This window comes from Erpetoichthys calabaricus, chromosome 13 (genome assembly GCF_900747795.2).
Source record: "Erpetoichthys calabaricus chromosome 13, fErpCal1.3, whole genome shotgun sequence".
Lineage (NCBI taxonomy): Eukaryota > Metazoa > Chordata > Cladistia > Polypteriformes > Polypteridae > Erpetoichthys > Erpetoichthys calabaricus.
The window spans coordinates 39,388,757-39,677,114 of NC_041406.2; the positions used below are offsets into that span (position 1 = coordinate 39,388,757).

General features: G+C 39.5%; 1 protein-coding gene and 1 long non-coding RNA gene across 2 annotated transcripts; both read left to right on the plus strand.

The window, feature by feature from the left end:
* Positions 1–32,223: 32,223 nt before the first annotated feature.
* On the plus strand, positions 32,224–58,701 carry LOC127530106 (uncharacterized). The gene is made up of 3 exons (XR_007936639.1): positions 32,224–32,624; positions 42,225–42,335; positions 58,641–58,701. It is a non-coding gene; the product is annotated as an uncharacterized LOC127530106 (long non-coding RNA).
* Positions 58,702–78,417: 19,716 nt separating this feature from the next.
* On the plus strand, positions 78,418–228,299 carry nek10 (NIMA-related kinase 10). The gene is given in 34 exon segments (XM_051936095.1): positions 78,418–78,861; positions 80,300–80,342; positions 80,344–80,399; positions 86,664–86,748; positions 89,897–89,938; positions 101,760–101,838; positions 101,951–102,018; positions 103,635–103,714; positions 107,772–107,858; positions 109,748–109,972; positions 117,023–117,162; positions 122,382–122,443; positions 123,880–123,957; positions 126,680–126,744; positions 126,843–126,945; positions 127,035–127,163; positions 129,680–129,817; positions 133,816–133,861; positions 133,962–134,083; positions 136,943–137,045; positions 143,547–143,622; positions 170,362–170,491; positions 175,761–175,831; positions 179,691–179,904; positions 180,215–180,395; positions 189,390–189,458; positions 193,546–193,600; positions 205,176–205,216; positions 209,007–209,107; positions 214,724–214,834; positions 217,220–217,328; positions 220,694–220,746; positions 226,109–226,164; positions 227,735–228,299. Coding segments are annotated over 34 exon segments (3,195 nt in total). The 5' UTR covers positions 78,418–78,736; the 3' UTR covers positions 227,787–228,299.
* The last annotated feature ends 60,059 nt before the right edge of the window (positions 228,300–288,358 follow it).

The following is a 288,358-nucleotide window of genomic DNA, read 5'->3' on the forward strand; positions in this document are numbered from 1 at the left end:
ATGAATAAAACTGCATTTTAGAGACAGTAGAAAGACATGTGATACAGGAGGAATGGTGCAGCTCGAGGAGGGTGGTGTGTGTCCTTTGAGTAAGCACAACGCGGCAAACAAGCACCATACTGTCAACCATTGAAAAGTAACACGCACATTTACCCAGCAAACAGTGGGAGCATTTGCCAACTTCTTTCCTCCTCCACTGCCAGATCCTGACTGTATAGTGCTAATTAATGTCTCAAAGGACTCCAAACAATCATTCATACATTTGAAGGTCTTTCAGTGTGCCAATTGTGTAAACTTATAATAAACTGATCAGAATGGCATTCATGGAGTTTTTTTAGCACTATTGTAGACTTTATTATTCAGTGCTTGTTGTGTGAAAAATGTGAGTTGAAAACTGAAGTGAAAGACTAAACCAGAACATCAAAATACCTACAATCCATGCCAAAATGTTAACTAAACTCATAGTCAAAAATCCAAAAAAGGAATCAAAGAAGTAAAAACTTGTAACACACAAACATACTTTGCAATTCTCTTTGGAAAAATCTGCAGACTTGGAGAAGGTGACCTCATGGACTCAACTTCATACCTTTTGACTCTAAGGTCACCCCATTTGTGTTAACAACTAAGATTCTCAAGGCACAAAGTCCCAAAAAATCACATCTAAAAGTTCCCACTAAATGGGGAAAGAGAGAGAGATCTAAAGTCCAAACCTTAGCTAGATAAACAGGCAAACACAGAACCTTTATAAAAATAAATTAGAGCTCTGCAGGCCACAATGGCAAATGGAGTTACCTAAAACATATAAGGCAATCCAAACACAGAATTCTAAAGTACAGCAAAAAAACAGAACTCACCAAAATCTCCATAGCGCATTCAAATGAATCACCAGGAATAATAATTCTTTACGTTTATATAGCGCTCTCCATGCAGAGAGGACCATATTTATAGGGTAGAGGAAGTTCCTGACAGTGATTGGCCATCTCTTAAGGGACCAGCCACAAAACACAAGGAATATAGCACAGGCATTGGCAACATAGCAGATAATAAACAAGTAACATTACCATAACCATAGATAAATAGCACAAAAATTGACAAAAGAGACAAGAAACACAACTTTGAACCCCAGCCAGGTGAAAAACCCTAGCTGAAATGGGACAGTTTGTGGCCACTCATGTTGCGCTAGTACTGTACTTACATAGCAACAGCTAAACAAAACTACACAAAATGGTTCTTCCTGAGTGAAAACAAAATGCTGTTTGTTGAGGTAAATGGCAGTAAATAATAAGCACTCATTATGAAATAGACATCAAAAACAACTAACAAACCTCAAATAAGTATAAAGAGATGAAAATTCTGAAAAATCATAAGAAACAATCCATCTTGGCAATACTTATTTGAGCTATGACTTCTACATATTATGTAGCTGTATCTCAGAAAATACCAGCTACCAAATTTTTACGATGTTGTGCCTTTTTAAAATTTTCTCAAGCATGTTTAAACATTTTATCTTACATTCTCATTAAGGGTATTGTAAAACTGTGAGTCTGTTTCTGTGGTTATTGTGGGGATTTTGAAACATCCTGAGGGCTTATTGTTTTTTCACATCTTGACATGACATGGTCTTGTTTTGTGTACCATTGCATTCTTTGAACCATTATTTAACAAGTCTGCTCTGCGTCACATACCCGGGTGGCTCAGTAGACCCCCTGGACATCATATTTCCCAAACCAAGTCCATAGACCCTGAGCCAGTCCCAGTCCCAATTATTTATCCTGGGGATTTCCCAATTACTTCTAACAATACCTACCTTATCTGTGGACAGAAAGCACATCCATAGCTGCCCAAAAGGTGATGTGGGGTATGTTACCTAACTTATGCCCTACCATATGAGACTGTTTGTGATTCCTTACCTAAATCCCAGGTATTCTTACAGCATCCCCATTACAGAAGCAAAAGAGCAACACTTCCATTTCAAATTATTTCTAAGTGACTCAAACTGAATAAATGAACAGGCCCAGACAATCTTTCTGTATTTTTAATAAGTTAGATAATTACTTTTAATGTTGTTAGATATTCTTTGCATGGTTGGTACATTGGCTAAAAGAAAAAGATTCAGTTGTTCTGTACTTTATAAATACCACCACCCTAACTCTCTGACATTAGAGTGCTCTTGAACCTTTGCTTCTGTGTTGTCCAGTCCCAATTCATCCATAGCTCTCTTTGAACAGAAATTTCACGTTATAGTTTTCCTGTATGACTTTATATCAAATGCAAAAAGACATCATGGAAATAGATGTTGGCTCTACAGCTTCAGGTTTTCCTCCTTTCACACGATTTGGTATGTTTTCTCTGTGAATTATTTTGATTTTGTCATTTCCACATTTTCCTGTGAACTGTATCTATTAGTTGTAGTTTATCCTTGGTCTCACCCCCAGATTGTATTGTGTATTTCTTTAGTATTCTGGTTACTTTTTTCTAATTTGCTTTCCTTTTGTTATTTCTTTATTAACTGTTAAAACTATGCAGCTGTTACATGTCACCTCCTACCTGTCTCATTGTCCATGCTGCATTCCATGTGTTTTATCCTTGGCTCCTCTATGGCAGGCTACATATTGACATGGCTGTCTTTATTTTCAAACCTTTACTTCAACCCAGTTTACCATCAATGAAGGACTTAAGGGACTGCGGCTAGACAAGGAGTGGACATTTTGAACCTCTCACCAACACCAGTAGCAGTCAGACTGAGCTGGGGTTAAGGTTTATCCATTCCTGAAGAGTCACTTTTGCTTCCATGCATCCCCAGACTGGAATTCAAATTTTTAAGATGAGCGTCACCTTTGGTATTCACATTATACAGTTAGGAGCGCTGTGGAAGACCAAAGTAGGTTGTACTAATGTATTGTATTTCTGGGGTGGCAAAAATAGAATGCCCTTGAGTTCTGTGAAGAAGAATACTTGTGTTCTGTTTTGTATGTTGTATTTACTCCATTTTCTGATACCCATGGTATACCCAACCTGCCTGGAAGGGTCTCTCTCTCTCTCTTTCTTTCTCTCTCTCTGTATTGCCTTTCCCAAGAGTTCTTCCTTTTTTTATCCCTACAAGTTTTTTTTTTTGTTTTCCTGCAGAGTCAGGACTAGGGGGCTATCAAAAATCAGGGCCTGTTAAAGCCTATTGAGACATTCCTTGTGTGATATCGAGCTATACAAGAAATAAATTGTAAAAAATTCTTTACAAGCTCTTTAATTTTAATGAATTACTGGGTTTTAACTAATATCAACAGCTAGATAAGGAATGTTTTTTCAATTCCTTTTCTCCTTTCATAGGGTAAAATTAATAGTGATTGTGTGCTACTGTTTGTTATTTTGTGTCAATAGTTATCTTTTCATTTGTTAATTACTGGGTCCTACTCTATTGGGTATACTTACAAAAATGCTGGTTACGAAAATTACCATTAGTTACAAACCCTCCACCACTAACACGCATCACTCGATGCCATTTTTACATCAATTCTTCTATTTTTGAAAGCTTTTGAGTCACCACAAGCTCATTTGGCTAAGTTTTTAACTACATGACATAAAAAGTGCGTATTTGGTGTAGTCTGCTAACACATGTAATTGCATTCTGTTATTGCTGTTACTTTTGAATATGACTCACTGTTACAAATATATTTATCAAACCAAAATATAACTGACTTTTGGATGAAGTAGCTAAAAATTTGAAATGCTTCAACTTTCATATCAGTTAACCTAGGCACCAGTCACACCTGATTGTTATATACATTTTCTAACTTCTTCTTTCCTGTTTCCATTATTTTGGCCTGGTCTTTGAACCATGTTAGTGCCTGAGTGTCAGATCCAGCTTATTCATATTAAAGGGGTGAAGAAGAGCCTGGTGGATCACCCAGGCCTCCCCAGTGAGGCTTTGAGTGAGCTTTCTAGTGTAACACCTCGTGCTATTTGGCTTTCCTTGTCACTACAAGCAAACAAGGTGCAGCAAAACATAAGTTGTATTTTCAAACCTGTTTAATTCTATTTAGGGTCACAGAGGGCCAGAGCCTATCTGGCAACAGTGGGCACGATGCAGGAAACAGCCCTAAACAGGGGGCCAGCCCGTCACAATTAGAAGCAGCAATACAACTTTATTTTTTGTTTCCTGCTGGTTTTTGACAAATTGAAAATGAATCGGGCAAATGGACAGTGAATCCTGACAGAAGAGTGATCGAAGAAAATGTTCAGTATTCTAAAGTAGCCATGTCAGACATACAGAGAGAGCAGTGCACATAAGAAAATCCTCAAACATCACAGAGGTGAAGTCATTCTGGAAAGAAGACAGGACCACCAACCCATACAGGAAAATCTTGATTGAAAATATTGCTGCTGAAGGGGGTATAATCTTTAACTAAATCAAGGGAGCACTTCGTTTTCATATAAAGGCATTACATGTTAGCTAGTTTACTTTGCAAAATAAGTAGATGATAGACTTATTGTTTATTATGTCTTGAATGTGGTTAAATATTTTATATGTACTGTAAACAAGCAAATGTTTTAGATTTTTTTCAGCTATAAAACCTTAAGTGGTGCACCATTTTTCTCCTTGTAAGCACAGACAGCTATTCATTTTTCTTGTGTATCTTTTGTTAGCATGTTTTCCCAAAATGAAACAAATGGCAGAATTTCACAATAACTTAAAAACATCCACAGTAAACATAAGCAGCCATGTACCATGACCCACCCATCTATTTCTGTCACAGGCTTATCCAGAATGTAGGTCCCATACAGGATCAGTTTCTGCTTGTTAGCTATACATGAGACAAACATCATCCATGTTTAAGTTTCATTAATGAGTTATTTCCTCATCAAAACATTCATTTTCCAAACTGGCAGCTCTTCCAGAATGCAGCGGAATTAAAAACATAAACATGTTGCGGCTGAGCAGGGGATCAGCAGTAAAACATTATTCATTTTTAACCTTTTCTTTTAAAAAGCTAAATAGTCTTCACTTTTATATGTCTCTATGGCCCTGCTGTGTATTTAGTGGTCTGTATAATGTAATAATTCTATAACACAGGTCTTATACACAGCTCAGCTATAACTCAGTCAAGAATTATCAACCTTTAAGCCATTAACACATGACACGACTTCTCTGCTGATTTCAGTCGTGATCTTTATTTATGTAATATTAGTTGCAGCACAAGTCCATGTCTGCCAGGGATGTAGTATGACATCCCCAGCAACTCAGTCACAGTAGCCTGTAGCTCACCCAGACAAATGTTACTCCTAACACTAGAGGTGTGCACCCATTGTGTAGTCAGCTGGAAGTACAATGCATACAATGCAACAGAAAGGAAAGAAGAAAAAATAGGTGTTTTGGACTATACAAATAGAACATAAGCTTGTCTGTTTGATGCTTTGTGTTTGTTGTACCACAGAAGAACGGAAAAAGGAAAAAACAAAGACAGCCAAAGCTGTGGCTGAACTCACCAAAAACCTTCATGCAGTGTGTTAATTGCCTTTGAAAAACACAGCAACCTTACAATGCATTGGAAATCTTAAATTGCAGTGAAGTCATGATCGATTCATGTAATCTGTCATCTCCTGTGGGTATAATCTGACATTCTCAAGGTGATGAGATGCATCAGCTGTAATCGTTAAGTTAAACGTGATGTTCTTCTCAATATCACGTAATGACCCACCAGCCGTAGCTTGCATTTAGGGAGCACTAAGAAAACAGTTCTAGAAATCATTCCCATTTGGAGATCTTTAAGCAGCAACTTTATTGGTCATATACCAGATTTGAGCATGAGGAAGGTGCTATATACATAAAATATATTATTACAAGTGCTAGTCATAAAATTAGAATATCATGACAAAGTTGATTTATTTCAGTAAATCCATTCAAAAAGTGAAACTTGTATATTAGATTCATTCATTACACACAGACTGATGTATTTCAAATGTTTATTTCTTTTAATGTTGATGATTATAACTGACAACTAATGAAAGTCCCAAATTCAGTATCTCGGAAAATTAGAATATTGTGAAAAGGTTCAATATTGAAGATACCTGGTCTAATCAGCTAATTAACTCAAAACACCTGCAAAAGCCTTTAAATGGTCTCTCAGTCTAGTTCTGTAGGCTACACAATCATGGGGAAGACTGCTGACTTGACAGTTGTCCAAAAGACAACCATTGACACCTTGCACAAGGAGGGCAAGACACAAAAGGTCATTGCTAAAGAGGCTGGCTGTTCACAGAGCTCTGTGTCCAAGCACATTAATAGAGAGGTGAAGGGAAGGACAAGATGTGGTAGAAAAAAGTATACAAGCAATAGGGATAACCGCACCCTGGAGAGGATTGTGAAACAAAACCCATTCAAAAATGTGGGGGAGACTCACAAAGAGTGGACTGCAGCTGGAGTCAGTGCTTCAAGAACCACCACGCACAGACGTATGCAAGACATGGGTTTCAGCTGTCGCATTCCTTGTGTCAAGCCACTCTTGAACAAGAGACAGCGTCAGAAGCGTCTCGCCTGGGCTAAAGACAAAAAGGACTGGACTGCTGCTTTCTGATGAAAGTAAGTTTTGCATTTCCTTTGGAAATCAAGGTCCCAGAGTCTGGAGGAAGAGAGGAGAGGCACAGAATCCACGTTGCGTGAGGTCCAGTGTAAAGTTTCCACAGTCACTGATGGTTTGGGGTGCCATGTCATCTGCTGGTGTTGGTCCATTGTGTTTTCTGAGGTCCAAGGTCAACGCAGCCATCTACCAGGAAGTTTTAGAGCACTTCATGCTTCCTGCTGCTGACGAACTTTATGGAGATGCAGATTTAATCTTCCAGCAGGACCTGGCACCTGCACACAGTGCCAAAGCTACCAGTACCTGGTTTAAGGACCATGGTATCCCTGTTCTTGATTGGCCAGCAAATTCGCCTGACCTTAACCCCATAGAAAATCTATGGGGTATTGTGAAGAGGAAGATGCAATACGCCAGACCCAACAATTCAGAAGAGCTGAAGGCCACTATCAGAGCAACATGGGCTCTCATAACACCTGAGCAGTGCCATAGACTGATCGACTCCATGCCACGCCGCATTGCTGCAGTAATCCAGGCCAAAGGAGCCCCAACTAAATATTGAGTGCTGTACATGCTCATACTTTTCATGTTCATACCTTTCAGTTGGCCAACATTTCTAAAAATCCTTTTTTTGCATTGGTCTTAATTGATATTCTAATTTTCCGAGATACTGAATTTGGGACTTTCATTAGTTGTCAGTTATAATCATCAACATTAAAGAAATAAACATTTGAAATACATCAGTCTGTGTGTAATGAATGAATCTAATATACAAGTTTCACTTTTTGAATGGAATTACTGAAATAAATCAACTTTGTCATGATATTCTCATTTTATGACCAGCACCTGTATATATTGTTACTATTATGACAAATACATTTACAGAGGTGAATCAAACTTAACCCAACAGAAACAGATCTTTTTGAATTTACTAATACTGTCCAAATCTTACAGAATATTAGATTATATAACACAATGTGTGGAGTACAAGTCCAAGGAGGTTATGCTCAAGTTTTTTAACGCACTGGTGAGGCCTTATCTGGAGTACTGTGTGCAGTTTTGGTCTCCAGGCTACAAAAAGGACATAACAGCACTAGAAAATGTCCAGAGAAGAGCGACTTGGCTGATTCCAAGGCTACAGGGGATGAATTATGAGGAAAGATTAAAAGAGCTGAGCCTATACAGTTTAAGCAAAAGAAGATGAAGAGGTGACGTGATTAAAGTGTTTAATATTATGAAGAGAATTAGCACAGTGGATTGAGACTGGTATTTTAAAATGAGTTCATCAAGGGGACACAGTTGGAAACTTGTTAAGGGTAAATTTTTTACAAACATTAGGAGGTTTTTCTTTACACAGAGAACCACAGACACTAGGAATAAGCTACCAAGTAGTGTGGTAGGCAGTAGGAATTTCAAAACTCGACTTGATGTTATTTTAGTAGAATTAAGAATTAATGGCGAGCTTTGTTGGGCTGATTGGCCTAATCTCGTCTAGATGGTCTAATGTTCTAATGTACAGATCATTTTCCCCTGTTGCATTGTAGGTGCTGTGAAGATGACACTCCGTTGAACAGGCAAAGCAGCCATTTCTCTTTTCCTCAAACAGCTTTTTAATGACTCCAAATGGATTTTCTATGAATGCAGTCCACTTCCTGGCCTTCTCTTTTTCTCTTTTCCCTGTCTATGCAAGTCCGCCCTGTGCTGTGTTAGAGGCTTCCTGCTAAGGATATTGCTTAGAGCAGCACTCTTCTTGAATTGCGTGAACTGTGCAGTTTCTTCGGAAAACTACTGAATTAAAAGGATGCTTTGAAAATGTGTTGATAGCAGAAGAATTATTGTTAAATATGGGAATGTGGTGTACATGTTAGTGATCCACATGTCGACTACATACTTTAACTTCTATATCCATTTTGGGCTTGATAGATATTGCCTTTAATTTAAAACTAATAAAACATACAAACACATGGTCCTAAAATAAAGTGCATTACTTCTGGTGGCTTCTTTTGTTTGTGTGACACTCAGGAGATGTTGCTGCTCTTCCTTTTCTTTTTACACTGTCACTCGGTCCTCATTTAATAAAGCTTGATGTTCAATGAGCAATAAACACAATATGATGAATTCTGCAACGTATGTATCATGTCCAGGGGATTATCATTAGATGGGCTTTCAGGAAGCATGATTTTCTCTCTATTAAAATAAAAAAATGCTGGGACGAGACATGACTTTTTCAAAGAGATACTTTCATGTCCCGCGAGATGAGACTTTGTGCCAAGAGATTTAACCATGCCTGGGACCGGAAATAAAAGTGTTGGCGCAATACACATGCAGAGCAGGTTAGAGATGATGAAAGTACTCAAATTCAAAAGTCTCAAAAAAATGATAGTAAAGATCGCATTAGCGCAAAGAAACGGAAATTATTACTCTGTGAAATAACGGAACAGCGAAAACAGATTGAATATATCGTTCGGATTTAAACTTTAAGTCAGAGATTTGTAGATTGTCTAATTCGTGTTGCCATCAGGGAAAAACAAGTAGCGTTTCTTCCCAATGAAGAGGCGTATCCGTGAGAATTAAAAGATTTGTTGTTTGGTGAAAGTGAACTCCACATATGCGAGCAGCAGAGACGCAAAGAGGCTGGCACGTAGTGCAGGCTGGGGGGGTTGGCGAGCGAACTGAGCAGGGGGCAAAGCCCCCTAGCATTACAATAAACTTCTCTGCCCACCAGCAAAGTGGCCAACAGGTTGCCACAACCTATTTTTTTTTTTAATTTCCAGAACATATCAGACTATATTCAGGATTACTCCCTGCTTGTCTGTGTACACCAGTAATCTGTCTGCTTATTCTTTCTGGTTCTTTGTGACTTAATTGCCTTATGTGATGTACTTAACACTCAGCAAATGTTACTGCTCCTCTTTATGTTTGTTCTGATTAACACCATGATCAAGGTTCTAGCCCCAGTAGTTTTGCAGGTAATCATGTGACAGACAGATAAATCTTAGCATTTTCTATATGTAGAACAAGTCACTTTGCTAGCTAAAACATTTTGAATTTCCTCGACAGATCGAGTCATAAACTTTCAATTAAGACCAAGATCAAGGTTGCAGCCTCAGCAGTTCACAAGTGATTGTGTAACAGACACCATTTTAGATAGATAGATAGATAGATAGATAGATAGATAGATAGATAGATAGATAGATAGATAGATAGATAGATAGATAGATAGATAGATAGATAGATCTTCTGAATTTTAAGCAAGCCTTTGAATTAAAAATACATAATGCAGTTTTAAAATAATGAGGAGCAGTGCCATTAAGGGCATGTAGGGCTCTGCTCCAACATCTCTGTGCAGACAGTGCTGCTGTGCAAAACTTTAAAAAGTAGTAAACCTGTCTCAGTAACATAAGTTATTGCTAAATTGTTTATAGAAAACTCAACTTAGTTGTCAGAATCATTTTTTTTTTCAATTTTACATGAGCTGCTCAGTGCAATTTTCTATCTAGGAAAACATTTCTTTTTGACATTTCTTTTTTTTCCAGGTTACTGAGCAGATTGTAGTGTTCTTGGCATGCCTTGGCTTATGTGTCCACATGTGCAGCCTGTACTTCTGTATTTCGTCTTAAGGCTTGAAGGATAGGCTTGTTTAAGTGACCTGGTGGTGGGTTCTTTGTGACACATTTGAAAGGATGAGTAAACTTGATCATCACACTGTTTTGTAGTAGTCGTCTTCAAGTTCCGCTCTTTAATTGCTTGGTCATTTCTCTTTCTCATAAAATTTCACCATAAAACTTTGTCTTTTCTGGCACTCCACTGTGTGAACAATATGCTTTAGGTGCTTACAAACTTGCTAGGAATTTTATCAAGCATTACATGAAAGCAGATCTTCATGGCCCATTTTATTTGCCTTCAATTAACAATCAGATTTCATGTAGAAAATGTGGTTCTGGAATTTAGATTTACAGATGACCTATCCATGGATTGTTCTTGCCTTGTACTCTGCACTTGCTGGAATAGGCTCCAGCTGCCCCTGCAACCCTGCTCATGATAAAATGGTTTAGAAAATGGATGGATGGATGTATTTACAATTCATATACAATACACATATTGCTGCAAGCATACTTTGTCCATCTGAGCCCTTCTATCAAAAAGGACAGTGAGAAACATGAAATAAATTATAAATTTCATAGAGGGCAACAACTGACAGGTCACATTTCCAGTCCAAGAAATAACATGAGACACCTGCTGTCCTGGGAAGGATGGCCGTGCTGTTTGAAGCATCTAGCTGTAATCTTTGTTAACTCTATTTAGACTCCTGTGCTCTTGTTTGTATTGTTCATGTGTTAGTCCAGAGACAGTGTTTCAAATGAGTTACTTTTATAGCAGCCTTCTTGTAATCAGTCACACATTAAAATTATGTAGACTATTAGTTTTCCTTTTGCAAATTAAAAAGCACCAGAATTATTCAGAAGACCTCACACATAACAATCTATTCATTTAACATTAGCATTCATCTGTCCATTTCCAAAACTGCTTATCCTGAGCAGGGTTGTGGGAAAGCGGGAGCCAATCCCAACAGACTTTGGGCAGAAGGAACAATCACAGTCCATCACAGGGCATATCTATTTATTATATAGTGCCTTTCGTATCTATCTATCTATCTATCTATCTATCTATCTATCTATCTATCTATCTATCTATCTATCTATCTATCTATCTGACAACATAAAGCAAGCACTTTGCATATGTAACTAAAAAATTGTAAATACGGTACTTATATCTAGGCTGAAGAATTCCCAAGTCATTGTATTGTAAAGCGGATGACATGAGGGTAGTTTAATGTGCAATGTGAACTGCTTTCTGGGACCGTTTTCGATAAAGCTCAGTAATAAACTGTAATGTAAAATGACGTTAAATATGAATTAGGATGTGGGAGACAGCCTGATCACGTTTCTATGGCATTCCCTTGTCTTCGTGGATTTTGTCCAAGAGCCCAGGGTTCCATTTACACGTGAATGTTGGCGTTATTTGATCAGTGTAAGCGTGTGTGGGTGTGCACGAATGTGTTCAGAGAGGGAGTGGCGTTCCATCTTGGGTTTGTTCCTGCTTTAGGGCGACTTTGCCGTTGTTGGCTGGACAACGAAGTTTTAAAATAGCAAGCGTGCAGAAGCGGAAAGAATCTATGACGTAATGTACCTGCAAAACACCGAGATCTTAAGTATAAGAGAAAGAGATAGTGATTAGCAAATCAAGCAACTCAAAACCTGATGGTTTTATTACAGAGTCATTTGAACACTCAACGCTCATAACCAAACGAAGCGCATTTTGAATTTATATTTAACATTACGTGCAACTGACTTTCAGTTTGAGAAGGGCATCGGAACATCCATCCATCCATTTTCCAACCCGCAGAATCCGAACACAGGGCCACGGGGGTCTGCTGGAGCCAATCCCAGCCAACACAGGGCACAAGGCAGGAACCAATCCCGGGCAGGGTGCCAACCCACCGCGGGACACGGCATCGGAACATTAGGAGAAAATTCTCACCAATGCGTGTAGAACTTGTAAACGACGCGAAGATTGGGGATTCAGGAGGATTCGAACCTGCAGTCCCTGGAGCCTTGACGTATAATTATTAATCGCGACATTTATTTATGAATAATAAAAATAAAGTTGTGTTTGTCAAGTATGTATTACGTATCGCATTTCTTTTAAAACTTATTTAGCATCTTTCGTGAATTTATTAAGAAGGTAAAATATACGGCACACACACACGAAGTATCCACATTTGCTCCTGCCCCAGCGGATGCGTAAACATTTAGCAGAATGTTTTCACAAGTCTCTTGACAAACGAGACTGTAACGACCCGTAAGACATAATTCATAGTGTTTTCGAAATAATCCGGTTAATTAAAACATCCATAAACTAAGAAATAAATGTGGAAGTTAATTGTCTGCATTCACTGTGCAACACGTGCCTGATATCTCGGTTAATCCGGCAGACACTCTTCGCTGCGATCGTTCAGAACTTTTAGTAGGTGACGAAAAAATGACTTTGCTTTATTATGTATATTTTTGTCTTCCTTCCAGTCCTCTTACTCGTATTAATCAAAATTATGTATTAAGGGAGTACACTGCTTAGCAATTTTGTATTATGGGTAATGGCAATTAACAACTTCTGCATGACTGTTATAGCTACTACTACTTATAATAATAGAAATAATGTAGTCAATGCAATGCTCTTAAATGATTATCAAAGGACAAACTGCACTGTGTTTATCGAAAATGATAAAGTAGTTCTAAACGGTGTAGAATAAATAAACAGACAGGTTTTATTAATATGGTGCTTCTTTGCATTCTAAATGCCATGGAAACGGTACGGCGGCGTCAACGGTAACCATAGTAATCCAAGCCTCTGTATGTCGTCGAAGCGGATTGGTCGGAATCCAAACTTTCTGTTCAGAAGACACTTCCTCATTGGGGGAGAGATGACTGGGTGCGCGAGTGGGCGATTCATTACAAAATACTCCAATGAAGGTATTCTGAGGAATTTTGAGTTATAGAAATTAAAGTTTCGACAAGAACGTCATATGCATTTAATCTCAGAAAAAAACGTAATGATTTGGGTAGGTGTCTTTTTTAATCACTTTTTTTAGCCTGTTGCTTCTGTCTGCGTGCTCGTGTGGTTTAAGTGACCTGTGACCGAGTTTGGAACAGAAGTGTGACCTCGCTAGTCAATGCAGTCTATTAGCAAATTACAAAAATAGTTTGGTTATCTGTACAACGAGATATGAATTGTTAAGGTGAGAAGTTTGCACCACAAATAAAAACGTGTAGGCAAAAAGGTAGCGTGCACTCAGTTCGTTTTGTTTCATGCATTGTAGTCAAAACAGCTCCTTCATTCGTTTTATGGGCTTGTCAGTTCAATATTTGTCTAACACTATCTTTTATTTTTAAATATTCATTTAATATACCTTTATGTTTTTTTGAAACATACAACTCGTAAACAGGGGGCCACAGTTTGAAATATTTACACCTGTATATAATAGGATGGGCTGTATTTGTGCACACAGCAGGACCAAGGAGACGTTTGACAGTAACACAAAGTCTAAACAATCGTGCAGGTGAGAGGAGAGCATTCAGTGCATTAGGCTCGTTTACTCAACTAAGCTGTCTGAATATTATCTCATCCTCCAAACATGTTTTTAAAATGTCAGGCTTAGTGTTATTTTCATTTGGTGAAATCTCACCACTTATTGTGTAAAAATGGCTTATGAAAGAATACACGTATTGGCCTGTCTGCACTGCCCTGTGTACTTGGATTTGTGTTTGTTTTACAGTCCTAAACAGGGCACTTCAACAGAATGACTTGTTTTCTTTGGGTGGCTCGTTTTTCGTACACAGTGGCTCTCATTCTCTCTTCAGTTAAGAGAAAATAATGCCCCACCTTGCAATTAACATTTACTTGGGCAGTATTTATGGTAACTTTTTTCACATGCCTGATTAAATATGTTTTGTTTCAAGTGATACAATGGCTCAATTTTGGCCCACCAACTGATATTCCCAGTTTTTATCTGAATAGCTTATTGTGTACATCTGTAAGTGTTCGGTAGTACACAGTGGCACTCTGTGTCAGCTTCATTGTGAATGCCTTTTGTTCTGCTGTTTAAGTGCATCATTATAGAAATTCAATTGAAAGTAACCCCTCCGTCAAAAAACACTTTTTTGCTGCACTCATTATACTTATATTATGAGTAGCTGCGATTTTATATTTATGTATTTCATGCTGTTATCTAAAGTGACTTACAAGTCTCAATGAGCTCTGTTACATTTATTAATGCAAACTGGGATTAAATAACAAGTCAAAGGTGGGTTTAACTCCACAATCTTGTGTTGTACAGCACAAAGCATTCACACATAGGCCACACCACCAAGGCTAATATACTGTACTTCTGATGCATATTTGTGAGTATGGTTATACAAAATAGAGAACGTTTAATAGTTAAATATAACGAAAGAAAAGGAGACATTTAATTAAAAAAACCTTTTGATCATAATGTATGTGCATGAGATATGCTTGACATGCATCACAGATGTGCAAATTCATCTACCCCTTTCAGTTTCATAGTCATGTGTTTTGAAAATGACCTTGGGCATGGAAGTTATGTATGGCATGTGGGTAAATTAGCTAGTGGTATTGGCTCCAGGGCACTCTGTGTAAATCACAGCCTGACCACCATCTGTATGGATTTTGCCTGTTCACTCTTTGACTGTATGGAGTTTCCTCCTCAGTGCAGTAGGTGTTCCCTTTGTTAATGGTTTTCTTGAAACTGCCTCAGTGTAACAGAATGTGAGTATGTCCTGAGGTGGACTGGTAACCCTCCAAGGGTTGATTCCTGGCTTGAGCCATATGAAAGTACATCCAGAAAGCGCATCACTTTTTCCATCTTTTGTTATGTTACAGCCTTATTCCAAAATGGATTAAATTCATTTTTTTCCTCAGAATTCTACACAGAACACCGCATAATGACAATGTGAAAAACGTTTACTTGAGGTTTTTGCAAATGTATTAAAAATAAAAAGACTGAGAAATCCCATGTACATAAGTATTCACAGCCTTTGCTCAATACTTTGTCAATGCACCTTTGGCAGCAATTACAGCCTCAAGTCTTTTTGAATATGATGCCACAAGCTTGGCACACCTATCCTTGGCCAGTTTCGTGCATTCCTCTTTCCAGCACCTCTCAAGCTCCATCAGGTTGGATGGAGAGCGTCCGTGCACAGCCATTTTAAGATCTCTCCAGAGATGTTCAATCGGATTCAAGTCTGGGCACTGGCTGGGCCACTCAAGGACATTCACAGAGTTGTCCTGAAGCCACTCCTTTGATAGCTTGGCTGTGTGCTTAGGGTCGTTGTCCTGCTGAAAGATGAACCGTCGCCCCAGTCTGAGGTCAAGAGCGCTCTGGAGCGGGTTTTCATCCAGGATGTCTCTGTACATTGCTGCAGTCATCTTTCCCTTTATCCTGGCTAGTCTTCCAGTTCCTGCCGCTGAAAAACATCCCAACAGCATAATGCTGCCACCACCATGCTTCACTGTAGGGATGGTGCCAGGTTTCCTCCAAATGTGACGCCTGGCATTCACACCAAAGAGTTCAATCTTTGTCTCATCAGACCAGAGAATTTTCTTTCTCATGGTCTGAGAGTCCTTCAGGTGCCTTTTGGCAAACTCCAGGCGGGCTGCCATGTGCCTTTTACTAAGGAGTGGCTTCTGTCTGGCCACTCTACCATACAGGCCTGATTGGTGGATTGCTGCAGAGATGGTTGTCCTTCTGGAAGGTTCTCCTCTCTCCACAGAGGACCTCTGGAGCTCTGACAAAGTGACCATCGGGTTCTTGGTCACCTCCCTGACTAAGGCCCTTCTCCCCCGATCGCACAGTTTAGATGGCCGGCCAGCTCTAGGAAGAGTCCTGGTGGTTTCAGACTTCTTCCACTTACAGATGATGGAGGCCACTGTGCTCATTGGGACCTTCAAAGCAGCAGAAATTTTTCTGTAACCTTCCCCAGATAAGTGCCTCGAGACAATCCTGTCTCGGAGGTCTACAGACAATTCCTTTGACTTCATGCTTGGTTTGTGCTCTGACATGAACTGTCAACTGTGGGATCTTATATAGACAGGTGTGTGCCTTTCCAAATCATGTCCAATCAACTGAATTTACCACAGGTGGACTCCAATTAAGCTGCAGAAACATCTCAAGGATGATCAGAGGAAACAGGATGCACCTGAGCTCAATTTCGAGCTTCATGGCAAAGGCTGTGAATACTTATGTACATGTGCTTTCTCAATTTTTTTATTTTTAATAAATTTGCAAAAACCTCAAGTAAACTTTTTTCATGTTGTCATTATGGGGTGTTGTGTGTGTAGAATTCTGAGGAAAAAATGAATTTAATCCATTTTGGAATAAGGCTGTAACATAACAAAATGTGGAAAAAGTGATGTGCTGTGAATACTTTCCGGATGCACTGTATGCCAATAGCCCCCCCCCCAAATGTAAATTGAACACATATTTTACAGTATGTCTGTTTTAGCATTCAGCCGGAATAGAACAATTAGGGGGTACTGTAAATGTATTGAAAAGAAAAGGTACATTGCATATGTGAGCTTGCATTTTGGATTTGTGAACCTCTCTTGAATAGTTTCTCTGTATTTTAAATGTAATCAATATAGAAACAAACAGTAAATAAAGAATATCACTTAATAAAGTGAGAAGTCAAGCAAAATGACACTTTTTATTGGCTAACTAAAAAGATTACAATATGCAAGCTTTCGAGGCAACTCAGGTCCCTTCTTCAAAAAAATGCTACTTTAGATTTGTGCATCATTTTAGCCTAAAATCTAAAAAAACAGCAAATGTTTGTTGGGCTGCTGGTTCTTCATGCAGAATTTTTGCTCAGAATGCTATGGTTATTTGAATTGTCTGGCCAAAGTACCTGTTATAGACAACCTTTGCGTTTTGATGTGGGATGATTATATGAAGCATCCAAAAAGCTATTTAGAGTGAAGAATGGCAAATAGGGTGTGCGATCAAACTGAGCAAACCCACACAGGCAAAGTGTAAAATTCCACACAGGCAGAAACAGTTCCTTTATTTTTCTTGCCAAGTGTATTTACTTTACTTCAAAATGAGTTGTATCTGCTTGTTTTTCGTAGTTTAATTACTTAGCTGTAATTATCAATGTTCATCACTGACCAGAATAAACCCGAGCTTCAGCTTTTTTATAAGGTCACAAGGAGATGGGACTCATTCACTGGACAGGTTAAGAGCCTCAATTAGGATCACATAATGAGTAAGTGGTTAGAACTGAACTGGTAACCTTGTGACTTTATAGTTCAACACGTGAAGGTCATGTCATATAAGATGACTTTCCCAGCGATTTTCAGTTGTAGCCTTCATTTACTTAATCTTAGTGGGTTGGAGGCAGCCCCCGTGTAGACCAGTCGTCTAGTCTGACATATCCAGTGACTCACTCCAACTAGCCTCATTCTTTAGTCATAAGGAAAGGCTCTGTGAGCATGAGAGCTGACAACCAATGACTGCTCATCCGGAAGTACAATACATATAATGGAGTGACAAGGAATAAGAAACATGGGAGTCATAGACAGAAAGAAACTTGTCTGTCTAATGTCTCTTGTTTTACGTACCACAACATTATGGAAAAAAAGGAAGAAAAAAAAAAAAAAAAAAGGTTGAGCTTGTGGCTGAACTTGCCATACCAGTTAAACCTTCAAACCGCATCAGCTTCGATCAGGCAGCATGCTGTTAGCTGTCAGAAAAAGTTGCAAAATCAGAACACATTCACTAAATTTGACATGCCTAGCAATTATCCATTGTGAAGTTGACACGGCCCAGTGACGAGATCAGAAACGCAGTCGGCAAGTATGACATACCCAACGACTAGAAAGCACGTAATGCGACATTTGGTTTAGTCACTGAGCCACATTGTATTCAATACATTGCATAACATACTGGAAAATATCTGCCTATGGCTTCCTTTCACCTTTTTTGACTATTCATCAGCTCCTACAGTTAAAACCATTTCTTTAACTTTAACTTCCTTTATTTTGTTTAGTCTATCACTTGCTTATTTTATTTAACATCTCCAAACTTTGTTATTGATTCCTCCATGTGAAGTAGCAGCTACTTTTTTAAGGTGACGTAAAATAACACTTTTGTCTTCCAGATATCAAGTTCAAAACTTTCAGAGTACCACTGCAAGTCTGAACAAGTTCCAACACGAACACTTTGTGAGCATCTGTTTGTGAAAGCCACAAAAGTCAGCCACAATATTTTATAGTCACACCTCATACAACATACTGTATACACTCTGTGTGCGTTGTCAAGTGATATACTGTATAAAATACCACTGAAATAAATGCTTCTCAGGGATTTCAGTCGGAATACCCTGAGTCATCTGCAAAAAATGCAATATGATCTCAGAGGGATTAGAGGATAAAAGGAAGGCCGTGCTATTTGAAGCATCTAGTTGTGATGTTTGGGAGCTCAAATTTAGATTCTTGTGCTCCTGCTTGTATTGTTCACATGTGTTAATCCTTCTTGGTTTTACATTGCTCACATTAAACAAAGATAACATTTCAAAGGACTTACTTATATAAGCATTGTTCTTGCAATCTTTTACACTTGAGTACTTAAAGTTTATATAGATTATTTTCCTTTTGCAAGTTAAAGAGAACCAGAATTATTCAGGAGACCTTACCAGTAACAATCCATCCAACGGTGTCATGAGTATCTATCTATCTATCTATCTATCTATCTATCTATCTATCTATCTATCTATCTATCTATCTATCTATCTATCTATCTATCTATCTATCTATCTATCTATCTATCTATCTATCTATCTATCTATCTATCTATCTATCATAGTTAGAGAACTTCCCCTCACATTGTTGTTGCACTGCTTTAAGTCCTGACTGGGCTGCCATTTTTGTGGTATTTATTTCATTACAGTAATCCCTCACCTATCGCGGGGGTTATGTTCCAGAGCCCCCCGCGATAGGTGAAAATCCACGAAGTAGCGACCTATATTTATTTTATTATTTATACATATTTTAAGGCTTTATAAACCCTTCCCACACTCTTATAAACCTTTCTCACTCTCTTGTTAACCTTTCCCACGCTCTTATAAACACTTCCTATGCTCTTAAACACTTTCTACATTCTTAAACACCGCAGACCAACACTGCACACTGCACGCAGCGATCAGACGTCAATGTGTCTGCACTCACTTTGTGAAGGGGGGCAGCTGAACTCACTCTGAGCAGAAATGGACTTTGTGCTGCTTCTGCCAAAATGCCTGCTTGTCGCTCTGCGCGTTCGGAAGGAGGAGTGTGTGTGTGTGTGTGTGTGGGTGTGTGAGAGCTGAACGCACCTTCGCTCAAACCCCCCTCCCCGGAAATGCAGTACGCTCCTGCCACTTCGCATTGTCAAGGGGGTGGGGAGCTGAATGAACGCTAAGGAGAAGTGGACTTTGTGCTGGCTTTGTGTTGCTTGTCGCTCTGCGTGTCAATAATTTTAAGCCTGTACATCACCAATTGTCCTGTCTCACTGTCTTGTCTTGCGTGAAGTTAAAATGTTTTATAATAGTGAGATGTTACTCATATCCTTAGCCCCACATCCACATATCATATGTGTTAACAAAGTGTGTTTTATAAGTTTACATGTGTTTAAAGCATGTGGGATGGGTATTTTAAGGCTTAAACTATAAAAATGTTTATTTATATGGTCTTTCTATATCGCGGATTTTCTCCTGTTGCTGATGGGTCTGTAACATAACTTCCGCGATAGGCGGCCAATCACTTGTATTTAAAAACCCGCGAAGTCGTGAATCCGTGAAAAGTGAACCGCGAAGTAGCGAGGGATTACTGTAATTACTAAAACCTGGCTTGATATGAGTAAATGTGACTGTGTGTTTGAGAGCAATCCAATTCTGTGCAGTCTTTGACTGGTTTCTGTCTCTTGTCTGTTGTTTCTGCATTATATGTTGGCTGCCAGTAACAACTCATTGGAATAGTGTTTTTTTTTAAACTGAGCATAACAATGATTTTCATGTTAAGTAAACAAATAATGGATTATATCTTCTTCTATAATACGCTACCGTGTCTGTTCGTTTGTCTGTCCAGGATTTTAAATCACCTGTAGCTCGCAAACCGTTTCACCTATTGACTTGAAATTTGGTACACATATACTATGTGACATCTACTATCCGCTTTTGGGGTGATGATTTTATTACTCTTTTTATTTTTGTTTTATTTTATTGTAGAATCAACTCTCGGCAGCGCGCAGCAGGGCCGCCGTGCGGCACATGTGTACGGGCGCCGTTCTCATTCCATACCACTTTCGCTAATCATTCTTGAGGCAGATTGAAGATTTAAGTGCCAGATTAAGTGAAAAATTAAAGAAAACTTACTAAGTAATTGCAGCACAAAAACTAACTTAATCAGTTTTAACGCGAAAAGATGCTGATGAAACAAGAGAAGCAGCGGGCCGCTAGGGTGGAGTAAAGAAGAGCTGCTCAGGAAGCAGCAAGCACATCAACCTCTGAGCAAATGAATGCTAAACATACAAAGAAAGAGGATGTCAAGTCAAGTGCATTCACTGCGCGTTATTGTGCAGTGTGTCGTTACTGGTGTTATATAATAAAACACAACTCTATGTCTCTATGTGTGGGTGTGTGTCTGTGTCTGGTCCCTCCAAGCAATCTGATTGGTCAGTTTGGCTTTGGTGACACGATCGACAGAGTGTCAGACAAGAGACGTTAAGACACATGAGAAGGCGTAAAGGCATAGGAGGAACACTGAGAGTCGCCTTTAAAGACAGGAAGTGTTTGCAAGAATACAAATGATGTTTCCACAATGGTTAATGGGGGCCTGTCCAACATTTTGTAGTCAAAAAGCAGACAGGAGCCAAGCAGTGCATTCTGAGTCTGTGAAGCAGGCTTTAAGGGAATGCGCTCACAAGAGAGTGTGCACCAGGCAAGAGAGGTTCAGACACACAAGGATATTGAGGAAAGGCATAGGAGCAATGCGGAAGGTGCACATAGGGCAAGAGATATCAAATAAATATTTTACAATTTATTCTTTTATCTGTCTTTGATATTCAATGTGGCTAGTATTTCATAAAACCTTATGCAATAATTTCATTAGTGTTTATTGTGTGTTTACAGTGTTACATTTAGTGTTTTTGTGTGTTTCTGTTAAAGAGTTTTTGCATGGCGTATGTCGTTGACCAGTAGGAGAGGAGAGGAGAGGAATTCAGATGAAATGCTGGGGTGCCAACCAGGCCACTCTGTTTATTTAAAAAAGTTTTTTAACAAACATAAGAAGCACTCAATGGCAAAGAGACAAACAAAACGTAAACAGCCATTGGCTAGCGCAAGGTTTCTGTATTTAGCATTTATTTCAGAGCTCCATTGTGCATGGTTGCTTGTTTCCGAAATGAGACGCTACCTTCCATGAGCGCCCTGTTTTTATAGCTCCTGGACCGGAAGGAGCAGCGTCAGTTGATGTGGGTGGAATAGGAGACAAGCTGGTTAGCGATTGCACCCATTGGTGGCCTGGGGTGGTAATGCTTACGTCTGACAAGCCTGGAAGGTAACCCTCCAATGCACATGTGTGACAAGTGGCACTGCTACCTAGTGGATCCAGGGTCCTGGGTTTGAATCCAACACCTGATTGTTGTCTGTGTAAACGTTCTGTTTTCTCCTCCTGCCTGCATTATTTTGTTCTCTATGTACATTGGTTATGTCTACATCCACGAAGGTGTGCAGTAACAGTGGGTGCTGATTCTGTTTGCCAAATGTAGGCATATGTACTGTATATGTGAGTGAGCCGTATGAAAGAATGGCAACATTTCCAGTGCTATTTCCTATCTTACACCCCACATGACCCTGCTGGGTTTGACTCCTTCCCCTTGAGACCTTGAATCAGGTTAAAAGTTTTAAATGTTTAAATGTTAAGTGCTGTGTTATATTTTTTAGGGTGTTGTGAATAGATTTCGAGTCTGATGCACTATGTTATATTTATTTACATGAGCTCTGCCAGGTCAGATTCCATGCATCTGGTGTTGGTATGACACTGAAGTAAAGCACAGTATATCTATTCCAGTGTTTATCATTACATTGTCCAGAAAACTGAACATCTCATCAAATGGAAAAACGTACTTTGGTATAGGAAGACAAACTTGCTTAAAAATGTTATGTTTGAAATGTACACTACATGCCAGAGGTTTGGTGGCAGGAGAGATAAGTATAAGCAGAGCAGCATAATGGAAGTCTTGGCTAGAAATAACTCCCTGTGGGCCCACAGTTCTTGCAGAAATGAAATGTCCCACAGACATATTCAAGTCAGCTGCCAAATCCCTTCCTATCCATTGTAACAGTGCACAGACTAAACTGCCAAGGCAAGTGTCCAAGACTAAGGCAAGTGATGTGTGAGATGATGGAGCAGGTCCAACTTTGGGATCACATTGTAATGATTTGTTTCAAATCTACTGTACTGTGAGGCCCATTTCCGAGAGCCAGGAGAAGACAACTCACCAAAAGAGGCTGAGAAAAAAATGAAATGCAGTTAAAGTCACTATATTTGATAAATAACTTTATAATGATGAATGTGATCTGCAAAATGCAACAAAAAATAATGAATTTTGCACTGCTGCAGATTTAGCAGAGACTGCAAAATTAACTTAGTGGATCTTCCACTGAGACAGATGGTCTGCTCATTTGTGTGAGGGAGCAGATAATTCCAGAATTTAGGGATCCTGTAAACTGATGGCTCTACTGCATATCTTTTGGCCTAGTAGCTGATGTTTTAGACCATAAACCACAAAGATGTCGATTAACTCTGACCGCTGATTTACTGTGTAACTCTGAGCAAGCCGCAAAAGCTGTTACCATATTTATTATAGAAATGTGGAAACAATCATGTTATGCACTTGTGATCTATAGGATACATTGGATAGTGAAAGAGACCTCAGAATTTAAAGATTATAGATTCATTCAAATGACTTTATTAACACATAATTCCATCTAAAAGCAAGTTTTAGAAGAGAGGAGTGCATATTTTATATTAGCTAAGTGCTGGAGTGTGTTTCATGATAGGCTGATTTCCCATCCAGGGTTCATTTCCAGATAGGCCCTGCTCATCAGCCACCTTTGTTATGAGGCACAAGGTCTCGGTGAATTATTGTGAGTGAAGAAAGTGAAAATGATCCAGCACGGAAAACATGCACTATTGCATGCAGAAAAATGAAAGATTGTGTAACTAAAACCGAAGTACAGTAATTAGCAAAATACCAAAATCGAAGATCAAAAGCAAGTTCCATACTTGACTGTAGGGCTTACTTGAGAAGAAGTGGACTATCACTAACATTCCTTGAGAGATTGTACGTATATCCACCAAGGTATAGTGTGTTGTGACTGCTACCATATTTATATCATCACTTCTGGAAACGTCAGTGTTATGATACTTAGTTTCATCCAAGGTGAAATAGGCGTTGTCCTCCAAAAACAAGCTAGGGAGCAGGCTATAATCTTACCTTGCCTGCCCAGCAGAGAAAGGTAGCTGGAGCAGGCCCAAAAATAGGGAGCTGGCAAAATAACTGTAAATAACTCAAGAACAGGCCAAAAGCTCCACAAGAAGAAGGATGACCTTAAACATGTGACTTATATGACTGGGAAAGTAAATAATCTTTACAAATTAAGGATATATTTACAAAAATAGCAGAAATACAGAAACAAGGCTTGGCAGAGCAAAAAGAACTAAAAATGTTATCCTAAAGGAAAGTTTCAATACACAAACCAGAAGAAAAATTCAATAAGAAAGCAAAGATAATCAAAAAACCCAGAAAATCCAAACATAACTCAGTACTCCATTGGAATGAACGACCCCCATGCCTGAGGCTTTTTAGTCAGTTGAAATTGTCTGAGGGAGGTCTCAGGAATGGTGACGTCAGGGTGGCTCCACTCACAAAGAACATGGAACATTAGTACATTTAAAGAAACAGTAGACTTTTCTCACTAAAACCAACAAAAATAATATAGAGATGTGAGAGGTAATCATTCAAAGGTAACAGAAATCATCAATAAAACTTAAAATATACATAACTTTGGATAGATACATGACAGAAACATGACAAAATCTGTCACATGACACCCTGAAGAGTTGTGTAAACAGTAAAAATGAGATGTAAACTAAAATAAACCTTTTTAAAACAAGGTAAAACTCTAACCACAAAAAACATAAACTAAGTAAAATTATACATATAATATTTTAACAATAGTACAACCATTTGGTTAAATAAAAATCTAATACCATAAGGGGGTGGGATCTATGCAAATTAGTACAATATTGCATGATTTGTAAAATAAATGTAGGGAAAGTATAAATGATGACCTTTACTGAGACATCACTGACATTGTCAAAGGCAAAAGTAACAATGAGTGCATTTTCTTTCTTCTTGTGGTCATGTGATGAGTCTTGAGCCTGATGGAGCTCCTTTTAAAGGAGTGGCATGGAGTGGAGAGGCAGATGGTGTTAACTGGCGTTCACACACAGTTTGTGAAATGGTAATCAGGGGCTTCCATTAGCACTTGTTTGTTGGGTGAACACTGAAGTCTTACTTTGCTACTATGGCTGTCAAGGATGCTGTCATTTGGGGTATACATATGTTACGTGGAGAAGTTGAATCATACATGGATGCTCAAGCCTGCCACATAAAAGCCCTGCCACCTTGTACTTCTGACCAACATCATGCAGTCACTTTTTGTGACACTTGTTCATTTAGATAACTAGGGGTTTTGCCCCCTGCTCGCTTTGCTCGTCAACCCCCGTTTTTGTTTTTCTGGATACACACTTTTAAGATTTTTTTTTTGAATTGTTGCTATTTCATTAGTTTCACTTTTATTTCAGAACTTCTATAAAAACAATATTTGGAATCATTTGAGTCCCAATGTGCTGAATTTTTTTAATGAGGTCAGTGAGACGTGTTTAATGACTTTGCACCATAATGCAGGATTGGTTTCTTTTTTTGGAATTTCAGCACAGACAAAACGATCTACATCATCATCAGTTAATAATTTTTTTGCAAAGTAACCAATAAATGTATGTGAGGCAAAACACGTTTTTGAAATTCTCTTGACTTAAATTTCAAAGTCTTACAATATTTACATACTTCTGACATATCACCTATGTCCATATTTTCGATCTCTATTCGCCTTTTAGTTATTTCTCCGAGTAATAATTTCTCTTTGTTTGCGCTAATGCGAGGCTTACTTTCTTTGTTCTGACACTGTCATTTTTTTCTGCTTTCATATTCTGTATCTTGCTCTGTGTTTTTTTTTTGAGTCTTTTGAATTCCAGTTTTCATTATCTCTAACCTACTGTGCATGTGTTTGGCCCCCTTGTTTTTTAACCTTTTTATGACGTTTTATTTTGTTTTCTACTACCTCGCTTTATCTTGCTTTTTTTTATGACACCTGGTCCGTGGTGATTATTTTCCCTTTTTCGAGTAATAATTTCCGTTTGTTTGCACTCCTGTGATCTTTACTTTCTTTTCTTATACTTTCTAATTTTCCTACTTTCATATTCTTTAACTTTCTCCACATGTGTATCGCGCCAACTATTTTTTTTTTGAGCCTTTCAAATTCCACTGCTTTCATAATCTCTAACCTGCTCTGCATGTGTATAGCGCCAACGTCCAGATTGGACGTGCTTTTTTTTCAATTCCACTTGTTCCGTGCTAATAATTACTTTCCTTATTTTCTGAATTTGCACCTAGATTATTCTTTTTCTTTTTTGTCTCTCCAACGCTTTTGAGTCTCTTTTCTCCACGCTGCTTTCTTCTTCGCTTTGTCATCTACGTTTCATTTATAATGTATTTTCCTTATATATATGCTTTCTATGCGCTGAGAGCCCTGGATCTGCGTGTGCTCAAAGCTAAAACATGAGTGAGTGTTTTGCTGGCTGTCCAGGCTCGTATTTATTTGTAAGTAGGGCATGTCTTGCAAGAATCTCATGTTCTATGTCATCGCAAGATGGTCCTGGGTCAATCTCTTGGCACAAAGTCTCATGTTTAAGGTTCCCGCGAGACACACCGTGGCCAATCTCTTTAGTCTCACGGGTCTTTTAAGTGTCTTCCGTGATCTTAACGTGAAGATTACGTATCGTAGCCATACTGTTTCTCTACAGGATTTTTTTTAATAATAGAGAGATAATTTCATCATGTGGTAGTTGCAAGCCGTGCCGCCCTGCCATAGACCAGTGCCACAGCTCTAGTTATTTAAGAGTGCAGAAGCACATCTTTTTGATGTAAAGCAGGGTACAATGTTAACGTGGCTGGAACCAGCAATCCGTGACACTTTTTCTGCTTTTCTCCATCACACTCTTCAGCATCACTGAAACCAAGGCAAGCACATATGGCTGCATGGGGCACCTGTTTATACTTTTTTCTCTAAAAGCGTCTTACCTTTTCCTTTAATTTTCTCTGGACATGTCAGAGGATGCTGTAACTTTCCTTGCTGGAGGTGCTGCTGCCATGCATGTGGGCCTGTCCAGCTTGTGAAGTGTTCACAGGCAGCTGCCCTCCCACCATGCCTTTCATAGGTTTATGGGGTCATTACTGTGACATGTGCTGGGTACTAGGAGTGGGCGGTATGGCCAAAAATCCATATCATGATATAATTGAACATTCTGGCAAATTAGTTAAATACCAATACAATGTATTTATATACACTTATTAGACTGAAATGCATTTTCTATCAAATAGCAAATGTACTGTTGATTAACTGTGCACATTGGGGTGCCTCTTATCCATCAGATTTTTTGTAAACACTCTGCTGCTCAAATACATGTGACAGAACGTATTCACTTCTCATGATTGCCTCTGCCAAGCAAGCACAGCATGAGACGTGGCTTCTTCCTGGACCACCTTCCTGTTTGTATTGACTCATTAATCATGTTGAACCGTACAACACTTTAGGTAATATACAGTACTTAAAAGGGTGGGCTCACTTATTGTGCATAGTTCACATACATGGCCATACACAAAGACATTACATTTTAGACACTTTTATAAAGAGAGAAAATCACATTTCCCATTTCCTTTTACATATACAGATTTATACATTTTGTGTTGTACATTTAATTGTGCTATTTGTTTAACACAATTTAAACTTATTTTTTATCATGCCTGTAATTTTTAGCATACTGGGAAAATCAATTTTCTATGAAATCCATACTGGAAAAATAATTTCATCCAGGATACCCACTCCTACAGTGTGCAGTGAAGTTCTTATTTGCATATGCTAATCAACTTGCAACAAGTCACCATTCTTTGGTAACATGATTTGCGAGTGCCACAACCTTACCATGCATGCCAATGCCACACTATGCAACTTCTGGTTGTTGGATATTCCAGACTTACTGACTGCCATTGCTGATCTTGTTTCCAGACCATTTCAGTTTAAATGACTGAAAATTGATAGCCATGTCAGATTTACTGACTGAGTGCTGACTTTCCAGCACTGGCGTGTTCTTCCCTTTTTCTGACAATCCATAGCATGCTATTTGACATTATATGAAAGGTTAACAGCTACGGCAAGTTAAGCCACTATCTTTGCCCTCTTTTTTCTTTTTTATATTCTGTTGTGGTATGTAAATCACAAGGCATCAGATGGACAAGCTTCCCTTCTGTTTGTGAGGTCCCAGAGCACATACATTTCTTACTCCTTGTCGTTGCTTTATATGCATTGTACTTCCTGATGCGCATTCATTGGTTGTCTGCTCTCATGCACACAGAGGCTGCCCCATGACTAAAACCTGTTTGATTTTGTCTTAATGAGTCACAGACTAATTGGAGTGAGTTGTTAAACATTGCGTGACTGGCTTCAAGGGAGCATGCCACCGAATGCCTCTGACTCGGTAAAATTATATTATGTATAACACGATAATATGATTTTAAAATGTATTTTCAAGGATTCTGTTAAATTTAGATTTTTAATATTTCATAGGTTCCAAAGGGTTAATTTAGGCGATTCCAGACAAACCCCCCAAACCCCCCCCCCAAGAGACATGCCATACAATCACAGATCTTTATCCACATCAGCAACTTTGGAGCTGAAGTGGATAAAATACAAAAACGTGAATCCCCTGGCCTCTCCTACAGCCCTGTCTTGTGATTCCCTTTGCTTAGGCCGAGTGGGGGTCTGTGTGTATAATCACAAACCTTGACAATATTTAAAGTGGAAAAGAAGGTTCAGTCAGCCCTAAAATTCCAGAATTATAGTGGCAGTAACAGTAACAGTTTGATTTTGAACTAGAAAATTAAAAAAAACATCTTATATTTTTAAAAATCGGCCGTCGACTGTTTTAGCAACAGTGTCTTTGTACCTTTTACAGTCATTTGTTGCTTTACTTTAGAATGTTTGCAGCCAAGTTCAAAGCCATGAGTACAGAGGAACTTATGAGCCACTGTATTATTGAATGTAATAATAATAATACATTTTATTTGTATTGCACTTTATATTTTAGCAATCTCAAAGTGCTACAGAGTCAAAAAAAAAGTGTAATTTGTAAATTTGAATGTGTAATTTGAAAGCTGTGTAAAGGTGGATACAAATTTTGCTATTGTTTTTGACTTACAAGGCTGGACAGGCATGTGAGTGCAGCTAATCTTAGAATGTGAGATGTAGCATAGAATAACCAGCGTAAATCTTACAAATCCATTTTATCCTTAACAGGGTTGTGGGGAACCTGGAGCCTATCCCAGTTAGCACAGGGCACAAGGCAGGATCAGTCCCTGGGCAGGGTGCCAGTCCATCACAGAGTTAACAGACACACATATTAGGGCCAATTTAGCATCGCTAATCCTCCTAACCTGCATATCTTTGGACTGTGTCTGAGGAAACCAGAGCACCTGGAGGAAACCTACATGGACATGGAGAGAGCATGAAAACCCCACACAGGAAGGGGCCACCCGGTACGCGAACACTGGCTTCCTTGTTGTGAAACAGCTGTGTTATCACTGTGCCATCGAACCGCCCCTAACATGGAAGATCTTGATCAAAAAGTGCTCCCTACCTTCCCTTTTATTACACAGAATGTCGTGCACACATTCAACAGTAGGCGACTCTCCAGCCTGTAGAGACTGCATTACTTCAACTTCAAGGACATGAGAGATTTGTATGCTTTGATTATCATGGTCTGCATATAAGAAATCAACCCTAGGTGGAAACGCAAAGGCCAAAGATTTGGACAAACAGAGGCTGGTAATGGTGAACAAATTTGTAAAGAAGAGTAAAAGATGACTGAAGATCTGAGAAGCTTGGGAATAAAGTGTAAGTTGGAGGAGGAGCTGACAAAAGACACAAATTAGATAGTATGCCATATGAGGAGAATAGAGAACACCAAAATTGTTAGCTGGAAAAAGTAAAAAATTGGACAGGTTGGATGAACACTTCCATCCATCCATTTTCCAACCCGCTGAATCCGAACACAGGGTTGGATGAACACTTTTTTAAGAAGAATTATCAATAGACGCTTTTCCACTGCAGGAACTATGTTTTCAAGAACCAATTAATTCCTGCATGATGTAGGCCCTGGGTCACTCGCTTTTCCATTACAACTGTAACCTTTATGCAAAACTAGGGGGCTCTGCCCCCTTCTCACTTCGCTCACCAACCCCTGGGCGGGCGCTATGCGCTAGCCACTTCATGGCTCTGCTACTCGCGTATGGGGAAGTTATGGGGAAGTTATTTTCATGGGAATTGTTACATATGCATAATAGAACTAACTATTTTACATTACAGCGAGTTATTAACCATAGTAAAAAAAATAGTAAAACATAATAAATTGTAAGAAATTTATGTTTCATGTTGCTTTAGAGGTATTTGTTACGTTATACGTTTTTGTTCTGTTTGGCTTTGAAATTAACATGCAAATACTTTTACTGTAAAACTTAAGTAAAAACAATATTTGGAATTAACTTTTTGTCAATATCGCATTGAATTTTGATTTCGTGTTTGGAGTTACATCGTGACAACGCAATGTATAACTGCCATTGAGTGAATATCCTTTCTTTCTCTGTAATAAATAAACTGACTTTTTTGAATGTTTGTCCCTGTGATTTGTTAATTGTCTTTGCAAAAGCTATTCTAACGGGAAACTGTAAACGTTTTAATACGAATGGCATATCAAGATTTCCTTTGGTGTCTAATGTTTTTTGTGGAAGATGTACTACATTACCTTTATGTCGCCTGCTAAAATTTTACATGTCAGAATTGTTCGACCAAATTTGAATACAACTAATCTTGTCCTATTGCATAGCCCATCACTCAGACATAAATTATGCAGTAATATTATGATACATCCTTCTTTCAACAGTAATTCGGCTGGTGGAAGACTGGACATTGTTAACGTTTGTAGATATTCTACGGGATATTGTAAGTTGATGTTTTCACCTTCCACACAATCGTCACCAACTGTTTCAGCATAGTCTATTGATACGCATTTAACCAATTTGCTTTGTAACCGATCGACAATTTTTGCATTAATTTGTTTGACTTCATCGTTTCTCGGTGCTAGGATTGCCCATGTGGCAGGTGGCTATGAAGACTGATGCGGTGTGAAGTGCTGCGTTGTCTTCCCCAATAACTCTTAAAAGTCTAAAATACAAACAGATTTGTATGATGCCGCCAGTGTTTGCATCCAATCAGCACAATACATCGCCTGAGCCCAACCCACGATAGTTTCTGGTTGAATGAAAAGCACATACTCTGTAGTAGTAGCTAAAAAAAAGTCCCAAAAACTACAAATGACCCGAGTTCTTGTGGTGGGAATGCTACAAAAATTCCTGTGTTTCTAAAAAGTCCCTCGTTTCTGAAAATAGTTCCTGCGATGGGAAAGCACATATTGCGGTGGGACTGGATATTGATGTACTAACTTGTGACATATGAAAGAATATAGCAAATGGAAAAGGTTAGTTAAGGAACTAACTATTCTTCCCTGTTCCTTTAGAAGAGAAATGACATGATGATGACGATAATTATGACTAATGAAGATAGTAATGGGCTTAAACCAAAAAGCCAGGGTCGCTTAACCTTAAATGTATAAACTTCCTCACATTCTGTCAGATAAGGACTCATGTCTAGTCCACTGCTACTAAGTTGTAATGCCAGAATCCTAGAAAATGTATACACTACATGTATTTGTTTGGTTTATTCATAACATCCTCCTCCTCATCCTCCTCACAGTTTTAATGGCCATTTTCCAGGTTTATAGAGGCTACTGACCCCAAATCTTTTTACTTCACTCCTTACCATCCATTCCGGGCTCCTTTGGGGTGAGATCTATTCTTTTAGTATCCATCTTACACCAGATCATCTTCAGCCATGAATTCTTTGGTCTCCTTCTTGGCCTCAGGCTTTCCAACAGATATTTTTTTTCTTCGGTCAATACTTTTATTTTTTAACTGCTGCTGAGTTAGGGTTATGACCTCTGTGACCCTGAACCTGAACTATTTGGAGTCCACTAATTGATGGATGGATGGCTGCCTTCACCAAACAGTTAATCATTACTAGAAAAATGTTCATTTCTGATTGATAACCAGAATAATACCAATGTAGAAATAGCTAAGTGGGGAGCATAGTGACATAGCGAGTGATACTATTGCTTCAAAGCTCTAAGAGACAGGATGTGAATCTAGGTATGGACTGTGTTGAGCTGCCCAGTGGGGACTGGGTGGTCTCGTGGTCTCGGAACCCCCGCAGATTTTGTTTTTTTTTTTTTTTCTCCAGCCCTCTTTATTTTTTATTTTTTTGTTTTTTTCTGTCCTCCTGTCCATAGGACCTTACTTTACTCTTTGTTACTTAGTATCGCCTAATCTTATTTTTATATTTTTCTTTTTTCTCTTTCTTCATCTTGTAAAGCACTTTGAGCTACATCTATCTATCTATCTATCTATCTATCATTTGTATGAAAACATGCTATATAAATAAATGTTGTTGTTGTTGTTGTTAATATTCCCCATCTTTCTGCTGGGGGTTTTCTCTGGATACTCCAAGTATTTTCTCCTAGCTCAGAGGTATTCATGTTAGGTTTACTGGTAGAGCTACGTTGTCCATTGTGAGTCAGCTTGTGTGTGGTTAGCGTCCACATGCATGACCCCCAATTAAATTAACTGGCCTCAAGAATAGCTGGTTGGGTGGACTGGCATACTTTAGTTGTGTTAATGTGTAATTCAAAGACTGAACATAACATATAATAATATGCATAGCTGTCATGCATGTGCAGATTTATTAGCTGGTTTCCTGTTAATATTAATACCATAGATTTTGCTTCCTATGAAATCCAATTGACATCTGCTAAAACTGTGAATCTTTCCCTGTAGACACTGGATGGCCATTCCCAGCAATAATATATTCAAGTGGGGCCCGATTTCTGGTGAGGACAACATCCAAACTCTCATCATGCCGACCTAAAAAGTAGAACAAGGTAAGAGACCTGGGCTTGTACATTTGCTAAGCTACAAATAGCCCAAAATCTTAAAAAAAATTGCAAAAACCGCTTTGAATATTAACATCCAGTTCAACTGTCTTCAATTGTTTTCCTGCACAATCGTCATTTAGTTAGTTTTTCTCCAGAATTGACCGGGTCATGGGGGCTACAGCCTTAGCAGAGAGGCCTACATCTCCCTTTCTCCAGCCATACTTGCCAACTCATTCTGTGGGATCCCAAGGTATTCCTAGGGCATCTGGGAGTTATAATCCTCCCAGTGAGCTCTGGGTCTTCCCTAGGGTCTCCTCCCAGCTGGTTGTGCCCATAAAACCACCACAGGGAGGCATCCATGAGGCATCAGTATCAGATGCCTGAACCGTCTCCTCTTGATTCACAGGGTCAGCAGCTCCAGGTCTCTCCCGGGTGTCTTTACTTCTCACACTGTCTCTAAGGGAGAGCTCAGCCACCTTGAGGAGAAAGCTCATTTTGGATGCTTATGCCCACAATCTCATTCTTTCGGTCCTTAACCTAAGATAATGACCACAGGTGAGGGTAGGGACATAGATCGACTGATAAATCGAGAGCTTTGCCTTTTGGTTCAGTTCCTCCTTCATCACTACGGAACAGTAAAGTGACCACATAACTGTGGTATCTGTTTGTAGATCTTACCATTTTTTTTCCCTCTCTTCTGAACAAGACGCCGAAGTACTTAAACAGTAACTCACCTCCCACTCGAACAGTCCACCTTTTTTCTTCTGAGGACCATGGCCTCAGATTTGGAGGTGCTTATCCTCATCCCTGCTGCTCCAATGAGTGAAGCCAACAGGACCTTGCTGTCTGCAAAAAGCAGTAATGCAATTCTAAGGTCACTGAACCATAGTCAAAAACAGTATCCTGAAATTGTGAACATTTAATAGTCATTTATCTCTCTCTCTCTCTCTCTTTTATATATATATATATATATATATATATATATATATAAATAAAATCCAACGTCTGTATGTAAGAGAACTACTTAACAGATTTAGATTGGGATATTTTCTATAATTTGCTTGAACATTCCGGTTGATTTTGCGACTTCTCTCATTGCACTAAGTGTCATAGTTCGCTTGTAGGAGTGATTTATTCACGCTAATCTAAGGCAGAGGCTGCAGGCCGAGGGGAGGGGGAAGTGTGACGAGCCAGACGGGGCTCTCTTCACTCACGCGCCAGCCTCTGTTCGAGTCGGTCTACCTGTCACCACGGTTTGAAGCGTACCTTGCCTCCGCTTAGCTAGCGATACCTGTTTCCATCCATCCATTTTCCATCCCGCTGAATCCGAACACAGGGTCACAGGGGTCTACTGGAGCCAATCCCAGCCAACACAGGGCACAAGGCAGGAACCAATCCCGGGCAGGGTGCCAACCCACCGCAGGCGATACCTGATTGTTTATTGATTTTTAAAGTTTGTCCTGTTTCACTACTACGCGGGCGGAGCCATGGGGGATAGCTAGTTTTAAAATAAAGTACTGAGAGGACTATTGTAGTACATGACCCTTAATTAAGCGAGCATCTGATACGTTATTAGCATGTATGACATGGAGAACATAAAGACGAAACAAAAAAATGGAAACATTAAAAAAAAGTGATTTTTGTAACAAACAAAATGTTAAAAATTCTAAAAATGGTACAGTACATAATATATTTAACTTGCTGGAGAGAGCACATCAGCTCTGTTGCATCTCGAAAAAAGCATTTTGGTTTTGAATCCTGTGATTGGTTGCTCTTTGTGCTGGCAGCGTGCCACAGAAAAGGTGGGGGCTGACACAGAGGTGTCAGCTGACTTCACAATGAAACACAGCACTGACAGTGTTCAGAGACCGTTTCTGTGTGGCTACGAGGAGATCGCTTCTGAGCCAGATGATGCTGGTTTGAGGCTGCCAATCGCAGCTACCACAGTTCAAATATTTAAAGTGTACATCCTCAGCAATACACATCTGAAGGGGAGTTTGCACATTCTCCACATGTCCACGTGAATTTCTTTCCTGACATTCCTCCCAAATACCAAAGGCATGGATGATGGTTGATTTTAAATGGAGCCAGCAAGAGTATACTAGTGAATGTGCTTTACATTGGGGTGGCATCCTGTCCTTAGGGTCTTCCTATCTTGCGCCCAATGCTACTGTGCTAGAACAAACTCTGATCCTCCAGTGCTGAACTATGTTGAGCTCATTTAAGAATTTTATGTAATGTTATTACATTTCACATTTACTTGACCCTGAATATTTTCAGACAGCAGCAGTGACAGATTTGTTTCATATATAAAAGGAATTAAAAATGATTTATGTTCTTTTGAGGCTTAGGAAAGACTTAATAGTCTCACTCTGCTACGCGTTAAATCCGACTTGGCAAACACTTTGGACATCTTTAGTATATTTGAATGATTTGCAGCGGCAAAGACTCAAAGGAAGTCTTTCTGAGCATGATGAGTCGACTGAATGTCTGTTTAAGTCTGTCTTGTGTTTTATCCATACATAAAACTTTAGATAGGTCATTAACCTACCTTGGATTGGATGTCTGACCATTGCAGGGTTTAGGATGTAGGAAGAAATCCATAGCAGACCTGGGGAGTATGTGCAAACTCTTGTTCTAATATACTGTACATCACTTGATACACCCTAGACATATCCTCAGTAATGGAACCTAGGGTCATTGGGTGATTTGGGTCTTTAACCATGAGACTCCTTTACCTAGGCTACACGACTAGGGGTGATCAATCCTTGGCATATGTCCTATAAGCTTTGTGGGTCATGGATCACCTTTTCTGATCCAAAGCCATCTGGAAGCATTGTCTGCAGTCTCCATGATCCTCTTGATATCTTTCTTAATATGTAGGCCTGTGATGCCACAATGCATCCAAGGGGTCTAAGGATTGGCCAGTAAAGCCTCTGCATTTCACCTCAATTGGCCTACATTGAGCACACCAACCATTCCTTCTCCATTCATTGAGCAGATCCTCATACTTTTCCTTCTTCTTTTCATTTGCCTACTTCATTTGGTTCTCCTAGGGCATGGTCAGTTCCAGCATGACCACTTGCCTTATTTTTACGGACATCAGGACATTATCTGGCCTAAGGGTGGTTATTGTGACGGCAACTGGGAACCTGAGCCGCCCCCACCGGCTCAACTAGCAGCTGCCAGCCCTGAGCTGTGGTGAGTATCCCGTCTGGTTAGTTAGTGGTTCGGTCAGAATTTGAACCCAGTTTACCAGAGGTGTAAGACACCAATGCTACTTAATGTTCCACTTAGCCACTTTGTCATCTGATGGACTGTTTCAGATTTTCCTGGCTGGTTAAGTCAGTTAGGTTTAACTTAAATTTGACCACGAACCTCCTGTTATTGCACTTTAGTAGAATTAGATCTTCAGTCTTTATACCTAAGCAATAAAAATCACTATTGCTTTAGACATGTAGGACAACTGAAAATCTCTAAATGTTGAATTAAAAAAATCATTCGGATAGTTGAAAGCTGTGGTAACCTGAACAGCAAACTGAAAGTTAAAAGTTTTGCATTAACTATAAAATTCAATTTAGAGAGGAAGGAAAGCTAACTTCAGAAAAACTGTGGTGTAACATATGGAACTCTTTAGAAGCAGACACTGTGGCATGATGCATTCCTTTAAAAACAAAAAAAGCAGCTTGATTTTTTTTTTTTTTTTTTGAGACAAGACCTATAAAAATAAAATGAGAAAATATAACTTAGTCAGTGTGCCAAAAACAGGACAAAGTCCCTAAGTATATCATGGTGGGGAATCGAAACTTCTAGTTAAAGACCACTGGAAGTCTGGGAGAAAGCACACACTCTGCTACACATTTGTAATGTTTTGTCTTTTACTAGCTGCGGAAGTGCGTTAGGCGTTCAGTGAGGTTTTGGTGCCCTTCTGTCTCGAATCGGCCATTTCTCAGTTTCACGCCAGTCCTCCTTCCTGTAACTCATTGACTTCATCATCTGCATATTTTGTTTTCACCCCCCACTCTCTAAAATAAATCATCTATTAATCCTTTTTGCTTTATATATCCAAAAATATAAGCTGAGATTTACAAGGTCCCCAAGATGTCTGACAGCTGCACTGAACAGAAACCTTATTAAGTATATAGATATATTTTCAAACATTTCAGGTAAATGTACTATAAATTACATTCAATGCTCTTATTAAAATAAATGTTTCAAAGCAACAAGTTGCAGTCAAGGAGGCAAAGTGGTTAGCTTTGCTGCATCACCCCTCTTCAGTCTTGTTTTGAATCCCAACCCAGTCACTGTCTTTGTCGAGTTTACATATTCTCCTGGTATATGTGGTAACATGGAAACAGGTTGTTGAAGTCAGGAAAAGGTTACAAACCATTTCTAAGATCCTGGGACTCCATTATGCCCCAGTGAGAACAATTATCTCCAAATGGAGGATATTTGAAACAGTGGTGGATATTCCCAGAAGGGGCCAGTGACCACTCATTCAAGAAGTCACAGAGTATCGCAGAAGAACATCCAAACAACTGCGGGCCTCTTTAGCCTTAGCCATGGTCTGTGGTGGTGTCTCCATGATGAAAAAAAATAAAAATAGGAAACATATTAAAGAGCAGCAAGACAGAAACCTCTGCTATCCAAAAACATTAGAACAATCCAGACAAGAACAGGCCATTCAGCCCAACAAAGCTCACCAGTCCTATCCACTTAATTCTTTCAAAATAACCTCACATAACAGTAACACTGGAGAGTAACATCAGTGCTCGTCTTGCATTTGCAAAAAAGCAAATGATGATCCTGAAGCCCTTTGAAATATTGTGTAGTGGACAGAAACAGTCAAAAGTAGAACTCTTTGGATGAAGAATGTTAATGCAGCATTCAGCATTAAGAATATCATACAGTACCAACCATCAAAAACATGGGTTGTAGTGTGATGGTGTGTGATGCTTTTCTGACTCAGGACCTGGAAGACTTGTTATATTGAGGAAACCATGATTTTTGTACATTACTGGAATATTCTTGAGGAGAATGTCCAGTTATCTGTCCATGACTTCAAGCTGAAGTGTCATTGGATTGTGTAGCAGCTCAAAGACCCCAAACACAAAAGTGGCCTAGTCAAAGTCCTGACTTAAACCTAAGAGAGATGCTGTGGCAGGACCTGAAACAGGAAATTCACTCAGCCAAACTGACCAAGGTATGTGAATTACAGGAAATTCTCAAAGAAGTGTGTGTTAAACTTCCCTAGTAGTGATGTGAAAGTGTGGAAGCGTTGAATTGTGATGATTACTCCTGTAACTGTGCACTGAAACTATGGGAGCAATTTTTTTTTTCATATGGGTAGTAGTAGGGTTGAATAACTTCATGAAGCATGAAGGTAGCAAACATTCAGAAGGCTGGCTCCATGGTAGGAGAGAAACTGGATGGCTTGGAAACTGTGGCAAATCGGAGAACATTGTCAAGACTTCAGTCTATAATTGAAAATGTTAATCACCCACTGCACAGTGTTGTGGTTTGACAGAGAAGTGTTTTTAGCAGTAGACTGACTAGCATCAAGTGCTCCACTGAACGTCACGGGAAATCCTCCCTCCCCTTAGCCATCAGACTCTATAGTTCCTGTTCTAGTCACTCACCCACACAATAAGCCGTTCCCTCTCTCCATAATGGATCTCCCAGAACATTTTTCAACTACTTAGATGTGCAATAACTCATCTGTTGTTTCTCATGTGAATAACATTTAACATTTGTTTTCAAAATGTGCAATATTTCACCTATATGTGCAATATTATGATGGGAAATACTTCCTGCTCGGTGTTACTATTCTGTTTAGTAAACTAGGGAGTTGGTAAGAGACTCAGATGTATAGCATCAATTATATTCAATTCACTGTGTAAATGTACAGCATAGTAAATGAGGGTTTATTGTAGTTTATTTTGATATTTAAATTCTATTTTACTGCGGTGGGTTGGCACCCTGCCCAGGATTGTTTCCTGCCTTGTGCCCTGTGTTGGCTGGGATTGGCTCCAGCAGACCCCCGTGACCCTGTGTTCGGATTCAGCGGGTTGGAAAATGGATGGATGGAAATTCTATTTTACTTTATAGGCTTACGAGCTGTATATACCCGGCATTGCCCGGGGCAGAAGTAACCTAATCGGTCAAACACTTACATATATACCAAAGTAAACCTAATCGGTTAAACAGCTTCATATATACAGAAGCGAACCTAATTGGTCAAACAGTTATGAATGTGCAGAATGATTTTACAAACATTATGCGTGTTAACAATCATTAAAAAGAAAAGATTGAGGAACTGTTCTTCTATATGTGATGAAGCCACTAATAAGACAGATTTTTTTCAGGACCCAGCTGTTTCATAACTAAACTACTGCCACCCCAAAGTAATGCCTAATAGTGGTTTTTGGGGTAGCTGTGGAATAAAAAGGGTGTTTTTTAGTCAGTAAGAATCTTGACAGTACCCTTCAGTACGGGCTGAAGGGTGCCTATGTAAGGTTTTACATCCTTCCCGTATGGAAAAAAAAACATACTAAACTTTTTTTTCATCATTACAGATAATCTCAGTCAAATCGAAGTACGCATTCTCAATTTATTTTTATCTAATTTTTACTTTTTCACAAAGCCATCCCATGCCAATTTGTATGAATAAACTTTTGCTAGAGAGTTACCAAAAGTTTATTCATGCACATATTTTAATACGGATAATCTATCTCTAATCAAGGTTCTCATTTTCATTCTAATTTAAAATAGTAATAGATACTCATTTTTTTGTTCTGTTTTAGAAAAACCAATCTATGCCACCTACGTCTTCGTCAAGTCAGCTTCATCCAGCTTCATCACATATAGAAGAAGAGTTCCTCAATCTTTTCTTTTTAATGATTGTTAACACGCATAATCTTTGTAAAATTATTCTGCACATGCATAACTGTTTGACCAATTAGGTTCGCTTCTGTATATATGAAGCTGTTTCATCGATTAGGTTTGCTTTTGTATTTATGTAACTGTTTGACCAATTAGGTTTGCTTATGTATATAGATTAGCTGTTTGTCCGATTAGGTTCGCTTCTGTATATATGAAGCTGTTTAACCGATTAGGTTTACTTTGGTATATATGTAAGTGTTTGACCGATTAGGTTACTTCTGCCCTGGGCAACGCCGGGTATATACAGCTCGTATATATATATATATACATATACACACATACATGCAGTTTTAATAACACAGAAATCAATATAAACATTAACATCATTATCATATGAGAATATGAAGTAATATATAAGAAGCACATTTCATATAAATATAAATTATTAAACAGTAAAATCTTCTTCTGTAATTTGCTACCGTGGCAATTTGTGTGTCTGTCCAGGATTTTAAATGACCTGTAGCTCGCAAACCGTTGCACCTATACACTTGAAATGTGGTACACATATAGTACGTCACGTCTACTATCCGCTTTATGGGTGATGATTGTTTTAGTCTTTTTATCTTTATTTTATTTTATTGTACAATCAAGTCCTATCTGCGCACAGCAGGGCAGCCGTGGGCGGATGCGTATGGTGTATTCACTCGATGTTATCGTGCATTGTGCTGTCAGTGGTATTTTGATAAAAGAATTTGAACAACATATAAGAAGCGTATAAATTATTAAACAGTAAAACATTAACATTTAAGAAGTAAAGTTACATTAAGTACTACTGCTGTGCCTTCGGGTATACCTCATTTTTTGTTTGCCCATTACATGCTTAAATGTATAAATTTTTTGGTGCACCTACCCGAGAACACGCGACATATAACCGAGCGTGGGAGAAGCATGGATTTTAAAGACGCATTGAGTTGATGTGCTGGTCTCCCTCGTGAAATAACTGGTAATGTTTGACTAAAATCTACAGCGAGTAAAACGACATTAGCTCCTATTTTTTTTTTACGATCTCTGAGATGTTGCTTTTTTCGGTTCAAGGCTTCATAAGCTCTTTTATGTTGTATGGTGTACTTATCCCAAACCATCATCTTTGAATGTTGCAAGACTTTCGCCTTGTATGTAGATCGGGGTAATTACATTCATTGCATTCCTAGTCTGAATCACAATGTGATTGTATGGGTGGTTACCTGGCACTGTAGGGTTGCCACCCGTCCTTTAAAATACGGAATCGTGCCGCGTTTGAGAATGAAATTGCGCGTCCCGTTTTGAATCAATACTGGACGGGATTTATCCCGTATTTTTTTTATAATTTTTTTTTTAAAGCAGCGTCTCATGCAAATCACCCCACACGCATTTTATGAAGATGCCTCCTTTCCTACTTTTGATTGGGTAATACTTGATGTCATCGTTAGTTTGATTGGTGTTTTTAACTGTCCAGTGAGTAGGGCGTGTCTTTCAACCGTAAGCAGATTTTTTGCAGTGGTATCACTGACCTCGACGACGGCGACGTTATACGTCAAAAATAAATTACGATAAATGACGATTTTAGCGATACTTTATTACGACGGCGGCTACATAGACACGATCAAATAAAAACAAAAAAATCAAATAATCATTCTACATTTTCAAAACGTCGAAAAAACGACGGAATGAAAAAAAGGCCCACCCGACGACCCACCCATTCCATTTTTATATATATAGATTTTTTTATATTTGCTCTTCGTGTTCCTTGTGGCTTTGCCTACCTATACAGTTGTAATGTAAGTAATTTCCTTTGGAATTAATAAAGTGTTCTGATTCCGATCCTTTGTATTTGCATTAGCACAGCTGTAACCTGTTATTTTATTCAGATGGGCTACAAGGTAACTGATATTCCTTCAAAGCAGTAATAGCCCTTAGAAATACTAGTAATATCTTACCTGTATTTTAAAATTAATTTAACTGTAAAAAAAAAAGGTACCAATTTTTATCCAAAACATGACTGGTACTTTATGCAAAAACAGAGGGTATTAGGAAGCAGAAAAGCATAAGGAGTACCGGTACTTAAAAACTTCAAATCCACTAGAGAGTAATTGCATGAAAATTTTTTATTTCCTATGCATTGATTTCGATTAAAAATTTTGGTCATGTATTTTTCAAATGTGCCCTGAGGTAGCTTAGATTGTCTCATCGCCACTTATTTTTGGGGGCTTTCCCAGGCGTTCCTTGTCTAGTTGTGACATAAGGTGCAATCTCACATGTCCAACATGTAAGGTGGACTTTTATAAACCAATTAAACAAAGAATACAGATTACTCCTCCTCATATTTTATCATCATTATCGAAACCGCTTGTTAATGTTCATGGATAGTTGAAGGCATGGCAGGACAGGGCACCAGTCCATCACAAGGACCGCTCACAAACACAGCCCACATTCAAACTCACACAGGGCCAATTAACTAAACCAGCATGTCTTTGGGAGTGTGGCAGGGAAACCAACACAGTGGTGGAGAGAATGTGCAACGTCAAACATGGACAAGATCCGAATGAGGGCCCCCAAGACACTGGATCTGTGAAACAGAAGCATTAACTACAGTGTTAACTACACACTTAATGAATCTTCTATTTAAACAGTGTAACTAATAAAGTGGGATGATCTTAATGTAAGCTTTCTTTATCAATGTTTTAGGAATGAACTATAAACTCAGGCAGCCTGCCGTTCTACAATGCCTGATCAAGACAAAAAGGTGAAAAAAACTGACAAGACAAGTGAGAAGAAAGCAAAAGACAGCGTTGAAAGGTAAGATTGTGATAGCAGTGTAGAACAGACCTAAAATAAGAAGACTACACAGTCATTTGGTGGAGCAGTTAGCCAATGAATGTGAAGAGATGAGAAGCACTGCCTATGTCGAGTGTACTTCCAGTCATGTCAAGGAGGCTCTCTCTTTTAGTATGGGCAGATATCGAGTTGGTTTTTAGTCTCTTAGCCTGTCACTCTTCTGTTGGTCAATAATGAAATATGTCTAGAAATGGAGCCTTTTTTGCTGAGGACAGCTGATATGATTTGGATGTTGTTTCTCTCTTTGGTTACACTAATGACATTTTCTTTGAGCCCTTTCACCGTCTGTTAGTCTGGGATGTAATGATGGACATAGCTGCCAAGAGGCAGGGTTAACCACTGACCCTCAGAGATACCACCACATCCTGTGAGTGTGCTGCGCCTAGTCCCATAAGACGCTGATTTTAAACAACACAATATGAATCTTGAGGGGTGCAGAATTCTTGTAACGTTCCATTACTCTATGGAAGCGAGTCAACTGATTTATGGTGACCCAGTAATTTTTAGGTGGCCATGAACTGCAAGCACTGAGTGCTTGTTGATTTTTTTTCCCCCAGTGCTTACAGTTTGGTTAATAAACCATGACATTTAAACTTGCCATAAGAAAGCTTGTGTGTAATTATTGCATTCTGCTCATTCATCATGTGCAATGGCAAAGAGCAATTTCTTTATGTAGCTGTGCACCTATCAAACCATTCAGTCTGTCATTTCAAAGTGTTGTATATTTGATTTCTGAACCATGCATCACAGGTTATCATTTTATTCCATGTTGCACATTTTCATTGATCTTCTCTTAAGCCATTTTGTCCATCACAATGCAAACTTCATTAAATCAACCTGTAGATCTTCCATTTATCTTTTTTTAACACTTTATTGAATTTATTAAAAGCAAATAACATTCTATTCAATAAGCGAGTCAAACTTGACAAAGCTAAATTCAAATCGGCCCCCACCCATGAGAAGGAAAGCAAGGCCAACAGCCAGAGTAGAAAGAAAGGGAGAGAGTCATTTTCCACAATATAAATGCTTATTCTAAAATGTTATTGATTTACTCCTGCTAGGTATTAAAAAAGTTAAACAGATCCTTTGAGTGAGAATTAGATTTTTTTCCAATTTCAAATAATATGTAACATCAGTTTCCCACCAACTAAAGAGGTGGGCAACGATTCTTTCAGTTGACAAGATAAGTCAATGTGCCAATAGTGTAGTAAAGGCAATTACAGTTTGTTTGTCCTTCTCCACTTTAAGCCCATCTGGAGGTACACCAAACACAGCTGTTAATGGATTAGGAGAGATCGTCCATTTATCTGTTATCTCAATCTGTTTAATCTAATTTGCTCCTCAACAAGCTTTTAAAAAATCTTGGCATCTATTATGCGGTGGCATTAAAGAATGATTGGGGCAACAGCAGGTGACCCCGTTTAATGTCCATAATGAACTGTTGGAAACAGTAATGAAAAAGTAGGATATGTCAATGTTGATGTGTGTTTTGCTCTTCAGTGAATTCCATTCCTCACAAAGGTAAGGTCCAGATAGACGATGTTATAAATTGAAAAATCTTTCACTCTCTCTTAAAATTGATTTTTTAGAAAAATATTTTACCTGAATATTTTGGCTGCTTTTTCACTAGCACATTTAAATTTACTTATTCGGCTGACACCTTTACCTGAAGGAATTTACAACATTTATGATAGAATTGGTTCCATTTCTTTTCGGTTTTCCAATTGGTGCACAGGCTCATTGTCACACAGTGTCAGTAGTGGGATTGGAAGTCCACTACACCACACAGCCTTAGCACCATTCTGTGTGGTCCCCCCAACTACCTGGAAGGGGGTCTCTCTTTGAATTGCCTTTCCCTACAAGTTTTTGTCTTGTCTTCTTAGGGAGTCAGAAACCCATTGAGGCATTTCTTGTGTGATTTTGGGCTATGCAAGAAATAAATTGTTGTTGTTGCTTCCTTACAGTTACATGTTTCCTGAATGTAATGATTAATTTATTATTCATGGTACTGTGACATTATTTTCTTTTACAATCAGGTGCCATCATGTTGCTATTCCTATTAGTGCCATGGAAGTTGCATAGCACGATGAGGTGCCTTGCGTCATCAAGTATGACCCTTCAAATCCGGCCCAAAGAGTCTTTTGATATCCGTAATTAGGATAAGAACTCTACTAAGCGAAACGCGTATTCTTTTTCAACTTTCTGGTTTCCAATTCTGTGGTTTCTCTCTCTGACCTCTTTCTGGTTTATGATTAGGCTTTGGTGTACTAGGTTCTGATCCATTTTCCAATTGATAAATGTTCCACCTGTTTGTCCTCTGCATGTCATTGTGCAGAATAGATGAGGACTTCCTGGATCAGGTGGTTTATATAGTGGTGTGGAAGCAGAAGGGGTGGAGTGACTGTAATCCATGGCAGAAGAGATGTCCTGGTCCTCCAGATAGTTCTCCACCTTTCTAAAGCAAATAGATGTCGAGTTAGTGGCAGTATCACATCCAAATCCTTGTGTTGTTGGTTGACACATGGGACACGGACACGCTCAGAGTATAAATATGGTACATGCTGTAAGCTTGTGACTTGTACTGTAGTTTTTTATTTTATTCTGTTCTGTTTTTTAGCGATGTCCTGGAATGGCCACACAATATATTTAATGAATAACAGACATATTACAGTGCACTTAAGTAGTTTAAATAACAAGTAACAACAGTTTAATTTTAGAAATCATATTGAACCCATATGTTCTTATAGAAAATGTGAATAAATAACAGTCTAACTTGCCATTGGGACATTATTATCAGCTGAAGTTGGAGACTGACGTTAAAGCTGAAATGTGAATCTGTGCCTGAGGAGCACATCCAACTCAAAATACAGAACAGCCAAAATTAAAAAATAAACTTATATTTTGCTGTCCGAGCTGTTTTAAGATGATGCAGACTTTTTGGCCTGTCTCTTGTAACACATGACTTTATTTGTCTCTTCTAGGGCACTTTATAGTGGAACTTGGCGTAAGTGGTATGATATTAAGTAAAAATAGTTTATTATACTTTGCTCACAAATAAGCCAATTTAAAGAGTGATTTGAAATCATGGCTGAGCTGACTGTTCTGAAGCCATGACTGTATATATTTTGTCTGTTTCATTACGAGACATCTTCAGTAATGGCTGACATGTTTTTTTTTTCCTTCTTGAATATCTTTGAAATTAATTTCTTCTCCTTTTACAAACTCTTAAATGATCATTGCACATTTTACAGAGCTGCTGGTGTTTGTTGCTTTAAAATGAATTCAACAAGAACTTGGAGACATATTGGGAAACTTGTTAAGGGTACATTTTGCACAAATGTTATGAAGTTTTTCTTCACACAGAGAACCATAGACAGTTGGAATAAGTTACCAAGTAGTGTGGCAGACAGCAGGACTTTAGCAACCTTCACAACTCGATTTGATGTTATTTTGGAAGAATTAACTGAATGAGACTGGTGACATTTGTTGGGCATGTGTCCTGCCCTCGTGTAAATGTTCTTGGTAAACCAAACTTTTAATAGAAAATCTTCCATAAAACGTAGTGCTCACGAAGGCAGCCATATCAAGTTGGATGTTTGCCTTGCCCCTTCTCATTATTTTGCCAATGTTTAAGTTATCTCTTTATGGCCAAGCCTTTTGTGTGCTCCTTGTTCCTGTTTTCTCATTTGGCACACAGATATTATTTGTTCACCTGCTCAAGTCTCAGGCTCCAACCATCTGTCCCACTAACATTTACAAACTGTCATTTAAACAAAGTCAAATTTGTTTTCTTAAAGCAATGTCAGGGCCTTATTGCAGCTGAACACCATTTTCTGCTATTTTTGTCATTTGTTATTTTATTACTTTGTATGTATTCAGTACATTTATTTGCTTATGTTTAGTATTGGATGGCCTGGTGGCACAGTGGAAGTGCTGCTGCCTTGTAGTAAGGAATCTAGGATTGGTGTCCCAGGTCATCCCCGTGTGGAGTTTGCATGTTCTCCCAATGTCCACACGTGTTTCTTCAGGGTGCTCCGGTTTCCTGTCACACTCCAAAGACATGCAGGTTTGGTGAATTGGCGATGCTAAATTGGCCTTAATGTGTGTTGGGTGTGTGAGTGTGTTTGTTCGCACTGTGATGGGCTAGCGCACTATCCAGGGTTTGTCCCTAGGCTAGCTGGGATAGGCTCCTGCCATTTCCCTGGTCTAGATTAAGTAGGTTAAGAAATGACATGACACCTAGTATCTAGGGACATTGAAGTCATTCTGAAAGTTTTACCCGAATCTGATCTCTAAAGGGGCTCACTGTGATACTGAAGGGAAAAGTTCACGAAAGCCATATTATCATGGAAGTTTGTCTGTTATCCAGTTGACACTCGGAATGACCACCACAAGGCGAACTGGAGGTGACTACCAGCATTCTTTGTTTGACCACCACCGTGCCCCTGTTGCTTTTGAAATTAAATAGAGTTGGCCGGTTCCGAGCGTCAACTCGATGATAACATACATACAAGACCGCAAGACAAGCACATTGGTGAGTCTTTATTGTTTATTAATTTAGTTTTATTTTTAAAGTTCTGTGTTTTTTTAAATCATATTTTTCTCAAACAATTACAAAAAAAACCACTTTATTTTCCTCCTGGGCAACACCGGGTATTTCTGCTATGTTAGTTAGTAATCCATACAATCAAATCAAACTTAACAAAACCAAAAATTCAACCCCTAGTACCTAAACTAAAGTGTTACCAATAATCCATTTGCTTTTCTTTGAAAATCTTTTTTAAAGTTTAAAAGTGATCTGACCCCTCCTTTAACCGCCACCTTATCGTGGTGGAGGGGTTTGCTTTATGCCCCTGGTAGGGCCACCCAAGGCAAACTGGTCCTAGGTGAGGGATGAGACAAAGAGCGGTTAAACAAACCTCCTATGATGAAAAACAATTTTGGACGGCGTTTTCCCTTGCCCGGACGCGGGTCACCGGGGCCCCACTCTGGAGCCAGGCCTGGAGGTGGGGCTCGATGGCGAGCGCCTGGTGGCCGGGCCTGCACCCATGGGACTCGGCCGGGCACAGCCCGAAGAGGCAACGTGGGTCCCCCTTCCCATGGGCTCACCACCTATGGGAGGGGCCAAGGAGGTCGGGTGCAGTGTGAGTTGGGTGGTGGCCGAAGGCAGGGACCTTGGCGGTCCGATCCTCGGCTACAGAAGCTGGCTCTTGGGACGTGGAATGTCACCTCTCTGAGGGGGAAGGAGCCTGAGCTAGTGCGCGAAGTTGAGAGGTTCCAGCTAGATATAGTCGGACTCACCTCGACGCACAGCTTGGACTCTGGAACCAATCTCCTTGAAAGGGGCTGGACTCTGTACCACTCTGGAGTTGCCCCCGGTGAGAGGCGCCGAGTGGGTGTGGGTATACTTATTGCCCCCCGACTTGGAGCCTGTACATTGGGGTTTACCCCGGTGGACGAGAGGGTAGCCTCCCTTCGCCTTCGGGTGGGGGGATGGGTCCTAACTGTTGTTTGTGTGTATGCACCGAACAGCAGTTCGGAGTACCCACCCTTTTTGGAGTCCCTGGAGGGGGTGCTAGAGGGCATACCTTCTGGGGACTCCCTCGTTCTGCTGGGAGACTTCAATGCTCACGTGGGCAATGACAGTGAGACCTGGAAGGGAGTGATTGGGAGGAATGGCCCCCCCGATCTGAACCCGAGCTGTGTTTTGTTATTGGACTTCTGTGCTCGTCACGGATTGTCCATAACGAACACCATGTTCAAGCATAGGGGTGTTCATATGTGCACTTGGCACCAGGACACCCTAGGCCTCAGTTCGATGATCGACTTTGTGGTCGTGTCGTCGGACTTGCGGCCACATGTCTTGGACACTCGGGTGAAGAGAGGGGCGGAGCTGTCAACTGATCACCACCTGGTGGTGAGTTGGCTTCGATGGTGGGGGAGGATGCCTGTCAGGCGTGGTAGGCCCAAACGTGTTGTGAGGGTCTGCTGGGAATGTCTGGCAGAGCCCCCTGTCAGAAGTAGCTTCAACTCCCACCTCCGGCAGAACTTCGACCACATCCCGAGGGAGGTGGGGGACATTGAGTCCGAATGGGCCATGTTCCGTGCCTCTATTGTTGAGGCAGCTGACCGGAGCTGTGGCCGTAATGTGGTCGGTGCCTGTCGTGGCGGCAATCCCCGAACCCGTTGGTGGACACCGACGGTGAAGGATGCCGTCAAGCTGAAGAAGGAGTCCTACAGGACCCTTTTGTCCTGTGGGACCCTGGAGGCAGCTGATAGGTACCGGCAGGCCAAGCGGAATGCGGCTTTGGTGGTTGCTGAGGCAAAAACTCGGGTGTGGGAGGAGTTTGGGGAGGCCATGGAGAATGACTTTCGGATGGCTTCAAGGAGATTCTGGTCCACCATCCGGCGTCTCAGGAAGGGGAAGCAGTGCAGTGTCAACACTGTATATGGTGGGGATGGTGCGCTGCTGACCTCGACTCGGGACGTTGTGGGTCGGTGGGAGGAGTACTTCGAAGACCTCCTCAATCCCATTAACATGCCTTCCAATGAGGAAGCAGGTAGGCTCCCCCATCTCTGGGACTGAGGCCACCGAGGTGGTCAAAAAACTCCTTGGTGGCAGGGCCCGGGGGTGGATGAGATACGCCCGGAGTTCCTCAAGGCTCTGGATGTTGTAGGACTGTCTTGGTTGACACGCCTCTGCAACATCGCATGGACATCAGGGAGAGTGCCTCTGGATTGGCAGACCGGGGTGGTGGTCCCCCTCTTTAAGAAGGGGGATTGGAGGGTGTGTTCCAACTACAGAGGGATCACACTCCTCAGCCTCCCTGGAAAAGTCTATTCAGGTGTCCTGGAGAGGAGGGAGCCTCGGATTCAGGAGGAACAGTGTGGTTTTCGTCCTGGTCGCGGAACAGTGGACCAGCTCTATACCCTTAGTAGGGTCCTGGAGGGTGCATGGGAGTTTGCCCAACCAGTCTACATGTGTTTTGTGGACTTGGAAAAGGCATTCGACCGTGTCCCTCGGGGAATCCTGTGGGGGGTACTCCGAGAGTATGGGGTACCGGCTCCCCTGATAAGGACTGTTCGGTCCCTGTACGATCGGTGGCAGAGCTTGGTCCGCATTGCCGGCAGTAAGTCGAACCCATTTCCAGTGAGAGTTGGACTCCGCCAGGGCTGCCCTTTGTCACCGATTCTGTTCATAACTTTTATGGACAGAATTTCTAGGCGTAGCCAGGGCGTTGAGGGGGTCCGGTTTGGTGGGCTCAGGATTGGGTCACTGCTTTTTGCAGATGATGTTGTCCTGTTTGCTTCATCAGGCCGTGATCTTCAGCTCTCTCTGGATCGGTTCGCAGCCGAGTGTGAAGCGGCTGGGATGAGAATCAGCACCTCCAAATCCGAGACCATGGTCCTCAGCCGGAAAAGGGTGGAGTGCCCTCTCAGAGTTGGTAGCGAGATCCTGCCCCAAGTGGAGGAGTTCAAGTATCTCGGGGTCTTGTTCACGAGTGAGGGAAGAATGGAGCGTGAGATCGACAGGCAGATCGGTGTGGCGTCCGCAGTAATGCGGGCGCTGCATCAGTCTGTCGTGGTGAAACAGGAGCTGAGCCGGAAGGCGAAGCTCTCAATTTACCAGTCGATCTATGTTCCTACCCTCACCTATGGTCATGAGCTATGGGTAGTGACCGAAATAACGAGATCGCGAATACAAGCGGCTGAAATGAGTTTCCTCTGCAGGGTGTCTGGGCTTTCCCTTAAAGATAGGGTGAGAAGCTCAGTCATCCGGGAGGGGCTCAGAGTAGAGCCGCTGCTCCTCCGCATCGAGAGGAGTCAGATGAGGTGGCTTGGGCATCTAATCAGGATGCCTCCTGGACGCCTCCCTGGTGAGGTGTTCCGGGCACGTCTAACCGGGAGGAGGCCCAGGGGAAGACCCAGGACACACTGGAGGGACTATGTCTCTCGACTGGCCTGGGAACGCCTTGGGATTCTCCCGGAAGAGCTAGAAGAAGTGGCCGGGGAGAGGGAAGTCTGGGCTTCTCTCCTCAAGCTGCTGCCCCCACGACCCGACCTCGGATAAGCGGGAGACAATGGATGGATGGATGAGGTGATCTGACACAATATGTTTAATTGAAGCCTCTTTGACATATAAAATTCTGATGTTAATAAGAGTATGTAGACTTTTGTTCCTCACTGTATAATACACGCTGGAGTCGACATGAAGTGCTGCTATTTGAACACTTTGTTGAGTCGTTCTGAGAGCAAATGGGAGATGTTCAATTGTTAACTGGTATAATTCATAAGGTGCTAACTGTGGTATAGCAGGTCCACGGCTAGAAAAGAAGTGGCCCGTTTTAAATAAATAATCGTACCAAGAAAAGGTGCAAGCTTCAGTTGGGTGCAGGTGTGTGTGGGTGCGTTTCGCTTTGTGGTTAGTTGGAGAACTGGCTGGCCACGCTGTATACACATGTGGAGGCGGGCGGCTCAGTCAGACGCCTCAATGATGCTGCGGAGGGAATGGCTCCTTGCACCCATACCCAATTTGGCAGCATAGAATAAAGGAGACTGCAAGTGACACAAGGGGAAGAGTAAAAACAACAGAAAGAAGAGAGAACTGAGGTTAAAGAGAGGAGGGAGAGAAAGCGAGGGCTTTGGGAGCAGGGGTAGGAAGACGGGAGGGTGCCAGTGATAGTGAGCATGAGAGAGAAAGCAGACAGCCATGAGGAGAGCCCTCAAGAGAGTGTGTGGCCAATGCTCAGGGGCTGCTGAAGTGAGTCTCTCTGGCTGAGCTGTTGAGGGAACTGGAGTGATACGGTGCTGGATGGTGCAACTCGCCAAATAAGTCCGGGAACACAACAGGAGTTGGCGAGGCTCAGATGGGGAGACCTATTGGAACCATGGACAATAGGGACCTAAGGCTGGGTTCGGATTGGGAGCCCTGCTGGAGTCATGGGAGTGCAGGGACCCATACCCGTGAAAGGTCAGCTGTGCCTATTGGTTTGACATGTTTCCAGGCTGCAGGACCCAAGCTGGGTAAGCCGGAGAGACGCTAATTTTTAAAAGGGAAACTCTGGGGACTTGATTTTAAAGGACAGATTCCTGCCTCCTGTGAGATTTTAACCTTGCTTTTAATGGATTTATTATTTGGGATTTTTAACCTCCACTGGACATTTTTTATGGATATATTTATTTATGAAAGACTTTTGCACTGCACTTTTTGAACACGGTTTATTTGGAATGGCTTTTAATAAAAGCACTGAGCACCTTTTTACTCCTACTCCGTGTCTGGCTGTATGTGTCCTCATCTGCTAGGCTCATACCTTGATTACATTATAGACGATGGAGGGTTCAAGATGCTCCTGGACACAACAGAAACATCGAGCTAACCCATACTGTCACTCTCACTCCTTGTATGCAACAGTAAACAGTTATTATTCCTGTTAGGGACATTTTGTGTTTTGCTTTAAGAATGAAAAATTGAAAATGGTTATTTCAAAGAGGTTTTCTTTACAAAGACTACATAAAATAAAGGTTGTTTGTATTTATTTTTAAATTATCGCAGCTGTGACAAGGATAAGCCAATTAGCTGGTTTCACTTCAGAGAACAAAGCAGACACATACTGTATTTTCACATCTGATACACCATGTAGATAAGAAACCAAAAGAACAAAGGCACTCATGCAGATGAGAGTGCTCTTTACTGACATTTAGAAAGAAAAAAATGAATGTCTTCTTGAAGGAATGGAATTCTCACATTAACTGTACATTGGAATGCCAGCCATTTAAATAATCAAAATGTTTTAGAACAAGATGATGGTAACATTATGCACACTGCCTATCAGGTTATTGTAGACAGTTTGTGTTTTCAGCCCAGCAATTTACTTTGCTGCTTTGTTATTTAATTTTTTGACAGTATGAATTGTTGCTCATATCATTTATGTTCTATCATCCATCCATTCAGTATCCAAAAAAGAAAATCTCAATACAATTGAATATTCTAGGGACTTGTACGCCACTATTGAAACATTAAGTGTAAGGTAGGAATCACCCGGGATGGGAGCGAGGCCATCTCGGAATACACTCACATGTGTACACCCACCAGTTTACAGTTGCCAAGTAACCCAATAATATACAGAATCTTTATAGCAAAAATGCATTTAACTGTGGGATGGCATTTCCAAATCATTTTGTTAAACTTCCATTTCAGAATCAAGCCTTTACAACATTGGAATCATTTTGGTAACTGTAGTATTTTCAGTTGATACATGTTGACAACATAAAATCCCTCTTTCATTCCATATTGAGTGATCTGCCTACACTAGTTATTGCTGCTGTCTCATGCTTCAAGTGGCGGGCTGCAGGTCCTGGCCTGGACCCTGTTTATGTCAAGTTTGCGCATCTGCATGAATTTTTAAAAGATTTTTCTCCAGTCATATATATGTGCAGGAGATGGATTGGTGGCTGTACGGAGGCCTTGGTGTAACTGACCGTGTCCTGCAATACACTGATGCTTCATTCCTCTTTTTGTGACACAAAAATGTGTCCAAAAATCGGTAGAAAAATATTTTCTTGATTGTTATAGTGCAGGCAATCACATCTATCAGCTAGAACTACCCACACAGTCTATGCAGCAACACACTTAAAATGTAAAATGTAACGGATTTTTACATTTGTTGTAGATTTGATTATATTTATGTAGTTATATTAATGCATATTTATCATAAAATGTATGTGTGTATACATATATATATATATATATATATATATATATATATATATATATATATATATATATATATATGCATATATACACACATATATACATACAGATATATATATATAATACTGTATACAGTATATATTGTGACGGACGCCCCTGCTGCATATGTTCCAGGGGAGAAATAGGGGCAGTCTCCCTGGTCGACGGTGATACCTCAGCCTCCCGCAGGGCTCCATGGGAGATGGAATCTTCCACAGCCCGGTTGGGAGCAGGGGTGGCCACCAGGGGGTGCTGCATGGATTCCACAGCCCAGTTAGACAAATCATCAGCCCCACCCGGAAGTGCAATTGGAACCAGGTGGTCAAGCACCTGGAACACTTCTGGGTGGGCTATAAAAGGGGCCAGCCACCACCACTCAGTGGCCAAATTCGGGAGGAGAGGACAAAGCTTAAAGGGAGGAGTGGTGATGCTGGAAGGGCGTATTTTGTGGTGATTAGTAGTGCTTAATAGGGACTGTGTATTGCCTGTGGGTCACGGGGGAAGAAAAATAAACAGTTTGTGTTGTTTTATACGTGCCTCTGAGTGTAATCTGTGCTGGGTCAGGCGCTATATAGCACTATTGTTACACTGGCGTAGCCAGCAGGATTCCGGTCCGTCCATTTGGGCTGGGACCTGCATAAAAAAGTTGTGTAAGGACCCGCCACAGCAGTGTGAGGCACAGGCGCAGCACAGCCGCGTAGAAGACGTTACCCCGCGACAGCACGCTGAAGCGCGCACACGCGGCAGGGAGCCGCGGGCTTAACCACCAGGAAGCCTCAAAGGACACTGTACTGATGGGGAAGAGAAGGTCTGGGCGGACTCAAAGGTCGGCCGCCCAATGCCGCCATGCTGGCCGGCACATGGGTTGCAGCAGGAGGTAGGTGACAGGCCCTGTGGTATGGGGCCCAGAGAATGTTACTCTGCTTTTTTGTCTACCTGCCTCCTAGACGCCGAAGGGCAGGATACCCATTGGTGCCCGGAGGACGTGCATCCATGGTGTGTCGGCTGAGTGTGCTCTGGGGAGAGTGAAGCCGACCTGAGTATTTTCTTCGGCCTCGGACGCCCTTCAGAGGACGGAGGCCCGGACGATCTCCCCAGCACAGTGATTTTCCACGGAGGAGCAGGGAAGCCTCCCTTTGACTGGTAAGGGGATGGAAGATGTGTATCAATCCCACGTCGATACAAGCGCAGAGACGGAGACGCCGAATCTCCACCCCAATCCCGAGAGACACCCGGAGGGGGCGCTGGGAGGAATGCAGGGCTTGGGTGGCTCGCGGAGAAATTGACCTGTTTCGGGCTGCATGGGACTTAGAGGGCATCATCCTATCCCTGCAGTTCTTTTTCAGGGAAGGGCTAGAGAAGAAGCTCGGAGTGCCGATAGGAGCCATCCTGAAGTGGGCGAAGCGACGCAGGGCTGATTCCTCCAGCCTGACCGATGCGATGGTACAGGTAAACGAGGTCTGTGCCAGAGATGAAAGAGGAGAGCGGAGTGCAGCAGCGGTAGGAATCAGTATTGCTTGCCAGGCGGCCCCGCCTCCTACAAGAGACGCAGCTGCGATGACTGACAGTGTGCAGGGAGGCAGCGGATTGATATTGGCTACCAAACAACCTTGCCACGGCTGCTGGCATAAGTCTCATGGGCATCCAAAGGGGTGCAGACAGTAAGGGGTCCTACATCTCCCCATAAGGGGACCCAGACCGACAGCGCACCCCAAAGCAAGAGGAGATCCCAGAGAAAGAAACAGGATCCTCCTGACAGTACGCAGCGTGAGCCCGTCTGCTCAAAGGCAGTGGAGGGCTGCGCTGCGAAGGGGCGGAGACGCCGCGAGTCCTCAGCTGAGCAGACGTTGAGGCAGGAATTCCCGTCCTGCTTCCACACCTGCAGTGTTTGGAGTAAAGGGGAGCGACGTTGCTGCGAATATGGCCGCGAATATGGACACGGCTGGAGGGATTGTCCCTGGAGGACATCCAGACGAGGACGTCGGAACATCTCCTCCCAATTTTCCAGTTTTGTCTCCACAGGACAGGTCTGCGAGCAGGATGACGCCGTCTTCCCAACATGGAGAAGACCAGCCCTCGCAGGACGTGCCGCTGAGCCCTTCGGTACTCATCTGAGGGAAGGGCCCTGTGATGGATGGCCGGGACCCATGCCTGGCCGGGACACCCCTTCACCACATCTGCCAGGGGGACAAGAGTGGGAAGCCCAGTATCACGCCCTGGACGCTAGATGGCAGCCTCCCTGGGTTGCAGCAATGCCTTGGACTCCCCCAGGGCTTCATGGGGTTTGAAGTTGTGTGCAGCTCTGTGGGGTTCCGCAGGCGCCGCCAGAAGGTGCTGCAACAGGAGCGGCTGGCCCCTTTTGGGCACTGGTTTCGCCTTACCCAGAAGTGCAGCCGGATGTTGATAATCAACTACCTGGAGCACTTCCGGGTATCCAATAAAAGGGAGCCAGCAACCACCACTCAGCAGCCAGAGTCTGGTGGAGGAGGACAAGGTTGTTTGGGAGGAGTGGTGGTACCAGAGAGGAAAGAGAAATGCTTTGTTACTTGTGTGCTTGGGACTGTGTTGTGTCTGTGGGTACGGGGAAGGCGTAGCCCACAGATGAAGAAAAATATAAGTCTGTTTATTTTACACGTGCCTCCCGTGTCCAATCTGTGTCGAGTCGGTTGTTAAACAGCATCCATTCTTACAATATATATACTAGACATTAGGCCTGTTACAATAATGGGAGCTAGAATAGTAGTGCATAAACATTAGTAGGAACAGTCTATATTAAATGGCAAAGGACCGTCTATTTTCTGTTACAGTAATACTGGCTTGTATGTGGCTGTAATATGCATCACTGTATTGTGTGCCTTTAATTTTCTCTCACAGTAATACATCTCACCAGCAAGTATTTTAATCTGTGCTGGCGTGCAGCTGATTATTGTATGTATGGCGTCTCCCCAGCAACGGATTTTATGTGCGTGAAAATAAATCTACTTTTAAAAGTCATCCTATTGTAATATCATGAAAATTCGTATATTTAGGAAAACACTTTACACTTTACCGGGCCAAGTTTGTTAATCACAAATCTGACATCCTCAGAGTGAACACTTTCACAACAACAAACATTAATCCCACCTCTTTGGGGAAGCTGGTCTCTGCGTCTCAGTACCCGATTGGATTTTTCGTGCGTTATGTTTTAGGTCTCACCTCATTTACCGAAATCCGATTGGATCGGCCGCGTGATATTTTATAGGTCCCGCCCTCTCTGTCTTGTGTGACGCGTCAGGCGGCCTTTGAAGCATCGCACCATGCCCCGCGCATGCGCACTTCACCAGAAGACACACACACACGGACACATGGACACACACAGGGATTTTGTTAAAGAGGATAATATATATATAGTAAGGTTTCTAAACTATTTTGGGGCTCCCTCCAATAGGATGACACGCGATTGGCGTGTCTATGGAAGACAGTCTAGGTTGCCGGGGCAACCGCAGCCTCCCAGCCCTGGAGCAGCTGGCTGCAAAAAGAAATCCAAGTTGATTGAGGTTGCGCTTTGAGCACCTGCCGTTAATGGGTGATGCAAGGAATATTGTAAAGGCAGGGAACAGTATTATTTGGCTACTAACATGACCACAACCCTGTCTGACTGCTGTGTCTGTTTATAGGAGAATGGTAAATAACCGTGCTGTTCCTGTTTTAAACTGAATAAAGTTGGTTTTGCTAAAGTACTGAGACTCAGCCTCGTGTTTTGGGGTGCAAGACAGGGACTCACACGTTACAGTATGTATGTACAGTATATATGCATATTTATGTTAGTTTATTGAATTTTGAATATTTATTTTGGGTGGCACTATGGTTACCACTGTTGCCTCATGAATCCTGGTTCAAATCATGGTTGTTTTATTATCTGTGTAGAATTTGCACATTCTCTCTCTGTCCATGTTTACTTCCCTCTAACACAGGTTAGACTGCTTGATGATTCCCACTTTGCTGTTACCTTTTTTTTTTAGCTTCCCTGCAATCCTGAATTAGATAAAACAGTTTTGAGAATGTTATGTTATGTAATGTTAAGAGTATATGTGTCTATATTAATATAGATTTAATAGATATTTCATATTTACCTATTGTTTTGCTGACTTGCAAAAATAGGCATTTATGGAAGACCCTTTGCTATGGCACTATCAATTGTGCTCAGGTATAATCTTTTTGCTTTAATTATCCTTGAGATGTGTCTAGAACATGATTGGAGTCCATCTGTGTCAAACTGAATTTATCTGACATTGTTCAGAATGGCACATACCTGACATTTCATGCCTGGACAAAAACCAAGCCATGAAGTCCAGGAACTTTCTGTAGGCCTCTGTGATCAAATTGTGGTGAGGCATAGATCATAGCAAGGGATAAAACCATTTCTAAAGCTTTTACTTTATCCCAGGGGCATAGTGGCTTCAACACTTGTGAAGTGGAAGAAGTCTGAAAGCACCAGGACTCTTCCTAGAGTTGGCCATCCAGCCAAACTTAATAACTTAGCAAAATGGCCTTGGTAAGGCAGGAGACCAATAACCCAATGATCACTCTAATAGAATTTCAGATGTCCTTTGTTGAGATGGAAGGACCCATTAGAAGGATGACTATCTCAGCAGCACTCCATTAATCAGGGATTTATGGTAAAGTGGCTAGACGGTAGCCACTCTTGTGTAAAAGGCATATGACAGCTTGCTTGGAGTTTACCAGAGTGAATTTAAAGGACTCTAAGGGCACGGAGTATAAAGATTATCTGGTTTAATGAGAGAAAAATTAAGTCTTTGGGAAGACCTCCAAGTACTATGTCTGGTGAAACCAGACACTGCTCATCACCTGCCTAATACCATCCCTACGGTGAAGCATGGTGGTGGTAGCATTGTGCAACAGGGTGCTTCGCAGGTGTAGGGAGTGGGAGATTATTCAGAATTGAGGGAAGGATAAATGCAGCCAAATACAGAGTGGTCCTTGAAAAAACTTGTTCCAGACCACCTCATACTGGGGAAACATTTCACCTTTCAGCATGACAATGACCTAAATCGTACAGCCAAGACAACTCTGGAGTGGCTTCCAGATACATTTGAGTGGCCCAGCCAAAGCTGTGGAGAGACCTAAAGACGGTAGTTTACAGAACCCTTCCATCCAGTCTAATGGAATTTGAGAGGATCTGCCAGGAAGAATGGGGTAAACTGCCCAGATTCAGTGTGCAAAACTTGTAGAGTCTTACCTAAGAACTGAATATTTATATGAATGAAAGATTTTAGTTTTTTGATTTTTAATGAATTTGTAAACCTTTCTGAAAACAAAAGTTTCACTTTATGGGTTATTGAATTTAGATTGATTAGCATTATGGCAAATGTATTCATTGAAAATGAAATCTACAACAGAATAAAGTGTTTAAATACTTTATGAATTCCTTTTATATACTTTATGGTAGTTTTAATTTCTCTGGTGCTAATAATGTTCAGATTGTCATCACATTTTTTTCTCCCCCAAAATAACAGAGAGACTTCAGACCTTAGAAGACTCTTGGATCTTCTTAGTGCTCCAGCAAGCAAACAGCAGGTAACTGCTAATTTATCCACTGTATTCAAATGTTTAGTGATGAAATGCTGTCTTTAGAATTCATTTAACTTTCCACTATGTATTGTGTTATTAGATGTATTCTAACTGAGGCCTTGATTAACTCCATCAGTGAACTACATTATGAATATGAAGTCACCTCTTCACCCTGCATACTGAACTGTCTAACACAGTGCTATAAGACATGTGACAGTAATAAACCTATAAGGTGCTCACTAGCTAGAAGTCAAGACAAAAAATATGGCTGAAGTGACCTCTGCTTTTTTTCTCATTTTCAGTAAAATAATTATAGTAAAATGTTTTGCTTCTTTTTTCTCTAAATTTTTAAGCATATGTTTAGTTGCATATTGAACTTGCTGATGAAAAAGTAAAGTGAAGATAAAGAACTAACACAGCTTACTTACCAAAAGCAAAGTGAATGTGAATTGTGGTTCAGAGCTGAGCTTAATAAAACTTAGAAGCACTATTCTAATAAGAATACACACAGTATAAGAGAGTAAATGAATGTTATTTGAATTATTCTGGTAGTTCTTCTAATTCATTGCTTAATGTTCATTCATACTGATATATGGGTTTGCACTGCTGTGGGTTCAGGTTCTGTGGAGTTTGTATGTTCTTGTCATATTTGTGTGTACTCTGGATTTTCTCCCACACCCCAAAGACAATCATGTTAGGTTATTTAATGACTCTAAAATGTCCTGTAGAAGTATGTGTGGATGACAATTGACTGGCCTTCAGTCTAGAGTTGTTTCTTAACACCATATGCCATGGAGGTAGTCTGTAGTTTCTAAGGATGATATGATGAAAAAAGTGTTTAATATAACAGATTGATAGATTTTCATTTTGAAATATTCATAGGCAGTATTTATGGGGACTTACTCTCATATTCATGAAACTGTGGTTTTTTGTCACATCCAAGAATGGTTCCTCCTTTGTATCTGATCATCTATGCTTAATATTGTGCTCAGTGCTACCAGAGTTGACTCTAACTTTAGTATTGTATTGGAATAAACATGTTCTGAAAATAAATAGATTGTTTTCATTCATCAATTTTTCCTTTTATTTTGGAGGTTTACTCATGTTTTGTGTATCAAGCTTGTAAAGAAATCGCAAAAGCTACATCTGTAAACGGTTATATAGGTATTGTCAAGCTTGGGTCAGAGAGTTGCACAAGAGACAAGAAGGTGAGTCCAGGTTTCCAAGTAAGATACAGGTACTTTATTACTGTATAGAGATGGCAGGTACAGTCTCAAGACTTCATTCAAAATAGAAGCTGTTACTTAAGCACTCAATTTAGGAGCTGCAACAGCGTAATCGTCCTGCTTTAGCTCTGATCTTCATATTAGCATAATACCAGTGGCTCAAAATCACTGCTGTGGCAGACCAGGGGCCTCATGTATAACGGCGTGCGTAGAACTCACACTATAACATGGCGTAAGCACAAAAGCTGGAATGTGCGTACGCACAGAAAAATCCAGATGCAGGAATCTGTACGTACGCAAACTTTCACATTCTTCCACTACATAAATCCCGATCAGCGTGAAAAGTAACGCACGTGCACGCACCTTCTGTCCCGCCCCAACTCCTCCCAGAATTACGCCTCTTTGAATATGCAAATCAATATAAATAGCCTTCTGAGAAAAGACAATGGGAAAAGCACGGGGGAAAATATAAGAATTTCAGCGAATACCAAGTGGAGGCAAAGGAAAAACGAACTATTTGTTGGTTTAAACAGTGGTATAATCAACAAAAGGAAGTTGATCGAGTGACAGAGTGTCGGAGAAACTCGAAAGATCAAGTTCACAAAGTCGCACAGTGCCCGAAATAAAAAAGAAATCACATATCAAAGTCGCCGTGAAAAGGCAAGTCGTAGCCCACCGTCTGAGTGTCATATGAAAGCTTATTAGAGTACAGACAAAAAAATAGGCACACAGTGGGAAAAAAGCACGAAATGTCAACTTTAATCTCGAAATTTCCACTTTAATAACGTAGTTTATTTTGCCATTAAAGTAGAACATCATAAACTTCTTCTTAAAATCGTTTAATTTACTAGTTTCTCAAATCCCATTGTAACTAAAGTAGGACATTAAATGCTTTGTTCTGTATTTGATCTTCTTTGTGCTCTGTGTGTGAATCACTACCTGCTTCTTAAACGGGCTTTCTCTTTCTCCGACAGGACACATAATCCATTACATTCGTGATATTACAGCTCTCTGAATAATTAAAATACTGACATGTATACGTGATATCTTTTTCATGATGATAGGAATGAAAGCATGTTATTAAACATGGGAACATGGTGGCGCAGTGCTTGTTCATATCTCACGCAAGAGGCTTGCTGCGCCATGCGCGACCTTCAATGAAATAATTTATCACAACAGTACTGTCTCTTTCAAACGTACTGACCTCCAATTCCTGTCCTTATTTTTCTTTCTTCAAATACCCAATCGCCACACAATCAGCTATGTAATAGACGTGAAGCCATTTGTAAGCTTAGAACGCCGATTCTTTAAAACTTTTAAGGAACATTGAAATATCTTCGTAGTACATGTTTAATTATTCTATCCGTCTATCTTTCCAGTGTCGCGTCAGCACCAACAATAATACAGCACAAGGCAGGAGCTATCCGTGAACTAGCTAGCGCTGTGGCACCATGTCCTTACATGTTTAATTATTAACAATACAGATTATTTAAATGAAGTTAAAATTTTATCTGTATAATATAATCAACATATTTTGCTGCATTTCATCTTAAAAATGAATACCGTCATCATATGTAAATACGCGCTTTATAAAGTGGCGCAGGTTGTGCAATATTATACCTGTAGTGCAAGTTTACAGTGAGGTAATTGTACTTATAAGTAAACAGTTCTACAAGGAGCACTTGATGGACTGATTGAGTGAGTTTAGAGTTCTTGGGATGAAACCTTTTCTAAACTGCGAAGTCCGTACTGGAAAGTCTCTACAGCGTTTTGCTGTGGCTCAGGCAGCGTCTGCTTCATGCTGTATACCGATATTTCTCTTTCCGATCAGCTGCTGCTGTGATTCCCCACTCAGATACAGTGATATAATACTCCGAGTAGTGCAGTGAGAGTAATATGGAAAAAGATGATCTGCTGTGGCAAACCTTAACGGGAGCAGCTGAAAGAAGAAGAAGATGCGGTGAGCGTAACAATGCTAAAGCAGTTATGGTATCTGGAATACTATGGCTATTCCCTGGACCATTATATTGCTGCAGGTTAATTACAATCAGATGCATTACACTAATAAACAATATGCAGTTAGTTTCAGTGTATTTATAAAGCCGCGTCAGGAATGTGGAGCTAAGAAAGAAAGGGTAACCACACAGGAACAGTAGCACTGCTTTGACGCTGGGTGCCGCCAGTCTGCAAAACCGAGCGGAGAAATTGTGTACGCCAAGGTATGAGTTACCGTGGAAATGTGCGTGGCTTTACGCCAAGTTTAGGTTTTATACATCGCGATTTGAGCATGGAAACGGGAGTACGCAACATTTCTGTGCGTACGCACCGTTTATACATGATGCCCCAGGAGAGTGTGAGGAAGGGCATGTCAAAACCCTATGTTAAATGTTCTAAACATTGTGCGACAAGCATGTTATGTGGCAAGGCAGATCCTGCAAAGGGCAAGCAATTGCTTTGCCCTTGGTTTACTGTTTACCAGATACAGCAGAGGAGCTATGGAGCTGCCCTTGTGCTGCTTCTGTTAGACATATAATAGTATACATATTTTCCCCGTATTCTTTATAAAGAAATTTCCATTATAATGAAATATTTGTATGGTCCCATGAATTTAGCTACAACTGGATTCCAACTGTGTATGTTTTTTGTATGTGTATGTCCAGGAGCCCCCTGGGTGGCCATGGATCCCCACAGGGTTGAGCTTCCCAGCTCCGTATCCGTGACCCCTGAAGGGATCCAGGGAGGCTGCCGTCTTGCACCCAGGGGAGATATTGCCCCTCTCCCAGTCCGACCCTGCTCCAGGGGTACCGGTGGGGCAAGGTCCCTGGTTGTCTGCTACAATATATATATATATATATATATATATATATATATATATATATATATATATATATATATATATATATATATATATATATACACGTATATGTATATTTTCCCTCATTCAAGAACCACTCTTGACAGCAAAACAGCGAAACACCAGCAGTCCTGCATGTTGAAACAAGTACATATCACTGCAGGACACGAGATAAGGGTGTGGTCAGAAGTGGACGGGGTTGGATGATGGAGTATTATCATATGAGGAAGGTATGATGTTAGATGTGTTTTTATTTAGTCAATTCACTAACAACTGGTATTCTTTATGTATTCAGTACCATAGTCATGATATTCTATATTTATTCCTCACCTTCCCTTACTGTATCAGAATCATTGTATGCTAACAGCCTGGCTTCTGCGTCTGTCTCATTCCATGCTCGTACTCAATATTTCTCTTGCACTAAAACCGACCTCACAGCTATGTTATCTGAAGATTGTGATGATTTAATATTTTCTAACACTGTAATTTTTTTTGCCAAAGCCTCACACTTTTATCACATCTGGATGCAGCCAACAATTTTAGCTTGAGACTTCAGCACAGATTTTAAATCTATATCAGGTACATCTTTGAAAATTTTAAATTTAAGAAAATGAAACTACAATTAACCATAGACCCTTCACATCCAACAACAACTAACAATAGCATATGAATCTTGTCATTGTTTGAGTTAAATCTGCTGTCTATGAGAGCAACTGTATCCACAGTTTGTAAAGTGGTATCCAAAATATTTTATGTACACCACCAGTACATGTAAGTACACCATACTATCACTGTTATTTTTTAATTTGACTCATTCTTACGGAAATATGTAATAAACAAAGCTTGATAACAAACTCTTTAAAGAATTGACAAAAAATTTTAAAACGCTCCAACTTTCAAACCAGCTAAGCAAGTCTCGGAAAGCTCCTGAATGTCATGCCATTTTCTTACTTGTTCAAACTTGCTTATCCACTTTATAATTGTGGGTCCAACTAAAAACTCTACCAGATTTTAGGTTTAGGTTAGTAAGCTGATGTGCCACATTTACCTTTCAAAATCAAAAACCATTTTAAAAGTCATTATCTGAGTTTACCCCCATTATTGGGCTTACCACCTGATTTCTCATGGCCTTAGGAATCCCCATGGAAGAGACTCATGTTTTGTGTACTTTTGGCCTCCCTGTGTCACCATTGAGGAATTGCTCACGTCTTGCACTATTGTATTTTACATGCTGACATGGAGGAACTGAAAGAGAACAAATGGCCTTTAAGTCAGAAGTGAAAGCTTATCCAGCTTTGCTAAAGGGAATTTCCCTGGCTCAACTGACCAAACGAGTCCCTTGACGTCTACTGGAGGGTGTCATATTATACAACAAGAAGATCTCTCTCCTAGCCTTTTCTGCTCTGTCCACACACCCTGTTTGTCTGTATCTCAACATCAGTGTTGCATTTTTACTTAGTCACTACAAAACATTACTCCCAAGCACCAGTTACTCCCAAGCTCCATTGTAGATATGGGATGCTCTTACGATAAAGGTGTATGACGGTGTGAAATACAAAAAACACAAAACAGTGCAAACATTGCTTCGTAATAGTTTGGGTATTACCGTGTGATCACGTAGGCACAATACATTGAAAAAAGGCAGTGTGTTCCGTGGTTACTCTGCTGAGGTGGGCGTTAGCATATCATAATCTCTTGGACCAATAGTGTGAGTTTTCCGCATTCGACTTATACGACCGACATTATAAAATGGTTCCAGCACCAGTAGTCGAGCAGCACCAGCGGGCTGCCATTCTTTCCTAATTATTTCAATGGAGGAAGTTTGAATGGAGGCACCTCTTAGCTCAGATCTCCATCCATTTTCATTATGTCACCCGAGTAGAGGACCTTCACTTCTTTCTACAAACCTATCTCATTGATAACACTTGATCTCATCCACTCTTCATTTGAAATCAGCCATTTAGAAGTGAGATTTGCTATGTTCTACAATTTTTGAAGAATGTCACCACTCAAGTTATTATTTCAAGGGCATTCTGTGCATCTTTAGCATTTTTGTAGACAGCATTCTGAAATTGTTTTCTTTTTCTTCTGGTTTTGCTGAAAAACCTTAAATGAACTATTGTGGCCTTTTTAGGTGTTATTCTAATAATAAACATTCAGGCTGACCTCATCAGTGTCAAGACTGAGCAGTTCTGCGCAAAATGCACATACAGAAAAATAATTAAGGGCCTTACCACATCCTGAAATGAGAATCTGCTATTTTTATATAAATTCAAAGGACAGAAGATAAATGATGGCGAAGAAAACTACTGCTAAAGTATTTAGTAAAAAAAAATGTCTTTTTGAGCAAGGTTTTAGGTTGCAGTATAACATTTTAAATGAGAGTGTGCTGCTTTTGGTATTTTATAACAGTTCTTTAAGCTGCAATAGTGCAGTAACTTCTGCTTGACTATAAGAGAAGTGTCCTAAGCTGCCTTTAATACAGATAGTTTAAGAGAAAATAGAAGAAGCATAGGAATGTATGTTATCAGTGAACGAGACATTGCTTTGAGAACAAGTGGTAACAAAAAAAAAAAACTGTACTCCCCTTTTTACACTTGTTTAAAAATAACATTTGATTCTATAACTTAATTTAAAGTCTTGCTCATAAATAAGATAACACACATGGGTATAGAAGTAAATTACAGAAAGGGTTAGATGCTTATGTTGAAAATGTAAATGTTTTTCTCATCCAGCTCTGGTTTATCGGAATATATTGTTATTTTGGGTTTTTAACAATTTAACTGACCATTGCCAACACTCATTTTTTTAAGCTTTTCTGTTGAATGTAGCAAAGATTTTTCTATAAGGTTATTTGAGATGCTGCCTTCTTTTTCTTTTATAAGTGGTGGCTCTGTGGCTAAAGGTTCTGGGCTGGTGACTTGAAGTTGCCTGTTCAAATCCCAGCAGTGACAGAAGGAATGCTACTCCGTTGGGTCCTTGAGCAAGGCCCTTAACCTGCAATTGCTCAAGGGGCAAATAGATGACCCTATGCTCTGCTTCTAAAACTCTGAATAATTTGGGGTATGTAAAAAAGAGAATTTCTCCTTGGGGATTACAGTAATATAGTATACCAAAAAAAATAGTGCTCTTCATTGACTGTATAGCACTCTTCACTGAGAGAGCTGTGTACAATTCTCAGTAAAAATATAACTACAGATTATACTAACGATTAAATACAGAATTGTTGCACACATAAAGGCAGATTTGTTAAAACACATAAAGAAAAAGACTTGATTACTGTATATACTCACTTATAAGTCAGGTCATGAAATCTGAAAAATCGAACATAAACTCAGACCATGACTTTTTTTTTTTTTTTTTTACATCTTCTTGCTTCCTCCAATCTCGCACCAGTTTCTCAGATGCATCAAATTTTGTTACAACAGCACAGTTATCAATTTCTTTCACCAGTAAAACTTAATGTAAAGCCAGCTTCATATTTCCTTCTGATCGAACGCTCTATCGTGGATATGGGATGCTTTTACGATAAAGGTGTATGAGGGTGTGAAATACAAAAAACACAAAACAGTGCAAACATTGCTTCGGAATAGTTCGGGTATTACCGTGTGATCACGTAGGCACAATACATTGAAAAAAGGCAGTGTGCTCCGTGGTTACTCTGCTGAGGTGGGCGTTAGCATATCATAATCTCTTGGACCAATAGTGTGAGTTTTCTGCATTCGACTTATACGACCAATATTATAAAATACTGTAAATTATATGTGTAAAATCAAGCCCTGACTTATCTGCGGGAGAACTTAAACGCAAGTATATACGGTAAACACAAATCAAAACTAACATCTGTCTGTCCATTAATTGATTAACTATGGGCAGTTGACAATGGAAGAGGTTAAAGCTGTAAAAGAGAAAGTCAAACACAAAGTCATAGTCCTGCAGATGCTGGCCAACTGGCTGCCTACCTGCTCCTGTGTTTTCCACAATGGAGTCTGTGCTGAGCCATTCATTCTGATAAGAGAATCTTGTCATCCAATGATTCCAATGCTTCTTTATCCAAGGTGACTTTTCTATATGCATAATGCAGCCTGGCAGTGGAGCTGTATCATCAAGGGCCACATTATGATACCGAGAAAAGAAGCAAAGTAGTGGAGGGATAGTAACGGTTTATAAATATAAACAAATGACTACTAAACAGAAATGGAGTATGCACAGCTAATCAGTAGCTCTAGTCAGGGTACGCCAGACTATAAATCGTGAGTCCTTCAGCCTGGATTTCGAAGCTGAGACTGAAGGAGCATCTCTTCTATAAGCAGGCAAATCATTCCACAACTTTGGGGCCCTGTAACTAAAGGCTCAATTTCTCAGTTATTTTTATTGGAATCATATGAGCGCTGGAATCTTGAGAGCTCAATGTGCGCACTGGTTTGTAAGCAATAATAAGCTCAGATAAGTAAGCAGGGCCCTTGGCCATTTACGGCTTTATATACTAAAAGGAGGATTTTGAAATCAGCCTTAAGTTTAACTGGGAGCCAGTGTAAGGTCTGAGAACTGGAGTTGTGTCCATATTATCTGGGTCTTGTAATAATGCTTGCAGCAGCATTTTGAATTAACTGAAAGTTGTATATAAAGATGATTTGAATAGCCATTGAATAACACATTACAGTAGTCAATTCTATTAGAAATTAATGCATGAAATAATTTCTAAGTATCTTGCAATATTTAGAAAATGTCTTAATCAAGGAAGGAAGAAACATGTTTTGGATAGTTTTAAAAAGTATTTTTTAATGAAGTGCTACTGTCAAAAATAACACCTAAATTGTGTGCTGATTCAGTACAAGTAATGGTGATTCCAGCTGAGTTAGTGACAAAATGTTGTTGTGGTCAGCATCATTCCCTCTGATATTCCTCTACTGTATTATTATTAAAAACTAGTCATTTAGCCCGTTACAATAACGGGCGCTAGAACAGTAGTGCATAAACATTAGTAGGAACAGTCTATATTAAATGGCAAGGGACTTTGACCTCATTCTTTTGTTGGTCGTATTTTTCTTTCTTTCAGCCTTTCTTTTGTTGATGTTTACTTGCTGAGCTGACCGTTCTTCATGGGCTTCCGCCGTGTATTGTGTGTCTTTAATTTTCTGTGACAGTAATACTGTCTTGTACGGCTCTATTAAATAAGGGCGCGTAGATAATTTAGTTCAAATGGCTCTGGAATATGTGAAGAGCAACAGGTGCAGATCCTTTATTTACGCGCGCCTTTATTTGCTGCACCCAATTGAGGTCGTCCTTTTGAGGCTCGCCTTTTTGTGCGCGCCCTTATTGAAGGATACCGTCTTGTACGTCCGCTGCTTGTTCGTCCGGAATATACGTCCATCACGTCTGTAATATACCTTTAATTTTCTCTGGCGGTAATACAGGCGTGCGTGCGCGTCGGTAATATGCCTTTAATTTCCTCTGACAGTAATACTGGCTTGTATGTGGCTGTAATATGCGTCACTGTATTGTTGTACCTTTAATTTCCTCTCGCAGTAATACTGGTTTGTATTTCCGTAAAACGCCTCTAACTTTCTCTGACAGTAATATCGCGCATAGCACCGTGCCCCGCGCACGCTCACTTCACCAGAAGACACCCACACATGGACACCCTGGACGCACATAGGGATTTTATATATATAGATAATTTCAGAATACTGTTTGCGAAAACACCATCTACAGTGTTGAGACACCTTTATAGTCTTTAATAAGATTATTTTAATATAAAGAAATAATTTTATCTTTAGTAGATAGCAAAATTGTTCTCAAACCTGCTTAAATTCAGTTCAGTGTTGTACGCCTGTTCTGGTATTATCTGGATTAAGGCAGGAGTCCGGTTACACGCACATGCACTCCACAATGTTGGATTTAAAGCAGTGTTTCCCAGATTCCATCAGCACATTAAGAGTGCTACTATGGGTGCAAATACTGTGGACAAGGTCTACTCTAATATCAAACAGGGCTTCAGGGCTAAACCATTACTATCCCTGGGCCCAGTCTGACCACATGTCCCTGCTTTAAATTCTGACATATACCCACCTCAAGATAAGAGCCTCTTATCGCACGCTAAGACTGTTAAATTGTGGTCCAAAAGGACTTCTTAATAGCTGCAAGACTGCTTCAAGAGAATAAAATTGACGATAAATTTGAACATAAGGACCTGGAAGAGTACACCTACAACAGTTCTGGGCTATATTAGGTTCTGCATGGACACTGTTACTGTGTACAAGTGCATTTGGGTCTGTCCTAATCAGAAGCCCTGGATGACAAAAGAAATCCAGTGCCTACTCAGGGACAGAAACACCACTTTTAGGTCTGGTGATAGGGCACAATACAGCAATGCCAAAGCCAAACTGAAGAGTGGCATGAAAGAGGCTACGGTGAAGTCACGAGACAGCTACATCATATCCACCAGCTCACAACAGCCACAGCATCAGGTGAGGTATATGCTGATGGCGGTGAACCTGAAGAAGGCTGCTGGACTTGATGCTGTCTGGGGACGAGTGCTGTTGGACTGTGCAGATCAACTGGCTGGGGTCTTTACCAAGGTCTTCAACCAGTCCTTATCCCAGTCCACCATTCCACCCTGCCTGAAGTCCTCTGTCATAGTTCCACTGCCAAAAAAGACTACCATCAACAGTCTGAATGATTACCATCCAGTGGTACTTACTCCTGTGATCATGGAGTGCTTTGAAAAACTTGCCTGAACTCACATCATTTCAAGAATTTCACCAATGTTAGACACACTTTAGTATGTTTACAGGTCAAACAGGTGTACAGAAGATGCCATAGCCACAACTCTTCATACTGTCCTAACCCACCTAGAGCAGCAGGGGAGTTGCGCTAGGCTGCTCTTTTTGGATGTTATCTCTGCATTTAATACCATCCTCCCTCATAGTACTGGTGATCAAACTGGCAGAACATTGACTATCTGACTCCATCTACCTCTGGATTATGGACTTCTCTCTTATCGCTTACCAGGGTAAGGAGTAGGCCCCCATATCCTCTCAGCCCTCAACCTCAGCACTGGTTCACCACAGGGCAGTCGTGCTGATCTTCCTTCTCTTCACCCTCTACACCCACTCGACTGCACCTCCGCACACTCATCAATGGCATCTTCAAATTTACAGAAGACACTACTGTGGTGGGGCTCATCAGTGGGGGGAATGAGTCCGGTTATCGGGACAAGGTGAAACAGTTATCTCTGCAACCACCCAGACAAACAGTTTGGTTCTTAACACCACCAAAACCAAGGAGCTGATCATTAACTGTAGGACAAAGAAAGAAATATTCTGCCCCTCTTCATTGGCAGGGATTCTGCAGAGAGGGTCTCAAACTTCTGGTTGTTGGGTGTGCACATAGAGGAGGACCTGAACTGGAGTGCTAACACCACAGAGCTGTTAAAGAAAGCACAGCAGATACTTTACCTCCTCAGGAAGAACAGTTTTCATCCAAAAACTGTTCATGTCCTTCTACTGTTTATCCATAGAGAGCATAATTGACTTATTGCATCTGTGTGTGGTTTGCCAGCCTGCACAACCTCAGAGAGGAATGTGCTCCAGAGTGTTGTCACGACTGCCCCAGAAGATCATTGGATGCCCACTCCCATTCTTGGAAGATCTTTATAGTTCGCATTGCATAATTAAAGATTCATCCACCCCAGTCACTCTCTGTTTGAAACTGCTGCCCTCAGGCAGACACTTCAAGACAGTAAAAACACGGACAAATAGATTAAAAAATAGTTTTTACCCAAACGCTGTGACTGCACTAAACAATGCTCATACGGGTGTGTGGACTTGAAAAGGGAACAAAATTAGGAAATGAATACCAGCAGAATGTGAAAAATGTCTTGTTGTGTAGTATGATGTTTGTTTTGCTTTTCTACTTTTAGAATCTCTTTAATAAAACGTCATATTTGTCATGTTTCTGTAGTTTTATAATTTTCTTGCTGTTTTGCACTGATAGGATAGCATCCACTTTTGTGGTTCTTGTCCATTGACAATAAAGATATTCATTCATTTATTCATTCATTATTCATTCACTTATGTGAGACGAAGCGCTGCTATGTCTTTCTTGTACCATGGTGACCAGAACTGAACACGATACTCCAGATGTGGTCTAAGTAGTGCATTATATCATCTGAGTATAATTTTGATGTGATATGCTTTATTAATGTCTCCAGATTTATATTCGGCAGTTTTTATGATGTAACCTAATATTGTATTACCTTTATTTATCTTTTACGCATTACATATATGATAAAAATGTGTGAATATAAACTCCTAAATCCCTTTTTTATTTCAGCCGCCTTGCTGCAATAAATGGCACAAAAATAAGAGTAAAAAAGGTCCCTGCCAAAACACAAGGCACACACCCACATTTATACAGGGCCACTTTAGAATCTGCAAATTAACCAAGTTTACTTGTTTTTGGCATGAAGGTGTGAAGTACAGTCCAAGTCCACACACCTACAGTGACCAGACCATGATTCAAGTATGGCTTCCCAGAGGTGTGAACTAGTACAGCAACTCAATACACACTGATCATCCACAGCATTAAAACCTCCAGCCTACTATTGTGTAGGTCCCCCTCATGCCATGGACTCCAAAAGACCTTTGAGGGTGTCCTGAAGTACTGTATCTGGTTAACAGCAGAACCTTTCACTTCCTGAATGTTCAGAGGTGGGACCTTCATGGATCGGACTTGTTTTTCTAGCACATCCCACCGATACTCGATCAGACGAAGTTTGGAGAACTTGGAGCCCAAGTCAACACCTTGAAGTCTTTTCTATGAGTCAGAGTTCAATATCTTGCTAAAAGAGGCAACTGCCATCAGGAAATAGCATTGCAATGAAGGGGTATACATGGTCAACAAACATGTCAAAGTAACATCCCAATGCATGCCAGGGCCTAAGGTTTCCCAGCAGAACATTGCTCAGAACATCACACTGCCTCTGACAGCTTTCCATAGTGCATCCTGCTGCCATGTCTTCCGCAGGTAAATGATGTACATGCACCTGGCTGTCCACGTGGTCTTAAAGAAAATGTGATTCATCTAACGAAGCCACCATTTTTCATTGCTCCATGCTCCAGTTCTAATGCTAATGTGCAATTGGTAGGTGCTTTCAGTGATGGACATGGGTCAGCATGGATGCTCTGTGGCTATGCAGCCCAATACACAGCAGGCTGTTGTGCACTGTGTGTTCTGACACCTTTTTCTCATGGCGAGCATTACGTTTTTCAGCGGTTTGTGATACAGTAGCTCTTGTGGGATTGGACCAGACAGACTAGCCTTCACTCACCACGTGCATCAGTGAGCCTTAGGCACCCATGACCCTGTCGCTAGTTCACTGGTTGTCCTTCCTAGAACCTCTTTTAGTAGGTACTAACCACTGCATACCAGGAGCACCACACAGGACCTTCCATTTTGGAGATACTCTGTCTTGCCATGTCAGTTTTGGGCTAGTCAGAGTTTCTCAGATTGCCTATTTTGCTAATTTTCTCTGCTTCCAACACATCCCCTTCAAGAGCTGACTGTTCACTTACTGCCTAATATATCTTATCCCTTCACAGGGAGCACTGTAACATGATAATCAATTTTAGTCATTTCACCTGTCAGTGGTTTTAATGTTATGGCTGACTGAATACAAATTGCATTAACCAGCTGTTCAAAATGAACCAAATGAACATTGCCCGTCTGTTTGATATTGCTCGTCACTTATCCATTCACTGTGTGCAACCTACAAAATTTGAAAAACAATTAAAACAAGAGAAAAGAACCCTGAAAGAAAATATATTTTGAAAATATTTTGTGTGTTGAATTAACCTGACTCTTACGCAGAGTCCATGTTGTCTCAGTGGCCAATGGCTGAAGCCAGAGGCCATATTAATTTCAACTCTGCAGAGCTCCAATTGCGGTAAATAGTAATGATCGAGATTCATTTTTGAGTGGTCACCTTCCTCTGGGGATTTCAACCTGGAGTCCATTGAATGCTTGGAAATGACTGTTTCAATGTTGAAAATCACTTCTAGTTTAGAGATACACGAACAGACAAGTCATTCAATAAAAAAAAGAACCTGAAACATAAAAAACCACTAACCAAAAAAACAGCAGAGATCCTGCCATGCGAGGAGCATGAAAGCAGTCGCAGTTTACAGAGAACAGGAGTGACATTTGGAGGTTCTGCACCTATGAGGTTATTGAAAACCTTCATCTTTAGAGCAGCCAGCAGTGCTTTGAAACAGGCAGCCATGGCACAGAGCAGCATTAAAATCAAGGAAATCTTTTTATTAAATCATAGAGGGGTTTGTAGGAAGCTTTACATAATAAAAAATAAAGATGTGGCCCAAAGACTACAGTGCTATAAGTAGCAGTTAAAAAGAGAAGTAAAAAGATGACTGATGTTTAGTCTGACGATAGACTCCATGGAATTTCAGTATGCAGCCCAATTCATCAATAAAAAATGTTAACTAATAAGCGTAGCTCCTTTTAAGAGACCAACGAGAAGTTATTACAAGTACAATCAGCTATGATAGAAAAATGACTACAAGAAATTCAAATGTGAGTGCCAAACTAAAACCTAGTTAGTCCTAAATAAAATGCCAAATTTAAACTGAATAAGATAAAATGAGAATAAAGCTGAGTATATACAATCATATGAAAAAGTTTGGGAACCCCTTTCAGCCTGCATAATAATTTACTCTACTTTCAACAAAAAAGATAACAGTGGTATGTCTTTCATTTCCTAGGAACATCTGAGTACTGGGGTGTTTTCCGAACAAAGATTTTTAGTGAAGTAGTATTTAGTTGTATGAAGTTAAATCAAATGTGAAAAAACTGGCTGTGCAAAAATGTGGGTCCCCTTGTAATTTTGCTGATTTGAATGCCTGTCACTGCTCCAATGCTGATTACTTGCAACACCAAATTGGCTGATTAGCTCGTTTAGCCTTGAACTTCATAGACTGGTGTGTCCAATCATGAGAAAAGGTATTTAAGGTGGTCAATAGCAAGTTGTGCTTCCCTTTGACTCTCCTTTGAAGAGTGACAGCATGGATCCTCAAAGCAAACTCTCAAAAGATCTGAAAACAAAGATTGTTCAGTCTCATGGTTTAGGGGAAGGCAACAAAAAGCTACCTCAGAGGTTTAAACTGTCAGTTTTAACTGTAAGGAATGTAATCAGGAAATGGAGGCCCACAGGCACAGTTGCTGTTAAACCCAGCAGGTCTGGCAGGCCAAGAAAAATACAGGAGCGGCATATGCGCAGGATTGTGGAGAATGGTTACAGACAACCCAGAGATCACCTCCAAAGACCTGCAAGAACATCTTGCTGTAGATGGTGTATCTGTACATCGTTCTACAAGTCAGCGCAATTTGCACAAAGAAACATCTGTATGGCAGGGTGATGAGAAAGAAGCCTTTTCTGCACTCACGCCACAGAGTCGCTTGTTGTATGCAAAACACTCATTTAGACAAGTCACATTCATTTTGAAACAAAGTGCTTTGGACTGATGAGACAAAAATTGAGTTATTTGGTCATAAGAAAAAGCGCTTTGCATGGCGGAAGAAGAACACCGCATTCCAAGAAAAACACCTGCTACCTACTGTCAAATTTGGTGGAGGTTCCATCGTGCTGTGTGGCTAGTTCAGGTACTGGGGCCCTTGCTAAAGCTGAGGGTCGGATGAATTCAACCCAATATCAACAAATTCTTCAGGATAATGTTCAAGCATCAGTCACAAAGTTGAAGTTACGCAGGGGTTGGATATTCCAACAAGACAATGAAACAAAACACAGTTCGAAATCTACGAAGGCATTCATGCAGAGGGAGAAGTACAATGTTCTGGAATGGCCGTCAGTCCCCTGACTTGAATATCATCGAAAATCAATGGGATGATTTGAAGCAGGCTGTCCATGCTTGGCAGCCATCAAATTTAACTGAACTGGAGAGATTTTGTATGGAAGAATGGTCACAAATACCTCCATCCAGAATCCAGACACTCATCAAAGGCTATAGGAGGCGTCTAGAGGCTGTTATATTTACAAAAGGAGGCTCAACTAAGTATTGATGTAATTTCTCTGTTGGGGTGCCCAAATTTATACACCTGTCTAATTTTGTTATGATGCATATTGCGTTAATCCAATAAATTTAATGTCACTGCTGAAATACTACTGTTTCCATAAGGCATGTCATATATTAAAAGGAAGTTGCTACTTTGAAAGCTCAGCCAATGATAAACAAAAATCCAAAGAATTAAGAGGGGTTCCCAAACTTTTTTCATATGACTGTAGCATCTTAACATGAATCTCCATATATAGCATTTCATTCTGATCAAGGGGTTTTTCAACTGATTTTTAATTTTTATCACCTAGCTTATGGGTGTTTAAGAGAATTGAGGCTTTAAGTGATGCAAAGTATAGGTCATACGAATAAACATTGGCTTCATTTTATAATTTATGTTTTTTATTACAACAACAAAAAAACAGTTAATCCTCAACATTTGCTCATTTTAACTTTGCGACTTCATACATTCTCACAATTTTATTTGTAACCTCTTTTTTTGCTTTTGCGTTGGCAACCACACACATTTGTTGGATTTGTAGCAAAGCGCAGTAGAGAAAATAATTGAGGGGCATCATGCGTGCAACTTTGGGGAGCAACTAGTATCTTGACTCATTCATCCTACCATTGTAGAGTAAAAGAGCTCCCAGTGCATTTGTTGCATATTTTCCTTTGTTTTGCTTAAAGTTTGAATCTATGTGTTGCAATTATGCCTCCCAAAGGATAGTGCAGGTCCTTCAGGCGCTAAGCCCGAATCTGCAAAGTCAGTGATGTGGTGTTAGAAAAAGTTAATGCCCAGAATATCGGCCATGAGTTTGGTGTTAACAAATTGATCAGTGTCTAGAGACTTTGAGGCTGGCAATTCCATCAGCAATCGCAAGCCTCAAGGTTACACATCAACTCGCCCTCTGTTTGACTCCATACAGTTCTTTAAGGAACTCAAGCAGCGCATGAAGCAGACCATCACTGATGGACTGTTTCAAGCCACTGTGACCCTTCATGATCTCCAACACTATTCTCCAGCCGTGAAGGACTGAGTGTTAGAGGTAATGGTGAGACCTCGCCAGCCCTCTGTATCTTTCTGACAGCAGTGACTAAGGGTTTTTTTTTATTTAATTGAGATGTTAGCACGAAAGGTCACAGAAATCTAGTGAATGACTAGCGATAAAAAAAGATTTTTTTGCATGTTATCACTTTTATTTTGTGTTCTGCATTTTATGGGTTGTTTCATGGTTGCTGTGTTATGGTGGTGCATTTTGACCACAAGAGGGTGCCACTGAACCCCAATCCTCAGACAAAATTTCACCCAACACAATTCCAGATTCTGATAAAAGACTTTTATTTATCACCCCCACCTTCCAAGTGAACACAACCAATATTAGTAAATTAATTAAATGCTCCTTCTTTTTCTTTCTGCTCCTTCTGGTGACTGTTACTTGCTGCACCTCAACTCTGACTTCCTGAGATGAGTTGTGGGGGGTCCTTATAAGGCAGACCTGGGAATGCTTCTGGTGTTACGGTATTGCCTGTTGGGAGCCCTTCTGGGTCATATGAAAACAAGAGCTGTCCTACACCTGACAGCACCCAAGGACCCCTACTGGCCTGCGTGTCCCACACTCCCATGCAACCCTGCGGATGTCCCTACTGGGATCAGCCAGGAGGGAACACTGCCATCTTCCATGTGGGGGAATGATCCACTACTGCTCACCCATACCCCATACTTATACCCATGGGGATAAGGATCACAAGGCATCCTGGCCGGGTATGCCTCTCCATGCACGGCAGGATGTCCATCCTATCCTCCATGGCACTCGCAGCATATTATTAAAAATTGTGTTTTGTTTCTAAAGAATTATAAGCAGAAAAGTGTATTTGAGCAGTCTATAGTGAAAGATTACAGCTTTTGGTGGTTGAAGGAACCTGACCCCCTATTTCCCATAGGTTCAATGTATTAACATTACTGTCTTCGGCTTTCACTTTGTTTCATGAGAATGGGTACCCCCCAGCAAAAGTTGAGGATTGACTGTAATTTGGCAGCCTCCTTACTGTTGCCATCATTTATATCCATTGCCTGTATGCTACTTATGTCGATCGAGTGATCTGAAGATGGGCATTCAAAGCAGAAACAAACCCTGTGTGGGGCAGCCATGCTAATTTGAACTTGTCTAGTTAACGGTCACCCATTGACTTTAATCTTAATGTCTTTGATATCCCGAGAAAAAAACAGAGAGTGCCCGGAGAAGGTCTACAGCAACACATCGCAGACATAGTCCACACAAACCAGTCCCAAACAACTTCACCACTGTGAATCCCCTTTCCATTATTGTCATTACTGATTGCTTTTGTTTTCTGTATTGAAAAAAAAAAATTCACTATCAATCCACCCTTTTTGTTATTCTGTGGAAGCCATTTCCTTTGGGACAATCAGTATTAAACCTCACTCTAGCCTGGAAATGGTACGCGATTCCCTTTTTACTTTCTACGTATACGAAGTATAGGGAAAGTATTGGGAATCCTCCAAAAATTCAATTTCCGAGATTGTGGTGAATCTCGACGTTTTAGACCCTGAGTTTGAAAATTACCATTTTTGGAATTATGTGTGTGTGTGTAGGTGTGTGTGTGTGCTGAATGTAAACATGAAACTTGAGTACGCTTTGACTTAGGTCAACCAAATTTTGCATGCAAGTATTGGGTACAAACATGACTATATCTGCAACTTTTGAGCTATTTCCATTAACCGGAAGTGGTACTTTACCTTTTATTCATGCAGCTGCAGAGTCTGATTTATTCAACTTTACTTTTATAATAATTGTTCAATATATTATTAATTTGATTTGATTTGTTGTTAATGGTTCTTTAATGTACATAATATAAAAATATAGTCATTGTCTTGTGGTTTTCTCCTCAAATATCCATCCCCATATCTGAATATATGAGAAAGTCCAGGTGAGACCACTCCCAATTTTTTTATTCTCACGCTCCTGTCATTGTCAAAATTGTCCCTTTTTTATTTTTAACCCTTTTGAACTCTCCATGACGAGGATGAACAGTGTATCTGGGCCCCACACATTGACAAATGGACGGAAATGACATAACTAGTCCATGCATGGGTAGCCTCTGGTCTTCGCCGCTTCCTTAACTTACTATCTAAATGGCACCTTCTTGTTGAGGTTGCTGTGGTACACTCATCCCTCGTTGGTCTACACAGGCTCTTCTTTCAATGTCATCCAAGAACTTCATACTTTTCAGGGCTTGTTTGGGTTTATGGATAAGGGTTGGGAGAGGGCTCCAGTTGTTATTTAATTACATGTTAAAACTGACATTTCTTTCTTTAAGACGTATTTAAATTAGTAGCAGTCTGCTAGCAAAGAATTAAATGCAAGAAAAAATTAAATGTCCCTTAAATGAAGGTATTTTGGCATGGTGGTATAGCAAATAAAGTGGAAACTAAATACAAGACCTAACCTCAGTTTGTTGTGGCTGTGGAGTTTGCCTGCATATTCTCTCCATGTTCACACAATCTGTTTATTCCAAGATTCTGCATGTGTGGGTATGTTACTTTAGGCTTGCAGACAAATCTAGTTTGAGTGAGTGTATGATGTGTTTCTGTTTGCCCTCTCATGTGCCGCCATCCCTTCAGAGATGCTTTGGGTAGGTAGCCTTCTGCATCTACTAATGCCAATGTCAAATTCCTGTTGCTTTAATAACCTTGTGGGGAAATGGGTGTTCAAAGGATCCATTGTCCCTACCTACATTTCATAATTTTGAATTATTCAGATATTATGAAAGTCTACATTACCTAACTAACAGAAAGTTTCTTTTATTGTCTTTTTGTATTTCTGAATGTATTTACAGTTTCCCTTCAGTGAACTATGGAAAGACCCCGCACCAGTGTTACAAAATCATACCACCAAACCACTTTGTCAAGAAGTAGTGCCAGCCAAAAGCGAAATTTGAACAAACACTTCACAGAGGGAGAAGAGCTTGAAAACTTTAGGTACTTCATTATCTGCATGCATTTCTTGCACTGGCTTCTTTCTAATTTTATGGGTCCATTCACCCAAGCTGTGTCTGTTTATATCCAAATAGTGATTCCCATTTATACCTTTCCTTTAATGAAGTAATTTTATTTGCTTTTTTTTTGTTTTACTAAATGCGTAGTGCTTATATAGTAATGTCCTTCTGTTACTAATTAAACTGTAATATTTGTCTAACCATAATCATCATGCCATTCTGAATTTTGCTTTGGTACTTTCAGATGCATTGTTGTTCCCCTATTCATATCCATTACATTCTTTCTTGGTTTAATATACCACTCCTATTTCATTAATGTAGCATGTGTCAAAAATACTCCTATAGTGCTGTGTATAATAAAAGTTAACTGATAATTATGTCTTCCAGAATTGAAAAATTCTTAATCAAAAACAGAGGACAGCTTACATGCTTAAGATGAATGTCTTTTTAGGCATTTCTTTGTGCATCAAGAATCTAGGGAAATATGTCTATGTCTTTAATTAACACCTCTTGTGTGTCAAATGAAATTCAGAAAGCAAGCTGATTAACTGTTGTTGAACAGGAGAACTGCAAAATGGTTCATTCTCTCAAGTTATTGTCAAGAAAACATGATAGGAGATGAGGAACTTGCTTTTTCATTGTAGGCTGTGGAGTCACTCCAAGTCACCGGGATGTATTGCTCTCCAATGGCAACCACTGTTGTAGTTCCTTTTCTGTCGATCACTAGCATCCTACTGATGGTCATAAGCTAAGGTGATCGACAGGTTCTGCTTCAAGTCCTGTACATACATGGGCCCTGAAGTCATACGAATGTTTGGCTTAAGTAGGTCGTGCTGATGTAAGAGCCCAAACTCAGGAGCCTCCGAAACTCCTGTAGGTTACTGGGCCATGGACTTTCATGCATGATGGCAATCTTCTCAGGATCAGTGGCTACTCTTGTCGTGCTGACTACATTCCCCAAAAACAGGGCCTCACCCTGCTGCAGATGACCCTTCACTGGGTTCAGCTTTATCCCAGCGGCTCAGATGGCTGCGATCATTTCCCTCACATGGACAAGGGCCTCTTTGAAGTGAGGTGTGCACCAGCAGGTCATCTATGAAGATCACACAGCAGCTTGGTCTACTTGGATGACCTGTTATTATTTCACACCTTGACTGTGCTGCTGCTGCTCCTCCTCCTCCTCCCTGGTGCTGTTAGAATCCGAGCTGTTATAATACAGTTGAACTGTGTATTACAAACTTTTTCAGTATGTTAATTTAAATTGTTAAATATTTATCTTGCTCATATGAAAATACAGTAAGATGATGAAATAATTCAAGATCTTTTAATCTATGATGTTTGTCATGTGAAACTAATGTGTATAATGTTACATTCTTTTCTTTCAATATGTTGTAATAAAACTATTCTCTTATCTATTAAAGTGTGACTTACAGAAATGAAAGGAAATTTTCCAGTCATCCACAGCAAAAAACTGTTTCTGGAAATCTTCACAGCGCTGGTAAAGAACAGGCTAATTTGCAGGTAAAGTATAATTTTAAGCATTTAAACAAAGTTCTATATGTTTGGATAAGAAAGTCAAAAACAGTATAGACATGTCATTTTGGGCATATCTTAGTGTTTTCCATTTAAACCTTTGTAAAAGGCAAAGTGTAACAAATGTTTGCCTTTGTTCAGGGGCAACTGGGCGACAGACAACTGGGCAAAAAGACAAACTGGTGAAAAGACAACTCGGTGAAAAGATAACTCTGCGACATCCTTTACCAGTTAGGTAATAGGTTCAAAGAGATTTTTTTAATGATATTTATACGACAACATAGGGCACCGGAAAATCCACAGAATCACCTGCTTTATGAGAGTCCCAATACGTTGAGAGTGAAGATATTCCTTAAGCCGTACTCGCCGGTCACCTTTTGTATTCTAAATACCGTTATCATACGATTACAATCAATACAATTTATATAAAGGATTAGCAATTTTGGTTGCAGAAAAAAATGTAAGATAGTTTGTTCCATCTGCAGAATAAAGTTCGTTCATCAATTATATACATTTATTTTCAAACATTTTAAATCATGTTGTCAATTAAATATAATTAAAAAATCTCTTTGAACCTAACTATTACCTAACTGGTAAAGTATGTTGCCAGTTGTATTTCGCCAAGTTGTTTCTTCGCCGAATTGTCTTTCTCTGGGTTGTCGTTCACCGACCTGTCTTTTTGCCGGGTTTTCTTTCACCGAGTTGTCTTTTCGCTGAGTTGACTGTCGCCCCAGTTGCCACCGAACTGTTTGCCTTATCATTTTATAATCTTTTATTTGTTTGCTTGTTATGGTTTTTCTTATTCTATGTAATTCACAGACACATTTTCTATATGCAATATAAAAAAGGTATACCAATATTATTCAAAATAATATTTCGAGGATTACTACCTTGGATTTAACAATAGTTCTCATCTGTAAATGCACAATTCAGCTCCCATGCTAGAAATCCTTGGTTTTGAATTCATGCTCTCCTGAACATTACACAAACTACATCTGCTTTTGGAAAGAAAAGCATAGATAGATAGATAGATAGATAGATAGATAGATAGATAGATAGATAGATAGATAGATAGATAGATAGATAGATAGATAGATAGCATACTGATAAAAAAAATAATGTTAAATTAAAGAGTAATAAAAATGCAGGTATAACAGACAATAACTTTGAATAATGTTAACGTTTACCCCACCGGGTGGAATTGAAGAGTCGCATAGTTTGGGGGAGGAACAATCTCCTCAGTCTGTCAGTGGAGCAGGACAGTGACAGCAGTCTGTCGCTGAAGCTGCTCTTCTGTCTGGAGATGATACTGTTTAGTTGATGCCTTGGATTCTCCATAATTGATAGGAGCCTTTTGAGCACCCGGTCGCTCTGCCACGGATGTCAAACTGTCCAGCTCCGTGCCTACAATAGAGGCCTGCTTTTCTCACCAGGTTGTCCAGGCGTGAGGCGTCCTTCTTCTTAATGCTTGCCTCCCCTAGCACACCACCCGCGTAGAAGAGGGGCGCTCGCCACAACTGTCTGATAGAACATCTGCAGCATCTTATTGCAGATGTTGAACGACGCCAGTCTTCTAAGGAGAGTATAGCCAGCTCTGTCCTCTCTTGCACAGAGAATCAGTGTTGGCAGTCCAGTCCAATTTATCATCCAGCTGCACTCCAGGTATTTATAGGTCTGTACCCTCTGCACACAGTCACCTCTGATGATCACGGGGTCCAGGAGGGGTCTAGGCCTCCTAAAATCCACCACCAGATCCTTGGTTTTGCTGGTGTTCAAGTGTAGGTGGTTTGAGTCGCACCATTTAACAAAGTCTTTGATGAGGTTCCTATCTCCTCCTCCTGCCCCACCTCCTGATGCAGCCCACAATAGCAGTGTCGTCAGCGAACTTTTGCACTTGGCAGGACTCCAAGTTATATTGGAAGTCCGATGTATATAGGCTGAACAGGACCAGAGAAAGTACAGTCCCCTGTGGCGCTCCTGTGTTGCTGACACAATGTCAGACCTGCAGTTCCCGAGACACACATACAGAGGTCTGTGTTTAAGATAGTCCACGATCCATGCCACTAGGTATGAATATACTCCCATCTCTGTCAGCTTGTCCCTAGGAGCAGAGGTTGAATTGCCTACAATTACATGAAAGTATGTATATTTTAATTCTTTAGGTGTGGAATTATTAAAATATTATATGCAGCCATAAAAAGTCATGCCTACCAACTTAATTCATCAGGGGAATTATAAACATTGTGACCAGCAGGGGCTGTTGCAGCACCCCAAACACCAGACACAACCAACACGACACAAGTCCTGAGTTCAGACACAAGGTTTATTAACCACAATACCTGGAAAAAAGGCTTCCCACACGTTGTATAGACACAAGTGTTCTTTTTTCCCCCCTTGTTTATTCCTATACTCCTCCCAGGTGAGTGTTGTTCAGCTTCTCTCCCCGACTCCGACTTGATCTTGAGTGAGGCAGAGCCACTCTTCTAATACAAGATCTGGGAGTACTTCCTAGCATAGCATGACATTGTCCATAAGAACCCCCTTCGCTACTGTGGCTACAGGTTTTCCTTTTAACTGTTTTTTTAATTAGTGACTAGTTTTTGCTAGTCATTGTCCAACCGGCTATATCCTAACAAAGGGTCACAGGGGTCTGACAGAGCCAATCCCAGCCAACACAGGGCACAAGGCAGGAACAAACCCCGGGCAGAGTTCCTGCCCACCACAGGGCATACACACACCCACACACCAGGCACACACTAGGGACAATTTAGAATCGCCAATGCACCTAACCTGCATGTCTTTGGACTGTGGGAGGAACCCACACAGACACGGGAGAACATGCAAACTCCACGCAGGGAGGACCCGGAAGGCGAACTCGGTCTCCTTACTGCGAAGCAGCAGTGCTACCACTGCGCAACCGTGCCGCCCCGCTACTAATTAAACTTCATTTAATTTATTTGCTATTTAAGACTCAGACTCTTTAAATCACGGGCTGAGCAATGTCGGCTCCTGGAGGGCTGCAGTTGCTTCAGGTTTTTTCTTCCATCCCAATTGCTTTATGAAATACCATTCAATGCTGATGAAGCACTTATTACTCAAGTGCCATTTTTCTGCTTCCTTTTAGTTTTCTTGCTTGTAAAGATTTTGAACCCTTGATTGCTTATTTTACTCTTAAACAGTTCTATATCTATCTATCTATCTATCTATCTATCTATCTATCTATCTATCTATCTATCTATCTATCTATCTATCTATCTATCTATCTATCTATCTATCTATCTATCTATCTATCTATCTATCTATCTATCTATCTATCTATCTATCTATCTATCTATCTATCTATCTATTCATTGTTTTAACTGCTTCTTATTAGCAATAAGATGCAAATGACAAAGGAACCAGAGGTTCCCCATCTAGCTTGTCTCCATTTCCAATCTCCAATAATCATTCATTATTTGGTTTAATTAAGTGCTCAGAAGGAAACTGAAGAGGAAAGTGAAGAACTGAAATGACTCATCTATTTTAGGTTTCAATCACTTGGATGATACATGTATCATTAGAAAGGGAAACAAAATCTATGAGTTAAGAATGAACAGACATGGTAAAGTTGAAACACTCACAAGCCATGAAATGAAATAAGATCTGTTATTGGTGAGGATTAACTTCTAATAAAGCAACTGGGTTGTGAACAAAAACCTGCAGCCACTGTGGCTCTTCAGGATCAGAGTTGGCCACCCCTTTAATAATGAATTGAATTTTACTGCTATGCCATTTTGTTCTGAGGTCCGTCAGTTTACACTGTGTTCATCTGTTATCTTTATGGTAAGAGTGTTAGACACGATTGACATCATCAGAGCAACAGTATAAAGGTTGGCTCAAGTATTTCCGGGGTATCTGCGTTTGAGGATAAAAAAAAACTTCTTTTGTGACTTTTTTGTTTTTTGTCTCTGACCTGTTGATTTTTGGTTACGTTTTGGCTTAGTAGAAAGATTATTCTGACTCTCGGTTTTGACCTCGACTAGTTTATCCTCCTGGTCATTCTGCTACTCATACTGTCTCATCGAAGTCAGTAAAAGAAATGGACTAAGCACTAAGCATATTAAATTGATGAATGTTAAACAAGGTAAATGCCAGAAAGCCAGTGGACCTTTAGCACTTTGTTCATCCATCAATTCATTTAACTACATCTGTTGACCAGTCAGCACAAAAACGGTTCCATTATACTGAGCTCTATGGATGTATAAGACGTAAATGGGCAACACCAAAATTGCTTGCCCAGATAGTCTCAGTCCAGAAGCAGAATACAGGTATGAAAATGGATGCAGGGACTGTTGAAATTCCTAACAAAATTTCTTTTGTAAATTATACAAAGAGAAAAGACAAAATTTGTGAATACTATAAGCACAGTTTTAGAGTGAATTATAATTTAAAATTTCAACTTAGATTAGACTAAGGAACTTATGTTTGGTTTACCAGTACTATTTGTTTTCATCAATAAAAGTGTAAGTGCTGTTTATATGTTTGCTAGCAGCAGGTATTAAAGTGTAGACTAAAATGACTATAAGTACAGTAATCCCTCGCTATATCACGCTTCGACTTTAGCGGCTTCACTCTATCGCGGATTTTATATGTAAGCATATTAAAATATATATCACGGATTTTTTGCTGGTTCACAGATTTCTGCGGACAATGGGTCTTTTAATTTCTGGTACATGCTTCCTCAGTTGGTTTGCCCAGTTGATTTCGTACAAGGGATGCTATTGGCAGATGGCTGAGAAGCTACCCAACCAACGTATTACGTATTAAATAAACTCCTCAAATATATTGTGAGCACAGGGGCTGTCGCACCCCTAGAGGATACAGCCGCTCCTCAAAAAACATTGAAAGATTGCCTTCACATTGCTCTCTTCCTTGCTGGGCTTACATGTGGCTGCTTTGTCAAGCGATATGCTTCCTGCACGGTGCTTCGCATACTTAAAAGATCAAATAGCACGTATTGATTTTTGATTGTTTGCTTTTCTCTCTTTCTCTCTCGCTCTGACATTCTCTGCTCCTGACGGAGGGGGTGTGAGCAGGGGGGCTATTTGCACCCCTAGACGATACGGACGCTCATCTAAAAATGCTGAAAGATTATCTGCACATTGCTCCCTTCCGTACAGCTGCTTTGTCAAGCGACATGCTTCCCGCACGGTGCTTCGCATACTTAAAAGCATGGCACGTATTGATTTTTAATTGTTTGTTTTTCTCTGTCTCTCTCAATCTCTCTGACATTCTCTGCTCCTGATGGAGGGGGTGTGAGCAGAGGGGCTGTTTGCACACTGGCCTAGAGGATACGGACGCTCCTCTAAAAAATGCTGAAAGACTACCTTCACATTGCTCTCTTCCTTGCAGCTGCTTTGTCCGGCGGTGCTTCGCATACTTAAAAGCCAAACAGCCCTATTTATTTTTGATTGTTTGCTTTTTTCTCTCTCTCTCTCTCTGACATTCTCTGCTCCTGACGCACACATCCTTTGAAGAGGGAAGATATGTTTGCATTCTTTTAATTGTGAGACGGAACTGTCATCTCTGTCTTGTCATGGAGCACAGTTTAAACTTTTGAAAAAGAGACAAATGTTTGTTTGCAGTGTTTGAATAAAGTTCCTGTCTCTCTACAACCTCCTGTGTTTCTGTGCAAATCTGTGACCCAAGCATGACAATATAAAAATAACCATATAAACATATGGTTTCTACTTTGCGGATTTTCACCTTTCGCGGGGGGTTCTGGAACGCAACCCCCGCAATCGAGGAGGGATTACTGAAAATTGAGAAACTAAAATTACAATTAGCAATTATCAGATTGATACTGAAGATACAAGTTTATACTTTTACCCATGAGGATAAACATCTGTAATTTTATCACTCTGAAATTTTAAAGGGACTGGACTTATTTTATGCTTTGCTAGACTGATAGGCCAGATCAAGGATCCATTTACTTTCAAGGGTCCATTTACTTTTTTATTATTATTTGTAAGTTTTATTATTTATTTTTTTTATTTTCATAATGTTTTTGTCAGTTTGTAGCTTTGGATTTCAGACACACAAAAGGAATGGCTGTCAAAAGTTATGGCTGCCATGTAGAAATTAGGCAAATCAATTACCGAAAATGCTCACCATTTGTCTTAAATCGTGTATTCACAAACAAATGGGATTATTATTTATTCTAAAATTTGACAGTTTTTAATTTTTTTTTTTATTATTTACTTTTTATTTTAGAGAGTGGGTCAATCAAAGCCAACCAGACAACTTGCTCTGTGTGTTAATATGCCTGCGACTACTCATGAGAGAGCCTCTGTATCAGGTCAGTGTGATCGCTTTTATCATTTCCACATTACTGAACACTGCTTTGTTTCTTTTGTGAGACACAGCTGGAGTGAAATAAATGGTGATAAACAATAAACTTAAATAGCTTGGATTATCTGAAATTGCTGGCAAGATATTGCATGATTTGTATGTAATACTTGAAATTTGCAAACTTGTTTTACTAGAGCAAAATAAAAAATTAAAACACGATTCATTCACAATTACATCTAAGCAGTTAGTATAACAAATGTTCGTTATAAAAGATAATTAAAATTTCACCATCATAATCTCATGGCTATTTCAACATTTACTTTCTGTTTTTATACATAATATTATTATAATCTTATTTTATTTTTGTGACATTTCACTGACTTCAGCGGCCAATTAGTATTTAGCTTCAGATTGCATTGCTGTCATAGTGTGCATTTCTGCTTGGTGACGGCCATGTTTTTTGAAGTCACTTGCTAACATTGTGTGTTGTTTTTAAATTTTATCTTGCTTTCTGGAGAAGTTTCTGCACTAAAAACTATGACTATTATGGTTTTAGGGGTTGCTGAGTCTATTTCAAACTTTTTCCTGATTTGGTTTCATTAGTTTAAAAATATTTTTGTATTATCCCAACACCATCTTAGTTTTTGTTGACACTCCATTTTGTGGTGTTTTAGCCACCATGAGGGATTAGTGTGTTAATGTTTGATGTGTGACCTTATTATCAAGACAATATAAAAAGTCAACTTTGGGCATTTCCAAGTCTTCATCTAATATTGAATAATGTCAGTTTTTTTTTTTTTTTGGAAATGAGTACATTAGAGGGTCAGCTCAAGTTGGATGGTTGGGAGACAAAGTCAGCGAGGCGAGATTGTGTTGGTTTGGACATGTGCAGAGGAGAGAAGCTGGGTATATTGGGAGAAGGATATTAAGGATAGAGCTGCCAGGGAAGAGGAAAAGAGGAAGGCCTAAAAGAAGGTTTATGGATATGATGAGAGAGGACGTGCAGGTGATGGGTGTAACAGAAGAAGATGCAGAGGACAGAAAAATATGGAAGAAGATGATCCGCTGTGGCAAACCCTAATGGGAGCAGCTGAAAGAAAAAGAAGAAGTCAGTTTTTTAAAAAATTTTTTATAGTCATTCCTTGACCTCATTATGCTGTCATTTTGGGGAGTTCTGAGGCGAAGGAATTTAGTGGTTTAATTTATTATTTTTGTGCTGCATTTTTATGAATGTTTGTTTTTGAATTCTTTTTTTCGTGACACCATATTGTGTTTGTGTAAATGGTGCCATTGTTGTTGTGCAGTTGCTAGACTTAACAATTGGATGTGCGCAACACGTGACTTTATCGCCGCAATGGGATAAAGGTCATCATTGCGCATTTCTGAATAATCTTGAGTATTCAGGGTCACGTAACATTATTGCTGAGATAGGATAATGGTTGCCATTGCACATTTTTCGAATAATCTTGAGTATTCTGTGTCTCTTGATGTTATCATCACAACATGATAAAGATTGGCATCATGCATTGTGTATTCAGATGACTTCTAAATACTTGGTGTGCGTTTTTACTCGTTTTGGTTTCCTGACTTTGATTTTTGCCTCTCGTATTGGTTAATAAATAATACTCTACTTCCTGGTTCCTGACCCTCTCACTATGTCCTTTTTGACCCTGATTTTTGCTTCATGTTTTAAGCTCTGTTTATAATACTCTTGTTCTTACTTACTGGCATCGACCTTAGCCATTTTTTTTTGACTTTGTCTCCTGAACCTTAATCTAAAACCTTTAATGACTGTTTCTTCCTGTGTAGTCGTTATAGAAATTCACATTTTGTTTTTGGTTTCTTGGTACAATGACTATTCTGCTTTGACTCTCAACTATGATTTAGAGTATCATTTTTGGTTTCTTGAATGAATCTAATTGAATTTGTGGTTACAAACATGGCTTGTTTTTGACATTTACTCTCATGGTCCCTTTTCCAATCAATCTGTTCTGCAAAACTAAGTTCATTGCCATTCATGTCACGTGGTATGTTGCAGATCCTTGCCTAATAAGTTGGTGGTATGCCATTTTCGATATCCAAGCTTTGGATTAAAATACAAACTTTTGTTGTGAAGTATTGTGATTACTATAGCTAAGGAAAGCATCTTAGTTATGGTTAGGACCTCTCACTCTTGTTACTTGACTACACTTTCTGTCTCTCATTTTGCTTTTTTTGCTGACTTCTTTTGATATTCCCCATATCTTTGACTACCCTTTTATTTAAGCCCTTACTTCTGCAGTCATCATCTAGTATTATACCAAAAATTCTCCTTTAGGTGTTTAATACCAATAGAACACTTTTTTCCATAACGAAATGTGATTTGTTGGTAATGTTACCCCTTTATGTTCAATTTATATTATCTAAGTTTAAAGGTATGCCTAATCATGATTTGAAATCACTACACTGTCCTCTACTGACAGCCTTTGGCATTTCTTACTGCCTATGATTAAATTAGATTTGATTTAAAAGAACAGTCATTTGTAAAGAAAATTATTAATGAAAAAATTGTTAATACAAAAGGTATCCGCACCTACTTCTGCCAAATTTCAGACCTTGTAGACCCAAATACACAAGTCAAACAAGTGCACAAACAAGAGGATCAGCGCACTTCATGACCTCTTATTGGGCCCATCATCCTAATGTGTGACATAGCAAATCTCTAAACAAGAGTCTATCAAGTTTAAAAAATAAGAAACAATTATTACACAATCTGGTGTCTTTTGACTAGTTTCACAAAAGCCAAATGTGCCAAGGGAAGCGCTGCAGTGTAGTGGTTGGTACTCCACCCCAGGGAACAAGGTTTGCATTTTCTTGACTTATCTATCTGGACTTTCTCGTGGAAGTCCAGTTTCCTCACACTTGCTGAAGATCTTCTTTTGAGATGAATTGGCTGCTCTAACTGGGCCGGTATGTCTGAGTGTGTATGTGTGCACAAGTGTGTCCTGAAATGTATTGCTGTGCTCCCCAGAGTTGGTTTCTTCTTTGCTCCTGAAGCTTTCCAGATTGCATTTGGAGTCCTTTGTCCTTATAATTAAAAAGTTAATTGTTAAACAGATGACTGTTATAATAATTTTATTTAATTTTCTTTACAAAAACGTTTCTTTTCACTTTAGAAAGTGTTTCATGAACTTGAAGGAGTACATTGTCTTGCCCAGGTAAGAGATTTTAAGTTTTATTGATGAAGTGGAGTTTACAGTGAAAAACATGAAAATTATCAAATGAGTCCAGTTGAATGATATACAAGAACATTTTGAAGTATCATTGCTTTTATTTTCCTTCTCTTACGAATGTATTGAAACAGATGTTATAGTACTTTGATCTGCATTTAGGCATATTGCCTTTTCCCCTTCTGTTTAATAGCTTTGTAACATAATCCTCAATGATATATTAGCACCTATTCATTATATTGTGTCAACATATTTCATAACAAAATGAAATCAATACACGGCTGTCCTGTCCTTACATTTTTATATTGTACTAATAATTGCTTTGTGTTTTGTCTTCACTGTGGGTGATGCTATTTAAACCTCTACTTTTCTAAACATAATTTGGTATAAAAGCAGTCATATGGTGCCTTATTCCATATGTGTTGTTGAATGATGGATGTACTTTAAATGAAAGCATTACACAGTTCCTGGGAAAAATGAAAACCCTTGTCCTATCTATGACCCTTCATTTTACACATTTGAAGGCTGTTAGTACCAAGTGTCATTATTATATTATATTACTAGGGGGTTTTGCCTCTTTAATACCCCCCCCCCCCCCCACTGCCAGTGCTACACACCGTTTTGAAGAGGGGTGGTTGAACGCACCCCTAGGATACTCGAAACCCCCTCTTAAACGGTGATACAATGGGAAACAAATACAGTTTTTTTTTTTCTACCTCCTATTTGCTTGATCAGCTGCTGGTTTGCTGCTGCTGCTGCCGTGCTCTGCATCTCGTGCGGCTCTTCGAACGTTTAAAAGCCCGTAGAGCAGCTGTCCTTTTGTCTCACTGCCTTGTCTCTCTTCTCCCCCAGACATCCTCAAACACTATTCGATCTCTTTTCACTGTTCCATTATTTCACCGAGAAATATTTTCCATTTGTTTGCGCTAATGCGATCTTTACTATCATTTTTTTGAGATTTTTGAATTTTCCTACTTCCATTATCTCTAACCTGCTCTGCATGTGTATCACAGCAATGTTTTTGAATTCTTTACGACGTTCTACTTTGTCTTTTTCCGGCCCCCAGGCATGGTTAAATCTCTTGGCACAAACTCTAGTCTCGTGGGACAGGCTGATTATTACTTTCCTTATTGTCAGAATTTGCACATAGATTTTATTTATTTTTTTAATTAATTTTATTGTAATCATTCCGTACAAATAGATCAATTTTTACAAAAAATAGGATTGAAAACAAATCAAACCCCACCCCTGAGAAGGAGAGCATATTCTTTTTTGCATTCTTTTGTCCTCCAACGCTTTTGGGTCTGTTTTCGATGCGCCGCTCTTTCTTCTTCGCTTTGTCGTTGACGTGTCATCTAGAACTTATAAAATTTTTAAGAGCTGAGAGCACAGGAAGTGTGTCTGCCAAAAGCATTCCAACAACTCTGAGGTTAGATGACCGTGGTCTTGTTTGAAAATGGTTGTAAGTAGGGCGTGACTTGCAAAAGTCACCGTCTCATGGGACTTGCTTCCAAAGGTTGTAAGTATGACGTGACTTGACCGTCTCGCGGGATGTGAAAATGTCTCTCTGTCTCTCTTCAAAAGATCACGTCTCGTCACAGGAAAAAAAGGTCTTGTCTCATTCCAAGATTTTTTTTTATAATAGAGAGATTTACTTATTTAGCAGATGTCTTTATACAAGCAACTTACAAAGCAAGTTAAATGCATACAAGAATGAAGGGGCAAACATGAAAAGCAACAGAGAACAGGATAAAATGCGAGCACAAGTAAAATTAGAGCTACTTAATTATACCTTGAAGCTACAAGAGTACAAAATGCAGTATCCTAAACTCTTTGTCAGTGCAGCAGCAGCAGCTACCTTGTAGGAGGGAAACTCAGCTGTTCAAAAATAATTAATAAAAATGGTGTGTTTTCAAAAGATGCCAGTGTCTGACTAATATTTTTTGGCATGAACAAGAACAACTCTTCATGTGCTCCTTCAGTGGGGTTTCACTTGGAATACTGTTTTGTCCAAACATCAGAAACTCAGTTTTATGAGAAATTTCCATATTTTCTGTCCAGCCAAACTCTTTAAAAACCTTCAGTGTTCAGTTTTATACTGCATGTAATGTCACCTCCAATCCTGTGATAAATGGCTTAACGAAACAGTGAAACAAACAATGAAAAACTGCTCAAAATAAGCCCATAAATACAATTTTAGCCGTTTTGTTATTACCATTAACTGAATAATTGGGAAAGTATTCTTCTTATCCCATTGCCAAATTCTGCACACAGCATTCATTGTCTGGGTGCACCTAGCTTCTAGATAGGCCCGGATCAGGCTGTTTCTAAGGAGAAGCAGTACTCAGGGGGGTATATGCAGTAGGTTTAGGGGATCATTTTTGTCACAGATTCACAGTACAGTGAAATTTTCTGGAAAATAAATCTTCTCCCAAGGCACAGATTCCTAACATAGTGCATCAGGTTTTCCTCCAAGATTTCCCTGAATTTTGCTGTGTTCATTTTCCCTTGTAACCCTACAAGCCGTGCTGCAGAGAAGCATCCCCAGAACATGATGCTGTCTCCACCATGCTTCACAGTGGGGATGGTGTGTAATCCATGTTCAGTGTTTGGCTGACCTCAAACATGATGCTTATTCTGATGGCCAAACAGTTCAATTTTTGTCTCATTAGACCATAGGACCTCTTCCAGCTTATTTTGGTGTTTTCCATGTGCTGTCCATGGATTTTTTTTAAAAGTGTCTCTCTTTTGCCACTCTCCCATAAAGCCTCAACTGGTGAAATACCCGGGCAACAGTTGTTGTTTGCATAGTCTTTCAACTGTCGCTTGTAACTCTTTTAGAGTTCTTATAGGTCTCTTGGTGGCTGCTATGACTAGTCTTCTTACATGGTCATTTGGTGTTTGTAGACAGCCTTCTTTAGGCAGATTTACAGCTGTACCATACTCTTTCTATTTCTTAATGATTCTTTCAAGTGGACCCCAACATGTATTCATTTACATGGAATTTTCTTGTCTCCAATCCCTGATGTGTCATTTTCAAACACCTTTTTACAGTGTTGGTTGGAATGTTTTCTTGACTTTTTTGCCATTGTACTGACACACTCCAAGTTGGGCCATCTTGGTACAGGTGCATTTACAGATGTAACTTAAAAAAACGGCTGGTGTGACCAGTGACTGTTATGTGCTTGGCTAGCAAAAATGAGCCAATGGTGGTGCTGGAGATCATCATTCATTAGTAGATATAGTGATACAATTTCTTGTTTTAATCTCAATTGTACACATTTATATAATGTAATAAGGAATTTTACAGCTACTTGGTCACTTCCTATGGTTATTTTGCTAAATATTTTCAAGTGTACTGTACAGTACAGTCAACCCTTGACTACAGACAGGTGCTCTCCATTTAACTTATTCTATGACTACTAAAACCAAATGGCTGCACCAGGGTGTTTCATTTTAAAGGCAGTGAATGCGTATGTGATGAGTTATTTTGTGGTGTATATCTGTAATTAATTTAGGTCACTTTGAAGAAGTCTGTTTTCACTTTGACTTTAAAAACATTTTTCAATTTGACCAGAGTCAAAAAATGCAAATTAAATTCATTATGATTCAATGCTGCATAATCAATAAAATGTAAAACTTCCAAGGGGGTGAACACTTATAAAGGGACTGCATAATATAAGATAGGGCGGCACAGTGGCGCAGTGGGTAGCGCTGCTGCCTCGCAGTTGGGAGACCTGGGGACCTGGGTTCGCTTCCCAGGTCCTCCCTGCTTGGAGTTTACATGTTCTCCCCGTGTCTGCGTGGGTTTCCTCCGGGCGCTCCGGTTTCCTTCCACAGTCCAAAGACATGCAGGTTAGGTGGATTGGCGATTCTAAATTGGCCCTAGTGTGTGCTTGGTGTGTGGGTGTGTTTGTGTGTGTCCTGCGGTGGGTTGGCACCCTGCCCGGGATTGGTTCCTGCCTTGTGCCCTGTGTTGGCTTGGATTGGCTCCAGCAGACCCCCGTGACCCTGTGTTCGGATTCAGCGGGTTGGACAATGGATGGATGGATAATATAAGATAACCATAAGAGCATCATCTACATTTATATTTGCAGAAAACAAATTGGTGATTACCTTGCAAGGAGGTTAGTCTGTGTATTTAAAGTGTTTTTAATTGAATATTCAAAACAAGGTAGAAACAGAACAAAAGGAAATGACAATAACAATACGCTATGCTCCTTTTTGGCTTTCTGTATTCTTCAAAGCTAATTGTCGAAGTATAGAATGTAGTTCTCCTTCCTACCTCCCTCCTTTTCTCTTTCCCATCCTCATCCTCTTCCTCATTTGACCAGGCTAGCCCTTGCGACATCATAGTCAACCGCCTGAGGATGTGAAGGTCCTTATAATGCAGCTCCATAATGTACTTCCAAAGCCAGTCTTAGCTACCTTAAAACCTTCCCGTTTAGCTGGGCTCCTACTGAGATTCCTGGAAACACTACAATTCTCAGGAGCCTCTGTGGAAACCTAACTCTTGTAGCAGAATAATGCTGCTGCCTACTAGCAACCTGGGGAATTATTGCTTGCACAGAGCTCAACACCGAAAAGAAATATTTTGACATGGTGTTCCAGACAGGTAATGGCATTCCATCCAGAGTATATATATATATTTTTTTTGCTATTCCCTCTGTCCTCTTGTTCTCTCTTACAAGGACTTGGGTAGCAGTTATGCCAACATTCACTTTAAATATCCATAACCTGGTGTCTTAGAAGACCCAAAATACCATGCCTGATCCTGGAGGGTATTCAACCAACTTCAGCCGGAGATACAATGAATCTATAGGTGGGAGGAGGGTTTGTAATGAAGGCTCAGTAGAGGGTAGAAGAGGACAAGAAAAAGATATGGAGAGAAGACATGTGAGAAAGACAAGTTCTTGGGTGATACATGGGAGGTGGGTGAGAAGATAATTCACAACAGTTGATAGAAAAAGACCTCAGCCTTGTGGAACAAAGACACTAGAGTCAGTCGTTTGTTTGATATTATTGTTCTATTTAGCACTTTCCATGACATCCCCCTGTGTCTTTGAAGGTGAAATAAACATTTATATTTAGTAATTTGACAAACAAGAGGAGACCATTCAGTCTGTCATGCTTGTTTGTTTAGCAATTAGCTAAACACTCTCACCTCCAGATTAAAGTTTGACCAGGCTTCTACCTCAACTACATGTCTTGGTAGGTTGTTCCAGAATCCCACACATGTTTAAGTAAAGAAGTGCTTCCTGACTTCAGTTCTAAATGCATTTCTCCTGAATTTCCACTGATGTTCCTTGCATATATGAATTGCCATTTACTCAAAAGAATTCAGTTTGGATCTACTGTATCGATACCTTTGAGAATTTTGAAGATCTGAATCAGGTCCCCATGCAGTCTCCTAAACAGGTTTAATTCTCTGAGTCTGTCACAGTAGGACATGTCCTTAAGTGCTGGCATGGTTGTTCTCTGCATATCTTCAAGCACTGCTGTCTCTTTTTCATAGTGTGAAGTCCAGAACTGCACACAGTACTTGATGAGTGTGGTCTCACTAGTGCATCATATAGTCAAAGCCTAATGACCTGTTGATTTATATTGAACAGTTTTTACGATATAACCTTACATTTTATTTGCCTTTTTAGTAGCGTCTGCACATTGCTTAGACAATGAAAATGTTGTGTCAATGTAAACCCATACATCCTTTTCGGATGTTGCTTCCTGTAGGTCATTGTCTCCCATCTTGTATTTATAGTTGTCATTTCTTTTGCCCATGTGTAACATTTTGCACTTTTCTACACCTTTTTTATATGTTTCGATTCTTGACCTCATTCTAAGTGTTGAGGAACTGCACAAGGGCACTTTACTATTACAAAGGGAGGAATGTAACACTGCTGGATATGCAGCTTTATCATGGAGAAGTGATGTGTCTGTCAAAGGGCAATAATACTAGCCAAATATGCATTTTTATTTGTGATTTTATCCTTTATTCTGAAATGCCCAAGTCATATTTAACTATTTGGATTTAAAAATATGTAGTTGTTCAAAGGTGTAGTCTTAATTAAACTGATAGTCAGAAACTAATTATGGAAGGAAATCAGTCAGTCAGTCATCGTCTATCCCACTACATCCTGGAAGGAAATACTGTTTGAATTTTATTTAGCAGAAAAAGTAACATTGCTGCCATCAGCAGACATGAAAGAAACACCTTCTAGATGATTATCAGCTTTTTAGATGCAGGCTGTGGGGACCTAAGGGTAATTAGTTTAATCTGCTCAATGAACATAATCTGGAGACAGCTGTCCAGCAAACAGGTCATGTTGAATCTCCCGACCCGAGTGGGCTGATTTGGGTTAGGTTTACTAAAAGCAGTTTGATCAGCACTAAATAAAAAGGCCGCAGAGCATTAAGTAAAGTCATGCAAAGCCTTTTTTACAAAAAGCAAGGAAATGGCGCGTGTTGACACAGGTGTTTTATTACAGCTCATGTTAGCCACGAACCTTAAGATGAATGGAGCCAGTGAAGACAGTGTGTGTGTGTGCCCTGTGATGGAGTGGCAGCACATCCTCAACTGGCATCTGCTTAGTGTTAAATGCTGCAGGCACACTTGACAAAAGCAAATTCAGATTATGGGTGGACACCTTAGTCCAGGACTGTTAGTTATAGTGAAACTGTGAGGCGGGAGAACGCACGTTAAATTTCACTTATTACTTTTCATGCATCATGTCTAAGCTCACACATTTACAATGATAAGATAGTAACAGTAAATAGAAACCTATCTAAACACAAAAATGACCTTAAACAGACAGCAAAATAGAGCAGTTTCAGTGATTAACTTAAACAAGTCATGACAATATAAAGTTCATTAATATTATAATTGTGATATGGCTACAATGTTTTTTTTGGGTGGTGTTTTTTTCTCGTCTTCTTAGCAAGTCAAGGCTGGGGGGCTGCCAAGAAACAGGGCCCTTCGTCCAATCATCCCATTTACGCATTCCTTGTGTGATTTTGGGCTGTACAAAAATAAATTGTTGTTGTTGATACAGGAATTTGAAAATGGACAGACAGATTATCTTATTGACACTTAATGACTCTTTACTGTATATATGATCACACTCTATCACCCTCAAGCATTCTTTCTTTTCATACAGAACTATTGTTAATATTAAAAAGCTTCTTTGTTTGAAATACTTTAATTTTTTTTCCTTCTGGTGAAAAGAACCCCTAATTGCATACATAACTTCCACACTGAATGGCTTGTATTGAGCAGTAATGCTTGATAAAACAAATATTTAAATGTAATAGGTGGGAACTGAACCCACATTTTATGGTTGAGAAGCATCATATCTGTTAAGAGGAACACATTGTGCTTAAACATTAATTATTGTGAGAATCATAAAAGGAGCAGATGCTTTTTTTATACAGTTGTAGTTAGGAATAATGAATTGTCAAAACTAGGAGACTGAAATCAAGCAAGCAACCAAGAATTCAGAAGACAAAACATAAATCAGGAGTTGAAGTCTAAAAGAAGTCAGAAACCAGAAAAGAAATGTAAAGGTAGTGGCCTTCCAGAAATAACAAACTAACCATCACTAATGAGAATCAAAACATGTCGTATTCACCGAGAGATAACGTACTGGAAATTGGTTGCAACTTTATAGGATAAACTTTGTAACATCGACAACTCAGTGATCCGCGTCATGTTATGCATCCTGACGATGTTGCAAAAAACAAGATGGTAATCAAATTAAATCAATTAAAAATGAAAAATAAAGCACAAAAACTGTTTTCTTCAGATAAAAACACATGAAATGGATGAAAACACATGTAATAATAATAATAAATAATAATAATACATTTTATTTATATAGCGCCTTTCCCATGCTCAAGGCACTTACAGAATAAATAAAGAACGGCAGAATATACAGTATATAGCATTGTACAAACCAGATAAATAAACAAAGAAGATTAAGACAGTAAATTCTGAAAAAAAAAAAAAACAGACAACATAATTGATGGTATCGCACACACACACAGGTTACATGAGCATCTTGACAGAGAAGTAAACTGAGAGAAAGGTAATAAAGTCAAGTAGAGCTAAAAGCCTTCCTGAACAGATGAGTTTTGAGTTGTTTTTTAAAAGAATTCATGGAGTCAGCTGACCTGATTAATTTTGGTAGGTCATTCCAGAGTCTGGGCGCTATACAGCTGAAGGCCCTGTCACCCATGGAGTGTAGATTAGTGACGGGCACAACAAGATTACCAGAATCAGAGGACCTTAGTGGGCGGGCAGGCACATAGCGATGGAGAAGGTCACTGATGTAGTTTGGCGCGAGGTTATTTAAAGCTTTGTAGGTTATTAGTAGGATTTTATATTCGATTCTGTAGGACACAGGGAGCCAGTGAAGACGGAGCAGGATGGGTGTGATGTGCTCGCTGCTGCTGGCTCGAGTAAGGACTCTTGCAGCTGAGTTTTGAATAAGCTGGAGCTGTGATATAAGATTAGAAGGGGCACCTGCCAGTAGAGAATTACAATAATCGATGCGGGATGTGATAAAAGCATGGACAAGTTTCTCAACATTAGAGAAGGAGAGGAAGGAGCGAACACGGGATATGTTACGGAGGTGAAAGTAAGAAAGTTTCTTCATGTGATTTATGTGGGCGGAATAAGTGAGGGAGGAGTCAAAAATGACACCAAGATTTTTTTACAGTAGAGGCAGGTCTGATGAGATCACTGCCAAGATGGACTGGGAAGGAGCTCATTTTATTAAGTTGCATTTTAGTCCCAATTTGCAGGAGTTCAGTTTTATTGCAATTTAATTTTAAAGAGTTCTGCTCCATCCAGGTTTTAATTTCACTAAGGCAGGTTGTGAGCTGAGAAAGCTCTGATGAAGTTCCACTTTTAACATTGAAGTAGAGCTGAGTATCATCTGCATAAAAATGATAACCCAATCCATAACTACGGATAATATGGCCAAGGGGAAGCATATAAATACAGAAAAGCAGAGGACCGAGGACAGAGCCCTGAGGGACTCCTTGTGTGACTGGCGCTGAGCTGGATCTACTGTTGCCAAGACTAACAAACTCTTGCCTATCAGTCAGATAGGACTTGAACCACTGGAGGGCAGTGCCAGAGATACCCAGCATGTTCTCCATTCTGGACAGTAGGATGTCATGTCTAACAGTGTCAAATGCTGCACTGAGGTCTAACAGAATTAATATGCTAGTTTGTCCAGAGTCTGCTGCCATAAGCAAATCATTGGTTACCCGTAGCAGAGCAGTTTCACAGCTGTGCCGCGCCCTGAAACCAGACTGAAAGGGTTCCATCAAATTATTAGAGGTTAGGTAATTGGTGAGTTGGGAAGCTACAACACGCTCAAGAACTTTTGACAGGAAAGGTAAGTGGGAAATAGGCCGGAAATTGTTAAGATTGTCAGCATCAAGGCCAGACTTTTTTAACGTTGGGGTTACAGAAGCAATTTTAAAAGTGAGCGGCACAGAGCCAGTGTCAAGGGATGAGTTTATTATTGTTGTAACAGTCGGGATTATGGCATGAAGGCAGGATTTAAGTAGTGTGGTGGGGATGGGGTCCAGTACACAAGTAGTCGGCCTCATCTTATAAAGCAGGTCATTAACAAACGCAGATGTGACTGGTGAGAACTTAGAGAAGGAGCTGGATGGAGTGGGAAAACAGGGAGAGATATAAACAGATGATGTATTTATGTTGGTTGAATTATTTAGATCTTTAATTTTGTTACGGAAAAAGTGGAGGAATTCCTCATGTAAGAGGAGGAACCCAAAAATTCCCAGAACTGGTCAATAGTTATTGACTATGCCACTATGCATCATGTACCTACAGACTGGTTAATCAGTTTGCCAAGTAGCATTGTGCGGAGTTGATGATATATATTTTACAATCATGCTTGTGACTTCAGCTATTTTTTTTTTCTATCCAAGCCGAAAAAAGACCACCAGGTTATATCAACCATCAACACAGCAATGGTCGTGTTTTTGCAAATCAATGGACTTGTTTTCCTATGAAAAGGCCATTAATCAGCATGATCCTGGGGTACAGTGGGAAAAGGACCTTTCAAATAACATCTCAGAAAAGGAGTGGAAGGCGGCCATACATAGAATACACTCTAGCTCCATATGTGCAAAGCACTCAATAATTTAAATTAAATCTTTAATTGGTCACACATACATCTTTTAAAATTGTCCATAATGTATCCAGACCAAGATCCAGCCTGCAAGCTCCAGCCTCACTGGGACTCATGTTTTGGGAGTACACCAAATTGACCTCATTCTGGACTAAACTCTTTTAAGTTCTTCTGAGTCAGCCTTGGTCTCACAATCACCCCTAACCCGTTGACAGCTGTGTTTGGTGGACTCCCAGATGGGCATAAAGTGGTGAAGGACAAACTGATTGTAATTGCCTTTACTTCACTACTAGCATGGAGACTTATCTTGTTCAACTAGAAGAATCCTAGTCCACCTATTTTAAGTCAGCGGGTAACTGATGTTGTATACTATTTGAAATTGGAAAAAAAATCAAAATCTCCCTTAGAGGTTCTGTTCAAAACTTTTTTAAAACATTGCAAGATTTAATTAATAACATTTAAGAATAAGTTTTTATTTAGGGGAATTTTCCCTTTTTTTTCTTTTATTCTTTTATTTATTTTTCCTATGCTCTTGCCTCTCCTCTCTTTCACTTGGGTGAGGGTTTTTTGTTGTATACATTTTGCAAATTTTATTTGCTTGATTGTATACTTTCTTGAAATAAAATTATTAAAATAATCAGCAATATTACATTGAACTGCTGAGGAGTCTGTGGAAAGTTTCAGGAAAAAAATCATCTGGAGCAGTGGCCTCATGCAAAACTGCATTTGTAACTGGTCAGTGCACCTGCACACACTGCATTGGCAGTCAAGCAGAAAAACCAATACATCCCCAGAAAGTGTTTCCCACAGCACAGTCGCAGTACAAAGCACCAGCAATAAAGTACAATATTGCAACTCTTCTTCCTTTCTGTCTGACACTGGTCACTGTCTCCTCTTGTCCTCCTTGCAATCTTCGTCCACCTCCCTCCCCACTCTGGTTTACTGGAACTAAGGCAGTCCGTTTCTTTTATGGAGTAAAAAATTGACCCAGGATTACTTCTGGGTGAGATGGGAACCCAAGAAAGTCAGGTTCCCCAGTTCCCGCAGCACCCCCTGGTGGCACCTATGGAACCCAACAGGGCTGAGCTGAAGAACTCCATGTCACATGATGCCTTGTTGGAATCCAGGGCACTGCTGCAACCCAGGAGAGGCTGCCATCTAGTGTTCCTATTGAAGCACTGCCCTAAAGAAACTGCCATCCCCCATCCATCCATCTCATGGGCTTCCCAGCTGGGTAAGGGTGCCTGTTGTCCCTTACAAGACATACAATATAAGAAAACGGTAATCATGATTCTCTAAAAGCTCATAAACAACCTATTTAAGAAAGAAACACATTTAGGAGTATTCATTAGATTACTGTAGAGGACTCTTAAGGTCAGGCTGTTAAGTTCATGCCTCTCACAGCTTGTGATTAAGTGCGGTCATGAAATCTGTTAGTCCTGCTCTTGATTGACCTAAGCCGTATAGCAGATGGAAGGAGTATGAGCAGAGGGTGGGCGGGTTGTGAAAGCTCAGAAGAACACATCTGAGAAGCCAGGATGAATGAGTCAGTATCAATGAATGTGTTTACTGTATATACCTTATACATGTCAGAAGTACATTTTCTCCTTAATTCATGTCTCTGTCTCGGTTTTCTTTTACAGTACATGGAAACAGTTACAAACAGATACCTTGAAAGTGGAGAAGAACTCTTTCTTGTAGAAAGACTGGTCAATATTACATGTAGGTTTTTCAACAAAATTGTTTATTATTTTGTACATAACATATATTCATGTCTGCTAATCACCACATACAGTAATATCACCAGTAATACCACTTGCAATTTTTTATTCAGACATTTTCCAAAAGCTTGCAGCAGCTGAAGACCAGCGTGCATGGATCATTGAATCTGGAGCCCATAAGGTATAATTCCAATTTGTTTTTGAAATATTTGTAAGTTGCATTTAAAATTGAAAAGTGAAATGATATGAGTAAAATTTAATGTACAGCAAAACATAGAGTTTAACTTGACAAAACATTAAAAAAATGGTATTTTATCACACGTGAATTTCATGACCTTAACACATATTTGTTCATCTCATTTGCATGCCTTTTTCTCCATATGCAAAAATAGCAACAGTTATTTTGCTGCAAAGCATGTTAAGAGGGCACAGACAGAGAGCACTTACTTGCAAGCAATACCGAGGTGCTTCTCCACTGCTAAAGCTCATTGGCCTGGGTATCCGGAAAGGTCCTGGCTTGGATCAGCTTACAGAGTTGGGGGAGTGGTGTGCACAGTTGGGGTTACTGCTGACCTTGAATAAGCGGAGCGAAGTGTAACTGGCAGCATGTGGAGATAGAAAGTGCATCAGGACGCGTGGAGTCATGAAAAATTATGGGCAGTGTTGGAGGGTGGCTAAGGAAAATGACTACGGTTTCAATGGCGGAATGACTTTATGAACAATAAAAACAGAAAAAAACCCCCTGCAAAACCCTCTTTTTAGTGAGATGTTTCATAATAGCAGAATTACATTTCAAAAGAAATCATACTGTTTCACTTATCACTATTCACCATTTTATTAAGCTTCATATTTGTAATTTGAAATTAAAATCCTTACTTTAAAAATGTTGTTTTATAATCATTAAATGAATTTTTCACATCTATAAAAATGTAACTTTATGGTGAATGGGCCTTTTGTTACCTCCAAAAAGGTTCTGTGTCAATCTTAATAGACTTTTTAAAAATATAATATTTAGGGACATGGTGTGCTGGGGCCTTTCTCGTAGTTCTAAGTTCCCTGTATAGGGAGTTGGTCCATCCAATTTGGAATCTCTGATTTACATAACAATATGTCTGTTGGGATGTTGGAGGAAAAGAGCAGAGAACTTGAAGGAAGATTCAAAAAGTCTGGAGGAGAACATGCAAACTCCACATAGACAATACCTTGGTGCAGGATTTTTTTCCTAGAATACTGAATTTAGTAGATGGTACTGGTATGGTGGAATAACATAGAGTGCATACCAATGGTGCTACCTTTTTATACAGTAAGCAACAGTGCTCAGTTATATAGGCAATTACGGAATACAGGCTTTCCCCAAGTTCTCCGGAGCTAATCTGTTCCTGAAAACCCCCTTATAAGATGATTTTTTGTAAATGAAAGACCAAACTACCATTGATTTAAATGAAAGACATTCTTAAGCAGGCCCTAAAAATGACCCCCATAAATAAATGAAAATTGACAGAAATAGTTTAACAATAACATTAGTCATCAAAACAAACCCTAATAAGGCATTGCCTTTGTTGGTACCAGGATCCTTTCTGGCCCCATAACTCATACTGGTTTGATAATGGATACATGTACAAATGCAAGCAGGAACTCCAACATAGATAGATAGATAGAAGTGAAGCCTACTTAAAAAGAGTCAAGTCAAATTAAATGGAATTGATAATAGTGTGTTCTGTGCTGTATCTGTGCTATTTAGTTATACCATTTGTAGGCCCTGGTGTTTTCTCACACTTTTATTGTGTTGCTTTTCAGACGCTGATAAAACTCCTTGCAGCCACAGACAACAATGTACTCTTAGGTTCACTTTTAGCCCTCACCAGCCTGGCTGAAAGGTAATTTAGAAAATATATGTTTTACTCTTTAGATTTTACAAATATATTATTAATGGTAAAATAAAAATCTTTACATTATATATTACAATGTTGTTATATTAGAATTTATAATAATATACACTGAACATTAAAATCACTGACCGGTGAAGTAAATAACATTGATTAACTGGTAACAATGGCACCTGTCAAGGAATGGGATATATTAGGCAGCAAATGAACAGTCAGTTGATGAATGTGATTGGAGCAGGAAAAGTGGGCAAGTGGAAGGATCTGAGTGACTTTGAATAGGGCCAAATTGTGAAGGTTAGACAACTGGGTCAGAGCATCTCCGAAATGTCAGGTCTTGTGGGATGTTCTCAGTATGCAGTGGTTAGTACCTACCAAAAGTGGTCCTAAGAAGGACAATTGGTAAACCAGTGATCATGGATGCCCAAGGCTCATTGATGCACGTGGTGAGTGAAGGCTAGCCCATATGGTCTGATCTTATAGAAGAGCTACTGTAGCACAAATTGCTGAACAACGTAGTGCCGGCCATGAGAGAAAGGTGTCAGAACACACAATGCACAGCAGCCTGTTGCATCTGGGACTCATCAGAGTGCCCATGCTGACCCGTGTCCGCTGCCAAAAGTGCATACAATGGGCATGTGAACCTCAGGACTGGACTATAGTGCAATGAAGGAAGATGGCTAGGTCTGACCAATTACATTTTCTTTTAGATCATGTGGACAGCCAGGTTCATGTGTGTCCTTTACATGCAGAAGATGCTGAAGGATACACTATGGGAAAAGGGCAAGTGGGCAGAGGCAGTGTGATGATCTGGACAATGTTCTGCTGGAAAATCTTCTATCTCTGCATTCATGTGGATGTTATACTGACAAGTGTCACTAGCCTAAAGACTGTTGCAGACCATGAACACCTCTTCATGGCAATGGTATTTCCAAATGGCAGTGGCCTCATTCACCCAGCTAATAATAATAATAATAATAATAATAATTCTTTACATTTATATAATGCACCCTGTGACACTGCAAGCATTGTGAGGAACACAACAAAGAGTTGACATGGCCTCCAAATTCCTCAGAACTCAACCTAATTGAGCATATGTGGGATGCGCTGGAAAAATAAGTATGATCCATGGAGGGCCCTGACTTAAAGGATCTGCTGCTAACGTCTTGGTACCAGAAACCACAGGACACCTTTAGAGGTCTTGTGGAGTCCATGCATCAATGGGTCAGAGCTGTTTTGGCAACACAGTGGGAACCTACACAGATGGTTTTAGAGTTGTGGCTGATTGGTCTACATTCGTAATTGGTATACATATTATAATGACTTAATCACAATTCCACCTTAGCCCCAAAGCGGCAGAAGTAATAATGAAGGTAAGAAAAAGGAAGATGCTAGTACACAGTATTAAAAAACATACACAAACATTATTTCTCTGCTGTAATTAGCCTTGTTGTGTCTTTTTTACTGAACCAACATTAAAAGAACAGCCAAGCAAAATGCACTCTTTCTCACACACTATGGTGTCAAACACTAGCAAAGATATAATGAAGGTTTAATGGTGTTGATTCCTGCTTTTTCAGCATCTACCATCTACTCTTTTATCAAATATACCTTTATAGTTCCATATCAGTTCCAAAGCTACATCCATTTGCCAGTCAGTCTTTTGTTACAATGGTATACAGTAGCTCTAGTTTCTGGAAATGTCAAGAATTAGTGAATGTAGAACTTATGAATGTTTCTCTTCAAACCATTAAATTAAAAGCAGAGAAGCACAGATTAGTATTAATTTCTACAGTTCAAGTTCTTAATATAAGTCATTCCTTCTCATGATAGTCAAAATACCATTATGGTGGCGTGAAAAAGTCACTACACCCTATGGAAAGGTTAATGTTTTTTTAAACATGTATATCAAAAGTATATTTGATTGTTATTTCAACAGTACTGACATATGTGATCAAATTTTTTAATTAACATTGAAAAGAATATTTTTACAATCGTTTATATAGTTTAAATCAACAGAAATGCAATTTCACTGTGCTGGAAAACTCAGTACACCCCTGACTTTATCACAAAATATAAAACTAGGTGCATTTAAACGAGTGCAAAGGATAAGAACATTATTGGAAGGTTATCACTAGAACCCTACAGTGTGGTTTGGTCTTAACAACTGAGATGCCCAGCTGAACCACACGAAGATCAAAAACTCTCTGTAAGGCCTGATAAGGGTTTTAAAGCCCCTCCAAGTAATTTATTGAGAACCAGTCTCCTGTCCAAAAGATCTTGTACAAATACAGAAAATTTCTAACCACTGGTAATCTACCCAGTCCAGGTTGTCTCACCAAACCTCTCAGGAAGTCTCCAAGGACCCCAGGATAACACTAAGGGGTTTACAGGCAAGTCATGCCTCAGTCAGTGCCAAAGTGTGTGAATCAACCATTCAAAAGAAGCTGATCAGCTTTAGCTGATATGCAGGAATGAAGAAACCGATGTACTCTTAAAAGAATATAGATAGATCCATCCATCCATTTTCCAACCCGCTGAATCTAAACACAGGGTCACGGGGGTCTGCTGGAGCCAATCCCAGCCAACACAGGGCACAAGGCAGGAACCAATCCCGGGCAGGGTGCCAACCCACCGCAATATAGATAGATGACTGAAGTCAATGTCTAGATGAAATATCAGACTACTAGAGCAGTGTGCCCTGGACAGATGAGACAAAGGAAGTGGTGTCGGGACACAATGTCAGACTTTACGTCGGACAAAATAGTAAACAGTCTTCAGTCAAATAAAACCTCATACCAACTGTCATGGAAGCATTGTGGTTTGGGGCTGCTTTTCTGCCTCAGGGGCCTGGCTAGCTTTCCATTATACAGTAGAGTCAAACATGAATTCCACATTGTAGCAGAGTGTATTTGTGGAGAAAGTGAGGCCATCTGTCAAAAAGCTAAACTGTAAGCAGACCCTGGAAGCAGGGAGTGGCCCAAAATCCACAACGAATGGCCACCAAAAAAGAACTGGAGAGCTATGGGCTTGCCAAGTAAATGATAATGAGGTGGTGTTGGCTCTAAAGTGTGCAGTATATATAAGAAAGACCTCAAACTTCAAGGAGTTCTGTAAGAGGAGTGGGAAATCACAGGACTGATAGACAGATAGGAGAAAAGTCTGCAAGAAGTTAGTTATTTGTGCCAAAGTACCAGCGATAGAAGGCAGGAATTTGCTTACTTTTAATGCAGTTTTTACAAAACTGCATTTTTGACCTGTTTTGTTGAATAAAGTACTGCAATGAATTTTGTTGATGTTTGTCTATCAGTATTGTTGAAATGAAGATCAAATATCTTTACGTCTATAGATGTTCGTCTTGTAAAGACCCGGGTGTGCACAGCTCCCCAAACACTTGACACAACAGTCACAAGCACAAGTCTCTACAACACAGACATTTATTATTTATGTGGGGAAGCACTTTCCCTCTCTCTCCACTGCTGCCCAGTACAAACAGTACACAAGGGTAAGACACCAATATACAGTCCCTTTCTTCTCCTTGTCTCTTCTTTCTCTCTTCCATCTCCACTCCTCCCTCAAACTTTGTCCCCTTCCTCCCGACTCTGGCTCTCGGAGTAGTGATAGCTGGCTCCTTTTATAGGGCACCCAGAAGTGCTTCTAGGTATCCAGTGATCATCTTCCAGCGGCACTTCCGGGTATGGTGACAGTCCTGCTAAGAAAGGCTCAGCCCTCCTTCTTGCATCCCCTGGCGGTGGCCATGAACCCCGGCAGTGTTGAGCTTCCATGCTCCAACCCTGTGGCTCCATAGCAAGCCGGCATGGTAACGGTCGGGGGGCTGCCTTCTGTTGTTCTGGGGGAGGAATGCAATCTCCTTCCCTTAAGAAGGCGTCCCAGCCATGTAAGAGTTGCGGTTGTCCATCACAATCTATATACAATATATTTTCAAGAACACACACCTTTTCATGGGGTGTTTTCATTTTTTCACACTATTGTCCAATATTATTCCATAGGTATTTAATTTTTGATTGCTAATAAGACATTTCTTTTCTAGCCATGTTTGTAAAGAGAAGATTGGGGAGCTTGCTGTTGTAGAAAACCTTTTGATGATACTACAAGAGTATGATATGCTGTCCAAAAGGTCAGTGATTTTAAATAAACAAAAGTGTAAAGGAACAATTTGAGATCTCAAATACCAGACCACCAAAGTGCAAAATCATACAAAATAGAGGCTTGATTTAAACAAAATACAAGAGAGTCAAGAGCCTACTTTATTTAGCTAATTAATAACTAATTAATAATAATGTTACTAGTGACATGGTTTAGCCAGGGTTTTGTCCCTGGCACAAGTAAATTCTCATTTGTGTTTTTATTCGTTGAATATTATTTTATGGTATTAATTTTGTTTTTGACCTTTTGTGTTCTGAATATTGTTTTGTTTGTAATTATATTGTTTATTATGTATGTATTATGTTTTGTATCATTTTAATACGTTGGGTTGTGTCCCCTTAAGACAGAGTTTCAGGGGGCAGGGGCACCATGATGTTTGTTGCTTGGATTACCTTTTAGGCAAACTCTAATTTTGTTTGCTCTTGTCCTCTTTATAAAATCCCTGTGTGCGTCCAGGTGTCCGTGTGTGTGTGTCTTCTGGTGGTGTGCACATGCGCGGGGCACGGTGTGATGCGTGATATTACTGTCAGAGAAAGTTGCAAGCGTTTTGCGGAAATACAAACCAGTATTACTGCGAGAGGAAATTAAAGGTACACAATACAGTGACTCATATTACAGTCACATACAAGCCAGTATTACAGTCAGAGGAGATTAAAGGCATATTACCGACGCGCACGCCTGTATTACCGCCAGAGAAAATTAAAGGTATATTACGGACGTACAAGCCAGCGGACGTACAAGACTGTATTACTGTCACAGAAAATTAAAGACACACGATACACGGCGGCAGCCCACGAAGTACAGTCAGCTCAGCAAGTAAACATCAACAAAAGAAAGGCTGAAAGAAAGAAAAATACGACCAACAAAAAGAATGAGGTCAAAGTCCCTTGCCATTTAATATAGACTGTTCCTACTAATGTTTATGCACTACTGTTCTAGCGCCCGTTATTGTAACGGGCTAAATGACTAGTTTAATAATAATAATTTTGTTTAAATGGTGCTTTATCATACATTTACATACGACTCAAGGTGCCTCCCACAAATTATTCAACATAGACAAAGATACACCACATTTATTTGGATTATTAACATTAATTAATACTATGATAATTTCTAATAAATGTTAATTATACTAAATACAAAATCAACCAGGTATTGTTAAACAAAATTTAACCACTAAAGTATAAAACAAACCTTTACTGTTTAAAGATGTTTTCTTTTTGATAATAACTCTTATTTTCAAAGAGTCAGCATTTTTACATTTTTTCTGTCTGCCATTTTTAACATTTGCTACAGCAGAATACTAATGATTACTTCATTGCTGGCCTTTTCTCTTTTTTATGTCCATGCAGACCAAAGCCTATTTAACTTTTTAGAGAGAAGCCATTCTGAACTCTTGGCCTCGGCAAACCTGGGTCTAGATTTGGCAGTAGATTCTATCTGCAGACCTCCAGAGCCCCACTTCATTGAGGAGGTTGTTGCGATATGCCTGGTTACACTATGGTTAAGATTAGGGTTGGAGGATGGTTATCTGACTCGAGTCGAGTAAACCAGGTGACAACAACCTGCCATCCAATTGGCTGTCCAGTGGAGCTACTAAATCCTGGAGCTGCAAATATCAGCAGCTGGACCATCTCAGATTTTGGGAAGTTTGGCCTCATTTTGGCATATTGTGTAGGAAATCACAACAACTAGATGTGAAGCATGCAGCATTTCTGTAGCTTGCCATATAAACCTAAGATTTCTCTTTGAAAATACTTATCATGTGGATGCTTCTGCACGGTCAGTTCTCAGTCATACTGCTTTTATTATATTAATCTAAGTGTACTTGCCATTGTTTTGTTAACTGCCTTTCACTAGGATGGCAGCAGAATTACTTCGACTACTCTGCGCAGATCACCAAGTGAGGGAGCAGATAATGATTTATGAAGGAATCCCCATTCTGCTGAGTCTTCTTCACTCAGAACACCTCAAACTTGTGTGGAGTGTCGTATGGATCTTGGTGCAACTTTGTGAGGATCCTGAAAGCAGCACAGAGATAAGGATTTGGGGAGGCATCAAGCAGCTTCTTCACATTTTACAGGGGTAAGGCCTAAAAAGATAACTAAAGTCCTGATAAAAGTAATCACAGAATCAGCACATACAAACAAAATATAGTACATAGGAAATGTAAAATGAAAGGAATGTACTCTGTAACATAAACAAATGTGAAAGTATTCACCAGTCAGACTCGGCCCTGCCTCCTCTGTATCTTTCTTCAATTTCATACCACACTTTTGTCACAATAGCAGAAATTCTTTCTTTAATTTAGAACAGCTCTAGCTAGGGCTCCAATGCTGAACCAAATCTAGTGTTGTCTGTTCTCCTAATGGTTTGGAATTTTCATTGTATTGATTTTGGTGTTTGATTTTTTTCCTCTGTTTTGATAATATGTCTTCTTTTTTTTACCTTGCTTTCACTTGTTCCTTTTGTATTATTTATAATGTAAATGGCTCTTGGCCTTTTTGCCCATCTTGTCCTGTATGCATTCTCTATTTGTCCATATTGCAGTCATCCTAACAATATTTTCACTTGTCAGTCTTGCCTCTGCCCTGTTACCTTTATGCCCAGTGTGTGACTTTTTTTTTACTTTATTCATCCATCCATCTATTTTCCAACCCGCTGAATCCGAACACAGGGTCACGGGGGTCTGCTGGAGCCAATCCCAGCCAACACAGGGCACAAGGCAGGAACCAATCCCGGGCAGGGTGCCAACCCACCGCAGTACTTTATTCATTATCATCCTTATTATTGTGAATTTTAAACTTCTACTTTTAATATCTTTCTTGGTGAATTTGACTTCAATCCTTAGATTTATAATCAGGGTAACTGAATATTATGCATTTTAAGAATGATAATGATACAATTTATTAGTTAAACACAATTTTAGAATAACTGTTCAATGGAAATCCTAAACAATATCATTATCATTGTGATTTTCCATAAGAGTCTTGAGAGATAATGTCTATTAAATCAAATATCAGAGATTCAAATAAAGTAACTGTTCTGTGAACATGATATTAGATAGAAGACATGGGAGAAGAATGTTCTTCAGAAACTACCAGGGCGTTTTGCACTTTTAGCACATAAAATAGGAAAAAAGCAAAAAGCGGTCAATAGGCCTCCAAATACCTCCAGTCAGACCAGAGCTTCACTGAGTCTGACCTCAAAATAGGCCTCATCCCAGGCAGCCTGACCCCAAACTCAAAAGGCATGCTTCAGGACCCTACATGGGCCCAAAATGGGGCTCATGTTAAAAGGGAAAGAGATACTTTTTGGCATCCTGAAAGACACAAAAATGCTCTTCAAAGGACAGGAAAGCTTGATAATTCAAATAATTTATTAAATAATCAAAAATTAAAGAAAAGCAAGAAAAAAATCAAAAAATAGGAAAAAACAGACTGCCTAAAAAGGCAATCCAAGGAAACAAGTCACAATCTCTATGCTGAGACAAAATATAGAAACCAGAAGCAAAAAATGTATAAACCAGTAAAATCCAAAGAAAACAAACTCCACAGCAATCAGAATGAACCTCAGAGAGACTTAATCCCAAGCCTGAAATATAATGGTCTTGTCCACCAACATAAAACAATGAACATAACCCAGGGGTCCTCAATCACGGTCCTGGAGGGCTGCAGTGGCTGCAGGTTTTTTCTCCAACCCAATTGCTTAATAAGAAGCACTTATTGCTCAAGTAGATAGATAGATAGATAGATAGATAGATAGATAGATAGATAGATAGATAGATAGATAGATAGATAGATAGATAGATAGATAGATAGATAGATAGATAGATAGATAGATAGATAGATAGATAGATAGATAGATAGATACTTTATTAATCCCAATGGGAAATTCACATTCTTCAGCAGCAGCATACTGATATAATAAATAATATTAAATTAAAGAATGATAATAATGCAGGTGAAAAACAGACAATAACTATGTATAATGTTGAATGTTAACGTTTACCCCCCCGGGTGGAATTAAAGAGTCGCATAGTTTGGGTGAGAAATGATCTCCTCAATCTGTCAGTGGAGCAGGACAGTGACAGCAGTCTGTCGCTGAAGCTGCTCTTCTGTCTGGAGATGATACTATTAAGTGGATGCAGTGGATTCTCCATAATTGATAGGAGCCTGCTGAGCACCCTTCGCTCTGCCACAGATGTTAAACTGTCCAGCTCCATGCCAACAATAGAGCTTGCCTTCCTCACCAGTTGGTCCAGACGTGAGGCGTCTTTCCTCTTAATGCTGCCTCCCCAGCACACCACCGCGTAGAAGAGGGTGCTTGCCACAACTGTCTGATAGAACATCTGCAGCATCTTATTGCAGATGTTGAAGGACGCCAGCCTTCTAAGGTAGTATAACCGGCTCTGTCCTTTCTTGCACAGCGCATCAGTATTGGCAGTCCAGTCTAATTTATCATCCAGCTGCACTCCCAGATATTTATAGGTCTGCACACAGTCACCTTTGATGATCACTGGGTCTATGAGGGGTCTGGGCCTCCTAAAATCCACCACCAGCTCTTTGGTTTTGCTGGTGTTCAGGTGTAGGTGGTTTGAGTCGCACCATTTAACAAAGTCATTGATTAGGTCCCTATACTCCTCCTCCAGCCCATTCCTGATGCAGCCCACGATAGCAGTGTCATCAGCGAACTTTTGCACATGGCAGGACTCCGAGTTGTATTGGAAGTCCGATGTATATAGGCTGAACAGGACCGGAGAAAATACAGTCCCCTGTGGCGCTCCTGTGTTGCTGACCACAATATCAGACGCGCAGTTCCCAAGACGCACATACTGAGGTCTGTCTTTAAGATAGTCCACGATCCATGCCACTAGGTATGAATCTAATCCCATCTCTGTCAGCTTGTCCCTAAGGAGCAGAGGTTGGATTGTGTTGAAGACGCTAGAGAAGTCTAGAAACATAATTCTTACAGCACCACTACCTCTGTCCAAGTGAGAGAGGGATCAGTGTAGCATATAGATGATGGCATCCTCTGCTCCCACCTTCTCCTGATATGCAAACTGCAGAGGGTCAAGGGCGTGTTGAACCTGTGGCCTAAGGTGGTGAAGCAGCAGCCTCTCCATGGTCTTCATCACATGTGATGTCAGAGCAACAGGCCGAAAGTCATTCAGCTCACTAGGACGTGATACCTTTGGGACTGGGGTGATACAAGATGTTTTCCAAAGCCTCGGGACTCTCCACTGTTCCAGGCTCAGGTTGAAGATGCGCTGTAGAGGGCCCCCCAGCTCCGATGCACAGACCTTCAGCAGTCGTGGCGATACTCCATCTGGACCCGCTGCTTTGCTGGCACGAAGTCTCCTCAGCTCTCTGCTCACTTGCGCTGTTGTAATTATGGGTGGGGATGTCTTTCCTATGCTGGTATCAGCAGAACGATGTGTGGAGGGTGCAGTACTCTGAGGTGAGAGTGAGAGTGGGTTAGGGTGGGCAAACCTGTTAAAGAAGTTGTTCATTTGGTTTGCTCTCTTCATGTCTCTCTCGATGGTGGTACCCCGCTTCGAGCTGCAGCCAGTGATGATGTTCATCCCATCCCACACTTCCTTCATGCTGTTATTCTGCAACTTCTGCTCCAGCTTTCTCCTGTACTGCTCCTTCGCCGCCCTGAGCTGGACTCGGAGTTCCTTCTGCACACGCTTAAGCTCATGCTGATCACCGTCTTTAAAAGCCCTTTTCTTCTGGTTCAAAAGGCCCTTGATGTCACTTGTAATCCATGGCTTGTTGTTAGCATAGCAGCGTACAGTTCTTACTGGAACTACAATGTCCATACAGAAGTTGATGTAGTCAATAGTGCAGTCAACAACTTCCTCAATGTTCTCATTATGAGATCCCTGCAGGATCAAAAAACTGTGGACACTTTTTGTGACTGAAGACAGAGAAGAAAATTAAAATTAGTAAAAACCTTTTATTGATACATACCAGGCAAGGGTAAAATGACAGAGAAATACAGTCCTAGGACACCGCACTTCATCTGCCTCGAGCGCAGATATCCTTGTTCTTTTATAGCTTTTCTAGTCTCCTGATCGTTGACCACGTAAGCAATAAAAATAGCGTCCTGACTCATTTTGTATTATTCCAATTGGTAAAGTCTTTACCCTAAAGGTATATTTTCTTGTCACACACATCATTGAAAGAAAACTTACAGAAAGTATATATGCTTTTTGTCACGTATGCAAAACACAAACAAGTTTGATCATTCTGTCCTATTTTCTGTACTTACACACATACATTTTGTTCAATTACATCATTTTATGTTTTTACACTCCTCCCTTTTTGAACAAAATGATGTGGGCAGTAGAATTAAATTGAAATGGTTGATGAAGGGGAAGGGGGGGAAAAGGGGATGGGGAGGAGAAAATGGAAGAAGCTATACGAGACATGTGCTCCTCATGTAGCATATATGCCCTTTCCATAGAGGCGGTAAAGTACTTAGATATTATGTAGCGAAACAAAGGGATAATACAACAACCAACCAGGAGGAGGAGGCAAAATGCCACAACCAAAGAAATAAAAACAGATCTTATCCATTGTCCCCAGGATCCGAAGGAGGATGCAAACCACTGATCCCAGGGATTTGTAATGCCAGAATTAGTGGCAAGTTCATTAGAGAGAGCAGTGAGACCTGCCAATGCACGAGTTATTGATCCATCTGGCGCGGTATTATTAGGAATATATGTACAACAAGCATCGCCAAACATAGCACAGACGCCTCCCTTTTCCGCAAGTAACATGTCCAAGGCTAGACGATTTTGCCAAGTCATCAGAGAAGTACGGTCAAGCTGTTCATGTATGCCTTCAATAGCGTCTTTGGTGAAGTTAAGGAAACGTTGTTGGTTATAATAAAGGTAATTAATCCAGTCAACAGAAAAAAGTATTTTTAAGATAGCCATTTCTTGCAATGCGATGCGTGGATCCAGGCAGGCAGTCCTTCAACTTTCACGGCATGTGGTGTGGATAGATGAATTTGGAATGGTCCTCTCCACCTAGGCTGATGCCAGTGTTTCCTCCGAGTATCTCGAACCAGGATCCAGGTGCCCAATTATTTTAGTCTTAAACAGCTGTAGTCTTGGTTTTTAATTGCTCCTAATTAGCAGTAACATGCAAATGACAAAATAGACCAGCATTTCTCCATTTAGCTTGTTACCACTTACACCTGTGTGTATTTATCGTGCACTATTGGGTTTAATTAAATACTTGGAAGGAAAGTGAAGAGAAAAAAGTGAAGGACTTATTATTCATCCTTAGAAAGGGGAAGAAAATCTAGGATATGAGAATGACCTGACATAGCAGAATTAAAGCACTAACAAGCCATGACATTAAATTATTGGCAAGAATTGCTTTCTAATTAAGCAACCGGGTTGAAACAAAAACCAGCAGCCTCTGCGGCCCTCTAGGACTGTGATTGAGGACCCCTAACATAGGCAAACATAAATATACGATGCATAAATATAAAATAATAAACATAACAATGTTAACAAAAGTTGCATAGAAACAAAAACACATGAAAGAATAATTCAAAATAAACAGAAAAGGCAATAAAAATGACAACATACAGTATATAAATAAAAGAGAAAACTCTGGCTGAATAACAAAGGGTGAAAGCTGAAATCAAAACACTAAAATCTAAACAGGGCAAAGATCTTCACTGGTCTGTCCAGAAGAGCCTCAATTGAACTCCACCAGGCAAACAGGAATTTTGTAATTCAAGGATATATTTTTATAAAGGTGAAAAATACAAGGAGAAGCTCAATATAGCAAAAAGAGGCACAAGACGTTACCTAAAAAAGGCAATCCTAAGCAAACAAGTCCCAATATGAAAGCCAAAAATCAGAATCCTTAATCAGAAGCAAGAAAATAACAAAACCAGTAAATGCACACAGAAAGCAATACTTCCAGCACTTCGCAGAAAATAAATGATCTCCTGTTCCTGAGTGAGGGCTCAAGAGCAGTGATGTCAGAGTGGTCCCACCTCCTGGGGTTTCACCTACAAGGAACAGCAGAACATTTAAAGAGACACAACATAATTGTAGACACAGCAGAATTGTTACAATATAATAAATCAATAGAAATAAGTTAAATACATGAAAAACAATAACTTGGAATTAACAAAATCATCAACAAAACATTAAAAGCACATAACTTTGCACCAGTACATACCTGGAGGTCAGTTATTATTTTATTAATTGTGGTAATTTTGAATAGCCTTGTTTAGTGCACATACAAGTATAAGCAAACAATGATACACAATTGATTTTTTTTATATAAACTTTGCACTATTAATTTTAATCATATAAAGATAAACATGTTTTATTTACTTATTCTACCATTCAGTCATGCGCCAGTTTACGGGTGATGAAGTTGAGGCCATTTGATTTATGGCCAAGGGCCATAGGAAAACAAAAAGGTGATAATTTTCTAGAAATTACCAAGACCAGATGCAGTAATAAATCTTGTATAATTATTTTCATTATTTCAGAGGGTTCCATATGTTTTCTGAATCTTGGAGGGGCCTTTAGGGTTTGCTTTGATTGGCACTGCTCCACGTGGGTAATTTTTATGCATTCGGCCTACATCACCTTCCCTTACACCAGTTTCCCTCAATCTTTATGGTCCGGTGACCTACTTTTGCTTTTTAAATCCATTGATGTCCCACTAGCAAATATTCCAAACTGCCCCCATGGTGAAATGAGCGTGATCAGGGGACCACTTAGAAACAGGGAAGCATAACAAACATTGCTTTCAATCACTTAGGCGACCCACCACGACCCAATCGTAACCCACTCACAAACCAACGATGGCAAACTGAGATTCACTGGTGGCTTCCCACAATCTGACCCAGTAGTTGAGAAACACTGCCTTACACGAAAATCAATTTATGGTACTCCATACTGACAGTTACAGTATGTGTACCGGTGATGCCAACCAGACCCAAAGCGCCCAAGTTGCAGTGGCCTGTACAGTTTTGTGACCGACATGCAGCCAATTTGACATACAGCCAAACAGTTGAGCCCAATTGGTGCCGTAAGTCAGAGCATGAGTGTATGTATATTTATACGCTTTTCTTTTTTTTCACTTTCAGTGATCGAGATTTTGTGTCTGATCGATCTTCCATCAGCAGTTTGTCTAGTGCAAATGCTGCTGGAAGAATTCAACAGCAGCATATATCAGCAGAATTAACTCCTCAAGAAATACAGGAAAATACTGTGTCACTTCAAGCAGGTGAGTAGATACCCATTACTTTTAACACTAGAATCCCTGAAGTTGTCAATTTTTTTGTTGTCCTGGACCACCTTAATTTTCCTCACAACTCCCTATCATCACGCCAATTGCCCTGTGATAAGCGCTTTTGTTTTGCAAATGTATCAATTGGTAGAATGCAGAACGCACTCACCTATCCTCCATTCAGCCAGCTGAAGTCACCACACAGCTAAATTCTCACTTCTCAAGTCTGTATGAATGTTTTTATCTGGCAATGAGTTGTAGGGAGTTATATAGGTAGACGTTTGAATTCATGTGTGTGTTTCCATGTTTCACAGTGAAGACACGCCTGTCTCACAGATCCACTCAGGTGGTGCAGAGGTTGAGCTGCTGCTTTGCAGTGAAGATGTTCTTGGTCCGAATGCCAAGTCCTCCCTGCATTTAGCGCTTTGAGTAATGAGCTGCTATTACTATTACTATAAAAATATACATTTGATTTGAGTCTGTAACAGCTTGTGTAAATTTATGGTAGTTGTAAAAGTTAGCGTTGAAGGGATAAAAGCAGACACACAAACGCAGGTGAATCATTTCTGCTTTGTATCTTGTTGTCACTTGAACAATGTTTTTGTTTTTTTGTTCATTTATTTTCTGGAATAAAAACACACTTGTTTCATTGTGTCTTTGCAAAAGTGTTTATTTTGTACTCCAGTAACCACTTCAATCACATCAAATCTGTCTCTCACTCTCTCCTGTTCATGCACACACACATCCATGCATGAAAACCAAATTGAATGTTATTCAAAAGATACCCAAACTACAAAGCAAAGTTCCAAAGAAGTGAAAAAAGATAAATATTTCAAAAGATAAATAACAAAAGGGCAATTAAACAAAACACAAAGCCAGTCTACAAATCCAAAATCATTAACCTAAATTTAAAGCTAAAGTCAAAATTCCAATAGAAAACAAAGAATTCTAAAAAAAATCAGAAGAGTAGAAACCTGATAGAATAAATGAGGACAAAAGGGAGCAAAAAAGCATGGAGATATAAAGTGAGCAAATGCCACCAAAACATAGTTGTGGCAGCAGGCATCTTAAATAGGACTCCTAGGTAACTGCTGTTCAGTCAAGGTAACACCTGAATGTTATGCCTGACAAAACAAAGGCAAAGTTGGGATAATGGAGGTTACCATGAGGGGAAATGTCAGAAAGCCAGAAAAATAGTTAATGCCACAAAAGGGATCGGTAACACTGATGATGAGTATTGACAGTCACAATAAGAGATTTCCTTTTATTTTTCACAAATATGCAGCTGGGGTGAAAACATCAACAGCGCACACCTCCAAAGGTCATTGCATAGCAGCGTCATAACAAATAATGCTCAAAATGGCACCGCCCAAGAAAATAAAAAAAACAAAAGAAAATAACACAAAAAATATAAAACCATTAGAAAACTGTAACTAATTAAGGCCGTAATTGAGTTGATGACCTCAAAACGTATGTCTCTCTCTCTCTATATACAGTATATATATATACAGTGCATCCGGAAAGTATTCACAGTGCATCACTTTTTCCTTATTTTGTTATGTTACAGCCTTATTCCAAAATGGATTAAATTCATTTTTTTCCTCAGAATTCTACACAAAACACCCCATAATGACAACGTGAAAAAAGTTTACTTGAGGTTTTTGCAAATTTATTAAAAATAAAAAAACTGAGAAATCACATGTACATAAGTATTCACAGCCTTTGCTCAATACTTTGTTGATGCACCTTTGGCAGCAATTACAGCCTCAAGTCTTTTTGAATATGATGCCACAAGCTTGGCACACCTATCCTTCCATCTGGCCACTCTACCATACAGGCCTGATTGGTGGATTGCTGCAGAGATGGTTGTCCTTCTGGAAAGTTCTCCTCTCTCCACAGATGACCACTGGAGCTCTGACAGAGTGACCATCGGGTTCTTGGTCACCTCCCTGACTAAGGCCCTTCTCCCCCGATCGCTCAGTTTAGATGGCCGGCCAGCTCTAGGAAGAGTCCTGGTGGTTTTGAACTTCTTCCACTTACGGATGATGGAGGCCACTGTGCTCATTGGGACCTTCAAAGCAGCAGAAATGTTTCTGTAACTTCCACAGATTTGTGCCTCGAGACAATCCTGTCTCGGAGGTCTACAGACAATTCCTTTGACTTCATGCTTGGTTTGTGCTCTGACATGAACTGTCAACTGTGGGACCTTATATAGACAGGTGTGTGCCTTTCCAAATCATGTCCAATCAACTGAATTTACCACAGGTGGACTCCAATTAAGCTGCAGAAACATCTCAAGGATGATCAGAGGAAACAGGATGCACCTGAGCTCAGTTTCGAGCTTCATGGCAAAAGCTGTGAATACTTATGTACATGTGCTTTCTCAATTTTTTTATTTTTAATAAATTTGCAAAAATCTCAAGTAAACTTTTTTCACATTGTCATTATGGGGTGTTGTGTGTAGAATTCTGAGGAAAAAAATGAATTTAATCCATTTTGGAATAAGGCTGTAACATAATAAAATGTGGAAAATACTTTCCAGATGCACTGTACATAGTTTATGGTTATAACCAGAGCTCCAAGAGATAAGTAAATAATTTAAAACAAACATAGATCATTACACTCTGAACAAATCCAAATCATATTATGTGATGTCATCTACTGTTGAATTCTGCTCTGTACTTGTAGTATTTCTATTGCACTATTATATTGTATTGAAGATTACTTGTGTTCTGTTCTGTGTATTGTATTGTAATCCCCTACTTTTTGACACCCACTACACACCCAACCTACCTGGAAAGGGGTCTCTCTTTGAACTGCCTTTCCCAAGGTTTCTTCTATTTCTTCCCTACAAGGTTTTTTTGGGAGTTTTTCCTTGTCTTCTTAGAGAGTCAAGGCTGGGGGGCTTTCAAAAGGCAGGGCCTGTTAAAGCCCATTGTGGCACTTCTTGTGTGATTTTGGGCTATACAAAAATAAATTGTATTGTATTGTATTGTAGAGGCTTTAATGACCAGAACTGGGGTAAGGGAGTGAAAACAGAGTGGTAAAACAGGACAAAATTTAAACCAAGAGAAAACCAAAACTAACGAAAAACAAAAAGACATCAATGCTGACCCTTCCAGTGCACAAAACATCATTACATTAAGGGCCTAGCAGAGCTAGTAGGAAGCCATCTAAACACTGGTGCTTGTTTTCTAAGACTCTTGTAGATGTTCACATGTCATTAGGTAGTTAGCTTGATTTTGGAATCTTAATAGTCAGCTGGGTTCTGATAATTATTCTACTTAAACCAATTTGAGGTAGTTTTCAAGAACCGAATAATGCATACTATGGAATGGGAAATAGTGCTTTAAACAACCAGGGTCTCGTTAGAGGGCACTGTCAGGTAAAGACCTCCTTACTTTCTTTATGACCCAGAAGTGCTTCCTGGAAGACATGGAGTGATACCAGAAGCATTCCTAGGTCCAATATAAAAGAAGTCACATCAGGGAGTCAGAGTTGGGAGGCAGCAGGCAACACTCATTGGAGGTGGAGAAGGAGGAAGAACTGTTGGTTTATTGCTCATGTATTGTATACTTGTGGCACATTGTTGGAAGGAGGTCTGTAAAGATGCTTGGTGGAATAAATATCCTTTATTCTATTAATTGGGAGTGTATTGCTGTGTCTGTGGTTTGGGACTCTCTGGTGCCCCCTTGCGGTCACAAGTACTTTATTATTTTAACAAGTTAGGGCATAGCATAACTGTCAGGGGCAGCTTAGTAAACAGATGTGAAAGTTGGAGTATTTCCTGTTATTTATTTTCTTCATTAAAGTGACACCTATCACATTTTTGATTTTAATATTTCGTCACTGTGATAGATGTGACGTTTGATGAAGATTTGCTCAGACTACCACTTTGCCGTTTGTACAGGCAGGTACAAGTGCCAGGTATGTGCGCAGTACTGCGTCAGTTGCTTGTGCTGCCTACTGAGGATCTGTTTTGCCTGCTGGAGCAGCTATCAGACATGTAAAAGAGGAAAATACTGAATACAAAATTTACAAATTGGAATAACCTCCTAAGCAAATTTTAAACAGTAAACTAATCTGTAATTGAAGCTGTACTGAGTAATTCTATATTTGGACAGGATGGATTATAGGATTCTTTGGTAGGGCTCAGTTGGAGCAACAGGTACAGGCCGGAACAACCCTTGGTCAGGGTACCAGCCAATCACATGGTGAACACTCACACACAAACACACACACACACACATTGGGGGACGATGTAGTATCACCAGTTCACATAACCAACATGTCTTTGGACTGAGGGGAAACTCACGTGGATCCACACGTGAAGTCTTCATTCAGGGAGAACCCCGGAATGAGGCCTACAGACTCCATACTACCACTGTGTCACTGTGCACCTAATTTGTTGATTATTAACATATTTACATTAAGTGTGGCCTTAAAAAAATTAGGAAAAAATACTGTTTATTTGAGACCTATTTTAATAACATACTATATCCATTGGGAACTGTCAGTCCCCCGGTTATGCTTTAAACTCTACACACAGATGTTCAGTCGCTAATTATTTGTACAATAAAAGACAGCTAGGTTAATGACCCAGTTTGAGGGTCAAAGCAGTGGAGGACCAAATGTGGGATAGCACTTGAGAAGGAAGGAAAATACTGTATATGGAAATCTAAAAAATGGATAAACTGGAAAAGTGATTCAAAGCCTACTTAAGCACACAGTCACAGCAAGAACAATGGATTTTAAAATACAGGTTCTGCCTTTCTGTACTCTATTTGTAAGAAAAAATAAAAATATTCTCTAGCTGGATAGTATGGTAGCACTACGGAAGGCACTGCCTCTTCAGAAATCCTACATCCTGGATTTGAATCCCATGTTTGATTATTTCCTGTGAGGAGTCTGCACATTTTCCCCATGTAGGAGTGAATTTTCCACCACACACTCCTGTTTTGTTTTTGTTTTTTTTAACATCTTCACAATTGATGAGTCTGCTTTGGGCCCAGTGCTGCCAGGATAGGTTTGGGTCATCATGACCATGAATTGGATTAACCATGTTTGAGAATGTTGCATTATATTCTGTACTTCTGTATTTGTAAAGCTCATTCAGATGATGTTCACTTTTGAAAGATAATATTTAAAATGAAGACTGGTGAATTGAGCAGCTTATCTTTTTTATAATTAATTGTGCTTCTCATTCTCTTTTTTAGCTTGCTGTGCTGCGTTGACAGAGCTGGTGCTTAATGACACAAATGCACATCAGGTTGTTCAGGTAAATCTGCTAATAGCTAATAATCTAAAGGGATGAGCAATAAAATAATTAAAAACTCCACTTCTCTAATAGTTTGAATTATGGGAATTAATCCTGAAAGAACAACAATTTTAGGACTGATCTTTATAGTCAAAACTGGGGGCATTGTTCTGTAACTGCGGGTGTGTTCATTGTCACTTGATTGATGTAATGGAGTCCTTTACAACCTACTTGCTCTCTGACCAAAAAATATTTGTGAAGCTGCCAAATAGGCTAACAGCCCATTAGATTAAGTGAGGGGTCAGACGTGGTATCAGCCATGTAACAGGCAGATTTAGACACAGTAAGGAAGAGTTTTGGCTAGATATTGTTGAACCCACACACCACTGGTTGTTAAACAAGATGTCTGAGTTACACGATTTCTTTCTAATTCTAGAGTCTCTTCCATAGGTGCTTAGTTGATGTGGGCATATTCACATGTCCCTCTCTGTATGCTGCGCATTTGGTATTTGTACTGGTGGGTAGTAGAATTGCCTCAATGTGACTTTGTGAGACAGAGAGGGAAGAAAAAAACTTTTCTGTTTGCATGGGTGCACCTCTAAAGTATTTTGCTTATTCGACTTTCTTTAAGATGGTGAAGGTAGCACTCAAAAAGGTACCATTTCACATTCCGATGTGAAAATTTTGAGTTCATTGTGTTCACTGATCTGAAATTAATACGGGATTGACCAGGAGCAGGCTAATCATTCTAAAAAAAATGTCCAAAAAATGGACAGTTTAAGAAAAAACAAAACTTCTAATTCAAAACATCAAATTCAGAAATGTAAAGATCAAAATGATAAAAACAAATGGTCAAAACCAGGCTAACAAGATTGACCTAACCAAAGCAATTAAAATGCATAACCACAAAGGATTTAAGGTTTATTCAAATCTTGGACACTGCAGATGCCACCAAATTATCTTAAACAGAGGTTGTGTGATGACACCATAGGTTTCTGCTGGTCACTTACAAAGCTATAAAGCCCAGAGATCTAGAGACTATAATTTGTTTTTGCTTGCCTAGTATCACACAGTCTGACTCCCAAGATCTTCTTACCCCGTGACTCTCACTGTCCCACAGTCCATCAAGCAGCTGTCACTGAGTGCTGATCTAGTTTTGCCGCTTTTATTTTGTGCAGTTGTCTGCCCAGGTCATCTGCTAACATTCTATTGATCTTGCTATTCCAGTGTTTATTTTATCTTCTAATAAAAGATTGTTGTTTATAACTTTTGTAGGCTCTCCCCAGTGCACGTATTTGAGCAGTTATTGTACTTTGTATAGTACTTTGAATTGTTTACTTGTAAGCTTTGTAAGGCAGTTCACAAATATGTGGTTTTTGGAAAAGCTTTATTTATTAAGTGAATGATACTTGTTTGATTAACTGGATGCACAAAATGTTTTAATATTTATGTTGCAGGAAAATGGGATTTATATAATAGGAAAATTAATTCTGCCTCACAAGCAAAAATCTCTGCCAAAAGAAGAATTACTGCAGGTAATGAATTCATAATCCCACTATTTCCTATCCAAAAAAAAGCACATTAAAGTGGAAAGTGACTCAAACCTTCCTGCTTTCACCGTAGGTGAAAGAACCTACACACTAAGCAGGCATTCATTTTCTTGGCAGACACATTAGATCATTAAACTTTTTAACTTGGCAGTATCTAGTTAAAAATATAGCCATAGATAATCCAGTGGTTTGCTTCAGGTTGCCTGCAGAATCTTTAAAACATGGTGTGGATCTAATAAATGAGAATACTTACACATTTAACAATTTGGTCTGTTGTACAGTTGTTATATGACACATTAGAGATTTAAAAAATGTCTGTGTATGTATATATGTGTCTATATAAATTTCCCTCTGCGGACAAATAAAATTCTATCTATCTATCTATCTATCTATCTATCTATCTATCTATCTATCTATCTATCTATCTATCTATCTATCTATCTATCTATCTATCTATCTATCTATCTATCTATCTATCTATCTATCTATCTATCTATCTATCTATCTATCTATCTATCTATCTATCTATCTATCTATCTATCTATCTATCACAAAATAGACACACACATATGTAGGTATGTAGTATGTTATACATCCCTGTCTCTCCCAGGGAGACAGATCTTTAGACAATATTAGATGAGCGGAACCATAATAAACCTGTAACAATAGTAAACTGCTACTTGATATATTTAAGTAATGTAAAGTTATCCAAGACGTGCATTTCCAGTGTGAAAAGATGATTGCTCCCTTAGTTACTCTCTCAAACAACTGACCAAAGTCAACTGATAAATAGACTCAGCCGACTGAACACAGCCAAACCTGACTGCAGTCAGCCCTCTTGAGTCCACACCTCATCATATATTGACCTTTACCATAACAGTGATGTAGTCACCACAAGGGTTTTTGACAGACACTATGCCTGGATCAAAGAAGATCCCAGGAAAGATGAGGAAAAAAATGTTGAAACCTAACAACTGGGAAAGGGTTACAAAGCCATTTATAAAGCTTTGGGACACAATTGCACCACAGTGAGAATCATTATCACCAAATGGAGAACATTAGGAACAATGGTGAGTCTTCCTAGGAAAGCTTGAACTGCCATAATTACTCCAAGTTCACAGTGATGACTCAATCAAGAAGTCACAAATGAACCCAGAAGAACATCCAAAGAAATGCAGGCCTCTCTAGCTTCACCTAAGGTCAGTGTTAATGATTCCACGATGAGAAAGAGATGGATGGCAGAAACCTCTGCTATCTAAAAGTAACATCAGTGCTTGTCTCACTTCGTAAAGAAACACCTGGTTGATCCCCAGAACTTTTAGAATACTGTTTTACGGACAGACATATTGAAAATAGCACTCTGTGGACAACACAGGTGCCACTGTGTCTGATGTAAAGCTAATACGGCATTGGTTAGTAAGAACATCATACATACAATTAAACGTGAGGATATTTGGCTTCCTGAGGATGAGGAAGACTTGCAGTTATAGTTGAAATTCCTCGACTTAACTGGACATTTTCTTTAAGAATATTTTGATAATCTGTCCATGACCTGAAGCTAAAGTGCAATTGGTTTATGCAGCAGGACAATAACCAAAAACTTAAAACATAAAATAATACAATAGAAGAGCCAAGACTAAAATTTTGGTGTGGCTGACCTGAATGTAATTGAGATGCTATGACAGCGGGTCTGAATTAAAACAGTTCTACAAGGAAGGGTGGGCTAAACTTCTTCAACAAGGTATTGAAAGACAGATTTTAAATCATAGGGAGTGTTTAGTTGTGATTAGTGCTGTTAAAAACATCGTAACCAAGTATTGAAAACATGGGGGCAGTTCCTTTTTCACATGGGAGGTCAGGGTATTGGATAACATTGTTTCTTGGAAACAAATATGATAAAAACTGTATTGTGTGTTCAGTCAGGTTCCCTTTGTCTAATATGGCCTTTTGATTAAAGCTCTGAGGACATTTTTGTGTAAAATATGCAAAAGCAGAGGATATTAGGAAGGAGTAAGTGCTTTTTCATGGTGTTGATACTGTTGTATACAAATACTAGACACCTCAGCATGTGACTTTTTTTTTTACGGTAGCTAGAGTGCCAATCCTGTCACCAACCCCCATATATTAATTATATATATAATTTATACACAGTATAAATATATACATATTTATACTATATGTATATATATATATATATATATATATATATATATATATATATATATATATATATATATATATATATATATAATGTACATATGAATATTTATATATAAATGCACACACACGTATGTATATGAGAGACAGAGAGATTGCACAGTCCTAATGCTGCTCAGTGTTTTAGCTTTAATGTGTGACCAGAGGCAACTGAATAATTAACAAGGATAAGAAAACATCTATCAAAAGACCAGCATTTGTTTAAGAAAACACTTCTGCAGTCTTTGTGCAGAAAGATCACAAAGCTTCCTTTGGCATTCTTTGTAGATTATGCCGCTGTCTTTCTGCAGGCAGGAGCAGCTGATGATTTAATCATGATAGCATTTGTCATTCCTATGACATTTGAGTGAAGCTCTTTACCTTTCTGCAGTGATTCTGCTCATTTTCATTTTTCTACTCATAGTATCAAAATTATGAAATGTTTGCCTTCAACTGTTCAATTTTAGAAAGTGCTTCTACAGATGGAAGTTATTTCTGTTCTATTTTGTAGTGCTATGCATTCAGAGCTTTACGTTTCCTCTTTAGTATGGAAAGAAACCGACATCTGTTCAAAAGGTATCACCTTTGCCAATTTAATCTTATGATGCATGCTACTACTGTGCTCCTAATGAACATTTTACAATTTGATTTACTAAAATTCTTTGTAATTTTAGACTCTTTTCTACAGAAATGTTTGAGATGTTCATTGATATTGGGCATTATGTGCGGGATATCGCGGCCTATGAGAAACTAGTGGCTGCATTTCACAGTCTTTCAGTAAGTTGATGCTTATTTGATGATTATTTATAAATTTTTTATATTAATATAAAATGTGAAATGTTAGTTTCTTGTGCTTTTTTTTGAAGGATGATGAATTATATCAAATAAAAGAAAACATTGAAGCTGTCAACCAGAATAAAACTCCTACAAAAATAATAAATGGTTATGCAATTCTAGACCACCTTGGAAGTGGAGCCTTTGGCAGCGTTCATAAGGTATCCTGTTTTCAGGCCACATCATTTTGGATTCCATATCTGCCACCAACTGATACAGAAAAGAAAACATAGCAATAAAAATGGGATAAGGAAATGGGTGTTTGGTTGAATGGATGAATGGATATACAGTGGATTCAGAAAGTACTGAGACCCCTTCACTTTTTTCACATTTTGCTATGTTGTAGCCTTCTGCCAAAATCTTGTAAATTTATTTTTTTGCTACATCAAGCAACATTCAATAATCCAGAATTACAAAACTGAAACAGGATTTTAGAAGTTTTTGTCAATGCATTAAAAATAAAAAACTGAAATATCACCTTGACACAAGTATTGAGACTCGTTACTCAGTTCCTAGTTGAAGCCCCTTTGGCAGTGATTCCAGCCTGGAGTCTTCTTGGGTCTGGCGCAAAAGGCTGCACACACCTGGATTTGAGAATTTTCTGCCATTCTTCTCTGTAGGTCCTCTCAAGCTTTATCACATTGGATGAGTTGTTCAGTTGGGTTCAAGTCTGGGTGCTGGACTCAAGGACATTCCCAGAGTTGCCCTTAAGCCATTTCTGCGTTGTCTTTGCCTTGTGCTTAGGCTCATTGTCCTGTTGGAACGTGAACCTTTGGCTCAGTATGAGATCCAGAAGTGCTATTAAACAACAGGTTTTCATTAAGGATACCAGTATACTCTGCTCCATTAAAAATTCTCCTCAACCCTGCCTAGTCTCCCAGGCCCTGCCTCGAAAGAAATACCTCACAGTATGATGCTCCCAACAGTCTGAGAATTTTGTTTTTCACAGGCTGAGAGTCCCTAGGTGCCATTATTGTAGACTCTCAAGTGGTCTTCCATGTGTCTTTTACTCAGAAAGGTTTTTTGTGTGACTGCTCACCCATAAAGCCCTGATTAGTGCAATGTTGCAGTGATGGTTGTCCTTCTAGAAGTTTTTCCCATTTCCACACAGGTTCTCAGCCAGAATGACCATCGAGTTCCTGGTCACTTCTCTTACCATGGTCATTCTCCTATGAATGTTCAGTTTGACTTGGTGGCCAGCTAATAGATGGGTCATAGGTTTTTCCAAACTTCTTCAGTTTAAGAATTATGAAGGAAACTGTGCTCATGGGAATCTTCAAAGCTGGAGGAGATTTTGTAGCCTTCTCCAGGTCTGTGCCTTGACACAACCCTGTCTATAGGCTCTGCAAGCAACTCGTTCAACCTTATGGCTTGGTTTTTCTTCTTATTGCACATTGCCAGCTTTGGGACCTTCTGTAGACGGGTGTGTGCCTTTGATAATGAGGACCATTCAATTGAATTGACCACAGGTGGACTCTAAACAAGGTGTAGAAACGTCTCAGTGATGATCAATAGAGTGCACCTGAGACAAATGGCAATTGTCACAGCAAAGGGCCTTAATGCTCATGTCAATGTGATATTTTAGTTTTTTTTATTACATTTTTAAAAATAATTGTATATCAGCTCCTTTTTTGGCATCCTGTAGATAGGTAGGGAGGTTGATAGATAGAACTTTATTTGTGCCTAGTGGTCATGGGATCATGACTGGTGGGCAGTGTTAATTCATAAACACCCGAGAATGAATTCATGGACTGAAACAGTAATTAAAGGAACTCAAGAGAAATGGAGTATTGCTTCATCTGGGGTCTGTTTTTGCCTTGCACCAGATGCTTCTTATTTTTGTTCTTTATTTTGCCTTATACAAGTTCTTATATTAGGAATTTGTTTGTTTTCGCATGCCCCTTGGGTTCAGAGTGCAGGGTCAGCCATTGTACAGCACCCCTAGAGCAATTGCAGGTTAAGGGCCTTGCTGAAGGGCCCAGCAGACTAGGACCTCTTTTAGCAGTAATGGGGATTCGAGCCAGTAACCTTCCAGATACCAGCACAGATCCTTAGCCCCTGGATAGTTTTGAACCTTTGCAAGTGTATATTTAGATTAATTTCATTGGAAAATTAATGGATCGATTAAAGAATCAAATAAATAAATCAATAACACCCTTTCACATATCAATATTTAGACTCTGTTGTCTATTATTATGTCATCTGCTTTACATTTATAGGTGGCTAAGACAAAATGTCAGGCATGGGATTGTGTTATATTTAGTTTGAGAAAAATGACATGAAGATGCATCGTTGGCCCAATGGAAAGTTTTGCTCCAGTTCTTTTGAAAACAACACATAAGCTGTTATGTAAATACAGTGCCTTCTATCACCTCTCATTAAGAGACATTTTGCCGTGTAGTAGGTGATGTGTAGTGTAGACGTGAGCTCATCAGAGGAAGCCACAGAGCCTATTAGAGGTACACACTGTGGCCACATCCTCTGGTTTACAAAATGTTTGTGTATGAATGTGCATATTAATATGCTGACCGATCGAATACCAAAACAAAATGCTCTGTGAAACCTTAAAAACTTTCATCTTCTCTGAATTTTTTTATCAAAGCATGTCATTTGCTCTTAACATACTGCATGTCTTTTTGGATCTGTCAGGATGTGTGATAATGTCATTTTGAAACAGGTACGAAAACAAGGTGGACAGAATTTATTTGCCCTGAAAGAAGTTAATCTGCATAATCCCGCTTTTGGAAAAGACAAAAAGGACAGAGACAGCAGCGTGGAGAAGATTGTTTCTGAACTGACTATTATCAAAGAACAGGTACCTTTTTGGATTCACTTATTTTTAAAGAATACTCAATGTAAGATCCCTTTTTAAAAAAGTGGAAAAATTTGAACAGCCAGAATATAACCAGTACTGTATATAACAATTTACACAGTGCTAACTTCATCATTTTGTTAAAATGTTTCTTTTTATATTATCATTTTATATGTGTAAGTTGTATATCAATAAAAATGATTAACTGTAAATATGTATGCGGTGGGTTGGCGCCCTGCCTGGGATTGGTTCCCTGCCTTGCGCCATGTGTTGAATCCAAACACAGGGTCACGGGGGTCTGCTGGAGCCAATCCCAGCCAACACAGGGCACAAGGCAGGAACCAATCCCGGGCAGGGTGCCAACCCACCGCAGTACACACACACACACACACACACACACCCACACACCAAGCACACACTAGGGTCAATTTAGAATCGCCAATCCACCTAACCAGCATGTCTTTGGACTGTGGGATGAAACCAGAGTACCCGGAGGAAACCCACGCAGACATGGGGAGAACATGCAAGCTCCACGCAGGGAGGACCCGGGAAGTGACCCTGGGTCTCCTAACTGCGAGGCAGCAGCGCTACCACTGCGCCACCGTGCAGCCCCACGTAGTAAATGTGTACCAAATTTCTGGTCAATAGGTCAAATAGTTTGCGAGCTACAGGTGATTTAAAATCCTGGACAAATAAACAGACAGCCACGCTAGTGTATTATATATAAAAATAAAATTATTATCATTGTTATGTTTTGCCTTAATGTGTGTATTTCCCATACTATATTTGCAACTATTTAATTTAAAATAAATAAATAAAGCTAGGCTTACAGCTGGTAGTGAGCTTAATTTGAAGAAGGGACCAGCGTTCAATTTCTGACCTGCGGCCTAATGTATAAAACTTACTTATGTTCGGAAACAGGTGTACACCATTTCTTACACAAAAGTCGGGATTCATAAAACACGAACTTAGTGTGGAAATTGGCTTAAAGTTAAGGAAAGTTTTGAGCACCTGTTAAGTGCTACGCAAGCTTTTTTGATGTTGGAACTTTAGAGACTGCAGGCAGTAGGACAATGAAGTGTACAGAAAATTTGGTTTCGTTACGCATTTCAATGACACATCAGTTACATTCTGATGTCTGTCCAACCATATTTTCTGTTGTTCTGTTCATCTGTTCTTTTCATCAAAGAGACAAATAACACTTTTTTTTTTATATTTTGTAACGTGTGTGTGTGTGTGTGAAGTGTGATGGAGATTTGCTTAAACACCCAATGCCGCTGTTTGTACTGGTAGGCATAAGCAGTAGCCAGATTCACTACCATTATCAATTACTTGTACTGACTACCGAGGATCTGTTTGCCGACGGGAGCATCTCTTGAGTGTATAAAAGAGGCAAATATTATAGACAACATATTCAAGATGAAATGACCCCACTTAAGCTAAATCTGAAACAGTGAACTGTCCTTTAATTACAGTTGTTCCATGTACAGTATATCTCGAGCATGTTTTTAGGATTGGCAACATGCTAGTGAGAGTTGCTTGGGGCAGGTCAGATTATACTGCAGTTCACTGCTGGCCTTGCTGAGAATGTCAGGAGTCAGGCAGCTGAGAGATGAAGAGACATGTCTTGAATGAACTAACAACAGTAATCATATAGACAACAGCAGAAATTAAGAGACAGGTAACACTTAGTCAAAAAGCCATCAAGAAATTCAAAGCCCAAATCTGTGAATGAAGCCTTACTATGAACAAAGTAGAGAACAACTTGTGCAAATGTACAAAACCAAAGAGAGGAAACAAACAAAGCAGGAAAATATTTGAGACTGGAACTGACTCACTGAAGTATGGAGTGCCAAATTTTTCTAAAGTCATGAATCATGTTACCTGAAATGAGCATGAGGTGACCACTGAGTGAAGGGTATGTAAATAGTAGGAGAGCAGGCAGGAGGCACAGTGATGTGTAAATGGCCGATGAAAGGTGTGACTGGGGGCTATGCTGAGTATTGCGGAGAAAGACAAGAGGGTCTTTACATTACTGCAAAAATAAATCTTAAAAATTAAATTCTCTCGCAAAATGTACATTTATACAACATCCATCCAACCATTATCCAACCCGCTATATCCTAACTACAGGGTCACGGGGGTCTGCTGGAGCCAATCGCAGCCAATACAGGGCACAGGGCAGGAAACAAACCCCACGTAGGGCGCCAGCCCACCACAGGGCACACACACACACTAGGGAAAATTTAGAATCGCCAAAGCACCTAACCTGCACGTCTTTGGACTGTGGGAGGAAACCGGAGTACCCAGAGGAAACCCATGCAGACACGGGGAGAACGTGCAAACTCCATGCAGGGTGGACCCGGGAAGTGAACCCGGGTCTCCTAACTGCAAGGCAGCGGTGCTAACCACAGCGCCACCATGCCGCCCCATTTATACAACATGTCTTCATGAATTTAATTTAAAGAAGATCTTTAAACAACTCCTAAGCCTTAACTATTGTAATGGATGGCTGGGACCCTTACCTAGCCGGGACGCCTGGAGAAGGGAAGGACCGGGAGAGAAATAATATCTCCCTTGGGACATAAGAGGGCAGCCACCCTGGTTGGCGTCAGGGCCACAGGAACAGAGCTTGGAAGCTCAACCCTGTGGTGTCCATGACCACCTCCAGGGGGCGCCTGAACATTTATTAAACCCTGGACTGCAGCACTTCCGCCACACCAGGAATTCCTGCAGGAAAATCATCAGGGTGCACCTGGAGCACATCTAGGTGCAACATAAAAGGGACCACCTGACTCCATTTGAGGAGCTGGACTCGGGAGGTAGAGGACAGAGTTTGCGGGAGAGGAGTGGAGGCGGCAGAAGGAGAGAAGAAAAGAAGAAAAGAAGGAAAAGGACTTAGCTTATTGTTACTGGTTTGTGCACTGTGTGCTGAAAAAGGAATAAACGTGTGTGTTTTGGGACTTGTATCTCAGTGTCTGTCTATGTCCAGGCTGATCTCCACACTATGTATTAAGGTTAGGTTAAGGTTAGGTTAACTGTCAGATTTGGACACGTATCTTTTTCCAGTTTTCAATGTCTCTAATTATCTTATATATTTTGCTCTTACTCATGGTCATACTTTATGGTCCTGCTCTGCTTCCCAGTCTGTTACATTCTTTGCAAGGTGCTCAAGATACGAAGCCGAGTTCTTAAAATTTTACTGCTGTTTGACTAAAGGCTGTGTGAGGCATCCTGGCCAGGGAAGGACTTGATTTATACTGATGGAGAATGCTGCTTCTCCCACAATTTAAAACTTGATACAAAAGGTGCAAAGGTCAAATATAAACTTTTAAAATTCCTCCTTAAGTTCGGTTGGCTTGCTCTCTTCACATGAACAACACATAAGTAAAGAGTGAGCACAGACCACCTTGGCTACATCAAATGTATAAGACAGAAAGATTACACATGCAGCTGGCAACCCACAACGCTTTAACAGTTTTTGATTATTTTATGAATAAAGATCTTCTGAAAGGTTTGCCTCTTTTGATTAGGCGTTACAACAATAACTATCGTTTGTTTTGCCTTTTAAAGACTGTTATGATCTCTGCAGCTCCATATAAATCTGTCTAATATGACTGTTCTTGTATCCTATTTGAACATATCGAGACTGAAATGCATTGAACTGAAGTTCAGAAATTCACCAAATCAGAGTCAAACGTGAGCACCTGAAGCTGTTACATACCCGAGAAGCCTGCCTTACTCTACAATAATTATAATGTGCAATAATTGTATAGCAAGACTGGTTTAGACTAGGTGACTATTTTGTAAATAATGTCAACCCATCTTGAATGGAATGTTTTTTTAATTCATTAATTGTTATATTAATGTGTGCTCAGATATTTTGATTATATGTAATTGTTTTGGTCCAAATAGGCAAAACTTTGAAGAAATGTCTAATTTATCCTAAGAAAACCTCTTCCTCAAGTACATTATAAACTAATTAGTGTTTTTTCTTGTAGCTAAACCACCCAAATATTGTGCGGTATTACAAGACATTCTTAGAAAGTAAGTGTATTTAATTTGTGTTGTAAAGAAAAATTACACATATGCCAGTTGCAGATACATCCAGTAGTAAATTACTTTCTACACTTACTTCATTGCACAGATGACCGTCTGTTTATTGTTATGGAATTGATAGAAGGGACTCCCCTCGGAGAAAACTTTAATTCTCTAAAGGAAAAACAGCAGCAGTTTACAGAGGAGCGGATATGGAGCATATTTATACAGGTGAGTTAATGACCAGGTCAGGCTTCCCGAGTGACCAGAAGGGGATTTGACATTCAATGAAGTTATGGCTTTATGATACTCATCTTTGTCAGCAGGCCACACAGTCTACAAAGGTAAGTAGTGAAATCCCTGAATACATTTAACTAGAAAGTGTAATGTAAAATTATGAACAATTCACTTGAGTTATACAGTGTGGACAGTAGGGGGTGCCAGACATCACCAAACCCCAGACACATCCCCCCAGGCACAAGTCCCGTTTAGATAAACAACAGAAGCTCCAGATGTGTAATTAACACAAATCCTACCATGCTGTCTTATTCCCTTCTCCTCCTCTCCATCTCCCAGGCGAACTTTGTCCTCTTTTCCTCCCCAACTCTGACTCACCTAGATGAGGTTGAGTAGCTTCTTCTATTCCAGACCCAAGAGTACTTCTGGTGCTAAGGCATGGCCCAATGGAAGCACTTCAGGGTCTAACGGAAGCCCCATAAAGCATGGTTAAGGAATCCCAGCAGCACCCCCTGGTGACCCACACGGAACCCGACAGGGCTATTCTAGGGAACTACAATGTCCAGAGTGCCTGGCAGGTATCTGTAGTGGTAACATCACCCAAGGAAGTTGTCTCTTATTGTCTCGGGGGAGCCCATAGTCTGTCCTGCCGGCCAGGTATTGTTGCTGAGTCCAAACCAGCCAGGACGCCACTGTACCCATTCTAGTATTGGCATCTTCTACCTGTCTTCTGGGCAAGATAGGATGATCTTCACCCTGTTTCTTATGGTGGCATAGTGCAAGGAACCATACTCCTTCGCAGCCGGGTCAACCACCCATGTTTGTCGTCTATCACCACAGTTTATTATTACAGCAAAGTGAATGTTATGGAGTACTTCTCTATTAAAGGACTGTAAAGTCTTTTATTCGAATTGGTTTTCAAAAAAAAAAAATGCAGACTCAGTATTGTGCTAATGTTATGTATGTATTTTAGTATCCAGTTGAGCTTGTTAAGTTTTATATTTTTAATTTAAATGTTTGGTTGGTGATTAACATCATTCAGAAATTAAAATTTTTAAAATTCATTTCATGCCAGGAAAGTAACTATTTACAGTGTCTTCAAAAATATTCAGACCCCTTCACTTTTTACACATTTTGTTACGCTGCAGCCTTATACTAAAATCATTTAATTTTTCTCCTAATTAAACAACATTCAGTACCCCAAAATTACAAATCAAAAGCAGGATTTTATGGGGTTTTTTTTTTATTTAAAAATAAAAAATTGAAATATCACACTGGCACAAGTCTTCAGAATCTTTAATACTTGAAATATGACTCAGGTGCATCACATTCTGTTGATCATTATTGAGATGTTTCTATACCTTGTTTAGGGTCCACCAAGTGATTGGACAAGATTAGGAAAGGCACAAACCAGTCTACAGAAGGTCTCACAGCTGACATTGTGTATCAGAGCAAAAATCAAACCATGGGGTCAAAGATGCCCACAAAGTTTATGCAGGGCTGGCTGCCAGGCCAAAATGAGTAATGGGGAGAAAATGTTCTTGGTAAAAAAGGTGATAGTCACCTTTTCTGAATTTTAGAGAACTTGTGTGGAGAAACTCCCAGAAGATCTATCACCAGTGCAACACTCCACTAAGCTGGCCTTTATGGCAGAGTGGCCAGACGACACATGACAGTCCGTTACAGTTTGCACTTATAGACAGTGAGAAGCAAAACTCTCTGGTCTGATGAAACCAAGATTGAACTTGGTGTTAAACTTAGGACAACATCTACTGAAATTTTTAACATGTATGTTTATAGTATTTTTGTGAGACTGTGCTTCCAAAGCCTCTTCCTCTTCGTAAGTTCTGTGTAGGGCTCATGCACATAATAGGATTGAAAGTGTAGATTTGAAATGGTCTTAAATCCAATGTTTGTGCACTGCTGACAGCTGCATTATCTGTGATCTGATGGCATAAAATGATTGCCTGTTAATCCATAACAAGTGCTGCCTCCTTAGCGTGATTCTCCAGGATCCATGGATGATATTATGAGTAACAGTTCAGCAATCTACTATTAACACAATAACTTTTGGGTTGAATACCACCATCCGGGCACATATTCTGTTATCACAGATGCCATCTTTGCTCTGCAGCACCCAAAATCCAAATTAGTTGTAAATGTATATTATATACATGCATGTCACCTTCTAATGTAAAGCTAATATTTTCTTTATATGGTTACAATAGGTCCTCCTTGTGTGGAGTTTGCATGTTCTCCCTGTGTTTGCGTGGGTTTCCTCCCACAGTCCAAAGACATGCATGTTAGGTGGATTGGTGATCCTAAATTGTCCCTGGTGTGTGTGTGTGTGTGTGTGTGTGTGTGTGTGTCCTGCGATGGGCTGGCGCCCTGCCCGGGATTTGTTCCTGCCTTGTGCCCTGTGTTGGCTGGGATTGGCTCCAGCAGACCCCCGTGACCCTGTGTTAGGATATAGCGGGTTGAATGATGACTGACTGACTGATGACTGGTTACAATACATTCTTTCTGTATTTTAATGCTTGTAATGGACTATCTACAAAGCTCACTGAATTTAGTTATGTAACAATTGTGGAAACTAGATAAATATTTTAATATAATTATTTATTTTCATTATTAGTCATCAACATGCTTGGTAAGAATAAGAAAGATTTAGATTAATGTAAATGAATCAACATTCACGGCATTTTTAAAATTGCTCCTGTGTATCTGGTGAAATTGTCATTTGGCACTGCAATATACACCAGTTATTAAGATCTCATATGGTACAACTGAAATGAATTAACCATGTTCATTACAGTCTCTACACATACTCTGTGTTGTTATTGGTATTTTCAGATTTGTTTAGCACTGCGATATTTGCACAAAGAGAAACGAATTGTACACCGAGACCTCACGCCAAACAACATCATGCTGGGAGAGAGGGATAAAGTCACGATAAGTAAGTAGAACAACTCGGCTAAAACAACTTTACCTGTAAAAATCTATCTATCTATCTATCTATCTATCTATCTATCTATCTATCTATCTATCTATCTATCTATCTATCTATCTATCTATCTATCTATCTATCTATCTATCTATTTTTTACACAATTTTAACCAAATAAACATAAAGTGTAGATCTGATTGTTCCATTATTTCTACTGCATCTCTTATATATATTTCTCTTCTGGTTCATCCTGCCTCCTCTTCAAAACCGGTCCCGCCCACACGCAGCTGACACGGCATTTCTTGATTCCTATTCCTGCTCTTCCAAACCCTTCTCCATGCTGCCTGAGGCCTCCCATACACCCCCACGCCACTTTTCTCGATTCCCATTCCTTCTGCAACAAAACTTTTCAAACGCAAACCTCACTTGCTAAACACAAGAAAAGGCATTCTTCCCAACAAATATATGAGTGCCAAAAATGCAATAAGAAGTTCACTACACAGGATTGTCTGACTAAACACAACAAAACTCATTCACAACTCTTGCAATGCGACATCTGCAAAGCAACGTTTCCAAACCAACGCAGCCTCAGCAGACATACACACAATACTCTTCCCGTTACCACAGGTACTTCTTCACCTAATTCCTCTCTTCCCATCCAAGAGTACAACATCGGGACTCCAGACCAGCAGTGCAAACACTGTCATGCACTATACTGGCCTGCTGAGCATAATACATCCAACAAGTACTCGAGGTGCTGCCGCAACGGTAAAGTAGCTTTACCACCTTTGCGGGAGCCACCTGTGTCTTTACAACAGCTTCTTACACAGCAAACATCAGAAGCTAAAATTATCGTGAACACATTCGAGAATTCAACTCTTCTCTAGCGTTTGCTTCCATGGGTGCATAGATGACTCAACCTCCTGGCGATGGACCATACTGTTTTAAAATACATGGGCAAATTTATCACCAAATCTCTCCACTATATGCTAACACTTCTACCTCTCCAGGATATGGACAGATGTATGTTTTTGACACAGCGCAAGCTACTGAAGTACGCTTACAAAATAAAGCAAACTCTGCATGCAGCGAAAATTTACTTCTCCAGCTAGATTCCATGCTCAGAACCATCAACCCCTTCGCTAAATCATACAAACACATGCATGAAATCGCTCAGTCCAATCCAACAGCATCTGTACGAATGGTTTTCAAGGAAAACCCTAGGCAGGATTTACGACAATCCGACATGTCACACCGATGTTGCAACAATTTTCGTTGGAGAAGATGGCGAACCACCTGCCGAAAGGGACATTTGCTTCTATCCCATTGGCACTCCTGTAAACAGATTTTCACACTCAATATGAATTGCGATCCTATGGTTTACCCACTTTTATTCCCTTATGGAGACATTGGCTGGCACAAAGATTTACAACATATTCCTGATAAAAGAACCACCAAGCGAATAAGGCTTACTCAATGCCAGTTTTACGCGTACAGATTAGCAATGTAGTACTATGTAATACTAACATTTAGTATTTTGCACTCCAGCGGCAAACTATTCCAACAGTACGTCATAGATGTGTATGTTAAAACAGAGGGTGCGCGTCTCAACTATCTCAGATTACATCAACAAGATCTGCGCTTGGAACAATACAAAGGACTATCAAACGCACTGCAAGCAAACGCTGATTATCTGTCGTCTCCACCAAAACACATATTCAAAACTGCGTCTTTCAAGAAGTATTTATTTCTTCTTGATTTCTGAATTCCTTTCTCACCATTTTCCGTTCCTATTCTTACACCGCCGTATGCTGCGGCGGGGGTCGGCTAGTTATTATTATTATATAAGCTTCATGCTCTGGTTTGCTCTTTTATAAACACATTTAATTAGTATGTTCTTGTGCTTATTTTCTTTATTATATTACCTGTTTTCAATTATTATTTACCAAAAAGCCTTTTCAATACTGTAGAATACAAAACACTATTCAGTCACTCACTTTGCAAATGAATATAATGTGACTAAGTATACATTCTTAAATGTGTAATCAACTTGAATCATTTCTTTGATAAAGATACTACAAATGAAACAATGCCTCATCAGGAATTGCTAGGTTGTGCACACATTTTACTTTCTTTAACACTTGCAAACAATGAAACAATAGATGGCACTGTTAAATCAGATTTGATTATAAGTTTACTTAATTTACACAAAAGGGGAGAAATGATTTAAAGTGCGTTTGTATCTAGTGATTAGCGCCTTAGCTCAAAGTCGAATTAATCAAATATTTACTGTAATGCAAATATTTGGTTAAATTGGTGAACTTTTGTAATTTAACATTCATATTGAATACCAGAAGATTTGAATTCTGTCTTTGTTTTCATTTTTTTATTTAAATAACTTTTATAGTGTATTTAATATACAGGTTTAAATAAAAAAGTATTTACTTCCCTACCAGCAGTTACAGTTCAGTTAAAACATGAAGGGCTTTGGATGGTTCAATAGCGGTTTAGAGAGGAACGTGTAACTTTTCTATAATTCATTCATTTACTTATTTGGCTGCTGATTTTATCCTAGGTGATTTATGATATAATTGGTTGCATTTCTTTTGGTTTTCCAATTGGAGTACAGGCAGGTCAAGTGACTTGCTTATGGTCACCCAGTGTCAGTAGTGAGATTTGAAGACACAGCCTCAGGATTTGAAGTCCAAAGCCTTCACCACTACACCACACTGCCTTGCCGATGTATGATTATTGGTGATGTATGCTTGGGCAGTTAATCTGTGCATGGGAATTAAAGAGTATGAAAGAGAGATGTAGTCCAGTAGACCGTACAGTATGTGCATGTAGTGCTGTTATAGAGCAGCTGATGTTAGAGGAGAATAAATTCACAGTTTGTAACTGGAATTGATTACATAAACCACTGGGGTTTTAGGACTTTTTCTTCACTTTTGAGACTTTTTATTGAGTTGGTTATTTGCACCTACAGTATAGTGGTAAAATATCATAGACTTTAGTAATATCTGAAAGATTCCATCCTTATGAGGCAAGTTAAAATATACTACCTACATTGGAAAGAAAATGTTGAGCTTTTCTTGTAACACTTTTGAGTTTTCATTTGTTCAGGAGCCTGGAATATCAGAGCCTCATATAACACCCACACACAAACACACCTGAGGCTTGGCCACTAGTTCTATTAGGTGCTTCAATTTTATTTGCTTTGTAGCAAATATTAGCATAAATTTGTATTGCATGCTATAGCACTTAGAATGCTAAATGCTTTTAGACAGAAATACAATTTCACTCTTCAATGAGAAACTGCATCTATAAATAGTAATGAACTTGTTGCCTAGAGTTGTGCCTTTTCTTTCACACCTTGGGCCGTTTACATTCCAAAAGTTCATTTCATTTTTTTTATGAAAATGAAAAGTCTTAATAGCAGCTGTGAATTTTCAGAAAACAGTATATACATTTTAGCTAATGTACTTTACAAATGGAAACCATATTTCACAACACATGAACTAAAATGAGCACAACAAATTTCAGCTTTTGTCCAGAAGTCTCAGCAACCCTCAGGAAAGTTTGTGTTTCTCCATTAGTCCTCACTGACAATGTCAATTTATTTATATAGAACATTTAAAACAACATAGGAATGCTGAGGCCAAAGTGCACTGACGTCTACAGGTGCACAGTGGAGTCCAATCTTGCTGACTGCTTAAACATCCTGGTATGGCACTAGCTTACCTCAAAGGGTGGTGAAGCTGGCACAGAATGTTATTACCAGCACACAATTACCAGGACATACACAACACACATTGCCTTAACCAGGCAAGCTGCTAAATTAAAGCAGCAGTCACAGTCACCGTGAGATTTACTGTACAGTGTATTCAGAAAGTCTTTGTACTGTTCACATTTGGCTACGTTGCACCCTTATGCTATATCATTTAAACTCTTTTTTTCTTCAGCAAACAACACTCAATGCCCTAAAATGACAAAGCAAAAACAGGATTTTAGGAAATTTTGTAGATTTATTAGAAATAAAAAACTGAGATGTCCCATTGACAGAAGTATTTGGACCCTTTGCTATGCGACTGTCATTCTATTGGTCATCACTGAGATTTTTCTACACCTGACTTGGAGACCCCATGCGGTCAATTCATTTGATTGGACGCTATTAGTAAGGGCACACGCCTGTTTATAGAAGATCCCACTTTTGAGAATGTGTATCAGAGCTAAAACCAAGCTATGAGGTCAAAAGAATTGCTAGGATTGTGTTGAGGCACAGATTTGGGGAGGCTATAAAACTTTCTACAGCAGTGAAGGCTCCCAAGAGCACACTGACCTCCATAATTTTAAATGAAATAAGTCTGGAACAACTGTGACTCTTCCTGGAGCTGGCTGCCTGGCCAGTCCGAGCAATCAAGGGAGAAGGGCCTTGGTAAGCTTTTTTTATGTTTAATAAATTTGCCAAGATTTTTTTTATATCCTGGTTTTGCTTTGTCACTCTGGGGTATTGAGTATTGTTTGATGATGAAAAAAATGAATTTAAATGATTTTAGCATAAGGCTGCAATAAAACAAAATATGTAAAAGGTGAAGAGGTCTGAATACTTTCTGAAACCACTCTATGTAATGGTATAATCTATAAAACATTAGAATATTGACTTCCTAACCTCCTTGGTTTATGATTTATATAAAGAATGTTTGATCTTGTATTCTTTCGGACCTCCTGAATCCATCATAAACATCTTACCGCCTCAGTCAATGTACTGCCGTAGCCTTCTTTGCATGATTTTCAGGTTGATCTCGTTGGAGTGACAGATCACGTGGTAGTGTGAGTATTTCCTTTGATCACCTTCTCTGTGGTCTTTTATAAAGTGTTATTAAAATTATTACTAAATAATATTTACTTAAGTGACACTGTTGATTCCATGTTTTTCTCTTCAAAAAACGGATACTATGAATTTCACTTTGCAAGTATTCAGCTGTGGAGTTGATGGAGGGAATAGGGACCTGACCGAGTTTGTGAACTGGAAGACTAACCAGTGTTTTGCCAAATAACCAAAAAAAAAAACCCTAAAGCAAAGTTGAAGTTTGTGCCCAATTTGTCTAAAACAATTAACAACAAGAAAGCCAAAAAGCACACGTAAAGTTTTACACTTGTTATCCCCAATCTCACAAGACCTTTTATGGGCGATGTACGTATTATGCTAATTACAGAACAACGCTTAGCAACCGCACCACAAAATGGCAGTGCCTGCAAAAACCAAGATGGCATCAAGAAACAACATGTGGGATTTACAGCCACTAGAAAACAACTTCAAATCAAAAAATAGCATTGCAAATTAATTCAGCAATGCCAAAAACCACAATAACCTGTGTTTTTATATACAAAATTAATTCAAGAAAATAGAAATGAAAAACAAAACAGGATCATAACAGTAAGAAGCCTGGAAATGTTTGAAAGCTCTAAATTAATACTTTATATGTGCCAAGACTGAAAATAAGTCCAAATTAAACTGCATTGCATTTTGTTTCATATTTATTTTTCACTTGAATTTGCAACTGCATCTGCAAATGACCTCAATCTCCATCTCTCCTTTCATGTGCTGCCTACTACTAAACACACCAGTGACTCCGCCAAACAGCTGATTTAATCAGGCATCATGTGACTGGAAGTGGTGTTTATATTTATGCAGGCCAGACCCTTGTGTGTTTTCACTTGCACCTTTGTGAATAGCTGTTATGTGCCTCTTTTTAGTTCAGATTTTTGACTAAATGCCTTTTTACTTTCTGTGTTGTGTTTTTATTTCTTTAATTCTGCTTAGGTGTGCACATGACCTTTTTACATGGCTTCTGAACACATAAAATGTGATTGTCAATTTTTTTATCAGTTTATTTGATCTTTTCTGTGCTTTCAAGCATTATTTCCATTACGTTAAACATTTGTTGAATCTACACGTTATCCTTCCATTGCTTTGCTTTATATTTGAAGGACTGATTTTCTGCTCATCAGAAAGCTGCTTCTGGACTTTTTGATCGGGTAGAGTAGATTCTCACCAGTAGATAAGAACTAAGTTCTGAATTTAATGTTGTTAAAAAGATTACTGCTGTTGCAGGTGGTCTGTAAATGTTATGTAGCTTTCTTATTATTTGATTGACTTCATGTTGCCATTATTAAATTCTTTATGTGTTTGTATTTATTTTTGTAACTTTTCAAGTAGAGTTGTAGTTTTGGTTTGAAAACTAATATCTTTTTCTAAACACTGTGTTCCAATGAAAAATTTTCTGCAGATTACATTTTAACAAAAATGCACAATTTTTGGTGTAAAATAATGTCTGAGCTTTTCCCAGGTTGTAGATTATCTTTAAGAAGTGATATCTGTAATTAAGAACCTTACAATTTTCAAAAGAAAAAAAAATGTTTTCCAATTATCTAAATGGTATAGGCCTTACATGACATTGTTTGTTCTGCCTTATAAATATGTCACAGTGACATCTGATTTGTATTACAGCTGACTTTGGTCTTGCAAAGCAGAAGCAAGAAAACAGCAAGCTCATGTCTGTGGTTGGGACTATTCTGTATACCTGGTAAGTTACAACATTTACAGATTGTGATTGTGCTACATCTGAATCAAACTTCTTTATCCATGTGCTTTTCTTTGCAATACAAAACCTTACTTTATTACATACTAATTGTGCAATGCAAATAAATTACTACAGAACAGATCAGATACTGTGCATGCTTCTCAGGTGAAAATGGGGGGGCATGCACTGGTATAGCATGTTGCCACACCTACTGCACAACGAAACAACTTGGTATCCTGGTTTGCCACCCCCCACCCCCAGGCAGACATGTGGTCCAGTCCCAACCTCCAGAAATGACCATCTATCTCCCACAGCCAGGTGTTAAGTGGACATCCCCTTGGCCTGGTCCAGCTGCTCAGGTCCTGAATAATAAGAATCCTGTGAGTCGGATCACCCTCAGGGAATCACACCATTTGGCTGTAGTGCCGTAACTGCCACTCCCTCACAATGCAGGTAATGTGCTTCATTCGGGACTCCATGAGCAACCACTCATTCAACACAAAGTCATACCAACGGTACCCAGGGATTCTCTGAAGAGACACAGTACCAAAGGAGTCCAGTCTTCATCTCAGGTCACTGGATAATATCAATGTCTTGCAATCATATAGCCATATTGGGAGCACCACACACCCCTTTCCAATAACCTCATGACCCCCCCCCCCCAATGCTCTCCCAATCCATTTACTGACTTACTGGGCATGCAGGGCTCTGAATCGCCTTCCAGAGGACAGAGGAGTAAAAATGCAGTGCCGGGGTGGGTTGGATCTCTACAAATGTTCTTTGCTTTTTCTGCTGCAGCGGGTAGTGAAGATATCTTCCAGTGATGAGTGGTCAGTAATTCTCTGAGCCATTTTGATAATGATATGCTGGGGGGGATCTTCCTGTTCTCAGAAGTGCAGCCAGAGTACCATGTGATGACAGACTCTGTGGTGCATCTGTAGAAGTTAACCAGCTTTCCACCTATTAGTGTAAGGCACAGTCTGAGGAGAAAACCTAAGAAAGCACAAGGAGCAGGGTACAAGCAAGGCACCCACCGACAACATATGACCTTAGCTGGGAATCAGGTATAATGAGGCATGGAGAAACTCGGTGAACTGCTGCAACTAATTGTTGTTATAAATGAAATGTTATTGAATGTACAAGGTCATCTTCCAGATATTTATTATTATACCTTTTTTTGGTAAACCCATGCTGTTTTGGAGCATTTCCATTCAGGGTTTGGTTTCAATGAAATTTCATTTTACAGGGCACCATTAGCATTTTAATAGCTGTTTTGGTATTATGCATTTTTCAAAGGTATTTGATGAGTTATAAGTTCCTCAGTTCAGTAGGAATGCTTTAATTTCAGCATTAGCATAATTAGGCTGTCAAATATAAGAAGCAATTTAATTAAAGAACTCGGTCTTTGCCATAGCTTGAACAGTTATTACTGAGATTAGCCAATTTAGTCACAACAAGACCAAAAAAGCAATATGCAGTAATGTGGCTCCATTACCATGTAATTACCTTTTATAGAAGGTTATGTATAACTTGCCTCATATATATATATATATATATATATATATATTGTGATGTGTGACTGCCTCTCTTGCACCCCAAAACACGAGGCTGAGTCTCAGTACTTTAACAAAACCAACTTTATTCATTTATTCATCTTGAAGTAGGAACAGCACGGTTATCTATTGTAGCAGAATCTGTCACTCTCCTATACACAGAAACAGCAATCAGGCAGGGTTGTGACCAGGTTAGTGGCCAAGTAATCCTGTTCCCTGCATTTATAATGTTCCATGCATCACCCATTGACAATAGGCACTTATAGCACAAATGCAGTTTGCTTGGATCTGCTTTCGCTGCAAGCCACAACAACTCTGGGAGCCTGCGGTTACCCTGGAAATTGATAGGCTATCTTCCACAGACATGGCGATCGTGCTTCAGGAAGCTCCTCGGCATGTCGTTGTGTTGGGGGGAGTCCCAAAAGAGTTTAGAATCCTTACTACATATATATCTATCTATTATATAAAAAAATCTTGGGTTGAGACGTGATCATCTTGGAGAGACACTTTGAAGTCCCGCGAGACTACTTGCACGTCAGGCCCTACTTACAAGCAATTTCTCGGACACACTTTAACGTCCCACAAGACAAGGAAGTGAGACAAAAGGACAGCTGCTGTACAGGCTTTTAAATGATTGACGCACAGCACCACCTGCAAATCACGCAGCATGGTAGCAGCAGCTGCTGGCTTAAAGGACAGTGAAGTGAGTAGGGGGCAAATCCCCCTAGTAATATATATATATATATATAAAATCTAACATCTGTCTTTCTATATGTGTGTCTGCTTTTCACGAGAGAACTATTTCCCGGATTTAGAGCAAGTTTTTTTCTATAGTTTGTTTGAACATTCTGGTTGATTTTACGACTTCTCTCATTGCGCTATGTATCATAGTTCGCTTGCGGTACCGATTTATTTGCACAAATCTGAGAGACATGAGGTGGGGCGGGGACCTCCTCACTCACGCACCAGCCTCGGGGCATGTACCTTACCTCCACTTAGCTAGCAAACGAGAGAACAGCGATATATTCACGCTAATCTGTGACAGAGTCTGCGGGCCAAGAGGAGCTGGAAACGTGATGTCAGGAGTACGGAGCCGGTGGGGACGTCCTCACTGTCCTGTTTCTTTTCTATATGGGCGGAGCCATGAGGGACTGCTAGTAATATATATACTATAAACGTATATATTCAACACTGCTTTGGTCTGAACCAATTGTTGTTTTTTGCATTTTCCAGTTCATTGAAAGCTTCTGTATATTTCATAGTGCATACTGTATGTCATTCATTAAGATTTTTAACACCTGGGACGCTCTCCTTGCTGTTTGTGAGCTTTAGGACATGCTGGCATTTGGCTGCTATCTGGTTGTTGATTTTGGTGGCACAGTGTAATATAAACAGTGTCAGAAATCCTAGATCTTCATGCAAATGGCAGATCCGCTCCTGTATGGTATGTAGGAGTACATGGTTGTTTTGACACTGAAAACATAACACTGTCCAGTGGTGGCAATTTGATGCATTTTTCATAACAGATTCAATTATTTTTTAAACAATACTTTCATGTGTATTTAGCTTTGAAATAAACTAATCAATTAGGATGTTTATCTTTCTCTTAACAGAATTACTACGAAAATCTTAACTATTGTAACCACAAGGGAGCACCACAGAGCCCCAAACTACAGACGGTATAATGTCCGACACAATTCCAGGTTCAAATAAAGAAATGTTTTTGTCATCAACACGTTCTTCCAGAACACCAGGAAAAAAACACCACTACACAGTTCTCTCCTTCCACTTCCAAGAGAGTGTTGCTCACTCCCTCCCAACTCTGACTTGTTTAAGTGAGGCAGTGGGCTGTCTTTTAAATTTGACCCGGGGACTGCTTCCTGTCTCATGCCCATGTCCTCTGGGGCAGCTCTGGCTCATGCAGAAACCAGGGCAGTCCTCCTCCAATAGCGCCTTCTGGTGGCACCCAAAGACCCCAACAGGGCTGCTTTTCCAGACTCCAACTCCCATGCCACTCTACAGGTGTCATTTGTGAGTTTAGCACTGAGGACCACTGCCACCTATTGTTTGGGGGGATGAACTGCTCTCAACATGCCCATTCATTCAGTCCATCCATTATGCTTCCTGGCCAGGTATGAACACATCCTTTATCCCAGCCAGGATGCCTGTCCTTCCTCCTTGGCACTATTTATATTTTTGCTACATAAATTTCCATTCCATTCCTATGCTTCCCTGAGTATGGGGAGGAATGAAAGAGGAAATGAATGAACTCTTAGATTTATTGCATATTTTAGTTGTAATTATTCAATCTGATTTTTTTTTCTCCTCTCTTTTTAAACAGCTGTGATGGATTCATCTCTTTATCCGTCACTTTTCAATTATAGGGATTCAGAGAGCTGCAGGCAGACACATTTGCACGTTCACTCATACTAGACATTTTTGATTATTTTTGGAGTATGTGAAATATTTTTTTCATGGACCGTTTGCCATTTTATTTTTATTTAGATTTCCTAGTCTTTTTAGCATCTTCTAATGTTGGCATCAAGCTGGTTGCTATGGACACCACCCCTTGTTATAGCTGAGCTGGATAACAGCAAGTTTCAAAGACTTCATTTTGTTCTTGCTGTATAAATGGACTGGCAAGTGACAGACTTTCTTAAGTTTTAAATGAATAGAGCAGTCTTTGAGCCAAGCTGAAGTCAAAGAAATCAAGGTGGAAAATCAAAACAGCAATCAAAAAGATCCTAACACTATTCTTTCATCCTTTCCCTTACTACACTAAGAAATTGTTTGCTTTTATGAAGCAACACCAAAGCTTGGACGCACGTCTGCATGATGACATCCCATGTCAAGAAGATGATAAGTCTTGTGGCCAGCAATGGACATCATTGCCAACAGTAACCTGGGTGTTCAAATGAGATCACCAAGGAAAATGGCATCAACCCAAGAGAAGGTGGACAACAAAGTGGCGGTGTAAAAACGTTACAAAAAACAGTAGTAAAATAAATTAAAATCACAATAATAACATTAGAAAGTATACAAGAAAACAATGTAGCAAGATCCAAAGCACATGTGTGACACCCCTAACCTAGCAGTGCTCTTGTGTCAGTTTGTGCCACAGTAGAAACCAATAGATGCAACTGCAGGAATTTTTTTTAGAAACTCAGGATCTTTTTTTAGCAATGCTGGGAACTCGGGCCTTCTGTAGTTCCTGGTACATTTTTTAGCTCATACTCCAGGGTATGTACATTTTGTTCAATCAAGAACTATTGTGAGTGTGGCTCAAATCATGAATAAAACTGATAAGCTAACCTGAAGGAGTGGTTCCATCTTACAAATCTGTTAGTAATTGGTGAAGATAGAGCACTGCACTTTGTACCACTTCACTTTTCATACCTGCCCCCATGTTGCACTACACTGTGCACTGCATCAAAACAATAATCTCTCCAATCAAGTTGTGAATGCTTTGAAGCAATAAGGTGGGGTGGTCCTCCGTGAAGTCCCGATATTTTACATAAAGGTTACAGTTCCTGTTGAGTGGTGGGAACGCAAACCATGAAAGTGGCCAGGGACGACAAGTGCTCGGAGCCGACATCGTGCAGGAACTCATTGGTTCGTGAAAGCAAAATTCCTGCGGTGGAGAAACACCTAATGTTATTTAAGTGTCTTCTGATGGTGGACATGAACATTAACCAATGTGAGAGAGGCTTTTAGTTGCTTAGAAGTAACCCATGGTTCTTTTGTGACCTTGTGGACAATCACACACACTGCCCTTGGAGTGATCTTTGTTGGTCGACCACTCCTGGGGAGAGTAAAAATAGTCTTAAACCTCCTCCATTTGTACACAGTCTGTCTGACTGCGGACTGGTGCAGTCCAAACTCTTAAGAGATGGTCTTGTAGCCTTTCCCAGCACGATAAGCATCAACAATTCTTTTTCCGAGGTCCTCTATAATGTCCTTTGTCTGTGGCACGATACACTGATACTGTCCAAATGTGTTTGAAGATGAGGCCCTTGATAGACCCCCATTTTTTTAATATAGATAGGGTGCCCATTCATACCCAATTGTCATCACATTGATTGACACCACCTGACTCGAATCTCACTTTCAAATTACGTGCTAGGTTCACATACTTTAGTCACTCACAGATATGTCATACTGGGTGATTTTTCTCAATAAATAAATGACAAGTATATTTTTTTCTTGTTTGTTTAGGTGGGTTCTTCATATCTACTTTTAGGACATGTGTGAAAATCTGATGATTTTGTGCAGGGGTTCACAAACTTTCAAGCACCACTGTATGCTGTACTAGTGTACGTGAAAGAACAATATAATCCTCTTTAATAAAACCCCTGTGTGTGTCCATGTGTCCGTGTGTGTGTGTCTTCTGGTGAAGTGCACATGTGCGGGACACTCTTTAATAAAGGACATCATTGCTGGAGAGAGTGCTGATTGGGTAGTCGCGGCCAAGGCAGAAGTACAGGGAAGTACAGGGAAGGGTGGAATGAGTGGCAGAGCCACCGGCCTCTAGCAGATGCTTCAAAGGCCGCCTGACATGTCACACAAGACAGAGAGGGTGGGACCTATAAAATATCGTGTGGCCGATCCAATTGGATTTTGGTAAATGAGGTAAGCAACATCTCCTGGAAGAACGGTCAGCTCAGCAAGTAAACATCAACAAAAAGAAAGGCTGAAAGACAAAGAAAAATACGAGCAAATAGATCGATTTAAGAAAAAAAAGAAAATGAGCGTCAGAAAAACGCTAAAAGAGAAAGACTCCTCCTCCTTTAACCGCCACCTTATCGTGGTGGAGGGGTTTGCGTGTCCCAATGATCCTAGGAGCTCTGTTGTCCGGGGCTTTATGCCCCTGGTAGGGCCACCCAAGGCAAACTGGTCCTAGGTGAGGGATGAGACAAAGAGCGGTTAAACAAACCTCCTATGATGGAAAACAATTTTGGACGGCGTTTTCCCTTGCCCGGACGCGGGTCACCGGGGCCCCACTCTGGAGCCAGGCCTGGAGGTGGGGCTCGATGGCGAGCGCCTGGTGGCCGGGCCTGCACCCATGGGGCTCAGCCGGGCACAGCCCGAAGAGGCAACGTGGGTCCCCCTTCCCATGGGCTCACCACCTATGGGAGGGGCCAAGGAGGTCGGGTGCAGTGTCAGTTGGGTGGTGGCCGAAGGCGGGGACCTTGGCGGTCCAATCCTCGGCTACAGAAGCTGGCTCTTGGGACGTGGAATGTCACCTCTCTGAAGGGGAAGGAGCCTGAGCTAGTGCGCGAAGTTGAGAGGTTCCGGCTAGATATAGTCGGACTCACCTCGACGCACAGCTTGGACTCTGGAACCAATCTCCTTGAGAGGGGCTGGACTCTCTACCACTCTGGAGTTGCCCCCGGTGAGAGGCGCCGAGCGGGTGTGGGTATACTTATTGCCCCCCGACTTGGAGCCTGTACATTGGGGTTTACCCCGGTGGACGAGAGGGTAGCCTCCCTTCGCCTTTGGGTGGGGGGACGGGTCCTAACTGTTGTTTGTGCGTATGCACCAAACAGCAGTTCGGAGTACCCACCCTTTTTGGAGTGCCTGGAGGGGGTGCTAGAGGGCATACCTTCTGGGGACTCCCTCGTTCTGCTGGGAGACTTCAATGCTCACGTGGGCAATGACAGTGAGACCTGGAAGGGCGTGATTGGGAGGAATGGCCCCCCCGATCTGAACCCGAGCGGTGTTTTGTTATTGGACTTCTGTGCTCGTCACGGATTGTCCATAACGAACACCATGTTCAAGCATAGGGGTGTTCATATGTGCACTTGGCACCAGTACACCCTAGGCCTCAGTTCGATGATCGACTTTGTGGTCGTGTCGTCGGACTTGCGGCCACATGTCTTGGACACTCGGGTGAAGAGAGGGGCGGAGCTGTCAACTGATCACCACCTGGTGGTGAGTTGGCTTCGATGGTGGGGGAGGATGCCTGTCAGGCGTGGTAGGCCCAAACGTGTTGTGAGGGTCTGCTGGGAACGTCTGGCAGAGCCCCCTGTCAGAAGTAGCTTCAACTCCCACCTCCGGCAGAACTTCGACCACATCCCGAGGGAGGTGGGGGACATTGAGTCCGAATGGGCCATGTTCCGTGCCTCTATTGTTGAGGCAGCTGACCGGAGCTGTGGCCGTAAGGTGGTCAGTGCCTGTCGTGGCGGCAATCCCCGAACCCGTTGGTGGACACCGGCGGTGAAAGATGCCGTCAAGCAGAAGAAGGAGTCCTACAGGACCCTTTTGTCCTGTGGGACCCTGGAGGCAGCTGATAGGTACCGGCAGGCCAAGCGGAATGCGGCTTTGGTGGTTGCTGAGGCAAAAACTCGGGCGTGGGAGGAGTTTGGGGAGGCCATGGAGAACGACTTTCGGACAGCTTCGAGGAGATTCTGGTCCACCATCCAGCGTCTCAGGAGGGGGAAGCAGTGCAGTGTCAACACTGTATATGGTGGGGATGGTGCGCTGCTGACCTCGACTCGGGACGTTGTGGGTCGGTTGGGGGAGTACTTCGAAGACCTCCTCAATCCCACAAACATGCCTTCCAATGAGGAAGCAGAGCCTGGGGACTCAGAGGTGGGCTTCCCCATCTCTGGGACTGAGGTCACCGAGGTGGTCAAAAAACTCCTTGGTGGCAGGGCCCCGGGGGTGGATGAGATACGCCCGGAGTTCCTCAAGGCTCTGGATGTTGTAGGACTGTCTTGGTTGACACGCCTCTGCAACATCGCATGGACATCAGGGACAGTGCCTCTGGATTGGCAGACCGGGGTGGTGGTCCCCCTCTTTAAGAAGGGGGATCGGAGGGTGTGTTCCAACTATAGAGGGATCACACTCCTCAGCCTCCCTGGAAAAGTCTATTCAGCGGTCCTGGAGAGGAGGGTCCGTCGGATAGTCGAGCCTCGGATTCAGGAGGAACAGTGTGGTTTTCGTCCTGGTCGCGTAACAGTGGACCAGCTCTATACCCTTAGCTGGGTCCTGGAGGGTGCATGGGAGTTTGCCCAACCAGTCTACATGTGTTTTGTGGACTTGGAAAAGGCATTCAACCGTGTCCCTCGGGGAATCCTGTGGGGGGTACTCCAAGAGTATGGGGTACCGGCCCCCCTGATAAGGGCTGTTCAGTCCCTGTACGATCGGTGCCAGAGCTTGGTCCGCATTGCCGGCAGTAAGTCGAACCCGTTTCCAGTGAGAGTTGGACTCCGCCAGGGCTGCCCTTTGTCACTGATTCTGTTCATAACTTTTATGGACAGAATTTCTAGGCGCAGCCAGGGCATTGAGGGGGTCCGGTTTGGTGGGCTCAGGATTGGGTCACTGCTTTTTGCAGATGATGTTGTCCTGTTTGCTTCATCAGGCCGTGATCTTCAGCTCTCTCTGGATCGGTTCGCAGCCGAGTGTGAAGCGGCTGGGATGAGAATCAGCACCTCCAAATCCGAGACCATGGTCCTCAGCCGGAAAAGGGTGGAGTGCCCTCTTAGGGTTGGTAGCGAGATCCTGCCCCAAGTGGAGGAGTTCAAGTATCTCGGGGTCTTGTTCACGAGTGAGGGAAGAATGGAGCGTGAGATTGACAGGCGGATCGGTGTGGCATCCACAGTAATGCGGGCGCTGCATCGGTCTGTCGTGGTGAAAAAGGAGCTGAGCCGCAAGGCAAAGCTCTCAATTTACCAGTCGATCTATGTTCCTACCCTCACCTATGGTCATGAGCTATGGGTAGTGACTGAAATAACGAGATCGCGAATACAAGCGGCTGAAATGAGTTTCCTCCACAGGGTGTCTGGGCTTTCCCTTAAAGATAGGGTGAGAAGCTCAGTCACCCAGGAGGGGCTCAGAGTAGAGCCGCTGCTCCTCCGCATTGAGAGGAGTCAGATGAGGTGGCTCGGGCATCTGATCAGGATGCCTCCTGGACGCCTCCCTGGTGAGGTGTTCCGGGCACGTCTAACCGGGAGGAGGCCCCGGGGAAGACCCAGGACACGCTGGAGGGACTATGTCTCTCGACTGGCCTGGGAACGCCTTGGGATTCTCCCGGAAGAGCTAGAAGAAGTGGCCAGGGAGAGGGAAGTCTGGGCATCTCTGCTCAAGCTGCTGCCCCCGCGACCCGACCTTGGATAAGCGGGAGACAATGGATGGATGGATGGAGAAAGACTCAGAAGAGCAAATAGATCTATAGAAGAACAGGAAAATGAGCATAAAAAAATTCTCAGAGAAAGACAAAGACGAGCAAATAGATCTATTGAAGAAGAGGAAAATGAGCGTCAGAAAAATGCCAAAACACACAGAGCTAAAGCTAAAATAAATAGAGGCAGGATAAGAGATCTTCAAACAGACACAACACATCAATCAACAGCCACAGAGGAGAGGATAAATGTTATATTAATTATACTTACTGTATTGTCATATACATTTCCATTTTATTTTTATTATTATTTTACATTTAATATAGACTGTACCTACTAATGTTTGTGCACTACTGTTCTAGTGCCCGTTATTGTAATGGGCTTAATGTCTAGTAAACATATAATAGACGTTTTAGGCAAATATTAATTGCTGCCATCTTTTAAAACATTATGCAGAAAGGGTTTATTATTATTATTATTATTATTATGCACAGTTTAAAGATTAGGATGTGAAGTTTCAGGCCTAATGTTTGGGCCTAACGCCGACTCCTACGGACTGAGTAATATTAGAAATGGGACGACTTTACATCACCACTCCAAACCTCTACTGGGAATATTTCCAAACATGTGTTTTTTTCAGATTAACTGTATGTGCTAAGTGTTTTAGCCATGCCAGTCAATCTGACAATCCCATAAAAATTCACTTTACATAACAGGCATTAAAAGAAACAATAAATAAGGGGAAAAGCTTAAAAAGATTACCAAAATCAGCTGTCGAGGGGTACTTCAGGGAGAAAGGAAATATTTCTGAGGTTAGTAACTTTAGGAAAACATTTAAAAAGATTATGCAGTGGGAATTCAGCAGAAAAGACCTAACAGCATCAAGATGAAAAAAATGCCATTGAATGTGGCATGCCTTAATACCAGCAGAGTTCACTGCCCGCCGAGTAGCTGGGTATGTTCAGCATGGATTCATTCTCCCAAACAAGTCTTGTATTTGTACTTTATAAAGTACAAGGCAGCTATGCATACTGGATACTTTATGATTCTCATGAAGGGTACCGTTATTACAACATTAAGAGCATGCTATGCAACACAGTTGATAAAAATTGTGTTTTGTAACTGTTGAATGGTGAAAGAAGCAGAGAAAACACGTCACTTATAATATTGAGCATCGATTTAGTTCAAGGCCATACAAATTTATGGTAAAAACAAGTCAACTAATAGGCTACTGCCCTTACTCACAGCAATAGTTCATACAGCAGGTACACATGAGATCCTTGAAACTCCTTTGCTCTTCACTACTTCCAGGCTTAGGATCTCCTGGAGCTCAACTCTCCTGTAGTGATGTGCGAACCCCAGCGAAATCATAGAAATGTTTATAAACTTCGCCAAATTCTATGAAATGCATTGAAGTCAATTGGAAGGAGGAGCTGAACTAGTTTTGACTGGATTATAACGATTCAGTGGTCTTTTAAATGTCCATGAGGGCTGGGGTCAGTCTGTCAATTATGCTGGACTGATTATGGTGGCCAAATATATGATCTGAGCTGTAAGACAGCAGTGCTAACCACTGCACCACCGTGCCTCAAACAGCAGAAGACGTAAACGGAGCAATCACCACAAACAAAATGGGAATAAACAACTACACACTTGCTATAAGTAAATAAAATGTTGTCCATTGCGCTCATGGAGTTCCACTCTTGGGGCACACATTGGCTGTGCCACAAAGCCACAGCCTGGGATTGGCTTATTCCATTGTTTGACGCAATTGCAGTCACAGCTAGAACGTCTGTTTTGATGCTGACTTATTTGTGCAGATGCTTTCATTAAGAAGAAGACAGCCTTGCAAATAGTATTAAATCTATTATTTTTATTTTTTACATGACATATCCTATATTTGTTGATGAAGGTATGTAGGGCTCCTATAAGGCTTGTTTTGGGATGGTAGCTATGCAAATGGATAATATGCTTGCATAATTAGCCATGTGGTGTGCACAGGAATCAATGTTCTGTATCTTGTAATATTCTCATTATGGTCCGCTAATGTATCCCTCAAATGAAATACTGCAAGTTTATTTATTTATTTTTATAAATTAATGCAGGATAGAAATCAGGCAGTGATTCTCAACCTTTATGGCTGCATGACCCATTTTTGCTCTTTTAAGTTCACATTCAGCAATCGAAGGTGGTTTGAGGTTGAAACAACTGCAAGTGGTCTCCTTGGTGAAATGAGTGCCATTAGACAGGGGAAAATGTTGTGTAGGACTGTCAAACGTAATATGGTAATTTTGTTTTTCCTCATGTGCTTACGACACAGCAACAGCCACATTGGCAGCAATCTTACAGTAAGCATATGTGGAAGTTGCTCACAAAGCAGTATAGGACACTTGGAAAAACATGTTCATCTAATCCAGCTGCACGGCAGATTTCCAGGAAAATATTCAGTAAACAAGGTGACCAGCAAATGCAGTGTATCCACGATGAAAATCGCTTTGGTGAATTTCACTGATCAACACTAATCTTCTGCAATGGATATCCTTCTCCGTGTTGCCGCTTCCAGGAATTCACTTTGTCGTCCATTATAGCTGAACCTCATATTACCCATAAATAAAAGTGTTGCTACTCTTTGAATGGAACTTACTGTACAAGTTTTTCCAAGAAAGGTGACCTTCCTGGGTGGTATTGTTTTCTGTGAGCGCACAGTCCTCTATAATACAGCATAGCAAGCTCTGAGGCATCCCAACTTCTTTCTCAGATACACAGATTTTTACTGGACAGTATCACATCTCATAAACAGACAGAACGAGTGATGGCAGTTTGCATTACTGACTTGCACAGTCAAATCTCCTGTATTAATTTAGAGTAGGCAAATTTAAGTAGGCAAATTTAAGATTTTCATATTTTAATCCACCTTGTAAACCTGACAACGTTTATGAAGCACAAAACAGCTTTCTTTCAGGGTTAGTCATGCAATTCAGATGACATAAGTCTACGCTTGCACTTTTTCTCTGCCCATTAAAGGTTCTTCACTACTTGTTTATAATCAGCCAAGCAGCCAAACATGACAACTGACATTTAGTTTAACTGATGCATGGGGTGAAATGCAAGACATTTTCTATAAATATACCTGTACTTATATCTATACTAAAACAGTTTGTTTCATCCTCTGAAGTCAGATTCACAGTGTTCAAAAACAGTAACAGTAAAAGGAAATAAGCTCTGTGAGGGATGGCTGGGACACCTCCTTAATGGAAGGACCAGGGTAGCGGACATGCACAGAGCACTACCTCCTCTGCAGCGCTAGATGGCAGCCCCCTTGGGTTACAGTGTTGCCTCAAATTCAAACAGGCCTACAAGGGAGTTGGGGTTCAGCACAGCCCTGTTGGGTTCTGTGGGTGCTGCCAGGGGGTGCTGCAGGAGCGACAGAGCCCTACTACATCGGGCTTCCACCACTCTTTGGAGCACTTTCGATTTTGTGCTGATGGGCCACCTTAAGTGCTCCCAGGGGCAACATGAAGGAATCTCCCTCACTTAATTCATGGAGCCAGAGTTCAGAAGAGGAGGAGGAGAATGACACTTGCTGGAGGATGAGTGGAGGCGGAAGACAAAGTGTGGCGATGCGGGTTTGCTCCACGCTCCCATCTTCATTCTAGGAGCCCTTGAACCCGACACTGTCGGTAATGTCACCAATGAGCTAGGCAGTGAGGCACAACAATGAAGCAAGGGGATGGTGCAAAAAGTGCAAAGTGCTTTTATTTAAAAATCAACAAAACAAAACAGTGTTCAAATAAATTGTGCAGTGCATCAAAACCTTCAAATAAATAATAAAAACAAGGTGAAATCGTGGAGGTTAAAATCCAATAGAAAAAAAATCTTTTAAAACCCGAGGTTAAAACAATGGCTAGAAGTTGTCCTTTGACACAAAGCCCAGTACCTTTCTACTGGTGACTCCCCTGCTTCTCCCGTCCAGGCTATGCACCAGGGGAGCCACCCTACCTGCAGCTGACCTTCTCCCCGCGTTCTCCTGCTGGTTTGTTCGCCTCGCCGATCCCTGGCTCCGGTAGGCTTAACCAGACCAAAACTTTGTGACTTGGGCTCCCCAGCGATCAGAGCACTCATGCTGGGGCTTTCACATCCCAAGTCCCGACTCCCTCTGCCTTCTTGGTCATCCTCTTTCCGGTCACTCTTGCTCTTCACAAAATGCTCAGCGGGAGTGACCACAATTGACTGATCCTCGGGTGCTGGCCAAACACCCAGGCTCACTGCTCAGCTACCCACGAGCCTGTGCTCACTTGTTCTTCTCTCTCTCTTGCACCGGCTTTCCTCTTCCTGCCGCCTTCTTCTCCTGCAACCTCCATTTCTTTCTTTTCTTCCTTTTTTCTTCCTAGCCGCCTCGCACTTCTATTTATCACGGAGACATGGATCAGATGTGGCAATTACGGATGTGGACGACTCCTTACCTGTAAACTTAAGCGAGGATCGCCCGCATCACGAATTCCCCGGGAACTTATCCGCCACACTACAACGCCCCCTTTCTAAGCCGTGAAGGCAGTGATTATTTATTTAAAAAGTAGCCTTTTTGACGTAAGCTGTGGACCCGCTACACCACACAAAGAGACTGAGGAGAAAGAAGAAGAAATGTGTTGTTCTATTGTGCTTACTGTACTGCACTGTGGGAAACGATTGAAATCCGTTTCGCATTGAAATAAAAGCGCATCTGTTGTTCTTGTGAACTTGTGCCTGATGTCTGTCTGTGTCAGACTTGGTGGAGCTGGTGTGCCCCCCTGCAGGCCACAGCACACTCATTCATTTTGATGTACAGTAATAAGCCAACAAAAATTTCAGTATACTTTGTATAGACCAAATCAAGTTCAAGAGAATTGAAACCAATAAGATGCCACCATCTAATCCTACTTATTTTAATATAGGTTTAAGGGACATCTATCTCAGGAGCACTGATTGCAAGGCCAAAGTTAACACTAGTGATGCGTGAACCCAACTGAATTTGCTTTGCCTCGAGGTTGGCGAAATTGCAGACATTTTTGGTATCTTCACCAAACTCTACGAAATGGAATTTAATCAAAAAGGAAGCAGAAACTGAACTTGTTTTGAGCGAATTATAATGGTGTAATGTTTTTTTTAAGTGTACCTGATAGCTAGGGAAACATCTGGTAACTATGCTGGACTGATTATTTTGGCCAAAAATGTGACTTGAGCTGTAAGGGAGCAGTGCTAACTACTGCACCACCATGCTTCCCTGAAACTAATAAAATTAAATACCAGAATAGTAGTACTAGGGTGTTGTACCGTGTTAGCCATTATGGATGTAGTGAGAAATTGAGCAAAATTACACCTTTTATTGGCTAACATAAAAGATTACAATATGCAAGCTTTCGAGGCACTTCAGTCCCCTTCTTCAGGCAGTAAAATTTATGGCAGACAGTGCCAGACATGAAGCATGAATTCACAGATTTGGTAGCAGATACTCAACACTCTTGAACCAAAAAGTGCAGTTTTGTTATTTTTACACTGATGCTTTTGCTCGTTCACTGCTACTGCTATCAAATGCAGAATATGCATGTGAATTCTTCGCTCTCTTCTGTTTGCATCAACTGCACTGAACTCTGGGTAATACCATTAAGAGGGTAGGCTCACATATTACACACAGGTCACAAACAAGTCCATACTGAAAGAAGTTCATTTTAAGACAAGAATACAGTGACACAATTCCTGTTTCCTTCTGCATGTACATTTTGTGTTTCAAATTATTTGCAGGTTTTCCACTAATTTTCAGCCCACTTTAGGCACATTATATACCACTGGAGTTGTGGGAGGTTTGGTGTGGCTGACCCATTCAACACTGACTGCTCTCTGATAGCATGCTGGCCTCACAAAGCATAATGGGGCACTAGGAAAAACAAAGTTGCCTAAGCAGGCCGCACCATTAATATCCAGGAAAATATACAGAAAACAATGTATGAACACTAGGGGGCATAACAGTGCCCCAAAACCCAGATACAACCACAACGACACAAGTACCGGGTTCAAATAGAAGCGTTTATTTTCACAAATACCTTACAAAGGCTTCCAAAAGTGACACAACCCCAAGTATTCTCTCTTCTTCCTCTCCCTGCACTCCTCCGGGCGAGCTTTGTCCATCTTCACACAGCTTCAACTCACCTGGATGAGGTTGAGCGGCTTCTTTTATCTTAGACCCAGGAGTATTTCTGGTGCTAGAGCATAGCCCATTGGAAGAACTTCCAGGTCAAGTGGAAGTCCCTGAAAGTAGGAATCACAGATCCCTAAAGCACCCCCTGGCAGCACTCATGGAACCCAACAAGGCTGCTCCACAGCACTACAATTCCCAGCATGCTCTGCGGATGTCCATGTAAGTACCGAGGGCTAGGGTTGTTGTATCTAGCACAGGGGTTTTCGGTCTTGGTCCTGGGGACCACTGTAGCTGAGGTTTTTAGTGACAGTGACAACAAGTGGTAACACTGATCTCATTTAATTAGCTGGTATTTTTGGCCTCTTCTCTTATTCTACTTTCAGAAAAGCACAGCAGCATGATTTTTTCATTTTTAAGACAATTACAAATATTTCTAATTTTGCTATAGATTTAAATGCTGAACTCTCGTTTGTTGACTTCATTATATTTTGCGCTTTCTCTGTGCAGTTTTCCCCGTTGTATTCTATTAATAATAATTAAAAACAAGCAGAGCAGACACCCAAACAAACAACACTGAATAATGAAAGGCTGCAACTATTTTAGCGTCATACCCACTAATTAGTGAATAATGGATTCATTAAACATTATTCCCATATAACTGCTGTACAATTTAATTTTTTTTTTTTACCAAACTTATTTTTCTAATTTCTATATTATTCCCAAAAATGCAGAATCTGGGAAATAACAGTTTACTTAATTAGCCCAGGAGTCCAATTAAAAACAGAAGCTGGTTGGAACAAAAACCTGCAGTCACAGTGGGCCCCCAGGACCGAGTTTGAGAACCCCTGATCTAACATATTGGGGGACACCATAGCCATATCCCATTGTCCTTCCTTGTCCTTCCAAAGTACTGGCCTCCCGGGTTGATAACTGTCTTTGCTTCATGCCCACAGACATGCCAACACATTCTTCATAGTGTTGTCATTTTCAGTTAACATCTTGGAGAGATTATGAAATGTTCAGTTTTTCTTTCCTCCTGGCCTCTCAGGCAGGTAATGGACCAGTACCCATCTTGTATGTGGTCACCAGTGAACACTGCATGTTTCCTGCAAAAAAACACTTTGGTGAATCTCACTGATCAACAATAGTTAACACCAAATGGCATATTAGGACTTCTCAGGGCACATACGGTAGATGCACATATTCTGTCATATTGAGTGAATTTGGAGTTATCTTTTATCCTTTGGGATGTGTAAGGAAACTTAAAAACCCAAAGAGGAAAGAAGAAGCAACATCTGCTCAGTTGCTGACCTGGCCAGAGTGGCGCTGCCAAGCACTGTACCACCTGGTCACCTCTTTTTGAGTTATTCATTGGAGTGGTCCACAGACTGCCAGATGTTTTGCTAAAGATGTTATAATGCAATGCTAAACTTGAAATAATTATTCTAAAATACAGATAGTCCCCAGGTTATGGATATCCGACCTACTACATACGAACGGGGCCACAGCTGCGACGCATGCGCCTCAGTAACTGCCGCTCCATCATCTTCAGCCTGCGGACGCTGCAAGCGGTGGCTGGACGGAGGCTGGAGGGGGGCGATTTCATTGCTCACACAGTGTAGTGTCCCTCGGGTGGCTCCAAGCAGCAAGTGGTTTCACTGCCCGCCCACCACACACGGCTGCCCCGTTCGTTCTAGGTGTGTGGCTGGTAATGCTGCAAGCGGTGATCCGGTTGTGGCTGAACAGGGCGGCGGGGGATAGCATTGTAGTGTGCCTCGGATGGCTGTGTGTTGATTGGGGGTGGTGGTGTTGCGTACGCTGCAGGCAGCATACTGTAGTGGAGGTGACTGTGAGGTGGGCTGGTGATGAACCGCTCCTCGCTGCCCCCATTCTTTCTCAATAGCAAGCCTGCTTGTACTGTTACGCACATAGCAGGAAGTTGTCTCTTGTCAGTACAGGGTGGTCCAGATCTAATTATGCAGATCCAGATCGTCTGGATGACTTTGATTTATGCAGGGACGATTCCAGTTCGGTGCAAAGACGATTCTTCATGTTGTCAGTTTGCACACTTTTCGATGGTCCGGGATTTTTTGGGTGATTTTCTATGTAATAAACTGAATAAGTTATAGCGTAATGAAAATTGCATAATTAGATCTGGACCACCCTATACATCAGACGTGTTGACGACTGATGCCTTCCAGCTGTGATAACTGTACAGTGCTGTGCAGAAGAGCTCATCTTAAACTTTTGTCTTCACCCTTCAACAATGTCTCTGAAACACAAATCTGATGCAAGTGCTGGTGATACAGTAAAGAAGAGAAAAACCATCACCATTGAAAATCAAGTAGAAATAATAAAAAGGTCAGAAAGAGGTGAAACTTCATCATTCATTGGCAGAGCACTTGGTTACAGTCGGTCAACAATAGCATTTGTTAAAATAATGTACCTGTTCTGACTTACATACAAATTCAACTTAAGCACAAACCTATAGTCCCTATCTCGTTGTAACCCAGGGACTACCTGTATGCCTTTGCATTGCAGAGGTTTTCATCTGCCAAGTAGCCCTTCAGTCAGACAAAAAACTTACTGTACATGCACAAAGTCAATTAACCAAGGACTGCCAGAAAAATGTAATTGCCAGACCCAACAATCAATTTAGAATTGTGAGTTGCCTTTGTTTACAAAGATGTCTGGCCTCTTTTTTATTGTATCAAACAGCAGAGATCAAAATCTAAACCATCTAAACTATTAATAGCAACACAGCGGATGTAACAGATCTCCTGCTTTTCCTGCTGTTACCGCTGCCAACCTGGCTGGAGAATTTCTTCTCCTTTACCCACCTTCTAATGCTCCTTTCCCACAGAAACATCACCTTATGTCTCAATATTTGTCACAAAGCACCTCTCTTTCCCTCTTTCTCACACATCCGCGTCTTTCTCCAGATGCTCTGCAAACAGTTTTACTCCTCCAGGTCTGTAGGTAAGCACACTTGTTATGAATTAGGCGATATTATCATCTGTCTAGATTTACAGAGAGTGTTGCCAAGTGGAGGAGCAGTGGATTTGCAAGATCTGTTGCTTGTTGAAAAGGGAATTAAAAAAATAATTACCATAGTGTTTTCCTATCCTGATCATGATGATGAACTGGAGATCTTTTTTTGTTAAAACTAAATAACTAAATATTCAGATTGACTTGTTTTGGCCCCACTGCTTCATTTTTTCATTTTCTAAAACTATTTTTTCCAATAGTGGCAGAGCCTAACAGACAGCGTTGAACTATTGGAGGAAACCCACCCTAGAATGAGTGCCAGTTCATAGCATGGCATACTTGCCTGCAGAGTAGAAATATAGTGTCCACAATCAGTCTTACCTACATGAGGTTTGGATGTGGGAGTAAACTAACATACAAAATGGTAACATGTACAGAGATACAGGCAGGCCGTGCATACAGAGTCAATGCTTCAGCTGTAATATGAACCCAGGACTCTAGGGCAGCACTAAACTGTCATGTTTCAGCATAGATAGTTGTGATTAGAGTTATTTTATTATTTCCTGGATATATTTAAATGAGCTACACATCTAATTGCTTTTTTGGGTTATAGAATCCAAATATATCTTCACTTTTCCTTAAAGGAGCAATATTAAAAGTTTAGATTTACAGTATTATCGTTTCACCATAACGCCATCTTTAATTTACTATAGGTGCCGTTGTTTTGGAGGCTTTGTGTTGATTATTTCCTTGGTGATCCTTCCTGGAATTCTCTGGGAACCATGACATGAGTGGCATCTTTGATGTGACAATATTGAGGTTGGCACTGGCATTTCCGTATCCAAAATTGATAGATAAACCTTTAATTGTGTGTGATTAAACTCTTTGAATTCTTGTTTCCAGGTATTTTGAACTTAGCTTCTGTTTTTTGGTTAACGAATCTGGATAGCCATTTCTTTGTTGACAATCTGATTGATTGCTTTTCTGACTTTGACCTTGATTAATTTGACTACAATTTTTCTCCTGGTTCTTACTTTAAAACCTCACTGCCTCCTGCTGAGTCGGTAAACAGATGTCCCTCATTGTACGTTCAGTTTTTGTCAGTGTTGCAAATTGCAACCAGTTTTGTATCAAAAGCTTAAATTAGCGTAGTCTAACTTACCCTTCAGGTGCAATTAGTAATTAATCATCAGTCACCTGAAGGCTTCAAGTAAAAAAAAAAATTGGCTCTGCCTATGTGTTCTGATTCAGTGCACTCAAAACTGTGAAACAGCCCACAAAAATGACCCCCAAACCAAGCCAGCCAGGTGGTCCAGACTCTGCTGGCAGACTTCAGAGTGTCCAAGCCAAAAAATAGGGAAAAGGCTTTTAAAATTCAAAAATGTCCTAAATGTATCAGAATGCCCATGGAGGGAGAGGCCGGCATGATAACAAACACAAACATAGGAACTTTTTAAGGAAATATGCAGTATTTATTTATAATAAACAAAGGAGAACAAAGATGGCATAAAACATAAAATTGGCATAAAGGAATTGTCTAAAGAGACAATCCACAGCAAACAAGACCAGAGACAAAATTCAGGATTCATAAACCACAAACAGACACAAAATATCCAGAATGCAGAAAATCAATACTCATGAAAAACTCTTTCCAAACATTGATGAACCACTGAAGGCTCCACTCCTCAGCCTCAGAATGTATAGGCTAATGGTGGCCCTTCAGCTGTGATGTCAGAGTGGCCCCGCCTCCTGGGGGGTTCCACCCACAAAATATAAGGCACACAGGAGAATACACAATACATAAATAATAAATAAATACTGTAAATTGAATAATAGCAACAAAAATAGATAAATTAATTAACATCACAAAAGTCATGCTTTATAATAAACAAGACATTGAAAAGGAAAGTAAACATAAGCCAGGGAACACACGCTTTTTGAAACATGATAGTAAGGTGCTCTAGCATTGAGATAACTCCTGTTTATATTTTACTTTCTGTATGGCCACAGTCCAGTTTACATTTTTGGTCTTATGGCATTGGCCTTATTTAAGGTTACAGTTTTTGTTTTTGGTCAATAGATCTTGTTTTTATTGTAAATTTCCAGTTAAGAATTATGAGATGTGATGGGTTTTTTTTTGGATGTGTGATTTTTAAAAAAGTTTTGGTATTCAGATTTATTTTTAGTTAACTTTAATTTTTCTCTACGTTTAGTGCTCAGTTATAGTTTGTCCTTTGCTTCACAGTGTTTTTGTCCTGATGAATAAACCTTCACTCTATTTCCCTTAATCGTTTGTCAATTGCTTCTATGAGGGTTAGGCTGAGGTTGTCTCTGGTTCTGGCTTCCTTCCCATATTTCTTGAAGCCATTCCTGACATAGACACTGCCTCACTATGCTGGCTCTGCAATGGCTGTTATTAATTAACTTCATGTCTTTGAGGTAATGAAATCAATTTACCCATTGGACTGAATCTGTGCTTAGTGTCAAATTCCAGTGCTTGTATTGGTTTTAATTGAACAGAGACACCTTTGGTACTTGTGAATCCTAACTAAGTTCTTGGAGAGCTTCCACCTGCACAATTTCCTTGCAGGTTTCATTTTAGGGTAATGAATGAGTGTTTTGTTCTTAAGGCTGCGGCCCTCTACTTTGTTTTAAATAAGAGAATACTATAACACTCTGCGTTTAACCTTTTATTTTCTGTTAGTACTATTGCATGCCATATACTCAGAAGTGGCTACAAAATAGAGAATAAAAGAGTATCTTAAGCTGGCCTAACATCTACCTCTAACTAACTTGCCCATCTCCAATTCCCCTCCAAACTCAAGTTAACACTCAAATATATTTTAAGTGGACTAATGGTGTCTTCTGTCCACACTCCTGTTGAAATGTGCAACTATTTTTTAAATATAGTGCCTCAAGACCCTTTCCCCAACTGTAATCTTTAAACTGTCAGCTTTTTTCTAGGTGGGTGTCACAGGACCTCTTTCTTCTTTGCTCTCATTGTGTTATGCCTTATGTAGGAGGCAAGTCAAAAGGTGAAAATAATAGGTGATGGACTGGGAAAAGAATTTTTTTTATAAGATTACAAAACAAGGGGGAATGGTTAATACCTGTTGGTATTTTGACATTTATGTTGAGACAAAACAGCCCTGGAAAATACACAGACAGGGCACAGTCATCATGGAAAGTCATGTAGAAAGACTGGGTGTGTGTTTGAGCAAAAAGTAAGAGAGATAAAGTGTTAGATGATCAAGCACTTAAAGAGCAGCCCTTATGAGACTAGGGAATCCATTCCCGGACGGGTTTATCCATTCCTGGGAATTCGGGAAGCCCGCATTTCATTCCCAGGAATCCCGGGCTCCCGTGGATGACACAGTGCACGGGCATCTCACATGTGAACGGTTTTAGAATGACCGACACTTAATTTTAATAAAACTACTGCAATATGTTAACACAAATAAAAGACTAACCTTATCTACAAGCAGTTCATGCTGTCATAGAAGTACATGTATCTTTAGTTGTGGTAATAAGAGCATAGAAAGCACAACGTCCTCACAGGTGGCGCAGTGGTAGTGCTGCTGCTTTGCAGTAAGGAGACTGTGGAAGATTGTGGGTTCGCTTCCCGGTTCCTCCCTGTGTGGATAGCGCTTTGAGTACTGAGAAAAGCGCTATATAAATGTAATTTATTATTATTATTATTATTATTAATGTGTGCAGCGTGCGGTTGTCCATGCGAGAGTGCACCTTCGTGCAGAAGTATGCCAGCCGCTGAGAAAGTACTGTACGCTGTGCCTCCACTGAAGTAGGCAGCACAGTCATCAGATACTGATACACTTGTTCTAAACAACACCCACACTTGCCATTGTGCTGAAACACTGTCATTTCAGCTTTTACTGATGCATCCAGTTTCTTGTCATCATTCTGTGATGGCAAGTTTCTTGGCACAGATAATGCAGATGCAACAGACTGTGATGCATTGCAATTTCAAGTTGCTGTTCAAAGCTGTTGTCTGATGAAGTGCAAGCTGCAGTAATGGTGCCACCTTAATTATTTTCAACTATAACTCTGTTATTTCTTGATCGATTTTTACACTTTTACATGCTATATATGCGAGCTTGGCCATTCCCGTTTTCCCGGGAATTACAGCAGTTTCAAAGGTCAGGAATTCCTATTTTTAAAAAAAATACATCAGTTCATTACGAAAGGTATGAGGCAGAGCTGACAGTGTGAATGTGCAGGCTTTGGACAAATGGCAGAGCAAAGATGGCTGGAGTTACACGGAAAGAGGTCTGAAAGGTCAGAGAGGCAGTAGCAGCATTGGAGGACAGCCGAGGAAGGAGACAACCTCTGGAGACACTGCTTGTATTAGGCTACCAGCGATGATAAAATGTCAGCCGAATAATGGCAAAGAAAAAAAAATCACACAAAAAGAAGATCTATCAACATTTTATTTTGTCATTTACAGCATGAGTTAGCACCAGCTACAGTGTCAAAATGTTTTAACTAGGTTGGAAAAGTCTGGGTTTTAACCTGGATTGAAATGTTACCACATTAAGATTCAATGTGTAAGTCTTGCTTACATATTAATGACTGGGTCCAGCAGATTGCTAGATAACAGATTATGTGAAATCAAAGCTGACTTAAATCAATTTATCACTGCATTTTACTGCCAAGTGTGCCTAGTGATTTACACTTTACTATTGTGTTAAACATATCAAAATATGAACATTTAATAGACAAGTAATTCTTCTTGGTGGTCCTCTGAAACACTGAAGAAATATCATTAACCTTTGAAAAGACAGACTCGAAAAATGCCTACTACCAGTGTCACATTGATTAAACTAGCTGTCCATCTTTATTTAGCAACCTTAAACTAATTAAACTTTTTAAGGCCCTTTCTTGATTGTGAATGCATCTTGTGATGGGAGAGAGCCAATACAAGATAGTGAATTAAGTCCATGATTAAAATAAAGTTTTATGTAAGTAGCTACCTAGAAAATCAAGCAAGTAGAAAAAGGATATGATAGCAATGGCTCTATATGAATTAATCTATACATTAATACTATTTTGTTATGTTTCATTTAATTATCACAGCATAGCAGTATATTTAGTTTTGGGGAAAACATCTTTAGTTAAAGGATATTTCTTGAATTTTGCTATTTATGTGGAATGAACAACTTAAAGTAAGAGATGTTTTAAAGCTTCAAAGCATATGTGATTGGGGAAACTAATTGTTCTTACATGTTTTCTCTGTTATTATTATTATTATTATTAATAGTAGTAGAGATAGTACTAGTAGCAGTGGTATCACCAATGAACCAGTATATCCATTTTTTGAACCTGCATTTTCCATTACACCATCATGGGGTGCCAGTGTCTATCTCTGCAGTAGGAGCCAGTATTGGAAAAGAAGCCAAGCCACACACCCACATTCACAATGGGGTCTGTTTAGGGATGCCCATTACCCTGGCCCACTAGATTTTGGGGAGTGGGCCTACCTAGCCTACCTAGCCCCAGCCTACCTAGAAAAACCTCACACAAACATGAGTTGAATGTCACCAGGTTGCTGTATCCCTTTTATTTTTTGATCATTCATTTATTTTATTTATAAAGTCAAAAGAAATTTAAATTTTTCAAAATGTGATACAGTCAACATGTGAAATAAACCCACTCAGAGCCTCTCACCCATCTCATCCTAAGTCCTTTTTAAAATGACCTAACTTGTAACAACTGTGCTGTTCTGTATAATTGTTGTTATGTTGTAAAAGGAGACACAACAATACGAAAGGGTTGGGGCACAATATAATTAAAGTTTGGTGCAAAACTATAAAAGTTGTGGAAACATCTTTTCAGATGCAAGTTCAAAACAGGACTAACTCCAAGATGGCCGAACTGCAGGTCATGGTTTCCAGGGAGGATGGGGAGAGTCCAGGAGGGCAGACAATGAAAGTGGCATCAGAGGTGGAATGGCTGTCCGTGTTCTGTTCTGCAGAGGGAGGAAGAGAGAAGTCATTAGCAAACAGCGCCAACCCCTGGTTCTGGTGGTACCTAACATCACCTGAGCACTTAAGCTGTCTCCCAGGTGCACATCCGTCACAATGTTTAAGCAGGTTATAAATAATGGGGATCACCTTGGTGTGATACAATAACTCAAAATGATAATATATATGAAAAATGTTGGGTAACTGAACAAAACAACCCTAAAATGAATCATGATCATACACCAAACACAAAGTACCAAACAATACAGTACAACGTAGTACAACTTATTTTTTTAGTATAGCACTCTTCACTGTGCAGGCGCAGAACGCTGTGGACAATTCTCAGTTGAAATGCAAGTATTTATTATGCTAATTACTACATACAGAAATGGTACAAATATAAATGTAGATTTGCTAAAACACACCAAGAACAAGGTAGAAACCGAATAAACATAAATGGAAACCAACAATATCTGTCCATTAATTAACTGATGAACTAAGATTAGTTGACAATGGAAGAGATTAAAATCGTACAAGGGAAAGTCAAAAGTAAAGTCGCAGGCTTGGAGACCTCAGCCATCTGGCCACTGACCCACTTCTGAATTTTCTACAGTGGAATCAGTGCTGGCCGTCCAATCTAATAAGAGAATCTTTCCATCCGATGACTCCATTGCTTCACTCAAGTTGGATGGTTGGGAGACAAAGTCAGAGAGGCGAGATTGCGTTGGTTTGAACATGTGCAGAGGAGAGATGCTGGGTATATTGGGAGAAGGATGCTCTGTGTGGAGTTTGCATGTTCTCCCCGTGTCTGTGTGGGTTTCCTCCCGGTTTGCTCCCACAGTCCATGCAGGTTAGGTGCACTAGCTTCCTATTTTATAGCCTGCTCCAGCTGAAGCTAGCAAGGTAGTATTTGGGATCTGGTTGGTTTAAGATGTGCCTCTTTTTGGTAGGTTACTGAAAATTGTTACCTATATTTTTTGGACACCTCACACCAATTTTGCCTTCATGAAAGACTCCATTTTATAAAATTCAGCTGCTCGATAAATGGTTAATTATTTTTAAGCACCTACACTTTGCTCTATTACGTAGTGAGAACCAACAAAGCTGCCAGTGAGGATGGAGACAGTGGAACATGCTCTTGTTTCTTCAGAAGCTGTACTTAGACTAGAATGCTGACAGAGGCAACAAACAAGGGTTTCTCTAGCATGGAAGAGATGACTTTTTCATAACCAAGTGCCAAATCCAGATACTGAAAAAAGAAAACAGAATAGAGGAGGGTTAGTAATGGTTTAAAAATGTTGTATTACTTATGTTTCCATATAAATGTCTAGCAAACAGAAATGCAAAGTGCACAGCTAATCACCAGCTCTAGTCAGGTTATGCTTGACTAAAGTAGTGAGTGTTTTAAAAGCTAAGACTGAAGGGGCATCTCTTCTATTTGCAGGCAGATCATCCCACAGCTTCAGGGCCCTGTATCTAAAAACTCAACCAACCACCATGATTTTATTATTCTTTGGAATCTTAAGTAGGTCAGCATCTTGAAATCTCAGTGTGGACTCTGGTTTGTAAGTAATGATAAACTCAGATAAGTAAGCAGGGACAGGGTCATTTAAGGCTTTATATGTTAAAACAAAACAAACAGAAAGCTAAAGGGTCTGACCACACACAAGATGGCTCCTACACTATTTGGTGTGGTGAATCAGATCAAACACCAAAGCACATTCCTGAGTGCTTAAGGTACTGGAAAGCACAATATATATGATATATGATTTATTAGTTTCAGATCTCATGTCTGAGACCTTGTATACAGTAGTACAGGTATGGAGAAATTTGTTTTAAGCTGCCATCCTCTTTATCAGTGAAAACATTACATTTTCCCCATTTTCAACCATCTTCTTTACTCATAGTTTGCATTGCTTTTTTAGCCCAGAAATTGTGAAGAATGAGCCTTATGGAGAAAAAGCTGATGTCTGGGCCGTGGGTTGCATCCTTTATCAAATGGTTACTCTGAATCCACCTTTCTACAGTTCAAACATGCTTTCATTGGCAACCAAGGTAAGATTTCATTCAAAATGTGTTTATGTCAAGAACAAGATCAACAAGACTAAATAATGACAGCTTGCTTTACCAAATTATTATTTCAGTAATAAGTACGGTATGTATTTTCACTGAATCCTTTGCAAGTCAATGAATGAAAAGCAACAGTTGATAAATTGAAACACTGTGTTAATATTCATCAAGGAAAGGATATGTATTTTTTTTCTAGTGAAAGAAATGAAACATATATTGTCTAAAAAAAATTAAAGAACATGCAGTGCCTATGAAAACTATTCACTCCTTAGTGGTTTTCTCGTTTTATTTTGAAACAACATTGAATAACAGTGCATTTAATTTGGCTTTTTGACACTAACTGACAAAAATATCCTCTTTAATGTCAAAGGAAAAAACAGATTTCTGCAAAGTGATTCGAATGAATTATAAATATAAAACAGAAAGCAATTGATCATAAAGGTACTCACCCCATTTAATATGACACTCCTAAATCATCGCTGGTGCAGTCAGTTGGTTTTTGAAGTCACAGAATTAGTTCAATGGAAATCACCTGTCTGAAATCTGGGGTTTCGACTTATTACAGTATAAATCCTTATCTGGAAGGTCCAGTATGGTGACCTAATGTACACAATGAATATAAACGAACACTCCACACAACTCCATGAAAAGGTGATTAAAAAACCAAGTCAGGGGATGGAGACAAGAAAATGTCCAAATCACTTAATGTCCCTTGGAGTCCAGTTACCGTAAATACTCACGGATAAGTTCTCCCGTGGATAAGTCAGGACTTGATTTTACCGTATAATTTCTGGTATTTTATAATGTTGGTCATATAAGTCGAATGCGGAAAACTCCTGTTATTGGTACAAGGGATTATGAAACGCTAGCACCCACCTGAGAGTAACCACGGAGCACAAACAACATAGTCCATGGGGACTCCTGTCTAATCTTGTCTGTCAACCTGTCCATCACCATTGAAAATAAGAAAGGGCTCAGAGCCAATCCCTGATGTAATCCCACTACTCTTTCCCATACTTCATGCTGAGGCTCATCAATATTATTCCCCTGTAGTTACTGCAGTCCTGTACATCTCCCTTATTCTTAAATATTGGCACCAGTACACGTTTTCTCCACTCCTCAGGCATCCTCTCACTTTCCAAGATTCTATTAAACAATCTGGTTAAAAACTCCACTGCCATCTCTCCTAAACACCTCCATGCTTCCATAGGTATGTAATCTGGACCAATGGTCTTTCCATTTTTCATCCTCTACATAGCTGTCCTTACTTCCTCCTTGCTAATCCATTGCACTTCCTGATTCACTATCTCCACATCATCCACCCTCTTCTCTCTCTTGTTCTCTTCATTCATCAGCCTCTCAAAGTACTCTTTCCATCTGCTCAGCACACTCTCCTCGCTTGTGAGTACGTTTCCATCTTTATCCTTTATCACCCTAATCTGCTGCACATCTTTCCCAGCTTTGACCTTAATTTCCAGTTTTTCCAGGGGTTATTGCCATGCAGTCTATTGTTACTTTGGTAATTATAATTATAAGGATTATAAGGATAGATTAGAGATAGCTTGCTCTCTTTCCCCCCCCCCCCCCCCCCAACTCCCCTGTTTTGGCTCCCCACATAAGGCTGGACCCCACTTCACAAATAATAATAATAATAATACATTTTATTTATATAGCACCTTTTCCATGCTCAAGGCACTTAGAGAATATAATAAAGAACGGCAGCGTATACAGTATATAGCATTGTACAAACCAGATAAATAAATAAAGTAGATTAAGACAGTGAATTCTGAAAAAAAACAGACAACATAATTGATGGTCTAGCACACACACACAGGTTACATGAGCATCTTGACAAAGAAGTAAACTGAGAGAAAGGTAATAAAGTCAAGTAGAGCTAAAAGCCTTTCTGAACAGATAAGTTTTGAGTTGTTTTTTAAAACAATTCATGGAGTCAGCTGACCTGATTAATTTTGGTAGGTCATTCCAGAGTCTGGGCACTATACAGCTGAAGGCCCTGTCACTCATGGAGTGTAGATTAGTGTGGGGTACAACAAGATTGCCAGAATCAGAGGACCTTAGTGGACGGGCAGGCACATAGTGATGGAGTAGGTCACTGATGTAGTTTGGTGCGAGGTTATTTAAGGCTTTGTAGGTTATTAGTAGGATTTTATATTCGATTCTGTAGGACACAGGGAGCCAGTGAAGATGGAGCAGGATGGGTGTGATGTGCTTGCTGCTGCTGGTTCGAGTAAGGACTCTTGCAGCTGAGTTTTGAATAAGCTGGAGCTGTGATATAAGATTAGAAGGGGCACCTGCCAGTAGGGAATTACAATAATCGTTGCGGGATGTGATAAAAGCATGGACAAGTTTCTCAGCATTAGAGAAGGAGAGGAAGGAGCGAACACGGGATATGTTACGGAGGTGAAAGTAAGAAAGATTCTTAATGTGATTTATGTGGGCGGAATAAGAGAGGGAGGAATCAAAAATGACACCAAGATTCTTTACAGTAGAGGCAGGTCTGATGAGATCACTGCCAAGATGGACTGGGAAGGAGCTCATTTTATTAAGTTGCATTTTAGTCCCAATTTGCAGGAGTTCAGTTTTATTGCAATTTAATTTTAAAGATTTCTGCTCCATCCAGTCCTCTGACATACCTAGAGACAGAGCATGTCCAAAACAAAACAAGCCCTCCAGCAGCGGCGTATGATGATTAGAATTGAGATATCCATTGCTGATACAGTCTAAATACTATAAGCATAAAAAAAAACAATCTTCAACAGTCTTAAAATGTTAAGATAGTAAACCAAGGGAATGGTGTTAAAAAGTGCCCCTGGATAAGCATAGTAAACCTTATTACAATAATAACAACAACAATAAACCAAGGGTATGATGTTTAACAGTCTCCTTTAGAATAATAAAAAGAGGAAAAAAAAAGTTACTAATTTAATTTTTTCCACACATACATCCATCCATCCATTTTCCAACCCGCTGAATCCGAACACAGGGTCACGGGGGTCTGCTGGAGCCAATCCCAGCCAACACAGGGCACAAGGCAGGACACAATCCTGAGAAGGGTGCCAACCCACCGCAGGACACACACAAACACACCCACACACCAAGCACACACTAGGGCCAATTTAGAATCGCCAATCCACCTAACCTGCATGTCTTTGGAATGTGGGAGGAAACCGGAGCGCCCGGACGAAACCCACGCAGACACGGGGAGAACATGCAAACTCCACGCAGGGAGGACCCGGGAATCGAACCCAGGTCCCCAGATCTCCCAACTGCGAGGCAGCAGCGCTACCCACTGCGCCACCGTGCCGCCCTCCACACATACATAAGCGTGTATAATTGTAATTAAAACATAAAGAGATAGTGACCGAGAAGGGAAAAGGATGTATAATTACGGTACCAGTGTCACTGTAAGCGGATCAGACAGCCGGTGATATCTTCTTTACGATGCCATGACAGGGTGCGACTCACTATCGTATTTCAGGAAAGTGTCGGGATCAGCTTTCTTAACTCTTTATCTACTTCCTCCGTAGAGGTAAAGATGTAATGTTTGCCTTGAATATCCACTTTCAGTTTGGCAGGATACAAGAGGCTGTATCTGATATTGACTTTTCGTATGCGCTGTTTAATATCATAAAAAGAGACACATTTTGCAGCTGTCGAGGGTGAGAAATCAGGGAAAACACGAATGAGGTTATTTTCAAATACAATCCCTGGTTTCTGTCTGAGAAGTGACATTACATTTAATTTAGATTGTAACTTCTCGAAGCACACAACAAAAGTCCTAGGTTTAGATGTGTTCGTTTCCTGTATGCGATAAGCTGCCGCTATCTCGGTGTCTGATTTAAAGTCCTCTCCAATTATTTCACGATCTTTAGGTAGACCTTTGAATTCTAATATTATTCCTTCTGCATCCATCTTCCAGAGCGGCAAGTCTGTCTCTGAGTTTTTTGCATTCAGATTTCGCAGCTATTGCTTTACCATCATCGGTGGATGCTAAATTTTTGGCTGTTTCAATTCGAGTCGTGAATGTCTGCTTAACATCTTCTAGCTGATTGGCAAGTGCTCTCAATTTAAATGCATTTTCCTGAATGTTGTGAAACAGCGTCTGGAGTCGCAACTTCAAACATTGTAACAAGCCAGTCCCAACCTGCAACTTCATAGCACAGCCAATAAATGCCCTGAAGATTGGGATTGTGCCAGTGCAATGATTTTTTTTTAATTATTGCTATTTTGTGGCCATTTATTGTATTTTGTTTGTGGTTATCGATCTGTCTGTGTGTTTTGTTGTTTGAGGCACGGTGGCACAGTGGTTAGCACCACCACCTCACAGCTCAAGTCATCTTTTTGCCACAATTAAAAGACAAGCATTGATGGCAAACACTTTCATTGTCTTCAGGGACACTTAACAGTCCATTGCACCATTATAATCCACTCAAAACACCAAGTTCAGTGAAGATCCTAAACATTTCTACAATTTTGCTGAACTCATGGCGAGGCGGACTGCACCGGTTTTGCTCTTCACTAGTGACTGCAGTCTGGCCCACTGCGAGTGAATAAGGGTTTGTGCTTGAGTGTCATTGTGAAGGACTCTCATCCTAGGTTAGTTGCTGCCTTGTGTCCATTGCCACTTAAATAAGTAATGAGAAAAGAATTGCAAATGGATTTTTACTAAATATGTACAGTATGCCTGCCTTGCTTTCTATAGTCTGGCATGGGTATACTGTTATTCATATCACTAAAAGACTGAGCAATCATTTACATTTTTGTTTGTAAATGAAATGCTGTTGACTCTGGCTTCAGTTTTTTATGAAGTAGAGTAAATTAGAATAGGAGATATGTGCTTACTGCCCACTTTCTGCAGTACATAAGCAGAGGTTTTTGCTCCTGGCGCCCTCTCCAGAGATGGTTTTTGGCTTGAGCTCAATAATGCCAGGATTGGCAGTGAGATGGATGAGCATATTCAGAAACTGGATGGGTGGATGGCTATATATACATGCATATAATTTGAATTCTTATATCCAGTTCAAGGTCATGGTGGTTGGAGCTGAATCTGGGAAACTATGGCTCCAGTCCACAGCAGTGGATGGATATATACTGTAAATCATTATTTTAATGAACTTTACATTTTATTTGTGTCATCTTGTGAATTAGAAACACCTTTTCTAAAGCATATTTTATATCTTGGCCAGAGATGAAAATTGATTTTTCATTGTGTCTGTTTTTAATTTTTTTACAGATAGTGGAGGCTGTTTATGAACCAGTCCCTGAAGATGTCTACTCTAAAAAAGTGACAGATATCATTACGTGGTAAAGAAGAAGTCCAGTTTTCCTTTAGTCATCATTGCATCTACTGTACTCATTTTGTTTGAAGCGCAGTGCTTGGTTTAAATATAGCAATCTTTGAACTTACTTCAAAGGCTATGCTCATTCAGGATTCATTCTTGGTTCCACAGTTTCAGACCTTTGAAAAAAAATAATGAGCTGGAAAACAGAGCAATGCACTTGTTAAATGTTAACTGTTTGTTGAGTTGTTCCAGATTTAAACAATGAAGTGTTCATTAGTAACCTTGTTACAATATTTTTTAGTTTTTTATGTCAAATGCCTTTAATTATCCATCTTTAAATGTCAAAAATAATCTGAAAGCACTTTAAAAGGAGAATATTATTTTTACTTTGTTTTATTATGGGGCGGCACGGTGGCGCAGTGGGCAGCGCTGCTGCCTCGCAGTAAGGAGACCTGGGTTCGCTTCCTGGGTCCTCCCTGCATGGAGAGTGCATGTTCTCCCCGTGTCTGTGTGGGTTTCCTCCCACAGTCCAAAGACGTGCAGGTTAAGTGCATTGGCGATTCTAAATTGTCCCTAGTGTGTGCTTGGTGTGTGTGTGTGTGTGTGTGTGTGTGCGTCCTGCGGTGGGCTGGCGCCCTGCCCGAGGTTTGTTTCCTGCCTTGCGCCCTGTGTTGTCTGGGATTGGCTCCAGCAGACCCCCATGACCCTGTAGTTAGGATATAGCGGGTTGGATAATGGATGGATGGATGTTTTATTATGTTTGCAATTAGTCTGGCACAGTTTTTAGTACTGCCTTTTTCCACCTCCAGAGGCCTGGGTTCAAGTCCCAGCCTGGCTGCTATGTGTCAGGGTTCTCTCAGGGTGCTCTTCTATCCCCCTATTGAGGCGGAGGTCAGTTTGATTAGTATAATAATAATTGACCCATCTGAATGTTTGTAGGTGTGTGAGAATGTGCTCTGGGATTTAATGGTACCCCTTCTAGGATAGGCTCTGTCTTCTGTATCTTTGTATTAGTACAAAAAATGGATAAATTAATACTAAATTAAACAGCATAAACATGCCCACCCGCACACAACCACAAGTACAGTTAAGCACAATAGCATACAGCAATGCTTTGTCTTCTGTCTGTTTCTCACTCTGCCTTCTCAACTCCTTTCCACATACATTGTCCTCCATCCTCCCAACCCTGGCTCCCAGAGCAGTGGCAGGTAGCTCCTTTTAGATTATCCCCAGAAGTACTTCTGGTGTTACCAAAGCTCCGCCTGGTAGCACTTCTGGATAAAGCCAGAGCCCCATTAAGTAGGATGCCCCAGTCCTCGCAGCACCCCCTGGTGGCACCCACAGAACCCATCAAGGCTAAGTCAAAGAGCTCCAATTCCCATGGTGCTGCCATCTGGCAGTCCAGGGAAGATGAGGCTGAAGGTGTCCTGGCTGGGACAGGCTCTCGGCATCCCTCACAGCTCTTTTGAAGTTTTTCTACACAGTCGAAGAAGTCTATACTGGGAAAATGTAATATAGTCAGATGAGACAAAAAACAAACTTTTAGGCCACAACACAAATCGCAATGTTTGGAGGAGAAATATCTCTGCCTATGACCCTTAACACCCTAATACCATTCCTACAGTGAAGTTTGACGGTAGAAGCATCATGGTATGGGGCTGATTCTCTTCTTATGGTACTGGCAGATTCCAGATTGTCAAAAAGAAAGAAAGGAGTCATGTACTGGGAAATTCTTGAGAAGAATGTGTTACTCTCCACCAGGATGATGAGGATCAGACATGGGTGGACCTTCTAGCAGGACAACAGTCCTAAATATAATGCAGAAGATGCTCTTATTTGGTTCCAGAAGAAGAAATTAAAGGTGAATGGCCCCGTCAATCACCAGACAGAAACCTAAAAGAACATTTGAGGAAGAAACTGAAGATCCAGATTCACCAGTAGGTCCTCAGAATCTTCAAACTTTAAAGACTGTCAGTATAGAAAAATGGGCCAAAATCTCACAGGAACACTGAAAAATGTGTTTCTTCATATAGGAAGTGTCTCAAAGCTGTCATTGCAAAACAAGGCTTCACCACCAAGTATTAAATACATTTCAATGAGCGTGTTCAACACTTTTTTCCTGTGTCATTCACTTTATTGCACGTAACTTTTTTATGGATGAGATTGTTATGATTTCTTTGGCTGTGTTGTTTTGTTGAGTTAATACCAATGTCTGGTCTAAATTTCATGTCCATAGCTGCATTGGAAATATGATGAGAAAAATGTTAACGTGTTGTATACTAATTTTCCCCCACTGTTCATGTACTGATCAATATGCAAAGCATCACTATTTTGCATTGATTAGTGAGCATAACAGCCTTACCTTAAACATTCATTTTCTTTACCTGAAAATCTCAAAACACAGCTTACACCACTATTACCATTAGGAGACATATTAGGTTTCATTCAAATGCTGATGGCACGGAGCTGTATTTATCAATAAGACTGATTAATTACACTGCAGCCTGCTAAGGATGGCTGCAACATAAGCCTACCAATCAGCAGATTAGAGTAAATTGCAAGAGCATGTGACTGAATGTAATTCTCCATTTTGTTCTTCAGTAATGATAAGTGTTGCATGTCATTTGATCTAACAGTCTCGTGCTAACAGATATTACTGTATTACCACATGAGACAGATTTTAAATGCTTCCAAAATTAAATTTTCATGCAAATGAAAGAGAGAACATTTGTGAAAACCAGGACTTTAGAGTATCGCTCCAACATGTACAATCTTCAGAATTTGAAAATGTATGTGTAGGTTTCCACAAAAGCCATATGTCAGGCCAGAGGTGTAATCCATTTTTGTGTAAATACAATTTATCAGAGCTTTAGCAAAACCTAAGTAAAGGTAATTCAGTTGACACATCCTAAGTGTGAACCTAAGTAAGTGTCTGTATCCAGCAGGGAGCGCTAGCTCCCTTGTTGGAATGAGTTCTTTTTTAATTGCAGCATGTTACATAACCCGAAATTATATAGATATAATATAAAAAGGCAATTCCCCTCCCTTAGTGATACGGCGGTTGGAAATCACATAGGAGAAATAATAGCTTTCTTTAATGACGGTTTACGCTGCATAACAGATGAAGGAAGCCATGACAAGAGGATGGATGGATGGGAGATAATGTCATCTGATCCTGAAAATCCTTCCAACGCAGCAACAAAAATGGCAGACTCTATACATCGGGCCCCTGTATACATCAGTTATTTCTCCTATGTGATTTCTTACCGCCGTATCACTAAGGGAGGGGTAGCCACTTTTTATATTATGTCTATATAGCTTCGGGTTATGTAACACGCTGCAATTAAAAAAGAACTCATTCCAACAAGGGAGCTGGCGCCCCCGGCTGGATACAGTGTCATAGTGGGTTTTTAAAATGCGGCCTTTCAAGAAGTTCTTACATCTCATTCATGGTGACAGTCCTTCAGTGCCTACAGATGGAAGTCAAGGACATTAAGTTTTTTAAAAGGAGAGTTGCTTTGCTGGGTCATTCTCTATTAACGTCTTTCTCCCTTTCATTTCTTTCCAGTTGAAAATGTTGAATGAATGTTTTCAAAACTTATATAGACCTGACATGATGGATTGGCCTCTGTGTGACATATGTTCAATCTCAGGGTCCAAGACACTGCTCTCTGAAGTCATCGCCACAATTATCAGAAATTATTATACACAGTCAGTAAAAAGAGACCAATTCTTAGTGTTGCGACCTGATTCTGGTCATACCTGGTCAAGTGCTTGGGCTGCTGTACTCACTACGTACTCCACTGTTATCTGTCTGTAAGTAAACTTGAATAAGCACTTTTGATGTTCATTGGCCAAACTGATCCCAGTGCTTCCTGCAGGTGCTTAACCCCAGACCCCGACTTACGACCAGACATTGTTGAGGTTAGTGCCAGGATTTCGGATGTCATAATGAAGTACGTTGATGGACTGGGCTCAACGCAGATATCCATGGAGAGAAAACTGGAAAGGGAAAGGAAACGTACCCAGAAATATTTTTTAGAAGCTAAACGGAGTGCTTTGAGTTTTCGGCACCAGTTTTCCTTGTTTTCAGAGGTGAGGTCTATGAAAGTGCTACACTTCAAGAAATGTCCTGCTATGTTTGCAATTCTTTGATTAATATATTGGTAACAAAGAATATTACACAGTTTTGTAATGGAAAACATGAATTTACTTACCTTTAATCCTATATAATGGTTACTATTATACATGTTTAAACTGTTATATATACTGTATATGTAAATATATATATATATATATATATATATATATATATATATATATATATAAATTTTAAATAAGATAGTATATTACTCTGACATTATTAATTTAGCTCAACCTCACAACTTATTTATTTCTTCTGAAGGGTCAGTGTGATAACTCAAGCAGTCTGAATAAAAGTGGAGCCTCCAGTCTGAGGGTTGACTCAGAATCACATGAAGGGCCGTCATACATTTTTCAAAGTACCACAGTCAAAGATGGTGATGTTAAAGTGAATGAAAAAGATGTATCAGAAGATAACTGCTCTTTGGAGGTCACTGAAAAAGGTAAAGTTGTGCTTTTGAAAAGTTAATGCTCAGTTAATGCATATTTTACCACCTTTAGGGCACACAGTTTTCAAAACTCAGATATATAATGCCTATAAAAACTACTTATCCCTTAGAAGTTTTCACAATTTATTTTTATCCAATATTGAATCACAGTGGTATTAATTTGGCTTTTTTGAAAAGGCTGTTCACTCACAGTCCTTGTGGAATCTGACAGAGTTTGAGGAGTTTTTTAAAGAAGAATGGAGGAAAACTGCAGTGTCCAGATGTGCAAAGCTGATAGGGGCCAGTGCACACAGACATCATGAGAACATCATGGCTGCCAAAGTTGCATCTACTAAATACTGAAGGGTGAAGGGGTGAATACTTATGCTGCCAGTTATCTCTATTTTTTATTTGTAACTAGCTACTCTTGCCTGTCATGGATAGGTAATAGAATACATTTAAAAACAGCGCTCTTCTTCATATCTTTCCGTGCCCCAGCCTCTCTTGCAATATATGTACCCTCAGCGTTTCTCCTGTACCTCTTCTCAGTATCCTTGCTTGTCTCAACATCTCTTCTCTTATGTGTACCCTTTGTGTTGGTCCTTTGCCTTTCTTCTGTATTGTCTGTCTCATCCTGTTTTGCCTGTCACTGCCTTTCTCGATTTCATTCCAGGAAAGCATGCATCTCAGATTCTGTCATTTTGAGGCGCCTTGCTCTCCTCCTGTCCACTATTGACTACTACCAATTGTAGACGAGCCCCCATTATCTGCTGCAAATACACCAGTTATTTTGTTGTGAGTAGTTTTCATCTTTGAAGGTGACTCTGGTTGCCCCTTGTTAGTATTTAGTGATCTATGTCACTTGGTAAGTTATTTGCTTTGTTCTTGTTGAAATGCTCCATTTTAAATGCTTCATTAAAAAAGAAAAATTGCCCCAATCAGAAATTGAACTTTTTTCCCATAATGTTTCATGTCATCATTCCTGTCGCTAAGCAGCCATAGTGAAACTGACCTATCAAAGTAAAGCCAAACTGACCAATAATATGACTCAGAGGGACCAGACACACACAGAGTAGGATTTTATTATATAGTACATTCATTTAGACCACTTTGCAGAGATCTGGTTTCACTTTGACATCACAGATTCATTTTCTGTTGAACAGTGTCAAAAATCCACTGCAATTTACTGTTGTAATATGATGAAATGTGAAAGTTTCCAAGGGGGTGAACACTTCATATAGACACTCTATTCTACTGCACAATGCATTAATGGTCAGATTTATGTAACCATCAGAACATTGAATGAAAGACCATTCAGTGGCAAATACTTGCTATATTATCAAAGTGTCACAAAAGAATACAAAACACTAACAAGGGTAAAAAAATCATAGGAACCTTCATAAAAAAAAAGCACAAGAATAATACTTGAGGGAGGGAGAGAGAGAATGCTTAAATCTGAAGCATTACATTCTCAACAATATGAATTTTTTTCTTTTTACTTGTACTGTCTGTTTTCTTTATTTTTACCATAAACTTCAGACAAAGGCATCTCTATGAAACCTGCAACTAATTAGTGCCAGTACTTACCACAGCACTGCTACAGAGAAGCGTTTGTAGCAACCATTTGAAGACAACATTTGATGGTGTCATCAGTCCCCAAGCAAAAGAATGAGAAAAAATAATCAGAAATAAAATTTAAAATAAAGAGACATGTAGAGAAATTTCCAGACATACCCAACTAACCCAGTGTAAATCATAATACCCAGTGTGGCCACCAAGGGGCACACCAGCTCCCCAAACACAGGCTTATTTTATTCTGGTGTTCCGGAAGCACTTCCAGGGGAGGTGGAACCCCAACAAAGTAGGTCTCCACAGTACTTACAGCACCCCAGGGCGGTGCCTGAGGAACCCAACAGGGCTGTGCCAAACTCCAACTCCCATGGAGCCCTGTGGGAATGTGAGGCACTTCTGCAACCCAGGGCCCTGACATCTAGTGCTCCTGGGGAGATAATGCCCTGAGCACAGTCTCTTCCCCGGTCCATCCAATATTCAGGTATCCCAGTTGCCACACCAATTTCCTTGAACTTCTTTTTTTTCTGTTTACTGGAAACTTTTACTAGAAGTGACTAACAGAGATCCACGTACATATAATACATTATGAATAGAAGCCAGTATTATGAATGTTAACAGACAATCGGGCAAACAAAAACTTAGGAAGAATATAAGAAGATTGATAATATAGTCAGTGCCGAGAATAGACAACAACCTGTTAAAAAAGCAACAAAGGCTAACCAAATAAAATGAATAAAGAAGTCACAACAGAGTGAGGAATGCAGAGAAGTGGATATATTAAGCTCTCCCTGGGTCTTTTGTAAAGAAGTGTCTCTTCAACAAAAGCCCGACAGAAGACTGGGAGCCACCCAGGTAAACAGGATAAGTTCATACCATTGTACCATTGCAGCGGTCACGAGGACATTAAGATTCACACTGTCCAAAGATGGTAATTTGTTTATTTTATTACAGGGACCACAGGAACACACCACGCCTTGACCCAGCTCACACACTCATACACTGATAAATTGTTCAATAATAACGATAATGAAGTATATATTATTAAAATAATGAAGAAAAAAACAATATTAAACAAAAAAGCGTATGCAAAAGCCCTCCCCAATTCCCCGACAGCAATAATTATTTATATACACTGCATGTATGCCCCAGATGCAGATGATGGTGGTTTAAGGAATGGACAACCATGTGAATAGCCCTCTGAAGGAAATGTAAAGTTTTGTCCTACAAATCCAGCCAAGATAAATATTACTTAGGCAAGCAGGCACAGGACAGCACATCCAGATAGAAACTATAATCCACGGTGGTTGTAGTTGTAATCATATAGTGTGTGTAATGCATAGAAACAAATACAGATTATTGTGATTCCAGCTGCGTTTTTTTTTTTGGCTCCTTTTTAATTTTTAAAATTTTTTGAAAAATTATTCTTCTTCCCACCAACCCCTATTCCCTCTGAATCTACCCAATGGCATAATACTGCTGGGGCTGCTGGGAGTTTCAGGAATTTAAGTAGCCCTGCTACAACTTTATAATTCAGAAACACCATATGTGTTAACATCATCTGAACAAGGAAGGTACAATTATTAAGCAGAAAAATGGAGACTTCATTTAGGTGAAAATTGAGAATCCAAAAACTGGTAGAGGTGACTTTAAATCATGTCTTGGCAGCCTTGAGAGGCCAACGGAGATTAAAAACATCCAGGAGTATTGTGGATTACCTGGGGTCAAGTGACATCAGTTAAACAGCACCATTCTGGGCAACATTAAGAGGCTGGATGGCAATGACTTGGAATGCATCAGCATCATGTTACAGAAGTCCACTTTTAATTATGAATATGAAATATAGCTAAGAATTTTTTTTTACTTTATTTCAATTTATCAGTCATACAGAAATCATTCATTCAATGTAAAGGTGAATCACTCGTGCAAGGACATTGGCAGAAATTAAGGGTAAAAGCATTTAGGACTGAAACCAGCAAACACTTCTTTACCCAAAGTTGTGCGGACATGGAACAAACTACCGAGACATGAAGTTACAAACATTTAAGAAATATCTAGGTGAGATGTTAGGAGAGCTTAGCTTAGCTAGCTAAACAAACGCGCTTGAATGGTCTCCTCTCATTTGTCAGAATTCTTAGTGCATGTTCAAACTGTGTCAGGTAAACGTCTTATCTTTACAAGTGCTTGTTCATTTGGAAACAAGAAAGCCTTAATTTTCAGAGTAACACTACAGTTCTCTCATACATGACTATGTACTGCAGCAATAAAACCAAGATGACTATGATGTCATGTACAAGTATCAAAAGAAAAAAACTAACCAATGTAAGGTTGTAAAGAAATTTAAAAAAGCTCAAATCAAACAGAGAACAGCCTCTTCTGTGTTATGATTTTCTTTTTCATTTGTCCTGCATCCGATTCTAGCATAAACTAAAACACATGGCCATTAAAGTGAAATGAAGTATAATTTGTCAAACACTGAAGTAACATTTCACATAATTAAAAAGGGAATGGCATGAATCAACAGTAACAAATCTGAACATAAATCAGGCACGATAAGCAGAATGTGAGAGATACACTAAATGGATCAGATAAAGGTTAGCGTGGCCTTTAGCAGGATATTCAGACAGACAATTGTGGAGCAACTGCAAAGGGGCTAACTAGTGACTAATGGCTCCACTTTGCATAAATGTCATTATTTACTGTTAGCATTTGCTTTCACATTAATTTTGACTGTTAAAATGCTAACACTGTGTACCAAGCCTTTTATACTGCAGTTAAATAGCTTGTCATATTTTATGTAAGAAATTAATTTCACAATTATTGCAGAAAGGTTTCCTTGAATATAAAAACCTCAGCGGAAGATGCAATATAACAAATGTTGTTTAATAGTACACTGGTGTATAATAGTACTAAGAAACATGAAGTGTACTCAAGCATGATAAACTTTTGTCACCTACTGTACTGCTAAAGGAACAATGATGGCCAGCCAAGCTTGCCCTAGATGACAGGAAAAAGAAAAACCAAAGTGGCCATGAATGCTAATTCTTGGTGAATTGCCCCAGCAGCGTCAGTGGGCCAGCTGTCCAAGTGTACATACTGTATATCCTTATTGTCAAGGCAGAATATCAGTTTACATACAGTATATTTATATGTATATATATATATATATGTATATATATATATATATATATATATATATATATATATATATCATAAACAAGAAACATAGAGGAGGAGAACCATACAAGTATAAGAAACACAGTAATAGTGTAATGAATACAATGGATTCAGTATTCTAGGAACAGCATGACTCATAAGAGTGTTTAACTATATATCATTTTTATTTTCACAGGAAGATACAATTGCCTTTACAGTCAGCTGTTATCTTTGTGGATCAACTTCTCTCTCAGACTCTTAACATTTCTCAGTTTATTTTATAACAGTATAAAGGCTCACTCACTCTGTAATTTTTCTCCTTGATATCTTATTCAAATGCAATGAATGGTCTAAGAAAAATCTTTTATAATACAGGTAATTAGTCACCAGGTCTGCCTCAGCCACTTTGCTGGACTTTGTCTTAATAGTTTGGTTATTTATTAATTTCAGTTCTTTTTCCATTTTCTTTTGTTTTGCACATTTGCATTTTTTTTTTTTTTGTAATTTGTTTTGTATTTTGCATTTTGAAGTTCTAAATTTCTTAATTTTAATAAATTAAGCAATTAAAATACTGTGTGAGCAAAATGTTTTGGTGACTTTGACTTTACCCTTTTGGAAATAAATCATAACAATTCTGGTCTATTGGGAAAGGCTATAAAACACTCAAAATTGCAATTATATCCTTCAACACTTAATCTGAATGCTCCAGTTATAAAATTATAGATACTGTTGCTGTGTACCTGTGATTTTTAACAGACTTTGTAATAAGATGTCGACCAAATAAATCATGTACATTTTTTGTTTTTGAGAACACTATGGGATATGAAAGGTCAAAAGTATTATTTAGGGGAAATGTATGTAATTCTTTGGAGTATATACGGTATTGGATCTCAGTGTGCAGGAATGTAACTTGTGACATTAAAAACATGGGTTCTGTAAAAAATTTAAATCAAGCCAACTCAAAATTTGTGAATTTCTTGTGAAATTTTTGTGAATCACAAGACCAGGAGATACTTCTTTAGACGCACCCATAGTTTGAAATCGTAACAGGTCAAAGCCATTAGATCAAAACCAAACAAAAGGAAAATCAGGACTCAAAGTCAGATAAAAGTCAGAAACCAGAAAACAAACATAGTGCTGGGGCCTACTTGAAACAATGAACTAACTACCACTAATGACTGTTGAAACATAGAGCAGCTACTGATGGTTAATGCACTGTAAATTCATCATATCTTTAAAAGGGTAAAATCTGTGACATCAATAGTATGATGATCAGGGTCACTCTGTGTAAACAAGACAGTAATCAAAATAAAATTTGTCAAAATATGGATCCCAAAAACAGAATCCTTCAGTTAAACAACCATGTAATAGACAAAAACACACATATAAATAGTGTAGAATGATGTTCATGAGAACCAATAAGGAGATGACAACTCCACATCTATTGACGTTTTACACTCATTATGTTTTTTACAAATAAAAACAATAAGAATTTTTTAAAATGTTTGAGACATTAGTAATAAACAATATAACACTGATTTTTTTGTTTTACTTTCTAAATACCTTATTTAATTACTATAGGTAACCATAAAATTCAAAAAGTCTATTTCTATGTAGATAGAATGCTTAAATTCTGGCAATAAATCCTTCTTGGTAAAAGAAAGTAGGGGGGCTAAAATTTACTCCCAGAAATAGGACTGTCATTGGAAGGAGGACTAACTGCATAAATTGTAATGGATATGTAAAGATTTCAATAGGTTTATGTGTTTTGACGCAGAGAAGAAACGTTTACCAGATGGCTAGCCTAGGTCTAAACCTAAAGAAACTAATGCCAATGCCCAGTACCAAAGTTTGTTAGCGAATAAACAAAGCAAGTTCCTAGTTACCTGAAGATCAAATAAACTGGAAAGCAAGGGATACATTTAGACAGATTATCCAAAAACTTAGACAAGGAGGGAGACATGATATGACTTAAATAGTGTAATGCAAAGTGGCTCCTGAAACATGCCTCCTAAAAATGGGGTACCCACATCATAGCAATCAGAGCTTACATGGCAGGCCCCATAAAAAATACAAAAACAAACAAGAGGTCAATGCAGATTTTTCGAAACATAATGAATATATAAAATAATAATCCTAAATCAAGCTAAAAGTAGAAAATGAAAAGTTAAATTTAATTCTGCACATTTCAAAAATCATTAGAAAGAATAAAGAATAAATCCTAGGAAAAAAATTAAATGTTCCTGTGCACCAAGAATGCACTGCACCATATTTGACTCTCTGTCCATGGAGAAAATCTTAGTCTCAATCTCCTTAATATCTGAGTCTGCCATTATTATTATTACTTCCCTGTTTCTGGAGACTGGTCTTGAGGTGTCCCATTCGGGCTCCACATGTCTGCCTACTACCTCAGAATTATCAGGGTTTCTGCTCATCTCCTCAGGGTCCTAAAATTGGTTGGACACCTCTGACTCTGGGGTGTTATGTGCTGCTTCATGAATTATTTATTTTCTCATTATTTCTTTGCTTTTTAATAACTCTGTTGAACACTATTTAGTTTTTATTTTAAGGAACATTTTCTTGGCTTATTCTACTGTATATTTATTATTGACTAGGGGGCTTCGCTCGCCAACCCCCGTGTTTGGTTTTCTGGATGCACACTTTTAAGATTTTTTTTTCTGTGAATTGTTGCTATTTCATTAGTTTCACTTTTATTTCAGAACTTCTGCAAAAACAATTTTTGTAATCTTGCGAGTCCGAATATGCTGAATCTTTTTAATGAGTCCAGGATAGGTTTCTCTGTTTGGAATTTCAGCACAGACAAAACGGATCTTCATCATCAGCAGTTAATAATTTTTTTTTATAAAGTAAAAAAGTAAGTAGAGTTCTGCAATGGACTCCTGTCTGTAAAGTTGTGCTATTTTCCTCTCACAGTTCCAAAGGTACATTGGGTTACCAAGGTGATACCCCAGCTTTTGTCTAGGTTTTTGTACAAGGGCTAGACAGAAAGTTTTTGACTCCTGGGGTCAAAATTTAGCTTAAATTTAACTTTTCAAATAAGCAGACAGATAAATATATATACATGAACAAAGTAACCAATAAATGCATCTGCGGTAAACTCCATTTTTTGAAATTCTCAAGATTCTTTGTCACATACATAGTTATATAGGACTACACGCAGTGAAATGCATCCTGATCCGCTTATCAAAAACTGTGCAAAGTTAGAAGAATATCAGTTAGATTAACAAAAAGTCATAGATTAAAAGATAACAGTATAGTAGAACATAAATAAGTAAAATTATGTGAATAAAGTAGAATTAAGTGTTAAGGTGCAATAGTGTAGTGATTATTGTGCAAAACCAAAGTTAGACTGGTGCATAGTTAAATGAGGCAGTTTGTTTGTTTGCGCTACTGCAATCTTTTTTTATATTTTCTAATTTCTTTCATATCCTTTAACTTTCTCCACATGTGTATAGCGCCATTTTTTTTTGGTTTTTTTGAGCCTTTCTAATTTCCCTGGTTTCATAGTCTCTAACCTGCTCTGCATGTGTTTAGCGCCAACGTTTGTAAACGTCTTTATGAAGTCTTTGTCTTTTACTCACTGTCATTTAATTCTGAGCCGGATTGGACGTACTTTTTTTTCAATTCCACTTGTTCCGGGATGATAATTACTTTCCTTATTTTCTGAATTTGCACCTCGATTATTCTTTTTTGCTCTTTTTTCATTCCAAGCATTTGAGTCTCTTTTCTCTGTGGTGCTTTCTTCTTCGCTTAGATGTCGACATTTAATTTATAACGTACTGTCCTTATACGCTTTATATGCGCTGAGAGCCCTGGATCTGTGTGTGCTCAAATCCTTCACAAGAATGAATGTTTTGCTGTCTATTGTCCTATTTGATAGATTGTAAGTAGGGCGTGTCTTTGGTCTCTTGGGTCTTACAAGAAGATCACTTATCATAGACTTGCTTTTTGCTTTCCAGGACAGGATTTCTTTTTATAATAGATAGAAGTGTATGATTCTGAATGTTGTTTTGTGTTGTTTCTGTCACTATTTTGTTTTCTTACAGGTACAACCAATTTGCGTACCCAGGCTGCCCATCGTGCAATCACATAATAGGTCACCACCTACATATGACATCTATCTGAGATCAGATACTAAACATGAAACCCGTCTTCTGATTTTTCTGGTCTTTCAAAAATATATGTATATATTATCCCAAAAATGGGAGATCATGCTATAAACTTTTATTGCTAAATGAAAATAATGCATTTTTTGTTTTGTAGATGTTGGTTCTGATGAAGACTTGGACATGTCTGACACCTCTAATAGTTCCAGTAAAGACCAAACCCTCAGTAAGATATTATTGACATAACTGTTTTGATGTGGACTCAGTACTACCTCTGACCGAGTTCAACACTTATATTGATAACTGGCTGGGCACACAGGTTTAGAGTAGCTGACAAGTACAGATAACTTTTTTATTCAAACAGATTACATATAAATGTTTTTTTAATTCTTTTAGATTTTAAAACTGGACTACCATACAAAGAATGATGTGTGCAGTAGTGTATCAAGGCTGTCATTTCATTAACTACTATATGTTGTCATGTTGACACACATTTCCTTTTAACTAATATATAGTGAAATAAAGTGAGATTTTAATGGCAGATGTTTTTCGGCTTACTCCTAATGCAGGATATCTAAAATACCACAAGTGATTAAATGCCCAGTGTAGTCTCATCATCCTGTTTTTAGCACACATAAGTCGAAAGCAGCATGGTGTTCTTGTGATATAGCCCCTCCACTTCAAGTTCCAATGTGTTGTGTACTGTATTTAGAGATGCTCTTCTGCATAACTCTGTCACAGTTACGTCTTATGTGTCTATTTGTGACCTTTCTTTTACATTGAACAAACCTGGCCATTCTCTCTGTTTAAGAAGTTATTATTGGCAATACTCACTTGATGTTTTTTTCCTCTTTTTTTCTACATTCCTAGGGTAAACTTTAGAGAACAAAGTGCACAAAAATCCCAGGAGAGCAGCTATTTTAAGGGTGCTGGTATCATCAAATAAAAATCGCTTAGATCACATACAGTATCTTTCAGGGCCTAAAGACTGCTTGTAATACAACTAAATGTCCTACCTGTGTTTTCATATCTTACATATAACTTGAAACAACCTGATTAGATGTTTGTAGGAGCAGACTATTTGTAATAAGAAGTGGATATTTCTAATAATGTGGCCACAAAGTGTTTACGTACACTATAAAATACAGCCAATTTCCATATCCACTTGGACTGCTCAAAAATTGTAGTTCTGGAGGACAGTCTTGTTGGGGTCCTTTGGGGGTCACTAAACAAAGCTGCTGGAAGGAGGCTTCCCTGTCAGATGGAGGTTCTACTTGACCTGGAAGTGCTGTGTTGTAGCACCAGTGGTACCCCTGGGTCCAACATAAAAGATGTCGCTCTACCTCACCTGGGGAGTCAGAATTTGCATACTTTTAAATTTTCACACTGGAGGTTTAATGTCAGAAAATGCATTCCAAATGACACTCCTAATTCACATGTATAAAACTGCCAGAAAACTGGTTTGGAAAGTATCAAAAATATCTTACTTGAAGTTAATCTTAAAAATTCTTATAGATTGGAATAAGTTAGCAGCAAAGAAAAAGAACATCCTACAAATATTTGAAATCAACAATATTTGTATTTCTGATTAAGAGACTAAATAAATTTAAACCTTATTGGAGCACAAAACCTCACCAAGAGCTCCAAGTTTTGTATGTCTAAAAAGAGACGCATTTACAAAAGTGCAGATGTGTTGATGTGCACTTTCACCGTGTTAGTCAGTTGCAGTTTGGCAGCACTATCAGTAGTGACAGGACTTTCCTGCTGTGCAAATCCCAGGACATTACCTGACACATTTTAAGTCGTCTTTAGCAGTGTAGGTTGCATTTTAAGACAGGACAATCTCCCTTGATAAATTTCTACAACCATTAGATGTTCTTTTAACTCTGTCTGGCACTTCTAAGTTAAGCCACTTGCTGTGGCAGCTAGTAATAAACACACAGTGATTACTTCCAATCAGATTCATTTACTGCTGCACAAATGTATTTATTTTTTGCATTTGAATACATTTATGACCTGAATTCATGTAAAACTGGTTAAATAGGGTTAGTCACTTAAATAAAACAAAAAGCTGGTCAGCAGGTATAATTAAATCAGTGAATAATCCCAGTTTCCTAAAACTAGAAATCACACAGTTAAACAGTTTGTAACCAATAAATCAGTGGAAAAAAGCCAGATAATCCCAGGAAGTGCTGGCATCATATGAGTCTATGCAAATTTAATATAAAATGATTAAAAACATACACCATTCAGTGGTCCACATTATAAACAGATACATTAGTCATTCCAATGCAAATTGTTTTAAAGCCAATTATTTGAAGAATAATATTATTTAGGAAATGAACACAGTCTGTTTAAACTGCTGGTGAAGTTAGTCTGCTGTTTGTAGTTTAATATTTAAAGGTTTTTAGAGAATTTTTGTACACGTCATATTCAATTCTCAGAAGTTGAAATTACAAGTTTTGCTGAACTTTTTCTTTGTAAATATTTTGATATTAAATGTAAAATTTGTGCACTAAACACATTTTACTTTGTGTTAAATACAAGACAGTTCATTTGTTAATGAAGGGATGTGTCAATGGTGAAAAATTAAAACAATAAAACAGTCTCAGTTCCTTGAGCCCTCCTGTTATAATATATTTACTGTAGAGGCCATGTGCAGTCATTTAAAAAGTGAATTGTATTTTGAGATCATCCTTTTGAAGAATACTGCTCAATTCCTTAATCATTTTGCATAAGACTAATCATAACAGAAGACTATTTCATTTAGCTTAAGGTCAATTATTATATAGCAGCTAAAAATACACATTGATGAGGTATACTTGTGAATAAGCATTTCACTTCTCTTAGAAAAAAATTGTTTCATTTCTTTTTTAAGTTCCTAAAGACTTACATAAGATGTGTGACTTCAGATAAACCATGAATCCAAATCACAAATACAATTTGTAAATAGGTTTAAGTAAGGCCAGACACTGCACTGAATGTTACTAGCAATGTTACTGGAATGATATTTTATCGTGTGCTGCTCCCTGTTGACTAATTTTATTGTTGCCCTTTGTGATTAAGGCACATAACTGCTGCTGTTATTTCCTATGACTGTTCACTGTCATTTTCACAGTACTAGTGCATGTTAAGTTTTGATATGTGGAGGATGATTTATGAGAGGAATGAATATTCATAGCCGCCCCCAGACTCTGCGGGCTCTCTCTGGTTATCGCCCTAACCGTCTTAGTGATTATGAAATTGAGTGAGAGTATTTATCTTGGTAAAGTGGCATTGAATTCAGGTCAAGAGCCTGGCACACCCAAATCCTACTGATTTTGCCTGTATGCATGTGTTATTTTGATGAGGATTTGTAAATTTGATGTTTTTATTTGCAAACGTCATTCTACAAATCCTGCTTTTTTGTCATTTTATGGGTTGACGATGAGTGAAGTCATAAACAAAACTAAACTAAGGAAAACCGGAACCTGTAAGGCTTGTGTCTGTGTGAACAAAGGAGCTTGGGCTTTTTGCGGTTGGGGGATTGGGTTATGATTTAAAAAAAAATTAATAAATTATGTATGACTTGATGGGAATGTTTAAAGTTGCCTGTTTTTGTCTTGTTATGGCTATTAGATTAAAATCTGTAAATCTGAACTGATCAATATCCTAAGCTTGGCTTTCAGGTGAAGGATTGTGGGAGAGCAGAATCTCTTGTGGCAGCACTGGCAAAAGTCAGAGTGCTATGCCAGCCTAGAGAAGGGCACACTTATAAGCCTGGACATTTCAGACTGTTCTTTAGAATGTCTGAGGACGCCAGTGTTACTAAACTGCACAAAAAAAGAAAATCAAATGAATGAACTGTGCTGCATGCTTCTCAGTGTGCCATTTGTCATATCCATAGCCATTAATAATCAGTTTTTCTTTGATTAAATTTAGTGGTGTAAATTAACTTAGCCAGGAAGATTAATTCTGAGGAGTCATTTAAAATTCTGGATGTCTTGATTTTTATGTGCTTATAATTCCTAACTGTATGTCTATTGACCATGACACTTATTAATTACATTATTCATCATTATTTATTTACTTGTTGTATACATGTATGTATTAGTAACATAAAATACATTTGATTTTTTTTCTTTTTATTTTGTAAGATGTTATGGTTGCTGAAATTACATTAAGGTTAAAGAAAATGAATTTAGTGTATTGTGCTAATTTTAGAGAGCAAACCGTTTAAGAAATGTAGTGTGTATTTACTGCATTTTAAGGACATTTAGACAATGTGGCTTTTTTCAATGTTCTAAGATGTATGACACTAATATATGTTACAGGATCAATAAAAAGAAGCATTAGTGCCTCTGAAACAGAGACCCAGCGCTACACTAGGTAAGTAAAACCTGGCATCATATTACAATTTTAATGAAAGTAGGTTCTGATATTTTTACCTTAATCATTTACATTTACAGCACTTATTTGGCTGACTCCTTTATCCAAGATGACTTACAACATTTATAATATAATTGGTTACATTTCTTTTGGTCTTCCAATTGGAGCACAGGCAGGTCAGGTGACTTGCTCAGGGTCACACAGTGTCAGTAGCAGGATTTAAATCCACAGCCTCCACAACTGATCGTGACAGGTGAACTAAAAGTACCTTATATACAAGCTGGCCTATCATTAAGAAGGGGAAGAGCAAGAGGTGTAGCCCAAGCGCATTAAAGAGAGGTGTAAGTTGGGAGGAAGCAGGTAAATATATCACGAGGATGCTAGGAGGACCATCTTTGTAAAATGAGGGGCTACAGAGAGCTGGCAGGAGGGCAGAATACCTCCTGACTAATCAGATAAGAACAAAGATTGCCCCAGATTAACCCTCCAAAGCAGTAACCCCAGCTAGCTAGCATAAAAGTGTATTACATAGTTGACCAATGGCAATTTGGAGGTACCATATTCTCAGATGAAAGTAAGACAAGGTCATGTTGAACAATCAACAGAATGTACATGAGTGTTTCCTTTTCTTACTTGAAGAGAAACTAAAAGATCATTTTGTCATGAAGTAAAGGAAGCTTACAGAGCTCACTGAACAGTTGCGTTTGACAGTGAAGGAAAATGGTGATGCCGCTAGAATTCATAGAGAACTAAGGAGATCACCTCCTTACAGAGCCATACATCTCATTTGGGAAAAGGATGATGGTAGCTTGTGATTTATCTTATTTGAATCATGGGGTAAGAGAATGTAAAATATTCTCCTTGGATATGTGTCACCATTGGCGCTCAGAAAAGAATGAAACTTATTACAGTTGACTCTCTGTTAACAGGAACGCAAGCAACTGGCAAAACATCAAAGAAATAATTCTTAAAATAAAATAAAATAGATTTAGTGGAAATGTAAGTTTAAGCTTGGTGCACGGTGCACAGAGTGTGATAAGTCAGCGTCCGATTCAGCAATAATACACAAAATGTTGTCTACGGAGTATTTTGCTTTGCACATTCTCTTGCCAGATCCACCTTTAGTTCTGGTGGGCAGCCCTCAGAGAGTTCAACTGCTTTTAATTACTATGGACTACACTATTAGGCCTATTTTTAACAGTAACTCTCAAGCAATCAGAAACTACGCTACCAATCCCTGTAGGTACCAGTTAACTGAGAGTCTACTGTATTATTGACTAAAGGATAGCTTGAAAGCTTGGTTTTCACGCCTGAAGAAGGGTCCTAAGTTGCCTCGAAAGCTTGCATATTGAAATCGGTTCAGTTAGCCAATAAAAGGTGTCATCTTGGTTGACTTCTCATTGTATAAAATGGCCAGTAAAATGGAGAGATCCACTAGTTGTTAAATGCAATACTCCCCTTCACCACGTACTACTCTTTACTATGCACTATTTGAAGTCATATACTGTAACACATGTATATTATATGAGATCTTTGGTCCCTGCTTTCTGTGCAGTCTTAGGAGGAATGACTCTAGCCCTCTTAACTCTCAGTTGCACAAAGTGGGCAAAGAAACGGATGGATAGGCGCCTTCCTCCCTGTGTTCAGATGCCCGTGCACTCTTAATGATAAAACTTACTGAATTACATGGTTTGGTATTTTTAGGGAAACTGAAAATTTTCTGCATAAGGGAAGTTTGTAAAACATTTTCCAGCCATTCACAAAGCCAGCAGTGGCAATAAAAGATTCTAAAATGTTTCAGCCAGGATTTCTTCCCAGGCTGGGCCTCAAATTCTTGTCTACTGGCTTTCTTATTTTTAAGTCTTTTGTTTATGTTAATACAGTATTGTTGACCATTACATTTCTATGTGTTTTTGGATCTTGGGTTATGTAACGTGTTTTGTGGGTGATTCCCCAAGAGATGGGGCCACCTGCCCATCACCCGAGTGACTGCCCTCTGCCCTATAAAGGTGGGAGCAACCCACAGTCCCCTGGGGTTTATGTGAATGCACTTGGGAGTTTGGTGAGTGTTATTAGTATTTTTATTTGAATTATTGGCAATTTTGAACTTTTGGTCTATTTTTTGACCTCACGTTCTAGTTTCTGTATTGGGTTTTATTTGCTTGTATTGTCTTATCTTGTCTTCTCAGGCAACTCCATTTTGTGCTTTGTGCTCCAAAGAGGTTACTTTTGTTGAATAGCATTTTATTTTATTTTATAAAGATCCTGTTTTTGCTCTTGTTACTAGCTGGGGTGTGACAGTAATATCCCCCTCTAGGATAGCTAACAACAGCATGTAAGATTTACCTGTAGCAGAATATAGGAAAATAATCATTAGGACCATGCAGAAATAATTTGAAAAGCTAGCAAGTTATTCTGTATCGTACATTATGTTGTACATTATATTGTACATTATAGAAACACTTTCTTATTTATCCTGAATGTTTTTTTTATTCCATTTTTACTCTTTGATGTAATGCAATAAATCCTTTACCCAATATAACTAAATCCTGACACTAGCTGCTTTTTCAGCATGCTTGACACCCACTGTATAATTCCTTCCATTACAAGTACAGCATGAAATCTCTATTGCACGCCTCAGCTATCATAATTCTAATGAAAAGAAAATGTATATACAGTATCATAATTACACTTGGGCATCTGGAACATTTTTGTATGCTTTATTTTGTCTGCTTTTATTTTTAAATGTTATAAAAATTATGATTGGTATTGTCAATGCAACACCATTTTGTTTGGCTTTGTCATCACCCTTTTCTATTGTTTTGTTATGGGAGATGCTGCAGTGAATTTGGGAAGTATTATGACCTCTTCAACTTTCTGCACACTTTATTGTGTTGTTGGTTTAATTTTAAATGGATAAATTTGCCATTTCTGCTCATATAGTAAATCTGCATATAATAACCCATAATGACAAAGGGAAGACATGTTTTTTGAACAATTCATTTTTTTAAAATTAAAACACGGAAATCTAAAAGTTATGGAAGTAATCAGACCCTTTGCTGTGACACTCCAAATTGTGCTTAGGCGCATCTGTTTGCTCTAATTTTCCTTGAGATGTGTCCAAAACTCTATTGGAGTCAACCTGTGGCAAAACTGAATTGATTGGACATCATTTAGAAAGGCACACATTTGTGTTAATAGTGTCCCAAAGTTCATACTGCATGTCAGCACAAAACCCAAACCATGAAATCCAGGGAACTCTCTGTAGACCTCTGTGATCAAATTGTGGTGAGGCATAGATCAGGACGAAGGGATAAAACCATTTCTAAAGCTTTGAGTGTTCTCAGGAGCTCAGTGGCCTCAATCATTGTGAAATGTAAGAAGTTTGAAACCACCAGGATACTTCACAGAGTTGGTCATCCAGCCACACAGAGTAACAAGGCAAAAACGGTCTCAGTCAGGGACTTGACCAAGAACCCAATGGTCACTGTAACAGAGCTTCAGATGTCCTTAGCTTAGATTAGAGAATAGATTGTAAGAATGACCATTTTAGGAGCACTGCATCAATCAGGTGTGCATGGCTGAGTGGCAATCTCCCACTTGGAGTTTGCCAAATGGTATTTAAAGGACTCTGAGAGGATGAGGAAAGAGATTCTCTGGTCTGATGAGACAAATACCGAACTCTTTGGGCAGAACTTCAAGCACTATGCCTGGTGAAGGCAGGCATTGCTCATCACCTGCCTAATACCATCACTGTGGTGAAGTATGGTGGTGGCAGCATCTGTTCTAGAACTGTTCATGATTATCAAGGATCAAGGATCTTTACTGTCATTCTAACATCCATATGCAGAAAGAAAATTTGGTACTTGTGTCCCGGTAATTAAACAGTGCCCACGTTAACCCCCCTCAAAAAAAAAAATCATAGTAAAAAGTACCCTATAAGTAGCCCCTTAACCCCAAAAGCTTCATAGTGAAGGTATCAGAGTAAATACAATAAAATAGAATGAAATAACATTTATACATAAGTAATATTACTAAAGCTTAAAGAAATATTATTGCAATATGCCCTATAAGTAGCAGCAAGTAAAATACCGTATATACTCGCGTATAAGTCAGGTCTTCATAAACTCAGACCCTGACTTATACGCCTGTTCAAAAATACGACACTTGATTTTTTTTTTTTACATCTTTTCTTGCTTCCTCCAATCTCGCACCAGTTTCTCAAGACCCATTGAATTTTGTTGCAGCAGCACAGTTACCAGTTTCTTTCGCCATTTCAACAGCTTTAAATTTAAAACCAGCTTCATATTGTCTTCTGATCGAAAGCTCCATCATAGATAATGGATGCTCTTACGATACAGGTGTATGAGGGTGTGAGATACAAAAAACACAAATCAGTGCAAACGTCACTTCAGAATAGTTTGGGTGTTACCGTGTGGTCACGTAGGCACAATACATAGAAAAAAAAAGGCAGTGTGTTCCATGGTTACTCTCTCAGGTGGGCGTTAGCATATCATAATCTCTTGGACCAATAGCGTGAGTTTTCCACATTCGACTTACTGTATACGACCGACATTATAAAATACTGAAAGTTACACAGTAAAATCAAGTCCCAACTTATACGCAGAAGAACTTTACGCGAGTATATACAGTAGGTAGAAACAAGTAATTTAGGACCTGATGATCTGCTGTGCAGACTTAACCACCCGTTACAACAACAACAACAACATTTATTTATATAGCACATTTTCATACAAATAATGTAGCTCAAAGTGCTTTACATGATGAAGAAAGAGAAAAAAGACAAAGTAAGAATTAAAATAAGAGAACACTAATTAACATAGAATAAAAGTAAGGTCCGATGGCCAGGGAGCACAGAAAAAACAAAAAAAAAAAACTCCACAATTACAGTGCTCTCCAGTCTGCGGCCGAGCAGCTGCTGTAATAAACCGTAATACAGGAGGTGAGGATGCTCTCTACCACTCACTTGTAAAAGAAGGTCAGAATAGAGGGCTCAGACCAGCCTCTTCAAGAAGCAGAGGTGTTGGTGGGCTTGGTTTACCAGATAGGCCGTATTGTAGCTCCAAGAGAGTTTGTTTGTAATATGCACCTCCAGGTATTTGAAGCGGGTGACAATTTCAACCTGTAAAAGGGGAGAAGAGGGAGAGTACCAGTCCACCAAATGTCCACAATCACTTCCTTAGTTTTTTTGAGATTGATGCTAAGGTTTTTATCCTTACACCAAGCAGCATGATGTTATTCAGTTCATTAGATGGCTGCAGAATACTTTTGTGAGCATTATTCGGGCTTAAAAATGTAAAGCAGATCATTAAATATCACCGAGTTGCATAGTATTCCAAGTTCGAGTCATGCTTAGGGTTAATGCAAATGATTTTAAAAGAAATTCTTCCACAAGAAGGCAGAGACGTGGTTGGAAACTTCATAAATACAAATTTTGCACAAAAGTTATAAATTTGGTCTTTAAAGAAAGAACCATAGACACATGGAATAAATTACCAAGTAGTGTGGTGGAGAGTAGGACTTTAGGGTCCTTCACATATCAACTTGATGCTATTTTTCAGAATATAGCGTGAATACAGTTAGTGATCTAGTCAGGGTGAATGGCCTGTTCTAATCAAAATTGTTAGGTGTTCTTTAGCTGTCTTTAGTATCAGAGAAACGTCAAGGAGCATTCAACAGTTTAGTGATCAGCTGTGTTTTCTTGACTTCATTTTGTGCCTTGAGTATTTTTTTTTTTTATGGATTTCTTTCCGGACCCCTTGCATGTTTTTAATTCCTGCCTTGCCCCTTACTTTGATGGTATTTGTCCCTTGTCAATGCAGTATTTTCCTAGTAGTAGTATTTTTTTCTTTTTAAATCCTCTTTCACTTACTCAATTCTGAGCAATAGCATAACATCCTGCCTCTTTTGTTTATTTCATCTCTCAGTTTTTCCCTCCTTCTTATTATTCTTTGGAGCTCCATTTCACCACAGGCCTGTAACAGGATCACTATATTTAGGTTGGCTAAGTCTGCTGACAATATGGAATGGGGTTTGTTAAAAAAAAGAAAGACAAAAAAGGAGGCAAAGACCTTTACACTGTGTAATTAATTCACTTTCTGTGTTACACTGGTCCCGGTGAGTAGCAAGGCATCCTGGGGATCTATGATTTGAAAATGTGTGTCCTTGGATGATGAAGATGGAGGTCATCATTCATCACTTGTACTCTTATGCTGACATGGGACTCTTTGAAATTTCATCTGGCTATTCATAACTGGAGGGTGGGGATTATGCAGTTAGTTATGACTCCTTTTTACTTTTCCATTGTTTCCCTTCTAGAAGAGCTTAAGTGGCAATGCATAACTCTTACAGGCACTAAACACTTTATAATAACATTTCGAAGACTGTGCTATAGAAAATATTTAAATATATATAATGAAGCAAAAGATACAGTTGCTGTGAATAGTAATTTGGTAAAAAAGTTCAAATGAACTGTAAGAATTATTTAATAAGTGGGAAAAGAAAGTATTTGAAATGGGATATCCAAAAGAATACTGGGAGGGCTTTCCAAAGTCAAGCAATTTCTTTGGAAAAATCATGTAATCAAGATGAGAATGAGAACCAAACTCAAAGTCTTTAAACATAGACAAGTCAATCCCTAGAATCTTGGCCATCACACCTTTATGAGCTTGTTGGGCATCTCATTCCAAAACCACAGACATTAATATGGAGTTGGCCTGCCCTTGTGTCTATAACAGCCTCTGTTTTTCTGGGAATGCTTTCCACAAGATTTTGGAGTGTATATGTGGGAATTTGTACTCATTGCCAGTTCATCCCGAAGGTGTTCAATAGGGTTGAGGTTAGGGTTCTGCGCAGGACACTTGAGTTCCTCCATGTCTTTGTGGGCCAGGCTTTGTGCACTGTGGCACACTCATGCCTGAACACGAAAGGGCCTTCCCCTAACTTTATTGCCAGTTGTCTAAAATGACTTTGTATGCTGCAGTGTTAGCAGTACCCTGTCCCACACTCCGAACAAACACCCCCAGTCCGTTATCCCTCCTCCACCAATCTTTACTGTAGGGCAGCATGCTGTCCAGAAGATGGCATTCTCCTGGTATCTGCCAAGTAAAGATCTGTCTATCAGACTGCCAGATAGTGAAGTGTGATTTATCAGTCCAAAGAACACGTTTCTGAGACTCCAAAATTCCAATGGCTGCATGGTTTACACCACTCTTAGGCTTGTGTGCATGGAGACCTATTTCATGAAGCTACCAACGCAGAGTTTTTGTGCTGATGTTGCTTCCAGAGGCAGTTTGGAATTCTATTGTGAGTGATGCAACACAGGAGAGATGATTTTTACATGCTATGGAATTCAGCACTCAGGGGCACTGCTCTGGGAGAGTTTGTGTGGTCTGCCACTTCATGGCCGAGTTAGTGCTGCTCCTCATCACTTCCAATTCACAATGATGTCACTTACAGTTGACCAGGGCAGATCTAGCACAGCAGAAATTCCACATACTGACTTGTGTCAGAGGTGGCATCCTATGACAATGCCATGTTGAAAGTCACTGAACTCTTCAGTTACTGCTAGTGTCTGTCAATGGAATGCCTGTTAACAATGAAACACTGAGCTCAATAATTTGGAGGGGTGTCCGTGCAACTTTTGGCCATACTTTATATTATATTCTTTGTATTATAAAGGTGCTTTAGTTGAAACTAATGTTAGGGTTTCCTTGCAGTCACACCACATGCACTTCAGAACAGGTCATCCACCTGAAGCTAAGTTTGTTCAGGCAGGGCCTGTACTTGGATTAAAGACCATCTAGGAAAAGCTTGAGTTGCTGCTAGAAGAAGTGTTGGTGAGGCCAGCAGGGGGTGCCTACTCTGTGGTCTGAATGTGGATCCCAATGGCCCAGTGCAGTGATGGACACACTGTGCTATAAAAATGGTGCTGTCCTGTGGATGAGACGTAAAAACAAAGTTCTGACTCTCTATGGTCATTAAAGATCCCTGGGCGTCCTTCATGAAGAGTAGGGTGCATCCCAATGTCCTGACTAAATTGGCCACCACAGCCTAGTCATTTTGGCACCTTAATAATCCCCTGTCTCTAATTGGCTAACTATCTCTGTCACCACTTCACCATGTAACAGCTCATGTATGGTGAATGTACTGACACAAAAATGGCTGCCGTTGCATCATCTGTGTGGATGCTGCACATTAGTGGTCAATGAAGTGGCTTGTCACTCACTAAAGCATTTTGAGTAGTGAGAAAAGTGCAATATAAATTTTAAAAAATATTATTATTAAGTCTTTCCTTTGTTTATGAATCTATAAATCAAATGTCTTTAACGGGGGTCGATGCTGTGATGTTCTCTCAACTTGCTAGTCCTCATGGGCTCCTTTATACTTTTGTTGCCACTATTAATTTTAATGTAACGGGGCTTTTGGGTGGTAGGGTGGCAGGGTGGGATCTGAGTATGGGGTTTTATTTTATTGTAATTCCCATCAGAATGGCTTATTTTCCCCATTAAAGTGTTTTTTTTTATATATCAATAAAAATTTGATCACAAAAAAAAAAGTCACGTCAGTCCACCCACTGCCAGTTTTTGTAAAGGTGGCATGATGATGTCACCGTCACAATCTGCCAACATGGCGGCAACAGATGTCATTACTAATAACAAAAATATGATGACACCTTTGTGAATTAGACAGAAAATAACTCCCACTAAAGACATAAAAATAATAAAAAATGATGTACATCCAGTATATATTTTTTGTCTGTTATTTATATCCTGTTGTTAGTAGTTATGGCCAAGAATACTTTATAGTCTCATGTTTTCAAGGAGAATAAAGAACACAAAGTTTATGATACCAGTTCTGGCCAGTATTGAACAACAGCCAACAATATTAAAAAATTCATGTAAAAATCTCAAGTTACTTGTGTCACATAATTCTCATGTCAGCTTTATAGTTGTATGCTTTCAAAGTCCAAATTGCATGCATTCTTTGCTAAAATACTCTTAAATAAATTCTTCTGGAAAATCAGAGTTGTGCACGATTGTGAAGCTCATTTAAACAATATGGAAATTTTGGTCATTTAAACAATATGGAACTTTTGAAATGAAGACCCTCCTCCCGTCTCATACATTGATCGAGAGTTCTGTCTTTAATTCAAAAGCTCGAGTATTCCATGGTGGCACAATGACATCTCAGAAACAACAATAAAAATCAAAATGAAGAATAATAAGATTAATAACATGTCAAAAAGAAATACAATGACTTAAGGTGATATCAACAAGTCATTGCTAATTGTCTTTTTATATTGTGCAATTGGTAAGATTATGTGGAAATCTTAAATATTGTGTTTTATTGCTCTTCATTACAATACGATGATTCTGTCTCTTAACTGTTAAAATATATTACACTGTTGCCAAAGCTGAACTGAATTTCTCTACGTTTAATGTTGTCTGTTGTAGTTTCACAGATTAGTCAGCAGTTGTATAAGAACTTGAATTTCAGGAATATGTTTGCAGTACACAGCCTGTAACTTTTATTTGTATTTGATTGCAGGAAATGACCTAGGGACATTTTGAGGGCATCGAAAAGTTTCCAGCAGCTTTATATATAATTGATCATTCATAATAAGCTGAGGAAGCATTGTTCTTTGAACGCAGTCCTGTTATTGTGCAATGGCCAGAGGCAACAGTTAATGAGCAGACTAGAGGGCCTTTCCAAACAGGCACCTGTTATTAATAATTTACCTTGAAACACGTACTCTGTGCTTCTTGCCCCATCCAGGACTGGTTCCTGCATTTGTAGACTGTGGCTTTGAATGACCCTGAATTGGAATAATCCAATTCGAAAGTGGATTGATAGCCATATGCCCTTTTAACACTGCATGCATACTCATGACGTATTGTAAAGACTTACACTTCCAAAATATCCATTCCATTACAACCTGTAGTCCTTCCGACCAAGGTGTATCGTTTGTTCACTGGAGTCCAAACTGTCTTGTGCATTGTGGCAAGCGGCTGGGGGTGGCACCCAGCCGGGATGCCCAGAAGGACCGGAGGAGGGATTACACCTCCTCCAGACCACAAAAGGGGGCGACCGTCCTGATGGCTTTGGGGACCACGGGAACTGAGCTTGGAAGCTCAACCCTATAGGGGTCCGTGGTCACCGCCAGGGGGCGCCGCGATGCCTGGAGAGCCCTGGTCCTCAGCACTTCCACCACACCCGGAAGTGCTGGGGGGAAGATGACCAGGGACACCTGGAGTGCTTCCGGGTGTGTGGCCGGTACTTCCGCCACACTGGGGAGTGCCAGCGGAAGCTAATCGGGAGGCACCTGGAGCACGTCCGGGTGATTATAAAAGGGACCGCCTCCCTCCATTTGTTGGCTTGAGTCGGGAGCGGAGAAGGATAGAGCTCGGGAGGAAAGGAAAGGAGGCAGCCTGAAGAGAGAGAGGCATTGTGTGAGAGGCCTGAACTTTGGGGGAGTTTTGGGGTTGTCTGGCACTTTATTTGTAAATATGTTTAATAAACGTGTTGTGAGATATGGCCGGCCATTCATCCTGGCCAACACCCCCAGGCTGCCAGATGGAGCCCTCCTTGCAGCATGGAGATGCCCCGAATGCCAGCAGGGAATTATGGACAGTGAACTTTCAATGCACAGCCCTGCTGGATACCATGGGGGCCACCAGGAGTCGCTGCAGGGAGGCCCAGGGACTATTTTCCCTACACCCCAGAAGGTACGTCCCAGTCACATGGACAGAAGAAATGACGTGCTTCCGGGATGAAAAAGAAGAGTTTTTAATCTGACCCGGAAGTGCTAAGAAGTCACATGGACTGAGGGTTCAGAAGCACTTCCAGGTCACGGACTATATAAAGGACAGTGGGAGATCCCAGAGTTGAGCAGAGCTGGGTGGAAGGGTGGCAACGTGTCTGGGAGAGTGGAGGATTGATTGTTTATTGTGTATTGGTGGATTTATTGAGTATTGTGGAGTGTAGGTGCTTTGTGCACATTGTTATTATAAATAAAATAACATTTGGACTTTTATCTGGTGTCTGACGTGTGGTCTGAGGGTTCAAGGGGTCGACAGCGACCCTATCTGTCACAGTGTGTTGGTGTTTAAACCATTGGTGTCCGCCTGTCTGTGTCCGGGCCAGTGTCCACAGCATGCATCACTGAAAACAGCATGTTAAATCCAGAGTAAGAAAATGATGGAACTGGCTCACAGAAAAAATGGTGTCATTTCCTCTTCATGTACAGTTTCGGTTGCCTCGGTTCAAAGAAAACTCATCCAAATGAGTCTCACGTACAATATATTGGATTACATCACTGACCATCCTGCAGGATTAAGGATTATGTAAAGAATGAAAATGCTCTTGTTTATTCAAGTTTCTTCTGCATGAAAAAGCAGCCTAGTAGGGCTTGATAGAAGTTACTGAAGTTTCTCTAAGAGAAAATTGTTTTTTTTCTTTTTGAAATTACAGGGGCACTTCCGTATTTTGGGCTCACCCCTCCTGTTTCTGCCTTATGTAATTAATTCCCAACCTTTAATATTTTATCTTGCAGGACCAAAGACCTTTCAGTTTCAAACATAAAGCCGAGACCAGGTAAAGTATAATAACTTAACATAGTGCATTTTTTTATCACAGTGTTGTGCAGGTGGTTCAAATCTAAGTCAAAGAAAAATTAAAAATTTGGATTGTGTGGGTATTGAGGAGCACCCCTGAAAGAATCATTTATGAAATTTTGAAGGACTATCTGAAGTATTAAAATTTGACTATTTTGAGTATAATAAAGTTGAATTTAAAAATAACCCAAAAGCAAATACAGTTTTTTGCATGCTTCCACTACAGCAGTGGTTCTCAGGCGAAGTGTCCCAATCATCGAGTCATTTGCCCTTGTAATTAATGTCAATATTTAATTAAGAGTCTTCTCTTATCCTACACTCAGAAAAAGCTCAGTACTGTGAGATTTACATTTATAAGATATGTGGCAAGATTTATATTTTTGCCATAGCTATAACTTCTTAACTCTCTGTTGTCATTTTTCTTTTTTCTGTGACATTAGCTCCCTTAAGTTGGTGGCACATTATACAGGGGTGGGCAAAAATAGGTGTAACACTAGATGGCGCTTAACACGACACACAGAAACTGACAACATGTTATTAAAATACCAAGAAGCTGTTTAATGTGTTTTGTTTAAATAAATAGTGCCCAAAGCACCTCCACCACAATAAACAAATAAACACAATAATATTTAAATGTCCAAATCTCTCCTCCACACAAGCGAGCCGGAGTTGGGTGGTAGAGGACAGAGCTTGCTGGGTTCCCATCAGTCCTTTACATAGTCCTTGACCCTGAAGTACTTCCGTCCTTCCAACCACATGACTGACTGGCACTTCCGGGTCTAATGAAGAACTGACATTTTCTTCAGCCCGGAAGTACTTTGGGGCTTCCGTCCTCATGACTACCTCGTATTTCCGGGCTAAAGGAAAGCATGAATCCCCAGGTTCTTCAACAACTCCCCCTGGTGGCACCCACGGCACCCAACAGGGCTGAGAAACCGAACTCCAAGTCCCAGGATGCCCTGTGGGGATCCAGGGCACTGCTGCACTGCAGGAGAAATGCCACCTAGCGTTTTGGGGGAAGCAGTGTCGGCAAATAGGTGCCTTCCCTCATCCTTCCATTCCAGGGGCGTCCCAGTGGGGTTGAGCTGCTGGCCATCCATCACATAGGTTTACAGTTGCAAGCATTTTGAACACTTACAAGATTTTACCTAAGTGTACTGTGCCATTGTGACATTCTTTTTAGTTTATAAAGTTAATAAAGTATTTTGAGTAATTGAGTTAATAAAGCTATTATAATAATCATAAACTGCATGTCTTTTTCCATACTGTAAACCTACCTTTGCCCACCCCTGTACAACTCCTAGTTGGAGGGGATGTCAAAGTTGACAATTGCAGTTGCTGATCTCATTGCCTGATGTCAGATTACATGACTAGAAATCATAGGGCATGACAAATAACAGAAGTTCGTGGTGACTTTCCACCATAGCTTCATGTTTCCAAAGTATCGTGTGCTTTCCCTTTTTCCTGACGTCTAGTAATGTGCTGCCTGACAGAGCCAGTGCTGAACAAATGTTTTCCAGGCACAGTGAAAGCAATAACAGCCCTTCTTTATTTATTCCCATTTATCACGGTATGTAAAACACAAGACATCAGACAGGCGAGCTCGCCTCCTGTTGCTGAGGTCCAAAATACCCTGAGTTGTTGGGTACGTCAGACTAAACAGCTATCAACCACAGTGGTGCGCCATGACTGCCTGTTACTCCCCAAGATTATGTAAATGAAATCTGTGACTGACAGTCAACGGAAAAGTTGTTTAATGTGCCAGGGCCTTTAAATTGTGTCTTAATCATCACAGATAACAAGAAATGGAGTAGAAAACCCAGCAAACAACTGTCTTGAGAGAGGAGGGCAAATTGGATCTAAGCAGGATAGATAAAGAAGGGGAAGGCCCAGATGCTTAGCTGCATATGAGGATAAGAATGTGTAGAGTAAGAAACAAATGCCTTACAGGTCCTTAGTTGGCTTCTTCCTTGAATACACACCAAATACCCGTGTTTTCCGCAACAGAGAAAATATAACTTTAGGAAGCTGGCCATAATGTGCTTTTCCAGTTATCTTCTGACCAATGTCTGTATTCTTTTGCCCATTTTAACATTTTCTTTTCATTAGCCACTTTCAGGTGTGACTTTTTCTTTGAAACATTGCCTCTTTGGCCGGCATCCTGGAGTCGTCGTTTCACTGTTGCAGATAACAATGGTATTTGGCATGTATTTAATGAAGAATGTATGTTATGTTTTTGACCTCGTCATCGGAGCTAAACTCCTCCACATGCCCAGCATAGTTTGCAATCTGTATACATGCATCGATCAGCCACAACAGTAAAACCACCTGCCTAATATTGTGTAAGCCCCCCACGTGTCACCAAAACAACTCCACAAGACCTCTGAAGGTGTGCTATGGTATCTGGCACCAAGTCTTAAACAGCAGATCCTTTAAGTCCCGTAAGTTGCAAGGTAGGGCCTCCATTGATGGGACTTGTTTTTCCTGCACATCGCACAGATGCACACTTAGATTGAGATCTGGGGAATTTGGAGGCCAAGCCAACACCTTGAACTCTTTGTTATGTTCCTCAAACCATTCCTGAATATTTTTTTCAGTGTGGCAGAGCGTATTACCATGCTGAAAGAGGCCACTGCCATCAGGGAATACTGTTGCCATGAAGGGGTATACATGGTATGCAACAATCTTTAGATACGTGGTACATGTCAAAGTAACAGCCACATGCATGCCAGGACCCACCGTTTCCCAGTACAACATTTCCCAGAGCATCACACTGCCTCTGCTGGCTTGCCTCCTTCCCACAGTGTATCCTAATTCCATCTCTTCCCCAAGTAAACAACACACACACACCCCACCTTCCACATGATCTGAAAGAAAATGTCATTTATCAGACAAGAGCACCTCCTTATATTGCTCCTTGGTCCAGTTCTGATGCTCATGTGCCCATTGTAGGGGCTCTAGTCATTGGATAGAGGCTCAGCATGGGCACACAGACCAGTCTGCTGCCATGCAGCCCCATACGCAGCAAGCTGCAATCCATTGTGTCTTATCTCATGGCCAGCATTAAGTCTTTTAGCAATCTGTGGGATCAGACTATATGGGCTTGCCTTCACTCCCCGAACGCATCAGTGAACCTTGGATGCCAATGATCCTGCCACCGGTTGACCTTCCTTGGACTTCTTTTGGTAGGTACTAACCACTGCATACCAGAAACACCCCTACATTCCTGCCATTTTGGAGATGCTCAGACCCAGCCATCCCAATTTGCCCTTTCCAAAGTCTTTCAGATCCTGCTTCCATCATGTCACCTTCAAGGACTGACTGTTTACTTGCTGCCTAATATATCCCACCTCTTGTCAGGCGCCAGTGTAACAAGATAATCGGTGTTCGTCACTTCACCTGTCAGTGGTGTTAATGTTGTTTCTGATTGGTGCAAATAACAATTTAATTTAGTTGTGGTCCAGTTTATTAAATTATGATTGGAAACAAGAAGTTTAAAAAATGTACGCCTGCCATAACTTGCAGTGGGATTGTCACAACTCTAAAAGAATTAAAACAGAATTAAAATCATGACAGTATCTCTCACGTCATATCCCACATATTTTGTGCCAGATTGAGAGTTTAATTAGGTGCTCTCAAATTATTTTTAATCTTACTATCAGTACTTTCTTTGTATTTAATCTACATGCCTGTTTTACAATGCTATGTTCTGAATGGGGATCGTTTTACAAAGCTTCATTTTCAATGCATTGTCTTTTTCTTTTCATTAGCATCTGCTGGAATCTCGGTGTCCCAAAAGAAAGTGCGTCAGATAAGTGATCCTATTCAAATGATTCTCCTTCAGCTGCACAAAGTTATCTATATTACACAGGTTTGGACTCTATCTCTTTCATTCAATCATTTTAAATCTGATTTCTTTATCGGTTAATGCCAAGGTCACTGGTGATGCTACTTTAAGATTACTCAGCACATTTATAGACATTATTTTTTTTTTTTCTTAACAGAGGTTTGATATATCTTTATGGCCTTTACAAGTAATCAAATGCAAAGTATATTTTAATGTACATATGTACAAAAAAAAACTTTTTACCAACTTTAATTGGCAGAAATGAGTCATAACTGAATCGTGTGAAGGTTTTAGTACAGTAACATGCAGACTTCCATTTGTATCAGCCATGATTCAGGAAAGAGAGTTTTTCCCAGCAGTGTGTTTAAGAGGCTCCTTCTGGGAGTCGTTCCAGCTGAGACTGAAAATGCCAAAAGAGCTCATAAGAATAGCAAGAGTAATGTATTTATTAATCGTAATATACAAGAGTGGGATGATTAGAGGCAGCACACAAAAGAACAGGATAGTAAGTGAAATCCTACTGCCCCACAGGACCTGCTTCTCACAGATTAAGGGACTTATTTGTATGCTTTAGCACTTCTTAAATGACACAAATATTTCCCTCTTGCACAATCTTTTTCACTTTAAATGCCACCCAAAGATTTCCTCAATGCTCAAAGTCCTTCCCTGTGTAGGATTGCTGGTCATCAATGACCTCTAGTGGCTCCAGAAAGAAGACAGTCCTTGACCCCCCCTTTATAGATGAGGGCAAAAAGCCGCGCTTGCTTCCAGTCAGCTTGTCTTCATTTAAAGAACGCAGGAGCCAGTTGTTTATCTCAGTGCCCTGGCTGCTGGGCCTGCAGAAATCTTTAGGATTTTTCCCCAGTGTGCCAGGTCTTCCCTGTCATTCTGACTGTCCTGGAGAATTATTTACAGGTTGCACTGCTATCTGGTGCTCCATGTCTTCCATTTATTGAAGCATACCAATTGCTAGTGCATTGCCTATAAAACGCTTTCAGCCCCTAGGAAGTTTTCACATTTTATTGTTGCATAACACTGAATCACTGTGAATTAAATGTGGTATCTTTGACACTGATCATCAGAGAAAGATTAATGTCAAAGTGAAAACAGATCTGTGCAAAGTGGCCTAAATTAATTCAAATATAAACCAGAAAATAGCTGATCAGATAAGTATTCACTTCTTCAAGTCAGTATTTAGTAGATGCACCTTTGGCAGCCATGCCAGCCTTGATTCTGTGTGCACAGGCCTCTGTCAGCTTTGAATGCCTGCACACTGTACTTTTCCCCATTCTTCTTCTTTGCTTAAAATCTGTCTGGTTGCATGGAGATTGTGAGCAAACTGCTTTTTTCAAGTCCAGCCAAAATTGTCAGTTAAATTGAGATCTGGACACTACTCAGCCATCAGGACATTTACATTGTTGGTATAAAGCCATTCTTGTGTGGCTGTGGCTTTATGTTTGGGATCTCTGTCTTGCTGGAAGAGAAATCTTCTCCAGTGGGACAAGTTTCTTACATACTGCTGCAGGTTTTCCTCCAGTATTTCCTTGAATTTTGATGCCTTTATTTACCCCTATTTACTGATCAAGTTTTAGAACACCTCAGTTTTTCCAGTTTTTCTTTAAATTTAATCATTTAAAATGCAGTGAATGATCTAAAATGATCAAAAGGTAAGCAGCAAACTGCCAGAGATTTAAATTTAACATTTTGGTTAGCAAAAATTGAAAAAAAAAAGAAATTTCAGAATATTAAAAATGGGCCTTCTTCAGGGAACAACTAATAGGTTACAACCTGCAGATATTTTGCAGCATTTAAAGTAAATTAAGCCTTACTAGTTGAAACCAACAATTTGCACAAGTGTCCCAACTTCTTTTGATTACTTAAAAACCCTCTGTCTGTCTTAAAGCAGAGTTGGAGCAGACTGTGTTACCGCACCTTCTGAAGTATTACTTGGACAATATTACACTGTATAACTTTTGACCAGTAGTGTATACTCTCACAAGTCTTCCAGGGCCTACTACAGAGAAGTATCCCCAAAATAAGGTACTGCCACCATTGTACTTCACAGTGAAGATGGTTAGTTTTTGATAAGGTGCAGTGTTTAGCATAAGACCTTCTGCCATGTGTCATATAACCACCTCTAGCCAAGATGTCATGGCCCTGTTTTCCTGTGTGACTCACCCATAAACCTGTGACTGGTGTAGCACCCGGGCATCAGTTGTTGTCTGTTGTCTGTCTAACCTGAGCCACTGTAGCTTGTAACTCCTTCAGAGTTTCTACATACTTCCCTCACTAGATTTCTTCTTGCACAATTGCTCAATTTTTGTGTGGATGGCACATTTACATCTGTACCATACTCTATTTTTTATAGATTGATTTAACTAGACTTTAAGGGATATTCAGCAACTTGGACATTTTCTTTTCCCCATCCCCTGACTTGTGCTTTTCAGTCACCTTTTCACAGAGTTGCTTAGGGTGTTCTGTTGTCTTCATTGTCTAGGTTAGGCCACAATAATGACTCACCACAAGTTGAACCTCCCAGATAAGGTGCATTTAGACAACAATCAATTGAAACCCCACACAGGTGGTCTCCTTTGAACTAATGATGGGACTTCTAGCAGCACCAGTGGTGATTTAGATGTGTCATATTAAAGGGGGTGAATACTTACACAATCAGTTATTTTGTGTTTCATATTTGTAATTTATTTGAACCATTATGCATTGAACTGTTTTCACTTTAAAATTAAAAAGTCTTTTTCTGTTGATCAATGTCAAAAAAGACATATTAAATTCATTGTGATTCAACATTGTATAAAAATAAAATGTGAAAACCTCCAAGAGGTGAATGAATATACTTTATAGCCACTGTAGATTTTCTTTATTTTGCCTTGTCAGGCCATCCTGATATACTCCTAATGACAATGGCACTAGTTGTCTGTTCAATCTCCACTTGTCCCTTAATAAATCACATAACCATCCTATTCTTTATTTATAAAGAATGCACTTTAGATGTATCTAAACAATTGCAATGTATATTGACTTTGTAATTTGCCCAGAGCTAAAAGACCCAGACCACACTACTGTATACATTACTCTTCGTTTCACCTTTCATCCACACTACCCCAGGAGAGTGGATATTTCTGGAAATGCTCTCCAGAGCTGTATGCTTTTAGCATCTGTGTTTCAGTGTGGATGGATGAAAACAAAGACTTCTGAAAATGCAGACTGCAATCGCACTCAGATTACTTCATGCTTATTACGTGGCCCTTACTTACGTGGGTCCTGTTCATTACAACATCTCATTATGCGATTGGTCATCCTTCACAGAAAAAAAACACCTATTCCAACATAGTGGCCAGAGAACAGTTGCTTTCCATGGTGCTTGTTGTATTGCATTTCGTGTAGTCTGACTGCTGCAAACATGCACAAAAGACATATAACTTACTAGTCACTACAGTTTTTCAATAAATCTTATGGCCAGCTGAGTTATACCCCTTTGAGGATTTTTCTACCGATGCATGCATCACAAGAGTAGATTAACAGCTACGTCATAAGGGCTTTCAGTCACCTTAGTGCGGACTGAGCTTCGTTTGTAAATGATATAAAAACACTATCCGAAACAGAAATCCTTTTGTTTTAACAACACCATTTTTAAATGAAATGGTAGTAGTGAGAACATATTCCAATTCTTTAGGTGTTTCCTTATCAGTTTTAATCTGGGTGCTATCTATCCAGAAAGATGTAGTAGGTTGTTGTGTGCTTTTTAAATGTCTGAGCAGTTTGTTATACAGTGCCTACTGTATAACAAATAAACATATTTGTATTTTACATCCTGTTTTGGAAACAAGACCTGCAAATTTTTAGAAATACAATAAATGACCACTTTATTTTGAATGTAACTAATTAACATTTAAGAAACAAGAAAATTGACAAACAAGAGGTGACAATTCAATCTATCAAGCCCATTTGTTTAGCTAATAGCTAAGCTGTTCCAATAGCTCATCCAGATGTACCTGTATATTACATTCCATTCCATTTATTTATTTGGCTGACGCCTTTATCTTAGGCGACTTACAACATTTATGATACAGTTGATTTATAGCTTCATATACTCATAGCTTCAGCAGTCTGGGCACTATCAGTGTAAAGTTTGCATATTTTTCCAGAACCTGTACAGTAATCTATTTTTCCTCCTACACCCCAAAAACATTTAAGTTAGGGTAACTGGCAACTCAAAATATGCCCAATGCATATGAATGTGTCCTGCCAAGGACTGTGTTGCCATTGAGGATTAGTTTTTGTGCCTTATGCCGTCAGAATGGCCTCCAGTCCCACAGTCCCAGAACCGGTTTACTGAAAGGATAGATAGAGGTTTACATACAGTAGCACTGTGCGGGAGTCACTTTTTCAGGCATGAAGAACAATATTAATTTTATTTAAATCTTTTGTGGTATTATGCCACACTTCTATCATTTATTTCACACTGATTCATAAGTGCTATTACAGATTATAACATATAAATAGGTTGATCCACTCACAGATTAGTGGAAGAAGGACTGTGGAAAGGGCCTTGAGAGACAGGAAACTTCATAGACACTCCAACCTGGGCACCGAGAAATTGGAGGCAGCACCATTTGCTTTTCGCACAGTGGAGATGGCCACAAACTGTCTGATATCAGACTAGTTAAGGTAGCTGAAGACCCCGGACCCTATAGAATGGGATAACAGTTCAAAGCAGCACTCACTAAAAATAAACCAGTCTTGCACTGGACTGATGGACCCACACATTTTCAGTTTCTCTGGCATTGGATGTTGATTTCAGTGACATGGATAGAAAACAATAAATAAGAGGCAACTCATAGCTTACTTGAAATAAAAATAAAATGTATGATGGTTTCGGCCCTTATAAATTCAACTTCAGTACAAACCTAAATGTTGCTCATCTATAATAATTCTAGCATCTGCTTGTGTAACTGTGCCAAATTCTCCACACAATGCACTAAGATAAATTAGGATGCTTATAAAAGCGCTTCTGAGGGGTGCCATTCACACCATTGTGCTGGGTAAAATGTCAAGAAGCAGATTTCAGATAGCAGCATGCTCAGAGCTGGGGACTTCTATTTATAAAGCACAAAATGTACCTACCTCAGTAGATTGGTCACTCTAGGAAATCTGTCTGCTTAATTACTGACATTAATGGTTTAAATTAAGAGAGTTATCCAAAAAATGGCAAAACCTAAAGTGTGGATATTTTCCATGTATTTTGTCTTTAATATCAGTGTTTTAGTCAATGAGTTTCGTTGCAGTGTAGCTTAGTTCCATTTTTCATCGAGAAAATCCATTTTGTTTTGTGTATCATGACAGATGAAATAAGGATTGCCATTAAAAATTAATTCTGCAGTTGAATTGGAGATATTGATGTGCTTTTTGTTTTATTTAAAGCAATCCCTTGGAGTGACAAATATTTTGATAATAAAGCAATCAAACACGCCCCTGTATTCAATAAGCAATAAAAGCTAAAAATGTAATGAAAAGAGAAATCACTGCACTGCTGTCATACACTGCACTTCATACAGAATAAATCAGCAAGCGTGCTGCGGCATGAAATATAATGGCAGAAATGATTCTGTATTTCTTCTGCAGCTGCCACCAGCGTTACATCAAGACTTCAGAAGGAGGGCCATTGAAAGGTACAAAAAGCTGCTGTTCTGTCCACAGAGCAATCCATACCAGTTGAAAGTGGAAATGAAAAAGGTGGGTGAATGTATGTTCTGTGGTTAACCAAATGCGCTGACTAAATAGATAAATATAGTTTAACTTCACCTATTTATCATTCCTCCTCCACAGTGCCAAACATGCATGTATGGTTGATTGACAATTGCAAATATGGCAAGAAAAGTCGACTTTAATACATTTTATCAGGAGCAAAACCTCAGTTTAGAATTCATAATGAAACAACAATTACATACAAACTACTCAATAACAAAGAAAGAAAGAAAAGAAAGTCCTAAAATCAAATAGGAGGACCTAAATCAGATGTACACCTCAGATAACATTCGTGAATACATAAATAGTATTAAGTAGATGTAAATTTTGTCATATTTCCTCATAAGTAATACAAAGCATCATTTCATATCCATGATTATAATAATTTATTTCCTTTAAACTCAAAACATCCTCATAGTCTACACGCATTAACAAAATGGTGTATGGGTACCCTGCCAAAACACTGTAAAAACCAAAGGTAGGTCACCCATAAGTATATGAATCAGAATATGAATTGGCTTTGTACCAGCCTCCCCTACTCCTGAGTGTTATTAGTTTAGGTGCATTTCTGAATTTTGGACATGATTTAGATAAGTGCTAGTTATTTTCGCTGAAGCCAGACATATAATATATACATCTGGAGACAACCATGAGTGAATTTTGAATCAAACTGGATGAGAACAATTAGAAGTCTCACTGAGTGTCACATTTCTAAAGCAGTCCAACACCTTGTGAATGCGGCGCTCTGAGTAAGGGCAGTGATTTTGAACTGCAAAGATCAGAGGTGCTCTCGTTAACCTTGTCTGACAGAGAGCAAGATGAACTGTCTACAGTTGAAAAGTCTCCAAAAAACACTATTAAAAAAAGAAAAGTTTCCAAAAAAATACTATGATATATGATTGCAGGTGCTGTGTGTGCTCTCTGATGTTCATGTTATGACAATGGTGCAGGACTTAATGTAAGCTTCAAAGAAATGCTAGCTATATTCATGAAAACATAAACTGCAAAATATGCATTTGAAGTAAATGATGTGTCACACCTCATGAAAAGGATGTTGTTAAGAGAGCCCCAGGAGATGTAGATTTCAGTACTCAACACACCCAAATCAACCGATCCACCTGATGACACCAGCAGATGCACAGATGAGGCTGCACAACGTTCACCCTCTGAATACCCGTCTAAATGAGTAACTAAAAAAAGTTAACATTACTGTCTAAATAGAAATGCAAACATACCCTGCCAGAATATAGCCGCAGTGTTTTACTTTGTGGTACAATACATAGACCACAATGCTTATCTAAGCTCTATTTGCTGTTGTGATGTGATAGTCAAAGTGACAGAAAGAGATCATAATAGACAGAAGCAGTTCTCAAGTAGCTGCAGTGGCGTGTGTGCACGTGTCTCCTCTGTTGCAGCAATCATTACAATGTACAAATGATTCATTAAGCATTAATTACCTTGAGCTACTGAGCTCCTGAGTGGATAACAGCAATTTGAGCTTTTTATTTTCTCTCTGCGTCAGGTCTTTTGTTCAGTTTCTTTTTGCTCTCTCCCTGAAACCCCAGCAGTTTAAAATGCAAGGACTGGAGGGACTGGGGTGGGTGTTTTAGGAAGAAATCCCGTGTGCGAAGCCTTTGCAGTGACAGATTTTGCTACTGCTAACTTTTAGAACATCCCCAGACGTGTATTTTCATTTGAGTATCCCATCCGTCAATGTGACTTTTAGATGGTTTTCTTTCTTTTATGTTATTAAGTAGTTTGTACATAACTTCATTTATAAATATGTCTCGTTTGAGTGTGTGTATATGTGTGAGTGGCTGAGCTTAAACATATAAATAGATAAAAAAATAACACCCTTTTAAGTATTTGCTTTTTACATTTGCATATCTCTCAGAATTTTTTAAATCTTATTTGCATGCATCCCAGAATTCTTTTTCTTGAAAAACACATTACCATTCCAATAGATAAATAAATAACACCCTTTTAAGTGTTTGCTTTTACATTTGCATGCATGCATCCCAGAATTCTTTTTCTTGAAAAACACCTTGCCCTTCCTATGAGTTATTGTCATACTTACCTTCGCTCCAAAAGTCAATCCACATTTTTAAAAACAATGATAGCTTTATTCATTTAAAACTTACATCTTATCTAAATAGCCCTATAATGATCTGAAAATAAACTGACACAAGTTAAATACTATTAGTTTTGTACTGTAAAAAGCACAACTTTTTTCCCACCCATTACAGCATGGCAGAACCCATATAGACACAAGAAAGTCCAACAGTGACAAAGATAATCACTGAACCACTGTGATGCACTTATAACAATATACAGTAAAACCTGTAATAAACTCAGTCTTTCTCTTTTTCAAAGATTTTGCAGGGTTCTCCTGAGTTGATTGAACCCATCTTCTTAAATACAGATTATCGTTTTCTATGTCAGTCTATAGGAGGAAACTCAGTAATCCCAGAGGACAGGACAGGTAAGAAAACCAAATGTTACTGTTGATAAAAAAATCTTCTCATATTTAAACTGCAGTTTGGTGGTCATGTTGTGTAATGGTAAACGAGGCTACCTTATAATACCAGGATGTACAACTTAGAACTAAAGAATGACATAAGAAATTTGACAAATGAGGGGATACCATTCAGTCCACCATCTTGTTTGTTCAGCAGATAGCTAAGCGATACTTTTTAAAAATTGTCAAAGTTTATTTAAGTTTATTCAAAATGTTTAGTCACATTATGTCCTGTGGTATTGTATATTGGTCTTCAAAGACTGTCCTCACCTTTACAGTATGGCTGGGACTTTAAGGGGGTACACTCGACTTTGTATTAAGCTGACCCCCTTCTTGTTAACTTTCTCAATCAGTTTCGGATCTGTAAATGTTCTTGCTCCAATTCCGGAAGTCCCAGTCGTTACTGGCTATCACAGCTCTCACTTTGGCCACCATTCTCCGTTTTTTCTTTTTGTTTTTATCCTTTTTCTTCTGCCCCTAATTTTTGCATTGGCTGCCCTGCATACTGATACCTTACCCTTTTATTTGTCTTAGCATTAGTCAAACCTTTCACCTATTATTTAAATAATCAACTTCAAGCTTATGCAGTGGCTGCAGGTTTTTGTTCCAACCAAGTTGCTTAATTAGAAAACAATCCTTGCCAATAATTTAATTTCATGGCTTGTTAGTGCTTTAACTCTGCCATGTCAGGTCATTCTCATATCCTAGATTTGTTTTCCTTTCTAAGGATATCATCCAAATGATTTGAAGTCTTAAACAGATGAGTAATTCTCAGTCCTTCACTTTTTTCTCTTCATTTTCCTTCCAGGTATTTAATGAAACCAAATAGTGCACGATAAATACACACAGGTGACAATGGAAATAAACTAAATGGAGAAAGTCTGCTTTCTTTTGGCATTTGCATCTTATTGCTAATAAGGAGCCATTAAAAACCGAGAGTACAGATGTTTAAGACTAAAATAAGCAGTAAGGGTTCCAAATCTTAACTAGCGAGACAACTAAAATGAAGCAGAATTGTTACTCAAGCAATAAGTGCTTCTTATTAAGCAATTGGGTTGGAACAAAAACCTGCAGCCACTGCGGCCCTCCAGGACTGACTTTGTCCACCGCTGATCTAGCCTCCTGCAGCTATAACCGTTTTAAGATGATCTTCATCCTCATTCCAGGTGGCACATTTCTTAGCTATAGAACCTCCCCTGATGCAGACTCAGAGCAACATTTGTCATTCCCAGATGTAAAAGAAAAAGACCCTCTCTGTAAGTCATTGTCTGGTTTACATTGCTAACACATGGCCATCCAGTGAGTGCTGAGTCATGTATTTTAAGTAAACTTTTGAACACTCAGTAAATAATTAATATACACATACACCATTCAAGTGATTGAAACTTTTGTCAAATAGAAAAACAAACAATCAATTGTTAAACCTTAACCAAACTAAGCTATTCCAGTAATGTCAGTCCAATATCTCAGTCTCTATGCCAAAGTCCATGTAATCCCTCCTGTGGGTGCACTTTGGTTATCAAAATGGCACAGATTGTAAAACTTTTGTGAATTTTCATCCACATATCAGGTCTCCCGCACAGTCTCCTCTGAGCCTGTCAAAATAAGACATGTCCTTAAGTCCTGGGATGCCCTTGTCTGCTCTTCTCTGCACAGCTTCAAGTGCCATCCTTCCCAGTCAATGTTTATTTGGAGATTAAATATTTTCTCCTTCTTTGCATGTTTTTTTCTGCCAGGTTATCCATGGACTCTTGTTTAGTCCAAAGTGAATAAATGTTTGTTTGTGCATAAGTATGTCCTGAACCCAGAAAGAGCTGCTTATGTCTTTCTACTAATACAGCAAGAACAGACTCCGGTGTCCTCATGATCTTGTGATTCAAAAAATGAATGAACTAATTATTCTGTGTTAGGAATTACTGTTGGGGATTTTTGTTCCTGCAATGGTTCCAATGGTCATCCTTTATTTGACAGATCTGAGGGAGCATGTCATATGAACAGTCTGAGTTCACAATAGCAAATGCTGACATATATACCAATGCGTGATCTTATAAAGGTTGAGATAATTTGCATAGCATAGATCTAAAATGTGTCTTTCTCCACCAGTCAAAATTAAAAGAATAGTTTAGTTCATCTCACATCCTGTGCCATGTATGGATATTGAAGGTTACCAGAGTATCTGATTACATTAAAAATATTTGGCAAAACATTTTATCATTGAATAGGCCAACTTATTGATGAAAAGAATTAAATATCATAGGATCTCATCATCTCTATGGTGAATATCCTGGAAGTGTTGAGCATAACAAATCTTCATTGCACAGAAGAGCACACAGGAGATTTGCCCTACAATTATCGTAATTCTGTATTTCTCTTCTGTGATTCCTTTACATGCGTTTCTGGCATTGCCTATGACGTGCTGTTAAAGGAAGAGCAACCCTTAATATCTTCAATCCAAATAAAGCAAACTAAAGTGAAATAGCAGGCATAACAGGCCTGGGAAATTGAGACAATTAAATGGAAGAGTTCACTACTTGATTTCCTTCAAGCATGTGCCACAATAACAGCAAATATAAAGAACCCAACAGCAAACTCCGATTGGCAGTGTGATTATGTGATTAAAACAAAGAGGAAAAAGCAGCGAGAGCAAGTTCTGCAGAGAAAGTTAAAAATGAACTCTGAACCTGCAATGTCTCTACATGCACATTTAGCACCTCATTTCATTACTTTCGTTATTTGATGCATGTGCGTAGTATTTATTAAGTATATTACGCAATCCAATTTCATTTTCTTATTTGTATTTTTATGAAATGCAATGCAAACTACAATACTAGTAAATGAAAACTATAAAGATGAAAGATGTAAATCAGCTCCTAAAACTCATAAAAATGTTTGAGATTCCATTATGTTTATCTGTTTGTAGTCAACAAAGAATATAATGGGTCCTCTCCAGTGTTTTTCAGACTGATTTAAAATAGTAGAGGTTAATGCAGTATGATAAGAAATTGCTATTATACACCATCAGTTTGACATTTTATACTTTGAAACCCAGATAAACAAATTGGATATCAGGTAAAGCGCCTGTTCTTGCAGGTATGTAATCAATGAAATGTCAGAAAGAATTTTATAATCTTTCAGATATCTGAGGAGAAGAGCTAATGAATAAACACTATCCAGGCACAACTCCAAGCAAGCCATCAGGCTGCCGGTATTGTGCCAGTTACTGGCAAGGAAACTGAGAGTAGACATCACTACACACATTGAACACAGGGTAGGAATTTGTAAGACTCCTGTCATGGCTTTGTAGTCTGAAACCTTTCTCCTTCTTTCAGGTGGCTGCACTGGGGTGGATTATCAGGAAGGAGTCACATATGAACAGATGCAGGTTGGTGTGCAACATAAAAAACATGAAATAGGTTGAGATGTTGAGGAGTTGCTATGTCACCAATGTTTAACCTGACATCATTTGCTGATTCACATCAGATAAAATTACATTTTTGTTTTGTCTGGACGTTTTCAGTCACTGACAATGTATACAGTGAATTCAGAAAGTATTCAGACCCCTTCACATTCTGTGTTGTAGATTTAATTTTAAATGGATGAGTTTGCCATTTTTGCCAATCAATCTGCTCTCTAGACCCTCCCAGAGGTTGTAGTGAAGAACAGAATTAAAACAAAACTGAGTGCCAACAGAAGTGCGTCAAGAAACGCTATGGGGGCTCCTTAATTCCAACAATAATTCATTTCCATAATGCTTTACTGGGACTGGGACTGCTAAATAAGACCATAAAATGTGTGTATATATGTTTATTTATCTATCTATTTATGTATTTACAGAGCTTTTGTAAAATGCTAAATTCCCTGTAGGGACAAATAAAGTTCTATCTATCTATCTATCTATCTATCTATCTATCTATCTATCTATCTATCTATCTATCTATCTATCTATCTATCTATCTATCTATCTATCTATCGTGGACCACCAGACTGGCACAGCGCTGCCCAAACCCGACACAGACACATGCAGAGGCACAAGTACAAGCACCCGCTTTTATTTTTCTTCTTTTTTCCCTTGTGGGAAACGCCTTCCCCCATTTCCCACAACCACAGCACAGTTCACAAACAGCACAACACAATACTCTTCTTCTCTCTCTTTTCTTCTCTCCACTCTTTCAGGCCAGCTTCATTGACCTCCTCTAGACTCTGGTTCCCTGAACAGAGTGAGGCAGCCTCTGGTTTATAGTGCAACCAGAAGTGCTCTAGGTGCTCTCTGATCCTCTACCGTCAGCACTACCGGGTATGGCAGAAGTGTTGCAGTCCAGGGCCTCGGAGCTGTCCAGTAAAAATGTGTTTCAGAAAGATTAGCATATTTATTAAAAATCAAAAACTGAAATCTGCAAAAAGTGTAGAGATCTGAATACTTCTGAATTCACTGTATATGAATATGATTGAATACATGTAAAATGCACTTGATCTTCTTCTTCTTTCGGCTGCTCCCGTTAGGGGTTGCCACAGTGGATCATCTTCTTCCATATCTTTCTGTCCTCTGCATCTTGTTCTGTTACACCCATCACCTGTATGTCTCTCTCACCACATCCATAAACCTTCGCTTAGGCCTTCCTCTTTTCTGCTTCCCTGGCATTCTACCAATATACCCAGCATCTCTCCTCTGCACATGTCCAAACCAATGCAATCTCACCTCTCTGACTTTGTCTCCCAACCGTCCAACTTGAGCTGACTCTCTAATGTACTCATTTCTAATCCTGTCCATCCTAGTCACACCCAGTGCAAATCTTAGCTTCTTTAACTCTGCCACCTCCAGCTGTGCCTCCTGCTTTGTGGTCAGTGCCACCGTCTCCAACCCATATAACATAGCTGGTCTCACTACCGTCCTGTAGACCTTCCCTTTCACTCTTGCTGATACCCGTCTGTCACAAATCACTCCTGACACTCTTCTCCACCCATTCCACCCTGCCTGCACTCTCTTTTTCAGGTCCTTTTCTCCCTCCTTAGTGTCCAACCTCTCATACAACTCATCTTTTTCTTTAGCCTTCGCCACCTCTCTCTTCACCTTGTGCCTTATCTCCTTGTACTCTTGTCTACTTTGTGCATCTCTCTGACCATTCCACTTCTTCTTTGCCATCCTCTTCCTCTGTTGAATCTCCTGTATTTCCTCATTCCACCACCAGGTTTCCTTTTCCTCCTTCCTCTTTCCAGATGTCACGCCAAGCACCCTTCTTGCTGTCACCCTTACTACATCTGCTGTAGTTTCCAAGCTGTCTGGTAACTCTTCACTGCCACCCAGTGCCTGTCTCACCTCCTCCCTAAACTCAACCTTGGAGTCTTCCTTTTTCAACTTCCACCATTTTATCCTTGGCTCTGCCCTCACTCTCTTCCTCTTCTTGATCTTCAACGTCATCCTTCAGACCACCCTCCTATGCTGCTTAACTACACTTTCCCTTGCCACCACTTTGCAGTCTTCAATTTCCTTCAGATTGACACTTCTTCATAGGATATAATCTACCTGTGTGCATCTTCCTCCACTCTTGTACATCTCTTGTACATCCTCCCTCTTCTTAAAATAAGTATTCACCACAGCCATGCCCATCCTTTTGGCAAAATCCACTATCCTCTGACCTTCTTCATTCCTCTCCTTGGCACCATACCTACCCATCACCTCCTCATCTCCACTGTTCCCTTCACCAACATGCCCATTGAAATCCGCTCCAATCACCATTTTCTGTCCCTTGGGTACACTGTTCATCACGTCATCCAACTCACTCCAAAAATCTTCTTTCTCACCCATTGCACACCCAACTTGCGGTCCATATACACTAACAACATTCATCATCACACCTACAATTTCCAGCTTCATAATCATTACTCTGCCTGACACTCTTTTCACCTCCAGAACACTCTTGACATACTGTTCCTTCAGAATAACTCCTACCCCATTTCTCCTCCCATCCACACCATGATAGAACAATTTGAATCCAACTCCGAACCACTTGGCTTTACTCCCCTTCCATTTAGTCTCTTGTACGCACAATATATCAACCTTCCTTCTCTCCATCATATCGGCCAACTCTCTCCCCTTACCAGTCATACTGCCAACATTCAAAGTTCCTACCCTCAGTTCCACTCCCTTTACTTTCCTCCTCTCCTCCTGCCTCTGGACACGTCTCCCCCCTCTTCTTTTCCTTCTTCTTCTTCGGCCAACAGTAGCCCAACTTCCGCCAGCACCCTGTTGGCTAACAGTACTGGTGGCGGTCGTTGTTAACCCGGGGCTCGACCGATCCGGTATGGAAATTTGCATTGTTGTCCTTCTACATCCCAGTCACTACATTAAAATAGTGCTAGATGTTCAATAAGGTTAATGAAAAGCTAAACTAGCATTTCAGGCAGAAACTGGTATGCCAGCCACACTTTTTGGTCTTAAATGACACCATGTTGTTTGCATTGGGAATTTATATTTCCTGGAGACTGGAATGACTGGAGCTAGAAGAAGGCTAGAGACAGGCTTTGGACTCCTCATCCAGGTTAGCTTGGAAAAAGTCAAGTATGTGAGCCATTGTGCATCCTCTGAATCCTTCCAACATGTAAATATATCCTTGTAAGATTTCAGAACGTTCAAACGTGCGACAAAGGGATTTGAATATTCCTGTCTTGTACTAAGTTCCAACACAATCACTGTGAAATGCCTGGCTGCTGCTTCATTTTGTTAAATAAAAAACCTGTTAAAAGTCTTTTCCAGTTATAGGACTTATCTCATTTCACAGTATCACATTTCACAATATATTCCTTTTTATAGCCTTCACTTTCGGTGCAATGAAAATTTAAAAAATAAAGAAAACAGCGAAGAGCTGATGACCAGTAAACCTGTTTAATGCAAATAACCGACAATGAAACCAAATAGTATAAAGAAATGGATGTCTCATGTCTCGTTTCTTTTCCATCGAGAAAAATGTCTTTTCCATCATGGACTCTCATTCACTATGCAAGCCAGGTCTTTAAATAGCTCTTTAAATAGCTCCCTAGGAAAAAAAGCAGGGAAATCCGGGGCTAAACAGGAAGTGATGTCACAACCTGTCCTGCAGAAGAGAGGATGGTCATTAGTGTTTGCTTTCACCCTGACAGTGCGGGTAGTTGTCTTGCCTCATCATTAGCCATCAATGCGCTCCCCTGGCACTCACGGACAAAAGCAGACATTTATTAGTTTAAATGTTATATCTCTAGAAGAGCCCATGGTTGTTGAGTGTTACGCACCGTTTGAAGAGTCAAAGAACTGATTAAGCTCTAGAACTGTCATCAGCAAAACAGTTCCTAATGACTGTTATCAACTCGACTAATAGCTGACAAGCGAAGCCAGACCAGACTAAAGGGATAAGGGTTGGGAAACCTTACAACTGAAAGGGTGTCCACACTTTTGTGTTTGCTATATTTATCTTTTTATAAATATATAATATATATATATAAATTGTAACTGCACATTAACATTTTCATAATAATGGTATTGTTTCATGTCAACAAAATCTTGAGTTTGTCCAGGCATATCCAAAATTTTACATTGAACTATAAGCTAGCAATACTCCTTTTCATACTTTAATATAAGTAATAAAATCACATTATTCTGTAATTTGATCATAAGTGCTATTGGAAATTAATTTATTTGGTAGTGCAGAAACATTTTTAAATAGCTTAGTATAAAAGTTTAGCCTTTGCTTGTTTGTTCCAAAGTTAACTGGATTTAAAGCATAATCTTGTGACAGGAGATTTGTATACATTACTTTATTGGAAACTTTACAAAGAAGGATTTATTATATAAAGAAAAAGTTGTCTGTATGAAATACACTTATTGTTGCTATTGAAGGATAAAAGAAATCTGGAACTCAGAGAGCCAAGGGATATTTTAAGCTATTACCAGTTGCTGATGCGTAAAGTAGCTTATGTCTTGTCTACTCACTTCTCCGCTGCTTTCCTGCTCTAATTTCCTCTAGTTGATTAACAGTCTGTATTAAAGGGGTTTTAAAGCACAATCTGCCCAATGTCATTCCTGCCTGTCGATGGTACCACTTTTTAAAAGTTTTACAGAAAATCTTTGTTTGTTACTCTTTTTCCTTATGTAACTTAAATGTTTTCAACCATTCTGTAATCTTCTAAAAAGAGGGCTTGAGTGTTCTCATGGTCAAAATATCTTGCTTTCAGGCTGTAGCCTGCTATTTCTGGGTGTCAGTCCCCTCCGTTCTCCTCCAGGAGGTGCTCTGTTTTAGCCACATGCCCATTCCAACACAGTCTGCTAAGAAGTGCATCTGGGGGTCTTTTCTGCCCATTGCTGTCAGGCAATTCAGTGCTTCCACCTAATGTACTTGTTACATTTATTTGTATTTATTTATTTATCGATTGATTGATTGGCTTATCTGTCCTGTGAGCCTGTATTCTTGATTTTTATGTTTCTACTGCTGTATGCACATGAATTTCCCCATGAGATTTATAAAGTTTATCTAATCTGATTTAGAGCTTTATTGTCTACAGCTTAACTGGTTACCAGTTATTCCTCAGTATTTGGGCAAACTTCTTCAGTTTTTATAGCTAAGATGGTGATAGCACAAAAAAACGTTCCCAGGTGTCCCTTTACTTTCCCACATCATTGGACTGAAATTGTGAGCAGCATTATACATTTAAATTAATAAATAAGTAATCAAATCAGATTAAGGGTATTTATTAAATAGCCTGCTTTTGTACTTTAGACCATGATTGAAGAGGTTCTCCAAGCGAATGGCTACTACAATGCAATGTCATGCAGGTAAGTCTATCTTTTTATAGTCTTGTAAAAAGTCAATCCCTAACATCCAGAAAGTGGCAGAAAATAGAATGATGGCAAATTAGAGGCCATCGCTACTACTGCCATCAATTCTCTGCAGGAGGAGTCACTCTTCAGCTCATTCCATCACAATCTACTAAGAGGAGGATAAGATCTATCTATCTATCTATCTATCTATCTATCTATCTATCTATCTATCTATCTATCTATCTATCTATCTATCTATCTATCTATCTATCTATCTATCTATCTATCTATCTCTCTCTCTCTCTCTCTCTCTCTCTCTCTCTCTCTCTCTCTCTCTCTCTCTGTCTGTCTGTCTGTCTGTCTGTCTGTCTGTCTGTCTGTCTAAATGGTAACTCATAATTTCCAATGAATCTTGAAATAAACTAATTGACTCCCAAAAACTGACTTTATTTTGTTTATGATTGTATGTGCTGGTGCAGATATCTTTTATTGGTAAAAACAGTGATTGGGAGAAGCTGATTAGAACTGTAAAGCTTGAACTGCATAGTGATAAAATTTTATGTTTGAAGTGACATCCTTCACATCTTCTATAACTCTGTAATGGCCAGTGCAGTTTTTTACATGGTAGTGTCTATTAAAATCACTTCAAGAGAGGCCCACCATATCGACAAGCTAATTAAAAAGCGGGCTCAGTTATGGGATGCAGTCTTGACCCACTGGAGGACGTAGCAAAGGAGAGAATTAAAATAAAACACAGTGCCATTATGAACAATGCTGCCCATCCTCTCTGTGACACACTAACATCGAGAACTGTCAGCCAATGAGTTATTCAGCAGAAGTGTGATAAGAAACACTACTGGGGCTCCTTTATACCAGCAGCAGTACGTCTGTTTGTTTCGTGTTAATTTTCATTCTTTTTAGTCATTCTGTTGTGTGTTCAGATCAAAGTATATGTGTATATTTATTTATTTATTCTCATTATTATTTGTAGAACTTATGTAAAAAGCCAAAATTCACCCTGAGGACAAATAAAGTAAATCTCTATCTATCTATCTATCTATCTATCTATCTATCTATCTATCTATCTATCTATCTATCTATCTATCTATCTATCTATCTATCTATCTATCTATCTATCTATCTATCTATCTATCTATCTATCTATCTATCTATCTATCTATCTATCTATCTATCTATCTATCTATCTACAGTACATGGTATTGTGGGGGCCTAGAGGCTGAGTAGAATATACAACTTTGCAGTATTTTAAAATCTACGTGGCTTTGCAAAACATGTTCATTTTACAAGTAGAAAAACAGTTGAGAAATGTGCAAGTAAGAAATCGTGCCTACCACACAGTACCAGCTCTGTCTTCAGTAATGATAGCACTGCTATATCGTATGTTACTTTATTGCCGTATCTCTACAAGGTTAAATTAAGAAATCGGTAACTCTGCCATTTGGACCATACACAGTAAATCTTTTTTCCAGTGTCTATTCTGACTTCTACACAACATGTTTGTCTTCAAACCAGAATAACTAAATTCCTGTATTGCACTAATTCTTTTCGTTTGTATTTATCACAGGAATCTTTCCAGTCCATGGGGAAGCCGGGGTCTTCCTGCTACAAAGAGATAAATATGTTCCATCAAGTCTTTTGACGATGTTTAAAGCTAAAGTTATACTGCCAGTACCTCACTGAAATGAATTGTACTTGCCAATTATTCCATTTGTAATTAGAGAGCCACCGTGTATGAGATAATCACTAATCACCCATTTGCAGTGGTCTTTAATTAAGTTTTTGTCACAGTGCTTTAGTTTTAATATCCTTATAATACACAGCAGTATCTCCTGTAATCTAAAGCAAATCTTCACTTTAAGAATGTAAGTGCCCCCTAAATGAATCCTGGAGGTTATCAACGCCACTTAGGATGTGCTATTTCATGCATTTTTGCAGCATATCTATATTATAATATTTTTTTAATACTCTAATAATTATTAATGACACTACATTCTATTTAATCTTTCTTTATGGAAGGAAATAACATTATAGCAGTACACTTAGAAATAAGCTTTTTATAATGTGTGCCTCTCAGGGTGGTGCTGTGATAAGTTTGACAGCAAAACTGTCCTTTAGTTTTTCTAAGAAATATTTTTCTGTGCAATATTCTTTCTAAAAGTACTCTTTAAGCATTTTTTTTTGGTGTGAAGTTGCAAATTCAGATGATAGTTCTAGCAATTCAGGCATCATATTTCTGAGTGTAAAATTCAACCTGTTGTGCAAATGGCTGTCCTGAATTCTAAGCAATCATGCTAAATGTTTCTGCATGGTAAAAGGAACACTGCCTTGTGCTGTAGTGTGTGTATCATTGGCCATTTCAACCAGAATGAAGTCCCTTTTTGTCCCGTAGAGTAGTGGTGGCATACTGTACAATGGATACTGTGGTCCTGTTCATATCCCCATAAACAGTTCAGTCAGCTTTAGGTTCGCCATTGTGTGACTACAGAGTGATGCAGCATATACACCACGGTATTCCCTGATCTCAAAGAAAAAATGTATTTTGTAATTGAAATTTGATCTATATTGGTTTGGGTATTTAATTTTTACTATTAATGGTGGCTTAAGTATGATTAATTATTGATGCAAGCTCTGTATAATACTTTCACCTATTCGGAATGATTGCTAGATTGTATTTACAGCCATTCTTAAGCACTACATATTTTACCTTCTTGCAGAATATCAAAAGGGGAAAAGAAAAATGGCAAAATATATAATCATATATAATCAATGAAGAACTGCAGTTACTTTAAAGGGAAAACTTGAATGTGCTATTCAAATCTAAAAAGGGAAAAATAGATCTAGATTTAAATGCAGGAGAGGGATGTGTTTTCTATGCACATTTTACTAATTTAATTTCCAAATCTTTAAATTAATTTTTCACTATAAACTGATGAAATAAGAATTGTGTTAATAATTTGGTTTGCACGTGTGTCACTTTATAAAACTAATTTAATGTCGACTGGAAATATGTTAGAAACAACAAATGAAATTTAGCTGTGCGCGTTGTCATGCGGAAGTTGGAAGCAAAGTTCAATAACGGGACTTGAAATATGGGGGGGGGGGGGGGTCACCTAACTTTATGGTGATCCACAGAAAATTAAAAAAAAATGCATTTTGTTTGATAAATTTCTGCTTAGTTCATAACAAGAGTATATAGACAACATATTAATTCATGTAAGCTATCAGTTCAACTCTATAGTTCTCATTTTCTACTTATTTTTAATATTTTGTTACATTTTTTTCCTTAACGGGTTTAACATTATTATTCAAGTCACTAAAACTTGAAAGGGGGTCTTTTCTTATAGACTGAAAATTGAAAGTTCATTTGTCCAGTCATAAAGTGGGGTTAGATACTATATATGGATCATTTTCTGTGTATTATAAAATATGAAATGTTTGTTAATGGGTGTATAATCTGACTTTATTATAAGATAAATCTTACTGTACAGATTTACCTAACACGGATTATTATGTAGAGATTTTTTGTGCACTTTTTTTTTTTTTTAACAAAGATGGCAGTTAATTCTAAAGATATTACATTGATTAGTGTTCTTTGTTTAGATTTGGCCTATTTCATCTTTATAAAGAAGGTGAAAACTGGTTAATGTAGTACACTGTCTCCTATACTTAAACACATGCTCATGATGAACTGATACTACATTAAGTATCTAAAAAACATTTCTCTGCGAGTAAAGTAACAAATGGTTAGACTTGCCAGTATGTGAATTAGGTAGAAACTTAATTTTCAATTCTGTTATTAATTGAACAAAATTTCTGAAGATATTCATTGGCTTATGGAATAAGCATACTTTACCGAACGCTGTCTGAACCCCATGCTGCCTTACAGCTCTTTGGAAATAACACATTTCCAGCCTTAGCCAGCAGAAATAATTGGGGCATAAGAGCTTCCTCATTTATCAAACATGAAGACTATAGCAGTGCAATAAATAATTAAATTGGACATTCTCTAATGTCCTTTAAGCATTCTCAGGTAAAAATGTCATATGTTATTGATGTAGAGGAAGACCTGGTCTTTGCGGTTACAGAATTTCTTTGTAATAAACTCAGATGAGCCTTCTTTGCCTAATAAGACTTTTTCTTGCTCTGGTGGTGTGTTGTTCATTGTAATGAAGAATAATCCCATATAGTTTTTATTATTTTAGTATTGTCAGAGAATCTTAGATGACAGGACTAAATGATTAGAACATTAAAACAATTGTGACAAAAACAGGCATTCAGCCCAACAAGCTCGTCCATCCGATTCACCTAGATAGTACTAAATAGCATTAAGTTGAAATCTGAAGGTGCCTAAAGTCCTGCTCTCCCGCACACTATGTATAAATTTATTCCAAACATCCATGGCTCTTTGCATGAAGAAAAACTTTAAAACATTTATAAGAGTGACCTGAACAAGTTTCTAGCCCTGTCCCACATTCTTGTAGTAGATTTTATTTTAAGCTAACAACTGTAATAGTTCCTTTCATAATTTTAAACTCTTTGATCATGTCACCTCTTAATTTCCATTTGCTTAAACTAAAACGGTTCAACACCTTCACTCTGTCCTCATACCTCCTACCCCTCAGTCCAAGAATCAGCCTAGTCACTCTCTTCTGGACTTTCTCTAATGCTGCTATGTCTTTTTGCAACATGGAGACCAGAACTATACACAAGTAAGGCCTTACTAGTGTGTTATACTTAAGCACAACCTCCCTTGAGTTTTACTCTGCACATTGTGATATTTAACCCAACATCCTAACAGCCTTCTTGATCGCTTCTCTATGATGTGATGGTTAAATCTCATTGACTTGTTGATTTTGAGCACCCTGTCCATTGAGTAACAGCTAATTCTTCATCACTCATGCCTTTGTCTTTAGTTGTCATTCTTCACTTTTTAATCTTCAATCACACATTTTTATTCCAGTGTATGTTCATGGGAACCCAAGTCTGTCCCATGGGTATCTCTCATACCCATTCACTCTCATGTGGAGTCAGTTTAGAGCTTCCAGTCATCCAAACCCACACTTCTTTGAGGTACCCAGGTCAGGCTAGAACTCAATCCTAGGACTCCAAAGGTGCTAGCCACTTATTTATTTTACCCTTTATTTCTACTCTATATTGCTATTCCCATGCTCAAATCACTACTGCAACACCATGATTTTTCTTTCTTATCCACCATTTTAATAAAGTAAAAGCAGATCCAGTTTGGAAGGAAAAGAGGATAAAACACGAAGTACAATTAGGCAAGGAGGTCAATTCTAGAAGTTCATTACTGAAGAGGAAAACACGGAGCCAACTGAGATATCCAAAAACTGTTGCAAACCCCACAGTGCACTGTAATTATCCCTTTTGTGACCATAACGTTTGCACAGTTCTAATGATTAGATGGACATATTTTCTTTATTAGAAGTTGCTTTCTGTCTTGAGGTTTTCTGCATTGAACTGATCATCTTCTCAGCATATGGGTGGTCAGCTAGATGTGAGTTGGGGGCTGCCTTACCTCTTCATTCAGTAAGAACAGTTGCAAAGAGGATTACTGAAGTTGGGATGCAAGAGAAATTTGTAATGTTATGATAAAAGTTTGTGAGGGCTTTTGTAAATGATAATTTATATTTTTAACATAACAGTAAAAAAAATACTTTCATGTACTTTATGAAACATTCTGCACTTTACAAGTTGTCTTTTCAATGTATTATATCAGCTCATCTTAGTCATTAAATGCCAATACGCTTTAAAATGAATCAGTCTGCAGTCTATAAGCTATCTTTTATGGTATATACTGTTATTAAGCACTTATAAAACTGAAGCGGTGCAAAAAGAAAAGCTGCACAAAGCATTTCGTTCATGAAGGCGAATATTTAACCAAATCTCATGTGATGAATAAACTACTTTTTAAATTTAACACACCAAATGCATTTCAGCATCAGCACAAACAGAAGGTTTTTAAAATTTTAACCAAAAACTTAAATCTTCACAAGAGGGCTGATGGTGAGGTTACTTTAATGGTTGCACTGTAACAGGATTGCCGATGACTGTGCAGATATAAGAGGCCTGATAGACCCTTGGATGAAAGTGCTTGCCAATCGTAACACGCAGTATGGTTTTCTGGGTTCGTGGCCACTGCTATAGCCCACCACACTAACAATCACTGGACTACAAAATGTGAACATTCAGGGGAAGAGAAATATTCAGTAGTTACGGTAATCAGTTCACTGTAATTTCATTGTAAGAAGTTTTCGCAAGGAGCCAGAAAGTCAGACACACACGTCTTGAAATTAAATTGTTTGCAGTTATTTATTACTGTGTGTTAGCACCAGGGAATACCTATTGTACATTAGAGGACAAAACACTTAACAATAAATGCTAATTACGTTTTGGAAAAATGTTCCATTATTGCTCAGGGTGATTTCTCAATGCAAAATTAATCATAAGATCCTTTACAGGAGCTGCGCTCTAATATCTTAAGAAAAGCTTTATAAGTATAAATAAGTCTACGCAAAATTAATAATATATTGAAATAATTCAAATTAGAAATTCATGCTTTCTTTACTGTCAAAGGGTCTATAAATCCGATGTCAACAGCAGTGATGTTAAAGCTTACACTTCAGTGCTTGTTTGTCTCTTCGCAGAGCTAAAGGTTGTCACTTTGTTCTCCTAACTATAATGTTAACACTGTGTGAAAATAATAGACTGTTGGTTTCTCTGGGGAATGATGTGTAAAGCTTTTGAAACAACATGTCTAGCCAGTGAAAATTACTTTGAGTAGCCAAGGTAGTGTGAATCCAATTAAGAACATGCAGTGGTGCCTGCTGCATCTATGCCATGAGCTGGGAATATTATTGACAGCCTGCTGTCTGCTTTAACATGCTTAGGTGATGTCCCCCTTGTTTATAGGAAGATTTTTTAAAAGTGATGTGCTGAAGTATAGAATTATGAAATGTAAAAAATATTTATTTTTATTAACGAGTATATCCTAAATCATTGAAAAAGAACTCTGGGATTTTGGCGATTAAAAGATGTGTACATCTGAAACACATAACCATGGTTGTGTATTGGAAAATTGAAATTGAAAAATGTCAAAGTTTGTAACTACTACTTTATGCCAGTGCTAATGTCAATGCAATTTTAATGCACAATGGGATCCACGTCATGTATCTGCCCCCAACTAGAAACACCCGGAGATTTGCCGAACACATGCATTGACTACCTCCCAGAATGAGCTGCGTGAGAGTTTAAAATAGAACTGGTGATCTCTGCCAACACTGCGGTACCCTGCATCACTTCCGTCAGTTCTCTACACCAATCAAAAAGTGGGACAGTTTTTATTTAGGGTTATGTCAGAAATATTGTTGGTGATGAAGTTGGGCTCAAATATGCTTGAACAACACACAGAAACACGCACAGCCTGAGAGACTCAAAAGCCACCCGGGAAACTGGGCAAAGCAAACAGCAGAGTGGGGCAAGGGCATGATAAAGGCACTTGGGGGTCATTGTACTAGGACTGCCCGAGAGCCTGGCATGTTGCTATTAATGTATGAACCTAACTTTGGGATGTTTCTACACATTTTTAAGACAACTGAGTTTGGGTTTCTATTTGGTAAAGACATATATATAAAACTTTTAAATCACAGAGATCTTTTTCAGTGACCCTGATGTATAGCTGGATTTTTTATTCATTATAAAATGAGGATTTTTTAATGGATTATATTTTTGTGTTATCTGTGTATAATGAACAGTGCAAGACTGAATAAAATATCAAGCTCAATTAACAAAGTGTTGTCCTTTTATTGAATTGTGCTAATTATTTAAAAAATTACAATCTAATGTAACTTTCTGTGGGGATTCTGCATTTAGGGCTGTTATTAATAATTAGTAAGTTCAAATCAATCCAGCGCCATGCGGAGCATCATCCAGGGGATCAGTCCCCATTCTGGAACTGCTGCCGATCGACGTTCATCCCCCTTGCAGACTTGTCAACAATTGTCGTTTTGTTGGTTCCCCTTTGAGATTTGTCGCTGATCGTCATCCGGGGTGGAGGATTGTTTTCCCCTTAACCGTTTCTCATTCAGTACTATTGTAATTCATGAATCAGTGTGACCCATAGTTTAACAAACGCTGCTTTAACATACTGTTAAAATGTTTATAGCAAACTCAACTTAGTCATCACAATAACATTTTTCCAATTTTCTGTGATATGCTCAATGCAGTTTCTTATTAGAACATTAGAAAGATATAGACAAGAACAGGCCATTCAGCCCAACAAACTTTGCAAGTCCTAGCCGCCGAATTCCTCCAAAATAATATTAAGTCGAGTTTTGAAGGTCCCTAAACTCCTACTGTCTATCACACCACTTGTCGTTTGTTCCAAGTGTCTGTGGTACTCTGTGTGAAGAAAAACCTCCTAATGTTTGTGCGAAATTTACCAATGTCCTTTTTGTAGCCTGGAGGCCAAAACTGCATGAAGAACTCAAGATGAGGCCTCACCAGTGGGGTATAAAGCTTCAGCATAACCTCCTCGTGCTATGTAACCTAACATTTTGTCAGCTTCATTAATGGCCTCTGAACACTGTCTAGCAGTTGATAGTCTCAAGTCCACTATAACTTCTAAATCATTCTCATAAGGTATACTTTCAATTTTCAGACTTGGATGCAATGCCATCTACATTCACTTCCTCCAACTCTGTGAGTTGATCCCAGCCAGGACCCTACCTGAGACTCATAGTCATGTATCCGGGCAGCTGCTCTTTCTAGTCTAATTAAACTAGTTTCTCTGTTTTTCTAAACTTGGAACATACACATTCTTTTATGTCTGACAAAGGTCACGAAGCACAGATTACAATATTGAGGACTGAACTTAATGTCCTTTTAAAACAATGTGTTGAATTTCAAGCTCATCATGTTCCTGCTTATTATTGATGTTAGTCTTGCATCTTCAAAGGACAGAGCCCTTTACCTTCGCTCATAGTGTTAACACCAAGTAATTTGTGTTACATAGTAAAACAATTCAGAAGTTTGCAATTTTTATTTAAAGCTATTCTCTGATAACTTTGTTCTAGTTGCACCTGTTATTGAAGAGTTTTTTTGTGGTAAGATGAAGCTTGCTAAGCTTCCTGATGAAGATGTTGAAATGTTAGACACTCCAGTTATGGTTAAGATGGCTGTCACATATTTGAACTCTGGTAAGACTCATGGACATGATGGAATACCTATTAAATATCACTCTGCTTTATGGGATCAGCTATTAAATGAATTGCTATATTTAAATATAAATGTACTTTTTCTGTTACTTAAATAAGGTAAAGACCCACATCTTTGTTGAATTACTGTCCTTCACCCTAATTAACAAATACATCATATTACTGCCTAAAGTTCTTGCTCTTGATCAGCTGTCATTTCAAAATCAATTCACTCAAATCAAATCTAATCCCATTTTGCCTCTGACGATGCCTGTTCTGCTTCTTCATGTTCATTGCCAGCCGCAGTATTATTAGTGGATGCTGAAAAAGCATTTATTGATTTATAACTTTGGGGTTAAAAATATTGTTGGGTTTTGGCTTGGGGTTCACTGTATTGGGTCAGCAGTAGGCCTGCAGCATAGTGATATTCTTTCATTCTTAATGATTAGCAGAGATAGTAGATAGGATTGTCCATTATCTCCACTTTTAATTGCTCTTTCATTGGAGTCTCTTGCTCATAGCAACTCAAAAGTTTGTACTTTTTTCCATTATTGTTATTAATAATTACTAACATCATACATAATTACATGCAAATGATGTTCTTTTATATCTTGATATGTTGCATTCTGATTTAACAGGGTATCTTGAAACTTTTTGTTCATTTTGAGAGGATGTGCCACTCTAAAATTAATTTGGCCAAATCTGTTCTTTTAAATCATTGCTGTCAGTCACCCACTTTCCCTCCTGTGATAGCTGTTACCAATGTGTTCAAATACCTTGGGGTTGAGAATGGTTTCACCTGTGACCTGATTGACAATCTAAATTTCTGTTGTATACCAGTGGACTAGGCAGGCCCCTAGTATACATAAACAATGCTGATTCTACAGTCAAGAATTACCCGGAATGAGGGACATGGACACAAAATCAGTGGAGTTGTTTAGTTTATAAATTCATTGTTGTGGTAATTACTGTTGTCTACTGACTGACTCTTATGCTCATTGCCAACAGTAGCCAAACTGACCAAATGTTAAAAACATTTTCAGCGCTGATGTTCATTTCATATTATAAAGGAGTTCATTTTTTAAAATTACTTTAGCATTTTTCTTTAAGTTCTTATACTTATTTTTAGAGTTGTGGTGGTTCCTATTTCTGAATCTGACGTTATTTTTTGACCAGAAGTCATCACTTGATGTTGTTAATTTATTTGGTCTGTTATTCGTTGCCATTTTATTTATTTACAATCGGTGCCATTTTGGCTTCTCGTCATTTGTATTCGAAGTTGTTAGGGATGTGTCCTTTAGCTAACGATGTGACAGGATTAAAAGGTCACAAAAAAGAACACTTTCTATCCCTGTTTGCAGATACAAAACTCTTTGTTTTAAACATCCTTTTGCTTATCCAATCTTTGATTTTACTTGTGTGTGTATTTCTGACTTTGGCTTCTATTTTGGCTTTGATAACGGTTCGATAGAAGTCCTGGCCCCAGCTTTTTTATTCAGCTTTATGTCTATGTCTTTTTTCCCTATTACTCTTAAAATTTTTGGGTAGTCTAGCTCGCATAGCATTTCTGCACACGAAAATGTATAATGCATTTCTTCATACAGAGCTCACTGTACATGAACACATACATTGATGCATGATAAAACATTAAGTGTGAATAATGTACACCAAGCAGCAATAACCTAGAGAGTAAAGTGAAAGTAACATCTGATTGATATGGAAGTACCAGCACCCCAAACCCGACACAGAGACACTCACAGAGACCCGACACTCATGTTCCAGAGAAGACGCAGACACAAGTTCTTTCACACACACAGCTTGTATTTTGCTGTGGGAAATGCTTCTCAGGTTTCCCACACAGTGAGCACAGTACAAATAGCACACAGTAATGCCTTTTTCTTCTCTTAGTCTCTGTCTCTCTCCTTCTGCCTCCACTCCTCCTGCAGCAAACTTCGTCCCTCTTCCTCCCAACTCTGGCTCTTGTAGCAGTGGCAGCAGGCTCCTTTTATCCTGCATGCGGTAATACTTCTGGTGGCCTATTAGCAAGGTCTGGAAGCACTTCCAGGTGAGGCAGAAGACTGAAAAAATAGGGCTATGCAATCCCTGCAGCATCCCCTGGTGGCACCCACAGAACCCAACAGGGCTGTGCCGAACTTAAACACCATGAAGCCCGTTGGGAATATGAGGCTCCACTGCAACCGGGGGGGTTGGGGCTGCTGTCTAGCACTCCAGGGGAGGTAGTGCCATGTGCATGTTCTCTCCCCCTGGACTTTGCACCATAACACATATTTACCAGCTCTCATGTAAAGGAGTAGATTCTTGTTTTTACTTATTTTTAGCTCATAGGCAACATTCTAGTTTGTATCAATAGCACCCTGTAGGGCCCTCAACTGGTGTATGTGGTGCCAGACAAACTTAACTTTCCTACTGTAACGCATGCATGTTTGAGGGACCCCTGACAAGCTTCACTGAGGTAAGCACTACCAGTTTGGGTTGAGAGGGGATGCTGTTCCTCAAGTCAGAGAAGGCGCCCACTGTGGGCACTCATACCCGGTTGTATTGTCTGGAGCAAGCCTTAACGTCACTTCACCTTTAAATAGCAGTGACCCACAAAGGTGGCTTCTCATTGCCGATGAGGACCCAAGTCTAATAACAGCTGCAAAGCGAAGAATGACAAAAGTACTACTGGCTGATTTAGAGTCCATGTCTTTTCTGTTGTGCCTCTCACCCATTTTGCTTTATCTGTTTTCTCTGCGCCCGACTGCCTCATTGTCCTGTGGCACTATCCTATAAAGCAATACTACTGGATGTGAAGAAATCCCTGAGAGTGTGCTGTAAGGTTAGATATAGCCTTTCAATCACATTTAGCAATTAAAATTAATACGGTGCGTATAGTACATTTTTTCCATTTTGACCTGCTGTTTATTCTCTTTTATGTAGCTTTTTCTATTAGCTCCTTTCTCTGTGTAACATTTCTGCTAGCGATCTTCACTCATGTTCCTTGGTTGGTTCTTCAAATGCAGTCTTTAGCAGTACTGAACTTTGTTCTAGAATGCCACACTGTCAATTCACTTAGTTTCAGTTTGATCATAAGTTTTATTTTTACTGTTTTGCTTTGCTGGTGGCACTTTTATGTATGTGTTTTGATTTTGTGTTCCAATTTATTCCTTTTGGTCTGTTGGTTGTTATTTGCTCCTTGTGTTTTTACAGTGGAATTTCCCCCCATTCCCAGTTATCTTTTTATTTTTGTTAGATGCAACTTCATTTATGTTGTCTTCTTTTTAAGATAAAGTTTATGAATTAAAAACAATGGCACCTGATTTGTTGTTAACTACCGTGTGGAAATCCCCTGCTCTGATCACCCCCACTACTAGATGACTGTTTTTTATAATAGTATTTATTCAGAGCTGTCAGTGGTGTGTATTAATAAAGGCAATGCTAGATTTTCTAGATAATGCCTGATGATTTGTGATAGTGATTTGTTTTCAGACCTGTTCTATTTTAACTTGCAGGATGGTGGGGTAGGCTGGGTTAATTGAACTGCATAACATTCATTTTCGATAGTTTTAGAATTTGGAGGTGGGCTGGAGAACTATTTGAACTGTCAGCTTTCAGGTAAACGAGTGAGGCCTGATAGAACATTAGACCAACCTAGATGAGAACAGGCCAACAAAACTCGCCAGTCCTATCCATTTAATTCTTCTATGTCTAGTTTTGAAAGTTCCTAAAGACTTACTGTGTAGCATGCTACTTGGTAGCTTATTCCATGTGTCTATGGTTCTCTGTGTAAAGAAAAACCTCCTAATGTTTGTGTGAAATTTACCCTTAGCAAGTTTCCAACTGTGCCCTTGTGTTCTTGATGAACTCATTTTAACACTAGAATTAGTTTATGCCTACATTTTGTCATTTACTACTAAAATATGAAAAACGTTTCTGTTTTAAAAATGTGTTTACATAGATTATTGTAGAAACGGAACACACATGATATGCATGTGTTCCAAATAACGATCTATTATTTCCACTCTAAAACTCCAGCACTTCACTCCCAGATAATCAATCAAGGCATGAGCTGGGAGAAGTTTGTGCATATTCTAAGTCGGTGGGGGATGGAATAGCAGGCTGCTTGCTGCTTATCTTTATCGGCACATTTACAGGACAAAAGACGTTGGTGGAGAGCTGCGAACGGATTTAAGGTGGGCTGGATCTGCGAGTTTTTTCGTAGGCTCTGGTAATTCTAGTGTTAAAATAACAGTCTTGATCTTCTGGACTAATTCCCTTCATAACTTTAGTCATGTCGCCTCTTAACCTTCATTTGCTTAAACTAAAAAGGATCAGATCTTTAAACCTTTTCTCATAATTCATCCCCTGTAGCCCTGGAATCAGCCTAGTTGCTCTTCTCTGGACCTTTTCATGTATTGCTATGTCCTTTTTGTAGCCTGGAGACCAAAACTGCACACAGTACTCCAGATGACCTCTCACCAGTGCATTATAAAGCTTCAGCATAACCTCCTTGGACTTGTACTCCACACATTAGGGCACTATATAACCTCACTTTCTGTTAGCCTCCTTAATGGCTTCTGAACACTGCTGGGAAGTTGATAGAGTTGTGTCCACTACGACACCTAAATCCTTCTCATAATGTGTACTCTTGACTTTCAGACCTCCCATTGTGTATTCAAACCTAACATTTTTACTTCCTATGTGTAATACTTTACATTTACTGACATTAAACTTTATCTACCACAAATCTGCCCAAGCCTGTATGCTGTCCATTTCTTTCTGTAACGATATAACAGATTCCAAGTTTTCTGCTAATCCACCTATCTTGGTATCATCTGCAAACTTAACCAGCTTTTTACTTACATTATAAAGTATCTATCTATCTATCTATCTATCTATCTATCTATCTATCTATCTATCTATCTATCTATCTATCTATCTATCTATCTATCTATCTATCTATCTATCTATCTATCTATCTATCTATCTATCTATCTATCTATCTATCTATCTATCTATCTATCTATCTATCTAAATCATTTATATATATTAAAAATAGCAGCGGCTCTAGGACTGACTCATGTGGAACACCACTCTTAACATCAGCCAGTTCTGATGAGGCTCCTCGCACCATCACCCTCTGCTTCCTGTGTCTGAGCCAATTCTGCACCCATCTACAAACATCACCCTGAACTTCCACTTCTTTTAATTTGATGCCCAACCTCTCATATGGCACCTTATCAAATGCTTTCTGAAAATTAAGATAAAAAATATTATATGCTCCACTTTGATCATATTATTTTGTTGCTTCCTTATAGAATTCCACCATGTTAATAAAACACAACCTCCTTCTTCTGAACCCATGCTGACTGTTCAGAAAAACTCCTATATTTGCTATGTGCTGCTCAACCTTATCCTTATTAACTCCTTCCATTAATTTTCCTGTGACGCACGTTAAGCTTACTGGTCTATGGTTGCTTGGATCTGCCTGGTCACCCTTTTTTAGAATTGTCAAGCTGACCAGGAGTGAAGTGTATCCTGGGAAAGCTGAAAGGCAAAGCAGGAGCTTAAAATGTTTTGTATGGCCAGTCTGTTTGAAGCATAGTGCAGCTTTTGACTTCCATGAAAAAGTAACTGTGACTGTGGTAATGTCTTAGTAACATTCCAGCGTTTTGAGAAGCTGCCTGCTCTTCTAGTAAAAGAAAACCAGGTGCTCTCTTTGGGCGAGAAGCAGGGAGACAGTGGTTGACTTTTGTTAGGACTTTCTTCAAAAGGACTCTCAGTTCAGCTTTTAGTTTAGTTTTAGTACAGTTGGTGTTTTGTTGCCATCCTGACACTTTGTGACACACTACGGACATTTAAATGGAGCTTGCTTGCTGCTTAGCTGGTGGACACTTTCCAAAGAGCTCTGTCTCTGGCAAGAAATCTTTCTTTTCACTTTTTCATTAAGGATATATAATCTGTAACTAAGGAACTGCCATCTGGGACTGCGTGAAGACTGCATGAGCCCACCCTGGTTGTATAATTCTTTGCATTACTTACATTTGCTGTTGTTGGTTATTATGCAAATAAATATAGTTTTCAGGTAAAAGAACTGAATGTCCAATTATTGATTTGCTAGAGTACTGGATTATGGTCTCTTAAGGGCATGAAGCACGCTTTGTGAAGTCCTCTATTGGTGGAAACCTGGGCTGAAGTAAAGGAGTAAAAATAAAAGAGAGTCCCTTTCAGCAAAGTAGCCTGTCATTGGAGGTCCCTAGGGGTGAATATGCGAGGTACAATACGGACAGTGAGGCAGAAAAGAGGTCACACGATAAAACAGTGGGAGAATTTGACTCCCTTGTGTTAAGTCTTGTGTCTTGGTATTAGAGTTGGGACAGAGGTCAGATTTTAATTTTTATTATTCTTCCTGCTCTTGTGTTTGGCTAAATTGTAATGTCATTCACTTATTTCCTTTTTTTGCAATAGAAAATGGATAAAAAAAATTAAGAAAAAACTACTACAGTTTGCTACAAGCCTTTTCTAATTTCATGTCACAACAATGGACTTTACTTTGGTTTGCTTTTTTTTTTTAACATTCTCAAGCAATTTGGACTGATCACAGTTTAACTGCACATATATCAATCTACATCACTCAAGAGAAAACGTACATATCTGTTGATTGATGATGGACAACTTGACCTTTGTTTAATCTTGTGCGTCCTTGAGAAAATTAGCATGCCTTCTTGCACAATTCATAATAATTCATGGGTAACTGTCATTGGAGACCTGAAAATGACAGATGTAATATTTAAACAATCTGGCAGATACGTGTAACAATATGTCATGCACAAAACCGCAAATTAATCTTTTGGTTTATTGGTTACATTTTTACATTTGTAGAAATATGCTGTAAATAAATAAAGTACATGCTTGTGTATCTTTATAAAACAGAAATACACACTTCCAGAATCACCTCTATGTTATTGTATGAATAACAGGGTCAAATAGCTAAGTGGCAAATGTGATCGCAGAAGTCAAGAGTAGAGGTCAACTGTCCAAATGTATGGCATTGACTTTACATATCTGATCTATACTAAAAGTGTCAACATAAGTTTTACTTTCTCTAGTGAAAAAGAGAAATTACTAAATTGGTCAAAATACGAAATGTCCTCACATATACAGTACTGTACCTTTAAGTCTTGGATGAGGCCAGGCTGGTAAGACTCTTTGATGTATGTAAGGTGAATTCATTGTACGCTTGCAGCTCCTGATGGTAAAAGGCAGCAGGAGCTCAGAATGCAATGTGCATGCCAATTACATTCAACCTGATAACTCAATGGGCGTACAAAGTGACAACCCAACTAATATGAACTCTACTGGGGTGATACATGGTGCTACGCTGATTTCTTCACATGAGAATGCATTAAACTAGTAACGTATATGAACAAAACATTATTGTAAGTGTCCTGGCCTCCACAAAGACTATGTGCTTTGACAGGCAGATAAACACCTTTCTTTTTTTTCTCGATTTTATTAAAATCAAATAACATTCCATACAAATAAGACAAGTTTTACAAGACTTGGTTCGAAACCATTCAACTCACAACCATGTGAAAGAGAGCTAGGCCAGCACAGTACCACTTTAAGCTAAGAAAAATAAGTAAATAGATAAATTAATAAATGAGTAAAAATAAATAAAGTAAAAAAAAAAAAATATGGGCGAGAATCTTCTTCCTCAATTAAAATGCTTATTCTAAAATGTTATTGATTACCGTAGATACTCGCGTATTAGTCGATCTCGCAGATAAGTCGAGTGTATTGTTTAAGCCGAAAATTATGAAATTTGTTATGACCCGCGTATAAGTCAAGGGTAAAACTTGACAGCTATCAGAGATAGAGGGCGATAATCAGCTGTTAATGGCGACAAAACTCACTGTCACATCACAGGCATTCCCTCTGTGCTTGGAGGAATGCTAGACTCGTTGACTCGGCAACTAATCCTTGAGTGTGCGTGAGTTGCGAAATGTAAACAAAGGCAAGATGGCGTCGATATGTCACAAGGGAGCGAAGCGAGTGCAGAAAAGAAAACACTTGGCAGACGATGTTTTGCACATTATCGCTGAGTCGGACTCTGATTTTTCAGAATCGGATTTTATTGACAGTGATCCAGCTAAACGCATTCGCGCAGCCGATGCAGCTACGGCAAGGTTCGTGTGGGAGGAATACCCAGACATTGATCCGTGGGAGCCGAACTGACTACTGGACTTCACAAGACAGCATGGCTTGCTGTTGGACACGACAGATCACCCGCTGCTGGACTACTTCAGGCTGCTTTTCAGCTACTGTCAGATGAGACAAACAGGTAGGCAGAGAAATTTTTGAATCGCGGGCTGCGCTTGCATCGCATTGATACCGTGCGTTGCCTTGGTTCTTTTGATTCCAAATCTGGTTGCATGTGGCAGCTAATGGTATGTTTGTTATCCAAAACCTGCAAAAGCTAATGCTCAAATTCAAGTATTTCACAGTTTAAAGAATTATTTAATGAAATTAGAAAAAAACTAGCTAATTAGCAATAGTATTGCTGGCTTATAATTATTTCAAAGACCATGGGAAACGGCAGATGACCGGTGACTTAACACCGTGAAGCGTTGAGTGTACAATGTCATTACCCAAATTCTATGGACAATTGTTGTTTTGCCTGTTTTTTTGAATGAATTTTAAGGCATACATTTTTCGACTTATACGCAAGTATCTACGGTAGATCATGCCAGGTTTTGTACAGTTTTGTAAATATCCTCTAAGTGAGAATTTGATTTTTTCCAGTTTCAAATAGTATATAACATCAGTTACCCACTGACTTAAAAGAAGAGAGTTAGGATTCTTGCAGTTTAGCAAGATAAGTCTACGTGCCAATAGTGTAGTAAAGGCAATCACAGTTTGTTTGTCCTTCTCCACTTTAAGCCCATCTGGGAGTACACCAAACACACCTGTTAATGGGTTAGGAGGGATTGTGACACCAAGGTTGTCTGATCGGCATTTAAAGATTTTGGTCCAGAATGATGTTAATTTGGTGCAGGCCCAAAACATGTGGCCCAGTGAGGCGGAAACTTGAATGCAGCATTCACAGGTTGGATCCTGCCCTGGAAACATTTTGCACAAATTTAAACAAGACAGATGTGCTCGATAGATGATTTTAAGTTGAATAATTGAATGCTTTGCGCATATGGAGCTCAAGTGAATTCTCCGCATCACTGCCTTCCACTCCTTTTCTGAAATGTTGAGTGAGAGATCCTTTTCCAAATGTACTCTGGGATCTTTGAAAGGAAGGGACTTTAAAATGTTTTGTATGCTACAGAAATGCAATATTTTTTCCAGCATAGAGGAAGGTGGGAGGTGAGAAAAATTGGGCAGATTTTATTTAACAAAGTTTCGAATTTGGTAGTGAAAGAAATGTGTTGCTAGAAAGTTAAATTTGGAGTGTATCGTTCATAGGATGCAAAGACGTTGTCTATGTGCATATCTCTAAGTGATTTAATCCCAAATGTTTTCCATACATTAAAATCTGCATATGTTTGAGAGGGTGGAAAAAAGTGGTTCTTGTGCAGAGGTGCCACTGATAAAAGCTTCTCTGTCTTAAAATGCTTCCTACATTGGTTCCATATTCTGATTGAGTGAAGCACAATTGGGTTGTTAGTATATTGGCGATAACTTGTATTTATTGGGGTAGATAAACATCTTTATTTATCCAAAACTTTATAGACTGTTTTAAATTATAAGGGTGAAACTAAAACAGAGAAAAAGATACAAAGCACTAAGTAGCTTTATATTAACAACAAACTTAAATGACTGTGCCATTATACACAAATTAGCTACTAAAGGAGTTACTTCCAAATATATATAAATGGAAAGATAACGTTAAAATAAAATAATGCATACGGAGGTTGCTATCACAAGCACGAAGATAAGGGCAGATGACAGCGGACTGTGACTGGTGCGCTTCCAAGCACATGACAGCAGCCTTCCTGATTCTAAAACTAACTTCCTGATTACCTGACAGGAAGCAGGAACAGGGAGGGAAATTACCAGCTGTACCCACTAGATGGAGTTAAACTGCAAATCTTAGTAAAATGAACATTGTTAACAAGTTGTAACAGAACAGTAAAAATGTGGAAAAGCTGATGTATGACTAGAGACCCAACAGAACAGTTACAAGACCGTAACAAACACTAACGTTTGGGACGTTACAAATTTGCAATCTTTTACTTCAGCTTTACAAAAATGTTACCGAACCATGAAAGTGCAATTTTTCATTTCATTGTTAATGTTATTATCAACATTTTGCTCTGACTTCTTTATGAGATGGACTTGCCTGCCACTTTTGTTCTTTGGAAACTTTCAAAATGAGGGTCTGTTTTATAACGTATAAAAACTTTGTAGTTCTCTAAAAGATTATGTGCATCAATAAAGGATGATTTAATTAATATGTTATTAGATTTGTTCATTGTGTGACAAGATGGTGGACTGGCAAGGGCTGTTGAAGTGAAAAGAGGTTGGAGATTAACAGGATATGAACCAGGGTGGTCCCTGTGTTACTTATGAACTGTGAATATACAGCCATTAGGGCTTTCTGTGCTATTCAAGTTCATTAATAGGGGAACCAACATAAGATCAATAGAGTCAGAGGAGATTATGAAATATCCTTTAAGTCATTATTCTGAGGACATTAGGCTCTTCATCAGAAGAGAAGAATCCAGGGAGACTTCCCCATAACCACCAGGCGGTAGTACACAGCCCCTGTGTGTTAGAGGTGGAAATCTATTCCTTGTAATGGGTACAGAAATCTCCTTTAACTTCTGTTGTATTAAAATATAATGTCACCTTAAAGACGGTAGAGGACAGGGGTGCTTATTTAACTGTACAAGTGGCCTCCGAAACACAGAGTCATCTGGGGCCATCAGCTGGGGCTCTGAGGAAAAAGCGTTAAGTCCTTCAGTAGACCCTAAAAAGTTCCAAGGACTGCCCTGTAAGTAACTCTGTGTGGGGTGATCTTTAAAAGCCAGCATTGCATTGAGTTAAAAGTTCAAAACCTGGAATAGAAAAACTGGCAAAGAGCAGGAAATCATAATACACATCGTAATCTCTCCTTTATGAGTGTGTGTGTGTGTGTGTGTTTTAAAATAAATTATTATTTTATTATGGAATATATTTTGTCACTTTATTGCAGATTATGGTGGCACATTGAAATGTCCCTCTCAAATTCATAACACAATTTATATATAACCATTAAATAGAGTTTATGAATATATGCATTCATATTTAGGTTTATAAGGTCATTATTTTTACACAACTTTAAAAAAATATACATACTTGTAACTATTACAAATACTCAACTCTGGAGAAAGGGAGCCGTCTACCAAATGCACCACACAAAGAAATGTGAAAAAATGTGCAGCATTTTTAAAGGAAATATATGAAGACTAAGCCTGTTCTTGGTAAATAGTTTCAATATGGTTTTGTGGAACAAACAAAAGAAGTACAAGAATTAGAGTGTGGTTTAGTGTCATCTGCTTCTCTGTATCAACTCCTATATACTGTATCAAGTAAAAGCACTGTTTTGTAGACAAAATTGCTCAGATTGTGTTTAATAGAAAAAAAAATTCAAATTAAAGAGGTGGAGGATTGGGGCACTTGTAAGAATTGAAATTATAATTGTGGTAAGTCTTCTGTAATTAGTTTGTTATAATAAATACATAACTTTATATGTTAATGTTAATGCAGCTCAAAATGGGAGACAAGTAATCTCAGTGACCATTTCAGTGCTTTATTAGGTGTGTGGCATGTAAGGTACAAAGCATCTCTTGTGATTGCCATGTCCGTCTGTCTGTCAGTCTGCAAACTGGATCACTTCTGTGGAAATGTGCCATGCATATTCTTCAAGAAAGTTCAATTTCCATTAAGATATCTTGAGCAGATTGAGCTGTACAAAGTTTTAAAATTTCAACATCTCCCTTTGAAAAGCATTGGCGGATTTGCAAACTTGCCTATCATAAAATGAAGCAATGTTCTGTGCAACTTCAGCTATGAATTTGTCATGTTTCAGCCAGCATGTCTCCCCTTGTTGGGGTTCAGAGTGGAGTTTCTTGTTTGTTTTGTTTTATTTCATATGCCATTTGTTTGTATTAATGTTTATTTTGTTTATTATGGACATTTTGGACATATGGACATTTATGATTGTGGCCTTGGTTATGTCCCTTGTGTTTTTAGGTGGCTCCCCAAGGGACAGGGCCACCTGCCCATCACTGCCAGGGACGACTCTCCACCCTATTTAAGCGAGGGTCTCCCATAGTTCCTGTCTGCTCATTTTGAACATACTAGGGAGTGGAGTGTTATTGTGAGTTCCTGTAATTTTGCTATTTTCCTTTTGATTTTCTGGATTTCAAACTTCTGCTGTTTCTTGACTTCATCTTTGGATTTTGTATTGGGCCTGTGTTTACTGATTTTTTTTCAATGTCTGCTCTGTTTTACGACCATGATTTTCGCCATACAATACAATTTATTTTTGTATACCCCAAAATCACACAAGAAGTGCCGCTATGGGCCTTTTGACAGACACTGACCCAACCCCCCATACCCCCCTCCCCCCCCCCCCCCCCCCCCCCCCCAGCCTTGACTCTCTAGGAAGACAAGGAAAAAACTCCCAAAAAAAAAAACCCTTGTAGTGAAAACAATGGAAGAAACCTTGGGAAAGGCAGTTCAAAGAGAGACCCCTTTCCAGGTAGGTTGGGCGTGCAGTGGATGTCAAACAAAAGGGGTCAATACAATACAATACAGAGAATAGAACACAAGTACAGCGCAGAATTTAACAGTAGATGATATAACATAATACGATTTGGATTTGTTCAGAGTCTTGGGGCCTCATGTATAACACCGTGCATAGAACTCACACTATAACATGGCGTAAGCACAAAAGCGGGAATGTGCGTACGCACAGAAAAATCCAGATGCAGGAATCTGTACGTACGCAAACTTTCATGTTCTTCCACTACATAAATCCCGATCAGCGTGAAAAGTAACGCACGTGCACGTGCCTTCTGTCCCGCCCCAACTCCTCCCAGAATTATGCCTCTTTGAATATGCCAATCAATATAAATAGCCTTCTGTGAAAAGACAATGGGAAAAGCACGGGGGGAAATATTAGAATTTCAGCGAATACCAAGTGGAGGCAAAGGAAAAACGTACTATTTGTTGGTTTAAACAGTGGTATAATCAACAAAAGGGAGTTGATCGAGTGACAGAGTGTCGGAGAAACTCGAAGGTTCAAGTTCACAAAGTCGTACAGTGCCTGAAATAAAAAAGAAATCACATATCGAAGTCGCCATGAAAAGGCGAGTCGTAGCCCACCGTCTGAGTGTCATATGAAAGCTTATTAGGGTACATACAAAAAAATAGGCACACAGTGGGAAAAAAGCACGAAATGTCAACTTTAATCTCGAAATTTCCACTTTAATCATGTAGTTTATTTTGCCATTAAAGTAGAACATCATAAACTTCATCTTAAAATCATTTATTTTACTAGTTTCTCAAATCCCATTGTAACTAAAGTGGCACATTAAATGCTTTGTTCTGTATTTGATCTTCTATGTGCTCTACATGTGTGAATCACTACCTGCTTCTTAAACGGGCTTTCTCTTTCTCCGACAGGACACATAATCCATTACATTTGTGATATTATAGCTCTCTGAATAATTAAAATACTGAGATGTATACGTGATATCTTTTTCATGATGATAGGAATGAAAGCATGTTATTAAACATGGGGACACGGTGGCGCAGTGCTTGTTCATGTCTCACGCAAGAGGCTTGCTGCGCCATGCGCGACCTTCGATGAAATAATTTATCACAGCAGTACTGTCTCTTTCAAACGTACTAACCTCCAATTCCTGTCCTTACTTTTCTTTCTCCAAAAACCCAATCGCCACACAATCAGCTATATAGACGTGAAGCCATCTGTAAGCTTAAAATGCCAATTCTTCAAAACTTTTAAGGAACATTGAAATATCTTCGTAGTACATGTTTAATTATTCTATCCGTCTAGCATTCCAGTGTCGCGTCAGCACCAGCAAGAATACAACGCAATGCAGGAACAATCCCTGAACTAGCTAGTGCTGCGGCACCATGTCCTCACATGTTTAATTAATAACAATACAGATTATTTAAATAAAGTTAAAGTTTTATCTGTATAATATAATCAACATATTTTGCTGCATTTCATCTTAAAAATGAATACCGTCATCATATGTAAATACGCGCTTTATAAAGTGGCGCAGGTTGTGCAATATTACAACTGTAGTGCAAGTTTACAGTGAGGTAATTGTACTTATAAGTAAACAGTTCTGCAAGGAGCACTTGATGGACTGATTTAGTGCGTTTAGAGTTCTTGGGATGAAACCTTTTCTAAACCACAAAGTCTGTACTGGGAAGTCTCTAAAGCGTTTTGCCGTGGCTGAGTCAGCGTCTGCTTCATGCTGTATACCGATATTTCTCTTTCCGATCAGCTGCTGCTGTGATTCCTCACTCAGATACAGTGATATAAATACTCCGAGTGGTACAGTGAGAGTAATATGGAAAAAGATGATCTGCTGTGGCAACCCTTAACGGGAGCAGCTGAAAGAAGAAGAAGATGCAGTGAGAGTTACAACGCTAAAGCAGGTATGGTATTTGGAATACTATGGCTATTCCTGGACCATTATATTACTGCAGGTTAATTACAATCAGATGCATTACACTAATAAACAATATGCAGTTAGTTTCAGTGTATTTATAAAGCCGCGTCAGGAATGTGGAGCTAAGAAAGAAAGGGTGACCACGCAGGAACAGTAGCACTACTATGACGCTGGGTGCCGCCAGTCTGCAAAACCGAGCGGAGAAATTGCGTACGCCAAGGTATGAGTTACCGTGGAAACGTGCGTGGCTTTATGCCAAGTTTAGGTTTTATACATCGCAATTTGAGCGTGGAAACCTTCGTACGCACCGTTTATACATGAGGCCGCTGGAGACCTCGGCCTTCAAGCTGTCTCCCCCTATTGGCCATTCCACAGCTGAGTCAATGTTGGGCCAGCCAATCCGATGAAAGGACCCACTACCCAATGATTCCTGTGATCCTCCATCAGAGACGGCTTTACCTTAGACAGGCAAAACAATTTGGCAGGTGGGCTGTGGCACCAAGTGCCACATTTGAGTACCGAGAAGAGAAACAGAATAGGTTAGGGTTAGTAACAAAATCAATTAGTAAGCCATCTGTTTTGGAACTTGTTCACTGTGGATTGCTTTACCTGTTCAAGCAATTCCTTGTGCTCTCCAGAGCTTTGTATATTGCAGAACCTTTTGAAAAATAAACCTTTTATTTCTATAAAGATTTCTTCTCAGCCCTTTGGTTATGTAGTCAGGGATTTTGATAATGTTTTCCTCCACTAGTGGACAACTCTGAAAAGTGTGTTTGAACTTGTTCATGTTTTCACAACATAATTAGTTTACTGTTTCAATTTTACCTTGGCAGTGATTACACCAACTTGTATATTTTCTACCCTTTCCTCTTTTTCACCTACAGCAAACAGATCCCCAATGCAAGTTAATGAAAAACCAGCAGCCTATATGCACAGGATAGGAAGTCGCTCTCACTTGCTTGCAAACACACAGGATAGGAACCCTTTATTGTCACATACAGAAATGTACACATACATCCACCTCTAAAGTCTAAATAAAATGATCTTACTAACTGTAAAAAACTATAAAACGCAAGTAAGGAAAACCAGTGGTCCTCTATATATGAATGAAGTACCCTGTGGGGTGTGTAAGGCACTGTGGACAAAGCAGATAAATGTTTAGTTGTACTGTTTACCTTACACTAAACCAAGCTCACAACTCCATTATCTGCACATTTTACTGATTTATTATTTCACTGTCAGTATAATTTACTACGATGGCCAGACCTCCAGATGATAGGGACAGTCCTGATTTCAGGCTATGTGTCCCTATAAATAAATGAAGAATATCAAAATGTTCCTGCTTTAAAAGGCTGCCTATCTAATCAGAATAGCTCCACCAAAACAAACATCATCATAATGTATATTTAGTACAGCATATATGAAACTCCAAGGGGTATCCCCTCATTCTAGTTCAGTGAAATATAGTGTCTATCTAATACAATGGTTAGAACTCTGACTGGGAAAGCTTGATTAAGAACAGCATCTCAAGGACAACCAAGAAGCAGACAAATGAAGTTTCAATTTCTTTGTTTCTTCTTCAAGCATGGTGTGGAATCATATTTGTTGATTTGTGAACAACTGATGATCAGTTTAATGCGTGGGCATGCATGCCACCCAAGTGTCCAGGTATAGGACTTCAAAATTCTGGTGACCCTGTAATTTAGTGCCACATTCATCTGATATCCACAATGGTCTGTCGCTGTAATAAAGTTTGCCTTTCACTTCTGTTATTTCCTAACATTTTTCATAACTGAATAGTCTTATTTCTTAAAAATATCTACAGCCAGGTATGCTTAAGCAAAAATGGAATTAATCATAAAAGTTTTTTTTTTTTTTTGTTTTTTGGTTAATTGTGAATTGTAACCTGTCACCGTGTATGAATATGGGTGTGTATGTGTGTGTGAGTCTTCTCCAGGCCTGTTTTCGGCCTTTTGCCCAGTCCTACTTAGATAGTCTTTGGCCCCCACAATCCTGAAATGGACTGAGAAGGTTCTAGAACCCACCTACTGAACTCAGTCCATCGAGGGCCACAGTGCTTGCACAGCCCTTAAACACATCTTAATGTTATGCCATTCATTTGCTTAACCAATTGTTTCCAAGGGTGCAGAATGAGCAGTAAAAATTCCCTTTTGGGGGAAATTCAGCATCAGTGACGACATAAAGATGATTTTTTTTAATCACATTTATTCCGTAACAAGTTGCTTTGCTCATGTGAATGAATGTATTTGACTCTAATGTGCAGTGTCTTCTGAGTGCTTATTGAAGAAGGAACTAAAAACGAGAAAACAACATTTGTATCTTTATCAAATTAAAGTCTGAAATTGATCTGAAGCAGCGTAATTTTGCAAAACAAAAGTTTTAATTGATATTGGAACATGCCACATTCCCTTTTTCTTGTTCTCTTTTTCAAGATTTGGATATGCCAAACCCTGTATAATCTTTACTTAATTAAAATTTAATAAAGAAAATTGAAGGCCAACAATGTGATGTAAAATCATAGCCTCCAGGCTCTCTCCACTACAATAGGGCTAATTAACCATCCATAACCGGTGATTTATGCTAATATCTGCCTTGATTGCATCCTGCAGCAAAGGTTCCAGTGCCAGATGAGGCAAATTATAAAATTTATATTTCAATATGACATAATAAATGGAGGAAAGCTTAAAGGTGTTGATTGGTGGCACTTTGCAAAGGCATTAAGTAATGATTATTCCCATTGCTTTATAATTACCACTTTTAAAGGACGGACTTACGTAAATGACAAAATCAGTGTTTCCAGTTAAACCAAGATTAATTATCACAGTCCCATTGCATCATGCGGCCCATCATGAAATTAAAGGTGACATGGAAGGGCGAGTCACACAGGCAAACGTCGAGAACTCATTTTCCTACTATGAAGGACCTTTTTGTAACAAGGTAGTGTAGCACATAAGTTATGCATACAATAGACACATTTGCTGAATGATAAAGAAATGAAGGGCTGCCCCTTTACACAATCACCTTGTTACATTGGTCTGGTAAGCGGGTTTCTACACAAGAGGTTCTGATAAATTAGTCAAAATAAAAAGTTAGCAACTGAATTTGTTATTCAGTGCAATTTAGCTCCTTTCAATCCCCATCACTTGACTCTTACAACACTGTCATAGATGTATGTTTGGAAAACATAAATTGTGCAAACAACATACAGGTCAAATTCCGTTACAACGAAGTGCCAGGGACCTAAAAAATATTTCATTGTAATGAAAATTTCATAGTAATGAGATTCTGTATTTGTCACTATAGTGCTTTCTTTAACTTGCGTCTAGGCATTTGCAATCATTTCAAGAGCTTCTTTCATGTTAATTTTCATTTTCCTCCTGTCTGCAAGTTATGCTGACAAGAATTTTTCTCAGTATTTCCTTTGCGATAATACATTTTCAGAGTGTGAATGATGCCGAAATCCAACGGCTGAAGCACTGCTGTGTAATTGGGTGGGAGGAATTCAACACAAACATTTATCTAAATGTCGAAGCATGCTGTGGGCAGCACAGTTATCGATTGAAAGCCGAATCATCCTTTTCTTCTTCTTCATATTGTGAGGTTTCTGAACTCTTTTGGGACATACCCCCTCCCCTCACTATATCGCACTTCGACTTTTGCGGCTTCACTCTATCACGGATTTTATATGTAAGCATATCTAAATATATAACGTGGGTTTCTGCGGACAATGGGTCTTTTTACTTCTGGTACATGCTTCCTCAGTTGGTTTGCCCAGTTGATTTCATACAAGGGACGCTATTGGCGGATGGCTGAGAAGCTACCCAATCAGAGCACACAGTTAAGTTCCTGTGTGCTGATTGGCTCAGCGACGGTGCGCCGAATTCAATTCCGCTGTGTTAACCAGGAAGTCTCGTCTCGCTCATTCAGCATCAACATGTTTCGCTGTGTAAAGAGTTAACTTTTGTGCTCTTTTGTGTTTATCTTTGTGCATAGTCAAGCCCTTCGTTATGGCTCCAAAACGATCTGCTCCAAGTGCCAACGGAAGACGCTAGCGATTGCCGAAAAGGTAAAAGGTTTGGAAATGTTTTATTTAAAAAGGAGGAAAAGAATATAAGATCTACGGCCGCAGTGTCCTTTAACCAGGGCGCAAAATGAGTTGTAAGTGGACGTAATAAGGCAGTAAGGTTTATAAGAGTGTGGGAAGGGTTTATAAAGCCTTAAAATATATATAAATAATAAAATAAATATAAGGTCGCTACTTCGTGGATTTTCAACTATCGCGGAGGGCTCTGGAATGTAACCCCCGCGATAGGTGAGGGATGGCTGTATTTCAAATTTTTTTCTAATATGAACTGTTGTTGTTTTTTCATGTCTGTCAATTCTATAGGAGGGTGACAATGAGTTAAATTTCAATGGATGTTTTTCAAATGTTGACAAACAGTAAGCAAAAGGTATCACTGAAAACCACAGAAAACAAACACAACAAAAAAAAACACTACGAGGAAAGTTCGAAGAAAGAGAAAAATTTATATGTTTCTGTTCAGGGATCATTGTGCACAACTGAGCTAGGACCACAGAACTAACTGCTCTGTGGATGATTCATTCAGGCATTTCAAGGTCTTTTGGGCACTTCGTTGTAATGAAGTATCTGCTGAATGTACTTCGTAGTAACGACATTTGTATAGACTCTATCTTATGGGGAAACTGTGGGAACCATAAAAATACTTCTTTGTAATGCAAAGTTTGCTGTAACGATATTCATTGTAATGGAATTTGACCTGTATAATACAAGTGAATAGGACAATGACAGACGCTCACAGTGCACCCCAGGACTCCCTTCACACTCCGTATTAATGAGTCTTTGCCTAACATTAGAAATTATGAACACATAAATGCTGACCTTTTCTACTCTCCTAATTGCTACGCATGTAAAAGGTCACCAGATTCGTCACCAATCCTGGTTAGTCTATGTGAGGCGTGGTGATCAGTGACCCCTGCGGAGTTCACTTTGTCGTGAGATTGTTGAAATCACAGAAGTGTTCGGGAACTTCTCTAAACTCTGCAAAATGCATTGAAGTCAATAGGGTAGGAGTAACTCAACTAATTGTGAGTAGCTTATAATGGTAAAATGGTGTTTTAAGTATCCATGTAGGCTAGGGAAGCATCTGCCAGCTGTACTGGACTCATTAATGTGGCCAAAACTGTGACCTGAGTTGTGAGGCAGCCGTGCTAAACCACTGCACCACCATGCCTTAAACACCAAAAGACACAGACAGAATGATAACCGCGCCAGTACAAAGTGGCATGTATTTGCTCATTCCATTGTTTGAAGTTGTGGCTTCTGGCTCAGCTAGAATGTCTTTATTGTTTCCAATCGCTGTACAAATGATTTGCACTTTGTCTTCCATGAGGAAGATTGAAACACCTTATCGAAAGTAATAAATCTTTTGTTATTATTTTTATTATTTTACAGGGCCAAATTTGTTTCCTTTCTTGAGGAGGGGGAGTGGGAGAACTCCTTTAAGACTTGTTTTGGATCTAAGCTGGGCACCTGGCTAATTATGTATGTAAAATCCAGGGATTAGTACAATAGAATGTATCTGGTGGCAGTACTCTTACTATTTCATAAAGGTCAGCTAATTTAACATACAAATGAAAACACATGAAGGCTGGAAGGCTAGTGTACTGACTGGGTCCTGACATCAGCAGGTCAACAAGTATCTTACAGTACGTATACATGAAAGTTCTGTATGTGGCAAGGAACTTCTCTGCATGGCTGCTACAACTCTGTGATGGCAGGCTGGCATCAGAGAGCATAATGGAGTGCTGGGAAAAGCATGTTCATCTGAGCCGGCCCCAAGATGAATTTACAGGAAAATATTTAACAAACTCACTGGCATATACACCATATTTGCTTCAAGAAACCCTTTGGCAAATTTTGACAACACTAGTAGGGGCATACAGACTCCTGTGCATCCTGTCACTCATTTTTTGTCAAGAGAAACACCATATTGTTTTCAGCTGTTCCCTAATACACCAGGAGTTTGTTTGTAATCCACAAATGAGGCTGGCAATTTATTAAACAAAGTGCCCTAGACAGTGGGAATCTCCAGCCAAACTACGAACCCCATTTTCTGCCAAGGGTTAAGCAGAAGTCATCAATGGAAGTAGACTGAGACCACAGTGGCAGGATGGGCTATCCTGTCACTTCACCATTAATTTTTACACAGTAGTAATATAGAAACCACACAGACATACACAAAAACAAACTGTTATGATTTTAATCCCAAACAGGAAAACTATTTAACCCAATCAAACTTAAAGAAGCCACCTAAACCAATTGTTAATAACTGTATTAGTGTAATGCCATAAGGGCAAAAGGGAGGGCCGGGAGATAAACAGGAGTCAAAACCAAGCTAAACATTAACAGGGGGTCCGGAGATCAAAGCGTCAGAACCCAAAGCAGAACTCAAACTTGTATTCAGATGTCAAAGAAGAAAATAAGATATCAGAGAACCAGAAAACCAGAGCAAACTTTGAAAATGCTTTTGTTTTGTTTTGCTTTTAGAAATCCGCAAAATGTCTGATAATTAAGTGACCTCAGGAAGCTCACTTTATATACCATGACCCCATATGTTACTAGTCCTTGACCACTGATGACTACGCTAGCAACTGCATTGCAATCAGTAAACAGAATTTCACAAAAATAGCGATTCATGTATAAAAACAAATTGGTTTCACAGGAAGATGCAAATTAACTGTAACTCCAAATCGCTAAAACAAACATCAAGAATAGTTTTCTACAGTCAGTAGCAAATGCAAATAATTAATTTTTCAACAAAAAAAGAAGGGAAATCATAAAAGTTAGATAATTAAATAAAGAATAGAAAAAGCAACTCAATTAATGGACCAAATCACAAATATAAAGTCATACAATACAAAATAAAACTAAATAAAATTAAATTTAAATTTGACCAAAAGTACAATAAACAAAATGGTAACTTTAAAGAATAACTTAGAGTCCAGAAAACCAAAACAAAATGTCTCCACAGAGTTTCACTGTTTTGATCACCATTTCTCCTTCAATTTATTTTGTGCTTCTCTGGAGTTTTTTAGAAAAAGTATGCGACTATTCTAGTGTTTTTTGATCCAAGGAATCCAAATCTTAAATTTGTTTTAAATCTATTTTAAATCTATCCACTTGAGACATTTGAAATATTTTGTGTTATCCCAAGACGACTTCATTACTTACTGTAAGTGCTGCCATTTTGTTTGCTGTTGCCATGGCGAAGTTACCCAAAGGGGATGGAGAAGCCCAGCATGTGACGCCTCCAGAGCGACCATATACATAAAGGTAGGTGCATTCATTTCTCAATGATCTAAAGTTATAGATAAAACTCTGGTGAAGGATCTTAGCATTTTAAATATACTGACTTTGACTCCTGGGCAGTGTATTGGGCTTGATGACAGATTAATCTGACCTTCTATTAAGAAACTTTGACTCACATCTTGCCTTCTGGTCCTGTCTCATTAAAATACCAACTCTCCGCTTGTGTACCGACCGCACAGGGCAGCAGCACTTGATAATTAATTGGAATCAGGAGATAAAAAGTAAATCGACATACATGGTCAATAGTGAGGAAAAGGTCAAAGCCAGGAAATCAATAAAATAAAGCAAACAAAATCAAAAGGGCAAAGACTGAAACGAGAAGCAGAGCCGAGATCAAAGCCAAAGATGCCTAATGGCAGAGCCTACTTGAATTTGAAGCAAACTAAGAGTTAAAATTGCTTGAAATACCCACAAAGCAGGAAGTCCATGGGATTGACCTTTAAACCCCATAACCTGTGATGTCATACCATCTATGACCCCTGATGTCACCCGTAACAACTGCATAACAACCACCAGCACTAAAATCCCAAAATGTCGGTGCCCATAACATGAACAAGATAGAGAAGGCAAAAAAATTAATAACATAAGTAAAGATGCATTTAAACGAAAAACAAATGTGACTGTTGGATTCCTGGGTCCCACAAACCCCCAAAACAATGTACTGTATAAATTATTTTTGGAAACCTGGGAAATGTTAAAAAAAGAAGTGACGTCACCGGGCTCATGACTGGAAGTGGTGTCGTCCGGACTAGAAGTGCCATCATTAGGCTTGTGACCGGAAAGGATGTCATGGAGGCCAGGTGGAATATCACGTAAAGGGTCTGCAGTGGAGAGATAAAAAGGATTAGTGCACCTCGCCACCCCCTGGTCTGACATGGAATTACCTTCCTTCGAGCCCTTTAGCTGTCTCTGAAGCATGTGTGTGTGACAGCAAATACTTTATAAAAGTTGTCAGGGTTTCTGCTTTAACGGAAAGACTCAGTAGCTTGTTCCAAATTCTCACGACACTTCGTGTTATCTGGCGTCCGTTGTAAACACATGTCCCCTTAATTTCTACCTATGTTTTCCAAACAAAGCACCAAATAATTAGTGCTACTTAGGGAAAAAAACTTCAAGTTCATGAGAGGACCTGTTGCAATGTTTCTAGACTCATATTTTTGTTTATGTGTGTTGACTTTGACAATTTTGTTAGCCTTTTCTATTAACTAAGCCCTTGCATGTTTCATTCTATCTTTTACGCCTGTCTGTTGTGGAACTTGACTCGGACACAGACAGACAGACACGTTAGTATTACCCCACACACGTTTATGAGGCGTTCCATGTTTACAAATCAGTACTCACAGACCCCCAATACCCCACAGTCCAGGCCAACACAATGCCTTCTCTCTCTCTGTCTTCAGACCGCCTCCTTCTCTCCTCCAGAAACCTTGTCCACTCTTCCACCCGACTCAAGTCCATCTCTGAAGGGAGGCGGCCCCTTTAAATAAGCACCTGGATGTGCTCCAGGTGTGTTCCTGGCAATCTCCCACCGACACGCCCCAGTGTGGTGGAAGTGCCGACTGTCTCCCCAGAAGCACTCTGGGTGTCCCTGTTCCTCTTCCCCCCCAGCACGTCCTGGTGTGGCGGAAGTGCTGAGGTCCAGGGTCCTCCAGGTATTGGGGTCCTCCTGGCGGTGACCACGGGCCCCTACAGGGTCGAGCTTTCCAGCTCTGTACCCGCGGCCCCCAGCGCGGTCACCTCCTCGAGGTCTGGAGGAGGCACAAGCCCTCCACCAATCTTCTCGGGTGTCCCGGCTGGGTACCAACCCCATCCGGGTACCACACTGTTTAGCCCTCATTCATTTTCTGGTCATTTACTTTGTTGTTCAAAACACTTCTGACCACTCGCTTTCCACTCAGTGATCATAAAATCCTTGACACAAGCAGCAGTCATTTTTCCAGTAGAAGCCACAGCAGAGGCAATGCCGAGCTTTGTTGTTGTCTTGCTCTTGAACCCAATTAAACAGGCAGTGATTCTGAGCTTCTTCTTTAATGAGAATAACTTGTGCCAAAATTTACTAGTGTGGCATCAGCAAGGAGGTGTTCCTGAAAACCCAAAGACAAAGTTAGTCATTAATTAAAATCCACGCTTCATTTCCCAGTAGTCATTTGATGAGTGATTGATGTTCAGCAGCTAAAGTACTGCACAGTATACATTTAAAAACAGACTTTAGAGTAAATAGTCATCTATCCACTCATCCATTTTGTCAGATGCATTTAATGCATTACAAGGTCACTGAAAGACAAAGACTTTTTCCTGAAGCCACAACGACAACCATTATATTCTGTCGAGATGGATTTTCCATGCCAGAGAGATGAAAAGGTTCATTTTCTTGATATTTTTGAGTTGAAAATTGAAGAAGCAGATGCGTTGCAACTGTTATGATCTTGAATGTTGTTTGATATGTTTTCAGTCATTTCCTTGACCTCTACAGATAATGTAGACATCGTTCAGGGTGTTTTAGATTTAGAAAATTTTGAAGATCTTAGTTTTGAATACAGTACATCTTCCCATGGTTTGGTTTGTTTTTCATTGGGTTTTCTGCCATTATACACGTTTTAATTCTCTTCTCTTCTTCTTATACTGCTGTGGCACTTGGTGCCAGTGCTCTGCTTCCAAGCTATTTTCCTGCCCGTGGAAAGACACCTGAGATACTGGGAGCCCTTAGGAGTAACAGAGAGTAAGTTTGTCATCAGGTCAGACAGCCCAGCATCCACTGTACTGTAGAATGCCCAGGACTGGGTGGGCCGCCAGCTGGCAGTGGTTTCCAGGACTCTGATTGTGTCTGACTTTGTCTTTCCTAATATATAATTGACTGTGGACCCTTAAGAGGTTTATTTTCTTCAGACATGCAAGATGACTTAAGTTTTTGTTTTATTCTCCTCTGTTGTCATCTTGCTCCATTTACATTAATCAGTTTCAAACTACTTTGGGTTTTTATATGATCATTATGCAATTAGTAAATTTTGTATTTGCATTTTACCTGAGAACTCTGAGCCAGCAATCAGTGAAGAACGCTGTACAAATATAAACTGCTGCTCACATCCTTACCAGAAACACAGTCCTTGAGTCTCACAAACCAAGGTGTACCTGACAATCCATTATCCAGGACACCATAGGCTCATCCACCTGCATATCTCAAAGTTTACCCCTTAACAAGGATGGCTGGGTGGTATTGAAGGCAATGTAGAAATCAAAAAACAGAGTCCTAATGTCCTGCCAGCTTTGTCCAGGTGAGAATTAGCCTTGTTTGACAGATGAGAGAAGACCATTCAGCCCATCAGGTTCATCAGTTTGACTAACAGCTAAGATGTCCCAATATTTCATTCAGATATTTCTTACAGGTCATCAAGGTTTCTTTTTCACCTATTTAAAAAAAACAATTTAAAAACCATTTAAACTTATGGTCTTACTTGGCGTTTCTAAGGTGTTTTTGCACTATATAAAAATGTGGTCATTACCTTTATTAGCATTTCTCTTGTGCCATTCAATCATTTTTCTAATCTGCCTTTATAATCATCAGACCTAAAGTAGTTAACAATGGCCAACATCTCTACATAAACAGTGGGACCCTAGTAAAAAAAAAAATTGAGCGTTTAGATATATCATACCAGGAACGGCGCACTGCATGATAACGTGCAGTGAATACACATGACTTGAGTATTCCTAGTTTTCATCCTCTTTCTCTGTACATTTAGCATTCATTTGCTCAGAGGTTGATGTGCTTGCTCCTTCCTGTCTTCTTTTCTCCATCCTAGCGGCCCGCTTCTTCTCTTCCTTCGTCAGCATCTTTTCGTGTTAAAACTGATCAAGTCAGTGTTTGTGTTGCAATTACTTAGTACGTTTTCTTTAATTTTTCACTTAAGCTGGCACTTAAGTCTTCAATCTGCCTCAAGAATGATTTAATGATGCAGAAGTAAGGGAAATGACGGCAAAGGTGGTAGGGATGAGAACGGCGCCTGTACACATGCGCCACCCTGCTGGCCACTGCCCGGAGTTGTATTCTACAATAAAATAAAATAAAAATAAAAAGAGGAATAACTTTGGAGGTCAATCATCACCCCGAAAGCGGATAGTAGACGTCACGTAGTATATGTGTACCACATTTCAGGTCAATAGATCAAAAGGTTTGCGAGCTACAGGTGATTTAAAATCCTGGACAGACCAACGGACAGCCACGGTAGCGTATTATATAAGAAGAATGATAACAACGACACAGTCATCCCAGTTTTTTTGTCTGTGGTGACAACACAGCATGGTACACAGTATTAAGATAATAAAAGCTACAAAGCTTTTCTCCCCACCCTTGTAAAATATTTTTATAATTATGCATCTCTTTAAGAAGGATTTTTTTACATTTTTTTGATTAAAAAAGGACCTGGCCTGAGGGAGATGCTATAATGTTCAAAGGTTCAAAATCCACTTAATGTACATAAAAACATAATACCAATAATCACTAGAACTCACCAAAGCCACCAAGTGCATTCAATGAACCACAAGGGACTGTTGGTTCCTTCAGCCTTTATAAGGCTGAGAGGAGTCCTTCAATGGTGAGTACTCTCTGTCTACAGAATCTCCGTGACTTAGACAGCATAAAATATGTAGAGTAAAAGAAAAATTGTATGCACAGAAGTAAACTCCCAAATCACACCAGAAATTGTAACTATTTATTTCTGTCTTTCACCTTTTCTCCTAATTTTGAAACCATGTGTTATGTTTCAGCCAGTGTCAAAGGCTCATATTGTTTTGTCATTTTTGTTAATTTTTGAGTCATTTGTTTATGTTAGTGTTACTTTTGCTAAATATTTGAATTATTCCTTTAATTTTGAGTTATCTTATTTTTGTGTATCCATGCTTACTGTATGTTCTGATCCATGTGATTTGTGGGTGGATCACCCCAGTAGTCAGGGCCACCTGGCAATCACCACCAGGAACTGCACTGAACCCTATAAATCTGGTGGGTCTTCCACAGTTCCTGGCGGTTCATTTGAAAACACTAGGGAATTGTAAGTTACTGTAGGCATTCTTTATTGGGATCTTGGTTGCATTGGATTGTCTTATTGTTTTGGTGAAATTCTATTGCATCGTGCTTCATTGTTATTAAAGAGCATTTTGTGAAGGAATAAATGTTTTATTTTTTAAAGATTCATTGTGGGTTTTTGTATCTAGCCAGGGTTTTTAACAAATTTCCCCTCTAGTCATAACAGGTGAACTTTGTGTCAGACCTCCCATTGTGTATTCAAATCTAACATTTCCTCTTCCTGCCTGTAAATGCCATACATTTTCTTACAATAAATTTTATTTTTGTCAAGTCTGCCCAAGCCTGTATGTCTGTAATGACACTTTTTTGTACTTCAGCATTCTGACTTTCACAATATTTATTTGTGAATTCTGCTATAATTCTCACTTGAATGCAATATTTATAACTCCTGCAGAAGTAAATTCAGTTAAATCAATAAATATGGAAAATAAGCCAAGAAGCAAAAGATGAGTGTCAGGAGGATTGGACTGTTATTTCACCATTGCTTGTTCAAGAAAATAAACAGAGAGCAAGTGGAGTTGCAATTCCTTAGAGTGTTATCTGTACATATTGGCTGTTTTCTCTCCTAAAATATCATTAATTATTACCATAAGAGTTTAGTAAGAGAAAATCTACAAATTTAGGGGTTTTATATTTTAATACAAATCAGCACTGAAGATAATAAAACTCTGTATTTATTATATTATATACCAAATTCTCTTGATAAAGTTGCAAAGCCAGAAATGTTATAGTGGCCCAGGTTGAATATTTAATGCAGTAATAAACCTCAAATGAAACATAAAGGCAAAACATACTTTAGCTGGGCAAATATGTCTGCATGCATCTAAGTGCCCAAAACCACCTGAAAGGCTGAAGCAGGTGAATGCCAGCCCAATCCCAGGAAATGCAGTGCCATCTTAATGAGAACATCACCGTGACCTAAACTGACAGCAAACAAGCACCTTGACTAAACCGATAAATCTGTGTTTAATTAGGTAATTAGGAATAAAGGCTTTAACAAATAAAGAAAAATTAAGAAAACACAAACAAATAATGCCAATAAATGTAACACTTGTCATGGTGTTGCCAGGGTTGCATCCATGACTCGTGTCTTTTATTTTTTATTAATATTTATAATCCTTTGTGTATTTTTTCATGATTTCTGTTTTTGAATAATTGTATTGTTATTTAATATTGAGGTTTGTCTTATTTATAAATTATTTCATGTCATTATCTTGTGTCAGTTCTGTATTTATTAATTGAGCTTGTTCTTTCTCCAGTGTACTGTATGTTGAGCCCGATGTGGGCCCTCATGCTGCAGTTATGGGACCCTCTTCAGCCTTAGTTCTTTGCTGAGACATTAGATAGCTTACCACCTTGTGCTGTGTGATTCCCATTTTTAGATTTTCTGGTTTTTGAAATTTTGCTTATTCTTTTCATTTCTTATTCACTGTTTTTTGAATTGCAGGCTTGCTTTTGTATCTATTGGTTATCCTCATTTTGTCTATTTTTTGCTCCCTTTTTTGCTTTGTTTATTTTTTGGATCTTTTGTTAATAAACCTGATTATAAGATTAGTGTTTTTGTTTTTTTGGTCCAGGGGCTTTTTAGTTCCTCTCTCCCTTTCTAGTAATATAAGCTTTGGCTTCTTTTGGCCTTTATAGGCTGCTTCTAGAGTTTGGGGTCCAGGCTTACTTTGTGATTTTGAAGGCCCGCTTCATGTTTCCAGACCTCACTTGAGCTGTGAGGCCTAGTTTTGAAAGTATAGTGTGTTTTTGAGCTTGTGGAGCCCAGCATTCACAATTGCTATAAATTAATAGATAATTTTATAATTATCAGAGCTAAATCTTGGTTTTGGTAAATATAAATGAGAAAAATATCCAAAAAGATATTTTGCACAAATGATTTCTCTTTTGCCCCACTGATTAGAATCCATTCCTTGGTGACTTGATTGGAAGGATAAGGAAAATAAAAAGAGATTGTAGCTTCTAATCTGTTGTTTAGCTTTTGTAGTGTTGTCCTTGTGAATGCCCTGTACTTGAGAATTTGCTTTACAATTTGTAGATGCTCCAGAGGAAAGTTGGGCATCCCACCCAAGATGGAGGTGGAGTCCTTACCCGGCCGGGAGATGGAAGAATGGAATGCCTGTCCTGGGTGGGATGCCTGAAGAGTACAGGAGCTGGCAGGAGAGCACAGCAGGAAGCAGTTCATCCTCCACGTTAATAGGTGGCAGTGTCCATCATAGAGAGTTCCAATTTGGAGTCTGGAGGAGCAGTCCTGTGGGGATTGTTGGCAGACGATAGCGGGCGCTGCCGGTGGTGGATCTCCCTGGCTTTTTTATAACCCGGAAGTGCTTCCAACTGGCTGCATCACGTCACCAGAAGTACTCTTTGGATCTGGCTCCTTTTTAATTTTCTCTGAGGACCTCCTAGATAGATGTGATGTCATATCTGAAAAAGGCCTGCGAGGGCAGTATTTTGTATCATTTTGTCCCAGTTACCTTGTGCCTCTTTCCTTGGGTTTTTGGTCCACCCATGCAAGAAAGAAGAATAGGCTTTGCTACATCCAGAGTCCTTCTCTGTTACTGCAGAAAGAGACAGAGCATATATACATATATATATACATACATATCTACATACACATATATATATATATACATATCTACATATACATATATACATATATATATACATATACACATCCACATATATATACATATATATATATATACACATATCAACATATACACACATACATACACACACACATACATACATATATACATATACACATACATACACATACATATATATATGCACACATACATACATACATACATACACACACACACACATATATATATATATATATATATATATATATATATACACATACAGACACATATATATATATATACATATACATATTTACATATCTACATATATATATATACATATCTACATATATATACATATCTACAACCTTTTGTAGGTCTATGAACTTAATTTAAACTTTAGGTTTACACGGTGCTTTGTTTCCGAAGTACCTGCACTCATGAATATGTCTGTATGCGTCAGTCGCTCAAATCCACGGGTTCTCCGCTGTTTTTTTTGTTCGTTTATTACGATTGTTATAGTTCTGTTTGTATACCACGTTGTCAGTTCAGCACTCCGGTTGTAATATGACCAAGCCGTGCAAGCTTACTGTTGCGAATGCAACGTATAGTTGTACAGGAGAAAAGCAATCTTGCCTCAAAGTTCAGTCAGTTCACGTGAGCCGCTCTCTTGTGTGATGTTGCGATGTCCACGGCTTAATTTAATGTTAGCTAAGACCCGGCACTTAAAAGTTTCTCACTACAGCAATTTTAACTCCGTTACAAAGTGATCCAAAGTCTCGTTTATACCTCGTGTCTTCACATTAAACTTGTATGTCGCGAATATGGTATTGCAAACGGTAGCGGGAGCGTTTCTATAAACATAATTTAAACTTACAGTTTACACCGTGCTTTGTTTCCTCAGTAGCTGCACTTATGAATATGCTTGTATGCGTCACTCGCTCGCTTCTTATTGTTTCGCTGCCTTTTCAATTGTGTAATGAATGTTTTCTTCAGCGCTCTTTGGGGCTCTTCCTTGTTTTGTACGTACTGCGTTCATAGTCAGTTCACGTGATTACGTGGGTGGCGTGATGACGCGATACGCAAGTCCGCCTCCCACGGCCAGCGAGCTGCAGTCCATTACAGTATATGGACAAAAAAAGAGGTTCCAGTTATGACCGTTATGCTTTGAATTTCGAAATGAAACCTACCTAACTTTTGTAAGTAAGCTGTAAGGAATGAGCCTGCCAAATTTCAGCCTTCCACCTACACGGGACGTTGGAGAATTAGTGATGAGTCAGTCAGTCAGTCAGTGAGGGCTTTGCCTTTTATTAGTCTAGATATACTAGCTGCGCTACCGGTTAAAGATGGGTTGAAACCTAAGCAATCAACATAGATCTTATGTGTTTTATTTGACATGGGTAGTCCATTTGGTGGTTGGCTGGTATAATAATACAATTATCAACAACAATTTATTTTTTGTATAGCCCAAAATCACACAAGGAGTGCTGCAATGGTCTTTAACAGGCCCTGTTTTTTTTGACAGCCCCCCTAGACTTGATTCCCTAACAAGACAAGAAAAATAAGAAAAAATGGAAGAAGTCTTGGGAAAGGCAATTCAGAAAGAAACCCCTTTCCAGGTAGGTTGGACATGTCAAAAAATGGGGTAAATACAATACACAAAACAGAACACAAGTAATCCTCTTCACTGATCTAGATGATCAATTTATTTTTGCCACCAAAAGAATAAAATACAATAGTGCAATAGTAATAGTTCAAGCTACAAAGCAAAATGAGGACTCAGATTTGTTCAGAGTCCTGGAGACTGCAGTCAACAAGCTGCCTCTCCCCTTCTGGCCATTCCACAGCTAAGTCAGTGCTGGGCTGGATTATCTGATGAAAGGACCCTTCTACCCGATAATTCCAGTGCTCCTGTATCAGAGATGACTTTTCCATAGGCAGACAAACAACTTGGCACTAGAGCAGTGGCACCAAGTGCCACATTTGAGTACAGTGAAGAGAAACAGAATAGGTGAGTTTTAGTAACAAGACTATCATATTACTTATGTTTTCAAACTAATCTATATATATAAAATCCCTATGTGCGTCCAGGTGTCCGTGTGTGGGTGTTTTCTGATGAAGTGCGCATGCGCGGGGCATGGTGCGATGCGCGATATTACTGTCAGAGAAAGTTAGAGGCGTTTTACGGAAATACAAACCAGTATTACTGCGAGAGGAAATTAAAGGTACACAATACAGTGACACATATTACAGCCACATACAAGCCAGTGTTACTGTCAGAGGAGATTAAAGGCTTATTACCGACACACACTCCTGTATTACCGCCAGAGAAAATTAAAGGTATATTACAGACGTACAAGCCAGCGGATGTACAAGACGGTATCCTTCAATAAGGGCGCGCACAAAAAAGCGAGCCTCAAAAGGGCGACCTTAATTGGGCGCAGAGAATAAAGGCGCGTGTAAATAAAGATCTGCACCTTTGTTGCTTTTCACATATTCCAGAGCCATTTGAACTAAATTATCTACGAACGCCTTTATTCGCCGCGCTCAATTGAGGTCGCCCTTTTGAAGCTCGCCTTTTTGTGCGCGCCCTTATTGAATAGAGACATACAAGATGGTATTACTGTCAGAGTAAATTAAAGACACACAATACACGGCGGCAGCCCATGAAGAACGGTCAGCTCAGCAAGTAAACATCAACAAAAGAAAGGCTGAAAGAAAGAGAAATATGACCAACAAAAAGAATGAGGTCAAAGTCTCTTGCCATTTAATATAGACTGTTCCTACTAATGTTTATGCACTACTGTTCTAGCGCCCGTTATTGTAACGGGCTAAATGACTAGTGGCTAATAAAAGAGATGCAATATTCACAGTTAATCAGCAGCTCTAGTCAGGGTATCCTAAACTGAAGCTCTACAGCTATAAACTTCACGTTGTCTGAACAGGTACAAGAAAGTTGCTACCACATTGCTGTTGCCTTCATACAATGTTGGACAACAAAATAGGCTGATAAGACCAATTTTTTATTTTTGCCACATGATATTTGTTTTATCATATTTTGATTTTTCTGACACATCTTCTACATGTTTTGCCGATTTACTTCTTTTTTTCCCTAGCAACCCAACAGACACACAGACACTTATTCTTTCATTAACGTGGATGAAAATTAGCACGCAAATTGGTCAAGAGAAGAGTTGGTGCTTCAAATTGCAGATTAATGCTTTTTTATGTTGGAAAAATAAAGAATATTTTGAACAGAAATGTTGATTTATCACCTTCTAGTGAGCTATGGATGGAAGTAAAGAAAAACAGGGAGTACACAATCTCACACAGCGATAGACAGATATAGGTATATATAGATAAACGGTATATACAGATATTTATATATAGACACCCACAAACATATATTTCAACAACAACTTTACTCTTCTTTACCCATTTAAATGTTTCAGAGATCAAAATAAAGCTTAATTTTAATGATTATAAAGACCAAGTCTGAAATGATTTTCAATTGAGCACCGCTAGAACTAACACCCAATCATCTTTACAGACATTCCAAGTGCACCACATCACCGCAGTCTGAAGAATGCAGCAGAGTATGATGCTTGGGTTGCAGCCATATGGTAGTCAAATGCAATCACAGTCTTGGTCATTCTCACAGCTAAATTCAGCTAATCTGCCAGATTCTTGCTCCTGTGTCCTTTTGCGTTATTTCAAGCTTCATGGCCCAAAAAAAAGTTTTTGAAAGAGGTGGAAAGGGCCAAGAAAGATTAAAAAGTAAAGAACCTTATTAAACAGTGTTTGATTAGGGGTTAATGACTTATCACGGTTTGTTTTGGTGAATAATATTCATTCGTTATGCCAATTTTCATATATTTTAGTGTTATTTGAGTTAAAATTGAGGTCACTTTTTGGACAAGGAAATGTTTTAAATTTTCCATCCAAGGCTATGTTAAGTTTTTTGTTTTCTGCGTCTTTCTCTTCCATCTGTCGTGAACAAGGAGTCCCAAGTAATAAAGACTTCCAAGCACTTCCTCTAATGCCCACTAGTGGGGAATATCGCCATCAAACCCCGGCTAGTAATAAGGCCAAGCATCAAATGTTTAGGAAAGAAAACATTTATTCTTCACTAAAAGGTACTCCAATCACAATGATGCTCTGTGGAGCATAAAGGCAAAATGGAAATTGCATGTAATACAAAGGCAATCCAAATCAAACAAGTCCTAGTACAGATTCCAAAAGCAAGGTTAAAAAACAAAGCCGAAATTCAAAAAAATCAAAGATCCAATAATTCACCAAACTCACAATAAACACAATTACACTTCCTAACGTATTCAGAATGAACCAACAGGAACTGTGGAAGACCCTCCGGATTTATAAGGTGGAGGGGAGTTCCTGGCGGTGATTGGCAGATGGTCTTGTCTCTTGGGGGGCCACCCACAAAACACATGGAATATAAAAAGAGCAGATTATATACATAGACAAAATCAAAAATAAAGAAAGATGCACATAATTAAGATGAATAAAAGAATCAAAAATGAACAAAACAGACATAAAACATGAATTTGAACCAGACGTGACATCATCATATTGAAGGTAATTGATAGCACTCATCCTGACAAGTATGCTTTGGTCCATTGATGTCTGAGGGCATTTATTTACGAGAAGCTCTGTTAAGGTCCTACCACAGCATCTCAACCAAGATACTCCATTTTCTAAGTCAGAGGTGATGTATAGTAGCAGTAACATCACTGAATTTAGTTTATGGCTTCAGAGGAAGACTGGAAATTGCACGGGTGTGAAGTCAAGTCCTATGAGGTAATGACACAGAGTGGGTACAACACGAGCCTGCTGTATTAGTGTGAAGAGTGGCAAGTTGAAAGTTTTATCTTTCTATAAAACAAAGCTGTTTTTTTCATTATTGGCTGGCTGATCAGACGGTGATGCTCCAGCATCAGCTCATCTCTACCTCTTGTTTTTCTCTACGAAACTGTAAAATGGAAAGAATGTTCAGGCATCAATCAGAGCCTGCTAGACATGGAGTGTCCTCTTTTACTCAATTAGGCACGAGAAATGTGGGCATCAAGTGGCATCTTATTAGTGCCCTCAGCTCACACCATGTTTGCATGTGATGTTTTCTGACCTGGTTACTCCCTGGCATGAAGTTATTAGTTGTCGTGCAAGTGGCACGACAATAAAGCTTTAAATAAAACCATTGTTGCAGTTCTAAATGGTTGAGTGAATGCATGCCATGATTACCAATGTGCGCCTTCTCAATTGATCAAACATAAAAGTAAAAAGTTGATTTCAGCATCCAAAAATGAAGTTTTATTTTCAGTAATTTAAGACAGAATGACTCCAAGCTACATTTTTTGAACTAATAGTCCAGGACAGACAGACAGTTTAGTTGTCAAGTCATACTTACAAAATAAAATATAATGTATAAGTGTGTCTTTCATCAAATAAGCATAAAGTATTTTACTATTCAGTCTTCTTCACTTGCACACTTGCATGACTGAACTAATTTCTTGGACACAAAGCCAAAAATTAAGTCAAACAAATGACCATGAAATTAAATTTAGCAGGCAGCTCATTCAGTCCCTCTCAGGGGTTCACCAAGTTACATTTTCTTTGTGAAAATGGGTGGGCAGATGGGTTAATATGAGGTTTTGCAGATTATCAAATATGAAATGATTCCTTGCAAGCTGGCATTCCAATATTCAATACACAAAAAAAGAAACCGATAAGATACTTTACCACACTACATTCAGCGACTCTTTCCAAATATCTGTTTTTATCCATTCTTTCAACGTTTGTTTTATAAGAAATCACCATCAAAGGCTCATTACATGTCACATAGCAGCACAATGCAGGACAAGAAAAACAGATCTGGAGTCTCAGTGTTTGACATTCTCAGAGGGATGAAGGAAACATCAGGATAACATGAAGGTGTTTTCAAGCATTCCTGCTTCCTGAAGCTGTGCACTCTGTCACAGTGAAGTTGCTACAAACAGGGTGCGTTGGCAGATGTCTTGTCACAAAGGAGATCTGTTTTTTTTTTTTGTTTTTTTTCACAGCAGTTCATCCCCATCTGCCAGATAAATGGATTGCTACAGCCTTGTGCTGTTTGGTGTGATGTGAAGGCCTGGGCACGCAATGACCCATTTTGAGTGGGGAAAGAATTCACAGTTTGAGGTTTTATATGACACGTTTGCTAGTTTTGTCTAATTGAGGCTAATCTTCCAACACAGTAAAGTTTAGCCAGCCTTTGCCAATAGAGTCTGGCCGCATAAGTCCGGCGGCAGAACCCTCTGTGTCTGCCCTTTCCACAGGACCCTGTGACGTCATTCAGGTGTGAGGTGTGAAGTGGAGGGTCTCAGCCCACGGCCATTCACTGGGTAGACAGGACTGAAACATCGGTTTGGTGGACAAACATATGTGTACATGTAAAGGCAGATATGAATATTAGACATCCATATTACTAACCGAGAATGCTAAACCGGATGGACGCAGGGACATCCGGCCGTGGGCCGTAGCCGCAAAAAGACGTACTGTGCAGGCGCCCCAAGAAATGAGGCGTCGCGAGAGGTGGCCGCGACCACAGAAAAGCCGCGACCACAGAAAAAAGGAGTGAGCACAGAAAAAAGGAGTCAAACGCAGGCGACACACACAGCGCTGCACGAAAGCCATTGCACACGAAACTAGCACACACAAAAAAAGAAGCCGCTCGTGCCACACGAATCCCACACCCACCTCCAAGCACCCACCCCCCCCCCCCCCCCCCTACAAGCAACGGACGGGACACACACAAAGAGGACGATTCAACAAGCCCCTGGCACACAAAAAAAAGAACCCGCAACCCCCCCCCCCACAAGCAACGGACGGGACACACACAAAGAGCAGGATTCAACAAGCCCCTGGCACACAAAAAGAAAGAAGACGCTCGCGACCCACCAATCCCACCCCCCCCTCCAAGCAACATGCCCCCCCCCCCACCCCCCCACAGACACAGGCAAAGCACACAGTGCCTCACGAATCCCATTGCACACAAACGGGACGCACACAAAGAGGAGGATTCAACAAGCTCCTACCACACCAAAAAAAGAAGCCGCACACGAAACGTTCACAACAACGACGATTCAGACCCACAAACACACTAACATCAATAAGAAGTGACACCCAAAGCCCCATTTCTAAAGGAACCGTCCGCAGACACCTGCTAAACGATTGCGCCACTTAGCTGACAACGCGTTCGATAATGAGTCCACTATTGAGGAAAATTCATTGGGATTAATGAATGTCATTTGCAATCATTGTCATTCACTTAACTTCCCTGAAGAAACAACTGGCAATACAAGTAATGAATTTACACGTTGTTGTCAAAAGGGTCAAATTAGACTGCCTCCTTTACATTCATATCCTGAATATCTACAGAAGCTTCTAACTAACGATGTGCCTGAAACTAAAAACTTTATGAACTGCATTAGATCCTACAATAGTTCATTTGCTTTTGCATCTACCGGAGTAAATATAAGGCCACCAAAAGGCAATGGCCCATACTGCTTTCGCATATGTGCACAAATATTACATTGCATTGGAACAGTACACCCTGAAACAAATCAACAACGCAAATATGCACAAATCTACACACAAAGCCCCATTTCTAAATGAACCGTCCGTATTAAACAGACGTCATCTCAACACGTTCACACTATGCAGCATAGGTGGATCTCCTTACAATAAAGCACTATTAACCGTTCAACCGCAGAAAAGGCTCCATATTAACAGTGAGTGCGATCCTCCTTATTACTTATCCATATTTATCACGCTCAAGAACAAACAAGTCATAAATTCACGATCACGGGTACAAATCGATACGGCTCGGATAACGGAACCAAACACAATTCACACTATGCAGCATAGGTGGATCTCATTACAATGAGGCACTATTAACCGTTCAACCGCAGAAAAGGCTCCATATTAACAGTGAGTGCGATCCTCCTTATTACTTATCCATATTTCTAACGCTGAAGAACAAACAATTCATGAATTCACGATCACGGGTACAAACCGATACGGCTCGAGTAACGGGACCAAACACACGAACCCGCATGAAAAAAAAACAATACACGTCAGCTCCAACGCGCTTCTGAAACTCTGGAAGAAAAAATGTCTCGGCTCCAAAAACGCAAAGCTCAACTAACACAGTTACAGAAACGAACCCAAATGGACAGACACACTGAACGTGGACGCATGCAGCGCGCGTCTCACAGTACTGCATCGAAACAGGCACGACTTCAAAACGAAACACCTCCCGTCTCAGACATACAGAAATGGCAGCGAGAGAACATCAACGACAGACACCTGCTAAACGATTGCGCCAGTTAGCTGACAACGCGTTCAATAATGAGTCCACTATTCAGGAAAATTCATTGAGATTAATGAATGTCATTTGCAATCATTGTCATTCACTTAACTTCCCTGAAGAAACAACTGGCAATACATGTCATGAATTTACACGTTGTTATCAAAACGGTCAAATTAGACTGCCTCCTTTACATTCATATCCTGAATATCTACAGAAGCTTCTAACTAACGATGTACCTGAAAGTGAAATCTTTATGAACTGCATTAGATCCTACAAATCGGTATCCACTATGAACATTAACAGTGGCACTGCACATGACATCCGTCTTGCAAAACTGTTAATTATTGATGAATGTACAATGGCATCCACTCATTTACTCCACACCATTCATAAACTTCTACAAACGTTTATGAATAATGATCTTCCCTTTGAAGGAAAGGTACTTTTATTACGAGGAGATTTTAGACAGTGCGTAGCTATTGTTCCACATTCCATGCGCTCAGCTATTGTTCAGTGCACCTTAAAATACGCAGACAATTGGCATTGCTTTCAAAAGATACAGTTAGTACATAACATGCGATGTCCACATCCAGATCATAACAATTGGTTATTACAACTGGGAGATGGTACACTCACCAATACAGATAGACTTCACCCAGATATTATTACAATTCCTCAAGCCTTTATCTGCGCCGACTTAGTTACAGACAGATTTGGAACAGCAATCTCATTTGACCAAATGCCCCTTTTAACACAACGCACTATATTATGTCCAAAAAATATTAATGTGAAAAACATAAATACCCAAGTCATTGCATTACTGCATCATCTACACCTTCACACTATTCTATATCTCATTCATATATCACGCTCTTTCTCATTCCCAACACCAGGGGTTGGCGAGCGAGCGAGCAGGGGGCGGAGCCCCCTAGTAAATAAATAAATAGGTGTAGCTGCATTTCACTAATAAATCCTTATTTTATAAACGAGTGAGTGTACAACTTCAATAATAAAAGATAATTGCCTACATTTGTACCATAATGGAAATCTCCTTAAAAGTTCTTACATTGCATGTACATTTAATCAGGTAATATCTAAAAGTGCTCTCAGGTTAAATATAGCATAATATTTATATGAAACAATGTCACAATTTAATATTTAAAAATATTCCTATGTTGAATATACTGTGATTATTTCAGTGAGATGATGCCACAATTTAATATATATATTACTAGCTATCCCCCTTGGCTCCAGCTGTGTAGTAGTGAAACACCATGTTTTGTCTTGGTAGAGTAATATTTTACTCTACTTTCCCCTTTTGTATTATTAATATGTAGCCTTTGTCAGAATGCCTCAAATCTCGCAGACTTTCCACCGTTTATAAAGTATTGTACCATATAGCTTCCCCCCACCTTCCCTTCCACATTTATAACCTCAGGCAATTAGGTGTAGTAAAAGACAAGCAGGAGTTAAGTTACAATTTAAATAATATTGATAATATTCATAAATAACAACAATAAGCAAAGTACAAGTAAATATTAGCCAGTAAATACTGATAAATGGTGATGTGTAGTTTCAGGCGGCACACAGACTTGTTAGTTACTTAAAATGTCTCTAGTTAAGTCCTCATTTGTGGTCAGCTTTCTTCAGAACAGGACTCATGCCTGTCTCAATATGGCTGCCAAGCTGTGCTCTTCATTGTGTTGTCGTTTTCAGTTCATGGTGTTACAGAGAGATGCTTCTTCATTGATGTTTGTAAGAGAAACAGAGAGGTAAAGCAAGCAAATTTATAGGTTTTCTGTCCAACCCCTAGAGCCAATAGGGCGTCATGGTACTTAAGGGCTTCTGATACAAGCCAATTCCAAACAGCCATACTTCAGACCAATGGGGGGACAGAATACCTTTACACCTGCCATCCCCCAAAACCATGTTTTAAGGTGAAGCTTGGCAGTTAGGCAGACTGGCTTTCCTGAGGGGGTTTACTGAGAGCCCAGCAGAGAAATATTGGTCAAATGTGTTTGAGACACTTACCCCAACCCTGTTGTAAAATTCACTATCCTGACTTAGTCCTAGGGGGGTAAACGTGAATGCTTCTCACTAATGTAACACTAATATTACATTGCTTTGCCTAAGTTACAAATAAAGACATACAAAATATTTATCAACTTGTATGCAAAATTTCACACCACAACACAAGACAAACTTTAAAAATCAATAAAAAAAACAGGTATCGCTAGGGGTGGCACGGTGGCGCAGTGGGTAGCGCTGCTGCCTCGCAGTTGGGTGATCTGAGGACCTGGGTTCACTTCCCAGGTCCTCCCTGCGTGGAGTTTGCATGTTCTCCCCGTGTCTGCGTGGGTTTCCTCCGGGTGCTCCGGTTTCCTCCCACAGTCCAAAGACATGCAGGTTAGGTGGATTGGCGATTCTAAATTGGCCCTAGTGTGTGCTTGGTGTGTGGGTGTGTTTGTGTGTGTCCTGCGGTGGGTTGGCACCCTGCCCAGGATTGTTTCCTGCCTTGTGCCCTGTGTTGGCTGGGATTGGGTCCAGCAGACCCCCGTGACCCTGTGTTCGGATTCAGCGGGTTGGAAAATGGATGGATGGATGGGTATCGCTAGCTAAGCGGAGGCAAGATACACTCCAAAATGTGGCCAGAAGCAGAGCGATGCGAGCGGAGGCTGGCGCGTGAGTGAGGAGGGCCCTGTTCAGCTCTCTACTCCTGATGTCACGCTTCCCCCTCCCCTCAGCCCGCAGCCTCTGTCTCGGATTAGTGTGAATAAATCGCTCCTGCAAGCGAACTATGATACTTACCGTGATGACAGAGGTTGCAAAATCAACCGGAATGTTCAAGCAAATTATAGAAAAATACCAGATCTAAATCTGTTAAGTAGTTCCCTCGTGAAAAGCAGACAGACATTGGATTTTATATATAGAGAGATAATAGGGGTCTGTCATTCAAAAGCCGTTCCCAAGATTTCTTCTATTTTTTTTCTGATTTTTAGTGAGTATTTTCTTGTCTTTGTAGAAAGTTGGGTTGTCAAACAGGGTCTGTTCAAGACCATTGAGGCATTTCATATCTGATTTAGGACTACATAAAAATACATTGTTCTTGCTGTATATTTATTATATTTGTCTATTGTCTATTTTCTAGCTGTGAAGCACTCTCCCTTTACAAATGTTGTTGTTATAGTATATCCATGTGAAAATGTTACACTTTCCTAGTTAAGTTTGGCAACTTAATATTTTCAGGAGACACACTAAAGAAAAAACTGAGAAATGCTGCTGTGAAAACTTAATAACAAGAAAAAAAAAAAATCAATAGGTTCTGGCTGCAGATGTACAATGGCAGGGCCCTCTATGGCTGCTCCACTGGAGGTCTGCAGTGAGATCATTCTCAGACTTTGTGACATTACTTACATCAAGGTTTGACAGCAGTTGTACCCCAATTCACATGTTACCCACAAGCCTACCACCAGATATCAGGCAGACTAACGTAGTGCACTCATTCACCACCAGCCATCTGAAGGAAAGGTCAAGCTGCTGATCCACACTGCAGCACGCCATCCAAGTTAATTCTACTGCCAGTCTAGATAAGCTGACATGAAAGTAGGAGTTACAACAGGGTGTTGATTTTAGTAGTTTCCTGAAGTGAATGATCAAAAGCAGAAAGAAAATCATTTACAAGCATTCAGACAGATTCAGCAATAGATCAAGAAAAGGCAAAGATACAAACACAATCTAAGAAACAGGAAGAAGGTGAATAATTGTGATGCTAATTGTAATACTAATGAATAATAATCTGGGGCGGAGTGGTGGCTCTGAGGCTAAGGATCTGTGCTGGTATCCAGAAGGTTGCCGGTTCAAATCCCTGTCACTGCCAAAAGAGATCCTACTCTGCTGGGCCCTTGAGCTAGACCCTTAACCTGTAATTGCTCCAGGGGTGCTGTACAATGGCTGACCCTGCGCTCTCACCCCAAGGGGTACGTGAAACTAACAAATTCCTAATACAAGGAATTGTATAAGGTGAAATAAAGAATAAAAAAAAATTGTAGATCATAACAAAAAACAGAACAAAAGAAGAAAAAAGCCAAAGTGGAAATGAGAAGACATGAAAATGCTCCAAATTACTAGCTATTAGAGTTGTAAATGGTGGCAAATGCAGAGGAAAGCTAATACAATCCTGAAGCAACAACACTGTATTGTTATATCACCAGTAAACAGGTGCAAAAAGGACCAGGAAGTGAACCGAGATATACTCACAACAGAGAGTCACACGAGTATGCAAAGGGGACAGCTAAAGTGCCCTAGTGACTGCAATTCTACCAACACTCCAGGGGCTGGCACTGCATCCTAATGCCCCCCTCTCTTTCTCCTACTATAAACCAGCTGATTGACCGTTACTTCTGGTGTCTGACCACCTGGACCCACATCTTCCTGTCTGAAGGGCCCAAAACTGGAAGCTCTGCCATCTTGGAACAGTTTTATTGAACTCATGTCTGTAGAGATGACTTTGCAATATTTTGCATGTTTTTTTTAATCTCACTGCCTCCAAACATGTTGGGTGGCTGTCTTGCTACCCCAATTCTTTATCATTGTCCTTTCTTTCTGTTAGAGGAGAAACAAAGGAAAGTTTAATCAAGCTAACAGAGTTAAAGGGAGAAGACAACTCATAGTAAAGGAACATGCAAATAGCAATATACACAAAATATTCTTTTGTTTATCCAGGAAGTTCAAAATGGCGAGGATTGATAGTGTCATGAAGATGACAACAATAATTATGACTTTCAGAGCAATGCCCCTTGAAACATGGGGCTGTGCATAGCAGTTAAGCCACAACTTAGAGCCACCCATTCAAAACAAAGATAGTGCTGCGGTAAATTAAAATTACAAGATAATAAATTTTATAATTTCAAACACAACTTCCTTTGCATGAATAAAGCATGCATTACATTCACCATGCCAGGAAATGTCCGTAGAAAAATGTATAACTTTCATGAAAAAATGTAATTACTTCAGGCAGAATATAGGCAGAAGAAGGACTAAATGCAAAGCGTGAATCCAAAATATTGTTCTGCCACCAAAAGAAGAGGAGCAGAAGAAAGTAAAAATTGAATGGACCAAGAAATTAAGTGAATACCAAAAGCTAAGCAAGGGTCAAAACCAGAAAATCAAGTCTATCTTCTGTAAAGCCAAAGCAGAAATGAAAACTCAGAGTTAGAATTCAAGAGCCCAATGTTGATTGCCAAAAAAACAAACTATAAGAAAAATGAGGAAGACTTTAAGAAAGTATCCACAAACTTGACAATGGGTTACCTGTGTTGTGCACCGATGACGACACTCAACATTACTACCACACAGCATTGCTCAAAATGAAGGCAAAAAGCAAAATTGCATCATGATAATTATTCACAGCTAACAGTAAATAATTTTAACTAGCAAGGTTCTATTAAGAACGTAACATAATATTTAAAATCCTTGATATATAATAGCTGTGTAAGCCCATGCTGTAAAAAGGCTGGGCTCCTAGAAACCATGGATTCTGGCACTTCAATCAATCAATCGCATTGGTTGTCTGTCAGCGGCTAAGAGAGTTTCTCTGTTCTCCGAGGTTTCATTTTGCCGATGTGCTGGCCTCTCTTGTGTATTAGCGGCTAAGTGAGTTTCTCTTTTCTTGCCGTTTTCATGACAGAGTCGATTTCTTTGAGCTCCATGCTGTAAGCCTCACACGTCCGGGCTGGACAGACAGACACACACTTCCACCATTTATATAAAATATGTAAAAAGCCTGGGCTCCTGGAAACCATGGAGTCTGGCACTTACATCAATCAAACACATCAGTTGAGTATAAGCGGCTCCTCCTCAGTTTCGTTTTGCCAACATGCTCGTCTCTGTTGTCTGTCAGCAGCTAAGAGAGTTTTTGTCTCCTCTGAGATTTTGTTTTGCTGATGTGCTCGCCTCGCTTGTGTATTACCGGCGGTGGTTTCACATTGGCAACAGAGTCGCTTTCTTTGAGCTTCATGCTGTTGCCTCACACTTCTAGTCTGTCTCACACTTCCAGGCCGGACAGACAGACAGACACACTTCTACGCATAGGCATTTATATATAAGATAAGAAAAAAAACAAATCTAATAGAAAAAATCATTAGAAAATTAAAGAAGGGACAAATTCACAACGGATATGAATGACACTTTGGTGTTTGGAAAGCTGACCCAGGACCATTTTAATCTTGGGGTAGATGGATGTGATCACAAACAAAGTTGAAATAGGTTTTGAAACAGTAGTGTAGATAAAAAAAGACTCATTTTCTTGAAGTAAGTAAGTATTAATTTCTGTCATGGCATAGACAGGTTTGTAGCTCTGATTCAGGGTTATTATTTGTTTATTTTGGTTGTGTTTCAAATAGTATCTGCCTTTTTGTGATGTTTTTATGTTTGTTTTTATCTTTTTATAATTTATGTAATGTCATGATTTTGTGTATATTGTGCTATTTACTCATTATTCAGTGTTTGAATATTATGTAAATACTTTCAGTTTTCATTTCATATGTCTTGTGGGTGGGTCCCCCAAGTTGTGGTGTCACCATGATGTCCCAGGACACCCTGAGGTTTTATATTTTAGGCTGTGGAGCAGCTCCTTCAATTGAGCGCCGAATAAATGTGCGCGCAAATAAAGGAGCGCTTCAAAAAGATGACCTTCGGAGCGAATTAAATTAATTGTCCTTGATTATGCTAATAGACCGCATCTCGAATATCTACGTGGCATTGCACATAATCTACAGCTTCAAGTGTAACTTGCTTTCACCTTTTTATACATTCAGTCATTGCCTTAATCTAATTTTCTGTAATTTTGAAAACAACGAAATATAGAGAGCTTTAGAAATAGTTCGTTAGAAGTAGTTCGTTAGAAGTTCATGCATTAATTAATTGGATGTTTTAATATTCTTGCTTTCACCTTTTTATACGTTCAATCATTGCCTTTAACTAATAAATTTTCTGTAATAATTTTGTTGCGTTTGCCTTTATTCGCTGCGCCCAATTGACGTCACCCTTTTGAAGCACTCCTTTATTTATGCGCGCAGTTATTCGGCGCTCAATTGAGGTCGTCCTTTTGAAGCTCGCCTTTGTTTACACGCGCCTTTATTCAGCGCTCAATTGAGGTCGCCCTTTTGAAGATCGCTTTTATTTATGTGCGCTTTTATTCGCCGCGCCCAATTGAGGTCGCCCTTTTGAAGGTCGCCTTTATGTGCGCGCCCTTATTGACGGATACCGGGTCTTTGCACACTCTTTTCCCAGTGCTGGCTTGTAATGTAGACTGGGGTGACACTACAATAAATCTGTTCCTCTACTAAGAAAATGCAATCACTAGGCATATTGTACTCTACCAGGCAGAGCCAGTCAAGTTTGATTTACAACAGAGGCAGGCCAGGATTTAAACTTAAATGTTTTCTTTATGGAATACATAAGAGTGAGCTCACAATTAAATGTCAGTGTTTCAAGTGTGGACTCCTGTTTTCATTAATTAATCATTACAAGAAAGCACCAGATGGATACAAGTGTACACTTTTGGGACATATAGAACCATTCAATAATAATGCTCCAAAGGTATTATATTTACCATGTTGGCCCATTCCAGTGTTGGACTTGGTTTATCCCCATTGCTACTAAGAATGTCTCATGCTCAATGGCCCAAAACCATGTGGGGACCTAAACCTAATCTAGGGCTTCAAATTTCTCTGAGGAACTGATAAAGTATCCAGCACAATTCCATCCATCCATCCATTTTCCAACCCGCTGAATCCGAACACAGGGTCACGGGGGTCTGCAGGAGCCAATCCCAGCCAACACAGGGCGCAAGGCAGGAACCAATACTGGGCAGGGTGCCAACCCACCGCAGGACACACACAAACACACCCACACACCAAGCACACACTAGGGCCAATTTAGAATCGCCAATCCACCTAACCAGCATGTCTTTGGACTGTGGGAGGAAACCGGAGCGCCCGGAGGAAACCCACGCAGACACGGGGAGAACATGCAAACTCCACGCAGGGAGGACCCTAGCACAATTCTTTCAACTTAATGGTAAATCATGTACTTGTGTACATCACTGGAAATTAAAGGAAAGTGCATTTATGATTGAAGCCAGGTAGCACTTCTTTACTCAAAGAGTTATGGGAATCTGGGACAGACTACATGTAGTTGAAGCAGAATCCTTGACATCCTTCAGGACATACCAGGATGAGATACTGGGACAGTTTAGCTATTAGCTGAACAAACAAGCCTGATGGACTGAATGGTCTCCTCTCGTTTGTCAAATTTGTTTTGTTCTAAACAGAACTGAGCATATTCAGAAATGGATGGATATTTCCTGTAATAACTGACTTTCTTTTTAATGCCTTGGCAATAACACTTTAGACAGCTCTAGTGTAGGGTAGCAGAAACCTGAAAATTATTTAATTAAAAACAACAGTCTTACAGTTAATGCTGATTTGAATTTTCACCATTGTTTCAATTTAAACTTTGATCTTTATTATCTTTCTGCATCCCTCTAAAAAGTTACAGAATAACTGAATTATTGTGTGTCTTAGAGCCATACTCTAATTACACCATCTGTTAGTGCTTTAGTGAAGCATCATTACATGACACTCGCTGAGACAATATGTGCGTCAATACAGAAGCATTGTGGGGAGTGTGCCAAGAATGAAAAGCAACTTTCGCACATTTATTTCCTATTTTCCCTACAGATAATATGCATGAAATCTAAATTTCAAAAATTAAATTCTGCCCAGAAGTGAAAAATAAATGTTACTGATGAAATGCATGGATAGTTCTGCCCCCAGGTTCATTATTTATCTTGTCACAAGAAACCACTGATGCAGTGTCAGTCATGTTACATATCAAATGCCTGCACTCTAATTGCCACATAATAACTCTGGCAGAGGGGAAGCTATTTTTTTTTTTCCTGGGCTTAGGAAAGTTTTAGCATACAATGAAGAATTTTAAATAGTTTTGATGAAATTACCAAAGAAATGGCCCAAATAGATAAATAAAAGACATTAAAAAATCATAATATTAAAATGATCACTCTACACAAAAATGAATACCGGATACCAGAAACAGCAGCAAGGGATTTGAAGTAAAATTAAAAGACAAACTGAAAAAAATTAAAGCAAATACAAACAGCAGACAATTCTTTCAGTATCACTCCAATAAGCGTAAATGAGCATTTAAGTAGTTTTGGAGACGCACAAGGAAAACGGTTTGAAATAAGCAGTAAAATAACAAATGAACAAAATAAATACTTCATCCGCATATTCATAAAAGAGTAAACAACTGGTTTTCCTCAAGCATAAATAAAAACAAGCTAAGAAATTACAAATGTTAAAACAGAGGAAACGGATGTGCCTTTAGAGTCTCAGTGCAATGAAAAGCTAATAAAATCCTAGGCTTCTTGGAATTTTATCAGTGTATTGAAAGAAATGAAAGACATCATTCAGGAAGCCTTACTAAGAATATTCCAGTAATCACTTTTGATAAAGACGACCCTGCTGAATGGAAGGTTGCAAATGATGATCCATTCCACAACAAAGGCGGATAGAGTGGATTCCAGTGAGTGTAGGCCAATAACCCTTTCTTATGTCATGTGCAGCATTTTAGAAGTAAAACTAGAAATAAGGAGTAGAGCTCCTGTGTGAAAGCATCTCATGTATAAACGTCTACACGTGGAAGCGCGTGTGTCTGTCTGTCCGGCCCAGAAGTGCGAGGCTACAGCATGAAGCTCAAAGAGCCGGCAAGGCGGCCCCAAGTTAACGAGTCTGAAGAAGAAAGAAGCACGAGGCTACAGCATGAAGCTGAAAGAAAGCGACTCCATCGCCAAAGTGAAACTCGCTTAGCCGCTGATAGACAATGGGGGCGAGCATGTCCGCAAAACCAAACTGCCGACTCTGCATTTCAATTTTTTTCGGATGATTTCAATAGTTTCTAGGAGCCCGGGCTTACACGGCTAATACACTAAATAAATGTCAGCGCCATGTCAAACCAATCTGTTAGAAATTCCTGAACATGCAACCGGAGTACTAGACAAAAGCAAAGCACACAACATATATAATTTATTTAGAAAAAAAAATGATAATTTCTTACCAAAGATTTCTTGTAAAAGTAGAACTGACTTGCTTTAGAGATAAGCTATAAAATTGAATGAGTGTTGAAATTGGATGACAATGAGGTAATCAATAGAGTCCATCGAGGGTCTCTATTGGACCGCTAGTCTTTTAAACACATACTGTAATGTTTTCATAAATCTGCATTGTTGTACTACCAGATGGTCAATATTTCAACACCAGAGGCAATATAGACTGGCTGATGGAAGGGGCATTAGGCAGGTAATGGCATCTAGAATGTACAATTAGCAGAACACTCCTGTGGTAAAGTGAGGTCCACGGCTGTTGGCGTTTTAAATAAATAATCGCTGCATTCGTGTCTTTTGTGGGGGGGCTGTTGTAGCATGGTGAGCAGTTCACTTGTGTGATAGGCCCTGGCCCTGAGGGAGCCAGGCTGTAGCCATGAGACAGCAGGGACCCGGACCTGCGGAAGTCCAGATGCGTGTGTCAGTAGGGCGACTCCTCTGCTCCAAGGCCCATATGGGATAAGCAGAAGAACCGCCAGTGAGGAAGGAGGCACCGGGCTTTTTAGTTAAGACAGTTTTCTGACAGTTGATTTCAACCTCGTTTTTAATGGACTTATTTATTCTGATTTTAACCTCCACAGATGCCCCTTTTTATGGATTATTTATTTATTTCAAACTATTTTAGAAGCACTGCACTTTTTGAACACTTGGTTTCTTTTTAATAAAATCACTGTTACACCATCCCCTTGCTTCATGTATGTTTTGTCCTCATCAGCCTTTCTCATCAGGTTACGTTGTCAGGTTCAAGAGGCTCCCATAATAGAACAGGGAGCCAGGAGCTGATCCACACCGTCACAACTCCCTGTAAAATGGCTTACAAAGGGCTGAGCAGTGTGACGTAGGCTTACTCCAAGATGCCCATTATCTCCATTATATTATATTTTCAGATGTTTGTGAATAAATCTTCAGTTTTAAAAAGATTTTTGTGGACTTGTCTCTACCCCCTGCAGGGACACAGAGTATGTTGATTCACCCGGTGCGACATACCTTGAACTTTTTGAGACTCTGCTGTTATTTTTACATTAAAAGCCTTTTCAATATAATGGGGCCTAGTTTGGCCTGAAGCCTCCCATTCACCTAGGGTCAGGCTTGCCTAGGTGAGGCCTATAGAGGGCTGGCAAGTACAGGTGTCTGGCCTGTTTTTTGGGGGTGTTTTTGAAGGCTTCATTTGTTTTTGTTATTTTGTGGTGCTGGAATCAAAACACTTTCAATATTTTGGAGGAATTGGCTTTTGTTTATTTCTGATTATTTTCTCATTTCTTCTTCTTCTTATTTCTTCTTTCTTCACTTGGTTCACTTTGCCTCCAGTGATTTAATCCTTTTGGAATTGGATTTACCTTCATCCTCTAGCCATCCTATTAGTGCCTCCTTGAGGTAATTACCATCGGGAAATCACAATCCATGTAGATATTTCTTCAAGATTCTTCAAAAAAGAGAAAATAATCACAATTTTAAGATGAAGTTTATGGAATTCTGCTTTAATAACAAAATAAACTATGTGATTAAAGTGGAAATTTCGACCTTTTCTTCCACTGTTCCCCTGTTTTTTTCCTTTTCCCTTTATCCCAATACGCTTCCATATGACACTCAGACAGTGGGCAACGATTCTCCTTTTCATGGCGACTCTGATATCTGACCATTTCTTTTTTATTTTGGGCACTGTGTGACTTTCTGAACTTGAACTTTTGAGTTTCTCCCCACTCTGTATCACTGAATTGACTTCCTTTTATTGTTTATACCACTGCTTAAGCCAACAAATAGTATGTTTTTCCTTGCCTCAACTTTGCATTTGCTGAAATTCTTTTTTTCATGCGCTTTTTCCATTATCTTTTAATCAAACACTGAACAGAAAGGGCTATTTATATTGATTTGCATATTAAAATAGGCAAAATTCTGGGAGGAGTCAGAGTGGGGCAGCAGGCGCGTGCATGAGCGTTACATTTTACGCTGACTGGGATTTATGTAGCGGAAGTATGTGGAAGTTGGCTTACACACGGTTTTCTGCATCTGAATTTTTTTGTGTGTACGCACATTTCCACTTTTGTCTGTATGCCATGTTTAGTGTGAATTCTATGCGCAGCATTATGCATGAGGCCCCAGGTCTGGAGTGTATGGTGGATGGTTAAGCTCTATGAAGCCATATTCCTTGATAACAACCTTTGATTTTTGGTATTTGTGAGATGGTGTGTTGTTGTGAAGCAGCAACATGCCAGCTGACAGTTTCCCACTATGTTTCTGCTTGATGGCCTCATGTAAAGACTTCATTGTGGAAACATAGGTATCTACAGTGATAGTAGACTTGTGTGGCTGAAATTCCAACAGCAGAACACCTTTTGTGTCTTAGAAAACTGTTTTCATGACTTTCCTGGTGGACTGCTGCATATAAAGTTACTTGGGGGTTGGGAGTCCCTTATGTTTCCATTATATGGATTCTTGTTTCATTTCAGGGTCATGGCCACATTTCATCCCCAGTAACAATCCAGGAGAAAAGGTCAGTGGAATTTTCTCTAAGAATGTCCTTGTGACTGAATTTCTGATGACATCCTTTGGAGAACCCATCAGGAACTGACCTCTGATATCATCAAATGAGTATCAATGATTGTGAAAACTGTGCCAGCTGACATGCCTAGTTCATGGGCTATAACATTAACCTTAACACAACACTCTTCCAGGATCATCCACGTTTTGGCATATTTATTGTGAAGAAGCCTCCATGGGAAGCCTTGTGTGGGGGTCATCTTCAGTCGATTCCTGACCCCATTTAAATTGCTCGGGCCAAAAATTCACCTGTACACATCATTGAACCTCTCATTGGCTTTTTTCCTCCATTTTTAAGGAATTCAATGACAGAAAAATGCCCCCAATCTGTCAGTTTCTTTGTAGACTTGCAGGAAGATATGTTTGTCATCCTCTCTTTTTGAGTGCTTGCTATGAAATGACCTCACACTGCATGTGTGGTAGGCCAAGACGTGTCCTGATCTCTAATGACAACTTCATATCTGTAGCATAAATACATGATACTCAGGTAGATAAATTATTGAACACCCATACTGTACAACCAAAAACAAATACCTTGTTATGCTGTTTACTGTCATTTCTGCCCACCATTTACTGTCATAATGGAAGAAATACCTTAAGTGTATACTGATGGCATTTTTATCTGCCTCAGCTTCTTAAGTCTACCTTAATAAAAAGTGATGATGGGTCATTGCCTAAGGTTAGCCCTAATCTTGTGCCCAGTGCTACTAGTGCATCTTTTGACAACTCTTTCTGACACTTCTGTTTTGACCACTCTTTCCTAAGCTGTGATTGTACAGTATATTACTGAAAGCTGCTTGACACTCATTCACGCACAAGTGAAATTGAGCCAACTGACCTAGTACTGATAACTAATCCAAGAGAAAAAGGCTCTGAACGGAACATTGAGTTCACCTAACAGCGTCAGTGCACTCCTTGCTGCCAACGTTCAATCACCCTTTGGGCCTCACTCCCAGTGCCACAATATGTGGACCCTCATTATATCATGTAAATTGGGGTTACATATCAAAAGAATAATCTTTATGAATATTGTCAGTGTAGCTACACATCACTGGCAATTGAGTGTTCATATGACAGCATTCAGATTTTCTCTTTCAAATTATTTACACATTGCGACATTAGTCTACTTTTGTGTCATGCGCATAAACTAAATAATCTGCCTTTTGAAAACACAGCCCCCAGTGTTTGTGCTCCATTTTTGGAAGAATCTCAAAGCAAAGGTGACCAATTATATGGGCACAGAACACAAACATTTTAAAAACTGTATATATGATGAGTGGTTTTAATTTTTTTATTAGGCTGTCACTGTTTTGTGCTGGGAGATCTACTGTTGCTCTGTAAAAATGAAACACTTCTCTGTTTAATTAAGTTTCAAGCTGCATTTGACTTTTGTGAGCTTTAGACTTGGAAGAAAGGAGGCAAGAATTTGATGCAAGAGTCTTTTTGTTCCCTCTCAGGTTATTCCTGGATGGCATTATAAAGATCAGGGATATGAAAGGTGTCGTATACGCACACTTGTGAATTTCCCCCTGGGATTAATAAAGTATCTATCTATCTATCTATCTATCTATCTATCTATCTATCTATCTATCTATCTATCTATCTATCTATCTATCTATCTATCTATCTATCTATCTATCTATCTATCTATCACTTGGAGAGCATCTTCAAGGTTCTGAAAGGTAAGCAGTACACCTCAGAGAAGAGTTGGGGCTGCTCTCACTAACATCATCCCCTTTTCCATCCACAATTCAGATGCTTGCTAGCCAGATGCCGAATGAAGCCTCAAAAAACAGGTGTTCACCTGAGGACTGAATCTAGGGTGGAAGGATCAATCCCTTACCTTTTTTAATTTGTCTGGCTTGATGACAATTGTTTTTGCACCCTCTTATGTATTCTTCTTTGCTCCTTTTTTTTACCTTTTTAATGGGATTAGCAGCTGGTACCTGTTATGGCTGAGCGAAACTAGTGAAAAGAGGAAGGTATTCAGGACAAGGAAATGAGTGTTAAAACAGGTAGGGCACAGGGATCAGTAGGTAAAGCCAAAAACGTTAAGGAAACTTGAAATCAAAAGAACACGCAAATAAGTCAAAACCACAG